This window comes from Spermophilus citellus (assembly GCF_964194105.1).
Source record: "Spermophilus citellus genome assembly, chromosome: 7".
Classification (NCBI taxonomy): Eukaryota; Metazoa; Chordata; class Mammalia; order Rodentia; family Sciuridae; genus Spermophilus; species Spermophilus citellus.
In genome coordinates, this window is record NC_138188.1 from 109,364,144 (window position 1) to 109,566,503 (window position 202,360).

The 202,360-nt window shown below is 37.1% G+C and overlaps 1 protein-coding gene across 13 annotated transcripts; it reads right to left on the reverse strand.

Annotated features, from left to right (window-relative positions):
• Positions 1 to 2,533: 2,533 nt before the first annotated feature.
• On the reverse strand, positions 2,534 to 145,199 carry ZNF148 (zinc finger protein 148). Of its 13 annotated transcripts, XM_081302135.1 has the most exons (10): positions 144,958 to 145,199; positions 110,475 to 110,505; positions 102,764 to 102,845; positions 95,690 to 95,825; positions 80,918 to 81,266; positions 56,702 to 56,827; positions 48,013 to 48,136; positions 46,641 to 46,724; positions 4,980 to 5,098; positions 2,534 to 4,716 (listed from the first exon to the last, which is right to left on the reverse strand). In XM_081302135.1, the coding sequence occupies exons 5-10, from the start codon at positions 81,248 to 81,250 to the stop codon at positions 3,118 to 3,120; spliced, it is 2,385 nt and encodes a 794-aa protein (XP_081158261.1). In that variant the 5' UTR covers positions 81,251 to 81,266; positions 95,690 to 95,825; positions 102,764 to 102,845; positions 110,475 to 110,505; positions 144,958 to 145,199; the 3' UTR covers positions 2,534 to 3,117. The 13 variants fall into 13 exon arrangements, with proteins under 13 accessions (XP_081158261.1, XP_081158264.1, XP_081158256.1 ...); XM_081302138.1 differs by lacking the exon at positions 110,475 to 110,505 and having other exon boundaries at positions 95,690 to 95,730; positions 144,958 to 145,014; XM_081302130.1 differs by lacking the exon at positions 110,475 to 110,505 and having other exon boundaries at positions 144,958 to 145,012.
• Positions 145,200 to 202,360: the final 57,161 nt, after the last annotated feature.

Sequence of the window (202,360 nt, forward strand, 5' to 3'; positions counted from 1 at the left end):
CCAAATTAATAAAGTGAAAGAAGTGGCAAAAGATCTAACCTCATAGCACTTTGCAAGTGTCTCGCATCTGTGGAAATGAAAGCCTGCCCTGAGCACAAGGCCTTTTCTGCCTCTCAAGAGAGAAAATGACCCAATTGCTGGCATCTTCAGCCAGAGCTAAGAAGATGGATTTCTACCTTACCAAGTAGCACATTTGCATGTAGATCTAAAAAATTTAGGAGCCACCCAAATATTCTAAACCAAATGAAATATATGTGCAATAAAATTTTAAGTTAAAAAAGATACTTTTAGAAGATGTTGAAGAGATACTACTTTATCTAATATGATGTTTCCAATGCTCAAACATAAAAGTAGAATCTAAGAGAAAAAAAAGCACACCTCGCTCACAGAGATCAAGGATTTAAGGGTGAAAGAGCATGTTTTTATAGAACAATTTGTTCACTGAGCGAAATGAGAAACATGAATTACAAAGGATATCTCATATCCTCCATGTTTCAAATCTAAAGCAGCACACAAGGCCACTTATTTTCTCTATTAATGCCCAGATAGAAATTAAACAATTTTCTGAACCAAAATGGGGAAACCCAAACTGTCCAGATGTTTATCATAGGATGATAATACAAGGTAAGTCTGGTAGGCATTTAGAATTTCACAGTAAAACAGTGATGACTGTACTTAAATGGTAAGTCAATAAGTTATGCTGGCTAATTATCAGTTATATGAAAAATGCTTATAACCTGGTAGAAAAGTCTGCCATTTTGTAGATTTAAAGAAATGTGTTGAAGAAAGGAATGCAACACCTGAAAATCTGCTTGCATAACTACCATTTTAAAAGGCCTTCCTTCCTAAGCTTATCCAAACTGCTCAGCAATAGTCACATTCTTAAAACTGTGCTGGTGATGTTAAAACAAACAAACAAAAATTTACACAGTACCAAGAACTGCATCAAGTTCCCAAAGGAACACATTTTCATCAGGCTTAAAAAAATAAAAATCAACTCAGGAAATAAGTGTCTACTGTCATCAAAAGTACTATGAGAAAAATGCCTATAGGATGAGCACAGTTCCATTTTTAACATCTCACCTGAAATAATTCTTCTTGCAATTAAGTGATGCATAACACAACACACATCAATCTTAAGGTCAATAATGGCAGAACTTAAATATTTACTTCAAAGAAGTCTAAATTATTGAAAACTTTGGCAGCAAAGAAAGCTGTCAAATGGGAAAACTAGTATTTCAAACAAAGCTTAATAACCAAAGTGTAGAGGAAACCACATTAAACATAATTTATATTCCTTAACATAAAAACACCAATATATTCAAAATAAATGAATATAAGTGAAGAATGTTGGAGGGGATATTTCTTTGTTCCCTTTCTTTATGAGAACAGTCTTGGGATAACATTAAATAAGAGACAAAAATAATTTAAATGGATAACATATTCTATACTGAAACAAAGAATGTAGACCTACAGGACCAATATAAAAGTTAAAATGGAAATTAACAGCTTCTTCTTCCAAAGACATTAATTTTAGGTTACCACTGGTGCTATATATCAGTACGTGCATTGTGACAAAGATGGCGGAAATTTAAAATACAAAAACCAAAAAGTTGGAACAAATTAAAGAGGATGATAGCATCAATATGACTGTTACGCTCCAAAAATCAGAACTGTCCAATGTGTAACTTAAACCATCATTCTTCAGAAAAGTATATATATATAAAAGTACTATTTATTGTACCATGCTGTATTATTTTAAGACAAAGTATTAAAAAAAAAAACATTCATGGTATAAGGATAAAGTCTGTAGTTTATTTAGATTTTGAAATGCAACAAAAAATTTCCGGTCACTCATCTAGCTGAAAAAGAAATTGTAGTTACTGGAGTTAGTAAACACTTTTGGTTTGTAAAACTGTAATGAGCAGTTTCATTAAAAAATAACTCAAGATAAAATAAGCAATTAAAAAGCCCATTTCTTGTTTCTCTGGACACTGTTTAATAATCCAAGAGTCTAGAAAGAGAAGGATTAAACCAAGTTTTACAGTTCCAAAGATAACCCAATTTCCTTTTATTGCCCAAAATTAAAATTGTCAATTATGAGATGATTATGACACAACCATATCAAACCTAAAACTCTAATTTTTTCACTTTTGAGAAATCAAATACCAAATAGATTCTAAGTGCTCTATGTTAACTGAAGTGTATATGTAAAGTAAAATACAATTAAGATTTAAAATGTGGAATATACATTGTGTAAGCATTATGTTCTTGGGAATGTAATCTACAGAATATTTTTTACTAAAACTTCAAAACCTTGATACTTGCACATGAAAAAAATCATAAAAAAATATCTAGGTACAACTGTACAAAGAAACTGACACCAATATGCATACTTCCATAGAGAAGTGAATGCTTCAACAGTTGTGTATTTTGGTAAAAGTTTTGAAAGTATGCATATATTAAAAGTAATTAGGCTTTTAAATAGTGGAGTCTTAGACTATCAGATTTTTATTACTTTTTTTCTTCAAAAAAAAAAACACGTCAATATAATGCAAAATGAAAATCAAGGGTATATGGCATATCATTCTTTTTGAAAGGTGGTTTTCTTCTTTTTTTCCCCCCTATAGGACAAACTAATGTATTTAAGCCATAATCTCTTGACATTTAAACTTTAAGTTCACTCTGTCTGTAAAGTATACTCAGATTCCCTGCTGAAGTGCAATGACTATGCTGAAAAACTTAGAAACAGTATGAGTAAATTTCACACAATTACTAATCTCCTAAGAATGTACAATGTTATCAGTTAGGAAACAATTGTGCGAAAGTCTTTTTTTTTTTTCCTTTTTAACTTGGTGTAGGTGGAATAGCAAGTTTCTGATCTAAAACAAGTATATGCATTGCTTCTATAAAGGTGACAACATGTAAGGCAGTTCAAAGAATGCTGACTAACCAAACAAAACGTAGTTATGGGATTATCTTGCTATTCATATCAGCTTAACTTGTTATAACGCATTGCTCTTAAATCTGTACAGCACTCCATTTTACACAGAGTAACCCCACTCTTGATTAATCTGTTCTAAAGTGCCAATATTATTTACATTTTTTTTTTTTTTTTTAGCCAAAAGTCTGGCCAGTTGTGGCATCTGGTGAAGATGTCATCCCAGCTCTGTTATCATTTACATTCACCAAGGGAAATTCTGAAAATTCAGCACTTGTCCCTGGTCCCCGAAGGTTCACCTGTCCATTGGCAGTGCTAAATTGAGTAGCTATTCCAGCTCTGGATCCATGATATGGAGCACGGAAAGGCTGTTCAAAGGAGCTCATTTGGTAAGCTTGGTGGACAGGCTGAGCCTCAGCTTTCTTCTGAGAAGTCACTTGATCCAAAAAGTCCTGTGTTGATGTGGCAGAAGCATGGTTTGTCTCATCACCTGAAAAGGGAAATGAGTGCTGTGAATCACCAACTATTAGTCCAAAGTGGGACTTATCTGGAGTTGTTCTTAGTGGAGAATTCATTCCTGATCGAAAGCTATTGATGGGCATGGCTGCATAGACTTGCTTGTCTATGGAAGAGAATGCTGGCTGATTTGGAAGGGTCTGGTTATCAGTCACAAAGTTAAGGCTCGGGCTATTCAAATAGGCATCATTTTGGCTAGTTCTGTCCAAAGCCTGCTGCAGAAACTTTGAGTATTCCTGCAACATGTTGGCTTTATCTGATGAGGATGCTTGGGAGCTTGATCCAACATTCTCTGACTGGGTGACTTCTGGTACTTCTGATGAATTTATCGATATGCTAGAAGTCACTTCAGTGTCTGCAACACTGAAGGAAATCTCATGCTGTCCATTAGCTTTATGGGAATAATGATCCAACAAAGTCTGCAGTACCTCATCGGGAATAACATTTTTGTCATGATTACTCTTAATCTCCACATTCAGTGCTTGTGAATCTAATATGGATGCTGTGGTACTTTCATCAATGACACTTGCCACAGCTGCTTGTGTTACAGAAGGCTGTGACGCTATGGTACCCACATTCAGTGCATACTCCCTGCTGTTGTTACTTGCTGCTTGAAGATACCGCTTCTTTTTCAAAAATTGCATGGCATCATCATAATTAGTACTACTATGCACAGGTTTACTGGGTCCCTCTTGCAAGTTATCAACCTGATCAATGTCAGTATTGCCTTCTGAGTCCAGTAAAGCTTGTTTATCCACAAGTTCAAATGCATACTTTGAAACTTTGCTCTCTTCATATGTAGATAAAGGTGAAATTGTTTGATTTTGCTCCAGTGGCTGTTTCAGACTTCTCTTACTATTAATTTTCTTGAGAACCAACTTTGGTGGGTGTATTTCTCCTGATGCATCTTCTAAATGAGATCCCCCAACTGAAGAATGTGGCATTTCAACTGCATACTCTGCCACCATATACTCATCTTTTACTTTAGTACTTGAAGAATAAAGAGGCAAGTAATCATTTTTGTCTTTCTTCAGGTCAGATTTATCCAAAGAACTCTCTTTGTCCATACCAGATGATTTCTTCTCAGTTTTCTGCCTTTTCTTTTTTGGCAGTGAATTATCTTTTGGTGATGTGGAAAAGCCAGAATCTTCTTCAGATGTCAGAAGGCCACCTTTGATGGCACATCTGTTTAGTTTTTTGTCATGATTTTCATGGCACATACGTTTATGTTTCAATACACGATCTGTTCTGGAAAAATACTGTTGAATTCAGAGGTTGGAAGTGGGTTTTTTGTTGTTGTATTTGTGTTTTTGGTCAAACAAAGAAGAGAAAAAAGAAAACAATTAGTATAAGCATAATATAAGCAATTCCAAACAAATTAACAGAGCCAATTTTCTATTATAAATCTTATCAATAAGAATTTAGAAGTTCCTCAAATAGTCTTAGTAGTAAACAGCATTTTCTAATTTCTTAGATTTTATAACTTAATAAGGATAGAACAATTGCAAACTACCTATCTTACCTGTAAACAGTATTCACACTGGTAAGGTTTTTCTCCACTGTGAGTTCTCTTATGCCTTTCCATATGGTATTTTTGTATGAATCTCATACCACATTCATCACAGCGAAATGGTTTTTCACCTAGTACATGATAGAAAGTTTAAAACAAAACAAATATTGTAAAATAATGAATTGCTTTGCAATAAGAAACTCTAAATATCCTTTGATAGTTATGACAATTCACTCTTTCTAAATGATAAAAAGTGCTCCCTATTCTAAAAGCTGAAAGCAGGGATACTCAATTTTCCTCCCTTCTGTTATGTGTGCATAGAACATAATCTCTAGAATGACCAGGAGAACAAGAAATTTATAGCAATATGGACATTCTTTCAGCAGAGTAGTTGATAATTTCTTATCTTTCTTTTCAATCATTTAAAATAATATATTAGAACTTTAAAAAAAGTTATTCATGCAGAGTCTAATATAATTCTTAGGTACAGCTTCTTAATTCTTAATCTATTTTAGAAACATTTGTGGTTAAATGAAAATATAAACCCTGGGAAAATACTCTTTAAAATCTAATGTAAGGGCTGTGGCTGTGGCTGTGGCTCAGTGGTAGAGTGCTTGCTTAGTATGTGTAAGTGAGGCATTGGGTTTGACAACTATAAAAAAATTTAAAAAAATTAAGACATAAAACAAGCTTAGAGACCAAATTTCAAAAGGTTTGTTTTTTATTTTTTAAAATATTTATTTAGTTGTAGATGAACATACAGTATCTTTATTTATTTTTATGTGGTGCTGAGGATGGAACCCAGTGCCTCACACATGCGAAGCAAGCACTTTACCACTGAGCTACGGCCTCAGCCCCCAAAGTAAGGTCTGTTTATACTGATTCTTTTTGGTGGGAAGGTAGGTCCTGGGGATTGAACCCAGAGGTGCTTTACCACTGAGCTACATTCCCCAAACTTTTTTTATTTTTTATATTTTTTAAAATATTGAGACAGGATTTCACTAAGTTGCTGAGGCAGGACTTGAATTGAAATTGAGGTAGTGATTGTCCTGCTTTAACCTCCAAGTCACTGGGATTATAGGCATGTGCTACCATGCCTGGCTATATTTATTCTTTTTCTCAACTAAAACCAGCATTTCTTGTCATCTGGGGATGAATTATAAATTGAGTACTGTTAATTATACATACAACTGCTCTACCCCCATCCCTTAATTCCTTAAGAACTTTTAAGCATAAGATACCATTACTATGGAGTTCTATAGTTTTTACTGATAAAATTTTTAAAAAAACGTTATAATGTTTGTTCTTTTTAGTTATACATGACAGTAGAATGTATTTTGACATATTATACACACATGAAGCATAACTTTCCATTCTTGTGGTTGTGCATGATGTAGAGGAATTACACTGGTCATGTATTCACATATGAACAAATAGGAAAATTATGTCCAGTGCATTCTACTGTCTTTCCTATTCCCATCTCTTCTCCCTTCCCTTCATTATAAATAGTTTTGACTGATAAAACTGAAGTCTAATAAATAAACAATAAGTTACCTTGTATAATACTTGTTTGGGAAACTGCTGTTTCTACCTATCATATGCTTAACAAAATTTGACTGAATACTGCTCCTTTACCCACAGCCCTGCTGTAGGAAGTTTTTCCAAGAGTTTATAGAATAATTGGAGAAACACGATACACATATTATAAAATGACAACACATAAAACTATATCAAGCTCTGGTTTACTTTTACAACTTTTACATTACCCTGTTTCCCTTCTTAACTTTGTCCTTCAGTCAAAATATCTACCATCTCACACTTCCTACTTTCACCTTGATCCATGCTGCTCCTTCAGTCAGGAATGTCCACTAAGTGTTCAGACACCACCCTCCCAATGAGACCAAATTAATCTCCTATGGGATACTTTGCTCCTTCTTCCTGAATTTCCACAGAACTCCATTAAAACAACTCCTAGGCACTTATTACTTACAACTCAATAATTATTTCATACATTTCTATTTTTTACCATATTATGCTTCCTTAGACTTAAATTATATTTAGGTAGCTCAAAATACCTTCTGTTATCTTTAAGTGCCAAACAAATGATTACTACAGTGAATTACCAGTGAGAAAAATGTTATTATGAGTAGTTATGATTTGGAAAAGCTTTTTGGATATGTTAGGAATCTAAGTGAAGTAGCACCTGAAGTTAAAATTCCACAGAAAGAAAATTTCGGGAAGAATAACAGAGCTGCTAACTGTTTTTAGATACCGTTTGATGTCCAGGAGAAATGGTGCCTAAGAATAGAATTTAATTTGGCAACAAGTAAATTATATAACCTGGTAAGTCCCAAGTTTTCAATTCTATGCCTATTTCAACAAAATCAAGACAGGTGCATTAAAATAGGTTGTAATTCATAATCTGAGTTTGTACGTTATCTATTAATTAACATAATTTTATAATTATTATTGTTATTATGGAATTACATATTACATACTATATTTAAGGTTTTATGTGTTTCTTTTTTTAAATTTTTATTAGTTATTGAATGACCTTTATTTATTTAATTGCTTATATGTGGTGCTGAGAATCGAACCGGATGCCTCACGCATGCTAGGCAAGCATTCTACCACGGAGCCACAACTCCAGACTCTATATGTATTTCTTATCTGGGACAATGGGACAAAATGGTTAAAACTTACAAGGATGTAACTTCTGTAACTGCTACAGAGTTACCAAATTTTAGGGCAAAAGAGACTTTCCGGTGGCTTTCAAATTATGCTCTTGCAGGTTCCACAGAGGCTCCCATGCACTGCTGCTGATGTGGCAAAAGGTTCAATGCTTATTAAGCACATTCAGTTGCAGAGTAACTCACTTTGATATACTGGGACTCCAAGGAAACATTCCAAGGGTCCAGAGGTTAGAGGCTAGAAAGCTTTACCAATTAATCCAGACTAATTCACAGTAAAGAAATACTGAAGCCCAGAAAAGTTAAAGAACTTGCACACCAAATAATTAATACAGTAGAAGTCTGGAGAGGAGAATACTTATTCAGGAAGTTTGGAAGAAATGGAATAAGAAATGAGATGGGAAATAATAAAGTAATCCATTCAAGAATACATTGTTAAAGAAAAGGAGACAAAGCTGAAGGCAAAGGAATCAGTGTAGAAGAAAAACTGAACTAAAATTGAATTATTACAGTGAATAATCAAAGGAATAAGATTCCAAAGAACCAAGAAGGAACAAATAATGTTGGAAAGAAGTAAGAAAAGGTGCACATTTTAAAATATAGAATGTAGATGATAGAGATCATTAGGTTAGAATTTAAATCATTTATCAAAAGCAAGAAAGGATACAAGAGAAAATGAGTATGTTGATTAAAATTCAATTAAATCTGCCTAATATTTGTACACTAGAAGACAATATTGTTAAGATGGTAACATTCCTCAAACTCATCAGAAGATTCAAAGTAGAAATTCACAACCTTATACTAAAACTCACATCCAAAAACAATTTTTAAAAATCACATAATCAAGGTAATGTGCTAATGGCTTAAGGACAGATATGTATTAAGAAATGGAACTGAGTGGGCTCGGGTGTGGCTTAGCGGTAGAGCACTAGCATATACGAAGTCCTGGTTCAATCCCTAGCACAACAAAAGCAAGAAACAAATACAAAAGAAATGGAGTTTAGAGTCTGGAGGAAAACCTTTACATTTATGGTCAAGTGGTTTTCTAAAAAGGTGCCAAGGTGAGGGCTGGGGTTGTAGCTCATTGGTAGAGCATTTACCTAGCACATGTGAGACCCTGGGTTCGATCCTCAGCACCACATAAAAATAATAAAGGTATTGTATCGATCTACAACTTAAAAAAAAAAAAAAAAGAGGTGCCAAGGCAGGCTGGGGTTGTGGCTCAGTGGTAGAGCACTTGCCTAGCACGTGTGAGGCACCAAGTTCAATTCTCAGCACCACATATAAATAAATTAATAAATAAAGGTCCATCAACAATTTAAAAAATATTTTTTAAAAAGGTGCCAAGGCAATTCAATGGAGAAAGAATAGTGTTTTCAACAAATGTGCTTGGACAACTTAATAGTCACATGCAAAAGAACGAAGAAGATGCCTCCTACCTCACATCATAAATAAAAATACCTCAAAATGTATCACAGGCCTTAATGTTAGAACCAAAACTATTAAAACAACAGAATAAAACACAGGAATAATCTTCATGACCTTGGCTAGGCAATGGTTTTTTAGGTATGATACCAAAACACAATAACCAAACAAAAAAATAAATGAACTTCATCAAAGTTAAAGCTTGTGCTTCAAAGGACACTATCCTTACCTCGCCCTGCAAAAAATGTTTGCTATTGTGGGAAACTATGGCCATTCCTCAAAGACCTACCACATGACACAACAATTCTATTCCTAAGTATATTTTCTTTTTTTTTTTAACCATTTTTTAAAATATTTATTTTATTTATTTATTTATTTATTTATTTTTTAAACTTAATTTTTTTTTATTGGATGTTCACAACATTACAAAGCTCATGACAAATCATATTTCATAGATTAGAATCAATTGGGTTATGAACTCCCATTTTTACCCCAAATACAGATTGCAGAATCACATCAGTTACACATCACATTTTTACATACTGCCATATTAGTGACTGTTGTATTCTGCTACCTTTCCTATCCTCTAATATCCCCTCTCCCCTTCCCTCCTATCTTCTCTCTCTACCCCATCTATTGAAATTCATTTCCCTCCATGTTTGTTATCCCATTCCCCTCGTAAACTCTTATATATAATTTTGTATAACAATGAGGGTCTCCCTCCATTTCCATGTGATTTCCCTTTTTTTTCTCCCTTTCCCTCCCGCCTCATGTCTCTGTTTAATGCTAATCTTTTCTTCCTGCTCAGCCTCCCTGTTCTGCTCTTTAATTCTCGGCGGACACATCATCTTTGTTTGTACGTGGTGCTGAGGATCGAACCCGGGCCGCACGCATGCCAGGCGAGCGCGCTACCACTTGAGCCACATCTCCAGCCCACCTAAGTATATTTTCAAAAGAATTAAAAACAGGAACTCAAACAGATACCTGTATACCAAAATATATCACAGCGTTATTCAAAACAGATGAAAGGTGAAGCAAGCCACTGTCGATCAACTTAAACAGGGAGAAAAATGTGATGGGTACAAACAATGGAACAGTATTCAGTTGTAAAAATGAAATCCTGATACATACTACCTACAAACATGGGATAAACCTTGAAGATATTTTGCAAAGAGAAAGAAGTCAGATACGAAAAGGATAAATAGGGACCGAGTCTACTTATATGACGGATATAGAATAGGCAAATTCAGAAACACTGAAAATAGACCAGTGGCACAAGAACCAGGGGAGGCAGCGAGGGGATGTTAGTGTTTAATGGTTGTAAAGTTTCTGAAGGCTGGATTTTTTGTTTGTTTTTTTTTTTTTGTCACTTTCTGAGATGGAGTCTTGTTATGCTGCTCAGGCTGGCTTCATATTTACAATCCTCCTGACTCAGTCTGGGGAATAGCTGGACTCACAGGCATACAACAAGTGCCTGGGCTTGGTTACAGAGGTTGTTTGTTTACATAACCTTATAAATTTGCTTAATGCTATTACATTGTATAGTTTAAAGTGATTCAAATAATAAAATTCCATGCAATCATTTTTTTAAAAGTGAAAAGACAACTCAGAATGGGACAATTTATGAATCATATTTGATAAGGGATATAATTGAGAATATAAAACAGCTCTTTGTATAAGAAAAGATGTAAAAATGACCAATTAGCATATAAAAAGATGCTCATCATCATAATTATTTAGTAAAATATAAATCAAAACCACAATGGTTTCAAACCTACTAGGGATGGCTAAAATAGTAACAAGTATTAGCACTGGGTTGTAGATGGCTGTTATGATTATGAAATAGTGTGATTACTGAGGAAAACAGTTTTGCAAGCCATCAAAATATTATAGCTACCATATGACCCAGAGATTCTATTCCTAGGCTTATAACCAAGAGAACTAAATACTTAAGCCCTCATAAGCATTGTACACAAGTATTAAATAAAATACAGCATTATTTACAATAGCCAAAAAGTAGAAACAGTCCAAATATCTACCAGTTGGATCCATGTGTGCATTATTCAGCTAAAAAAAAAAAAAAAAAAAAAAAGGAATAAGGTACATACTACAACATGTCCAGAATGAGCAGATCATACTGACAGAAAGCAAATTAATGGTTGCCTTGAGCTGAGAGGAAGTGGGCAATAAAGGTGAATGCTAATAGGTATAGGTTTTCTTTTGGGGGTGATGACAGTGTTCTAAAAATTAGATAGTGATAGTACAACTCTGTAAGATACTAAACACTGCTGAACTGCATACTTTAAATAGATGGGTTTTTCTGATACTGTGAATTTTATCTCAATTTAAGTTATGATTTTAAGGGGCTGGGGTTGTGGCTTAGCAGTAAAGCACGTGTAGGACCCTGAGTTTGATCCTCAGCACCACATAAAAATAAATAAGTTAAATAAAGGCATTGTGTCCAACTACAACTAAAAAATACATATATTTTTTAAAAGATTATGATTTTAAAAATACTGCATAAGGGCTGGGGCTATAGCTCAGTGGTCAAGTGCTTGCCTAGCATGTGTAAAGCACTGGGTTCAAGCCTCAGCATACATAAAATACAGGTATTGTGTCCATCTACAACCAAAAATATTTTTTTAAAATATTGCATAAGCACACAATTGGTACCACCCAAAGTACATAAATTAGAAATTCTTTCATCTAGGAACTCAAAATTAGACAACATAAATTAACTGGAGAAATTCCATGTTTAAATTATCTGCATTCTAACAGATGATCAAGAAGTTAATACCTTATTTAGCCAGAAGCAACACAAAGAAACTTCCTTTAACAAAAAGAGTACTAGACACATAAATGCCTCAAAAACAATTTGTACAAATATTTCTTTGTTGTTACAAACAACCACTCACAGCTCCTGCAAATTAAATAAAGGTTGAGCATCCCTAATTAAAAAATCTGAAATGTTCCAAAACCTGAAAGCCAACATGAGGCTATAAATGGGAAATTTCACACTATGAAACTATATTTCATGCATAAAATAAAAAAAATTGAATAAAATTACCTTCAAGCTATGTATATGAGGTGTGTACAACATAGTAAGTTTCATGTTTAGACATGAGTCCCATCCCTCAAGATCTCATTATGTATATACAAACATTCCCAATCCAAAAAAAAACAAACAAACAAACAAAAAAAAACTACTTCTGGTCCCAAGTTATTTCTTATACTCAACCTGTAGAACAAATATGTCGTCTAAATAAGTCAAAGATTAATGTAACCACAAACTGATCTTCCACAGTCATTTTATTATTGTTTGGTTACCCATTGTTGTTATTCTCAATTCTATTCCTATCTTTTGCTCCCCTTTAGTATTTCCTTCCTTTTTAACTCTCATCTTTCTTTTTCCTCCCATTTTTATAATTATTTTCTTTCCTACCTTTTTAACTAGCCATTTTAGAAAATTTTTAAATGTGTTTTGTCATTTAATAATCTGTTGTTTATAAATTAGGTAATATATGTGCATGGTTCAAAAAAAATCAAAACAATATAAACAAGCTATCCTATCCTATCCCTGCCCTGCCACATATTGTTTTTAAGTTTCTTTCAAGAGTTTCTTGACGCAACTACAAGCTAAATACATGGTCTCTTTTCTATGTTCCCCTCTTTCTTTTACAAAGATAACATACTTTACTTACTGTTCCCATGTTGTTTTTTGTGTTTTGTTTGGTACTGGGGACCAAATCCAGGGGCATAGCTCCACAACTGAGTTACATCCTCAGCCCTTTCATTTTTTTATTTTGAAACTATCTTGCTGAGTTGGCCTCGCTGGCCTCAAACTTGTGATCCTCCTGCCTTAGCCTCCTGAATTTCTGGGATTACTGGTGTGTGTCACTGGGCCTGGCTTGTTCTCATGTATTTTCCCCTTTAGTTAACAATATATGTTGGAGATCTAATCAGTAGAAAGAGCTATATCATTCTGTCAGGAAATATTTTTCATATTATTTCCAAGTATCTTTTAGTATAGGTAATTTTGTAATCTTTTATTATATTTGGATGATAAACTCCTAGAAACAATTCTTGATCAAATAATAAATATATTTATAATTCTGAAATGTATTATCAAATTGTTCTCCCTCCACAGGAGACGTTATCAATCTATATCTTCTACCAGCAAAGCTATTTCCCTATAACATCACCATACACTACTATGTTGTCCATTTTGATAACTATACACCTAACCTGAAAACATGATCTCAGCTTGAGGTCAAACCATCTTATATCTTATTCAGTTACTATGAACTATTCACTCATAACTTCATCCAATTTTGTGGTAGGCTGTCAGTCTTTTTCTTGAAGACTTGAAGGGTTTTATTAAGGAGGGTGATCTTTTGTTTTTGAGTTCTAGGTTTTTCCTAGCCTTTCTATACCCCCTTGAATGGTGGGGATGAAATAAAAATTGTTAAATTTTTACACAGCTGAATGTGTCAATCTTCTCCTTGATGGATATTGGATTCTCAGTATTATTTAGAAAGGACTTCCTTATTCCTATCCACATTTTTACATATGTACTTACAGCTGCTTCTGCTGCTTTTTTTTTTTTAACATTTCATCTGATATATGGAAGTCATCTTGAGGCAGAATGGGAGGTATGAATGGTTTCTAGATGGCAATCCAGTTTTTCCAGGACCACTGATTGAAAAGTTCAGCTTTTCTTTTCCCATTTTTCTTTCACTCTCTTATCTACTTTCTTTGGCAATTAATCTCAAACACTGTATGAAAAAGCAGTAGTGATAATGGATTCTGTATCTTATCCCTGGCTTGGGTACTTTGAATGTTTCTTACTTTTGAATGCAAATGAAAATAAAATAACTGTTGAATATTTGCCTTAATAAAAACATCTAAATTTCTTTTGGAAGAAAATCCTTTTTTATTTTTCCTTTTGGGAGTCTAAGTGCTTCCACTGAAAAATGAAGACAATCTATATAGTAATTTTAAGATTAATAGGAAAAAACTTGAAGAGTAGCAAGAGGGCTGGGGTTGTGGCTCAGTTGTAGAGCACTTGCCTAGCGTGTGTGAGGCACTAGGTTCGATCCTCAGCACCACACAAAAATAAATTAAAAAAAAAAGTAGCAAGAAATATATATATTTTTTAAGCATTCAGAAAAGTAATAACATGGTGAGAAAAACAAAGTGTCCCACAAATAGTAATTTTCTAATACTCAAAGGCCCTAGAGTTTCTCTTCTAATGATTATCCACTAAATCCCCCACTGTGCTGTTTTTCCCTGGTAACTTTGACACTGCATATAAACAGTTTTCTATGGGTAAAAATTCTTTCTATAACAGATGGGTAACTGCTATGATTTCAATATGGTTTGAGTGAATCCCCCAAGGGTTCACCATGGAGTGGGAGCTTGGTCCTCACTGTGATAGTACTGGGAAGTGATGTGGATTAAAGAGATGGATCCTAGTGAGAAGTACTGAGAGCACTGTCCTTTAAAGGATGTAATAGTAGTTCTCTTGGGACCCTGACTAGTTCTTACAAGGGGGCTTACAAAACAGCAAAACTGGCCTCTCCATAGTTGTTCTGGCTTCCCTCTCACATTCCTGCCATGATGCCATCTGTAATAATTATTACAGTTATCTTCAAAACTGATATTCTCATCTGCAAAGTGGAAATATTAATATAAAATATCACAGAACCAAACATTAAATTAGATAACTCATGAAAAGCAGCAAATTGAGAATAAAGTCTGGAATATTATAAGAGCTCAATAAACAATAGAAATGAAGAAGTTGCAAAGCCAAACAAGTCCTCACCAAAGGCTGAAAGAATGGGGCTACATCAGTTGAACTTTCAGCCTCCAAAATAAAAGAAAATAAAACTCTTTTCTTTATAAAGTACCTAACTTCAGATATTCATAATTGTGATCATTAGGGTAAATTATATATAAAAAAGTTACGAGGGGGCTGGGGATGTGGCTCAAACGGTAACTCGCTCGCCTGGCATGCGCGGGGCGCTGGGTTCCATCCTCAGCACCACATAAAAAATAAAATTATAAAGATGTTGTGTCCACCGAAAACTGAAAAATAAATATTTTTAAAAAGTTATGAGGATCTAAGCTTTATGCATAATCTAGCTCACTGTGGATTAACATTAAATCTGATTTTTGACAGTTTCAACTAACCCTTTTCTTCCACTCTTCACACCATTCCAATCTTGGTTCTTGTAAATCCCCTTTAGGTCATTAATAAAACCAAATCTCTTTCATTGCTTCACTAGTCCTCTCAATGCCATTCAAGTGATCTCTTTCTTTTTCCTGAAACTCACTTTGCCCTTGGCTTCTATGACATCAACTTCTCCTGACTGTTCCTTCATAGTGCTCTTTTCAGCTCACCCTCCTCCCTCCAAATGTTGAAGACTTCTTTGTAGGCTTTCTGCTTTTCTCATTCTATATTCTTTGGAAAGAAGGGAAGCTCACCTATTTCCATGGCTTTCATTACTCTCAATCTGAGCTCCAGATCCACACATCCAAAGTGCCTATTTAATATATCCACTTCTATGACACAGATCTCAAATACATTATATCTTGCACTAACTTGTGATCTTCAACCTGCAGCTGGGTTGAAGGAAAGCAATAACATGGTGAGACAAAGGTCACAAGTGGCAAGCTTATCTAACCTAGTTATGTGAGCCAGGAGCCTATATGACTTTTCTCTGCTTTACCTTCTCTTTGCATATTCAACCAATTAATAGGTCCTACTGATTCTGCTTACTTTTGCCTGTCAAATCGGCTTACTTCTCTCTATTTCCACTGTTATCACTGAAGTTCAAGATACCATCATCTCCTGGTCTGAACTATAACATCCTTTTAAATTGTAGTCTCTCTGGGATCTGCTTTCTTCTCCTAATTCCACACTATTAGTCATCTTCTGTTAATATAAGTAAATGTGATTATGTTTAAAGCCTTTCAGTGGTCTAAAGTTCTTAGGATAAAATAAAAATTGAGTGGCATTATCACCTGGATTCTGCCTTTCTCTTGTGCCTGATCTTTCTTTACAATTCGCCCATCTAATTCCTCAGCTCTAATCAAAGTGGTGTTCTTTTAATTCCTAAAACTGGCCTGCTTCACCTTATCTCTAACATCATTTTCTCCTTAACTCCTCCACAAAATTTCTCCAAATTAGTTCATGGTTATGATAGTGAATGTAAAGTATTTAACAGTAAAAACTGTTTTATCTTTCTTTATTAATGAGAATTTAAGTAGAAATTTTCATAGTCTAGTCAAAAATATTCATGATGATATCTATGACAAAGTTCATTTGGTCTAGTAATACTACTTGACAACAGAAGTTTATGACGTACTTTTTTAAGTCATAAAACTTGATATGACTTTTAAGTCATTAAAAAGGACAGAAACAAAGTTATACTAACAAAAAAGAAACAGAAAAGTACTTAAGAGTACAGATTTTAGAGCCAGATTAGCTGGTTTTTAATGCTGGTCTCAGCATTTAACTGTGAGAAATTATATGTATTATATAAACTCTTCAAAACTGATATTCTCATCTGCAAAGTGAAAATATTAATATAAAATATCACAGAACCAAACATTAAATTAGATAACTCATGAAAAGAGCAAATTGAGAATAAAGTCTGGAATATTATTAGAGCTCAATAAACAATTAACAATAGAAATGAAGAAGTTGCAAGGCATGGTAGAGCACACCTATAATCCCAGCAATTTGGGAGACTGAGGCAGGTGGACTGCAAATTTAGCCGAGACCTGTCTCAAAATTAAAAATAAAAGTGCTGGGAATGAAGCTCAGTGGTAGTGAGCCCTGGGTGCCACCCGCTACCCTAAACAAAAGAAAGAAGGTAAGAGATTGACAACAAATGATTAGCATTATATTTACATGTTGATTATAGCTATAACCCAGTGACTGAATCTCAAATGAGAACACTCGTATGATACACAATAAACTTAGGAAAAAAATGAAATGATTTAGTAACCACAGACCCAATAATTTTGCTTATAACTTTAAAGAACATGGGAGTATCTTTGGCATATAGCTCTTCCAGGAAGTTAGAAAGACTATTTACCAGACTAATAAGAGAGACCATACACTATCCAAAAAAATTACATTCTATAGGAAATCATCTTAGACTAAAGTACAACCAATAAAGTACAAATAAGGTTATTAAATGAAAACTGTAGAGCTGCCACAGTACCATGAAGACATTTCACTCAATGTCATTTACACTAAATTGACAAAAATCCCAGTGGCCCTAAGATAACTAATGAAAGATCTAATTTTCCAAGGTAGCAAATTTTTTAAAACCTACCTTTCTAGGATACAATGATTTTCTTTTCCTAGAATGAAGGGCAGCAAAATACTTAACTCCTATGTTTTGAACATACTAGCAATGATTGCCCACTTTTAAAAAATGAGAGGTTGGGGTCACCACTTCCCCCCAAAAGAAAATAGAGAAAAATTCTGGGTTTCTTTTGTAGAGCTGTGAAGTTATAATTTATAGCCACCATAATATTTAAAGTGGTTTAGGGCTGGAAGGATTAACTCAGCGGTACACTACTTGCCTAGCATGGAAGGCCCTGGGTTCAACCCCTGCTACCATAAAAAAAAAAATGAATGAATAAATAAATGATTACAGCAGTCTCATCCTAGATAGAGTTCCTTAGGATGAAATAGCTTATAATAGGAAGAGAACTGTTTCTTGGCTCCTGCAGATTAGATTTTAGACTTGTACTTTTTGGGACAGACATTAGTGGAAAATAGTAAGTGACCTCTAGAGTAAGATCAATATCCCAGGAAAACTCTAATACAATTTTAAAGATTTGAGAGTTGGTCCAGGAACCATGTGAAAACAAAACAAAACAAAACAAAAACCCACCACCACCAAACAACAACAAAACCTCTCCTTTTACAGAAGTAGGCTGAATACTACATAAACATGACCATTTCTATATCTCATTTTTCTATCATCACTCAGTTGGTACAAGTACCTAAATATCTTAACACTATATAATTGATGTCCCAATGATGGAAGACCTTACAGACCTAAATTAAAGGAATACTATTAATTTCCTGTAAATATACCTAAATGTAAAATATCCAATTAGTTAAAATGGTTGGATATATGAATATCAGTGTGTCCTTACAAAAAAGAAATATGAATTAAAATTCCAAAATGTAAAACTACACTTTAAACAGTGTTTAAGTAAACACTATCCTGACTTCAAGCATTTCAGATCATTATATTTCTGAACTTTCAAGACAATTCCTGAGAATAATCACTCTAAAGTACAAGATCAATAGTGAAGACGTCATTAAGCACACAAGGGGTTGGTTACCAAATCAGATGACTCCATATTGAATCTGCTAAAAAAGAAAGAATCCCCTGTTATCAACTTATTTTATTTTCTATAAAATATGTTTAAATATCTGTGTTGTTTTTTGTTTAGTTTTTGGTTGTACTAGGGACTGAACTGAAGGGGCGCTCTACTGTTGAGCTACATCCTCAGCCCTTTCTGTTTGAGACAGGCCTTGCTAAGTTGCTGAGGCTGGCCTCGAACTTCCAATCCTCCCGCCTCAGCCTCTGGAGTCCCTGGGGCTATAGTTGTGTACCAACATGCCCAACAACTGCCTCCTTCCTCTTCTAATTATTTAATGTATCTAACAATGAAGGGCCAACCTCTCAAAAGGATACTTTTGTCATCACTAAAATCCTTTTCCTAATCATAGCCCTAAACAGGGGTCTTTTGGCTTTTTGCCATCCCCCACAACAATGTATTATTCTGCCACAATAATTTTTCATATTACCTGCAACTTAACATTTTTCCATGTGAGAAATATATTTTTCCACTTCAGAAATATATTTAGATGCTTTAATTTGAGCACAGAGCATTAACACTACTATAATCCAAAGAATCTAGACAGTATAACTCAGAATGAGCCACAATTTAAGCAACTACATTTTCTGGATTTGGCTGTCAACTGAATAAATAAAGAGAACTAAAAAACACCATAAAGTGGTCTGCTACAAGCACAATACTTTTTAAACTGTCACCTTAAAAATATAGGTAAAGGGGCCAGGATTGTGGCTCAGTAAGGGGTAGAGCACTTGCCTAGCATGTGTGGGGCATTGGGCTTGATCCCCAGCACCATGTAAAATATCCAATTAGTTAAAATGGTTGGATATATGAATATCAGTGTGTCCTTACAAAAAAGAAATATGAATTAAATTCCAAAATGTAAAAATACACTTTAAACTGTGTATTTACAAATAAACAAATAAAATAAAGGTATTGTGTCCATCTACAACTAAAAAAATATTTTAAAAAATACAGGTGAAATTTACATCTCAATCTAGAACAACTATCTTATTACATCTTTAGCTTAAAATTTTGAGTATCAAATAAAATTATTTGTAATTTTACAATAAAAATCAAGTCAAAATGGATTAAAGACAAACATAAAACCTGAACCTTAAAAATCCTTGGGGAGGGGTAGGGATAGGAAAAAAGCTCCTTTACAGTGGTTTTGGCAAGGATTTTGTGGATATGACTCCAAAAGCACTGACAACAAAAGCAAAAATAAATAAGTAGGACTAAATAGTTTTGCAGAGCAAAAGACACAAAATAACAAACTGAAAAGGCAACCTACAGAAAAAGAAAAAATATCTGAAAACTGTATTCAATAAGGGGCTTACAACCAATATATAAAGTGGTAGAGTACTTGCCTAGCATGTGTAAGGTTTTGGGTTCCATCCCCAGCACAGGGGGAGAGTAATACAACACAGCAGCACAATTAAAAAATAAGAGACCTGAATATACATTTTTTCCCCCACAGAAGACATCCAAAAGACCAAACAGTACATGAAAGGTATCAACATCACTAATCATTAGGGAAATGAAATTCAAAACCACGAGATATCACTTCACACCTATTAGAATAGTTATTACCAAACAGTCAAATGGTAAGTGTTCTTGAGGATATGGAGAAAAGGGTACTTGGAGTACACTGTTGCTGAGATTGTAATGTAGGACAGTCATTAATGGAAAACCTTATGGGGGTTCCTCACAAAATTAAAAATAGAACTACCATATGACCCAGTAATTCCAATTCTGGGCATTGATTCAAAGGAGTTGAAATTAGTATACTGAAAAGATAGCTGCACTACCATGTTCACAGCAGTATTATTCACAACAGCCAAGATACGGAAATAACCCAAGTATCCACTGAAAGATGAATAGATTAAAAAAAATTTACTATGTAAGTATATATATACAATCAAATATTATTCAGCTTTAAAAAAGGAGATCTTGGCATCTGCAACACAGAGATGACATTAAGGACATTATCTTAAGTGAAATAAACTAGGCACAGAAAGATAAAGATCTTACATATAAGATATAAAGAAGCAGAACTCAAATACACAGAAAGTACAATGGTATGTGTGGTCAGGGGTAGAGAAAATGGGGAAGGTTCAGTCAAAAGATACACATTTTCAGTTGTAAGATGGTAAGCTCTGCAGACTTAATGTACTGCACAGTAACTATAGTTAAGAATAATGTATTATGTACTTGAAATCTGCTGAAAGTAGATCTTTAGTGTTCTCAACATATACACAAAAAGGTAACTATGTAAGACAATGATTATTAATTAGTTTGATTTTGGTAATCACTTCACAATGCGTGTGTATATCAAAGGGGAGGGAGGGAATGGAAGGAGGCTTGGGGGTAGTAAAGATGGCGGAATGAGATGAACATCACTATCCGAGGTACGTGTATGACTGGTGGTGAGACGCTACATTCTGTACAACCACAGAAATGAAAACTTGTGCTCTATTTGTGTACAATGAATCGAAATGCATTCTGCTATCATGTATAACTAATTAGAATAAAAAAAAAATTTAAATCACACTGTACACCATATACAACTTCTACCTGTTAAGTATGCCTCAATATGGCTGGGGTGGGGAGGGGAATTATCCCCATTCACCATGTAATGAAAATTTTGCCCAATGTCATGATACTAATAATAAACCAGGTCCAGGGATAAACCTTGGTTGACCATCTTTCTTCTTCAAAAAAGATGCTTCTGCACCAAATTCATCTATTTTAGTCTACTTTAGAGCAATCCCAAAATGTGGACCCTCTGATCATATGTATACACTTTTTATTTTTATTTTTTTATTGTAGATGGACAGCGCGCCTTTATTTCATTTATTTATTTATTTATTTATTTATTTATTTATTTATTTATTTATTTATTTTTGTGTGTGGTGCTATGGATCGAACCCAGTGCCTCACACATGCTAGGCAAGTGCTCTGCCACTGAGCCTGAGCCCAAGCCCCAGCCCCAGCCCCAGCCCCTCTATATACTTTAAAAATTTTTTAAAAATTTATTCTTTAGTTGTAGTTGGACATAATACCTTCATTCTATTTATTTACTTTTTTTATGTGGTGCTGAGGATCGAACCCAGGGCCTCACATGCGCTAGGCAAGCGATTTACTGCTGAAGCCACAACCCCAGCCTCTGTATACACTTTGAAAAATATAGTTTTAGTTGTAGATGGACTCAACACCTTTATTTTGTTTATTTATATGTGGTACTGAGGGTAGAAACCAGTACCTCACACGTGCTAGGCAAACACTCTACCACTGAGCTATACCCCCAGCCCCAAGTATACACTTTACAAGCTAATCTGTAGCTCGCCATTAAGAAATTAGTGTCCACTATTTTGTAAGAGAAAAAGGGGGAGGGGAGCAGAACAATAACATAATAAGTGGTATCTCAGTCACAGATTCATTTGGGAAGTATTAAAAGAGTATTAAAGAAGATCATTAGATCTTCTCTCTGGAAAATGACTGTCGCTGGGATGGTTAGAACCTAGGTTTTATGATTTTTTCTTAACACAATATGACTGTTTGGTTAGTTTTCACAAATTCATATATAACTTTGCAAGCATCACCCAAATCATGACAATTAATTTACATAAAAACACAGAAGTTTCCTATTACTCTCTCTAATCCCTCCCCCTGCTTCTCTGTCATTTCTTCCCTGCTTCTCCAAGTCTGCTTTCTGTCCCTACAGTTCATTTGAATCACTGTTAGGGATCTTTTCAAACATACAAAAAAGTAGACAAGAAAATAAAGACCCTTCATGTAACCCATTATCTAGCTTCAATAATTACCAGCAATGTGCAAATTTTATTTCATCCAAATTGTCTCATAATTTTTTCCTTTATTTTAATCAAGTAAAATTCTTATTGGAGTCATAGAAAAAGTAAATAAATCATAACCATAGTTCACATAACTTTTAACAAAGCCCACTAACTCAAGAGACATAACAGGATGAGCTCCTCCCAAGTGCTGCCTAAAGCCCCATCTGATTGCTACCCTCTCAAAGATAACCACTATACAGACTTGTAGAACCAGAGATTCTCCTTTTTTTTAAAAAAAAAAAATATTCTTTTAGTTGTAGTTGGAGACAATACCTTTATTTTATTTATTTTCTATGTGGTGCTGATGATTGAACCTAGGGCCTCACATGAGCCACAACCCCAGCCCCAGATTTTCCCTTTTAATTAACCTTCTATTATAAAAATTTTTAAACATATCAAAAGTACACAGAAGTTACACTATATTTTTCAAATAAACTTACTGAAATGCACTATGCCCACTGAAAAGTACATAAACCATAATTGCAGTCTGAGGAATTTTCTTAAAAGTTGACAAGTATAATTAGTATTCTAAGGAAGACAGAGAAGCACCTTCAACCCCTCCATCAGTGATCACTATGCCAATTTCTGTTACAATTTTGCTTTGCTTAGGAAATGGAGTCATACAATGTATATATTTTTGTGTCTGGCTTCTTTTTACTCAATGTCATATTTAGCCCACAATGTAGGTCTAATATGGTTATACCATGATTTACATTCAACTGTTGATAGAAATCTGGGTTGTTTACAGTTTTGGGGTCATTACTAACAATGTTGCTTTAACATTCTTGCACATGTCTTTTGGTGAAAATACATACAGAATCATACAAGGCACATAGTTAGGAGTGGAAATAACAAATCATAGGAGTTTGCATGCTCAGTCTTTAGGTTAGATAGTTTATCAAAGTGGAAGTACCAATTCACAAGCCTACCAGAAGCAAGAGAGTTCCAAATAATCTCTAAACACTCTACACTGCCTATAGTCATTCTGGGGTGTGTTCAAGTAGTACCAAATTGCAATTTTAAGATATTTTCCTGGTGACTGATGAAGTTTAGTTCCCTTTCAATACATTTACTACCATTTTTATATCATTTTTTTGTGTGTATATGTGCAGTGTCTGTTCAACTATTCTGCCTGTTTTTCTTTTAGCTTGTCTTTTCTTTAGTAGATCTGTAAAAATTCTGTATGTTTTATTGTATGAATATAGTCTAACAAATCCCACTGTTGTGTATAATTATAATGCACCAATAAAAGAGGGAAAAAAAAGGATTCAGAGGAGAGTCTTGCCCACCACACTGGTGGCTGGAGTTTCGGAGGAGAGGCCTGCCACCGCAACCGTGACTGGAGGACCGGAGGAGATACACGGTGAGCCACCCCCCCACTGGGGAGCCAAAATGGCTCCACAGCCCAACATAGGCTTGAGGCTACCACTGCATGAAACTAGGGTATCAACGCTTCTATCAAAGGACAACAATAAGGACCTGGTCAGACATCACCAGGTCCCTGTGGGCCTGGTGGCACCAGAAATTTCTCTACCAGGGGTGCTAACATTTATCCTGTTGCTGAAGTAACAGGGAGTCTTGCGTGGGGTTGCCTATCTCTTGTTTCTCCTAACATCCAACTTCTTATGATTACCCTCTCACTTGTCATATAACCTAATACCTCCATATTCTCACATCCTACCTCACAAACATCTCAGCCAAACCCCAGCCCCTGCCTTCTACCATTAGAAACCGTAAACCATTAGGCAAACCTATTGACTATAAGGTAAAAGATAACCGAACTCATCATTTCTGATTATAGTGACAAAACTGTAAACGTAAAAATAGAAGCTGATATATGGCTGCACACTGGGTACACTGAGTGCTGTAATATTGATCACTCCCTTAAAAGTGAGGTATCAGTAACCTGCAGGTCACTATAAGACAATAGGGCAGAAGCTGTAATACCTTGGATCTACACTGCAAGCGAGGAAGACTCACAGACATCATGACAAAACAAAGGAGGAAAGTGCCCCAAACAAACCAATATACTACAACAATAGAATCCATAGATAGCCCAGTAGGTGAAATGTCAGAGAAGGAGTTCAGAATGTACATAACTAAAATGATCTGGGAATTAAAGAACGACCTAAGTGAGCAGACACAGGCAAAAATCGATCACTCCAACAAAGAGATCAGAGTGCAAATATAGGTTGCAAGAGATTACTTCAAGAAAGAGATAAAGATAATGAAAAAAAAAAACCCACCAGAAATTCTTGAAATGAAAGAAACAATAAGCCAATTAAAAAACTCAATAGATAGCATCCCTAACAGACTAGATCACTTGGAAGTAAGGACCTCTGACAATGAAGACAAAATATACACATCTTGAAAATAAAGTTGACCTCACAATGAAGATAGTAAGAAACCATGAACAGAATATCCAAAATTATCAAAAGACCAAATTTAAGATTTACTGGGATAGAGGAAGGTTCAGAGATTCAAACCAAAGGAATACAAAGTCTCTTCAATGAAATAATAGCAGAAAATATCCCAAGCATGAATAATGAACTGGAAAATTAAATACAAGAGGCCTATAGGACACCAAATGTACAAAATTACAACAGATCTACTACATTAAGACACATTATAATGAAAATGCCTAGCATATAGAATAAGGATAGAACTTTAAAGGTCACAAGAGAGAAAAATCAGATTACCTATAAGGGAAGACCAATTTGGATCTCAGCAGATTTTTCAACCCAGATTCTCAAAGCTAGAAGATTCTGGAACAACTTATACCAAGCTCTAAAAGATAATGGATCCCAACCAAGAATCTTATATCTAGCAAAATTAAGCTTCAAATTTGACAATGAAATAAAAACCTTCCATGACAAACAAAAGCTAAAAGAATTTACAGCAAGAAAGCCTGCACTACAGAACATTTTTGGCAAAATATTCTACGAGGAGGAAATAAAAAACAACAATGAAAATCTGCAAAGGGAAGAACTACAACAAAGGAAAAGCCAAAGGAGAAACCAAGTGAAGCTAAATACCAAAAATAAAACAAAAATGACCAGTAATACAATTCCTGTCTCTTTCAGCCCTTTTGGATAAATTTTTACACATAAAAATTTTTAACTACAATATCATCTAATTTTTCAGGTTTTTGCTTATTTTGTATTTTTTTGTTTCCCATTTCTCTTCACAAAGTTACACAAACATTTTCTTTAAAAGTTTTAGCATTTTATATGTTATATTTTAATCTGGTATGGGGCTGGGGTTGTGGCTCAGAGGTAGAGGGCTTACCTAGCATGTGTAGGGCATTGAGTTTGATCCTCAGCACCACATAAAGTAAAATGAAGACATTGTGTTCACTTATAACTAAAAAATAAATATTTAAAAAAAATAATTTACATGGTATGCATAAATACATTGCCTGTGATATGAAATGAGGTATATTTTACTCTCTTATAATTAAAAATCCATTATTCAAGGTTCAAGGGTAAAAAAGGTCAATTGAAAAAATTAAATCAATGAAAAATTGTTTAATAAGGTGATTATGAAGGTAAGGACAAGGTTGAGGTAAATTAACAAATTTTGTGAAGTACCTTTTCTTCCACAAACTTGGAGAGGTAGGAGGTGAAAGAAGAGAGAGCCATTATGAAAAACTTGTAGGAAAACGTAACCTAACTGAAGTTATTCCCACCAAAGGCATGTAGAAACCAACTCACAGTCTAATAGAGCTTTATAGGGAGGAATAAAACACCTCGCTCTATTCTTGTATATTCTAAGTTCATCTCTTTGGTGTCCCTTTCTGATGGAACTCACAAGAAACCACATAACAAGGGGACTTATCATGCAACCTACAGCATCCGTCTCATCAAAAGGTGAAAGATGGGGCTGGGGATGTGGTTCAAGTGGTAGCGCGCTCGCCTGGCATGCATGCGGCCTGGGTTCAATCCTCAGCACCACATACAAAGATGTGTCTGTCGAAAACTAAAAAATAAATATCAAAAAATTCTCTCTCTCTAAAAAATAAATAAATAAATAAAAAGGTGAAAGATGGAGAAAGGAGCCAATATGGCAGACACTGGTTACATGAGGCTACTGAGTATTTGAAATGTGTCTAGTCTGAATTGAGGTGTGCTATGTGTTAAATAGACATAAGATTCCAAAGAATTACCAGGACAAAGAAAATGAACATGAAATATCTTATTAACAATTATTTATTATTATTAACAATTATTAGAATATTTCTGCAAATTATGTTGATAATCCATTGGGTTAATGAAAATATATTAAAATTAATTTCTCTATTTGTTTAAAAAAGAAGTAGTAAAGGAGAACATGGTAACATTCTGTATCTTCACTCTAGTACTATATATCCATATTTATATGTTGTCTTTTTTTATATTTGTGTTATCAAAATCCATATAACTATAAAACTAAATAGGGCAAATTGTACCATATATAAATTATATCTCAAGAAACATGACTTTAAAAAGAAATCTAGTTCATGAAGTGTTTTAAATATTGGGCACATACTAACCACCTGATAAATAATGGCTATTATTATGATTCATTAAAACAACCAGCATCAAGCTGTTTCATAGTGGGGCAGGGAGGGGGAGCAAGGGAGGAATAGAAAAACTCTAGATAGGGCAAAGGGTGGGACGGGAAGGGAAGGGGCATGGGGTTAGAAATCATGGTGGAATGTGATGGACGTCATTTATCCAAAGTACATGTATGAAGACACGATTGGTGTAACTCTACTTTGTGTATAACCAGAGACATGAAAAATTGTGCTCTATCTGTGTACTATGAATTGTAATACATTCTGTTGTCATACATAACAAATCAGAATTTAAAACATAAATTTAAAAAAGGCAGGGGGAAGAATTCTGTATGTATTTGTCAGGCTTAGTTTTTCACCTTCTTAATAGTGACCCTGGTGAATGGTTGGTCTTGATGTAAGAGAACTAATTTATCAATTCTTCCCACTATGATTAGCATTCTATATCCTATTTGAGAGAGGCACATTGACACCCATCTGCAATCCCAGAGACTCGGCAGGCTGAGGCAGGAAGATCACAAATTCCAGGTCACCCTGGGTAACTTAGACCCTGTCTCAAAACAAAAAGGGCTAGAGATGTAACTGAGTGGTAGAGCACCCCTAGGTCCAATCCCCAGTACTATTTAAAAAAATTAAAAATAAAAAAAAAGATATGTATCCTGTAAGAAGATTTTTCTTACTCTCAAGTTAGGAAACTATTCTCCAATGTTTTTCTAACACAGGTTTTATTCCTTACATGTAGATTGACAATCCATCTAGAACTGATTTTTATGCATGGCATAAGGCGGAGAGTTAAGACTTACTTTTTTTCCCCCATAGATCCAGCAACATTCAATAAAATATCATCTTTTTCTATCATATTACACTGTCATCTTTAATATAAATCAAGTGAATATATATGTGTAGGTCTATTTCCAGACCAAATGATCTTTGTTTCTTCCTGTGTAAACAAAGCACTGTCTCAAATGATTATAGTTTTATAATATATATTGATGTTCAATACTATAAATCTATCAGCTTCTCAAAGACAAGCTTATCTTGGCTATTCTTAGTGCTTTGCTTTTCCACATAAGTTTTAATTAAAATCAGTTTCAAAGTTCTTCCCCCCCATTCTTCTCCTTCTGTTTCTGTCTCTCTTTATCTCTCTTCTCTCTCTCTCTCTCTCTCTCTCTCTCTCTCTCTCTCTCTCTCTCACACACACACACACACACACACACACACACACACACACAATTTGTATTTTAAATAGAATTCATTCTATACATAAATCAATAAGGAGGGTAGAATAGTAAAGTCTTCTAATAAATGAACATATTATGTCCCTCCCTTTTTCTTTAGTATCTCTTAATATCAGTTTAGAAGTCTTGTGTATCATTTATCAGATTCACTTCCAATTATATGATATTTTCTTATTTTTAAGTTGTATCATTAAAATTCTCATTTTCTATTTGTTCATTGGTATACCTAAAAATATAATTCATTTTTGAATACTGATGTTGTATGCCATGATGACCTTGATGAATTCACTGTAAATTATCTGTATATTATTTTGGATTTTGATGTATACCAAATAATTTATGAATGATAGAAACTTTCTTTTTTGTTCTGGCCTTATTGCATTGGCTAGGACTGCCAATAAAATGTTGAATAGAAGTGGTGATACTAGGCATCATTATCTCATTCCCACTCCAGGGAAATTTCACTGTTAAGTATTTCACTAGTTGCTAGAGGTGTCTGATACACAGTAATCCTCTCTTATCTGTAAGGGATAAGATCAAAGACCTTCAGCATAGGCCCGAAACCTCAAACAATACTGAACACTACATATACTTTGTTTTTTTTTTTCCTATACATGTATATCTATGATAAAGGCACAGTAAGAGATTATAAACAGCTAATACTAAAACAGAAAAATTATTAAAAAATACTCTGTAGTGAAAGTTAAGTGAATAGGTCTCCCTCAAAATATCTTATAATACTTGCAGTTTTTCACTTAAAGGATACACTTTATTGTTTCTCTTTGGCATATTCAAATTGACAGCATTACTACTCTTGTAATTTGCAACCATTAATAAGTAAAATAAGGTTTACCTGAACTTATTATTACTAAAAGTTTCTATGTACTATTTTGGACAAGAATTAACAACAGGTAACCAACACCATGGAAAGTGAAACCAAGGATTAGACAGGACTAATATACTCTTATTCCCAGTTACCTAAAAGCTTACTTTCTTAACCGTAAAAGAGATGTTAAATGTCATCAGGTTGAAATGTAAGTTAACTTCTGTCTTAAGAATCTAGAATATAACTAGTTATGTACTAACTTTGAGAGAAGTGAGAAATGTGAATTATGAAAGGTTGCATCCTATATCTCTTTTTCTGTTTTTCTTTTGTCTCTATGATATTTGCTATTGATGCCTTGCAATTCACTAGTCTTCTCTTTTATAACCTCTATTCTTTCTTCCAACTGGGCCTATATGTTGTTCTTTATATTAGTTATTGCATTTTTCAGTTCTAGCATTTCCATTGCTCCTTTTTAAAAGAATGCAATTCAAGTAAAATTCTGTATCTTTTCATCTACGTCCTGTACCTTTTCTTCTGTTTTCTTAAATGCATTGGTCACAGTTTAAATTTTAAAGTCCTTTCCTAATAATCATATAAAGAACACGTGGAAAAATGAGAATTCATACCCTATTTGAATCAAATGTATGATATGTCAAGATCATTGTATTGTCTTGAGCAACTAATAAAAAAATAAATAAAAATAAAAATTACTTAAAAAAAACCAGATTATCTTATTTTCTCTTAGCTTTCTGATATTCTTTCCCATCACTTGGCAAGTGCTATAATTTTTGACTGAATGAGAAACACTGTATATCATAAACTAAAAAGACTCTAAATGATTATCTTCTGAGGAGGGTTTTCTTTCTTTTCCAGAACACATAGAAAAGATTAGGACAATTAAGACTGGATTATTTTATAATAAATCTAAGATTCTGTGGCTTCTCAAGGAAATGCTTCTTTTCCTTTCTCATTTCCATTCTACCCTCAAAGATATTTTTTAAAAATTTTAAATTAAAAAAAAAATGCCCACAGCTTACCCCTGGCTTCATAAACACTTGCATAGTAGGAGAGATATTGCACTTGTTTATTCTTTCTTCTCAATTCTCAGATTTTCCTTCTTCTAAATACTACTTTATCCTTGTTTGTTTATTTATTAATTTCCTATTCTGCTTCCTTCACTTTCTCTACCTTTATAGTCCTCTGGTAAGTGACAAGCAAACTGTCATTGAGATTTACAACATATTATTTGGTATTAACAACCAAAATACTATTAAAATAGTTCATTTTAAACTTTTCTATAACCTATTCTCTTTAATAGCATCAGGTATCTATGAATTTTATTATGGACTTTTAGATTATTCAATGTGAATGAGGGTTTTTGTTACTGAGACTGCAATTTTAATTTCATATATAATATGATAAATGCATTTTGGGGTGCAGGGGGTACCAAGGATTGAACTCAGAGATACTTAACCACTAAGCCACATCCCCAGCCCTTTTTATTTTGAGACAGGGTCTCAAATATGCTTGGGGCCTTGCACTTGTGATCTTCCTGCTTCATCCTCCCAACCTGATGGGATTTCAGGCCTAAGCCACCATGCCTGGCAGATAACTGCATTCTAATTGTTGCAAGTATACCGTGACTCTTGTGAATTCATCCTCTACTCACCAGTTTTGGGGCTTGAACACAAGGATGCTCTACTACTTAGTTACATCCTCAGCCTTTTTTAAAAAAAAAATATATATATATATATATATATATATTTTAGTTTTAGGTGAATACAATATCTTTATTTTATTTTTATGTGGTGCTGAGGATCGAACCCAGTGCCTCACAGGTGCTAAGCGAGCACTCTACTACTTGAGCCACAACCCCAGCTCCCATTTTCAGCCTTTTAAATGAAACCTTTTACAGAAAATGTTTGTAGATGCTTTATTCAAAACACCAAATATTAGAAATAACCCAAATATACTTCAACAAGGGAATGGAGGAACCAATTGTGGTATTCACATGCAACGTAATACTACCCCCAGTAATAACAGGAATAAACTTTTGATAAATCAACAACATAGATGACTCTTGACTGCAGTACGCTAACTGGGAGAGGTTACTCAATGGCTACAAAAAGTCATATGATTACATTGAAATGATATCCTGGAAAAGGCAAAATTAAGCAGAAAACATACTACTATCCATCACAGGATTAAGAACTTAAGATACAAAGGAATTTTGGGGAATGACAGAACTATCTTGATTTCGATGGTGGTTCACAAATGCATGTTTGTTAAAAGCTAAATACAATAAAAAAATGGTAAAGTCCATTGTGTGTTAATTATGTCAAAAGAACTCTAAAGTCAACAAAACACATTTCCCCTAAAATTAAAAAGACATTTTAAACAGATAGTTTAAATAACTATCTACATGCATACCTATTTAATGCAGGGGAAAATCTTCAGCTTTTTTGTAAAATAAAATAAATCTTTCCAAGCACTGCCTCCTATCATTGCTGCTCATGCTATTTACTATGCAGATTTCAATAATCTTTTGTCTGCACTACAATCTAGTGATTCTACTCCTTTCCATCAAATCTTCACTACCCTTATCCAATCTAAATTTTGTCATTATTCAAAGAAAGGTTATTAGCCGACCTTCCCCCAAAATATCAAAACCTTCCAACACATGAGTGAATAGATGTAGTACTAGGAACTTATTGAATTTCTCTTCTAGAGTAATCAATTCAGTTATACAGGAAGTAGGCAACCTGCTAAATATGAGATGGGATGAGGATATGTAAGAGGTTTGTGGAAACAAAGTGTGAAGAATTTTGGGGAAAAGGTTGATAAGCTTTTTTCTGAAAAGGGCCATAGACTCTGTCCAACTACTCAGCTCTGCTCTGTCGGGAGAAAACAGCCACACAGGTGTGTGTGCGTGTGCGACAGCACAAACACACACAAGTCAAGTCAGTACAGCTGTTCCAATATAACTTTAATTACAGAAATAGATGGCAGGTGAAACTGGCCCACTGGCTAAACTATAGATCCAATCTAGAGGAATAGAAAAGTGAATGCACTAAGGACATCACTTCCAATAGGCATTAAAAGTCCATTTAAAGCATAAAGTGACCTGAATTCAGTGTCACTTTGTTTTATTCCAACAGTTGGGCGAATGGAAAAACAGAGTTAAATTTACCTAAAATTGTAAGCCAAGTAAGTACTATGTATGACAGAGAGCAAGGGAGGGCTAGGAATATAAGCCACTGGTAGAACACCTCCCCAGCAAGCATGAGGCCTCAAGTTCCACCCACAGTATTAATAAAGTCTTCTTTAGAAAGGGCAAGGTTATGAATGTAACCAAGCAAGCAATTATGATAAATGAAGACAGAATTCAGAGTGGATAAGGACAGTGAAGATTTGAGGGAAATGAAGGACAGTGAAAAGGAGGCAGAGTCACCAGGCTGTGCTATTCGAGACAAAATTCTGTTGAAATCTAAGTACTGAATGGCATGAGCAGGAATGACAGGAGGTAGTGAGATGGTAGGGCATTCATAGAATAATCTCTTTCTCTTCAGGGGCCAGATATGAAACGCATTGGGCTTGTTAGACCAACGGGTAAAAATCAAGGCTACTGTGTGCATACTCTCATAACAAAGGAGAAAACAACTTCCACAAGGATTTTATTAATGAAGTTCAAACTATAATATGATAATGTATAATTTTTTTCCTCAAACAGGTTTACTAATGAGAATAACAGAATTATCTTTTATGGGGGAAGCTAATATTTCAGTGAAGGGAGGTTTAAAATCAGTGTTCCCTGTCATAAAAGTCAGCTGCAAATAATTATCTGTTTAATGCCCGAATGCAATGAGATTTTTACATATTCCACCTTTGAAATTATTGTCAATGTACTGATATCAATCCATGAAATTATTATTTTGTTATGCATTATTTATTACTTGGAAGGCATTTATAAAACTATATTAAGATTCTTGACATTTGGCTTTTCACATGTTATATCACAGATTAATCACATTCAATTGAAGATTAGGTGAAATGGTACAGTTAAATGGATTCTGAAACACAGGAAATTTTTTTGCATCTTTACCAAGGTCCAAAAAGTAATGAAACTATAGTTTGAGCTCAGAATATATGTCCATGGAATATCTGGATAGGAATGGAGTTTTTGCTTGTTGTTTTAACAATAAGGGAAGTGTATTAAGTAGCATTTTGTGATTCAATGAGCTTCTGTCAAAGTAACTTTATTACAGAAGTAGTTCTGAACACAAGTAGAAGTTCTGAACATAAGGATTGTTTTCCTTTGTAATATTAAGTTAAATATATAAGAAATACTTTAAAAACTGAAGCAAAAGCTAATTTCCAAAACTGTTTTTGTTCCATAATAATGACTGAAAATGGTTTTATTCATTCAGAAAGTAATTAATCTTGGCTCTACACTCAAAAACTTCCAATAAATCTTTGCCATTACCACTAAGCTACATCCACAGACATCTATTTATTTATTTATTTGTTTGTTTGTTTGTTTATTTAGAGACAGGGTCTCCCTAGTAAGTTGTTGGGGCTGGCCTCAAACTTGCGATCCTCCTCCCTCAGCCTCAAGCCTATGGAAACATAGGGATAAGCCACCACCTGGGTTATATTTGCTCAAGCTTTGTAAATTAATCCAACTAAACTTTTTTTCTTTTTCACAAATTTATTTTTCCAACTTTCAATTTTAGTTATAACAAAATCTACTTCAGGCCATATCAAAATAATATTTTCTCAAGTTCTTTTTCTTTCTTAATATTTTTTAGGTGTCAATGGACCTTTATTTTATTTATTTATATGCGGAGCTGAGAATTGAACCCAGTGCCTCACACATGCCAGGCAAGTGCTCTACCACTGAGCCACTACTCCAGCCCCTGTTTACTCAAGTTCTTAAAAAAAAAAAAAAAGCTTTATTAATTTTTAATTCACATACCTTACAATTCATCTATTTAAAGTGTGTAATTCCATTTTGAAACTATTCTTGCCTATTAGTTGTTCCACAGAGGTTAATTCTTCAGTCACTTTAAACAACATTGACCTCTTGAATAAACAACAAAAGTGCTATTGGTACAGCACAATAAGAAATATGTATTTGATCTTTGTCCACTGGCCCTGACAAAGAGCTCCTAAAATCCTTATAATTTCCTGAGTGATAGGGATGAGACAGCATCTTTTGTTCTAATATCTGGTCTTTGACCCTGATTCCTGACACAGAGCTCCTAAAATGATTGCAATTTCCTGAGTGACAGGAGTAGTTAAGAGTGTCTTTTGTTCCTGACAAATACAGCCAGCAAAAATTCCTGGGCTACAGTTCTCTTTTGTTCTAATGAGGTGACTCCTGCTAGAATCCTGGCAAGAGGGTCCTCAGAACAGACTTTGATTAAAGTGACAACTTTCCGCCCTACCCCCTGGACACTTGAGGGAAGGGCTGCAGACTGAGTTAATAATCTATCATAACTATAACATTAGACCTCCTAAGTGACCTTAACTGATCCAAGGTTCAGAGTTTCTAGGCTGATGAACACATCCATTTGCGAGGAGGGTGTTACACCCTAATTCAACAAGATAGAAGGTCCTGCTCAGGATACTTTCAGACCTCACCCTACATGCCTATCATCTGTATCCTTTTTTTTTTCTTTTTTGTACCAGGTATTGAATCCAGGAGTGCACAACCAGTGAGCAACATCCTTCACCCTTTTCATTATTTATTTAGAAACAGGGTCTCACCGAGTTACTCAGGCCTTGCTAAGTTGCTGAGCCTGGCTTTGAACTTACAATCAATCCTTCTGCCTCAGCCTCCCAACCTGCTGGAATTACAGGCATGTGCCACCATGCCTAGCTCATAGTGTCCTTTTATAATAAAATAGTAAATGTAAATAAAGCACTGAGTTCTATGAACTATCAAACCCAAGAAAGGGATGATGGGAACCCTCAATTTATAGATGGTCAGAATTATGGGAGGCTGAACTTGTGACTGCAATTTTAAGTAGGGGCAGCCTTGTGGACTTTAACCTATGTACAGGATACTAATCCAGGTAGTGTCAGAGTTGGATTAAAACACAGGGCACCCAACTGGCATCCAAAGAGTGAGAAAGCTGGTATGGGGAGGGGGATTTTTTTTTTCTTTTGCAGTGCCAGGGATGGAACCCAGAGCCTCATGCATGCAAAGTACACACTCCACCACTGAGCTCCAGCCCTAGTTCCATTGCAAGTATCTGGTGTCAGAAGTGTTCTGTGAGGAGAAACAGTTTATAATAATTGGTATCATCTTCCAGCATATCAAGAGCTGACTGAAATCATTTACCTTGAGATTTTTTTGTTTTAGGTTGTTGTTTTGTTTTTTTGCAGAGCCAGGGATCAAAACGTTTTTTAAAATTGATTTAATATTACTCTCAGGATGCATTGCATTTGAAAACCAGAGTTTAAAAAAAAAAAAAAAAAACAAGTTCGAAAATCACTGTCCTGCACTAGTTTCTCTCCTTCAGTACCTTCTTTTTAAATTGCTGTAATTTTCATCTGTATTTATTCTTCCTTAGAAATGTCTTTCACAGGCACTTCATTCAATTTTTAGTCTTAAAGCCTTGTTCATAGGTTCAGGCTCAATCAACTTAACATATACTTTGCTAGAGTATGCCTGACAGTGGCATTCCTAAGGAATCTCATTATAAAAGCAATAATTTCAATGAGGTAGGGGAAAGTCTGGGGTTCATTTAAAAAGTTACTTTCCTGAGGGGGAGGGGGTTGTAGCTAATTAATTAAAACCCATACACTGCTGAGCAAATAAATCAATTTAGCAGAGTATGATTTAAAGTAAACCTTAATTTTATATACAACAATTTTATATATTGAATAACTCAATTAAAATTAAAACAATGCAAATTTAACAGATTTGGAGGATAAAATATCACATACAAGGGGGAGAAATGATCAAAAATGCTTTTATTACACTAACATACTCTATTATTATTGTTTATTTTTTATCTCTCTCTTTTTTCAACATCAGAAAAGGCTTAGGTAACATTAGTCAGTCACTGGGCAAATTCTTCTACTCAATATAATCTAGCAGAAGTCTACATGATTAAAGTGGAGCACCAAGAACTGTTTTTGGTAGCCAGCCTGTGATTGTCACATCGTTCTCTCCTCTATCATTGCTTAGCATCCCATCTCCTAACAACAGCCTCTCAAATTTCTCCAAGTCAGATCCTAGAATTTATGTCCATGGTTTCTGTAGTTGACACTGAATCTTAACATTTAAAAAAAAAAAACACCTTTTTATTACAGGTTCCCATAAGTCCACTGTCCATTTCTCTCAATTCTCATTAAAAATAAATAAATAATGTCTGAAGAACATGCAGAGCAAAATTTTTTCTACGTGGACAAAGCTAGTTAAACTTTCTCATAGTAGAGTTACAGTTGATCAGACTCCATGTTCCTCCCTCCCACCCAATGATAAAGAACTAAAAGGGAGATGCTACAATGTATCCAATTGATTTTTTTTTTTTTTTAAAGATGAGCAGAGTGCCTTCATTACTGAAGCACAACAGGCCTACATAGTACATTATGTGGGCTTCAAAGGATAGCAAAAAAATTTCTTTTTCTTTCTGTTTACAATCATTCATTTTTTGACAAATGCTACTGTCCTTTTAAATTTAAAATAACTGTACAACCTGTTTATTCACTTCTAGGTAGGTTGATTGGATGTATTTTCTGGAATAATTTAAAATAAAATATACTTTTAAAGGACTCAGAAAAAAAATAGATAATGTGGTTAAGGAAGCAACAAGTGCTGAAAAGCATTTACAGAGGAGTTAAATATATGTGGGGTAAATAAGATTTATAGTTAATTTTATCAGCTCTTTTTATATAGCAATTAATTCCTATTAATTGCAGACAGAGCAGGAACAAGAAAAGGATGTCCATTCTCACCACTTTATTAAATAGTGTTCTCAAAATAGTAGCAGGAAATTAAGGAAATTAAGAAGCTAAACTGCTGACAATGTAATCCTATATCTAGAAGACCCCAAAAAAACTCTACCAGAAGACTGTTAGAGATGATAAATGAATATGGCAAAGTAGCAGGACACAACACCCACAAATCAACAACTTTCCTGTGCCCATCAGTAATTCTGCTGAGAGAGAAATCAGAAAAACTATCCCATCCACAATAAGCTCAAATAAATAAATATAAATAAAGTACTTAGGAATTCATCTAAGGAGGTGAAAGATCTCAACAATGAAAAATACAAATTGAAGAAGACCTTAGAATATGCAAAGACTTCCCATGTTCTTGGAGAGGCAGGATTAATATTATCAAAATAGCCATATTACCAAAAGCAATATACAGATTCAATGCAAACCCCATCAAAATACCAGTGACATTCTTCACAGAACTAGAAAAAACAGCCTTAAATTCATTTGAAAGAATAAAAGACCCAGAATAACCAAAGCAAACTGGGCAAGAAGAGAGATGCAGGAGGCATCACAATACCTGATCTGAAATTATACTGTAGAGCTGTAGTAACAATAATAGTATGGTGTTAGCATCAAAATAGGCACAAAGATAATGGAATACACAGAAACAAACTCACATGCTTACAGTCATCTGATAGTTGGCAAATGTGCCAAAAATATTTGTTGGAGGAAAAGACAGCACTTTAAACAAATGATTTGGGAAAAACTAGGGAGTCACATGTAGAAGAATAAAACAAGATCTCTATCTTTCACCATGCACATAAGTCAAATCAAAATGGATCCAAGACTTAGGAATTAGACCAGAAACCTTGCAACTGCTAGAAAAAAACCCCCACAAGATCAACACAGGTTCTGGCACTGACTTCCTTAACAAGATCTCTAAAGCTTAATAAAACAAACCAAGAATCAATAAGTGTTATGCCATCAAATTAAAAAGCTTCTGCACAGCAAAGGAAACAGGGCAAAAGGAAAGAGCATATACAATGGTATAAAATCTTTTCCAGTTGCTTCTCTGACAGGGGACTAATACCAGAATATATAAAGAACAACAACAAAAAAATAACATCATGAACTGAAATCAAAAAAATCAATCAATATTGATTGTTTAAAGCAATTTAATTAAATAGTTCTCAAAAGAAGAAACAAATACTCAACAAGTGTTCAAAAAAATGTTCATATCTCTAGCAATCAGGAAAATGCAAATCAAAACTATACTAAGCCTTCATTTCACTCCAGTAAGAATGGCAACTATCAAGAACACAAACAATAATAAATGCTGGTGAAGTCATGGGAAAAAGGCACACTTGTATATTCCTATTGGGCCTGAAGACTAGTACAAGCACTCTGAAAAGCAGTATGGAGATTCCTCAAAAAACTAGGAATGGAACCACCATATGACCCAGCTATCCCACCCCTGGGTATTTATCCGAAAGAATTAAAATCAGTATTCTCAGTGTACAACCACTTCAGTGTCCATAGCAGAAAAATTCATATTAGCCAAATTGCGGAATCAACTCAGATGCTAGTCAATTGATGAACAGACTAAGAAACTGTGGTATATGTATACAATGGATTTTTACTCAGCCATAAAAAATTAAAAAATGGTGGCATTTGCTGGTAAATAGATGGAAATGGAGAATATCATGGTAAATGAAATAAGCCAGTCTCAGAAAAATCAAGGTTCAAATGTTTTCTCTCATATGTCAAAGCCAGAGCAAAATAAAGGAAAGAAGGACGGATGGATATCATAAAGAGATACAGAAGATCGGCAGAGTAGGAGGAGGAGATCAAGGTGCAGGGGAGGAATGAATGGTAAAGGGGAGGAAATGTGAAATGAGTTTTTAAAACATCATGCTATGTGCTTGTGTAAATATACCACAGGGAGTTTCAGCTCTATGTATAAGTATAAAGAACCAATAAAAATAAATAAATAGATGAGCAAAAGGAAGATAAGTAGAGAAAAGAGAATGGGGGGGAAAGAACAGAGGAGGGAAAAAGGAGGAATATGAACTGAAATCAAATTTCATGGATGTGTGAATTTATTGAGATGAATCCAACTACTATGTATAACTAAAATGCACTAAAAAAGAAAAAAATAGGAGACACAGTTTAACCTATAAAACAACAACAGAAAGACCAAATACAACAGGAAACAAACAATGGGAAGTACTTGCATTGATGAACAATAAGGAAAGCAGCCGGCTGATGAAATTGGCTAGATAAATAACTTGTTGGTATATCTTAGTACACCATTTCTATGAACCATTCACTACAAAGTCAGAATGACTCCAAAAGATTTATGGAAGAGCAAAAAATAAGAATTACTTTAATATAAATTTAGATTGATCAAAAGATTCTAAATTCTCGTTTCTTCATGCTGATTTGTTTCTATATCTGACAGTGTATTTTATTAGCCATTCTTCTGTCAAAGGCACCAATAAAATATATATAAATTTGAAGACAGTCATCAAAAGTTAGTCAACTTGGGCATAGTGGTACATGCCAGTAATCCTGGGAGACTGAGAAAATAGGATGATAAGTTAGTTCAAGGGCAGCCTGAGCAGCTTAGTAAAACCCTGTCTCAAAATAAAATATAAAAAGAGATGGGGATATAGCTTAGTGTTAGAACACTTGTCTAACATTTATAGAGCCCTGTGATTCAATCCCCAGTCCGCATTAAAAAAAAAAAAAATGTCAAATGAAAACCTTTATCAACAAATGGAAAAATATTGTTGTCAGTCAACCCAGGCATCTGAACACTCAATTAACTCACGATTTGAATACTGACGATCCACTACATGAATACTGACTATCCACTAAAAAGGTTCCCCTGCACCCGTAGTACTAAGGATTGAACCCAGGGCCTAGCACATGCTAGGCAAGTGCTCTACCACTGACCTACATGCCCAGCCCTCTACTGGGTTTTGAAATAATATCTAGTAATTGCCCCCAAATGGGCAGCTCCAAACACTAGAAAAGTCAGAAAGTGTTCAGGAGAGTGAGTTCAAAGAAGTAATTGGGTATTTTTCCAAAAGAATATGTTGGCAAAAGATTTGTAAAGCAAAGCATAGCATCAGATCTAGATTCAACTGCATAAATGCTTCATCTTCTACAGCAATGTAAAATAATTTTCAGAGGGCAAAGAAAAACTTTTTTAAAGGGAAAAAAGCTAATTAAGTAGAAGAGTAGATAAATTTACTTTGTTCTAAACTAACTATATTTTCTACTATTAAGACAAAAAAATGGAAAAAAGAAAACATCAAAAATAAACTACTGGGGCTGGGGTTATGGCTCAGTGGTAGAGTGCTTGCCTTGCATGCGTGACACATTGGGTTTGAATCTCAGTACCACATAAAATAAATAAAGCTATTGTGTTCATCTAAAACTAAAAAAAAATAATAAGAAACTACTTCCATGAGTTACATTAAATTTGGGGGATTTCCGAAAATTAGTGTTTTCTATACTGTTCAAAAATGAAAAGGCTCTAAAGTCCAGGAAACATCATTTTCTTTGTTTTGCTATAATATTCTATGGTTTCCAAGTTTAGTCTACTTCTCAACCTGACCAAAACTAAAATAACGCTAAACTGCTTGAAGCTTAACAATATTGTTCTATTATATTTAAAACTATTTTTAAATATTTAAAGATGAATTTGACCAATATATTTGCAATTATACAAATAAATTATATTTAAGGTAAAAATATTATATTACAGAAAAATTCTTGTTATCATTAACAAAAAGTTAAATATTCCCCCAAATTTCCATCTTTTCTTACAAAATAGTCTTCTAATCATGGAAGTTAAATACCCTGTAATTTATAATGCTTTCAGGATAAATCTGACACTCTTTGGGCTGGCATCAAGGCTAGTCCAATCTACTGCTAAATTCAAGCTTTCTTATCTCCTCATCCATACACTCTACTCACCCTCCCTTACTGCTTCATGAAAAATGACCATTTACATGTTGTCCATCTTGCCTCTGTTTACTCCACACTAACTAAGATTTGCTCTTACCCCTATAGCTGCAAACTTTATTTCAGGCAGGCATATACAATTATCCACAGGCCAGAGACTAGGTCTAATAATGGTTTTGTTCTTGCCTTAACAAAAGAAAAACCTTCATTGTTAAAAGCAAAGATTGTTGTCAATTCAAAAACTTCCTTTCCCACAGCAATTTGTTAAGGGCATGAACTCTGAAAAACCTAAATTGTGTCATTAATCAGTTGTGTATAGTTGGGCAAGTTACTTAAATCATTGTGAGAACCTTGGTTTCCTTGTCTGTAAAACAGGAATATGGGAATCATCTCCTTATAGGACTGATACAAAGAAAATTAAGAGTTTGAAGGTGTTCAGGTGTTTGAGTTATATGTTGTGATTAATTCATTGACTGGCAGATAACAGGTATTCAATAATGTTTGTTGGGTTTACGATAATAATGAACTCTTAGAAATTCCTAGCTTTTTTTTTTTTTTTTTTTTTTTGGTACCGGGGATTGAACCCAGAGTTGCTTAACCACTGTGTCACATCCCCAGCCCTTTTTATTTTGAGACAGGGTCTCACTAATTTGCTTGGGTCCTTGCCTGGAATTACAGCACCCAGTTAATTTCTAGCTTTTATGTCTGCTTCTGGTTCTTTTAAGCCAGTATATATGACCCAGGGCTGGCCTTGTTGTCCAGTGTCTGCAACTGTCTGGTATCTGTTCATCTGCCTGATTTTTAACCTGGCACTCTCTGTGTATTCTTGAATTAATTATCATTCCCAACTATAGTACACCACAGATTGTTCTCCTGGTCCTGGCTTCCTATAGTTCCTAAGATTACATGAATGAGATGGTCCTGACTCCCGTGTACCACACAGACTATATGATCTCTAAATCTAACTCATTATTAGGGCCGCTTACAGTCTACCTTCCCTGAAGCTATGCATCTGAATCTTCCCTAGACCATTTCATCTGAACTCCTGAAGTACAGACTGTCTGTACCAATTTTTTTTTTTTTTTTTTGGAAAATTTGACACATCCTTTGTTAATGTGAGTCAAATGATTATTCACATGTTCATTCATTCTGCAATTACACATAAGAAAGAATGAGACCACTGTAATTGCTCCAATTTATTAAACTAGAAACTTATCAAAACAAACAATAAATAAAATTTTTCTTTCTACTATAGCCATATGAACTAACAAAGAATATTATTAAACAAAAATTTTCTTTCTACTATAGCCATGATGAACTAACAAAGAATATTATATATTGTATGGCTATGAGAGCAAGGAATACTCAAACTTTAAAAAGTATGGTATCACTATGATTTTTGATGTCTTCAACTGAGATGTTTCATTGTATAGTGTTAAGGTAAACATGTGTGTGTGTGTGTGTGTGTGTGTGTGTATGGTTTGTGAAGCTTTTATGTTTGTGTGTAACTGAATTTTTTTGTAAGAATTATTAACAGTTTGGCAGAGCAAGGGGGAAAAAAATCTGGTTTCTGAAAGCTTTGTTAAATAGAGAGTATCCACAGCAATTGTTTCTTCCCTGCTTCATCTTCTTTGGAAGCTCTACTCAAACCAGTGCTGCCTGGCTTTAGCAATCACAATTCTAAGGGTGTAGTGCAAACAAACACTCCTTTAACCTCACAAATAAAGAGTTGAACTTTCCAGATCTGTAACATTTTCTTTCAGCAAGGCTTCTCTATGATGCTAAAATGGTATAAATTAGGGATTCAGAAAACAATAAGAGGGAAACTATTTTTCATCAGTAACTGAACCACATTGAAAGAAATATGAACTGCTGAGCTAAGGTAGTCAACACATTCTCCAACAACACTCCACTAACTCAATTAGTTAAATAAATTTTTAAAAATGCTATTATACATAGTTGTAAAAACACAGTCAGGAGACGAGGCCCATCATGTGTTTTCAGGGTGAAGAATACTAACTTAGAAGACAGGTTTTCCAGCATTTCTTATTGTCATGGTAAGAGAGAACTGTATAATCTAAGAAATAAAGCCTTAAAGAATTTTGTGGGAAAAGAAACTTAGTAATCAAGCACAATTCTGAATAATTTGGTTTATTTTAAAACTCTCTTTTATTTTGGGGGAGAAAAATTATTTACAAAAATTTACCTGTAAGTAGAAAGGGTTTCAAAACATTTTTATTAAATGAAATAAACAAATTATGAAAACTGCCACAACCATAAAATGCAACCATAATTTGCTACAACAGTCAGAATAGCAGATTAGGTATTCTGTGGCTTACTATTTAGAGAAACTTAGAAAAATAAAGCAAAATTTAAAACTATACTTAAGATTTTTTACTCCTTGAACTCTCCCCCACCATGGTGTTAAGACTAGTGTTTTCGTGGAGTAAAACAGTCACAAGATGAGAAGAAAAGAACACAACTTATTATATGTTGTTCTACATATGCATTTTGAAAACACAAGGGAAAAGGCATCATTCACCAAAGCACCTGATCACAAAGCAAATCTGTCAATAAAGGTTTAACCTTGATATATAACTGACCAATGATTCTGGTTCTGAACAAAATCATCAGAATTATCATCTTCAATCTTAGCCCCTATCTTCCCTTCATTCCCCAAATGTACCATAAGTAAAGGATTTATAATATTCACAAAGAGATACACATTTCCCATAATTGCTAAAAATAACGGTCTAGAGAACATTTGAATTGTGATAGTTTTCCAATCAGAATTTCAGGGATCAGCCCCTAGAGGAGAAAGTACTACCCCTAAAATAGTATTTAACAGACAAGCCCAAATTTAGGAATAGAATTAGGATAGTCTGTCTGGGACCAGTTAATAATATCTCTATTTAAAGATCAAATCAAACTAAGTTCTCAATTTTAAAAGCCACAGAAGCTATCCTTACTGTTGGTCAGATCAGCCAGAGAGGTAATGATTTTTACACAGGTTGTAAATGGAGCAGGGACTGGTTTTAAGGGTGAAGGACTAGGAGGAGATGGTATAATGAAACCTAAGGGGATGTGGAAGGTTGCAAAGAAAATAAGGACTTTCAGAACCAGTGGTCCTTCTCTCTCTACAACCTTTGAGGATTAGTTGATGACTAACTTATTATCCCTGCTTGACAATTTAATAATGGTAGAAATATCAGATTTTTTTTTTTTTTTACTACCAGAACTACTTTAAACACATTCTCACCTGAAAGCCTACAGAGAAAGAAAGTCCTGACATGAACGAACTTAATGGCACTATTCTCCTCCTAAAATAAAAGCCACGAAAGAAAGGACCAAATAATAAGTGAAGAGAACGTATCTATGGGTCCGCATATATTATCCCCAAGTTTAGCTTACAGATAATTTGACTATAAGACCCACCCCAACACACACACACACACACACAAAAAAAAAAAAAAATCAAGAATATGAAGTAAATAAGGAAAATCTATTCCTTTTCTCAGTTCCACTTAGGGGTGTGGCAGGTAGAGGAGGGAGATGGGACAGGAAAGGACAACAGTACAGAACTAAGTCTCCCTTCAAAAGAAACTTTCCTTTGTTAAAGAATCCTGAAGACTATGTTGTCCTGATCCCTCTAGCCTTATCTTCTTCTAAACTCTTCTCTATAACATGAAAACTCCAACCTTTGCTTCCACCCCTTTTAGATGTTTCTAAACCACAAAAGCCCAAAAGCTGTATTTTTGTTTCTAGTCCCATTTTGCACAGTCAGTGGTTGCACACTGTACTCTAGAATCATGGAGACTTGAGCTGGAATCTGAGCTTCATCATTTACTAGATTATATAAATTTAGGGAAGTCTCTGAACTTCAGTGTGCTTCCCACTATTTCCTCAGCTATGAAATGAGGATAGTAATAGCTCCTGCCTTTCAAAACTAATGTGAGAACTAAATGAAATATTTAATAAAACATTTAGTACAGTATCTGATATTTAGTAAATTCTCAATAAATGTTAACTATAATAAATCCAAGATGATCCCATGTCTTAGCAGTTTTTCCAATGATGGGTTAAGAGAATCATAATCAACACTTTAAGAAAAAAATCACTGAAATAAAAATCTTAACATAATATGTGTACAATTTCAAAAAAAAAATTCAGATACACTCCTACCCAATCACACACATATTTTGAACTTAGCCTGATGATTTTTTGTGATGCCTCTCCTAAGTAACTTTCAAACAAGAGCATAACACTTTGCATAAAACCCTACAATGCCTAACTACACTGTATGTTTATGTCTGCATCTCCAAATGGTCTAATATTCTCCCTCTATTCCTAGTGCCTAAAAATGCTGGAGGATCAGTAAATTCTTGTTGAATAAATCATCAAAACTTAATAGGTATTAAAAACATGAAAACATTTAACCACTTTTATTTTTTCTGATCAGGTTTTATTACTTCATAGAAACTGAAATTTAGCTATAATGTCATACAAAATCTACAAAATCGTTCTTTCTTCCATAGTACCTAGTATACTCCCTTTTCACAAAAAATGAGGAATTAATGTTTACTTAGGAAACTAAAACAAGTGATGTGCAAAAATGATCTTTAAAAAGGAGAACATCAGAGCTGGGGACATAGCTCAGTGGTAGGATGCTTGCCTAGCATGAACTAGGTTTAGCTGGGTTAGATCACTAGAACCACAAACACAAAACAAAAAGTAGAACATCAAAACATACAGATGGGCTATGTAGTTGAATTTTTATTTTAGCAGACTAGCCACAATCGTGATTCCTTTTAAAGAGCAAAGAAAGCTGAAGGAAAGTTATTAGACATAAAAGATATCTATATGATAAACAGTCCAAGGATTCCTTTTCACGGATACTACATATACTATGAGAATACATCTAAATAACAACTAGGCAGATACTTGCTTGAGTACTTAATACTTTCAATATTCATATTATCACCATCATTTTCAATTCTATTGAAATGTAAAAAGTTGTACAAATTTACTAACTCTACACACGATCTCTCCTTGCTATTTATCCCAGAGATTTTTTTATTCTGTTGCAAAAAAGCAAAACACTATAAATCATTTCTAATACAATACCTTTTACCATGTTAGAGGCATCCAAGATCTACTAAATCAAAGTTATTTATAAAACCTGGTTTTACATTTGTTTAAAAAAATACAAATAAATATTTGCTCTAAAATGAGACTTAAATTTTAAGGTATAGATTCCTTTAATCTGTCCAAATATTTGTTTCTGTATCCTTAATAACTGAGAAATTGGAAGTTCACAACTTTCTAAGATTATCTCTCTCTTCATGTGGTAAATCATATAAATGAAATAAAGAAGGGGACAGGGGTGAGAACAGTACTGCTTAGGCTAATCAGTCCAGAGACTAATTAATGCAAATGATAACTTTACCCCCTCTGAAATTGTTAAACACCTAAGGAAACTGTTATTTCAGAAAAGTTTCCTACTTTTGTAACTTACAAAATATATTTTAATTTCCTAAGAGGATCTATTTCAAACTGGACTTGAACATAAAAGCCAAGACTTAATAGTTAACACTGATTTATTTAAGGAAGAAAAAAGATAAGCTGTGACTTTTGGTCTTAAGAAATAAAACCAATGAAACTGGCAACAAGTTGTTGCTACTTATTTAAAAAAAAAAAAAACAAACTCCCCTACATTTGAAATAGTAATTTCAATGACCCTAGTAAGGGTGACAACACTCACCAGTATGAATCTTCTCATGTCTCTGTAGCAGGTACTTCTGTATGAAACGCATGTCACATTGACTACATTGAAATGGTTTTTCGCCTTAAAATAATTTCACATCCACAGATTAGTTAATGGACAAAAGAACAGTTGTTTAGTTACTATTTCTGAGGAAATATATATCTTAGAAGCCCAAAATTTTGGAAAATTCCAAAATATCCACACAATTTTTTAATACTTTTGATTAACTTATTAGCTTTATTTCCTCTCAAAATGTCCCCCAGGATTTCACATTCTCATAATCACAGAAAAATGAGATTAAATTTTATTTATATCAAAGAAAAAAAACAAAGCAGAATTTTAAAAGCATAAGTTGAGAAAGAACTCTACCCGTCACCGTATAACCTTAAATATCTCTTCTTTCCAAGATGTACCCATCCTGTTCTCTGTGGCTAACTATCCCTTTTTTGTCCTATCGACTCCTTTCTTAAGAACCTTCAAAACTTTCTAAACATTCCTTTTAAACAAATTTCTGTCTCTTCAAACTTTCCCTCTCTGCTGAAGCTCCTCCTTTTAAAGGAGAGTACCGTTTAGTCTGCTTCATGCTGAGGAACCTTGCTCCAACCCTGGACTGCTCCTACATTCATATTTTCTCTCCTTCCCTTTCACCACAACACCTTCTTAAAAAAGGAGCAGTCTACCCAAGCCTCAAAACCTTCACCACTCATTTGTGGCTTGACCCTTCTATTCTGCTCTCTGAAAAACTACACATGATCTCCTTCCTATTTATCCCAGAGACTTTTTATTTTTTTCAGTTCTTCAATCCTCTCTATCCTGAGGATGTGACACTGTTGATCCTCCCTGGTATTCTCTCTTCTTTTGGCTTCGGGGATACCACTGTATTTTCCTAGTTCATCACTTCCTTTATTACTCTGTATTCCTCTTACATACCCCTATCCATCTTACTTGTCTAGCTTGTTTCCCCAAAGAGCTGTGATCAGTCTTTAGTTCTTTTCTCAATAGTTTCATGATCTTAGCTACTACTTTTTATATTTGATTCTCAAATCCATATTTCAAACTCTGTATGGAGTATACTGTACAAAAAAAATGCTGACAATAATACATTCTTTTAGCACTTCTCCAGCTGAAAGGAGCACTTTAAGCCAAATAAGTGTCCAATTAAGACTATTTAACTAATTTTATACATCCATGCTAATTGATTTTTCATTTAAATTCTCTCCTGGTTTCCTTGTGATATTCTGGCCTATGAAATCTGATTGGTAATGCCAGATTAGCTATGGTCTTAGGAATGGATGACACTTACACAAAAATGAAAATAACAAAGATAATAATTTTAATGGCTATAAGCCCATTTTAATTCAAGAAATACCTGTATGAATGAAGACATGCCTCTGTAAGTGATAGTTCGTTCTAAAGGCAGCATTGCAGTGCTCACAAACGTGAGATTTAGGGGTTTTCAAACCAAGTGATCCATCCTCATTTATTGTAAGGATCTAGTTTAAAAAAAAAAAAAAAGCAAAAACAAAGAAGTTTTTAAAATGTAATTAAATATTAATTTTTTAAAAAGGATAATATAAACAAAGGTCATCAGTGGTTATAAGTATTTTTCCATAAATAATCTTGAAAAGACTATTAGAATGATGCTATTTTAATTGTATGAAAGTACAATTTGACTCAGAATGGTAAAAAGTCATTAATAAAACCCTGAAAGTTGGTTAAGATCTCATCACTCTGCCACCTCCCCTGTATTACTGATGGAGTCCCTTAGTGTTCTATCCTAGACTGAGCACAGCTATATTTTCGATTTAAAACTCTTATACATGCAGAGAGAAAAGTCTTATGTTTTAAATATGATCTTAATATCAATCAGTATGGGGCATATTAAATAAATCATGGGAAATGAATAAAATTAGCACTATATGATTGTAAAATGAGAAAACTCCCTATAAACTCATAGGGAAAGCACACTAGAATTTAAGTTAAAAAAATTTATATATATATATATATATATATATATATATATATACACACACACACACACACACACACACACATATATATATATATATATATATATATATATATATATAGAGAGAGAGAGAGAGAGAGAGTGTTTAGAGCCCAGTGTATAATTTTCCTAATTTCTGTTTACAAAAAAAAATATATAGAAATATACATTTGTATATGCATAAAAACTACTTAAGAAAGATATACACAAAATATATACCTGGGTAGATAAGAGATAAGACGGGAGGGATAGCTTACATGTATACTTAAAACATTTTTTAACATGAAAGTATTTGTTTATTATATACTTTTAAAAAAGAGAGAAAATTAAATTTTCATGTCATCCTAGAGTAAAATTTGGAGTTTCAGTCTGGGATCTCTAAGGTTAATCTAGAACTACTACCATTGTTAAACATATTCCTAAAAACATTCGTTGGTTAGAGGTAGGTAATGGAAAAGGAAGACGAGAGACAAAGAAATCAACTTCATCTTTTTGGGATTCTTGAGATTGAGAATATTGTGGGCCTGGTCTAGACAGTTACCAGAGAGCAACACACCTTGAGCCTTATGAATTCCAATTAACAACTTGGTCATCATGCAACATTAAACTGCCTTTCATCAGGCATGTATTGGAATGAAAATAAGAAACGATCCCTTTTTCCATTACTGAGGAGAGAAAAAAGATGGCAGAATCTGATGTGAAGAAGCAAAGAAACTTAGAAGATCAGATCAGTAGGGGCATGGTCAGTGAGAAGGAAAAAAATACTAGAGACAGAAGTACACAGAATGCAAGCTAAAACACTGTCTAGTACAGGAAAGAGACATCTTGAAAATATCTTTAACAAAGGACTGTGAAGTGATGAGGTCCTACAAACATATAGCTATGACCCCTTTTCTAACCCAGGCAAAGGGTGTAAGAAAAAAAGGCTTTAAACTTTAAAAAGGGGGCCTGGGGTTGTGGCTCAGTGGAGCACACTTGCTTAGCATGCGTATAGCACTGGGTTCTATCCTCAGCGGAAGGAAGGAAGGAAGGAAGGAAGGAAGGAAGGAAGGAAGGAAGGAAGGAAGGAAGGAAATTTTATTCGCCTACAACTAAAAATATTTTTTAAAAAAATCTTTAAAACATTTTTTACTTTAAATTTTCAGGAAGGCAGCTCAGCCTATAATATATGCAAATCATTGGTGATTATTATGCAAATTAAACAGGGCATTTGGGTTCTGGGCAAACTGCCAATGTGGTCAACAATGCTTCAAAGTCTATGCACTGAAGTCATAGAAGGGAAACATTGGCAAGAGAATGGAAGTGGGTGTCACAGCTTCCTGAACAGTCAGTGAGAATGGAAAGTTTCATCTCTGGCTGGTCAAACATTTTTCAACTCCTCCAAGTCACATAAAAATATGCAAGTTAATACCATTTAAAAAGAAGACACAAAACCTTTTAAACTATGATTCAAAACTATTTCTAAAATAAATTTTAAAAAAAGATTAAGTATTTTATATAAAAGAGAACTAAAGAAGACAGCATCAGGGTTATTTTCCCCCTTAATACATGTTGATAACAAATAAGAAGCTCTAAGTGCCAAAAAACATGGCAGTTCAATAGCTTTCTGTGGCATAGCAACTGCAAGGAAAGGCTTTATAAAGAACAAATCTGGCCCAAGTTGCCTAATGTGAAACGGATGTAATCCCTGACTGTACAAAGCCCTTTTATGAACCATTTAAGAAGTTCTAGATCATTGTTTTCTGGCACTGGAGGTATACTGCACTTCACTGTGAGTTCAGGTTTAACACAAGGTAGAATTTAATGGATGAAACTGCTACCACTGCCTTGTAGATAAACACAATTAAATTTCTGGCATAGTTATAAATTCAAAAACAGTGTCATCAAATTCTAGAATCTTTTATATTTAATTTTCTTTTTCTTCCCCTTCTTAAGGCCAGAGTAATAGAATCTTCTCTTAAAGGACACAGTAAAATCCACCTTGCCTCAAACAAATACCAATGGCCCCTCCAATTTCTAATGTTTTAAGTGTATCTAAGGATTTTGTCTCTTTTATTCGCCACTACAACTTGTAACCAAAATGGGATATCTATTGACAAGGCTGCCTGCTGTCCACACCAAAAAATCCTTCACAGCTTACCACTTCATTCTTTTAAAAACATTTTTGCTAAACTAGTATTTTTCAGTCTTTCACAGTTCATATCACTGAGTAGTGTCACAGAGGTGGGCATGAAATGAACAAAATTCTTTAGTGGAATGAAAATAGCACACTGATGCAGCAACATTTTCTTTCTTCATATAGACTTGGCTTCTTTTCTTTTTTGCATCCTTGTAAGATCTTTTAGTAGAATGTGCTCTACCACAGGAATATGTTTGCCTTAAGAGATTAGCAGATTTACCGACTACTGGTACCATAAAATAATTTTTCTTTTTTTCCAGCAACATATGAATATTATTACAGTAAGAAAATCTGAAGTTTCAATATTTTAAATCTTAAAATGCCAGCTACAGCATCACTGGATGCTTTTCTTGTTTCTTGTCACTATTACTTTAGCAGAAATAAATTATAAATATCAAGCAACTGGAGAAATTAGAAATAATCTAAATAATATGCAACACGATTAGCTGTAAGTAGGATAGTCAAGATGTGATGGTTATTGCTCTGGGTGACTTTGTTATTTTGTTGTATGTCTTCAAGGTTGAACTATTCTTCCATTTCTGATTGGATTTAGAGAATTTTAAAAGCTCTTACTTCCCACCAGCAGTTGCACTAAAATGGCTCATAATAGATGAGAATTCAAATTCTCTGTTAAGTCATCTTTTAGATTTTAGTGGCTTAGATGCTGATTACAATTGATTTAAGAAGGTGTAATAAAACATACAGTCACTAATTTGAAACAGGAATTATGAATTATCCCATCTTACAATCAGTTTATCTTCAAAGAAGACACTTCTTCCTAAAGCAAACTAACATAAGTAAGTATAACAAATTCCCGGTACATCCATTTCCCTGCTCCTTTTAAATAAATTTAAAAATTTTAATATAAAAAATTGAATATTTTTTAAGAAACCAATGATATATAATAAGTTTCTGGGAAAGGTTTCTCTATATAGCTCAAAATCTATTTCTATGTAGAATATGTCTTCCTGAGTTCAGCATAACCTTTAATAATCAATTTACCTGAAATATTCTAACACTGTCCTAACACCTAATAAGAGATCCCTTCATATAATAGCCAAATTATTTGTTGAATAAATTAAAAAAGGAAAAACATTTCAAAATAAAGAGAATTAAAAATATACTGCTCGGGCTGGGGATGTGGCTCAAGCGGTAGCGCGCTCGCCTGGCATGCGTGCAGCCCGGGTTCGATCCTCAGCACCACATACCAACAAAGATGTTGTGTCCGCCGAGAACTAAAAAAAAATATATATTAAAAATTCTCTCTCTCTCTCTCTCTACTCTCTCTTTAAAAAAAAAAACATACTGCTCTTTTTCATTGACTTGCTAAGGAATTTGAAAAGACCTATAGAACATAAACAGTACTGGATTATGATATAATTTACTGAAAAGCATTCTTAGATCTCATCAATGTTAACCCAGCAATCCTGATAAAACCCATCTGCAGTGGAAAATAATCCCTCCTAACTCACCTAACAAGTCAATAGCAACATCAAGTGATAATACTCATTTATCCAAAAACTTCTAAGTTCAAGACTTGAAGGTCTTAAGCTTAAGTATACATCATAATCACCTTTGCTCTTTTTCATAGTATAGATATGAACCACATGAATAAGAATTTCCAGGGATGGAGTCTGGACATTAGTAACTAGAAAAAGTCCTACAGTTGACTAATGCAGAGCCAGGAGGTAGAACCACAAACATATAGCTACACAGACTTTTCATACACTTCTAATAACTTTAGCTATCTGGGGTCCTATCCAAAACAAAACCAAAACAGATTCAAAGGGGCAAAGGAAAAGTGGTGATAAACGGCCACATAGAGCAATGTAAAAATAAAATAACATTGTCCTTAAAGAAATGAGACAGTGTAGCAAGTATTAGCAGTCAAAAACACTTAAAAAGTCTAACATTCAAGTTTAACACTAGAGCCTCAAGAGGATCAAGAGCCCTAAAACTGTCCTGAGGGCTTCATTATAATACATATATGATTTTTAAAAAGTGTTCAAGACATTAAAAGCTGACTTTTGTTCAAAAGCAGTACATTTAAAAAATAAAATTTACAACAAAGCAGTTAAAATAAAATTTGGGCTATGGTGTTAGTTCAGTGGTGGAGAGCTTGTCTACTATGAGCAAGCCCTAGGTTCCATCCCAAGCAGCACTACAAAGAAAAATAAATTTAAAATAAGTAAATAAAAGGGGCAAGCTTCTACTATGTAGAAATTTACTTTCATAAAACAGATAATTCCAAAATCCAGTAAATACTTTGACCTACATAATATTCCCTATTTCATTTACCCTCTTCTTCATCAGATATGTTGCCAAGTGTTGGGCCATTTTCAAGTACTAACTAGTATTAATATAACTAGATTTGCCATAAAATATAGGTTCAAAAAGCAATTACTGCTTAAAATGCATGGCAGCTAAAGATGGCATAACAATATAATATTTCTTACAAAGGTTATTTTGAAGGGAATTTCATCTAGAAGTATCTAAATTCAGACATTACTAAAAATCACATTATTTTATATATTTCCTGAATATATCTCTAATTTGACACAAGGTGACATCTACTCAAAATATTCATAAAAGCAAAAATCAAGATTTGGAAAGGTGTTGGGCAGAGAGCAGTCTTTTAAGCACAATAAATTACAATTCTCACACCCCTGTTACATATTATTTCTAGTCATTTCATCCTCCTAAGCATTTCCTAAAAAGAATGCTCCTAAAACACTGTCTTATATACATTATACTTAGGGTTGGCCAAAACTGTGAAGAACTTGTTTCTAAGCAATTTAAAAGAAGCAACACACTGATTTATAAACCCAAGATAAACTTTCATTTCTCTTCATAGAAAATGGCAGAATAAGTTACTTTAATGAAAAATCTCAAGTGTGACTTTTTATCACACTCTCGCAAAAATGTAAAACAATTAACTTATTATACCGGAAATGTTTCCTTATATCTGTTAGAATAGGCCAAGTCATTCATCTGACTACAACATAAGTGTGTAAATACTTAATACCATTAGAAATATTATAAAATAATAATGAGTTAATCTGAAATTAGACAAGCAAAATGGCTGAACAGCTAAATATCTGATCTATATTTAGAAACACCTGGAACGTATCATAATAAAAGGATTCCCAATAACATTAGAAGATAATAATTTGAATTTTAGTGGGAATTTCAGAAAGATATAAGATATAATAGCACCAGAAAAACCTGGTACTAAAATAGCCAGGAAAACACAGAACTTATATCATGTTGGTTTAGAATCTTAAAATAGATTCCCCATAGATTAGCAGTGAACCCAAAGTAACACAATCAATCACTATCACCATTTTAGAAAATATTTTTTTCTCAAACCCTGGAATTATTCTACATGAGTCACTTGATTTACTCATTAATGTAAAGAACAAAAAATATACATCACATAGCCAGGAGTCATGGCACACACCTATAATTCCACCAACTCAGGAGGTTGAGGCAGGAGGATTTCAAGTTTGAGGCAAGTCTTAGCAACTTAGCAAGACCCTGTTTCAAAATAAAAAGGACTGGGGATATAACTCAGTAGTAGAGCACTTGCCTAGTATGTGCCAGGTCCTGGGTTCATTCCCTAATACCACATACACGTGCACACACACACAAAATCATAAGAATCACTAAGAAAAACTTTAAGACCCCAAGAAAAAGAAGATGGGAGAGAAGACTTCAGAAAACGTGAAACATAAAATGCCAATAAAAAGGAGGGAAAAAATTAGCATAACCACAATTAAACAAATTCAAATTTAAACTACAATGATATACCCATTGTAGGCCATAAAAAAATCAAAGTCTGATACTCAAGGCTGATAAGAGTGTAGAGGGATACACTGTAGGTCCACTGGGGTAGGAATGTAATAGGTACAGTTCTGGAATGAGTAACATTATCTTCATGTCAAAGTTCACACTTTTTGATTCAATCATATACAATTATAAATACATGAATTTTTTTTAGTACAGCATAGTTTTAAATGGAGACGAAAAGAATACAACTTTCCAAGAACACAGCAATGTTCAACACAATAATCATTAAATACATGACCTATCAAAAATAATACATTAGCTAATAAAAATGTTTTTTAGCCATTAATAACTTTAAATGTAAAAACAGCTTACACACACCTTCAGGGTTAAAAATCAGGAAATTAAATCAGTATCTATTTATATCCCCAAAAGTTGAAAAAAAAAATAGAAAGGGAATATGGCAGAAAATCCAAGTGGTTATCTCTAAGAAATGAAACTATGAAGTAATTTTAGTCTCTATATTTTTCAAAAATTTCTATAATAGTCATACCTCTATATCGCCCAAACTGACAAATGTTTAACAACCAGCTAGGGAATGAGAGGGTTGGCAAGTGTCTGCTGATTTCCATGAGATAAATACTCCACCATGACTAATTATAAGCTACCAATGGTTTCAGCAACTGGCTCACAAAATTCCTGAAATTTTAGCAATCAGCACTTGCAAGCCAGTGTGAGCTACTCCAGTACAAGTCAGCCTCAATACATTACAGTTTAAAAGGTATACAAAATATTTAAAGAATAGTGATGATTATGACTTCAAATCACATATACAAAGAGAGGGAAGAAAAAAGGATGAAAAATTGACCATATAGATACAAATATACCAATTTCAAAGATTTCCTAAGAATATCAAAAAGGCTATATATAGCCAGCAACCACTGTGCAAGAGAGAAAAACAAACAAACAAAAACAAGGGGTAACTTCCAGGGCTGGGGCTATAGCTCAGTGGCAGAGCACCTGCCTAGCATGTGTGAAGCTCTGGGTTCAATCCTTAGCACCACAGAAAAATTAACAAAAATAAATAAATTAATTTAAAAAAAGAAGAGGTAACTTCCAATAGTATTTACTGGTCATTTTTATAATTTACTCATCATTCAACAACAAAATATTTACTAAGAGCCCGTTGTGTCTCCTATAATAAGCTCCTGGGGTATAACAGAGTAAAATGAAATCCCTGCCCTCATGGAGCTTACATTCTATTAAAGGTATTCAACAAGCTTTTCCTGATGAATAACTGGTATTTAATTTTACTTTACTTAATATTAAAGTAAGTTAAACTACCTGGGTACAGTACATTTATAATCCCAGTAACCCATGAAGCTGAAGCAAGAGGCTCTCAAGTTCAAGGCCAGCCTCCACAACTCAGTAAGACCCTCTTCTCATAATAAAAATAAAAATAAAAAGGGCTGGGGATGCTGGGCATGGTGGTGCACACTTGTAATTCCAGCTACTCAGGAGGCTGATGAAGAAGAATCTCAAGTCTGAATCCAGCCTACGCAACTTAGTGAGGCCCTGTTGCAAAATAAAAAATAAAAGGGCTGGGTATGTAGCTCAGGAGTAAAAGCACCAATGGGTTCAATGCCCAATACCAGACATATGTATATACACACAGACACACACACACACACACACACGTATTAATAAATTATTATGTATACACGTGTGTGTACATTATATATGTGTATGTATGAGTATGTAAAACCAGTATAAATGAGAAGCAAGGTGCTACATATCATCCCCTAGTTTTAGGAGAATAAAAGAGATGTGAGAAAAGAAAAGCTCATTTTCAGGAAAAAAGAGGGACATGATGAAAAGGTAGAAAAACTTGAAAGTCATGGTTCACCATCTCTGGGCAGGCATCCCTCCCTCCTCCCTCTTGTTGAAACTGGTGCAATACGCCAACTTTACTAAATCACACAAGATTTTTATATCTGCCTTAAGGAACCAGGTTCCTGTCTATAAGCTATACCAATAGTTTGATATTAAAAGATTAGCAACCACCACCTTAATACATTCTCTTACTTTTGCAGGAGACCGCTGTTTCCGCTTCTTCTTTTTCTGTAAGTCTACTGGCTCTCTGATTTGTTTTTTGTCTCTCATCAGTTGTTCAGATACATCAGTAAAAGTAATTTCCTGCTTTACACTTATCTGTTCAAAAAAAAAAGCTGATTTTAGAAATACATAAAAAGTCCATTGTAAAAAAAAAAGTCATTGAATGTTAAATCCTTTGCTGAACCTACATGTAGGTGCTCCCACAGCGACTATGTGGTGTGTGCCAACTAAACAGTGTTGATAGAATTCATTAATAGGCAGTTGAGAAATAAAAATCAAGAGTACTTAAGCTGAAGGTGAAACTAAGATGTGTGTGTATGTGTGTACACACACACACACACACACACACATATGGTTTTTTTAAAAATCTACCTGGAATAAGGATTAAAGATGTCCTGAGAAAAGATAATCAAAGTGGAATACAGTAGAAGTCAGGACATCAAAACATCAATTTCACTGCCACATTTAAGAACTGATGTGAGATTACAAGCACCAAAAGAGGTTAAGTTCCAAAAATCAATACAATACTGGGGGGGACATAAGGGACATTTAGACATCTTGATGGGGTTGCTTTTATAAAATATCAAGAATACAACACAAACTTATAAAATATGATACATTAAAAGAAAATATAGGCTAACAATGAAAACTTTATTATTTTATGTTCAATGTCTTTGCCAAGATAGTAGTCAGTATTTTCCTAAGCTTTACAATAAACCATCACCAAATAGGTGATCATGAGATTGTGTATGGATTAAGGCCACTACTCTGCCCAAGATCTGATGCTTACTATATATAAGTAGAGACATTAATCCATTTTTAGATCTCAGTTCTCACAGTGCTGCTTGTCCTAAAAGAAACCAAAGGTCTAAGGTCACTAATGGTAAAGTCAATTCTCATTAGAACTAACAGTGCTCCTTTATACCCCTCTTCACTGCTACTTTTTCAATCCATCCTTGAAATGAAAACACAAGGACTTTAAAAGAAATTTTTAACAGGCTATGAAATATAGCAAAAATCCTCAAGAATCATCTGAGAAGCAGAATGTGCTAATGACCACATTTTTAAAGAACACTATGGACTGGGGATGTGGCCCAAGCGGTAGCGCGCTCGCCTGGCATGCGTGCGGCCCGGGTTCAATCCTCAGCACCACATACAAAACAAAGATGTTGTGTCCGCCGAAAACTAAAAAATATATTAAAAAAAAAAGAACACTAAAAATGTGCAAAAGATTATCAGCATCTTATAGATTCATAGCGTAAGCTGGAAGACAGACAGCTATGTAGAAAAGGCTCATGAATAAAATGTTTAAAGATAAGCCATGGATTTCAGATTGACAAAATAAGGAAGTAGAAACTGCCATAAATTCCTGAAATGTGGACAATATAAGAATCACAAATCAAGAAGCTTGGAAGAAAACTATGATGTAAATTACTATTTACCTAATTAATAATTTTATCAAGCTATAGAACAGTAATATGACTGCTCTTAGGACTTCTTAACATTACTAATCAATTAGAACATAAAACAGAAGGTCATATCACCACCAACAAGGCTTTGGGTAGGACATCATACCACCTCTGAAGTGATGTTTAATAAAATACAACTACACTCTTGGGCTAAGTATGAGACAAAGAGAGATAAGAGACTTTAAGCAGCTGTGGAATTGCTCTGTCCTATTTTGCAGGGCATCCATAAACTGGGGATATAGCTCAGGTGGTAGAGTGCTTGTCTTGCATACACAAGGCCCTGGGTTCTAATCCCCAGCACCACACCAAAAAAAAAAAAAAAAGAAAAGAAAGAAGAAATGCCTATTTTGTAGGGCCTCCAAAAAAAAGTAATCCAAACATTTCTGTAGGCTTATAAATTGCAAAGAAACCATGAAATGTAACATGCAGTAAGAAGAAACAGAGGAACTCTTTTTAGTAAAAGTATTAAGTACAGTCAAGCACAGTGAAACATGTTTGTAATCTAAGTCACTCTGAAGGCTGAGACAGGAGGATCTCAAGTTTGAAGCCAGCCTCAGCAACTTAGCAAATCCTTAAGCAATTTAGTGAGAACCTGTCTCAAAATAAAAATTAATAGAAATGGGAATGTAGCTCAATGGTCAAGTACCCCTGGATTCAATCCCAAGTACAAAAATGGAAGGATGTCAAGTAGAGTATAATACAGACTTATAAATAAGCTATTCTCAAAGCAAAGAGCCTTGTGTACAAATAAAAAAAAAAGTTAGTACATGTATATTTAAAGCTAATACATAACCATTTAGTTACTACCATATTATACATGTAATCATATTAATTTTCAAATATGAGGCATACTTTTAACATTAAAAATACCTAAACCTAGAAGTATCAGTTGATCGGTAAGCACTATAAATTACATTTTTAGACTTATCTAAAATGTTCCTTTAGGCTTATCACTCATAAATGGAATAATCTGTCTATAACTTATAATCATACGATAAAAGTGGTCTAGCCTAAGGCACTTAGAAAAGATGTTGGCAAATCCAAAAACTTAGAGAGATATATGATAATAAAACAACTACAAAGAATGATTTGCAAAAGTCTGGGAAAAAACTTAAGACTTCTTTTACCAAGGAAGACTACAATAGCAACCTATTAAAAACAAGAAAACTTCTTAAGCATGATGAAGAAATAATTCATTCTTATCTACCCTTTCCTTAAGAACTCTCTTTAAAAGAAAAATGTGTTCTCCATGTTACTTTTCACCAAAAAAAAAAATAAAAGTGTAATTAATAAAAAGTAGGTGTCAGTAGGCAAGTAATGTTAGAAAACATTGGTTTGCTGCATTTAAAAAAAACTGTTACCAAAAATTGATTTTTTTGGAGGGGGGGAATGGATAGCAGCAACACCTAGAGAATGTATTTATTTTTGTAAATATTCATATTATAGCAATCCAATTGTGAGATACAAAGTTTTACCTCAGTTTTCAACTTAGAAAACTTTGTCATTTGGAAAAAAAAATTATTTAAGCCTACTTTCTAATATCTATACTTATTTAGTTTCATCTCTGATTATTTTGGCCACAACTTTCAAATCCATGTAAATAAATATGAACTATTAAACAATTACCTTGCCCTTGATTTTAATGGAAATGTTGGTAATAGTTCCCCAAAATGAGTATTTCAGCTTTTTTCCCTTTTTACTTCAGTTTTGAATTCCTTAAAACATCAGTAATGTATGTTACATACTACCATATTCTTTATAATTTTTGTTCTTTTTAGATTCACATCTGTATTTGGACATATTATACATACATGGAGTATAATTTATTCTAATGAAAAACCCATTCTGGTGGTTGTACATTATGTGGAGTTACACTGACCATATATTCATATATAAACATTAGAAAGTTATGTGGATTCATTCTACTGTCTTTCCTATTCCCATCCTCCCCCCCCCCCATCCATTCATTCCCCTTTGTCTTAATCCAATGAACTTTTTGGGGGTGGGGGAAGAGGGATCAAGGATTGAATTCAGGGGCTCTCAACCACTGAGCCACATCCCAGCGCCATTTTGCATTTTATTTACAGACAGGGTCTCATTGTGCTACTTAGCGCTTTGCTTTTGCTGAGGCTGATTTTGAACTCAGATCCTCCTGCCTCAGCCTCCCAAGCCACTGGGATTGAGACGCTGCTCCCCCCTTATTATGTGTTAGCATCCAAAATATCAGAGAGAACATTTGGCCTTCAGTATTTGAGGATTGGCTTACATCACTTTGGTTTGCTGCATTTTTAAAATCCACTAAACACGAAGAAAATCAAGTCTAGAAAAAGTCAATTAAAAACAAACAAACAAAAACCCCTCCTTTATTCTGACATTTGAGTTTAACTATTTCACTCAATCTCATCAGCACATTCATGACTATTAGATCTGAATTTCAATGCACTCTCACACTGTCCAGAAATAGCACCACCACTTCCAAAAAGAAAAAAAAAAAAAAAAAGTCTTTTTTCATTTAGACTTAATTAAACCCAGAAAATTCACCTCCTAAAACTCTAGTCTCTGCTCATTCCCTGATCCAAGTTGTCTCCAACACAGAAGTCCTATAGTGTCATGATTCCTTGAGACTTCTAAAATGTATCTCCCTCTTTCATATCTAAAATTTAGGTCCCAACTTTGAACATAAAGAAGTCTTCCTATATTGAAAAAAAATCTTTTCTTGATTCTCAAGCTCCAAATCTAATTCAAGTCCAGAATCCAGAATGTCTTTCTTTTCCAAGACTTATTTCATTTTAGGCCCCAAAATAAAAAGTCTTTCTTTTATATTTAACTATCTCACATACATGTATTTTTCACTGGCATTTCTCATAATATCTTTCACTAATTTATTCACTCAACAGCTATTAGGGGCCTGCTCTGTGCTAAATTCAGTCAGACTAAAATAACAAAAAACAAAAACATTTACTGAGATCCATATATGTGCAAAGTATAATTTTAGAACGAAGAGATCATGCTAAACAGTAGTTTCCTTTTCAAAGGTCTTAACAATGAATAATTCAAGATAGCAATGTCCTGCTCTAACTAAATGAATGGTACTCGGAATAAAGGTAGGAATTCCAAGGAAGGAATGGAAAATCAAAGATAGTTGAAATAACTGCAACAGACCTATGGATAAAAAAAGAGTCTTAATTATTATGTATTCCCTTTTTATTTTTTCTTCCAAAACTGCTTGCTACTCTCCCCAACTTTCTCCTCCAAGACTCTTCCTTCTTTTCATTCCCAACATCCTTATTTACATATCCAGCGACATCCATTTCACTCCAATTAATAGTACCAATCTGCTGACTTGGGCATTATCATTTCCTCAATGTATTCTTCCACAAATAAATTAATATAAAGTTGTTTACTTGTCATTTCTCTAGTAATGATTCTGCAATACTGCCTCGTTGCCAACAGTATCAACTGCAAGCTCCCCAGCTCAGATTATTCAAGATTCTGTGATCAATCGATTTTTGCAAGGGACATAAGTCACCTGGTAGAAGTATCTATCCTTACACCATCTCTCCTCTCCATTTCTGGAGCTATATGGTCCTATCAAGTTTCAATTTCAACTTCTGGTAGTCTTTCTTATCTTCCCACTCACGGAGAAAAAGAAAGGTATTCTGCTTTCCTCTATACTGTGTATTGATGCTTCCATTCCCACCCATCATCAAGGGTCTGTAGCTTCATTGCCTCTCTAGTGCCCCTGACTCCCCATCAGCGATTTCTTCTCTTCCCAAAAGCATACTGCAGTTTCTCCTATAAATTTCTGAGCTGGGCACTGTGGTGCACACCTGTAATCCTAGCTACTCAGGAGGCTGAGGTAGGAGAACTGCAAGTTAGAGTCCAGCCTCGGCAACTTAGTCAGATCGTATCTCAAAATTTTAAAAAGGGCTTGGGATTTAGCTTGGTAGCAGAGCACCTGCCAAGCATGTGCAAGGCCCTGGTTCAGTCCCCAGTACTGCAAATACATATATACATACATACATACATACATACATACACACACAGATTTTTGTGGATTCAAATATTTCTACCTACTATCCTTTTTTTGGCAAACATTTTGAAAGAATAATCTGTACTTGGCATATAGAGACAAAATAACTGTTCCCAAATTTAGGAAAACAGTTATCCTGAGAGTAAAAGTAGTACACAGCCATATAAAAAGAATGTGTTTAAATAAAACCAGAAGAAATCTATTTCAAAATATTGCCTAGGAAACACTTAAGTTGAATCAAGGTGACCACAAGTATAAATATTTAAATGTAAAAAGATATAACACAACTGACTATACTACAAACATATATAATAGCTAAACAACAAATGTTAGCAATATTTGGGGGTATCTATGGAATACAGAAAAGGAAAAACTTCAGAGAGAGAATGTGAGACGGAGCATGAGCGCGCACGTGTGTGTGTGTGTGTGTGTGTGTGTGTGTATTTCCAGAGTGGTTTTGACAAGAACAGTTAGATGTAACCAGCCAACAGGAAGATTTCAAATTCCAAGCTTATAAAACTGCAGAAAATAGCAAGGAGGTAAAGCAGTACACTGACAGATAAGACATAGTGAAATATAAGCCATCTTAACTCTGCCTGACCCATAATTACATGAAAACTTTTCAAAGGAGTGACATTTGTCAGGAGAGAAAGCTGACCAACAGTCCTTTGATCTGAAAAATTTGAAAGATCTGCAATTCAAATTATGGTCTACTTTCTTATTTATATATATATATATATATATATATATATATATATATATATATATATATATATATTTTACTATAAATTTATACTCTGATTGCTCTATCAGCATCTAATAGTTTAAGTAACTATAGATGGATAAAAAGATTAAATCAAGTTATCTTACCTGGAATGGTACTGACCACCCTACTTGGTAATGCCATTCTTCCAACTTTCAGGACATCATATGATTTTAGTTCTCTCATTTACCTTCTGGTAGTTCTGTATTCATCCTTCCAGTAAAACGTGCCTTTATTTTGTAGGAGTTTCAGTAAATCTACATCAATGGTTCTTAAATATAAGGAATCAAGAAGATCCTGACTCCATTTCAGTGTCAGGTTTCCTGATCAAACTACTTTCATAACCTACTATTTTTATTCCTTTCTGTTAAGAACTCCTTTAAGAAATGCATCAGTAGGTTTGAAAACTTAGTTATATTAAACTAGACAATGAAGAGATTCACAAATGTTTTTTTTTAAATCTCACTAAATTATTTTAGAAAACAGGATTATTTTTCATTTAAAAATGTTATATCCTAACGTGTAATGGGTCTTATTACTTTCAAATTAAAAAGTAAAACTTAAAATTTCTGAATTTTTAGTTTCTGATACAGTAAACACTGGTATATACAATCAACATTAGCAAAAGCTCTTGGGAGTTCTCAATATTCCTTAAGAGAAAGGATCCTAAGACCATAATGTTTGAGAATTGTTGATCTAGATACATTATAACCATATTTTGCATTCCCTTCTCCTCCATTCAATCTCTTTTAATACAGATGGCTGGGTCCTACCAAAATAAGGAAATTAGTATAGATACTGTGTTCATATGGGTCAGTACACATAAATATACTTCCTAGTTTGTTTGCTGAAGTTACCATGGAGGGATGACATTCACCATAAAGAACGTAACCTTTATTTTTTGGTTGGTTTTTTTGTTTGTTTTTGTTTGTTTCTTGTTGTTGTTGTTGTTGTTGTTTTTTAACCAGGGATTGAACTCAGAGGCACTTAACTACTGAGCCACATTCTCGGCCCTTTTTTGTATTTTATTTTAGAGACAGGGTCTCAATGAATTGCTTAGGGCCTCGATAAGTTGCTGAGGCTGGCTTTGAACTCATGATTCTCCTGTCTCAGCCTCCTGAGCTGCTGGGATTATAAGCATGCACAACCATGCCTGGCAAGAACTTAACTTCTAAAATAAATTATCCAAATAAAAAAGGCTAAGGACTCTGGGAAATAGCTGATTCTAGAGCTAAGGCAGAGGAAAATGGATGATGACCATGAAAAATTGTGGTGCCAGAAGCTAACATGCTTGAAAAGCAATCAGAGCACATCAAAAGGACATAGAGCTGAGAGTAGTGACAAAAGCCAACAATCCCAGTGACTCAGGAGGCAGAGGCAGAAGGATCCAAGTACAAGGCCAACCTCAGGAATTTAGCAAGGCTCTATGCAACTTAGCAAGATGCTGTTTCAAAATAAAAAGGGCTAGGGATGTAGCTCAGTATAAGCGCTCCTGGGTATAATCCCCATTACCTCAAAAAAAGGACATAGAACCTAGCCTGAAAGAACTTGTAATGGCCAAAGCTTAGAGCAATATGAACAAGAACATAAGATAATACTATATTATAAACCATACAGTAAAATAAATATCTATACTAATAAATATACTGTTTCAAAGTATCTTCTGCAAGGTATTTGTCAATTGTAAAGGAAAAAGTAGTAACTTTACAGAGGAACAACCTGGAAGATACCACCTTAACAAAGGGTAAAAGTTAAATCACCAGTATGAAGACATATCCATATTATGTCCACCTGATATGATGCCCTGAAAAAGACACAACATCCCTTTTTCAGGATTTCAAAACTGCAGAGCTTCAATCTAACTAAAGGAGACATCAGACAAACTCAAATTGAGAGTCAGTCTACTAAATAATTGACTAGTGTTCCTCAAAAATATCATGGTCACAAAAGACAAGGAAAGTCTAAGCAACAGCTACAGATTGGAGGAATCTAAGAAGACACAACTACTAAATGAAATGTGGGATCTGAATCAAATCTTGGAATAGAAAAAGGACTTTAAAGAGTAGCAACTAAAATTCAAATGAGGTCTGTAGTTTATTGGTATTTTTGTCTAAGTTTCAGGTTTTGACAATTGTACTATGTTTGTGTAAGGTTTAACATTAGGGAAAGATGAGTGAAGGGTTTATGTGAACTCTACTATTTCTGCAACATTTTTTAAGTCCAAATTTTTTTCAAAGGTAAAAGTTAAAAAAATTGTTCTAGATCTGGCTTTTCTAACTTTAAAAATACTTTATCATTTATTTGGTGTTTTTTAAGTTTGTGATTTCTCTTTCTCAGCATAGTAAACTAAGATTTAGCTAACATTTATTATGTGTCAGGTACTGTCCTTGTCACTAAGAACACAATGGACTTTAGTAGCAGGCAGGGGACATATGGTCTGGACATATGGCCTGTTACAGTCTATGGCATTTAATCTTATAGTAAGTCTATGGAAAAATATTTTTATCCCACTTTAAAAATAAAACTAAGCAACAGAAAGGTGAATTATTGCCTAAAATCACATTAATCAAGAGTGAAAACCAAACTTTAAACTCATGTCTTCCTTATGCTAAGACTAAAATCCTAACTATTGTGATCTATGAATTAATTATTCCTTATATTTATGTTGCCAATAAGGAAACTAAAACTTCAGAGGTGTCCTTTCATCCATATTTATAAAGTTTTAAAACTAGCACCAAGATCTGATACTTTTCAGTTCAAGAGTTATTTACACTACTGTAATTGCTTCTTAATAAATCTAGGTTATTCAGATATGTTAAAATGCTTTTTGCACAAACATATTATATCTTTCTATATATTATCTATAGTTTGGATGGCTTCCAGAGTATGAAATGAATTTCTAGCTATTCTGGAATATGACTAAGGGAATGAAAGTAATTTAAAAAATAAAGTGGCCAAGTACTAACAATACTTAGGTAAAGCATTAGAAGACTTTGAGTTTTTCAATGCCACCTCGTCCAATTACCAGCTGAGTAAACTTGGCTTTCAGAGGTAGAATGGTAAAAACAGGCTGGGAGTTAAAAGAAATACAATCCAATTACAAATAGTAATATTTGCAGTGTGAGGATGAACAAATAAAATCTAATAATTTTGACCTTGTTCACATGTAACTTACAGAAAATCCTCAAAGGATTTCTGTAGCATTAAATAAGATTATATAAGTAAAATACCAAAACTACAGTACACAACACTGTACAATAGATTCTTGATGCTGTTCATTATTATAATCATTTCCTCATCTGTTAATTGTTGGTAGTAATAACATCCACCTTATCTCAGAAAATCAAGTGAGATTAGACAAAGGAGACTGAGGCAGAAGGATCCAAGTTCAAGTTCAACCTCAGCAACTTAGCAAGACCCTGCCCTCAAAATAAAAATAAGATGAGCAAAACCTTGTGAACTTTCACATACTAAGTAAATACATATGGTTATTAATCATTACCACACAATTGCAGATGTGTAACTGCTTGTATACACAAAACTTTACCAAATGTTACAAAACTTTTCCACTCAGACATCTTGATATCTAAAAATTCAATACAGCTAAAATTCCTTCACATTAAATCCTCCTTGTAATTTCCTTACCTTTCAATAATACTATCCATCCCCCGTCTAAGTAGTCTCTTCTAAAATAATTTTCTTCTCTACCCTCCACCCAAGATCAAGCTCACTTGTTTTTTTTACCCCCTCACAATCATATATGAATCAAAAAATGATTTCACATTTCCCTTTAAAAATCATTATAAAGATATTAAGTTGGGAATCTTATATAGTATTAGAGGAAACCAAATTGGAGGTCTTTTGTAAATTATATTTTGGTCAATATGTATCAAGAGCCTTAAGAAAATTTAACTAAAGAAATAATTTCACGTGACAACAAGACCACATAACAAATATCACACTATTATTTATAATAAAAATTACAAATGTCTAATATCCAATAATAAATAGTAAAATAAGTTATAACATCAACTATATGGCATTATGCAGATTTTGACTAATATTAATGACAGGATAAGATTCACAGTTTATGATTAAGTGATAAAATAAAGATAAATACACCTTTACAATTTCATAAACACAAATATACGTGAAGCAAATTTTACACAAACACACAAATATCTATACAAGAAAGCAACAAAAAAAGGAAACACTAAAATGCTGACAAAGGAACATAAATAGCGGTTATTCCAGAGTAATAAGGTTATAGCTATTTTTATGATGATCTTTACAGCTTTAAAAATTTTACATTTTGGGCTGGGGATGTGGCTCAAGCGGTAGCGCGCTCGCCTGGCATGCGTGCGGCCCGGGTTTGATCCTCAGCACCACATGCCAACAAAGATGTTGTGTCCGCCGAGAACTAAAAAAAATAAATATTAAAAATCCTCTCTCTCTCTCTCAAAAATTTTTTTTTTACATTTTCTGTGTATATTACTTTATAATCTTAAAACAACATTAAGATGAATTTTAGCACAAATCCTAGTATAATCAAAGAAAAAAATCTATTTGCCATTATTTAAAATTATTAAGTTGTTCTAAAAACTAAAACATCAGCAGCAGGAAACAAAGAAAATCTCTGTGGGTGAATCTTTAAAAAGTAACCAACAAGTAAATCTTGATCCTCACCTCACATCACCAGCAAAAATCAATTCTAAATGGACTGTCAATCTAAATGGGAAAGGAAAAAAAAACATTAAACCTTCTAGAAGTTAATAAAGGAAAATATCTTCTTGATGTTGGGATAGGCAAAAACTTCTTAAACAGGACACAAAATACTAGCAAAAAGGAAAGATTTATAAATTGAACCTTATTAACTACTTGTTAATCAAAAGTAAACTGGCAAGCCAAAGTGGAAAAACATAATTGCAATACACACACCAACAAACACATAAAACAAAACCACTACAAGTTTATAAAAATAAAAATAAAACAACCTAATAGAAAAGTGGGCAAGAGAACAACTTATCTTACCAATAAATAATATATAAATTCTAAATAAATGTGAGAAAGTAAGTATTCAACTTCATTACTTAGTCAGTGAAATGAAACCTAATATCACACTGCAATTCCACTACACAACCAGCAAAATGGCTAAAATTAAAATATGGTGTGTGACAATACCAAATAGCAAGGACACGGAGCAATTATTGTAAATTGGCAAAACCAACTAGAAAAACTTCTGGCGTAAGTGCTAAAGCTAGACATAAGCAAATTCAAATCTAAGTATATGATTAACAAAAATGAGTACAAACACGCACCACAAAGCACATCCAAGATTATTCACAGTGCCATTTTGCATTATAGCCAACATCTAGAAACTCTGGGCAGGGGGCAGGGGCAGTGCTGGGGATCAAAACCTTGAGCAGGCCAGGCAAGCACTCCACAAGAGCCATAATTCCAGCTTCTCTAGAAAAAAATCTAAATGCTTATTATACTAGAACAAATATATACTCATACAACTGATCATACAGAAATGAGACTAAGTTAATACTATATGCAATAAGATGGCTATATCTCATAAACAATGTAAAACAAAGAAACCGGACATGAGAATATATGCTATATGTAATCCTATTTATACTGAATTCAAATTGAGTGAACTAAAGGCCACAATAAAAGCATTAGGGCAGTGGTAATCTCTAGGAATGAAAGGAGAGTTGTACCTAAGAGGAGGGATAGAAGAGGTGGGGCTTCTGGGATGCTAGTGATGTTCTATGTCTTGAGCTGGTTAGCGCTTATACAAGATGCTCACTTTTGATTAAAGACACCAAAATGTACATGTTAGGGTTTGCATATGTGGTGTCCCCCAAAAGCTCCTGTGTTAATTCAGGAATGTTCAGAGGTAAAAAGATTGGATTGTGAGAGCTGTAACCTAATTCAGTCCACCCTAGATTGAATGGGTTGACTGGATGGTAACTATACACAGAAGGGATGTGGACAGAGCAGGGGTTACTGGGAGCAAGCCCTGGAAAGGTACACCTTTCCTGTAGCCCCTTCTCAACTCCCTCTCTCTCTCTGCTTCCAGGCTATCATGAAATGAATGGTGCTCTTCTGCCATGCCCTTCTGCCTCACCTCGGGGCCAAGAGCAATGGAGACGGCTGACCATGGACTGAACCTGTGAAACTGTGAGTCAAAATAAACTTTTCCTCCTCTAAGTTGTCCTTGTCAAATATTATGGTCATGACAAAAAAAAAAAAAAAAACTGACCAACATAGTACACTTAATAACTTGCATACTTTTCTATATGAATGTTATGTTTCAGTAAAAACACATATACTTAGGCAAATAATGCCAAAAATGTGCATGTACACACAAACATAAATGCATAAAAACATAAGCAAATTCCTTTTACTATTTTTTCACTCAAACCAACCAACCAATAACATAAATGTGTATCAACAGGGTGGTGGCTCAATAAATGATGCCATACCATTTAATCAGCCATTAAGATAAATAAGGCAGTTTTATATGCAATAACATTAATCTCTACAAAATGTCATTAAATTAATGCAGATTTCAAATACATACATATATTTATGCTAAATATATGTATTATATATCTAAAACATATTACACAGACATAAATACATACACAATATATTTGTTTATAAATTAAAAATTTCCAGAATATCAATATCAGTAACTTCTTCAGAATTAAGAGTAAGCCGAGGTTAGGAACTTTTTGCCTTTTCCATGTTGCTGAGGATCAAACCCTGGTCCCACATATGCTAGGTAGGTGCTATATCACTGAGCAATACCCTGACTCTAAGGAACTTCTACTTTTATATCATTTTATTAACTTCCATGTCATTTTAATACTCAGTAGCCCACAAAACTCCTATTGAACCCCTTAAATGAATTATAAAAGAAATGTAATAGTAACAAGATATGGCTATAATTTATAAATGGCTCTGAAAAAGTATACAATATAATGGATGACAAGAAGGAAACAGCCAAAGATAGAGGAACAAACTTCCTAATAATGGCTATTTCAAGCAAGTAAAAGGCAAAGAAGTTTATCACCTTCCAGGATGATTTTGAAAAATCATTTGTCATCAATAAATGCAATCCAATTTCTGCAATTAAACCACAGTGCAAAATGTGCAGCAAAAATAATAAATACCTTAAGGAACAGTGAAATAAGTATAATGAATTTTTTTGTTTAATAAGAGGAAAGAAATTACCTACTACAAAATATTTACATAAAACAGCATCTGCATGTTAGATTTTTATTGACTTGACCATGAGATATTTTGGATAAATACTATACCATCCTCCTAAACTAATAACAAGATTTAAGAAAATTTTTAAAATAAAACAGAATTTTCATACCAAATATATGAAATATATTTTGAATTTTCTGAGCCATTAAACAAAATTATTCAGACACACAAAATGCATGAAAGCATGCCTAGGATTTTATTCATGCTGCTTTATAGCACAAAAATTTGTGAGTAAATTAAAATGCCACACAAATGTTTAAGTACATTTTTCCCCTGGAATTATACATATCAGAATATTTTATATTATTATATGAGTAGAATATGAGTTTTTACGTATCTCCTAATTTATAAAAATACTTTTGTTCAAGGAGTATAATCCAACAGTTTATTAGAATACAAACGTAGCATGTATCATGATTTATAATTTGCTCCATTTTGTTAATATAAAACGTAAGTCCTTCCTCTTAACATGCTAGCCATCAAACTAGAAAAATAAAGAAGATAAAAACTTATATGACTTCCCAGGACTAGGGGTGTAGCTCAGACGTAGAACATATGTCTAGCAAGTGTGAGACCCTAGGTTCAATTCCTGGTATTGCAAAAAAGAAAAATTATGACTTCCCAAATCTTCCTGAGTAGATCTGACAAGAATAAAAAGAATATCCAAATACTTTTCTTAAAATTTCTGAAATAAATTTAGTTTCTTGGTTGAGAAGCTTTCTACAGTACTATCAGCCTACAATGATGGAAATTTTATTTATCTATGTTGTCAAATACAAGTCATGAGCCCAGATAACTATTAAGCATTTGAAATATAACTAGTGAGCCTAAGTAACTGAAAAACTAATTTTATTTAATCTTCATTTAAATGTCTAACATGTTAGGAAACAAACTTCTAATAAATAAACTACAGACATTAAAAGGCTGACTTGTACTTTGCTATTGAAAACACAGGGTCACTGAGCTGAATCTGGGTGACTGATTTAAAGTAGTGATCAAGATAAATCCTGAAAACTAACAATTACCACAAATGAAGAACTGTTTACTTAAACTGTCACCAGACATTAAGGAGAGTTTTCATGGGCTAGAGAACCTAAAAATCTTTAACCATTTAAGAAAACTCAACTTTTTGTTCTGAATAAACAAACAAAAAAATTAATCAGTTCTTTGTAACTTCCAAGTGAATGAATCAATGAAAGAAGAAAGCCATTAACACCTTCAGTATCATTTTGGGGGTAGGGGATATAACCAGGGATTGAATTTAGGGTTCTTAACTACTGAGCCACATTCCTAGCCCTTTGTATTTTTTATTTTGAGACAGGGTCTCACTGAGTTGCTTAGGACCGTGCTAAATTACTGAGGCTGGCATTAACTTGCAATCCTCTTGCCTCAGCCTCCCCAAATTGCTGGGACTATAGGCATATGCTACCGCATTTGGCTTAGTATTTATTTTTAAAAGGCTATTTATAGCACAATCTATATAGCATGTGAAGAAGACATGTTAGCTTTAAGTTTGATACACTTTACACTTTTTAATATAACATTTATTTATTTATTTGTTTGTTTGTTTGTTTGTTTATTTATTTATGTGGTGCTGAGGAATGAACCCAGTGCCTCATATGTGCTAGGCAAGCACCCTACCACTGAGCCACAACCCCAACCCCAACCCCAAGGTTGATACACTATTGTAGACCTTGATCATATTGTTCTAGGTAAATGTTCTCTTTTCAGCTTAACAAATACATATTCATGCCATAATCAGCATATAGTTCTAAGTCAATGTTCTCTTTTCATGTCAAAATGCCATAATCCCAGCTACTCTGGAGCCAGAGGCACAAAGACAGCAAACTGAAGACCATCCTCAGCAACTTAGGGAGACTCTGTCTCAAAAAGTTTAAAAGGGATGGGGATACAGCTCAGTGGTAGAGCACCCCTGGGTTTAATTCCCAGTACTGGGGATAGGGGTGTATATTCATGATACTAAGACCCACATGGACATATAAATAAGGAATAAGGTATAAGTACACGTATGAAGACATGAACTGGTATGAAAATACTTTATTACAAACAGAGATATGAAAAATCGTGCTCTATATGTGTAATATGAATTGTAATGCATTCCGCTGTCATGTATTTAAAAAATAAAATTGAAAAAATAAAGGGAATAAGGTATAAAATTTATTCTGTCTGCTATGTTCTATAAAAACAATGTTACATGAACCCTGAATTCTGCCTTTCTGGTATATGGTATGATAAAGTGTTTCAAAGATTAATTTATCATTATCTCTTTTTTTTTTTTTTTGGTATCAGAGCATCCCCAGCCTCTTTTTATATTTAATTTAAAAACAGGGTCTTGTTGAGTTGCTTAGCGCCTTGCTAAGTTGCTGAGGTGGCTTTGAACTCAACAACCCTCCTGCCTCAGTCTCCCGGGCCACTGGGATAACAGGTGTATGCCATCATGTCTGGTTGGGTTTTTTGTTTGTTTGTTTTGTTTTTAAGTTGTAGATGGACACAATACCTTTATTTATCTTTATGTGGTGCTAAGGATTGAACCCAGGGCTTCACATGTGTTCGGCAAGCACTTTAGCGCTAAGCTACAACCCCAGCGCCTATGGTCATCTTTTAAAAAATAATAGCATTAGATTTTGGGTAATCATAAAAACAGAATATCAAGTGGATATTGGAGAACTTTTAGAAGGGGGTTGAGAAAAGTTCAAAATATGCTAGCAAGCAGAAAGAGTAGGTTAATATGTGCAATATGCATATGAAAAAAAAGTACCAAAACATAGTGATTATATCTGAGACAAGAGAGTAGTAGGATATTCTGGGAGATATGGACACCTATGTCATACAAAACCTGCATACCAACGTTCACAGAAGCTGTATTCATAACAGCCAAAACTTAGAAACAACTACAATGTCCCCCCAATACAAGAATGGTTAAACTATAGTACAACCATACTGTGGAATACTACTCTATAATAAAAAGGAACAAATTACTGACACAAACAACAATCTGGATGGTTCTCAATAATGTATGTTGAGGTTAAAAAAAAAGTCAATCCCAAAAGATCACATATTGTATGATTTCACTGAAAAAACATTTTCAAAATGACAAAGCTCCAGGGATGGAAAAATGGATTTGGGATAGCCAGGGGTTAGGAATGATAGGGGAAGGGGAAGAGATATGACTACAAATGGACCGATGTTGTCCCTTCCCCTTTCTGCTCCTCCACATCCCCTTTCCCTCATGAGACAGCCTGAAAGCTCTAGGTTGGGCCAGAACAAGGTATCCAATAAGAGTCAGGATGAAGACGGCTTCAGTGTGAAAAAGGTGCCCAATAAAGATGTCAGAGGCCAACTAGGGTGCGGAGATTCTCCACACAGAAGGGAAGCTCAACATGAGATTTGGGGAATTCAAGCAGCATAAGGAAGGGTCTACATTGTGGGGGAATAAGAGCTTGGAGCAAGGTATCAGAAGCTGAGTTACATGAAGAAAGTATCAGAGTTGGTGTGGATCAGCACAGTCTATCAAAGCAAGAGTGCCATAAGGATGAGGATCCATGTGGTGCCAAATCCCAATCAAGCTGTCAAAGCACATGCTGTGGGAAAAGGGCATCCATGCAGGGGATGGGGAGGCAAGCACTGCTATGGAGTAAAAGCTAGGGACAGCTCCACTGGTAAGGACAAAATAATAATAGGAAACATATTAAAGACAACCAAGTCAGGATTCTCACTGTCTAATATACTCTCTAGTTGTTGAACTCAATTAGAGATGTTTGCTGTGAACCTAACAATATTTTCAATAATGACAGATGGATATTAAAAATATATATATAAAAGCAAATATGTGCATAAATAAATGTAGATAATTATATTCTGCAGCTATGTCCATTGAGAAGCCTGGGAGCAGCTATATCCCAATAACAGCGCACAGTGTGTTGAAAACTAAGATCCTAGCTTCTAAATACTATTCTCCACTAAAATGAACTAGAACTCCTTGGGGAAATGGCTGACTCCAGGACTGAGGCAAGAAGAGTACAAGATAAGCCTAGATCATCTTGTGCCAGAAAGCAAGAAAGTTTTTGAAGATTGATGGGCATAGGATCCCATTGGCCAAATCTTAAACAAAGCATTAAAATAACTTATTAAAATGATTAAAATATTTTTTGTGAATGAAATTAAAATCTAAGTTTATGTTAATGCACATAAATGAATAAATTCTTAAAATGAGAGAAGAGGAAGGGATATAGCTCAGGAGTACATGTGCTGCCTAGCATGCACAAGGCCCTGGGTTCAAATCAAATACTACAAACAAAGGAAAGAAAGAAAAGAGAAATAGGATTAACTCTGTAGTCACAACTCCTAGTAGACACCACTTTATCAAGTAAGCAAAATCAATCAGAATGAAGGTAACAAAAATCATGTGCCAACTGTCAGAATGCAATGGGGAGAAATTAAGCATCACTTCTACAATATTCCTGTCAAAGATGATTAACTTATAAGGGGAAAAAAATCAGATAAATCCAAGTAAAGGACATTCTATAAAATAAATGCAAAAAATAAATTTAAAATCTGAAAAACTGACCTAGATTAATGACAACTAAAGAGGGATAAGAATTAAATACAACATTAATTACAAAATTGGGTCCTTTTGCAGATTAACTTTAACTGTTGGAAACACCAACAGTCCTCTCTCAGTAATTGACAAACTAAAGCAAAGATACAAGAGTTGGAGAACATAACCACACAACTTGACCTAACTGACATATACAAAAAAATAACTCACCCAACAACAGCCAGACATATATTCTTTTCAAATGAACACAGTATATCAACCAATTAGATCATATGCTAGCTACTGAAACAAAAATCTTAATAAATATATTTAAAAGGACTGAAATTGTATATACAATGTATATTCTGACAACAAAGATTAGATACCAGTGATAAGATGATACCTGGGAATTTCAAAGTACTCAGAATAGTTCTAATTATTCATGAGTCAAGAAGAAATCAAAGAAATTTTAAAAGTATTTTGATATGTAATAAAAATAACACATCAAAAGCAGTGCTTAGAGAAAAATTTAGAGCTTCAAATGCTTACATCAAAATGAAGGAAGGTCTAAAATCAGTCATCTCATCTTCTACTTTTTTAAGAAGAGCAAATGAAAACCAAAATAGTAGAAGGAAACAATATAAAGAGTAAAAATTAATGGAAGTTAAATAATAATGAAGATTTTTAAAATGTCAAAATTCGATTCTTTTTAAGAGATTAGGAAAACTGTTAAAATATCTACCCAGCTTAATTAAAAAATAAGCAAATTACCAATATCAGGAATAAGAAAACATCACTATAGTTCCTTTAAACAACAAAGGAAATTGTGTAGAATCTGTCCATTAAACAATTAAAAAGATAGAAGATAGGCACAAATTCCTTAGAAAGTACAATTTACAAAAAAAAATTGAAGAAAAAATTTAAATCTGAATAGACTTGTGCACGTTTTAAAAATTAAATTTGTAATTTAAAGCCTTCATAAAAAGAAAACTCAGGTCAGACTAATCTTACTGGTGACATCCATCAAATACGTAAAGTAGAAATAACAACAACTATATACAAACTCTTTCCTAACCCATTTATAATGAAGTCCACATACCTAAATACAAAGATATTGCAAGAAGATATAACTAGAGATTAATATTCCTCATGAATATACATATAACAATTTTTAAATTAGTAAGCTAAACCCAACAACATATAACCAAGTATAATAACATTTAGCCAACATCATGACCAAGTGTGGTTTATCCCAGGAATGCATGATTTAATATTTCAAAATCAGTACAATTCATTACATTAAGAGAATAAGAGAAAAAATTTTTATGATCATCTCAATACATGCAGGAAAAAGCATTTAAATATCCCTTCACGGTTTAAAAAAAAAAAGCATTTAAATATCCCTTCATGGTCTAAAAAAAAAAAACGCAAATAAAGAGGAAAACTTTTTCAACCTAACAAAAATCACCAATGAAATCCCTTCAGCTAACAAAATTCTCCATAGCAAAATACTGGATTTGGACTCTCCTTAAGATCTAGAACAAATCAAAGATGTCTGCTCTTACCACTTCTGCGCATCAATTATTCTGTGGGCCCTAGTCAGTGCAATAAGGAAAGAAAGAGAAAAAGGCATACAAATCAGAAAAGAAGAAGTGAAACATATGGACAACATGATACTAAGCAAACCTAAAGAAAATATAACTATAAGAACTAAAATGTTAACAGTCTCAGGTACATGTTCAAAATAAAAAAAAAAATCAACATCATTTCTATATTCAAATAATGACATTTTTTAAAATGGCATTTTAAAATGTGTCCAATTACCCTACACTGAAAACTATATAACAATGATGAGATAAATGAAAGAAAACCTAAACAAATGTAGAGATATAACATGCTCATGGCCTAGAAGCTGGTATTATTTAAATGTTGATTTTCCTCAAATCAACATATAGAATCAATGCAATCCCAATCAAAACTCAGCTGGCTCTTTTTATAGAAATTGAAAGGCTGGTTCTATGCTTTCCACAAAAACACTAAGGATATAAAATAACCAATCAGTCTCCTTAAAATAGTAACAGGATATATATAAAAGAGTCACAGTGTGTCTTGTAAAAGTAAGGAAAATGGAGGTCTTAATACCATCTGACTTTGAAATTTACTACGAAAAAACTCAGCAATCAAAACAATGTGATATTGATTTAAAGACAAATCAAACATAATGAAAACTCAAGAGATATAATATTTGTACAAAAATGTACCAAAAGAAGACTCATACAAAATTTTTCATAGCAGCTTTATTCATAATGATTAAAAGTAAGAGACAACAAAAATAACCATAAGGAAAAATGAGTAAACAAGTTTCATAATATTAAAATAGGACACTAATCAACAAGAAAAAAGAATAAACTACTGATACTCAACCAACATAAATGAACCATAAAAATACAATGCTGTGCAAAAGGAGCCAGAGTTACATATAATGCCATTTACAGGAAGTTCCCAAGGGACAACAATAATCTATGATGAAATAATCATTAACAATTGTGAAGGGCATTGACTACAAAGAAATACAAACAAAACTTATAGGATGATTGCATATCATGCATCCCATCTACACCTTAATGTATTGGAGATCATGTAAGTTTATGCAGTTGTCAAAATTCTGAACTATAAACAGGGTCTCAGCATTTTCCTTTAAGTTTTTTCTCAATTAAAAATATAATATATGATTTTGGAGGGATGTTTGCCATCCCTCCCAAATCAACAGATAAAAGGCCAATAAATTCATTAGAGAACATTAAAAAAATAAAAATTAAAAATAAAATAAAATATATCTTTCCACTAAAATAATACCTAACTGCCTATTGTAGCCCAAGAACTAAAAAACATAAAATTTAAAGGCAGACTATAGGAAAGAAAACTTAAAGCACACTGCATACTCACAAGAGTCCTGCAAGCAAAGATAGTCAAAGCAAGTTAGTATCATAATGACCACCATGCAAAAGAGAAAGCACACAACTATAGAATGCCAAACAAGAATAGTACAGGCATACACTATGTGTTCAAAATAACAGAATAATATCATAGTGTGAGCAATTAAAGTAACCTGATACACTTAAAGCATAAAATATAGGAGAGGAGATTTGAACTACTGTATAAGTTGGATAAGCAGGAACCTATATGTCAGATACAGTGGTGTAATATAATTCCAACTAGTCAGAAGGCTGAGGCAGGAGAATTGCAAGTTAGAGGGCAGGCTCAGCAGCAAAAAAGCGCTCTATCTTAAGACTTTAAAAAATAAAAATAAAAAAGGCTGGGAATGTAGCTGAGTAAGTAACCCCTGAGTTCAATTCCCAAGTATTGGGGAAAAGAAAGGAAAACAAAACAAAAAGGACCTGATTATAAGGATTCTTTCCATTTATGGCCCCCCGCCAAAAAAAGGTTCATTTTGTCTGTTTGGCACTGAGGAAACACTGAAAAAGTTTTAGTAGGGGAGTGAGAAGTTATACATCTCATATAGGAAGATCACTATAGAACTATCTAAAAGATCAAGGATGGCTGGGGATGTGGCTTAAGCGGTAGCGTGCTCGCCTGGTATGCGTGCGGCCCGGGTTCGATCCTCAGCACCACATACCAACAAAGATGTTGTGTCTGCCGAAAACTAAAAAAATAAATATTAAAAATTCTCTCTCTCTCTCTCTCTTCTCAATCTCTCTTAAAAAAAAAAAAAAAAAGATCAAGGAGCTCAGGCATTCACCAAGATAGATCACATCATGGATCATAAAACACACCTTAAATTTAAAAGGAGAATAATCATACTATTCATAATTCTGACAATAATGGAATTAAGGTAGGAAAAAAAACTGGAAAATACCCCAAAAGACTTGGAGATCAAGCAATATACTTCAAAGTAATAAACGGTTGAAAAGAGAAAAATCTCATGAGAAGTTAAACATATTTAACTAAATGAAAATAAAAATGCAAATGGGATACAGCTAAAAAAGTAATTCCAAGGAAGTTTATAGGATTGAATACATATATTAGAAAATAAAGATCTAAAATCAATAGTCTAAACTTCCCCCTACAGAAAAAAAATTTAAACCACAGTAAACCTAAGAAATAATAAGACTCTGAGCAGAAATACATTAATTAAAAAAAAAACAGAAAAACCAAAATATTTTGAAAACATCAATAAAATCTATAAACCTATACTGGGGAGAAGGAAAATGGGGAGTTGTTCAACAAATAGTTTCAGGTTTTGCCAGATAAAGTTCTTTGCAAATGCTCAATGGCTGAGTATTTGCCTACTAGCATGTTTAAGGCCCTGGATTTGATTCCTCCATTAATACTTGTAGAGAGCTATGGTACACTATGAATATAATTAACACTACTGAACTATAAATTTGAGAATGATAAAAATGGTAATTAAAAAGCCAACTCTGTAGCCATGCTAAAAAAAGAGAAGATATAAATTACAAATATCAGAAATGAAAGAAAGGAAACTCCATAGACACTAAAAGCATAATAAAAGAATGCCAAGAGCAGCTTCATAACCACAAATTTGATAACCTTGATGAAATGGACCAATTCCTTAAAAGACAATCTGGACAATCTGATAAAATTCACACAAGAAATAAAACAATCTATTAAAGAAATTTAACCAATGATTTATAACCTTCTGAAACAGAAAGTACAAAGCAAAGAAGGGTGTGCTGATGAATTCCACCAAACATTTAAAGAAATTATGCCAGTTCTTTACAATCTCTTCCAGAAGACAAAAGCAGAATACCTGCTAATTCATTCTATGAAACCAACACTACCCTAAAATCAAAACAAGACAATGACATTACTAAGAAACTACAGATGAACACCTCTCATAAGCAGAAACGTAAAAATGTTATCAAATCAAACCCAACAGTGTATAAAAAGAATTATACTTGAAATTTATTCAAGACATTCAAGATTGATTCAACATTTGAAAATCAATTAATATAATACACGATATCAACAGACTAAAAGTAGAAAAAGTATTACTATAGACTAAGTTGGCAAGCCCACATTTTTTAACATAATTATAAGTAATTATCCATTCATTCAACCTATGTGGCAACATCTCGGAGTATAAAATAAGAAACCTCTGCTCTTGTAGAGTATATAAGCCTATTACATAGACAGACACTGAACAAGTAAACATAAGTCCCTATGGCAGAGCTCAATCTAGGGTCAATAGAAGTGGCAGGATGATTATGACTGAAGCACGATCTTAAGTAAAAAAACAGGGACAGGGTATGGCTGAGGGGAATAGTCCAAGCAGCATATACAAAGATCCTAAAGCAAAGGTACAGTGAATTAGATAAACTGAAAGGAACCCAGTTTTAAAACCACAGAAAGAAAAATGAAAATTACATTATGGTGGTGATTTTACTGAATAGGGCAAGAATCAAAGTAGAGAAGGCAAGAAAGACATGAGTGACTACAAAAGACTACCTTAGGTGCTGAACCATTGTCTATGGTGGGTAAGAGAGAATGAAGGGCTGGTATGATTTTTTAAAAGATACATATTAAGCAAGTAGAGAATGAAAAGAAGACACAGAATAGGGGTGTATCACAAAAAGTTGTTGAAGGCAAGGAACTGGGTATAGCTCAGTAAGTACAGTGCATACTTATTAGAATGCTTGAGGCCCTAGGTTCAAATTAAACTAGAACTACCACACCCACTCACCCACCCACCCTCAAAAAAAAAGAGGTGGGAATTTTTAACATTTTTTTTTAACAATTTAAACCTATTCTTTAAAAATAAAAATAGAATTTAAAATGTCTTTACAAATTAAGCACTAAAAATTCAATACACACATAATCCTAAGAAATGTTATAGAAAAGACAAATTTCTATAATTATGTAATATGAAAACTTAATTTTGCCTTCAAGTATGATTTCTGCCAATATTTTAGTGACTGTATTCAAGAACACTATTTAGCCTTTAAATATTTTCTGATATTTCTTCAAAAACACAATATTAAGACAAAATTAATACTTTTTAACCATAAGTTCAATGTCTTATAAATTAATTACTTACAGGGACATTAAGTGCATACTGAAGTCCTTGAGGAAGTCTTTCATGTGCTTCCATCTGTTCTTCATCATTTTTCACTGTCTCCTCATGAACCATGAGTTCATCGTGTGATATCATATCCTGTTGTCTCATTTCACTTTCTTGTAACACTTCATCAGCAGCAAGGATCTCTTGGTGTGGCATACTTCGATCCTGAAGTACTGACTCCTGCAGTTCTCCAGACACAGTAGACTGGCCAGACACTCCACCCATTACAACCATTGCCCTGGAAGACTGCATTTCGTCTATGCCGCCACATTTAAGAAACAATCCTTCCAGTTTGTCGTCAATGTTCATGCTTAAGTATAACTGCCTAGAAAGACCAAGTTTGGCAACAAAGCATAATAAATTAGTTTTATACGACTAATTGACATTTTTTTAAATTTCAAGTTATAAAAGGTACACATTTGAAGGAAAAGTTTTTATCCATGAAATTCACAATTTTTAAATTACCAAGATAGGTTTCCAAAGTCTAGTTGAGTACATTTTTATATTAAGGCATAAAATTCTAATCTACCTGATTATTGAAAAATGATTCTGCTATAAAGCAAATTGGGAGAAAGCATTTTCAACTTTAAAGGATCCATATCCTTTAATGCATCAAAGTGTCTTAAGTCGAAAAGGATACATTCAAGAAGGCCTTTTTTGACAGAGAACACTCTCAAGCAAATTAAAGAAAACTTAAAAATAGTCATCAATCATATAAAAATAGTCATAGTAGTAATCAAAGATATCAATGCTAAAACAATGGTACCGTATTCACCACTCTGGTAAAAACTTTTAAATACATTCAATATGGAGATAGTAAAAAAAGAGACAAGTAACCTACAGAGGGAATATAAATTAGATCAATTATTTTCGAAGGCAACTTAGGAGTATATAACCAAAGCTACAAAAATGCATATCCTTTTACACCAATAATTCTATGACTAGGAATTTATTTACAAACACATACACAGAAAAGCAGTGCAGCAATAATCATCACAATAAAAAACTAGAAATACATTATGTGTTCAATAAAAAGGTTAAAATGTTTCAACATATTTTTTTATAACTGGACTATAGTGATGGTTGCCAGATGCACAACTCAGGAAATTTAAAAAAAAAAAAAAAAAAATCAGTAAATATTTCAAATGAGTGGGTTTTACTGTAGTTTTTTTTTTTTTTTTTTTTTTTTTTTTTTAATAATAAAACCAGAATAGTGGGTGCCTGTTGAGAGGGGAAGGGACAATGCTGATAGGAGGAAGGAAAGGAAAGCTTCTGGGGATACAGTGATTTTTTTTTTCTTGAAAGAAAGGCTGATTGCACAGGTAGACTCTGAAATATCAAGATGTACACCTGTGATACCTGCACTTTTCTTTCAGTTATTACAATAAGAAGGTGAAGTTTGTTGCAGCTGAACAATAATTCATACAGTTAATAAAAAGTTTTCCTGAAAAATATCTGAAGACTTGGAGAAATAGCTTAAAGTGTTAAAGAGAATATATGCAAATGTATGTGGGTGGGAGTGTAAATGTACACAGGATTATCTAAAATGGTAACAACATTAACATTACCACAGGGTGATGAACATTCTTTTTTTTCTTATTTACATTTATCTCTTTCTGCACTAAATTATTACTTTCATGAATGTTTTTAAATGTATTAATTATTAAAAATAAAATGTGTTAAAATGAAATAATAATGTCATTACTAGTATATTTTAAGTCGCAAAAGGACTAAATAGATTGTGATAAGAAATTAAGAATTAAATACTATAAAAATAATTATATTACCTTATTATAGAAAAGAGAGACAATATTTTAAATCTGCTTTTCTAATTTAGCTATAAATTCATGAATATTAATTAATTAACATTAATTACTATAATGACTAATATAACAATTATTAGGAAACCCAAAGAGATCTCATCTCAAAGAAGACTGAAATCTTTTTAAAAACTACTATTATTAAGATTACAAGAAGGGGCTGGGGATGTGGCTCAAGCGGTAGCGCGCTGGCCTGGCATGCGTGCGGCCCGGGTTCGATCCCCAGCACCACATACAAAACGGGGATGTTGTGTCCGCCGATAACTAAAAAATAAATATTAAAAAATTCTCTCTCTCTCTCTCTCTCCCTCTCTCTTAAAAAAAAAAAAAAAAAAAAGATTACAAGAAGTAAATACAACATTCACTACCTAATATGAAGGAGCTACAATTAGTAAATGTACTATATTTCAGTTTAGCTACCTCTTTCCCAACTAAATCACATGAAGATCACTTCCTTAATCATGGTTTCCAGAGGTCAAATAAATAAGTTAAATTCCAACCACTACTGAAACCAAAATACTCCTTCACTTACTAAGGATAACATCAAAGGAGTAACCTTTACTTTAAAAAAAAAAAAAAAAAAAGCCTTATTAACAGCAGAATAAACAAACGCATACTTAACACTCGCTTTTCTTACCTTCCCTGTTAAGATCAACCATCTGATTTTACTTTTAAAAATCTTTAGGTAACAAACTTAAAATCTTAAAAGTCAAAGATTTTAAATATATTGCCAAATAATTGCTCTTTTCAAATATCCCAATTCCCTCAGCCATATCCTGTCCCTGCTTTTTAACAATCTTACAACTAAGTGGATGTCTTTTAAGGCTAAACTTGGGTTACTCTAGCCAATTCTTTGGGAATCCTTGCAAATCAATTATAATCTTTTCTAAACTATTTACTTTTTTCTTAAAGAATGTGGAAAGTCCCTGAATTATTTATAAACTTATACATTCAAGGGCCCACCACTCTTATTTATAGTCATACCATTATTTTGGTATGTTGCTACTACAGTCATACCATTATTCTGAAAAACTTATAAGTATTTAGAGAATATGGGAGATGTCAAAGAAGTTACTAAAAGACCAACTGAGCTAGGAGCACACTCTGATTTTTTGTTTTGTTTTGTTTTGTTTTTTTAAAAAACACTCAAGAGCTGGAGATATAGCTCAGTTGGTAGAGTGTTTGCCTTGCATACAAATCCCCAGCACCAAAAAAAAAAAAAAAAAAATTCAAACTTGAAGCCTAATTTGTTAACTACCCCAAGCTCTATATTTCCTTACGTGCATAGACCTCAACTTCAATACTTTTGATCATCAACTTTAAAAACTTTAGTGTAACCTAATATTATGCATACTATTTAAAATTATATTCCCATTTTATTACACCTAAAAATATGAATTTTTACTACCTGTGTTCCTAACACAAATCTAAAATAATCAGTACTGAAGAAATAAAAGTACTCTGGGAATAGACAGTATTTTGGAGGGAAAAAGGGGGTGGGGAATAAAAGTACACAAGAGTAAGGGAATTGGGACAGGAAGACAGCAAAACAAAAGAAAGTAAATTGAAAAGGAAATAGAAACATTGCCAAGTAGAAGACAAACTTGACCGATTCAACAAATTTTCTGAAAACAGATCATGGGCAAAACAAAAGGAATCTGTCTTTCTTTTTAACCATAATTTGTTAATCCTATGGTCACCCCAAATTAAGCCAGACATCTAGAGTTAAATTGGATAGCCTGGACATTATTTCTGTGATAAATGCCCTGAAATATCAGAAAATACTACAATGTTTACACAGGATTCATATTAATGAATACTGCTCAAATTTTTAAAATGAGCTTAGAAATAACAAAGTAAAAACTGCATGTACTCTTGACCAAGCAACTTCACTGGTAGAGATATACATGATCCTCTAAAGTTATTTATATACATGAACCAGGATACTTGATGCAACTCCCTCATTTACAGCAAAAGACCAGAAACAATCAAAGCATCCACTAATAAGGAGACTTCTTTACAATAATTATGATTCAACCATACAACAGAATGTATACAACCATAAAAAGAAGAGGTTAGCCATATGTGCTGGTTATACAATGTAAAGCAGGTGAAAAAAATCAACATCTATATAGACAGTAAGACCCTTGCTACATAATTTTTTAAAAGAAAAACAGCTCTGATCAATAGTTATTCTGGAGAAATTTTTTTTTCTTCCTGCAAAGAAACAATGGAATTTGGGAACTGAAATAAGAAAAGAATCTGCAGGGAAAAGACTAATCCTCATATTTTGTTTTATTCTTTTTTCAAACCATGTAAATCTTAATATAAATATATATGTATATATTCTCATATTTATATTCTTATATTCAAATATATGTACATATTCTTATGTACATGTATTTTTATATAATATACATTTTATATATTTTATGCATGTGTGTGTGTGTGTATATAAAACATGTTGTTTTTTTAATAAGGATGCTGATCAAACCCAGGGCATCATACACATCAGACAAACACTCTTAATTAAAATTGAGCTACACCCCCAGAACTTCCTTTTCTTTTCTAATTTTACAATAGGGTAACAGGTGTGGGTAATATAAAAGACTTATTAGTGTTTTTTTAAAATGTGTTTTAAGGGGATCCAACATGGCCGCCGGCGAGGAAGCAGCGATTCCAATGTCTCCACATTAACGGGATCAGAAAGACCAATTGGAACAGCGGCAGCCTACCTACTGAGGAACTTCTAGCAAAATTCCGTTAAGAGGGGACCTGCCGGGAATTGGTAGGTTTATTAGAAGAGTCAGTTTGTCCCAGACAAGTAGATCTTGGCCGGCCACGCGGGAGCGGAGGTCCAGTCCCGCAGCCACCAGCCGCTTCTGCAAGCGGCCGGCGGCCCAGAGCGGCGCGACCCGCCCAAACCCGCAGATGGCACCCGAAATCCCGCCGTCCCGGGGAGGCCCTGCTCTCGCTCTGCGAATGGCCACCACGCCTGCCAGGCTTGTAGCCACGCGGCCGCAGCTGCCCGGCTCTACAGGCGGCCCCCCGGCGGGTGCAGAGGTACAACCCCGCGGCCACTAGCCGCTTCAGAAAGTGGCCAGCGGCCCCGAGCGGCACGGCCCACCCGAACCCACAGACGGCACCCGAAATCCCGCCGTCCCGGGAGGCCCGGCTCTCGCTCAGCGAACGGCCACCCCGCCCGCCCGGATCTTAGCCACACGGCCGCAGCTGCCCGGCTCTACAGGCAGCCCCCAGCGGCCCAGCGCAGCAAGAAGTGTCCCCGCCTGGCCCAGCAGACAGCCCGTGCCCTCCCGGCTCTACTAACAGCCCCGCCCACCCGGCAAACGTGCCCCCCCCCCAGACAGCGTGAAGGGAATCTAACCAACCCTTTACGAAATAGCGAACTGGGAACTAAAACCAGAGATTGTGTCAGACCAGAGACAAGCCAGTTCCACCCCTCCCTTTGGACACTCTGGCAAGAAGCCAGGGGCCCGCCATAGCAGAGAGGGGAAGTCCCGAAAGTTCAGCCAAAGAGATTCCTTCCCAGCGGAATCTACTTTAGCAGGTGTGTGACTCCCACCCACAACAGATACAAACAACCGGGAAACTTCAAAATCTCTACGTGGGCGTGACCGTAAGGGCCAAAGGACTCTCCACCCCCAACTCCCCCTACTGCCAGTGACGAGGGCGTGACTGTAGGGGCAGAGGGAAGCAGAGAAGACTCCCCACCCCCAAATCCCCCAACCGCGAACTGAGAGGGTGTGACGGTGGGGGCGGAGGGAAACAGAGGACACTCCAGACCCCCAACTCCTCCTACCGGCAGCAGTGTGGTTGTGACTGTAGGGGCTGAGGGAAGTAGAGGGGATCCTCGACCCCCAACTCCTATTACCACCAGCAGCGACACCAATGGTCTTAACTGCCAGATTCCGAAGGTGTGCCCACCAAAGGGGTCCGGAAAAATTAAACAATTGACTCCCAGACCACAGCTCCACAGCACTGGCGCTTAGATGAATGACAGCGAGAGTGCTCAGTAGTTAGGGAAATAGAGCACTCGGTGGGGCTGAAAGTGTAACCAAATCCTTGGGGAACTGCCTCCCGTGAGCAGGACCTGGCTGGCTGGCAGGAGGAAGGGGAGGAGGGGCCGTAGAAGTGAAACGGCTCTGGACCAACAGGATTGAGAGACTCCCAGGAACCGCCTTACAGGGATTGCTGTTGACACACTGAGGGCAAAACTCAGCCGGGAGGGCACAGCTTTGCCTACGGGAAGAGAAGAAAATGGATCTCTAAGACCTAATTTTATTTCCTATTTCATTTTAATTTTTTCTCTCCCTTTTCCCTCTCTCTCTCCCCTTCCAAGTTTTACTGCTCTTTCCATTCTCCTCTATGCTATCTATCTCCCTCTCCTTCTTTCTTTTCAAGAGCACCTACCTTCCCCTCCCCCCAACTTTCATCCCAAGCATTACGTCCTCCATTTCGCGTAACTGTCTAAATACAAATAGGTGTGCGCCTTCCCCCCGCGCCTGCAAGGTAGCCGGACCTGCAACCCACCAGCAGGTCAGGCCCAGCAACCTGGGAGTGGCAGAGCCGCCCCACGCGCCTGCAAGGTAGGCGTACCTGCTACCAACCAGCAGAACAGGCCCAGCGGCCTGCCGATGAGGTAGGCACAGTGCCCCAATTGGAGGAGGAGCAGAGCCCCTGCCAGCACCTGCGCGGGAGACTTTGCAACTATACAAGAGTAATACAAATATATAGGGGGAAAATTCAATAACACAACAGTCTCAGTAAGCAGAAAGAAACGCGAACAGTATGAAGAGACAAGGAAAGAAAGGACCACAAGCAATGCAGGTCAACTCAACGTTAGAAAAGGTAATATCTGCAGCAGATGGAATGTCAGATAAAGAATTCAGGAGATATATGCTTCAGATGATCTGGAGTCTCAAGGAAGACATTAGACAGCAAAATCAGACAATGAAAGATCTCTTCAACAATGAAATACATAAACAAATCCAGGAAGCAAAAGATCAACTATACAGGGAGATAGAGGTTATAAAAAACAAACAAACAGAAATACTAGAAAGGCAGGAAGCAATAAACCAACTTAAAAACTCAATTGAGAATACTACCAGCAGAGTAGAACACTTAGAAGATAGGACATCAGACAATGAAGACAAAGTATTTCAACTTGAAAAGAACATAGACAGCTCAGCAAGACTGTTAAGAAACCATGAGCAGAACATCCAAGAAATATGGGATAACATTAAAAGACCAAACTTAAGAGTCATTGGGATATAGGAAGGCACAGAGCTCCAAACCAAAGGAATGAGTAATCTATTCAATCTATTCAATGAATTCAGCAAAGTGGCAGGATATAAAATCAACACGCATAAATCAAAGGCATTCCTGTATATCAGCGACAAACCCTCTGAAATGGAAATGAGGACAACCACTCCATTCACAATATCCTCAAAAATAATAAAATACTTGGGAATCAACCTAACAAAAGAGGTAAAAGACTTATACAATGAAAACTACAGAACCCTAAAGAGAGAAATTGAAGAAGATCTTAGAAGATGGAAAAATATACCCTGTTCATGGATAGGCAGAACTAACATCATCAAAATGGCGATATTACCAAAAGTTCTCTATAGGTTTAATGCAATGCCAATCAAAATCCCAATGGTATTTCTTGTAGAAATAGAGAAAGCAATCATGAAATTCATATGGAAAAATAAAAGACCCAGAATAGCAAGAACAATGCTAAGCAGGAAGTGTGAATCAGGTGGTATAGCGATACCAGACTTCAAACTACACTACAGAGCAATAGTAACAAAAACAGCATGGTATTGGTACCAAAACAGGCGGGTGGACTAATGGTACAGAATAGAGGACACAGAAACCAACCCACAAAACTACAACTTTCTTATATTTGATAAAGGGACTAAAAGCATGCAATGGAGGAAGGATAGCATCTTCAACAAATGGTGCTGGGAAAACTGGAAATCCATATGCAACAAAATGAAACTGAATCCCTTTCTCTCGCCATGCACAAAAGTTAACTCAAAATGGATCAAGGAGCTTGATATCAAACCAGAGACAAGGCATCTGATAGAAGAAAAAGTTGGCTACGACCTACATACTGTGGGGTTGGGCTTCAAATTCCTCAATAGGACACCCATAGCACAAGAATTAATATCTAGAATCAACAAATGGGACTTGCTCAAACTAAAAAGTTTTTTCTCAGCAAAAGAAACAATAAGAGAGGTAAATAGGGAGCCTACATCATGGGAACAAATCTTTACTCCTCACACTTCAGTTAGAGCCCTAATATCCAGAGTATATAAAGAACTCAAAAAATTAGACAATAAGATAACAAATAACCCAATCAACAAATGGGCCAAGGACCTAAACAGACACTTCTCAGAGGAGGACATACAATCAATCAACAAGTACATGAAAAAATGCTCACCATCGCTAGCATTCAGAGAAATGCAAATCAAAACCACCCTAAGATATCATCTCACTCCAGTAAGATTGGCAGCCATTATGAAGTCAAACAACAACAAGTGCTGGCGAGGATGTGGGGAAAAGGGTACACTTGTACATTGCTGGTGGGACTGCAAATTGGTGCAACCAATTTGGAAAGCAGTATGGAGATTTCTTGGAAAGCTGGGAATGGAACCACCATTTGATCCAGCTATTCCCCTTCTCGGTCTATTCCCTAAAGACCTAAAAACAGCATGCTACAGGGACACTGCTACATCGATGTTCATAGCAGCACAATTCACAATAGCAAGACTGTGGAAGCAACCTAGATGCCCTTCAATAGACGAATGGATAAAAAAAATGTGGCATTTATACACAATGGAGTATTACTCTGCATTAAAAAATGACAGAATTATAGAATTTGGAGGGAAATGGATGGCATTAGAGCAGATTATGCTAAGTGAAGCTAGCCAATCCCTAAAAAACAAATGCCAAATGTCTTCTTTGATATAAGGAGAGTAACTAAGAACAGAGTAGGGAAGAAGAGCATGAGAAGATGACTAACATTAAACAGGGATGAGAGGTGGGAGGGACAGGGAGAGAGAAGGGAAATTGCTTGGAAATGGAAGGAGACCCTTAGGGTTATACAAAATTACATACAAGAGGAAGTGAGGGGAAAGGGAAAAATAATACAAGGGGGAGAAATGAATTACAGTAGAGGGGGTAGAGAGAGAAGAGGGGAGGGGAGGGGAGGGGGGATAGTAGAGGATAGGAAAGGCAGCAGAATACAACAGACATGAGTATGTTAATATGTAAATCAGTGGAAGTGTAACTGATGTGACTCTGCAATCTGTATACAGGGTAAAAATGGGAGTTCATAACCCACGTGAATCAAAGTGTGAAATATGATATATCAAGAACTATGTAATGTTTTGAACAACCAATAAAAAAAAAGAAAAAAAATGTGTTTTAAGACAAAATGAAGCAAATTGAGGTATTGCACACCTCGATTTGTCTCTGTAAACAGGATAGTAAACAGGACAGGAAATGAAATAAGGACCACATACAAAGAAAGGAAACTTCCAAAAGCCTATGAAGAAAGGAAAGAGTACAAACCTATGATACAAAAAATGATAAAGTAGGAAAAGTACATTTATGTATTGTCCTTGCACCTCCCTTTTAAACCATAATAGTTTCATCACCACCCCTAATAACTCTTAGTCACGCCTCACCGCATGTTCAGAAATCCAAATACAACAAAGGGTCCCATGCTGAAGACTTAACACGTGTTATTTCCCTTCTGTAATTTAGTAATTTTCAGGGAGGCTCAGCAAAGCGTAAAGAAAAACGAAAAGAAAAACAGATGTAATCAATTCACATTAATATGTGAATAGTTAAATGTCTCTCCCTGTTTACCCCTGAAAAAGCCAACTAATTTTTGACCCAAATGTGCCTATGGAAATTCAAAGGTTAGGAATGTTACACAGGAAAAGAAAAGAAATACTGCTTCCCTTAAGTCATCTCTGTCACATAAAAGACTATTCTGTAAGCGAAAAACATAATACTAAACAATAAGTTCCCATGAATTTCTGTCTAACTAGGGAAAAAGAAAATAGGTGGAATAATAATCCACTCTGAGTATTCTGTGAAGACTACTTTATAACTGGATGAACCTTGGGAACTGACGCACAGGATACAAAATGGCAGAGCTGTTAAAAACCAAGACAGAGCCAGGCATGGTGCACACACCTATCATCCCAGCAATGTGGGAAGCTGAGGCAGAAAGATTCAGAGTCCAAAGTCAGTGTCGGCAACTTAGAAGGCCCTAAGCAACTCAGAGAGACCCTGTCTCAAAATAAAATATTTTTAAAAGGAGGGGGGGGGGTGGTGGCTAGGAATGTGACTCAGGGGTTAAGTGCCCCTGGGTTCAAACCCTGATACCAAAACAAAAAAAAAAAAAAAAAAAAAAGAAAAGAAAAAGAACCAAGACAAGATGGACAGTGATGTCCTTGGGCTCATTTAGCTAATGGTGGGACTGTAATCCTACCTCCTGTGTTCAAGTTACCCAGAGGTGACAATGCTGAAAACTAGAATCAAGGAGAGGAGAAAGAAAGGAGCCAAGCTGGAATCAAGTTCTCCTTAATCTTCCTTCAGCAAACTCCTTCACTTTGCATCCTTCCCCCACTTCCAAGATTTATTCTCCCCTATAACCAACCACCCCTCTGTCTGAAAAGAGCAAAGTATGGGAACAGAGGTATTTAAGTACTACCAAAGTTTCCTGACCCTTCATTCACTCATTAATATGGACCAACTATATCTGTTTCCTTTCTTTACACTTTGCTAAGCCTCCCTGAAAATACTAAACTAGAGAAGTAGCGTGTGTTAAGTTTTGAGCATGGGACCTTTCTTGTATTTGAATTTCTGAATGTGCAGTGAAGCATGAGAATTTTGGCTGAAATAACCTAAGAGTTATGAGGGGGGAAGGTAATAATTATTATGATTTTAAAGGGAGGCACAAAGAACTTTCTGATGCAGAATCCTTATTTCTTCTTAAAGTGGACTGGACTCTTTGCATATTCTCTACTTTCCAACTTCATCTACTATTCACACTTTAGAGGATTTCCCTTTAGCCAGTCCTTTTTTTTTTTCCCACAAGTTGACATACACCCTCTTAAATTAACTTCTTTCCTCCATTCTTTCTTCAATTACCAGAAAAATCTCTCTCTTAATTTTCCATTTCCAATTAGAAATTTTTTTAAATCCTAAATATGGTGAATAAACCAAAGACCAAAGAAAGGATGGCTGTTTGTTTTTAAATGAAAACAGATTTGAAGGCCTGTGCCACAACCCTCTAAAATCCTTATCCCCCTTCAGATCATACACAAGACTATCTACATGCCACTTACCACCTTTAATTAATCTGCATTCAAGCATGAAAGAAAGAAATATTTCTCATTTAATATCCTGCATTTCTGCTTTATTTATTGAGTTTGGCATTAATATTTTCCATCAACTGTAACTAAATAATGTGAAACTTTAATTATATACTACGAGTAAAAACAGTATAATGATCAAGGTTAGGAAACTAAAAATCACTGCATTTTCTAAGAATAATTTTCAAATAAAATATTCTCCCAAATTCAACAACACCCCACCCTTATACCAGAACTGATTACACCTAAAAAGAAACTTCACTTTCGGCAGGAGAGGCACTTAAAGGAATTTGTTCTGAAAACAAATAACAGAGAACAAATTACTTCTAAATCCTACAAATTACTTCTGATCCAAATTATTTTCAGCAAACCTCTTTTGTATAGAGGATGCCAGTTACATTAATTTCTAACATCCAGTTAACATGCCAGTAACATCAATTTCTAACCTTTGCATGACTCAGGAAGAAATTATATTTTTAAAATGACAGCATTAAAAATACAAATATCAAGGGCTGGGGATGTGGCTCAAGCGGTAGCGCGCTAGCCTGGCATGTGTGCGGCCCGGGCTCGATCTTCAGCACCACATACAAAGATGTTGTGTCCACCGAAAAACTAGAAAATAAATATTAAAATTATCTCTCTCTCTCACTCTCTCTCTCTAAAAAAAAAAAAAAAAATGAATATATATCAAGACTGAGGATGTAGCATGTGCAAGGCCCTGGGTTCAACCCCAGCACACACAAATACCCCAATTAAAAAAGAAATATAAAATATAAATATCAGCTTTAAGATAATTTGGTAAGATGAATAAATCAGTGGTCAATATAAGAAACTTAAATATTTTGTCATTCCTAAGAAGTTTTCTATTTTTCCTCATCCTTCAGAATATAATTATAAACTGGGCATAGTGGCACATGCCTATAATTCCACTGACTCAGGAGGCTGAAGCAGAAGGATCCTAAGTTCAAGGCCAGTCTGGGCAACTTTGTGAGACCCTGTCTCCAAATTTAAAAAAAAAAAAAAAAAATCTGGGGATATAGTTTAGTGGTAGAACATTCCTAGGTTCAATTATCAGTTATCCCCCAACACACACACACACACACACACACACACACACACACATATATACATATAATAATTTAGCAAAAACTATGTATATATGTATGTGTACATAAACACAAAATAATGATTTAGCAAAAACTGCTTATCTCATTTAAAAACAATATTTATTGTGTAGGTACATTCTATATTCAGAGAACTCCTCAGATATACCTTTATGTAACTATCATTTTGTATCTTACAAAACCTATATTGTAAACTATATTCATTTTTTTCTAAGAAATGTCTTTTTTTTAACCTTTTTTAAACATTTATTTATATATATTTGTTTGTTTATATATGGTGTGCCTCACACATGCTAGGCAAGTGCTATACCACTGAGCTACAACCCCAGCTTCGACTATATTGATTTTTTAATTTTTTTGGTACTAGGGATTGAACTCAGGGGCACTCAACCACTCAGCCACATCCCCACCCCTATTTTGTATTTTATTTAGAGACAGGGTCTCACTGAGTTGCTTAGCACCTTGCCAGTGCTAAGGCTGGCTTTGAACTCGTGATCCTCCTGCCCCAGCCTCCTGAGCCACTAGGATTACAGGCATGCACCACCATGCCCAGCACTGTTGATTTTTAATGGGCTATTTTTAAATTTCCTAATAGCATCATTTACAATAATGAAAACTGGACAAAAAGTTATTTCAAATCAGTACTAGCAACAATAAAACATTTAAATAATAAACATCTAATTTAATACTTAAAAATTATTAGTCAGAATGTGCTATATGCAATTTAAAAAGTAAACTTTTTTTTAACTTATCCTGATTTTTTTTTAACCTTTATTTTATTCATCCATCTATATGGAGTGCTGAAAATCAAACCCAGTGCCTCATACATGCTAGGCAAGTGCTCCCCCACTAAGCCACAGCTCCAGCCCCTAAAAAGTAACCATTTTTTAACCATAGAAAAATAATTTATAATTATTTAAGCCAAAGTTAATGCTTGTCTACATAATACTTATGCCCCTCAAAAAAAAAAAAAAACAGAATCTAATGCATTCCTACTATTTACCACCAAAATCTTCTAAAACACTTAACAAAATAGTGATACTTTGAAACTTGAAACCATATTTATGCCAACTCAAACTGTTTAAGAAATATCTGTGTGTATTTGTTTGCGTGTGTGTGTATTTATTTTTCTTTCTGTGGTGTTGGGAATTGAACCCATCAGCACTCCACCACTAAGTTACACTCTCAGTCCTTTTTTTGTTTTGAGACTGGATCTCACTGAGATTGCGACAGGCCTCAAACTAGCAATTCATCTGCTTCAACCTCCTGAGTTGCTAGGATTACAGGCATATACCATTACACCTGGCAAAGATATATCTGTAATTTATCAGAAGGGGATAGGGCGAAAAAAAAAAATACAAGCAAAATAGAAACCTATATTGTCGATTCTAGATATTATATTCATTGCCAATCTCAAAAATTAAAACATTAACAATCAAAATACTGACTTTATCAGAAAATTTTCTACAGTTTTGTAAGTAAAAGGAATAAAAAAGTACTTCTTAAAAAAAATTTCACTATATACTATAAACAAACATTAAACATCTAATGGTTATTTTTTAAATATGTGCTATATAGTAACAAAGATACACTCCAGAACAGAAAAAATGTTAACTGACACAAACCCTAGTGTGACAGATAGCTGGCTGTTCCTCCAGAATCTGTTCTCTCCTTCTTATCAAATAATAAAAATTATGGGAGACACATGCCTGCCTAAGTAAGACTCATTGCCCTGCCTCACTTGTAGCTGGTTGTGGTTATGTGACAAAGTTACAGCAAATGGGATAAGGGTGAAAGTGATATATATACAATTCCCATTAAAGGAAAGGAGAATGTCCTTTCTGAATTATCTACAAGATTGCTTCCTTATACGAACATAGGCAAACATACAATATGTACACATGTACAACTGTTAGTGTGTTTTATCATATTTCAAAAATTATACAGCAAAATTAAATTAGGTTACTAAGTCAGGTTTCTCTATGGAGGAAAATAGAGTTTCCCTGGAAATTCTAGAAAATGTAATATGGATGATGTGTGTTTGGAATACGAAGGTAAAGAAATGCAATCCACTGTTAAGGAAGAAGGTTAAACAAGAAAACAATTTCTAACTTCAATTTCACTTGTGATTACATGATAAGCTACACACATTTTTCCGTGTTAAACTAAAACTTAATCTAAAATGATATCATTATTCACGGATTTTGTCTTAAAATCAATGTCTTCTCATGAAAAAATTAAATCAAGAAAAAAGCTTCTTTAGATATAAAAATCAAAATAGAAAAAAACTATTATGTAAACACAACATGAAATTTTAACAGCAAGGTTTCACATTTGAAAAAATTTTACTAATTCAAGATTATGAAAAATAAGTATTAAAGTTACCTGAGACTAGGGTAAAAATGAAGACTTCAAGGAAGAGAATGCTGTAGAGTTGAAAAAGAAATCATGGTTGAGTCTCTATCTTTCACAGGCTTCAGAAACCCTGAATACCACCTTAATCACTTATGCCATCCAATTCCTACAATAAAACATACACATACACAACAAACAAATCATATTACTTATGGAGGGAAAAAAAAGCTATACAAATACAGTTATGTGCAACCTGGTATAAATTTAGAAATGACCACTTTTAGAAAATCTAGTAAGGCACATCTGAATGACCAATGTACTGGCTGGTTTTTAACATATGAAACAAAATATGATACTGGTAGTTAGGAACTGAGGATTAACCCTGGTCTTATAAAGAATAATTTGCTTAGATCTGTAGTCTACATTAGCGATATAAGATATTGAAGGAAATGCAGAAGACCTAAAAGGTTAGAAAAGAAAAACAAAGAAAGCAACCACTCAAAAACACCATTCTTACCTGCTTTGTAAAGTCTATAAAGAGAAAAGCAAACAAAATGGCAGGCCTTAGAAATAACACACACAACCAATAACATACCAAACACATGTGTACTCAGAAACTATTACAGTTCTACAATCATGTTAAATACCTAGATAAAAAACTTGGTGAACAAGGTCATCTTGGGCAGGAAAAGCTGACAGAAAGAATCATATAGAAAATGTGGAGTATATCCAAAAACAAAAAGCAAAAAAAGCCCAGGCAGTGCCTAAGAAAACTTCCTGACAGCATTTCTGAGCATAGCACCAGACTAAAGATTTTATGGAATTTCCTACCCTAAAGTTCCTTAAAAATATTAGATTCTTAAAATATATATATATAAAGATTCTTGGGGCTGGGGCTGGGACTGGGGCTGGGGCTGGGGCTGTACCTCAGTGGCAGAGCACTTGCTAGCACATGTGAGGCACTGGGTTCGTTCCTCAGCACCGCATAAAAATAAACAAATAAAATAAAAGCATGCTGTCCATCTACAACATTAAAATATACATATATTAGATTCTTACCTATCAAAAATAGTTTGTGGGGGAGCTGGGGTTGTGGCTCAGCAGTAGAGCGCTCGCCTAGCACATACGAGGCCCTGGGTTCAATCCTCAGCACCACATAAAAATAAATAAGTAAAATAAAGGTATTGTGTCCAACTAAAAACTCAATTTAAAAAAATTGTTTGTGCCAGTGTGGTGGCACATATATATAATCTCAGCTTAAACAGAGGCTTAAGGAAGACCACTGAGTTCAAAGGCAGGTTTGGCAATTTATGAAGACCCTATCTCAAAATTAAAGAGGTTGGAGGAGGGGCTGGGATTGTGGCTCAGTGGTAGAGTGCTCCCTTAGCATGCATGAGGCCCTGGGTTCAAACCTCAGCACCACATAAATGTAAAATAAATTTTAAAAGAATAAATAAATAAAGAGGTTGGGGGAAAGTAGCTCAGTGGTAAAGTGCCTGTGGGTTCCATCCCCAGTGTTCTAAAAAAAAGTTTGTAAACGCTCCTTCATAGGAAGCTTGGAGATAAATGAAAGCTCCTAAAATTTTTTTATCGGTTTACAAGGACACAAAGAACAGTCTTTCCTACACATAGAGCAAATCCAGTAATAATTTCATCTATGAGCTTGAAGAAGTATTATATTAATTCATTTAAAAAATATTTTGTTATTGACATATTTTTAAAAGTTCCATTTCTGATAGAGCTATCTATCTCAGTATCCTTCAATTTGAGTTTTCCTGCATATTCATGCTTATTTATTTTTCCAAATAAAACTTCTGTCAACAATAAAATTTGTTGCTTTGTTTCAACAACAGAATTGTATTATACAAAACCATAATGAAAACAACAGTAACAACAGAAACCTTGAGTGGCAGGGAGTAAGTAATCACAACCCAGAATTGCTACAATGTTAAGTAAAATGCCATTTTTAACAATTACAAGATACATAAAAAATATATGACCCATATTCATGAAAAATACCAGTCAATACAAACATTTTTTAGAGTCTCATATATGTTGGCTTAACCAAGATTTCAAGACATCTATTTCAGATGTGTTAACATAAATGAAGGAACCCAGGGCTGGGGTTGTGGCTCAGGGTAGAGTACTTGCCTAGCATGTGTGAGGTGCTGCATTCGATCCTCAGCACCACATAAAAATAAATAAAGAGATTATGTCCAACTACAATTAAGTGTGTGTAAGTGTGTGTGTGTGTGTGTGTGTGTATAAAAATGAAGGAACCCATTTTCTAACTTTTTTAATTATGAAAATTATCAACTGTTAAGATTTTCAATAAAAGCACAGAAATTACATAAAAGAACTCTAATTCTGAAGTTAAAAAGTATAATAACTAAAATCTTTTAAAAACCTTATCAGAAGGGCTGGGCATTGTGATACATGTCTGTATTCCCAGAGACTTGGGAGGCTGAAGCAAGAGGTTCACAAGTCTGAGGCCAGCCTCAGCAACTTAAGTATCTTAGCAAGACCCTCTCAAAATAAAAAATAAAAAGCGCTGGGTATGTAACTCAGTGGCTAAGTGCCCCTGGGTTCAGTCTCCAGTACCAAAAAAAAAAAAAAAAACCCAGAAACAGAAACACAGAAGGTCTCATCAGCTGATTCGAAATAACAGAAGAAAATTAGTGATCTAAAGGCACATTAATAGAAATTATCCAATTAAATATCGAGAGAAAAAAATAGTTAAAGAAAAATAAACAGCTTCAGAGACATGTGGAACATCCAGCTTACCAACATTTCTGGAGTATCAGGAGGAAGAAAGAGAGTAAAAAATAGATAGATAGATAGATAGATAATAAATAATAAATAGCTAAAACACAGGACAAAAAATTTCCAGAGCTGACTTCTTTTCTCCTCTCTTTAGGAAAATAAATCTATAGATCCAAGAAGCCCAATCAACTTCAAGTAGAATAAATACAAAGAGACCTATTCCTAGATACATCATGGTCAAACTATTAAAGGCAAATACAAGGGAGAAAATCTCGAAAGCAGAAGAGAAAATGACCCAGCATGTGCTCAAAATCATCAATAGGTGAATGGCTAACTTCCAATCAGAAACAACAGAGGCTAGAAGGCAGTGAATCACACACGCAAAGAGCTGAAAGCAAAAGGGTGTCAACAAAGAAGAAAACACCAAGACTATTCTTCAAAAATGACAATACTCCCTGATAAACAAAGACTGAGAATTTTTTGCTAGCAGACTTGACTTACACGAAATATTAAATAAAGGAAGTCCAGGAAGCTGAAAGGAAAGACACTAGACTCAAATACAAAAGAAGCAATGAAGAACACCAGAAATGGCCAAACACATGGGCTTATCTAAAAAACCAAAAACTTACCTCTTTTAAAGATCTAAGGAGGTATAAAGCAATGATTGTAACAGTGAACTGCTGAATTTACAAAACATAGATATATAACAGTGACAAAATAGAAAAGAAAAATCACCTATAATGGACAAAGTTCCTATATTTTAATGATATTAAGCAGACTGATAAATGTGTAACGTAATGCCAATGGTAACCACTGGGGGGGAAAAAACCTTTTTAAATGTATAGTAAAAAGTCAATGGGGGCTAGGGTTGTGGCTCAGCAGCAGAGCACTCACCTCACATGTGCGAGGCCCTGGGTTCGGACCTTAAAGAAATAAATAAATAAAATGAAGGTATTGCGTCCAATTACAACTAAAAAATAAATATTAAAAAAAAAAGTCAATGAAGTTATTCAAATGGCACACTAAAAAGTATGTAACACAAAAGGCAGTAGACATAGGAACAAAGCACAGTAAACATATATAAAAGAACAGTAAAATGAAAAATGTAATTCCAATGAAATCCATAAGTAACAAGTGAATGATCTAAAAAATCCTATGCAAGATCAAAGACTATCAGATTATAGAAAAAAAGGGAAAAAAATCCAATTATAATGCTGTCAACAGGCAACACTTTTTTACATTGAAATTTAAAAAGATTCAGAATCAGGGCTGGGGTTGTGGCTCAGCTGTAGAGCGCTCACCTCCCATGTAGGAGACCCTGGGATCAATCTACAGCACCACATAAAAATAAATAAGTGAAATAAAAATATTATGTCCAAGTACAACTAAAAAAAAAAAAAAGTATTTTTAAAAAAATTCAGAATCCATAACAATATGTTAGCTGGAATGGTAATACCAGATAAAAAGACTTTAGGAGGACTACTGATGAGGCTCAGTGGTAGGGTGCTTGCCTAGCACACATAGGTTCAATCACCAGCACTGCAAAATATAAAACAGATTTAAAGAAAAAGAGTCAGTAAATCAAGAAGATACAGGGCCGGAGATATGGCTCAGTGTCAGAGTGCTTCCTTGTCATGCGTGAGGCCCTGGGTTCGATCCCCAGTACCAACACCAAAAAAAAAAAAAGAAAAAGAAAGAGAAAAGATGTAATAATTATATATGTACCAAAAAGCAGAGCCCAAAAATAATTTAAAAACATAAAATAAGCAAAGATACAGAACTACCTACTTGGCATATAAAGAAAACTCTACCAATAGTAGAATATACATTATTCCCAATATACATGGAACATTCTTCAGCACAGTCCATACATGAAGACAGAAGACAAGCCTCAATAAATTTAAATGTTACTCATTATAAATGAATGATTTATAATTATAAATTCAGATTATATATTCTAATTTTATAAAAGAAATATATACTTCAAATTATAAATTATTTATAAATTTATAATAATTATAAATCAAATGTAAAATTTTATATAAAATTTATGGTTATAAAACAAATTTAAAATTAATATCCTGATATTAATTTTAAAATTAAAAGCCATACAGGGCTAGGGATATAGCTCAGTTGGAAGAGTGCTTGCCTCGAATTCACAAGGCCCTGGGTTGAATATCCAGCACAAAAAAAAATAAATAAATAAAAGCCATACAAAGCATGTTCTCCAATCATAACAGAATTAAAATAAAAAATATTATGACTTGTTTAAAATCTGCCTCTATAGATTGTAGAGACTCAGCTCCACTTTATTACAGATGGTTAACCATTTATCCTCACTCCATTTAATGAGTGATTCATATGTCTTCTACATTTTTGTAAATTTATTGTTCAATTTTTTTTCAAGTACCATTGTTCACTAAATCTAAAACTGCCAGTATTAAGACACACACGCATTTTATGTATCACTAAGAGAAAAAAAAAGAATGCCACATTATGACATGTGAGGGATCTGTGTCATTCAAAGATGTTATAATATGGATGGAAAAATGAGTCCTATACTAAAATATGAAAACCTTCAACAACTAACACAGAGCCCTACTCTACCCTACCCCAACCATCAAGATGAAGAACACCATATTGTATCAGAACTTCTGTAGGGTGAAAACAAAACAAAAATCAAAAGATAAGCAAAAATATTTGCCTAACAAATGATACAGACATTATTTCCCTAAATACACATATATACAGAAACCCATAAATAAACAAATGGCCAGTAACAATGGGGGAAAAAAAGCAAAAATTGACATATGAAAAAATGTCTGACACTAGCTGCTGTTATCAAAGAGATTAATGGATTCCCACTGTATTGAAAGTACTGATATTGGGCATTCATTCTTTTATGGTTAGGCAAACTGTCTAGCAAATTCTCAAATGTAGAAGCTCTGTTGCTCAACTATTTTTTCCTTAGGAATTTAAACTACACATACATTTTAAAATACCTACAAAGGTAAACCCACCTTCGTATATTCATTTTATGACCATTTATATTATCAGAAAAACGCTAACAACCTAAATATCCATAAACAGGTGGTTAGTTAAAATAATTATGACATATCCAAATACTAGAATACCACACAGAATGAAATGAGAAGGAATGATATGCAAAGATACAGAAGACTTTTGCCTAATCCCACAAAAAAATGCATGTTGCCGAAAGTATGCACAATATTTATCTAAAGAAAATGCAAATACAAGATACAAAAATAAAGGCTTGTGTATGTACAGAAAATGTTTGAAAGAATATACAATGCTGATAATGAATAATAATGAATGAGAAAATGGAAGAACCTTTTTTTATGACATGATATTCTCTACTGCTTAAGTGTGCATTCATCTTATAATAAACCTGGCTAAAGGAATGAAAAGTGACAAACATGACAATTATCAAAAGATATGAAAAAAAGAAGGAAATCCTAAAATGTGGCCAGTAAACTACTAAAATTTTCAATCCTCAAGTATTAAAAGAATTTTCAAAACACATTTTCAAATTCATAAACACTTTTTAAAATTTTTATGATCATTAATAAATGACATGAGAATGTATCTCTGAAATATCTTGAAAACAGTTAAATATTTAATTTTCTTTAATGTTGTTTGAAAGATAAAAGCACAAATTTACTAGCTGTACCAACACAGGCCAACAAGAAAGGAAAGGGTATCTGTCTGCCTGTTTATTTAAAAAAAAAAAAAAAAAGCATATAATATATAATTAACAGGAAAAAAAAATAATGACTTCATCTTACAAAACCAGTAACACGGGTATGGAGTTGTGGCTCACTGGTAGAGAGCTTGCCTAGCATGTGTGAGGCACTGGGTTTGATCCTCAGTACCACATATAAATAAATAAATAAATAATAAAGGTCCATCAACAACTAAAAAATATTTAAAACATAATAATAACAGTAACAGGCTGGGGCTGTGGCTCAGCGGTAGAGCACTCACCTAGCGCGTGCAAGGCCCTGGGTTCGATCCTCAGCACCACATAAAAATAAATAAACAGAAACAAAGGTATTGTGTCCAACTACAACTAAAAATATATATTTAAAAAAACAGTAACAATTATTTTCAGCATACAGATATTCACATGTACAAATAATGATATTGTGTGATTTGTACCTAACATTTGTGTTACATATAAACGAGAATAAAAGGAAAAGGGATTCTCCAGTAAAAGCAAAGTACTGCCCAACAGTTTTGAGCATGTGTATTCATGTCCAAGGCCATGAGTATCTTAACATAAACTAAAAACTAAAGATTGAGTAAAACAATGCTGATTACCTCTATAAAATATGCCAGGCAAATGCCCATCCCGCCAGATCACTTGACTGAATTTCCAAGCTGCTGATTGCTCCCCTCTATCCTATAAAAGTACAAAAATACAGGTTATCCCCCAAATAATCAGAATTGGAAATAGTCTTAAAATTAGGATAAAATGTTATAGCTAAATGTGAAAAATCTAACATAATCCATAGTAGATACTGTTGGATTAAACATAATTAGCAGCAACTAATACTGCTTGGCTCATCAGTGCTAAATAACTACCATAAAAAAATGACTCAAACAAAATTGGACTTTTTCAAACATAATTTCTAGTTAAGCAGTAAGATTTCTTTAAAGTTGGGATGATAACTGAATCATCCTAAAACAGAAAAAGCAGAAATGTGTTTCATTAAAAGCATTGCTGATACTCTCCATTATTCAAATACTATTACTTTATTGATACAATCAGACAGTAACATTTCTCTCAGTTCTTTATTAAGAATGTAGTTTCATAAAGTAACACAATTAATAAGCATTGAAAATTTTAAGGCAAAAGGTATTCATAATGCTATGTTGATCTGATGTTTTTTAAATGGCAATGGTGTCATCAACCTTTTGTGGAGACTAATAGAGAAAATTAATGCTCTTTGATGGTACTGCATTGATACCGGACCACAAAGTTATCTTCACATAACTGGGGTATTTTTTTCCAGCTATATGAAATAAAAGTAATGAAAATTTAAAGCAAAATTATCAGAAACAAAGAATAGGACAGATGAAACATTTTATCAGAAACAATAAAGCATTTTATGTAACAGCTCTAACACAATTTTAGGGCTCAAAAATATATCTTCCAAATTAAATAATATAAAATAAAAGCCATAAATGTAAAAGCAAAACAAGAGAAATTTAAAATCTCTAGAAAATAATCTATTAACTCAAAGTTATGTTTATATAATTTTTAATTAAGGGACTACCAGTCTTTCTGTAACTTAGCATTTCTACTTGTTAGCCAGACAGAAGTTTAGTTGTTACACTACTTACCCAAAAAAAGTCTATTTTAAAATAAGCTAGGCTCTTAATTGACTTCCTCAAAGTTTTGTAGCATATTATAAAAAAAAAACACATACCATTAATCTCAATTATATTTGTTTCTTTGTTAAGACAGGATCATCACACTGTTAAGGGGCTAACCTAGAACTCCTGTACTCAAGCAATCCTCATGCTTCAGCCTCATAAACAGCTGGAGCTACACATACATGACACTGTAACTAGTTCAAATTTATTTGTACGACTCCTAAAGCACAAGAAGTAAAATCAAGAATCAATAAATGGTATAGATTCAAACTAAAAAGCTGTTTCTCAGCAAAGGCAACAATAACATCATGAGAGAAGCTACAGAACGGGAGAACATCTTTACCACACACACTTCAGAGCACTAATCGTCCAGGATATATAAAGAACTCAAAACACTTAACACCAAAAAACAAATAACCCAATCAATAAATGGGCTAAGGAACTGAACAGACACTTCACAGAAGAAATAATCTGATCAACAAACTTATGGAAAAAGGTCCATCATCTCTCACAACTAGAGAAATGCAAATCAAAACTACTCTTAAGATTTCACCTCTGGCTGGGGATGTGGCTCAAGCATAGCGCGCTCGCCTGGCATGCGTGCGGCCCGGGTTCGATCCTCAGCACCACATACCAACAAAGATGTTGTATCCGCCGAAAATTTAAAAATAAATAAATAAATATTAAAAAATTCTCTCTCTCTCTCTCTCTGAAAAAAAAAAAAAAAAGATTTCACCTCACTCCAGTCAAAATGGCAATTATCAAGAACATAAGCAATAATAAGGGCTGCCAAGGATGTGATGTGCGGGAAAAGGCACACTCATACATTGCTGGTAGGACTGCAAGTTAGTGCAACCACTATGGAAAGCAGTGTAGAGATACTTCAGAAAACTTGAAATGGATCCACTCCTTTGACACAGCTTTCCCACTCCTCAGTTTATACCCAAAGGACTTAAAATCAGCATACTACAGTGACACAGCCACATCAATGTTTATAGAAGCTCAATTAACAACAGCTAAACTATGGAACCAACCTAGATGCCCTTCAACAGATGAATAAAGAGAATGTGGTACATATACACAGTGGAATATGGCTCAGCCTTAAAGAAGAATGAAAACTATCGCATTTGCAGGTAAATGGATGGAACTAGAGAATATCATGCTAAGAGAAATAAGCCAATCCTAAAACCCAAAAGCCGAATGTTTTCTCTGATGAGTGGATGCTGATCCATGTTTGGGGGTGGGGGAAATAGGAAAGAATAAAGGAACTTTGGTTTGTGTAGAGGAAAGTGAGGGAAGGGGTAAGGCTGTGGGGATGGGAAGGACAGCAGAATGAGACAGACATTATTACCCTATTATATGTATGATAACACTACTGGAGTGACTCTGCACCATGTATAGCCAGAGAATGACAAGTTGTGCTCCATTTGTGTACATTATGTCAAGATGCATTCTACTGTTAAAGAAAGAAGGGGAGGGAGGGAGGGAAAAACAAAAAATTATTTGTAAATAGCATATCCCTAGCCTGACACGTGGTGCACATCTATAATCCCAGCAACTCTTAAGGCTGAGGCAGGAGGGTTACATATTCAAAGCCAGCCTCAGAAATAGTGAGGCCCTAAGCAACTTTGTGAGATCCTGTCTAAAAATGAAAAATAAACATAAAAAGGAGTGGGGATGTAACTCAGTGGTTAAGTGCCCCAGGGTTCAATCCCCAGTACCCCCCCAAAAAAAAACTTTTATAGCAACAGATCCAAAATAATAACAAAAAAACATGAATCTCAAACTATACTAAAAGAAGGTAAAATAAACTATCTGCACTACACTGCTATTTACTATTAGAATATTATATATTCTCTATATATTTCATATTTGTTACTATATTCAATTTTTTATAATTGCTGAGTTTAACAGAAAAAGCAATGCAAAATCTACACATAGGAAATAAAACTTCATCAATTAAAACATTTTAATTGTATGAGTTTTTTTCCTAAATTGATTTGGTATACCCCATTCTCCAATCAAAACAATATTTCATATCTCATCATATAATATGGTAATATCTATAGAATTAACAAATAAATTTGAAATGTTAATATGATCCTCATTTTCACAAAAAGTATACTCATCTTCTTGTATTCCTTCTTATTGAAGCACTAAATTAAGACTGCCAAACATCAAAGAATATAACTAAATCCTTTAAAAGAGAAAAAAAATAAAATAGTGAAGCAAGAAGTGAAAGAAAATGTCACATACACAAAATAATTTAAGCTTAAAATCTGCATTTATAAACATTTTTTTAATATCTTTCTCATGACAACCTTTCTTCTACCATGGAAACCCACAATTTCCCTGTAAGTTATCTACCACATAAGTATTATTCATTTAGTATCAACTACCAATTTCTCCTTTGAATCTCTATTCTGCTTTCTCCTCTCCCATTCCTCTCCACCATGATTGAGAAGAGAACCTACTAAGCTGGAAACTAAAACCCTAAGGTATCAAAGGTATGAAGCTACTTGGACAACCACCCAATAGTCCCCATAGTCAAGAATTTCCCCTTTCCTTGCCTGCTCTCCCACTTTAAATTAGTGAATATTGCTTCTTTACAATTCTTCTAATATTTCACTAGCTAAATACTACCTGCATATAATCATTTGTGCAAATATAAAAACTAAAAATATACTTATCATGTTTACTCTATCAGGATAGTATTTTTTTAATCTCTCAATGACACCCTTTTATACAATAATGCAAATACAAACTTTTCATTTTACATGGTATAAACTTTTATATCTATTTAACAATTAAGGTAATTCTCTACCAATACCAAGTTCAAACTATGGCCAGACAGAAAATAAATGAAATATTTTATAGGGACCACTTACTACATTCTTTAGATTAGTTTTTTGTTCTGTTTTATTTCATTTTTTTTTGTTGTTGTTGTTGTTGTTGTTGTTGTTCTGTTCTATTTCTGTGGGAACCCAGGGCTTCCCACATGCTACACAAGTGCTGTACCACTAAGCTATATCCCAGCCCCAAAATTTGTGATGGACTGGAACATACTTGCAATATACTCACCAGAAGGTGGTCTGATTTATTAATTGGGCTATCATTTTTATCATTAATTCAGTTAACATTTTGATCACCTAACTTATATCTACAATACCTTAAGATTTCTCACACATGTATAAATGCTGCAGTATCCATCCAAAGTTCACAATTTAGCAAGGATGGTCAGTACACCTAATAGTTAATTGTTTATAATAAAATGCACTAAGTGCAACAATTGAAGCTTACATAATTTGTCATAGAAAAGACAAAGCAGAAAACAACTATCCCTTTGCTACCTTTTCAAAAGAAACTGACCTTTTAACGTTGACTCCACACACAAGAAAGCAAAGAGGATATACTCTAGATTTTGTTGAGTAGTGTTACAGAACTTTGCTGGTATTAACTTAATCCAAACATCAAACCTATGAAAATGGCAGAGGTTGAGCAATCTCTAATTCAAAAATCCAAAATCCAAAACTTTTTGAGCACCAATATTGTGCCCACAAGTCGAAAATTACACATCATGACATTTGATTTCATGCACAAAATTATGTAAAATATTGCACAAAATTGCCTTTAGGCTATGTAGATAAGGTATATACGAAACATAAATGAATGTCATTTTCAGACTTCAGTCTCATCCCCAAGATACCTCATTATGCATATGTAAATATTCTCCAATTTAAAAAATCCAAAACACTTCTGGTCCAAGCATTTCAGATAAGGGATACTCAACCTGTATTATTATTATTATTATTTATATTTTTCAGGTAAGAACACCAAAGAGTTATAATAATTTATCAAAGATACACAAGTAGTAAGTGGTAGAGCCTAAGTCTTTATAATGATCTACAAGGCCCTACATGTACTGTTGTGCTAGTCCCACCCCATCACTATCTCATCTTTACTTTCAGACCTCGTCTTCTAGAGTCTTCCCCTTAATCCCCAGGCACAGTGACCTATTTTTGCTAGAATGTTCCAGTAGGCCTTAAAGTCTACTGCACTGGTTGTTCCTCTGTCTTGAACACTATTCCCCCACAGATCCTCATAACCAAATCCCTACTCCTTCAATGAATTTTTCTGTTTTATTCGTTGATATATCCTAAGTGCCTAAAACAGTGCTTTGCACATAGTACAGATCTCTTAAGGAATTAAATAAAGCTGGAATTGTTTGAGAAATTTAATCACAACACCTTTTCTCTTAATTATGAAATCAGTGATAACAAAAGCAAGGCATGTAGAAAAGACACACAAGGTCACATGAATCTGGCAAAACCTCCTTTTAAAATCTAGTGGGGTTTTGGCAACATTGCTCATGAAAATTTCCCTTCAAAGGCTTAAAGGTCTTAACAATAAAGAAATCCAACCTTCTGATGAGTCCAATATAAAATCTATAAAACACTGTAACAAATGCACACAATCATTCTTACCAATGAAATAGTGTAGTCCTACCTAACTTAATTTCCAGTGTCCATTTTAAAAGAATGCTAATAACAAATTTCAGAAGTTTTCTTTGGATAAGCCTCAAAATACTGCCTGCCCTTTACAATAGACAGTAAGTTTACGTTTTCTCAAATATTTCACATGCTTTGAGTTTAATTCTAGGAAAATTAGACAACCTCTTATGATAAACTATTATCAAAGTATATCTTTTTATCTGTCTTCCTTGTCTAGAAAAGATTGCAAAAGATAAGGTCTTATGAATTCACATAGCAAGATCCAAACAAAAGATGCTAGTAGAAGAAATTCCCACAAAAAATTCAACATTAATTTAAGACATGAAATAAAAAATTAATGTAATTAAAAATCAGCTAATATACTTCTTATATCATATTCAAATTATATATTTGAATATGTTTAATCCATGCTGCTAGCATGTTGGAACCAATTTGTAACAGTAGTTGAGCAGACAGTTAAATTCCAGGAATTAGTAAGCCAGCTGTTAAACATATCTATTATCAAAAATTGCATTTTACTATAAAATTAATATAAAAGAAGGATCTAATCAAAACTCAACTGTTAGCATACACCTGTAATACCAACTACCTAGGAGGCAGAGGCAAGAGGATCACAATTTGGAGGCTAGCCTGTGCAACTTGGTAAGAACCTCTCCCTAAATGGAATAAAAAGGGCTGGGATGTAGCTCAGTGGCAGAGCTCTGGTTCAATCCACAGTACTGAAACACACAAACACACACACCCCTCAATTATTTCACTGTATCATATTCCTCAATGTTACTCCCAAATATGACGATTCCAGAAGAGCCATTCACTGATAAAGAAGACAATTCTTGATTAATTAAGGCTGTCTTTCTAAAAGATTCATTAAAATGTGCTTATGAATTTTTTCATTATGCTCCTATAAACTCTGCCAAATAAAAAGATTGTCCTATAAATGAAATCAAAGCAACAAAAGAATAATTTACTGCACACATGGTATAAGAATCTGAAACCAAGCCAGGCACAGGTGGAGTGCACCTGTAGTCCCATTTACTCGGTAGGCTGAGGCAGGAGGATCACTTGAGGCCAACCTGGACAACATAGTGAAACCCCTGACTCAAAAATAAAGACATACAAAAAATAAATAAATGCATAGAATCTGAAAGCAAAATACTTAAAAGTCCTTTAGCATCTTGTAACTAGATCACATTTATACATTAAACATTGATCAAGTTATATTTTTTAATGTTAACTTCTAAGACTTAATGATGCTTTAAACGATATTTTAAAAAATAAAAAGCAAAAGCTTATTGCATGCAAGAGACTTCTAGGAAAACAGTCGGAAGCACTATAGAGTGACAAAGGATATAATCAGACATGCTCATTCTTTCTTTGGAAACTACAGATTGAACCAGGACCTGGAGCATGTTAAGACACTAGTATTACCCACTGAGCTACATCCCTAGCTATGTGTCCTTTTAATTTACACTAAATGCTCTGAAAATTAAAGTTATTAAGACTCTAAGGAATAGAGTCTCTCTTTAATAGATTTTGAACTAAAAATAATACCTGAATAATGGTATACTTTTCATGACCAGACCCATTCAGAGGAAGAATGAATTCAAACCAATCACCCCAGAAATTACTCAACTCATTCTTCCTCCATTTTTGGGGGGTAAGGGTGGGATCTAAACCCAGAGGCCCTTTTCCACTGAACCACTCCCCTACCCCCCACCTTTGCTTTTTAGACAGGATCTCACTGTTGCCCAGGCTGACCTCAAACTTGTGATTCCCTCTATATCAGCCTCCCAATTTACTGGGATCACAGGTGTGCACAACCATGTCCATTATTCTCCATTTCTACTCTCACCAAAAATCAAGCTCAGTATAGCTCAGTGGGTAAACTACCTTAACATGCTTCACTATGTTGTCCAAGTAAGCCTTTAACTCCTAGGCTCAAGTGATCCTCCTACCTCAGGCTACCAAGTAACTGGGACTGCACAACACCTGTGCCTGACTTGGTTTCAAAATATTAAAAACTTATCAATTAATATAGTCGTTGCAGTTAGTTGAGAGAGTAAATGCTTAACGGGATAATCAAGCACTTAAAAGACAGTTGACCAAAGTAAGTAAAATAAAGCCAAAAACAAAATTTTCACCTCACTCTGACCTCTTCAAATCAGTAAACATCTGTCAAACAAATAAACAAAAACACCTATCATTCATATTAGCAATAACAATAGTAAACTTTTTTATAAACACAGACTATGAAGTTCTACAAGTATAGAATCCTTAATTCTAACTCACCTGTTGTTTGGGGAGGGGATCCTAAAAACTAACCCTATGGCAGTGAGAACACTACATTATCAAACTATGTAATCCTCCCCCCAAATTTATTAAAGTCAATTTTTAAGACAAGTAAGACACCAAACTCAAGAAAAAGCTGTTTTATTTTTACACAAAGTTTTAATGAATACACAGTAATTTTGCAGATAAAATCTTAAAACATTTTTTAACATGATGATCAAGGTCACACAAATATTCAAATGATCTTCTCAAAGAAGATACAAACATATTCTGATAAAGCACTTCACAGTTTACAAAGTGCCTTCACATGGGTATTTTATTTGATCCCTACAACTACCTGGGTGGTTTTATTGTTTGACTCATTCTATGGATGATGAAGCTGAGAGTCAAGAAGTTAAATATCCAAGGTTACACAACATGTAAATGGCAAGGCAAAGACTTCAACAGATCCTCTGCTTCTTGATAAATGTCTACTCTAACTTAATACTATAGTAAAGGTCATTCCCAAGTTAAAAATCTGTTTATAATGTTATTCTTACCAATGTTCTGGAAGTCAGAAATAAAATAAAATGTCGATTCTTTATCAACCAAAAAATGTTAAAACTACTATTGAGGATGAGAGTGATCACAATGAAGCTCCCCATCTACCAACATGTGGCTCTCCCAGCCCACTTCCATCTAGAGACAACAGGCAGGACCTGGAAGATCATCACCAAGGTTCCTGTAGGCCTGGTTACACCAGAGGTATTCCTGCTAGCCTACTTCTCTTGATTTCTATTTCACTCTTCCTATGACCTCTCTATTCTCACCTCCTACCTCATAAACCCCACATCCTACACCCCACCCCACCCCACCCTTCCTTGTCCATCATTAGAAACAGTAGATCCTTATGCAAACCTACTATTTATTGTAGATACTAATCAAATACATCATTTCTGTTTACTGAAACAAAACTGTAATTGTCTAAATAGGAGTTAGTTTAAGGCTGTATATTGATTGCACTGGGCGCTGTAAATATTGATCTCCCCGTGAAAGGCAAGGTATTGTATTGATAACTGCAGGGATAATACAAGATTATAGGGTAGAAATTATAATACCTCAGATCCGCACGGCTAGAGAGGAAGACACATGCACAACATGAAAAAACAAAGGAAAAACAAACCAAGATGCCACAATAATAGAATCCATTGACAGAACAGCAGATGAAATGTCAGAGAAGTTTAAAAACTACATAATTAAAATGATCTGCAAGCACAGAATGATATAAGAGAGCAAATCCAAGCAACAATTGATCACTCCAACAAAAAGATAAGAACAAATACAGGTAACAAAGATTACTTCAAGAAAGAGAGAGAGATTCTGAAGAGGGAAAAAAAAAAACAGAAATCCTTGAAATAAAGGAAATAATAAACCAAAGAAAATATTCAATAGAAAGCATCACTAACAGACTAGATCTCTTGGAAAACAGAACCTCAGGCAATAAAGACAAAAATATATATATAATCTTGAAAACAAAGTTTACCACACAGTGAAGATGTTGAAAAACCATGAACAGAACCTCTTAAGAATTATGGGACAACATGAAACAACCAAATCTAAGAATTATGGGGGTAGAGAAAGGCACAGAGATACAAACCAAAGGAATGCATAATCTCTTCAATGAGATAATATCAGAAAATTTCCAAAGATGAAGAATGAATTGGAAAATCAAATACAAGAGGTTTACAGGATATCAAATGTACAAAATTACAACAGATCCACACCAAGGAACATTATAATGAAAATGCCTGGCATACAGAATAAGGATAGAATTTTAAAAGTCACAAGAGAAAAGTTTCAGATTACATACACAAGAAAACCAATTTGGATCTCAGCAAATTTCTCAACCAAGACCCTCAAAGAGAGGAGATCCTGGAACAATATATACCAAGCTCTGAAAGAAAATGAATACCAACCACGAATCCAGATTTGATGATGAAATAAAAACCTTTCATAAACAAAAGTTAAAAGAATTTACAATGAGAAAGCCTGCACTATAGAACGTTCCTTGCAAAATATTACTTGAGGAGGAAATGAAAGACAATGAAAATCAGAAAAGAGAGAAACTACATGAAAGGAAAAGCCAATCAAAGGAGAAACCAAGTCAAGATAAAAACTAAAATGACTGGGAATACAAATCATATTTAAATAATAACCCTGTATGTTAATAGCCTAAACTCATCAATTAAAAGACATGGACTAATAGACTGGATTTTTTTTTTTAAAAAAAAGGACCCTACAACACCCTACCTCTAAGAGACTCATCTCGTAGGAAAAGATATCCACAGACTGAAGGGTAAAAGGATGGAAAAAAAAAAACATATCACTCACATGGACCACATAAACAAGCAGGGATTTCTATCCTCATATCAGATAAAGTGGACTTCAAATCAAAGTTAGTCAGAAGGGATAAAGAAGGTCATTTCATACTGCTTAAGGGAATCATACATCAACAAGGCATAACAATTGTAAATATCTATGCCCTAAACAATGGAGTTCCCACGTGTATCAAACAAACCCTATTCAATTTCAAGAATCAAACAGACCACAACACAATAATACTGGGTGACTTTAACACATCTCTCTTACCAGATCTTCCAAACAAAATCTAAACAAAGAGGGCTGGGGCTGTAGCTCAGTGGCAGAGCACTTTGCCTACCATGTGTGAGGCACTGGGTTCAATTCTCAGCACCACATAAAAAAAAATAAAATAAAGGCATACTGTCCATCAACAACTATAAAAAAAAATTTAAAAAACTAAACAAACTACAGAACTCAATAATAAATAATTTAGACTTAATAGACATATATAGAATATTTTATCCATCAACAAGAAAATATACTTTTTTCTCAGCAACACATGGATCCTTCTCTAAAATAGACCATAAATTATGCCACAAAGCAAGTCTTAGCAAACACAAAAAAATAGAGATACTACCCTTGCATTCTATCAAACCATATGGAATGAAATTAGAAATCAATGACAAAAAATAGAAGCTACTCCAACACCTGGAGACTAAACAATATGCTACTGAATGACTGCATAACAGAAGACATCAGGAAGGAGATTAAAAAATGCTTAGACGTAAATGAGACCTCCAATACAACATATCAAAATCTCTGAAGGCAGTGCTAAGAGGAAAATTCAGTGTTATATTGAGCTCATTCATTAAAAGAATAAAAAGTCAATAAATAAACGACCTGACATTACATCTCAAAGCCCTAGATTAAAAAAAGAAAGTGGTAGAAGACAGGAAATAATTACAATCAGGACTGAATTCAATGAAATTAAAACAAAAGAAACAATTGAAAAAATTTACAAAAAGCTGGTTCTTTGAAAAAATAAAACTGATAAAGCCTTAGCCACCCTAATGAAAAAGAAAAAGAGAAAACTCAAATTACTAAAATTCATAATGAAAAAAGGAATTACCACGAGAGACACAATTGAAATATAGAAGATAATTGGAAACTATTTTAAAAACTTATACTCCAGTAAAATAGAAAAGCCCAAAGACACCAACAAATTTCTAGAGGCATATCATCTGCCCAAACTGAATCAGGAGGACATATACAATTTAAACAGATCGATTTCAAGCAAGAAATAGAAGACGCCATCAAAAGACTACCAACCAAGAAATCTGAACCAGGCAGATCCACAGCTGAGTTTTACAAGACCTTCAGAGAAGAATGAATACTAATACTTCTAAAATTATTCTATGAAACAGAAAAGGAGGAGACCCTTGCAAACTTGTTCTATGAAGCTGATATCACTCTAATACCAAAACCAGACAAAGATACATCATGGAAAGAAAATTTCAGACCAATATCTCTGATGAACATAGACACAAAAATTCCCAATAAAATTCTGGCAAATAGCATACAAAAACATATTTAAAAGATAGTGAGCCATGATCAAGTGGGATTCACTCATCCCAGCAAAGCAAGGTTGGTTCAACATATGGAAATCAATAAATGTAATATATCACATCAATAGACTTAAAGAAAAGAATCATATGATTATCTCAATAGATGCTGAGAGGGGCTGGGATTGTGGCTCAGTGGTAGAGTGCTTGCCTAGCATGTGCAAGGCCCTGGGTTCGATCCTTAGCACCACATAAAAATAAATAAAATAAAGGTATTGTGTCCAATTACAACTAAAAAATAAATATTTTTTTTTTAAAATAGATGCTGAGAAAGCATTTGACAAAACATAGCACCTCTTCATGTTCAAAACACTAGAAAAACCAGGGATAGTAGAAACATATCTCAACACTGCAAAAGCTATCCATGTTAAGCCCAAGACCAGCATCATTCTAAATGGAGAAAAATTGAAATCATTCCCTCTAAAAATTGGAAAAAGACAGGGATACTCTGTTTTACCACTTCTATTCAACACAGACTTTCAAACTCGAGCTAGAACAATCAGAGAGACAAAAGAAATTAAAGGGATATACAAAGGAAAAGAAACTATCAGTATTTGTTGATGACATGATTCCATATTTAGAAGATCCAAAAAATTCCACCAGAAAACTTCTAAAACTAATAAATGATTTCAGCAAAGTAGCAGGATACAAAATCAATACCCATACATAAATGCATTTCTATACATAAGGAATGAATCCAATGCAAGAGAAATTAAGAAAACCACAGGATTCACAATAGCCTCAAAAAAAAAAAAAAAAAAAACTTAGGAAGCAATCTAACAAAAAAGGTGAAAAACCTCTACAATGAAAACTACAGAACACTGAAGAAAGAAAATGAAGAAGATCTTAGAAGATGAAAAGATCTCCCATGCTCTTGGATAAGCAGAATTAATAATAGTCAAAATGGCCATACTACCAAAACTGTTATACAGATTTAATACAATTTCTATTAAAATTCCATGACATTCTTCATAAAACTAGAAAAGCAATCATAAAATTCATTTGGAAAAATAAGAGACTCAGAATAGCCAAAGCAATCCTCAGCAAGAACAGTAAAGCAGGAGGCATCACAATACCAGACGTTAAACTACACTACAGAGCAATAGTAACAAAAACGGCATGGTATTGGTACTAAAATAGACATGTAGACCAACAGTACAAAATAGAAGACACAGAGACAAACCCACATAAATACAATCATCTCATACTGGACAAAGGCACCAAAAATATACATTGAGAAAAGATAGTCTATTCATCAAGTGATACTGGGAAAACTTGAAACCGTATGTAGCAAAATGACATTAAACCTCTATATCTTAGCCTGCACAAAAATCAACTCAAAGCGGATCAAAGACTCAGTCACACACTAGAACAATGACCCTGCACCTAATAGAAGAAAAAGTAGGACCAAATCTTCATCATGTTGGCTTAGGACCTGTCTTCCTGAACAAGACTCCTAAAGCGCAAGAAGTAAAATCAAGAATCAATATACTAGGCCAAAGATAAAAAGGTTTTTTTTTTCCTTTTTTTGTCTATGAAGTTGCTGTTTATTTATTTATTTATTTTTTTTTTGGTCTGTTTGATCTACGTGTGAAACAATGTTGTCCAAAAACAAACTGGAATTTTATTTTGCTGGGTTGTTCTAAAAAAAAAAAAAACCATAAACTAAAAGGATTCAAACTAAAAAGTTGATTCTCAGCAAAGGCAACAATAACATCATGAAAGAAGCTACAGAACGGGAGAACATCTTTACCACACACACTTCAGAGCACTAATCGTCCAGGATATATAAAGAACACTTAACACCAAAAAACAAATAACCCAATCAATAAATGGGCTAAGGAACTGAACAGACACTTCACAGAAGAAATAATCCGATCAACAAACATATGGAAAAAGGTCCATCATCTCTCACAACTAGAGAAATGCAAATCAAAACTACTCTTAAGATTTCACCTCACTCCAGTCAAAATGGCAATTATCAAGAACATAAGCAATAATAAGGGCTGCCAAGGATGTGATGTGCGGGAAAAGGCACACTCATACATTGCTGGTAGGACTGCAAGTTGGTGCAACCACTATGGAAAGCAGTGTAGAGATACTTCAGAAAACTTGAAATGGATCCACTCCTTTGACACAGCTTTCCCACTCCTCAGTTTATACCCAAAGGACTTAAAATTAGCATACTACAGTGACACAGCCACATCAATGTTTATAGAAGCTCAATTAACAATAGCTAAACTATGGAATCAACCTAGATGCCCTTCAACAGATGAATAAAGAGAATGTGGTACATATATACGATGGAATATGGCTCAGCCTTAAAAGAATGAAAACTATCGCATTTGCAGGTAAATGGTTGGAATTAGAGAATATCATGCTAAGAGAAATAAGCCAATCCCAAAACCCAAAAGCCGAATGTTTTCTCTGATGAGTGGATGCTGATCCATGTTTGGGGGGTGGAGGAGATAGGAAAGAATAAAGGAACTTTGGTTTGTGTAGAGGAAAGTGAGGGAAGGGGTGGGGCTGTGGGGATGGGAAGGACAACAGAATGAGACAGACATTATTACCCTATGTATATGTATGATAACACTACTGGAGTGACTCTGCACCATGTATAGCCAGAGAATGACAAGTTGTGCTCCATTTGTGTACAATATGTCAAAATGCATTCTGTGGGACTGGGATTGTGGTTCAGTGGTAGAGCGCTTGCCTAATAAGTATGAGGCTCTGGGTTCAATTCTCAGCACCACATAAAAATAAAGATATTATGTCCATCTACAACTAAAAAATATTTTTTAAAAAAATGCATTCTGCTATAAAATAAATAAATAGATAGATAGATAATACTATTGAAAATCAGGCCTGGGGTGGTCGCTCAGTAGTACAGCACTTGCCTAATGTGTAAGGCACTGGGCTCAATCCTCAGCACCACATATAAATAAATAAAAGTATTATGTTCATTTATGACTAAAAATATACTTTAAAAATACTATTGAAAGTCAAAAGAAAATGAAATTATTAATTTTAATATATAATACAGTTAAATATGCTTATTTTAAATCTTATATGAGCCCCAAAATGTCATATTCTATTTCCAGTTCATCTTTTCACAATTTTCATTTTATTCAATGCCAAAGTTAATCATCATTATCAACTCTGTCTAGAAAACATTCCAAGAATTATGCTAGGCACCAATCGCAAGATAGAAATGTGTCCACATATAAAAGAAATGGCACAGTCCTAACCTAATGAAATCATTTTTAATCTAATTAGGAAATTGAGAACTGTCATAAGAGTCAATCAGAGAAAACCTCAAGAAATAACTGAAAAGGAACCCAGTGATTTGTCCAAAATTCCAGTAAGTGTATTAAGTCTGAATAACTCGTGACAAATATTTATTGGTGAGTTATGTCTTTTTTTACTGGTGAAGGATGATTTATCAAGTTAACTCATCACTTAGAAACACTAGTTTCTACTAATGTAAAACGAACATTTTCTTTTTGGGGGCCAATTCATTCTCATTTAGAAAACCAGGGAATATAGAAGCAGGACATTTCCTCTTTTTCAATCTATGAATTAGTAACATTGATTGCATGCTGTTAAGACTTTGAAACTTGTTTTGAAAATGCTTAATGGTATTAAAATACTTTTACATATTACTGAAATAAACATCATAAATAAAAGTAATCTCTTAAAAATATCTTTGAGTGCAGAATTCAAAACCGTTTATGAAACAGATGCATAGTAAAATATGTATCTATTTCTTAGCACCCTCTTGAACTGGATATGACTGACCTCAGAAAACTTCCTAGTAGGCATCATCAAATACTGTAGCTTATAACTGAAGCACACATTTACATAATGCTTAAAAGATCACAAAGCAAATATACAGTCATGCTCCACTTAATGACAGGGAAACATTCTGAGAAATACCTTAGGTGATTTCATTTTTATGCAAACAATATACTTACACAAACTAAGATAGCTACAATGTTATTAAGTGATATAATCTTAGAAGACCACTATCATCTATGTGGTCCCTCAGTGACTCGAGGCATTACTATACAGTAAGTGTATGACTGTACCGGTATTTTCAATGCTGAAACAACCCATTGCATGAAATTGATGAGGTTCACAAAAATTAATGAACTTGAAGTTGCAGCACAGATAAAATGGCCTAAGATTTACTGTTCTCTGACCCCCCCACGAAGCACAGCTATAAACCAACCACAGAAACAAAACAGGGAATAACCAAAGAAAACCTCTGAAAGACATTAAAGCAGTAAACCAAATTGGGACCCCAGGACTGAAGAAACAAAAAAAAAAAAAAAAAAAAAAAAAGAAGGATATTGTTTACACCCAACAGAAGGCAACCCAGACATGGCATTCCCTATTCACCAACCTAGCTCAGAAAGCAGACAAGAAAGTCACATTCCTTCCCCAAATCCAACAGGGATCTCTCTGACAACATCAGGTAAGGGAGATGAACTGGAAGCCCAGCAAAAACAGGCAACAGGAAGTACTCTCCTTCTCTACTTGGCTTGAGATGCCTATTTTCTGTCTACAGATACAGAAGCAAGTAGGCAAAACCAAGGGACTCAGTCATAGCAAGTGGCTCAATTGAAACCAAGACTCTTCTCCCTTAACCAAAGACACCGGGGAAAGAGAGAAGAGAAGTGGGGGATAAACAGGTGGGGATCCCACCAAAATCCTCTTCTACCTGACCACAACCAGAAACCCAGCAGAGGAAACCTCCTCCTGTTCCTCAGGCAGCACCAGAAGGGAACATCTGGATCCCAACAAATCAGACAAATTGAGCAGACTACAAAGTCTAAAAAGTAAGTACACCACCACTGAAACCACAAACCTCAAAAGTGAGCCAAGACCTGGATGCTAAACCAAAGACTGCTAAAGTTAAATAATAATAATAATTATTAATTTAAAAAATTAAATAGGACCCAGAGCTTCCTAACATAATAAACAAAAACACTCAAGAAAATTACAATGTAAGAAAAAACAACTAAGGGCAATATAGATGAATCGGATTTGAATCAGATATCAGCTGATACAGATTTTAAAGCAGTCATCATAAAAATGTTTCAGTGGTCAATTAAACATTCTTCTGAAACAAGTAAAAAAAAAAAATGGAAAATCTCAGCCAAGAAAGAAAAGAAGCAAAAGAAAATTATGGAATTAAAAAATACAATAACAGATTTTTAAAACTTGCTAGATGGGCTCAACACACACATAGAAATAACACGGAAGAGAACACACTGAACTTGAGAACAGAAAATTAAAATTCACTTAATCGAAACAACAGTGAAAACAGGAAAAAACAAAAAGTCTTAAACTGTCAGGCAATAACAAATAACAATCCATGTTATCAAAGTCCCAGAAAGAGAGCAGAGCTGATATGGTATTTGGAGCAATAATGGCTAAAATCTTTCCAAATTCAGCAAGTACTAACTTGCAAATCAAAAAGGTGAACAAATCCCAAAAAAGATAAACTTATAATCCACACTAAGAAACAGGCGTATAGCTCAGCAGCAGAATGTGTTGAGGTTCTGATTTTGAACCCCAGCGTTGGGTGGAGGGAGGGAGGATCTACACTGACATATCATAATTAAATGTTCAAAAACTAAAAACAAAGAAAAAACCTTGAAAGCAGCCAGAGAAAAATGATACTTTACCCATAATGGAACACCAATTCAAATGACAGCAAGATTTCTCAACTGAAACCAGAAAGGCCAAAAATAAAAGTGGTGCAGAATTTTTCACAAAGTGGAGGTTGGCAGGGAGTGGTAATAACTGTCAACCAGGAATTCTATACCCAGTTAATGTACACATCAGGAATAAGGGTGAAACAAAGGGTGATTTAGCAAAGTAAATTAGGCAAGAAAATGAAATAAAAGTTATGGCCTCAAACTTGTCATTCTTCTTCTTCAACCTCCAAATAGCTGGTATTATGGGTATACACCCTCAGGCCTAGCCTACATACATCAATTATATTTCTATACATTATCAATGACCAATCCAAGAATGAAATTAAGAAAATGCCATTTATAATACCACCAAAAAGAAAAAAGCACTTCGCAATAAAGTTACAAAATAGACACAAGACTTGTATACTGAAAACTCCAAAACATCATTAAAGGAAATTAAAAAAGACCAAGATAAATAGACATCTGGCATTAATAGATCAGAAACATCAATAGTTAAAATGAAAATACTTCACCACATTAATCTATAGATTCAATGGAACTCATATCAAAACCCCAGCAGCTTGAGGGGGTAATTAAGTAGAATACATGCTTAGGATATGTGACACCTTAGATTCAATAAGCAGGACCCAAACACACACACACACACACACACACACACACACACACACACCTTAAATATAAAAGCTGCAACTGTAAATCTAGAAAATAATAATGAGAAAATCTTCATAACAGCAATGATTTCTTGGATATGACACCAAAGGCAAAAAGGCAACAAAGGAAAAAAACAGACTAGTGGGAACTACATCAAACTAAAAGTCTTCTGCAGAGCATAGAAAATTATCAACAGACTTAAAAAATAACCTACGGAATACTGGAAATACATCTTAGAAGAGGCTAATACCCAAAATATACAAGAACTCCGACAACTCAATAGCAACAAAGAAGAAAAACAAAACTGTAACCTTATTTAAAAAAGGACAGGCTGGGGGTATAGGTCAGTGGTAAAGCAAGTGCTTAGCATGTCAGAAGCCTTTGGTTCAGGCCACAGCACCTAGAGGGAAAAAGGGGAAAAGGACCCGAATAGACGTTTTCCAAAAACAACAAATAGCTAACAGGGACATGAAAAATGCTCAACATCCCTTATCAATAGGGAAATCCAAATCAAAAACCACTACAATGAACCTCACATATGTTAGGATGCCCATTATCAAAAAAGTAAAAAAAAAAAAAAGTAAAAAACAAAAAGTTGGTGACCATGTGGAGAAAATTTGTGCACTGTTGATAGAAATTAAAAATAGTATAGCCACTACAGAAAGTTTATGAAGGTTCCTGTGTTCCTGTATGTGTGTGTATGTATAAGTATGTAAATATATATGTCCTGTATACACAAATATACAAATGAAATATTATTCCACCTTAAAAGGGAAATTCAACATGAATGAATTGAGAACATTATGCTCACAAAAAAGCAAATACATCATAATTATACTTATATGGGTTATCTAAAGTAGTCACTCAGAAACATAAAGTAGAATAGTGGTTGCCAGGGGATAAGAGAGGTAAAAATAAGCATTTGTTGTTCCATTGCATATAAAATTTCAGTAATACACAATGAAAAGTTTCTAAAGGGAGCTGTTCTACAACACTGTGCTTTTATAGCAAATACCATACTGTACACCTAAGTTTAAGAGGGTAAATCATCTCATGTATTTTTATAACAAAACATCTTTTAAACTATTGAGTTTCAAAAACACTACTGAGAATTATTTGCAAATCATACATCTGATAAAAGCCTAATATCCAGAATATAAAAGGAAGTCTTTAACAACCCAGCAATTAAAAGACAACCTAATTTTAAAATGGGTAAAAGATCTGAACCGATATTTCTCAAAGACAAGTAGCCAAACACATGAAAAGATGCTCAACATCATTAGGCATCAGAGACATGCAAATCAAAACTGTCTGTAGGAAAGTTTTTCTACTCTATTCTCATACCACAACAATCAACACAGAAGATTCTGTGACTTCTGGTCACCGAGAAGTAAGTGGAGGTTTGTCCCCACCAACAACTAATCAAAACAGTCCTCCAAATTCTGCAGGGGACATCAGCTTGATGTTCTTTACGTTTATTCTATTCTGAAACTGGAACTTGTTTGGAATTTGTTTCCATATAATATAGAAGATCTAAGTAAATGGAAAAATATCTAGTGATCACTGATTGAAAGTCTCTATAACAATTCATTCCAAATGAAACTACAGGCTTATTCAATTCCTATCCACTCAAAGCAAGATATTTTTACAAATATAATCAAGATTATTCTAAAATTCATATGAAAAGGCAAAGGAAGCAGAGAAGTCAGAATGAGTAGAAGGAATACTCTACCCAATAAGAATTACTAACCAGCCATCACAGTCAAGAAAGTATGGTCCTGATTGAAAGACAAGACAGATCAATAGAACAGAGCTGAGAATTCAAAAATAATCCAACACAAATGTGTTTTGTTGATTTTTGACAAAAGGTAAAAAACAATTCAATGGAGGAAAGATAGTATTTTTTTTTTTTTTTAACAAATAGTGCTGAAGCAACTGGATATCTACAAGCCAAAAAAAAAAGGCTTTTGGGGCTGGGGCTGGGGCTGAGTACTAAAGCACTTACCTAGCACATGTGAGGCCCTGGGTTTGATCCTCAGCATCACCAAAAAATACCCAAATAAAATAAAGGCATGCTGTCCATCTACAACTATAAAAAATAAAAATAAAAACTTTTATACTAAACCTCACAATCATATTCAAAAATTAATTCAAAATGAATCATGATTTAAATGCAAAACATAAAACTATAGAATTTGTACAAGACAACACAGAGGAAATCTTTTAGAACATTAAGCAAAGTGTTGCTGGACTTGGCAACAAAACCATGCCCCATAGAAGAAAAGAAACCAGACTTCCAACAAAATTAAAAATGCTTCCATGCCAAAAGACTTTATTAAGATATAAATAATCTGTAGACTTAGAGAAAATGTTTGAAAATTATATATCTAACAAAGATTATATACAGACTACATAAAGAATTCTTTTTGAGAATGTGGTGTAATAAATAGATAGATAGGTGGTATCATGTCCATCTACAACTAAAAAAAAAAAATTAAAAACAAAACAGAACAGGGTGCCAAGAAAGAGGAAGGAGAGGAATGAGAGGGATGAGAGGGGATAAAATAGAAAAGTATAAATGAAACAAAACTGGCCAAGAATTACTAACTATTGAAACTAGGCCAACTCTCTTTTTCCTATATTTAAATTTTTCTATAATGAAAGATTAATATAAAAAAAGTCATACACACATACACACACACACACACCAGAATATTAACTCTTGGTTTTATTTTTATTTTGCCAACATGCATTTTAATTCTACAAATTTCTTATATAATTTTTTGGGGGGGTTACTGAGGATTGAACCCAGGGGCACTTCAATCGCTGAGCCACATCCCCATCCCTATTTTGTATTTTATTTAGAGACAGGGTCTTGCTGAGTTTCTTAGCCCCTCACTTTTGATGAGGCTGGCTTTGAACTTGTGATCTTCCTGCCTCAGCTTTCTGAGCAACTGGGATTAAAGGCATGTGCCACTGTGCCCAGCTTCTTATATAACTTTTTTTTTTAATATCATTAATTTATTATTTATTTATTTTTATGTGGTGCTGAGGATCGAACCTAGGGCCTCACACCTGTGAGGCAAACACTCTACCACTGAGTTACAGCCTCGGCCCCTTAAATAACTTTTAAAGAAATGTTTGGCCTGTCAGATCCTGTCACAAAAATAAGAAAATATAGAAGGGATACAGATAATATTGTTTTTGCCTTTGTTTTACTTATTTTTTTAAAAGGCGGCACTACAGAAAAATGTTTTTAAATATGTAAAGAACCCCATAGATCTTCTTTCTCTGACAATACATTTCTTTGGTAATTTGAAAATATTTCATCTAAATATCAGTACTATTTTATCCAATTATATTTCACATAAAGGCTCCAAAACCTTTTTCTAAAATTAACCAAAGGGACCATATTAGAAAGATTTAACCAGTACAATAATTCACCATTACAGTAATCCTCACACAACAGAACAAATGTATATGTTCAAGATACCCTAACATGTTTTAATAATTCCAGTTGGTTTTGCATTAGAAATTTTGCTTAAACTGGAGTGCACATACACTCCTATAATCTTGGCTACTTGGGATGCTGAGGTGGGAGGATCACTTGAGCCCATGAGTTCCAACATAGCAAGATCTTTTTCAACAACGACAAAAATTTTGCCTAAGTTATTCTAATTAACTTTAAACTGTTTTATCTCAAAATTCTTTGGGGTCTTTTTAAATTTTTCTAACATTTTCTTAGAAAGCAGAGAGGCTAAGGCCGGAGGATTGCAAATTGGAGGCCATTCTGTGCAACTTAGACCCTGTCTCAAACTAAAATTTAGAAAGGGGGCTAGACCCAGGTGTGTCAGTGCACGTCTGTAATCCCAGCAATTTGAAAGGCTGAGGCAGGAGGATTGGAAGTTCGAGGCCAACCTCAGCAACTTAGCAAGATGCTAAGCAACTCAGTCAGATCCTGTCTCAAAAATAATAAAGAAGGGATATGGATGTAGTTCAGTGATAAAGTGTGCCTAGGTTCAATCCCCAGCACCTAAATAAATAAATAGGGGCTGGAGATATGGCTCAACGGCAGAGCAATTGTCTAGCATGTGCCAAGACCCTTAGGTTCAACCCCAGTATTGAAAATAAAAAAGAAATACTAAAATCTTTACAGTGCCTACTAATCCCATGCTGAAGAATTCAACAAATATGTGTAAATCTGAATAATTCACTAAAAAGAGCCAGGCATAATGGTGCACGCCTGCGATCCCAGCAGCCGGGGAGGCTGAGGCAGAAGAATCCCAAGTTCTAGGCCAGCTTCAGCAACATAGCTAGAACCTGCCCCACATTTAAAAGTAAAAAGGACTAGGGACATAGCTCAATATTTAAGCACCCCTTGGTTCAATCCCCTGTACCAAAAAGAGAAAAAAAAAATACTTCTCAGTGCAATTACTTAAAATTTTTAATTTGATTAAACTTAATGGTATATCAAGTACAAATGATACAATGACCTTTCCCTCAGTAATAAGACTACAATTAACTTTAATTAAATAATGAAAACTACACAATAATTGAAATAACAAGACTTGAGTTCTCATTATCTGAGCAAGTCACAATCTTTCTGAAATTGTTTCCTCAAAAAACAAAAAACAAAATTTTTAAAAAATCTAAAAACAAAAAAATAAAAGAAAAATTTTTTTAAAAAAATGAAATTGTTTCCTCATCTATAAGCCAAAGGAGTTATACTTTTCACTCCAAAATCCTGTGCTCTAATGTTCTAATATACATTAGAACTTCTGACCCATGATCATTCTAACCACAATTTTAGGAAAAGATTTATAATACATACAATATAGACATCAATTATATAACTTTCATAGGTTTAAATCATTTGGAAGAATGTTATTCTCAATATTTTAGCTCAGGGTTTCTCAACAAGGGCACTACAACATTTTACACAGAATTATTTCTTTTCTGTAGAGGCTGTCACAAACACCATAGGATGTTTAGCATTTACCAATGAGAAGCAAACAGTCTCCCAGGAAGAAAACCAAAAATGTATCCAGATAGTGCCAAAATCATCTCTGGTTTGAGAACCATTATATTAGATTAAAATATTCCAGAGCTTTCTGAAGATGGGAAAAATGAAGAAAGATTGTTTTATTTTGTGATATAGGAAGAAAAGCACTGGGAATGATTTTCTATCAAAACAAAAGGTCCAACTGCATGTCAGATACTATAAAAAGACAAGGTACTCTTTTGTAGGAGGCCAACTTAATAAACCTTAACCAAATGTTGTGTGAGGCCAATGTAGTAATGAGAGAAACAGCCCACAAAGCTGTGGAGTAAATTCAGCTACTCTATCTGTATGCTGTTGAGCATCCTCAATAAAAAATAAAGGTTTTAAATAGAGATTAATAAAGTTAACATAATTCCTCTCCTACCTAGCATTTTTCAAGGAGGCTAAACAGTCAAGTCACTTGCTATTCTCTAATTAATGTGATTATCCACGTGAAAAACATCCACCCACAGTTAAATACCATAGCGGGCTGAGGTTGTGGCTCAGTGGTACAGCACTTGCCTAACATATGTGAGGCATTGGGTTCAATTTTCAGCATCACATATAAATAAATGAATAAAATAAAGGTCCATCAACATCTAAAAAAATTTTAAATACCATAAGCATCTATTTTAATCAAACATAAATATGGTACAAATCCCATTTAAAGTAACACTGAGGAATATTCTCAAGTCCTTTATGCTTGTAAAGAAAGGGCCAACAGGGCTGGGGTTGTGGCTCACTGGTGGAGCCCTCGCTTCACACATGTGAAGCCCTAGGCTGGATCCTCAGCTCCACATAAAAATAAATAAATGAAATAAAGGTATTGTGTCCATCTACAACTAAAAAAAAAAAAAAAAATAGTTACGAAAAAAGAAAGGACAACAATCCAGCACAGAGAATTACAGTTAAATTTAAGTACTTAAACAAAATTGAACGTTCCCAAGTTCACTTTTTAGCTCTTATTTAAATACACACTATAAAACCAATTTGGTCATATTTTCCTCCAAACAGGCAAATACCCAGTTTCATTAGTCTATTCTTGGATAGGTCAACAGATTGGGAATAAGAGACCCAGAGTCTATTCCCAGCTGCAAAACAGACTGGTAATCTCAAGCAAATTATTCACTCAGGTTAAGGTTCTACACCCATATCATGCTGACAATACTGAAAATCTGCCCACAGAGAAACCCAGGACTACCTCCTACACCCAAAGGACAACTGCAAACATATTTTTAGATTTATTAAATCAAAAAATCTGAATAGGACTTTATTTATAGCAATATTTAACATACTTGAAATTTCAAAATTCTGTGGTGCCTTTACAATTTTCCTCTATAAAATTAATAAGAGATCTTTTCTTTCAAATCACACCATACTTGTTTTGCAAAATTCTATGTGAACAGAAAAAGTCATAATTATTATGTAAGACAAAAAGCCTCCTTTAAATTCAAGCTATGGAGTGGAGAAGAGCTTCAACTTTGTATTTCCTAACTTTAGCTTTTCATCTACTATGTAAGTATTTCTTTCTCGGCACTGTAAAAGTGCTTGACAAAGTCTGGAGAGCAAAATTTGCCCCAAAGCCTAATTCTGGAACGGCCTTAGAACAGTTCCTACCACCAGACTTAGAGGTTTTACTAGCTCAGCCAATATAAGGACAGAAGAATACATTTTTTGCTCTTAATTCCAAGTAGAAAACTACTTGTCTAGCAGACCAAGTTACCAGCCTGATCTTTTCACAGACCCTAAAACTGTACACACAACGCAGTCCAACAGAAGATTTGCAAGAACAGAGTTGGTGGGGAGAGGAAGGAGTCCATTAGCCTTCGGCAGCCCAGCTGCCAGGCAGACACTTGTTAGCCATTGAGGAGCACTCACAAAGTTCCCCATCTCACCGCGGGCTGCAAGGCCGACCCGGAAGACTCAGTGTCCAGCAGCCGCGGGGCCCCACCGTCAGCCAAGGCCCAGGCATGCCAGCAGCCGCACAGAAAAGCGAAAAGCGCCGGCCTCTCAGCGCCAGCCTCTCAGCACTCCGCCACCGCCTCCCGGCACAGGCGCATGCCTCCGCGCACACACACTCCCAAGCACAACAAAAGGAAGACGTGGGAGCCGCGTGCGGAGGTCTGTTTGAACACTCAGCAAAAGACCCTCCCCTGGCCCAGGATGCGCGGACCAAGGGTCTGCTCACTTAATGGAGCGCCCCAGAGGAACCCCGAGCGCGCGCGGGTCCCAGCGGCCCGCTAGCGCCACTGGGCCTGGCTCGGCTGGGCTCGGCTCTGCTCGGCTGAGCTCGGGCCCACAGCCACAGAGCTCTGCGCTGCAGCTCCGCCCGCAGCCCAGCGGAGCGCCAGGGAAGTCCAGCCTAAGCATCTGATCCAATCCGGCCGGCTCCAAAAGCCCACCGAACCGGAATTTCTACTTCCTGGGTTTTTTAAGAAATAAAGACGCTTAATGATCCTAGGTAAAAATCCGCACCCCTACAAACCATGGCCCCTTTCCTTACAAAACCAGTCATCAAAAGTACTATCCAACACAACACGCCAGAACACAGCCCTGTAGTAACATAGGCTTACAATAAAAAAATATTTCAGTAATGTCTTCCATAATCCTTCCTCTTACGCTTCCTTCTCCATATCTTAATTTTTTCATCCTAGTTATCCGTGACTTGTTTTTAACCTAAAAGCTGTATTTTTCCCTGAAACATCGTTCCATTTTACTCTTTAGAAATTTACTTTTCTAATACTAACAAGCTTCATAAATTTCTTCCACAACTTGGCTATTCAAAAGTCTCTTAAATAAAACTTTTATTTTTATCAGCTCCTACCAAATCAATTCATATATAACTTCCAAACTGCATTTTTCTCATCTGTTCCTTCATTCCTTCAAAGCAAACACTTTACAACTTAACACACAAATTTGCCCCAAGATGCCCTCAAATTTAGTGAAACTATTCCAGAGCGGCCGCTAGTCACTGAAAAATCCATTTCCTAAGCATACCCCAATAACTTGACTAAAATCTTTCCAAATACTTTCTAACAATTCATTTGAGTCACTCATAACTTAAAGACTACCAGGCCCATTCCCCTAAATACTAATTATATAACCTAATCGAATGAACGAATTCTCAATATGGGTATCTACACATACAAGTGCATACATTTTGACAAACACACATATTACAAAGACTCTGCACAACACCAAGTGTGTATTTCATTCTAATGCCTTGTATATTGGCTCTTCTCAAATTGGCAAGGAAAACATCCAACCTAGATGCTCAAGCATCCAAACTCTATCTTATGAAGTCAATTATCTATGTCAAATTTAAATCATTATTTTTTTATTGATTATTTAAAGCATTACATAGCTCATGATATATCATCTTTCATACATTTGACTCAAATTGTGTTTTGAACTCCCATTTTCACCCCAAATACAGATTGCAGAATCACATCTGTTACATATTCACATTTTTACATAATGCCATATTAGTGACTGTTGTATTCTGCTACCTTTCCTATCCCCTCCCCTCCCCTCCCCTCCCCTCCCCTCCCCTCCCCTCCCCTCCCCTCCCCTCCCCTCCCCTCCCCTCCCGTCTTCCCTCTCTACCTCCCCTGCTGTTGTTCAATTCTCTCCCTTTTTTCCCCTCCCCCTTGCCCTCATAACCTCTTATAATTTTATGTATCACTGAAGGTCTCCTACTATTTCCATGTGCTTTCCCTTCTCTCTCCGTTTCTCTCCCCCCATTCGTCTTTGTTTACTGTAGTCTTTTCCTCATGCTCCTCTTTCCTGTTCTGTTCTTAGTTGTTCTCTTTATATCAAAGCAGACATTTGGCATTTGTTTTTTAGGGCTTGGCTAGCTTCGCTTAGCATAATCTGCTCTAATGCCATCCATTTCCCTGCAAATTCTATGATTTTGTCATTTCTTAGTGCTGCATAATACTCCATTGTGTATAGATGCCACATTTTTTTTATCCATTCATCTATTGAGGGGCATCTAGATTGCTTCCACAGTCTAGCTATTGTGAATTGTGCCGCTATAATCATTGATGCAGCCGTATCCCTATAGAGCGCTTTTTTAAGGTCCTCAGGGAATAGTCCGAGATGTGCGATAGCTAGGTCAAATGGTGGATCCATTCCCAGCTTTCCCAGGAATCTCCATACTGCTTTCCAAATTGGCCTCACCATTTTGCAGCCCCACCAGCAGTGTACAAGTGTACCCTTTTCCCCACATCCCCGCCAACACTTATTGTTGTTTGACTTCATAATGGCTGCCAATCTTACTGGAGTGAGATGGTATCTTAGGGTGGTTTTGATTTGCATTTCTCTGATTGCTAGAGATGGTGAGCATTTTTTCATGTACTTGTTGATTGACTGTATGTCCTCCTCTGAGAAGTGTCTGTTCAGGTCCTTGGCCCATTTGTTAATTGGGTTATTTGTTATCTTATTGTTTAATTTTTTGAGTTCTTTGTACATTCTGGATATTAGGGCTCTATCGGAGGTGTGGGGGGTAAAAATTTGTTCCCAGGATGTAGGCTCTCTATTTACCTCTTTTATTGTTTCTCTTGCTGAGAAAAAACTTTTTAGTTTAAGTAAGTCCCATTTGTTTATTCTTGTTGTTAACTCTTGGGCTATGGAAATAAGGAAATGAAATGGAAATAAGGAAAACCACTCCATTCACAATATCCTCAAAGAAAATAAGATACTTGGGAATCAACCTAACAAAAGAGGTGAAAGATTTATACAATGAAAACTATAGAACCCTAAAGAGAGAGATAGAAGAAGATCTCAGAAGATGGAAAAATGTACCCTGTTCATGGATAGGCAGAACTAACATCATCAAAATGGCGATATTACCTAAATCGTTATTATTTAAAACAACTCTCCATTTCTAAAATAACCCCTCCCAACACCTTAAGATATCCATCACTATCCTAACCCACACAATCCACTCAAATATTCAGAACACACCCAACTCCACAAGGCTCAAGTATGGCTGAGGCAGGTCCTGGAAATAATTCTAGATCACTTCAGGCAAGGTTGTTGTATGTTAAGCCAAGTTTTGAGTTGAGAGCTAGGGATGTAACTCAGTTGTAAAAAGTGCTTGCCTAGCACATGCTAGGCTGGGTTGCATTCTTAGCACCCAAAAAAAAAAAAAAAATCTGAGATGTAACATCCTCAGGCTTTTTTAGACCCAAACTCGAAGTCTTCCTTGTTAAATTTGATGAGTGACCAAATGAAGAAGTTAAGGGGAAAAAAAAAATAATTAGGGCTGGGGATGTGGCTCAAGCAGTAGCGCGCTCGCCTGGCATGCGTGCGGCCCGGGTTCGATCCTCAGCACCACATACCAACAAAGATGTTGTGTCCGCCAAAAACTAAAAAAAAAATAAATATTAAAAAAATTCTCTCTCTCTCTCTCTCTCTCTCTCTCTCTCTCCTCTCTCACTCTCTCTTAAAAAAAAAAAAAATAATGAATGCCAGCAGTCAGGATGCTGGAACTAAAGCTACACTAGGATGAAACACCAATACTCTGTGCCTTGTCATATTTTTCTCATTGCCACTTCATGTTTTTGCCTTACATATGTTCTCTCTCTGAAACATGAATATCAAAAGCTCTGACCTGAACAGGGAAGATCAGGAAAAGTATTCTTTGCTCAAAGGATGAAAGAGTTAATCATGTGAGGAATATAAAATGTAAATCATATTTGGAGCATATAGCATTGATCACTTAATGGTTTAAAAATGTCAGTTGCACCAGGCATAGTGGTGCATGCCTGTAATTCCAGCTTAGGAAACTGAGGCAGGAAGATTAGCAATTCAGGAGGATTTTTAAATTCAATTCCAGCCTGTGCAATTAGCAAGACTGTCTCAGAATAAAATAGAAAAAGAGGTGAGGATATAATTCAATGATAGAATACCCCTGGGTTCAATCCTCAGTACTATAAACAAATAAATAAATAAATGTATGCCAGTTGCTGGGACCACACTAAGGCACATTTAGTTACCTACTTGAGAGTCAAGTCTTTGTAATACAAGGGAAAAGGCGACAGAAGGCAAAAGACTGACAAAAATGAACACTACTACAGAAATGGACAAGTTACAGTTCAGAAGCAGAGACATAAACCAAAAAATAAGAGGCCTGGTCTAAGTCTCAAATATCATCAATGAAGGTAAGTATATGGAAGATGACAAAGGATTCAACCCTTAAGATTAGAATGCTCAAGATTTAAAATAATAAAAAGTCCAGACACAGTGACACATGTCTGCAATCCCAGCTACTCGGGAGGCTAAGGAAAGAGAATCACAAGTTTGAGGGCAGCCTGGCCAAATTAGCAAGATCCTATCTTAAAATGTACAAAGAGCTGGGAACGCAGATTAGTAAAACTTCCCTGAGTTCAATCTCCATTGCTGAAAAAAGAAATACATACACTGGGGCTGGGATTGTGGCTTGGAGGTAGAGCGCTCACCTAGCACTCATGAGGCACTGAGTTCGATCCTCAACACCACGTAAAAATAAAGATATGGGTCCACCTATAACTAAAAAAAATAAATATTAAAAAAATGCACACACCGAATTTATATCAACATATTACAAATGAGTAGTTATGCTTCTGCAAAATATCATCTATGCTCTAAATAAAAGAATTGACAGAAATGATGATGAATATAACAAACAAATCCATCTATTTCCCTCAATCCCTGGGCCACAAAACAACTTGGATTTTTATCATCTCTTAGGTGGATTGTTTTGACCATTTCCTTTCAAGCTTGATTTTTTTCTGGAAAACCTGCTCCTTTCATGTCTTAGCTCTATCACTCTCCTATTCCTTCAGCTTGATAAAAAGTCTTACTGCTTTGGGCTCCTCAAGGTCATTCCCACTGTTACTCTCACTAAAAAATTGGTTTGCTGTCCATCTTATTCACTTAAACTATTAACATCTATCAAACTTCAGAGTACTCTTTTCCCCAATAATTTCAATCCCATTCTGTCCCATATTCAGTTATTATTCTCAATGACCTCAACAATGAGGCTAAAAAAACTTTGTACACTCTGGCCTTCCTCAGCTCCTAAAACCAGCATCTGCACTTCAGCTAGCCACATGTACATACTGAAAAACAGGCCACCAATTGAGACCCCCGTTCTTTTTAAACACAACCACATATATTCTACTTATACACATACTCTTTACCATCATTTAGCTCACTTGTTTCCTACATAATTTAAAACTGTCCCTCAGCCATTTCAGTACTGTCCTCTACAGAATATCATGACCTTCCATTATACTCACTATGCACCTCCCCAGAGACAGACTATCCTCATCATCTGTCTTCTCCACACCCACACACTGGGTGTTAAACACCACCAGAAAGCCATGAAATCTCCCACAACAGATTAATTCTAAATACAACTCTCCATTTCCTTAACTAATCTAAATCAATTTCATATTTAAATCCTTAATCCTATCAAATAATCAATTCCTTCCACAAAATTCCCTTAAATCACACCTTCTCCACCTGTAATCCTCTTTACAACTTCTAAAATGCTCTATCTTCATCCATCTGTTACTTCTTGCCTCGTTTTAGAAAAGTTGTTCTTCCTTTCCAAACTAAACTTGTTAATACAATTCCTACATTCATTGCTTTCTATTCTTCCAATCCACTCTACCAGTAAGCCTCCATGTTGGTCTGTGAATTGCTCTCTTGAAGACCACAAAGGGAAAAAGAAAGAGAAGTAGAAAAAATTCTATGTAACATATCCTATGAGCCACTATCTAAGTCTTTATCCTCTGACAATGAGACGTGGACTATCACCTTGGTTTGTACAGGCACATGATTCTACTCTGTACACACTCTTACACATGATTCTCAGTGTATCATTACACTCTGATCTCTCTGCTTGCTGCTTCTGTCTCAAAAGACTACTGTTTCTCTTCTTAAGTTTAAATTGTGGGCACTTTCACAATTTTTGTTCTGGAACTTTCTCTATTTCCCTCCACTTCGGGGTCTCATTCCTCACCAATGCATCTACATTTTTGTTTTCCATATGGATATCTTCCCCTAGGCCCCCTAAATGAGCTTTAAACCATCACCCTCTGCTACAATCTACATATATTCCTGAGGAATTTAATATATGACTTCTTTTTCGCTAGATTCACTACTTGTTCCAATTAACACTTTAATTATCAGTCCAAATAATTTCATAACCATCACTGCCCTACCAAATCCAGAATTAGTAGCTTCAATTATCACTCTCTGTACATATTCCCAAATCTCGACTGAACCTCTTTCCTCAGTTTCAATCCAGTATTTTTAACTCTAGCTAGATAACTCCCCCTGGATATTTCCATTGGTGCCTTACACATTGATCAATGTGTCTTAAAATACCAAAATAGTTCTAACTAATCCAATTAATTTCTGTTAATGGCATCAAAATTCTCAGTCACTCAGGTTATAAGCCCTAGAGCTTCCATTTCCTTTTTCTCTACTGTTTCTCAAAAGTCCCTTTCAATTCACTTTTCATTAAATTATTTATTTATTCTAATTTGTTATACATGATAGCCGAATATAATTCATTTCATATTACACATATAGAGCACAATTTTTTAAGTCACGCACACAAAGTATTTTCACACCATTCATATCTTTATACATGTACGTAGGGTAATGATGTCTAACTCATTCCACCATCATTCCTCAATTTTTTTTATAAATATTTTTAATATTTTTAGTTGTAGATGGACACAATACTTTTATTTTATTTATTTTTATGTGGTGAATAGGTAGGCTCAAACCCAGTGCCTCACACATACCAGGTAAGTGCTCTACCACTGAGCCACAACCCCTTTGAGGTATTTTGAAGTATTTGTTTGGTTTGGTTTGGTTTTTTCCTAGTAGTAGGTATTCAAACCAGTGTCGTTTTATCACTGACCTACATCCCCAGTCCTTTTATTTTTTATTTTGAGATGGGGGTCTCACTAGATTACACAGGCTGGCCTCCAACTAGTGATCCTCCCACCTAAGTCTCCCAAGTTGCTGGCATTACAGACATGTGCCACCACACCTAGCTCTTTCAGGTATCTCATATCTATCTATCCCTTTCCTTTTATTTCCATTACCATCATTCCCAACTGGGATCCTCAATATTTCACACTCTTGCTGTAGCCTTCTTTGTCTCCCAGTTACCATGGTCTCCTCATTACAAAAAAGAAAATGTCACCAGATGGCATTCTTAAGCTCCCTCATTTCCCCACTCAAGTCATCAATAGTTTCCCAATACCACCTGAGTCAAGTTAAAACTCTTTAGACATCCCCAAAATGGAAACTACTCAATTGTCCAACAGTCATGGAATGGATAATTACATTGTGGTACATTCACATAATGGAATCTCAAGGAGTAATGAAAAAGAATGAACTACAACTATATGCAACATGATCAACCTCACAGAATAATGTCAAGCAAAAGAAACTGACACAGAAAAGTATGATTCCACTTATATGAAGTTCAAAAGCACAGCATTACTCTGTTATGATTTAGAGATCACAATAGTTACTGTGGGTTATAGGAAACATCAACTTGGAGGAGATACATAAGGTAGCCTTCTGAGATATATTCTCTCTATTATATATTCTCTATTTATTCTCTGTATTAAGCTGGGTAGTGGGTATACAAATGTACACCTAACGAAAACTCATTTACCTGTACCCTTAGTATGTGTCATATCTCAATAAATAAATTTTAAAAACCAATTAAGCCTGGATTTTGAGGTCTTCCATCTACTTCCCAGCTTGATTTTCCTCCATTCTTCAAAATGAACCCTACAGTATAACTAATTTAAACTGTCAACCCCTAAACACACCCAGAATCTTTCTGTTACTCATATCTCTTCTTAGAATGCCAACTCTCACCATCTTGTCTACTACAATTCTATTTACCCTGCAAGGTCTAAGCTACACCCCAGTTTCTCCACAAACCCAAATCTGATCAAAGTTGCTATATTTATGTCATTAGCCCCATTTTGTCCCCAGATAACTCCTTGAAGAACATGGACTATGTCATATAAAAATATGTATTCTGCACATTGCCTACCATGAAAACTTGAACACAGCAAGGGTACAAAAATATTCCATAAGTACATCCTGGCAGTCCACTGAAAACACCCTAGAATCTAACCCCTCTGTCTTATATCAATACATCACTGTCTCAACTCTCAATTCTTTACAATTACCATATTTAATCATTCAACAAATAATTAAGCACCTATTACATAAAAGAAACTATACTATCTAATCTACTGTACTCCAATAAACTACCCTAAAATGCAATTCAATTTCAGCTATTGCCATTTGAATTTTTCCACAAGTATAAATTTACAGTCATTTTTCCAGTCCTCCAATCCTACCTCAATCCCATCCCATCCCCTCATTTCTAATCCTACTGTTAATTCAAGCCCTTCTTAGTTTCTCTAGTAACCTAATTGGTCTTCTTACCTCAAAACTTACTTTACTACCATAGTGGCCCCAATTCTTTATGGTATAGCTATAGTGAGATTATGTTTTCTGGGGCTGGGGGTATAGTTCAGTGCTATAATCTAGCATATTAACTGCCTAGCATATCCAAAGCCCTGGGTTCAATATATGGTACTTGGCTCAATTCTCTACTTAAAAATGCTCAATAGCCATACATTAATGATACATGTTAACATACTTTAATCCTTTGTTAACATACTTTAATCCTCAAATCCTCACAACAACCCTCACAGGAAGGTATAATGATTACCAATTTCCTGATGATAAAACTGAGAATCAGAAAGGAAGTAATTCTCTACAATCATAGACTGTGTAAATAAAAGGTCTAAGACTCAAACCCAGCTTCTGTTTGATTACTAAGCACAACACCATGTCATATCAAATACAAACTACTTGGGTTAGCTTTCAAGGTCATCCATTTTCTACCCAACACCAACTGACTCTTCTTACTTTCTATCATATTGTGTCCTATTCATGAACTCTATGTTCCAAATTACAGGTTGTGATGAATTGTTCAGTTGATCATGAAATCAGTGTAATAGGTAATGCCAACCCCACCCTGCAGCCAGCTCTGCTTTCCTTTTTTAAAATAAAATAATAATAAATATCATCCAGCTGGGCACAGTGGCACAGGCCTGTCATCCCCCGCAAGACCCTGTCTCTAAATAAGATACAAAAATGGGCTGGGGATATGGCTCAGTGGGTTCAATCCCAGTACCAAAAAAAAAAAAAAAAAAGAATAAATATCATCCAAGCACATCCAATCATCCAATATGGTAAGGATAGTTATTCTATTAAGGATAGTATTAAGAACAGTTTATTATATAAATTTTGGGATTTTTAAATATTTGTATTAGTTGTTGATGAAATTTTTTATTTTGTTTGTTTATTTGTATGTGGTGCTGAGAATCAAACACAGTGCCTCACATATGCTAGGCAAGCACTCTACCACTGAGCCACAATCCCAGCTCCTGAAATTTCTGTTTTATACAGACACACAAACATGTATTTTTTAAGTGAAGATGTGGCTTGTTTTTCTTACTGTGGATCATAGTTTAAAAAAAAAAATTAACCATTTCTCTTTAGATCCTAGGCTTTTAATACCCAAGGTTTTACTTATGCTAATAATCCCTAAGGTTGTAATGCTCTCTTTTAATAACCTTTACCAGTCAGATCTACCTATCCCTTCAAAGACTAGCTAAAAATCCAATTCTATGCCATTAAAATGAGTCCCAGGTTCCTCACCTAGTCAAATGCATTTTCTACCCTTTAACTTAAACATAGGGAGGATAAGAATGTAGCTCAATAATAGAGCCTAGTGTGTTCAAGGACCTGAGTTTGATCCCCAGCACCCCCCCGCAAAAAAAAAAACAGCTTTAGTAATATTTGGCATTACCAATTTCCTGATGATAAAACTGAGAATCAGTGTATTCTTATGATACACTTGTGATGATTGTATAAAAATTTATGCAAAATGCTTTTTCATATGACGAATATGTTTCATGTGTTAAGAAAACTCATCCCAATATATAATATGTACTATCTGATAAAGAAAACTCATCCCCTTATTTTCTGAAATTCTTAATTATAAATCACATAATTTCTACAATATTCCAAATTTCTATTTATTCATATCCTTCAAACAGCCTTACCATCTTCCTCCTCAAAACAGCCCTTTCAAATAATCCTCTTTACCCTCCATATTCTCAAGCTTTCCTTGAAACATACCTGTCTTTACTGATGATTGAACCTCAGGGCCCTAAGAATACCAGGCAAGCACTCTACCACTAAGCTAAACCACCAGTCTCCTTTTTCTCCCCCATTTTGAGACAGAGTCTTGCTAAGTTGCCTTGAACTTATGATGCTCCTGCCTCAGCCTCCCAAGTAGCTGGGATGACCAGCATGCACCACCCACCACACCTGGTAATCTTTTTTTTTTTTTTTGAGTATGCTTCTAATTATAACAATCCTATACATTCTTTAGACAGATTTTGCCTTCTGCAATTTTTTTCTTCAACTAGACCTTCTCAAATTATTTTAATGCATTTCCAATGCATATTTTTATGAGCCCCATTAAATCCTGCATAGGAAATGTCAAGTTATGAATAAATGAAACGGATACAGCAAACATACGGATAATGCAGATCTTCTAAACTATCTCACATACCTTCTCATTCACTCACTTATTCAAAAAACCATGTGTCCACTGGATACATGCCCTCAGTTCTGTCTGTTCTATTCCGTAATTCAGAAAGCAGCTTTGAGAAAAGTGTGCAGGAAAATGCCAGGATAACAGGGCCAAGTTGACTCATGCTTTTCACTCACAGAGACTAAGTAATTTACAGGGTACAGTCACAGAATAGGACAAACTAAAAGTTACACTGGACATAGATGGAAATAGACCCCATAGTTATTGCAGGGGGCTCAACATCTACCCCACAATCCCGAATTTGAAAAGAAACAAACCAGAAGGAGTAACTAAAATGAAACAGGCAGAAAGTACTCAGACAAAAATAGATCTAGACTCTAGGTTCATTCTAGGGCTGCAAGAGAAATTTGGAGCCATTTAGTTCCCCTCTGAGATCCCTATGGAATTCTTTCAAGTATATAGCTAAAGTTTGGTTCACTTAAATTCTTTCCCCAAACCTTAGCAAATATTCATGTCTCTAGTCTCTGAACTCCTACAGCACTTAGTGTCTGTGAAACTCATTTGTGAGCTTAAATCATGAAGTATCTTGTTCAAGGTAATGAAATTGTTAATGAATGCACCTAGAACTTATTTACATAGTTCAAATTATCATGGTCCTCTTTAAAATAAGATACTTTGGGAGTCTATCACTTATCCATTTATTTACTCCATCCATCCAACCATCGGATACACTCAACATTTATCTAGTGCCTAACTAATATGAAGTCATCACCACTGCTCAAAATATTTCCAGCTTCCTCATAGGGAGTATTGTCTAAAAATCAGTTTCTTAGTCAACCAAGAAATCGTTCCTTTTTTTTTTTTAACTAACTGAATTTAAAGTAAAACTACTCTTCACTTACTCTATTTGATACTGACTGATCTTCAGCATTTCTTAAAAAATTCAATTTTTTTTTTTTTTTTTTTGAGACAAGGTCTCACTATTTTGCCTAGGCCTTAAACTTTCAATTCTCCTGCCTCAGCCTCCACAGTAGCTGGGATTACAGGTGTGCACCACCATACCCAGCTAAAAATAAAATCTTTTAAAGTAAAAAAAACATCAACAATGACACTATTCAGAAAAACAGTATAATTTGTATTATTTATAAATATGCCATCTTGGAGGAATTATAAATTCTTGAAGAATAGGGGACAATGTTTTACTCACCTTTATTAGTCCCCTTCTCCAATAGGTACTCAATAAATAGTTAAATTGTATAAATTAGCACTAGAGGCTCAAAGATTATTTTAAAAAAAAGTTCTGAACACTACTATTGAAAATGATTATCAAAATACAAAAATCTCACCTGGAGATATTTATTTTTTTTAATTTTTCTAAAATCATACACTGTTAGTAAATTACTTCACAACTGCTTTTTTCTCTTAAAATAATGTAAATATTATAAATTCCTTGAGTGAAAAAAAATAAATCTAACTTTTTTTTTCAGTACTGGGGACCAACCCCAGGGACACACATGCTAAGCTAGTGTTGTACCACTGAGCTGCACCCCCAACCATTTCACCCCTTTGGAGACAGGGTCTCACTAAATTACCAAGTTTGGCCTTGAAGTTGCAAGCCTCCTGCCTCAAGTAGTTAGGATTATAGGAGTACACCACCGCACCCAGCATCTAATTTTTTTTATTATCCTAAAAATGAATTAAATTAGGCTGATTCTTAAAAAGCTAGAGATAAAGCCCAAATTAAATCAGTGCCCACTCCAGACCAGATTTACCTCAGATTAAATAAACCTTATGTTAGGAAAGACTTTTTGATTCTATCCATTTGATGTACTTGCAGGATTATTACAGTTTGATTCTATTCCATTCTGTCTTTTCCCCTTAAGCTAGCAACCCTCCAATCAAATACCCCTCTGTCCTCACTCTCTCAAACACACACACACTTTTGTCCACAATACTCCCATAGTACTCAGTAATTTCATACAGTCCAACTATTATCAGTAACAGTGAACACTACTTTCTAGCAGTCATTCAACAGGTTATTTATTAAACACTTAAGAATCAAGCTGTAGAGTTCCCCCAGAGATTAGCCTCAGCTCTAGAGCAGGTTACTTGCAAAACAAAGAGGATAATTCCCATAAGCAAATACAAAATTTAGCAGTACAAATCTACATATGAATGCCATTTTTATTAAGAATAAGAACACAAGGCAAAGTGGCTCCCACCAGTAATTCCCAATGCATCTGTAACCCCAGGGACTCCAGAGGCCAAGGCAGGAAGATAACAAATTCAAGGTCAGCCAAAGCAACTTAGTGAGACTCAGTCACAAAATAAATAGAAAAAAAGCTGGGGATGTAGCTTGGTGGTTAAATAAATAATAAGGAATCCTTTCAAAAGGTGCAGTTACTTAAGACTTCCTAAAAGAAGTGGAGCATTATCTTTCTGTTTTCCCTATATCCATCTCACTGGCCTGGACCTCATATACAAATTTTCAACAACACTAATACTTTATGACTCTACAAGCAGCAGAGTTTTTCCACCACAATCCCATTGCATTAGGGGCTGAAATATGCTCATTTCTTTAACTACCAGTTTCACCATCATAAAGTAAATCTCCTGCACATCAATTATATCAAAATGCCCAGCATCCTCCCAAATTATTACTTCCAGAATCCCTATCCCTCATTTTTTGCCCTTATCACATTTCTCTAGTCCTCTCTCCTTACACACACACCCCAAACACACACACATACACACACTCTCTCTACACCAATCCATTCCTTCCTAAAAGCAGGAATCAATCAGGGTGCAATAGTGCACATCTGTAATCCCAGTTACTTGAGATTGAGGCAGATCCAAAGTTTGAGGCAAGTCTGGGCAATTTAGCAAGATTCTGTTGCAAAATAAAATTTTAAAAGTACAGGAGATGTAGCTCAGTGGTAGGCCATTCACCTCATATACATGAGGCCCTGGGTTCAAGCCCCAGCACAAGAAAAAAGAGAGAGAGGGAGGGAGGGAGAGAGAAAGAAAAAAAGAAAAAGGAAGAGTTGCCATACAAATCATGCCCTGTAATTCATGCCTATAATCCCAGCAATTCAGAAGGCTGAGGAAAAAGGATCTCAGGTTTGAGGCTAAACTCAGCAATTTAGCAAGATTCTCAACAACTTAGTGAAACCCGGTTTTGAAAAATAAAAAATAAAAAGAGCTGGGGATGTAACTCAGTAGTAAAGCAACCCTGGGTTCAATCCCCAGAACAACCACCACCAAAAAAAAAAAAAGCCATAGAAGCCTAGGAAGAACATTCAGCGGTCATTTCAATAATCTTCCAGACTTCATGCACTGAAATTCTCCAGAAGACTATCAAAGAATACTGCAACCTGGTAACTAATTCCAAGATGAATAATTTTCACTGTCAAGCAACTCCTCCTCACCTCTAACCAGTATATCTAATGCTTCAAAGATACTCTTTTCTCCAAGGCAGTTTTCCTTAAAGGTTCATCCAAATTTCCCTTTATTATCTCACCCAGTATTTTCAGCCTAATTCTAAATACTTCTCTCAACTTCATGTCCTGCTAGTCTAAATCCTAATCTAACACAATGGGAAGTGAAAAGATACAGCCTTAAATTGTTGAACTCTAAAATGAAGCTTAAGCATATTAAAGATATAAGACATCAAATAAAAGAACTAAAATAACAACTATAAAGATGAAAAAGGAGAAGGAAAAGGGAGATAATATCAATAACAAATCCCTTTCATTCATTGCCAGCCTCAGTGGTGTACACTTGTAATCCCAGCTACTCCGGAGACTAAGGTAGGATGATCACAAGTTCCAAGGTCAGCCGGACAACTTAGCAAGACCCCAAAGAGCTGGGTATATAGCTCAGTGGTACAGCTTCATTTCCCAGTACTCACCTCCCCCCACACACTGGGGGGAAAAAAAATCCTTTCATTCATTGAAGCATGACTCCTTGATAATGTCATTTTGATAAATCAAAAAATAATGGTATATGCCCATTACACAGAGACCTTGAGAAAAGTATGAAAAGAACTTAAAAACTTAGGCTTGGAAGTAGTAGCCTCTGGAAAACAGAACTACAATGGACAGGCAAGACTGGGCTATTGCTTTTCATTATAAGTCCCCTAAGAACAATGTTTATGAGACATTATTTCATAATGTAAGACAAAAAACCTAACATACTATATTTAAGTGCATCATAATTACAATTAAAAATATAATATACAGTATAAGAAGGGAAGAAAAACTGATCCTCTCATATTATAGTAAAAATAGTTACCTCATACTATGTAGCACAAGGAAGTCCTTTCAAAAGGTGAGTAATTCCAAATAAACTGAAACGTTTCCTAATATTTAAAATAATGATCCTGGATTTTTCTATAAGAAAATTTGTAATGAAAGTCTCTCTCCAATCTAATCCTAAATTAGCTTAATTCCTTAAAAATTTTTGCTAAAGGAATGCATGACTGATTTTTCCTTTTCCATCTTCCCCATTAATCTCCTGACTTAGACTTACATTAAAAAAATAAATAAAAATAAATTCACATGTAACATGCTTACTATCCTCTTTTCAACATAATGTGCATATAATTTATCTCAAAACAAAAGGTGAATAATATTCAGATAAACTTTAAGAGCATGTTTCTTGCCCAGAGTTCCCTCTTGGAAATCAGGTCTAGTGTGGGCTCAGCAAATCCAACAGAGAGAGCCTGATTCATTTCCTGACATAGAGATTCTAATTGTCCCTCCAACCTGGCTCTAGAAGTATCCAGTCTCTTCAGGTTCCTTTAGCCCTCATGAAAACAGAGATCTAAATTAATAACCTAAGACCAAAACATATATTCTAGATCCTCTAGTCTGCATGCCCACATTTTGCTGGCAGATTTGTTTTCTTCAATACCACCATGCCTTAGTGAGAGTACAACAGGAACTATGTGTGAATGGCAAAAGATCTCCCACCATCCCCAGAGGTATGAGATACCAATCCAGTATACCAGACACATTTGAGCAACAAATGGAACTTCCAAAGGGCCACTATAAACGGACTCCCCCCACCATCAATTATAATCTTATGTACTGCAATCCAGGCTGAATAATAAGGCACAAGCTCCACTGGACCAAATAAAGCTGGGCAGTGAAGAAGAAAACCGCCAAGTCAAGTAATTTCTATTACAGCATTTGCTAGGATAGTGTTCATCCAGTCTCTGATGTGACAATACTTCAAATTCGCTAAAAATGTAAACTCCATGCCTCAAGAATTCCCATAGGCCAGGCTCTTTCTCAAGGTCCGTTTCAGAGGTTTTCATATTCGCTGGTGCAGGACCAAAATGTCTCAGACCGAACTATAATTCTCAGTGACCCCAACCACAGCCCGGAACCACACTTACCAGATGTCATCTACTGAAGAGCCCAAACAGGTCCGGAACTAGGCCATCCTGGCCCATCTGAAATAACTCTTTAGTCCTTGGGCCAGCATTTATTAATTATGCCACGTCTGTCTATTTTATTATGCATTCCCTGCATCTTCTCTAACATTTAGCACTCCTTCTTGCTTCAAACGCTCTCCTTTCTATTGGCGGAAACTCCTATATTCCTTCTTTCCTTGCCTTGGAAACGCTTCAGTTCTTTCCATAATGAAATACCTAAGGTATCTGCACAATGAACACCCCCCAGTATCCTCAAGACTCCTCCACAGCCACCCCCTGCATTCCTCCACCTATCCGGCATCTTCCCTCCGGCCTCTCTCCCCCCTTTCACACTCCCACTATGTTTCCCGCAAGCATTCCCTTTTCTCCAACCCCTGCCCTTCCCTTCTACCAAAGAGCACACTCGGGCACCACCAGTGACTGGAGGCCTGCGGTACATAAAGCACTGCACCAGGCACGGTGGACAGAGACCTGGTGTCTCCCCGGCCTCTTACACCCTCGCCCAGCACCCTTGTGGCCTCCGCACGCGAGCATCCCACCGCTCTCTCTACCTCTGACACCCCCCTCAGGCCTCGGAGGCCGCCTTCTCTCCTCTGCAACCCCCGTCATTATCCGTTCTCAACCCCCCAACCCACCATCCGCGCCCTGCTTCCTCCCGTCCCCCAGCCAACCCCTCCGTTCCCTGCGGCCTCGGCGGGTCGGTCCCCGGGCCGACCCCCGCCCCGCCATGGCTCGCTCCCCCCAGGGTCAGGCCGTTACCGCCGCGCGCTCCCCCCGCGCGCCGCCCCCTCCCCCTCCCCCGCCCTCCCCCGGGCCCGGGCCTGCCAGGCCGAGCGCTTTACCGCGGGCGGGCGCCGAGTCGCGCGGTCACCGACTGCAGGCGGTGGCAGCTTCAACCTTCCTTGGGGCCGTGAGAGGAGGGGAAAGGGGGAGGGGGGAGAACTTTTACTGTGGCAGCTTCTGCAACAGCTCCCACCCCTGCGCCTTTCTCCTCTTCCTCCCCCTCCTCCTCCTCCTCTTCCTCCTTCTCTTCCTCCTCCCAGAGCAGTAGAGAGGCAGACATGCCGCGGCTAGAGCGCCGCCGCGGTCGCCGCCACTGCCGCCGCGGTGCATGGTGGGAAGCCCCGTACTTGGGAAGCGCTGTGCGGCGCCCGCCCTCGCCTGGCGCAGAGAGCTGCTGGAAGACCCAGCGTGGCTTGGATTCCGGCGCCTGCGTGTCACCAGCTCTGCGTGGCCAGAGAACCTGGCCCCGAATCTCAAGTCCCCCCCTGCTGAACCCCGTAGAGAAGCGGTTTGAAAAAGATCGGAACTGAGGAAACCTCTTTTAGATGGGGTACCCCCGCTTTCAGTCTGTGCCTGGCGCCCGGAGAATTGGAGGACTTGGGAGTCGGGAGGACTTCAGGCCTCGGGAAGTGGAAGGGGCGAGGACCTAGGTGAAAGGTTGTCGGCTAGAATTTCTTGGATTTTTCATTTATCCTCTTACCTAGCCCTCTTCCCCATCACCCCAAAAGCTCCTTTTCCGGAAGATGAAACCATGTGCCCTTGTCGCAAACCCTTTTAGTGTCTGCAAACTGAGATTCAGGTTTTGAGCAGAGAAAGATTAAGATTTCTGGCCCTGGACTCTGTTGGAGAGGGTCTTATAGTATTTCGTGCTCGTTTCGCCTGGAACCCAGGCTAGAATTGCACAGTTGTCTCATTCTTTGGGGCCCTTTAAGTGACCTTCGCCGAATTGTGACCTCCTTAAGGGGTGCCTTCATTAACTAACATTTATTAGCCTCCCTGAGGTGCTTGCCGGTACTAAAATGGCTTACAATTACTCATCTTTGTGTCCGCACCCTAGCACAAGGTCAGCCAGGTAACATAGAAGATACTCAGTGAATATTGAACATTATGAGTATCAGGAACTTTCTGTAGGATGAAACACCTTCATTATGATTTCTTAATAATAAGATGTAGGTTTTATTTAGAACATCTCTACAATATTTAAACAAACTTTGAAGGGAAAGGAAAGGGCATTAAAATATCTATATAAATCTTTTCTAGAATTCTTCCCTGGTCCACACCCACCTTGCCAACTGAATGTTCATTTGAATAGTGCTTTTTGGCAAAACTCCAGACTCCCGCATTATGCACTTGTGATGACACTGAATTAGATTACTGTCTGCAAGGTTAATGTTCCCTCAGGCATTAACCTTAGTAAATCGTGATGCCTGTTTAGAAATAGCTGAGGCCCAGAGGTTCAACTTAATTTAGACACAGGTAACTAAGAAGAGCAAGGATAAGCCACAGCTTCACAATCAACTCTCCATGTGCTTCCTCCATTAAAAAATATAAATTTTAATAAGATGACAGTGCATATTCTGTATGCTAATTGCAACAAAACAGTGATATAAGCTAGAGCAAGGGACAATTATCTGGAGGACAGCCTTCTGGCAACTTCCAAATCTGCAGTGGCATCAAATTCAGATGTTAAAATAAAAAACCCCTCTGGCAGCAAAGAATTAGACTTTCAGTATTAGGCAATGGGGAAACTAATAACTAAAAAGGGCTGAAGTCCTGGAGATTACACCATGGGGGCTAAAATTGATTTGTTTCCACTTGGAATACATCTAGTTTTTTGCCCCAAATGATAACCAAGAAACAATAAAGAACAACTGTCAGCTGTCTAAAATGGGCAGAATAAGGAGCACTATAGTAGTTTGACAGCAGATGTGATGGTGAGGAGTCAGTTTAGGCCCTAAATAGTTGAAACTTGTGAAACTCTTTCAGCCCCAGTTTGTTACCCCTACTTTTTTTTTCTACCTCCCCAAACACCAGCCCTAGGCATTTACATTCATTCAACTTTGTTCTACTTTCGTTGTTTCATTCTTTTAATGTAAATTTACAAGCCCACCTCTCAGTGGTATACATCTGTAATCCCAGCAGCTCAGGAGGCTGAGACAGGAGGATTGCAGGTTCAAAGCCAGCAACTCAGTGAGACCCTGTCTCTAAATAAAATATTAAAAAGCTCTGGGTATGTGGCTCAGTGGTTAAAGTGCCCCTGGGTTTAATTCCTGGTATCCCCAAAAGATGGAGAGACTCACAAGAAGTTGTGAATAGCACCGAATCTCATTTAACCTTCACCCAGCTTCCCCCAAAGGTGATGCCTTACAAAGTTCTAGAAAGACATCAAAATCAGTAAAATTGACCATGACACATTATTGTTACCAGTACTACAGAACTTCCTTAGTATTCATTTTATTTTTTAACCTGCATACTTCTACATGGGATTTTGTGTGTGTAATTAAATACAACTTTATCCCATGTGTAGACTCATGTAACTACTCCTACAATGAAGACAGAACTATTCCATCAACTAAAAAGAACTTGCTTTTTTAACTGCTGGGCATAGTGGCACACACCTATAATCCCAGCTACTCAGGAGGCTAAGGCAGGAGGATCACAAATTCAAGGCCAGCCTTGACAACTTCAGGAGATACTGTCTCAAAATATATTTTAAGGGCTGGAGTTACTGTCTCAAAATATATTTTAAGGGCTGGAGTTGTAGCTCAGTGATAGAGCGCTTGTCTAGCACATGTAAGGCACTGGGTTTGGTCCTCGGCACCAAAAAAAATATAAACATAAAAACAAAAAAATATAAACAAATACAATAAAGTTATAAAAAATATATACGTGTGTGTGTGTGTGTGTGTGTGTGTGTGTATATATATATATATATATATATATATATATATATATATATATGAGATCTGGGGATGTAGCTCAGTGGTAAAGTACCCTGGGCTCAATTCTCAGAAGGGGGGGGGAATCCCTACATTTTTGTATTCATAAATCCCCTTCCCACTCTATCCCTATCCTCTAGTAACTACTAATATGATCTCCATCTCTATAGGTTTTTCATTTCAAAAATGTTAGATAGAGGGCTATACCATGTAACCTTTTGAGATTGAGGTTTATAACTTAAACAAATAGCTTTGATTTGAGTTTGTTAGTTGTTTGTTTTGGGGAGGTATTGGGTTTTAACCCAGTAGTATTTTACTACTGAGCTACATTCCCAGCCTCCTTTTTCTTTTCTTTTCTTTTTTTTTTTTTTTTTAATTTTGAGACAGGGTCTTGTTAAGTTGCTCAGGACCTCACTAAATTGCTAAGTCTAGCCTCAAATTTGTGGTCTTCCTGTCTTAGCCTCCCAAGTCTCTAGGATTACAAGTGTGTGCCAACATCCCTGGTCCTCTGAGTTTTATCTAAGTTGTTGCATATATCAAACATTCATTTTTATTCCATTGTATGGATGTACCAGAGTTTGTTCATCCATTTACCAAGTGAGATACATTTAGATTGTTTCCAGGGTTTTTGCTATGACAAAACTACTATAATAGGTATCATTTTGTTTGCTTATCTTTAACAGTGCTGGGATTGAACCCAGGGCCTTACACATGCTAAGCAAGCACTCTGCCACTTAGCTACATCTTCAGCTCCTAATTATAGGGTTTTTTTGTTTGTTTGTTTTAAAAGAGAGAGAGAATTTTTTAATATTTATTTTTTAGTTTTCAGTGGACACAACATCTTTATTTTATTTTTATGTGGTGCTGAGGATCGAACCCAGCGCCCGCGCATGCCAGGCGAGTGTGCTACCGCTTGAGCCACATCCCCAGCCCAAATTATAGGTTTTTGTGTGAACTTAAATGTATGCTTCTTTTAAGAATATGATTGATACATCATATGGTAAATGCATACTTAGTTTTTTAAGAAACTGCTATGCTATTTTCCAGCATGACTCTTACTTTACATTCCACCAACAATGTATTAGAAGTCCAGTTTCTCCCCATCCTTCCCAGCATTATCGCTTTTTTTTTTCTCTCTCTCTCTCTGTTTTGTTTTTGTTTTCTGGCAGTATGGAACTCAAACCCAGGGCCTCGTACTTGCTAGGCAAGCACCGCACCACTGAGCCATATCCCCAACCCTTTATATTTTATTTTGAAACAAGGTCTTACTAAGTTGCCCAGGCTGTTCTCAAATTTTCAAGCTTCCTGCCTCAACCCCAAGTAGCTGATATTACAGGCATGCACTACCACACCTGGCTGGATTTTGTTGTCAATAATAGGTTATATCTCTCTCATGGTTCCTTTTCTTTTAAAAAAAATGGGGGGAAAGTCTCACCCCAAAACTGATTTCTGAATAGGATGTACACTCTCTCCCCAAATCCTACTTTCTTTTGTGTGCTTACAAATAAAGGACTTGAGCCCCTTTTGTTGAGATTGCATTACCTGTCACTGTAAAGAAACAAAGCCCTCATGGGTAAGTTATAAAATTGCTTGAAATATTGCAGGGCATGGTGGTGCACACCTGTAATACTGGCTATTTCAGGAGCTGACACAGGAGGCTCTTGAGTTCAAGGCCATCCTCAGCAACTTAGCAAGGCCCACAGCAACTTAATCAGAGTGTCTCAAAACAAAAAGGTCTGGGGATGTAGCTCAGTGGTAAAGCACCCCTGGATTCAATCCCAGTACCAAACAAAAAAACAAAACCTAATTCATATAGTCTGTGTCTTTTTTCACTCCCTTTTTGAGATGGCTCTAGGAAACATCTGTTAAATGAATCTAGACAATTCTTTTGAGAAGTGATGTAAATTAAAATAACCTACATAGGATGCTGTCCACAGGTGGCAAACTTAATATCCAACAAGCCAAATAAGTAAAATGAACAGGTGAAACAGATGTAATGACAATGGACAGTGAAAGTGACTGTGAAGAGGCAGAGAACTCAAGCAAGTCTAAAGGGCAAAGGCATGACTCATTTCCAGCAGAAGGTTTCTAAGTAGGAACATGAAGATCAGGAATCAAGAGAAATAAAGAATCTTGAACTTTGGGGTGAACTCTCCCAAATATTAAATGCTAGCAATTCGTTCCATTTCTTTAGAACATGAAATCATGTCAGACAAAACATGTCTGGACCAGATTCAGCCTTCAGCCACCAGCATATCTTCTCTGATGTGGCCTAACCTGCAGAGGGCTGGCACCACTCTACTGCTAGGAGATTTTCAGGGCCTCCCAAGATCTCTCCTCTACTCTGGGTCTGCAATGTGCTCTTGGTCTTGGCACTCTGGCTTCTTTAGGAAAAGAATATCTATCTCTTGTCCTCAGAGACTTCACCAGATATTCAGTCCCTCCTTTACTAACCATCCTCTAAGCTTCCAGGGACTCTGAGGCTCCAGGAACATATGGTATACTGTCTCCTCTGCCCATGTGGTTGCCTGCAACACAAGCCATTTGTCAAGGCCAGCTCTATCTAAAGGAGAATGTCGGCTTTTTGCAGAGCTCTAGTATGTAGCCTTGTCAGAAATTGGTCCACAGGAGTCTACCTCCACTACATCTCATCACTCTCACTCTTGCCAGAAAAAAAAAGAAGTTTTCCTGTTCCCAAGAGCCCTCTTTTCCTAGGACACCTTCCCCTGAGTTCCTGCTTCACATTGCTGATACACATTTAGTCCTCCATATCTGTGGGTTCCACATTGGTGGATTCAACCAACCAAGGATTTAAAATATTCAGAGCCAGACACAGCACAGAGCTGTAAAGTGACTCAGGAATCTGAGACTGGAGGATCACAAGTTCAAGGCCATTCTGGACAATTTAGAAAGACCCTGCCTCGAATTTTTAAAAGGGATGGAGATGTAAATTATTAGTAAGATGCCCCTAGGTTCAATCCACAGTATCAGGAAAAAAATGCTTGGGAGTAGTTGGGCATGGTGGCAGAGGTCTGCAATCCCAAGATGCAGGAGGTTGAGGCAGGAGGATCACAAGTTCAAGGCCAACCTGGGCAATTTTGCAAGACCTTGTTTCAAAAAAATTAAAAGAAATTTAAAGGCCCAGGAAGGTAGCTCAGTGGTAGTATCTCTTGTCTAGCATGCAGGAGGCCCCGGATTCAGCCCCCAGTATATCAAGATATATATGAAAAATATGCCTGTACTGAACATATACAGTCATTTTTTTTCTCATAATTACTCCCCAGACATTATAGAATAACAACTATTTACAAAGCATTTATATGGTATTAGACATTAAAAGAAATCTAGAGATGATGTAAAGTATATGGGTATGCACACGTTATATCCAAATGCTATGCCATTTTACATAAGGGACTTGAGCATCCATGGATTTTGAAATCTGTAGGAGTTCCTGGAACTAATTCCCCTAGATACCAAGAGGTGATTGTACTGTATTCTAAAACTAACATGTTGACTACTCTCTCCTACTTAGGATATAGAGCATAGGTGAATCTTGAATCTGGGAGAATAGGCCTCCAGAGGCACCTAAGGAAGGTACTGGGTTGCACTACATTTCATTGGCTGTAACTATTATTTGAAGAATTACAGGGGAAGATTCAAGTGAAAAGTCAAGATATACAAGAACATATGAATGAATCAAAGTGAAGCGTAGGACCAGGATTATATCAGTAGGAAAGGAAAAATAAAATAAAGCAACAGTATAAGAATAATCTCTATTAGGGCCTAGAAGTTAGTCTATTGTAGAACCCTCCTGGGTTCAAATCCTGACTCTACCACTTTATAGCTTTGCAGTCTCAGTTCCTTGACCCTTCTGTGTTGCCAGTATCTCATCTATAAAATATGGCCAATATTCCTTTTAAGGTAGTTATGAATATTAAATGTTAATACATGTAAAGTATTTAGAATAATATCTGGCACATGGTTAAATATTCTACTTGTTATTGATATTATTGTTCTTATTGGTTCTATTATAAAGGTGGTGGTAAACCAAATTTCCTAAAAATAAAATTCATAAATTCAGTAGGGGAAAAAAGTTCCTGCAAGTAGATGGAGGTCGGAGAAAAAAAAATAGAACTACACTGGTACTACCCTCAAAAAAAAAAAAAAAAAAAAAAAAAAAAAACAGCATGGGAGATAGGGAGATAGGATAGGATTTCGGTGGGAAAATATCTTAGAGAATTTTGGCCATAGGGAATAAAAAGAAAGTGTAGAATAGCTAACTAGGGTAAAAATTAAGCTGCAAGAAAAAAATATGTAGCAGTATTCAGAATATTCATTTCTGAGCATGATCTTTGCCTGAATAATTTGATCAGGCTGATGAAATTGTTCTTTTGTAAAGATGCTTGCTACTTTCTACCCAGCAAATACCAGGGAATGGAGTGCTTATCTCTTCTTTCCCAAAGTTTAACCAGATAAAGACAAGTTGATTACTTTTTTATATACTGAAGCTGTAGTTTTCATAAAATAGAAATAATGGCAACTAGAAATTTTTATCACTTACAGCTTTCAAAGTTTTTACACCTTTAAGTCAGATGGATGGCACACCCATGTAGTCCCAGCTACTTGGGAAACTGATCACTTGAGCTCAGGAATTCAAGGTCAGGATGAGCAACCTAATGAGACCTCACCATCAAAGAGACAAAAAAAGATTTTGTACATTTGCTTTTTGCCAAAATAGTGTCATATATACAGAAATGAAAATGAAATTTTCTATCTTCATATAATTGGAATTAAAAGCATGTCAAGGCCTGAGATATAGCTCAGTAGTAGAGCACTTGCCTAGCATGTGTGAGGCTCAGGGTTCAATCCCACCACCACCACAACAACAACCACTACCAAAAAAAGTTAAAAAGTTCAAGATTCTGGACTTAATGAAAGTATATTAAAACTATCCTGTTATTACCCCTAACTGTGTAAATCAACACAGAGAAGGAGGATTCATTTCCCAAAAAAAAATGACCATCTTCCTACCTGACAAAATTTAAATATTTACTAAAACCCACGTACCAGGGGTGACAAAAGTCATCACAAAGGGGTAAAAGGGGTACTTGGTTGTACTAAAGTCCATCAGCTATGAACTAACTGTGGTTTAGAGGGAGACTGGGGAAACGGGGGAAAGCTCCAAACACGGCAGGACACAAGAATGAAGTGATGGGGTTGAGATAAACTTCACATTTTTATTCACTAACTGATTTTTCATGAAAGCAACCATTTTATCCTTTCCTAAAGAGGATAACATAGTTACAAAAGAACATAAGAGCTGGACTGGGGTTGTAGTTCAATGGTAGAGCACCTGCTACCTGGATCCAGTCCCCAGAGTGCACGCATACACACACACACACACACACAAAAAAAATGGTAGGGTTCAAAGAAGACTAAGATTGAGTTTATAAGAAGCTCTTAAAACTACTGGATGAGACAGATAAATAGCAAGATGTTAAGGTCACTTTGGGTTCCCACACAAATGGAGCCCACAGACTGGTATATCATTCTGATACCAAAATAAATAAAACTTTTTACATTGTTTATACATCTTCAAACTTACAGGTGAAATTCTGTACAAATATCAAATATTGGGCTGGGGATGTGGCTCAAGCGGTAGCGCGCTCGCCTGGCATGCGTGCAGCCCGGGTTCGATCCTCAGCACCACATACCAACAAAGATGTTGTGTCCGCCGAGAACTAAAATAAATAAATAAATAAATAAATTCTCTCTCTCTCTCTCTCTCTCTCTCTCTCTCTCTCTCCCCCTTTCCTCTCTCTTTAAAAAAAAAATATCAAATATTACGTGGAACTTTTTTCCACATTAAGAGAGGTATTTTTCTCCTGATAATTAAAAAAATATAAGCTTTGAGGCAGGTTCTTTTCAACATACACACACACACACCTTCAAATGATTATAGAATAATCCTCCACACTGCATGAACAGAGCATGAACAAGTAAGGCTGAAGAGCAAATGCAAGTTGGAAATCAGATAAAGTTACCTACAGCAATGGAAGTGAAGGAATGGGAGTTATCAGCCTGAAGGAGATAACTTTCTAACTTTCGGGTGGGAGGAGACTATTTTACCTTTTCTTCTTATTATTTTTTTTCCAGTACTGGATATTGAATCCAGAGGCACTTTACCACTGAGCCACGTTCTCAGCCCTTTTTATTTTTTTTCTTTTCTTTCTTTCTTTCTTTCTTTTTTTTTTTTTTTTTATTTTGAGGCAGGATCTTGCTAAGTTGCCCAGACTGGACTCCTACTTGTGATCCTCCTGCCTTGGCCTCCTGAGTAGCTGGGATTACAGGCATATGCAACAGTGTGCCCAGTTGTGTTTTACCTTTTCTTTTACTAATTAGTGTTTCCTAAAAGGCACCCATTTTGCATATTCTTGAATATCATTCAGCTACATAAGCCACATTCTTTTTTTTTTTTTTTTAAATCAGGGATTGAACCCAGGAACTTTTAGCCACATCCCCAGCCCTTTTTTATATTTTATTTAGAGACAGAGACAGGGTCTTTCTAAGTTGCTTAGGGCCTCCACGATAAATTGCTGAGGCTGGCTTTGAATTTGCAATCCTCTTGCTTCAGCCTCCCAAAATACTAGGATTATAGGCATGTGCCACCACACCCAGCACATAAACCACATTCTTCCCTTACCAAAAATAAAATGGCTGGGGAGCTGGGTATAATATAGAAAAGTTTTAAAATCATATGATTTGGAGGGTTTTTTGTTTGTAAATATAGGTTTCACCGTCGCTATTCATCTAGCCTTAGGCCACATATCATCTGTCTGCGCGTGTCCAAGCCTGCATGCATTCCTCTAGCACAAACATATTTCATCCAAATAACTGATATCCATAGGGAGAGCCCAAGATGGCAAGGACTGTGAATATTAGAGGCATTTTGTTTAAAAAGCCAAGGAAATATGCAGTATACTGCAAAAGTTTTCATCTTTTTGTGTTTTAATGTTTGGTGTTTATAAAATTAAACATCAGTTATTTGGAATCTCTATCCCTAAAAACCACACCCCCCATGCCAGACAGTAGAATTCAATACCCAGTATTAAAAAACATGTTTATATAAATACACACATATGTATATGTGTGTGTGTTTTGAATGCCTAGTATGTATCAAGCTATGTGCTCAATGTAGGAATATTCATTCCATTGAGAAATTCAAATATTTGCTCTTTTTATTCATTGCACAAATTGCTTTTGAGTATCTAATACTAAACTAAATACTAGAAATATTATGGCAAATAAAAATACTCTTGTTCCCTAAAAAAGAATGTACAGTCTCCAGTTGGAGGAGCAAGCATGTGAACAAGCTACCTCTCTTTAGGAAATACACTCTAACAGGAGGATGAGCACAGGAGGCTGCTACCCAGACCCAGGCCGGGACAACAACTTTCCCCAAGGTGACATTTAAACTGAGACCTGAAAGGACAGCTACTAGCGCAGTTCTTGGCAGAAGAAACTGGCATGTGTAGAGTCCTAGTGCCAGAGAGAGCTCAGTGCATTCTGGAACTGTGAGATGTCCAGAATGACTATATGCAGGAAATGATTATATTTAAAAAAAAAGTATATGCAGCATAAATCACCAGCTAACTCCAAGGGTACTTCAAGACTAAGTTGAGGCATCTGATAATTATCCCAAGAACAGATTTCCCCAAAGTGTGAAGGGATGGTAAGCAATAAGATTATAAATGATACACAGACCAATGATTTGTTTTTGTCTTTGTTTTTTGGTAGTTAATGGATTTAATATGCATTACAAAAATATCTAACCCCTACTCCCATGCATTACTTTTCATATTATTGCTTAGGAAGAAGTTTAGCAACAAAACCAATTCAACTGACACACAAAGTGATAAATATATCATGCTACAACTGGGCATTGTAGCACACATCTATAATCCCAGTGACTGGGGAGGCTGAGGCAGGAGAATTATAAATTGGAAGACAGCCTCAGCAACTTACCAAGACCCTCAGCAACTTAGCAAGAACCTATTTCAAAACAAAAGCAAAAAAATTAGAAGGGCTAGGGATGTAGCTCAGAGGTAAAGCGTCCCTGGGATCAATTCCCAGTAACCCTGCCCCACAGTTGTGTTACAGTTGGTACGGGAACAAGTATGAATGAATGATGTTTGGAGTAAACTCCCTCAAGTCAACTGATTGCTATGGAAAGTTTTTATGAAGGGAGGTAACATGACAAGGCTTCTAAATTCGAAATATTATTAGGGTAGAGAACTGATGGCAGTCCTGTCTCAATCCGTTTTCTGCTGCTTTAACAGAATATTTGAGACTGAGTAATGAATAAATAGTAGAAGTTTATTTAGTTCATGGTTCTGGAGGCTGGGAAGCCCAAGAGCACATGGTGCCAGCATATGGTGAGGCCTTTTGTGCTGTCAACCCATGGCAGAATGTGGAAGGGTGAAAGCGGGCAAGAGGAAGAGCAAGAGAGGTCCAAACTCACTTTTATAATAAATCTACTCTCTCCATAATTGGCCTTCTCCCACAACAACAAAATTAATCCATTCATGAGGGCAGAGCTCTCATGGCCTAATCATTTCTTATTAGGCTCTACTTCCTAACACTTTTGCATTGGGGATTAAGTTTCCAACTCATGACTTTGGGATTAAAAAAAAAGAGAGAGAGAGATGACTGTAGCAGATGAAAAAAAAAACAAGATTACTGTTTTTCTTATTGTTGGTCTTACTGTGAGACATTCGAATCATGGCAGGCAATATTTAGGAGGACTTAAACTTCTGGCTAAGTCCTAATAGTATATTCTTTTAAAAAAATATTTATTTTTTAGTTTTTGGTGGATAAAATATCTCTATTTTATTTGTTTATGTGGTGCTGAGGATCGAATCCAGTACCTTACGCACGCTAGGCAAACGTACTACCTCTGAGCCACAACCCCAGCCCCCTATTAGTATACTCTGAAATCAAATTTAAAGTTGTAATTGGCAGGGGTTTTTTTCAATGAAACATAATAAGACAGGATAAATAATATGTGGCAGATTCACACATAATCCAATGACATCACACACAATAATACCTTTAATTATATGTGCATGTGTGTGTTCGTCAGGCTACCATAACTAGAACACATACCTGAGAAAGTCAGCTTTTCCAGAGAAAAGGTTTATTTTAGCTCATGATTTTGAGCTTTCAGTCCATGATTTGTTGGTCCCATTGCTTTTGGGCCTGTGGTGGAGCAGCATGTTATGGTGGCAATGCATTGCAAAACTACCTACTCGTTATTAGGATGCCAAAGAAAAAAGGAAGGAGATGGAGCCCGTGATATCCCCTTTTAGGCATCCCCCCAGTGACTGGAAGGCCTCTCACTAAACTTCAACTGTTAATGCTCCTACACTATGGGCTGGGGAACCACGTCTTTTTAACACATAGTCCTTTGGAGGACACTTGTCCAGATCACAGCATATACATGTATGCATGCATATGAGTCTTTACAGATCACAATATAAAATATTTTTCTTGGTTGGGGATGTAGCTCAGTGATAAACATTTGCTTAGCAGTCACAAGGCCCTGAGTTCAATCCCTAGGACCACACACACATTAAATGTTTTTCTTACCATGGGTCAAGATCAAAGAAAGAGTTTTTTTTTTTTTTTTTTTTTTTTTTGGTTTTGGGTTTTTTATTTTCCAAGTATTAGGGATTAAACCTAGAGGCACTCAATCATTGAGTTACAGGGTCTCACTACGCTTCCCAGGCTGGCCTCAAACATCCAGTTCTCCTGCCTCAGGCTCCTGAACTGCTAGGATTACAGAGGTGTGCCACTGTGTTCAGTTTCTCAAAGAAAGTTTAAAAGCAACTAGAGCTACATCAGTTAGGAGGTTGTTGCAATATTTCATTCATCCATTCAACCCATATTTATTCACAAAATGTGCAAAATGCTGTTCTAGGCACTGAGAATATAGTTGGTGGACTAAATAGATAATAGAAAAATGTACCCAATCTCACAAGATTTACAGTTTGAAACCCAGGCTTCACACAGGCAACATGTACACTCTATCTAAGAGCCCCTAAGTTACACTTTGGTGAGGAGATGATACAATGATCAAGTAACCAAATAAATTCCTAAGGCAATTTAAAGGTTGTCAAGTTCTTAAAAGTAATAAATCTGAGGGAGAATCATAGACTTCACATAGGCTGTTTTGCTATTGCTGTCCTTGTTTGGCTTAGGTAATGACAATGGAAATTAAGAGAAGTAGAGAGGATCAAAGTACATTTAAGAGTCTGGCACAGTGGCATACACCTGTAATCCCAGCAGCTCAGGAGGCTGAGACAGGAGGATCGTGAGTTCAAAGCCAGCCTCAGCAAATTAGTGAGGCCCTAAGCAACTCAACGAGACCCTATCTGTACATAAAATATAAAAAGGGCTGGTGATGTGGCTCAGTGATTAAGTGCACCTGAGTTCAATCCCCAGTATCAAAAAAAAAAAAAAGGAATAATTTTGCTGAAGCATATTATTAAAAAATATTTTTAGTTGAAGATGCACACAATACCTTTATTTATTTATTTTTATGTGGTGCTGAGGATTGAACCCAGTGCCTCACACATGCTAGACAAGCACCCTACCACTGAGCTACAACCCCAACCCTTAAGCCTATTTTTTTTTAGAGAGAATTTTTTTAATATATTTTTTTAGTGGTTTTTTTCCGGCGGACACAACATCTTTGTTTGTATGTGGTGCTGAGGATCGAACCCGGGCCGCACGCATGCCAGGTGAGCGGCCTACTGCTTGAGCCACATCCCCAACCCCCTTAAGCCTATTTTTAATGTGGAATGTAGAATAAAGACAAAGTGATCATGGGATTGCTCTGCTCCAAACCCTCCCACAGCTCCCTTTTGTGTTCAGAGTAAAACCCAAAATCCTTCTAATAAAAAAGCTCATATGACCTGGGCTTGAGTACCTCTGACCTTATCTCTAATAATACCCCGTCTCTTCCAGCTGCATGGCCATCTTCCTGTTCCTCAAGCCCCCTGTTAAGGTCCTGATCCAGGCCCTTACCAACTGTCCCTTCTTCTCCAAGCCCTCACTTCTTTCAAATGCCTCCTTTTTGAAGAGCTCTCTTCTACCACCCTGTCTAGTACTATAACTACAGGAAATTCATTCCTCAGCTCTCTCAATTTGTCCCTGTAGCACTTACTGTGAGACAGATAGATAGCACTCTGACATGCTATAAAACTTATTTATTATCCTCATTGTCTCTCTCGCCACAGGACTGTAACTCTCTTTAAGACTAGAGTGTTACTTGGCACCTTGTATATGCTCAATAAATATTTGTTGATTAAACAAAGACAACTCCCAGGTTTCTAGTTGGAGCAACTGGGTGATAGTGGATCACTGAGGCAGGAAACACAGGAGGATGTAGGAAATGATGGGAACTGATAAGTTCAGTTTGGGAATGCTGTCTTGAGACCAATATCCAAGGGGGAAAGCCCTTGAGGCAGCTGAATATATGAATTTGGGGCTCAAAAGAGCCAGAGACATACATGTGTTGGTCACTGGCTTATAGAAGGTATTTAAATGGGTGAGAATGACAAGAGAATGTATTTAGAGGTGAAGAGAAGAATCTTGGGAAACAGCAGGAGAAACAGAAGAAGAGCCCACAAAGGAAAGAGATGGAGACTGAGAGTTAGGAGGAAAAGGAGGAGTTATAGAAATCTACAGGAAAGTAATTTTAGGAAGGAAGGCTAAAATTACCCCAAAACTTAGTGGTTTAAAACAAAATACACTTATTACGTCACTACCTGATAAAACACAGAATGCTACAACCATCAGATGTACAGATGTTTTCCACACCAACAAATTCTGTGACACTAGAAGGGTGTCCTACACTTCAATTCTGACCTTATTTACCTAGAGTTAGGGTCAGGTCCCACAAGTTAGGAGCTCAATGCCACAAGACTGCCCCCATTTCAGATGCCAATTGCAAGGCTAGACTCCTGCTTCTCCCTGACTAGCTGTGAATCAGAGATTCCCATGATTCCCTTTTCCTGGGAACACATCCACATGCACCCTCTTGGCATGTGGATGTGTTCACCAACCTAGAAGTTCATTGAATCTGATTGTGCAAGAGCTTTTGTGGACTTAATCTCCAGTTTCTTCCACGTTGGTAGGTAGAATTGAAAGTTCCAACCCTACAATCACTTGTATCTTCTGCTGACCAGTCCCATCCTGAGGCTATCTGGGGCAAGTTACTTCATTAGCATAAATCCAAGTATGATCAAAAAGGGGCTCATTATGGCTATCATCAAGATGATGGTCTAGGCTGTGGCCTCATATGTAGGCTTGACTTGGAAGTTACCTTCTTCCAAATTGTTAGTAAACTGTTCCAGTTGTCAGCAGGATTCCGTTTTTGGAGGGCTTTCAGACAGAGTGCATCCAATCATTTTCTTGTGGGTCTCTCATGGGGCACCTCACAACATGGAAGTTTTCTTCATCTGAGAAAAATGCAAGACAAATCAGAAAGAATACAAGCCAGTCTTTGATTATTTACCCTCAGTAGCACTGTCATCCTATCTCACTTTTGTCTTTTTCTATTCATTCCATGCAAGTTGTTAGGTTTAGCAGACATAAGGGGAAAGGATTTCAAAAGGGAGTGAATACAAGGAGGTGGGGAACACCAGGTGCCATTTTGAAACAGCCTGCTATGGAAGATGTGTCAGCAATGCTAAAAGTCAGAGAGTGGCCAAGTGTCCAGGAGATGTAGCAATGAGGATGAGCCATTTGTAATTTTAGAGAGAGCTAGTGTACAAGAATATGGGAACAAAGACCAGACTGTGATGGACTAAAGAATGTGTCAGAATTGAAGGATGGGACAGAGAGTATAGATGATTTTTTCAAAATACTTAGGAGAGAAAAACAGAGATAGGATGGCTGGAGGAAGGAATGGAATCAAAGCCAGTTTGTAGAGTTGTTTTTATTGTTTTGTTTTAATTGGAAGAGATTTGAATGCATTGAAAAGCTATTGGGGGGGCTGGGGATGTGGCTCAGGTGGTGGCGTGCTTGCCTGGCATGCGTGGGGCACTGGGTTTGATCTTCAACATCACATAAAAATAAAATAAAGATATTGTGTCCACCTAAAAACTAAAAAATAAATATTAAAAAAAAGCTATTGGGTAGGCATGAACAGAAGGAAGAGATTGATTTTAAAAAAATTTAAAGGCAATACTCCTGAAGGAATAAGCTCCCAATACAAGTAGTTCTTCTAGGCAATAGGATAAAAAGAGAAGTCAGGTGTGGATGCAGGACAGTTTTTGGAAGGAGCAGCAGGTAGTCAGCAGAAGCTTCTAGTTTATCTGTAACTGAAGAATATTCTCCATCCACTGAGAGAAGAGGGGAGATGATGTGGTAGGAAATTTCCAAAGTCTGAAGAAGATTTAAAATGAATGCATTCAAAGAAAAAAAAAGAGATTAAGGGCAACTTTGAGGACTCTTTGAGATTAGAGACCCTGAAGTTGCAGGTATCATTCTGTTTTTGTGTTATTTGCTCCAGCACACTAGGAGGCTCAGGTATAATTTAGGAGGGCCAACAAGTAATCAGAGCAAGCTAGAGTCAAAATTGCATATGGTGGGCACTGCAGAGAATATAGAGCAAGGAAATCAATGGCATTGGCAAGAGAAATGGACAATGTGACCTAGCTAGTGTCAATATAAAACAATGACTTAATTTTTTTTTTAGAGAGAGTGAGAGAGGGGAGAGAGAGAGAGAGAGAGAGAGAGAGATAGAGAGAATTTTCAGTATTTATTTTTCAGTTCTCAGAGGACACAACATCTTTGTTGGTATGTGGTGCTGAGGATCGAACCCGGGACGCACGCATGCCAGACGAGCGCGCTACCGCCTGAGCCACATCCCCAGCCCTAAAACAATGACTTAATTTAAAGGAAATAAGAAAATAGTTTATTCTGAGCCAAATATGAGTGACCATGGCCGGGGAACACAGATTCAAGTTACCCTAGATGACAAGGTCCACTGTAAAAGAGGTTATATTAATTTCTATAGTCACAGAACAAAAGAAATTCATAAATTAATACCAATCATATGAATAGGAGCATCAGGTAAGTAGACTACAGCAAGCTGGGAAATCTAGGTTTCAGATGTTACCCAGAGCATTCTTAGCCTTAAGGTTGGTAGAAGCTAGAGGTCTACTAAACCCGACTATCTATTCCCAGAAGTATTTCCATTGGTTAGAAGAATGTTAGATAGGGGCTGGGGATGTGGCTCAAGCGGTAGCACACTCGCCTGGCATGCGTGCGGCCCGGGTTCGATCCTCAGCACCACATACCAACAAAGATGTTGTGTCTGCCAAGAACTAAAAAATAAATATTAAAATTCTCTCTCTCTCTCTAAAAAAAAGAAGAAGAAGAAGAATGTTAGATCAGATACAAAAGGTAAGGCAAGGGGCTGGGGTTGTGGCTCAGTGGTAGAGCACTTGCCTTGCACACATGAGGTACTGGGTTCAATCCTCAGCACCACATAAAATAAATAATTTAGTAAAACAAAGGTAACGTGTTCATGTTCAATTTAAAAAAAAAAAAGGTGGGAGGGGAGGGGAGGGGAGGGGAGGGGAGGGGAGGGGGGATAGGGAGGGCAGCAGAATAGAATAGACATTATGATTGCTGTATGTATATAGGTGACTCTATGACCAGTATGATTCTGCAATCTGTACAATCAGAAAAATGAGAAATTATAATCCAATTGATTGAAATGTATGAATTGCCAAGATCATGTGTAGCTAATAAATACATAAATAAATAAATAAATATTAAAACAAGGTAAGGAAAGTGGCTTCCAGAGTCAGGAAGAAGAGAGAGGGTGGATGGAGAAAATAAAAGGGCCAACTTCTCAATACAACTGGAAATCAGGCACAGGGAGCAAAATGAAATAAGAGAGATGAAATTTATAGCTGTGGTTAGAGATAGAAACAAATCACTTGGATGATATTATAAGGGATAGAGACAACCAGTAGTGAGTAAGTAGTGAGAAAGATGATAGATGCTTAAATAGATGCCACTTATCAAGCCCTTATTCGTCCAGGCTTACTGTGTTAAGTGTGTTATCTGTATAATTTCATTTAATTCAGCCATCAAAGGTAAGGCTTTTATCAGCATTATATTGAGGGAGAAAGAGGTTCAGAGAAGCTGCGTAACTTGCCCAAGGTCACATAGGAAAGAAAAGAGGTAAAATTTGAAATCCACCTCTAGACCACTAGGTCTCCAAGGGTAAATCCCCACCACCAGCAGGAGGATTGCTTGACAGAACTTGATAGAAATGCAACTGATCAGGTCCCACCCAGGACCTACTAAATCAGAAACTCCTGGGATGTCCTTTGTGTTTCAGTGTGCCTTGTGCCTAACTCTAAACATGCTGAAACCTGAGAGGACTATTCCAGGGGAAACTGCCTCTCAGGGCCCCAGCCAGGCAGGTGTGATAAAGATGAGTGGAGGACAGAAGAAAGAATGATTTTGAAAGTTAAGGAAAAGTAACTGGGTAGAGAGACCCAGGATGGCTGGGGGTGTAGCTCAGTGGTAGAGCATTTACCTAATATGTGTGAGGCCCTGGGGGTTCAATCCCCAGCAACACACACACACACACACACACACAACCAGAATGGCACCTAACTCAGAAAAGTGAGAGAGAGAGAAGAGGAAGAGGGTCTTTGCCCTCAGGTCTCATTTGACAATGTCTGGATATATTTTTGGTTGTCATGACCAAAGGAGCTCTTCTGGCATCTAGTGCATAGAAGCCAAGGATACTGCCAAATATCCTCCAATGCTGAGGCAGCCCCCCAGTAAAACATTCTCCAGCCCAAAGTGTCAATAGTACCAAGGTTGGGAAATCCTGGCTAGGCATATGTGAGTTTTCTATGCCAAACCTTGAGTGAAGGCAGTAAGATGTGACGGCTCCAGATACAGACAGCCTTGGGTTCAAGTCTAAGCTCTGCTGCTCACTGCCTCTATGACCTTGAGCAAGTTCATTAACCTCTCTGAGCCTTGATTTTATCATCTAATAATCATTCTGATATTTATACATATGTGTATAAAATCCTCTTATATATATTTTTTTTTCTCCCTCTCTAGAGAGATAATTTTTTTTAATATTTATTTTTTAGTTCTCGGCGGACACAACATCTTTGCTGGTATGTGGTGCTGAGGATCGAACCCGGGCCGCACGCATGCCAGGCGAGTGTGCTACCGCTTGAGCCACATCCCCAACCCCTCTAATATATATTTAAAATCATTTTGTGTAGAAAATGTGTGGTACTGTGACTGGCACCTGTTAAAATAATAAACATTAGTTTACATAAACTTAGGCAATAACAAAATACTAATAAAAATGATAGCTAAGGTTTTTTTAAAATGTCAGTTTTATTGAAGTATAATTTGTATAGAGTAAAAGTTATCCTTTTTAAGTATGTGAATTTGGATAAATGTATGCAATTGTGTAATGACTACTACCACAATCAAGGTATCACACAATGTCATCATCCCCCCCACCAAAGAAGAAGAAGAAGAAGAACAAGAACAACAAGAACAAGAATTCATCTAGGCTGGGGGTGCAGCTTGGTGGTAGAACATACGCAACAGGGCCCTGAGTTCAATTTCCAGCATGGGGACTTAGGGGATCCCCAGCCATAGGCAACCACTGATCTGCTTTCTGTCCCTACACTTTTTAAAATATGTTTTAGTTGTTTATGGGCATTTATTTATTTATTTATTTATTTATTTATTTATTCATTCATTCATTCATTCACATGTGGTGCTGAGAATCCAACCCAGTGCCTCACACATGCCAGGCAACCACTCTGCCACTGAGCCACCAGTCCAGCCCTGTCCCTACACCTTTGAGCCTTTTCAAAATTTGATGTAAATGGAATCACAGAACATGTAGATCTTTTGAGTCTGGCTTCTTTTGCTTACATGATATTTTTGAGATTCGATATGTTTTCTTTTCATGTATTAGTAACTTTGTTCCTTTTTTATTTGAGTAGTATTTCATCGTTTGGCTGTAATACAGTTTATTCATTTACCAACCAATGGACTTTTAATTTATTCACCAGAGGTGGAATTGCCAGGTTCTGTCTTAAGGGCATGTTAAATTTTGTAAGAAACTGCTGAACAGTTTTCAAGGTGAATGTCATTTTGCACAGTTGACCCAAATCTGTGCCCAAACTTGATGCTGTCAGTTTTTGTCTTGTTTTGTTTGTTTGTTTGTTTATTTATTTCAGTACTGGGGAATTGAACCCAGAGGTGCTCTACCACTGAGTGACATCCCCAGCCCTATTTTATTTTTTTATTTTGAGACAGGGTCTTGTTAAGTTGCTAAGGCTGGCCTCAAAGCATGATCCTCCTGCCTCAGCCTCCCTTAGTAGCTGGGATTACTGACATGTTTGTTTTATAATTTAATTTTAGCCATTCTGGAAGGAAGGTGGAAGTATCTTATTGTTGTGGGTTTGGGGGGTTGTGTTTGTTTGTTTGTTTGTTTAAAACAGGGTCTCACTATGTTACCCAGGCAGGTCTTGAACTCTTGGATTCAATCTTCCTGCTGTAGCCTCTTCAGTACCTGGGACTACCACCAGGTAGATCTTGCGTTTTTGATATGCATTTTCTCTAGTACCTAGAAATGTTAAGCTCCTTTGTTCTGGTTTCATTTTATAACATATAGACCATTTTTAGTGTTTTAAATTTCACAAAAGACTATAGTAGGTAGGTAGAAGTAAACAATATATTCATACCGACAGGAATCAAATGCACGCCTTCTCCCCAGGGCTCTCTCTCCAAAGGGGCTGCTTTCCCATCTCCCATCAGGAAGGAGATGTCTGGTTTTGTGTCCTCTCAAGCAGCCCAAGCTGCAGCCAATCTGCGTCATCCTTGCTGTGTAATTAGAGGCTGGAGGTGCCCACGTGTCTCATTTTTAGGATCCTGTGGGCTACATTTGGCCCAGATTAGGTTATACTTTAGGCATTTCACTGCATATACTTTTGTATCTTCTTTTTTCCTCTCAATGTTCCATTCCTCAGAAGGCGCTTCAAAGAACAAACGGAGCCTGGCTGCGCGCAGAGTCTCATTCTCTGAGGACAGTGGGGCGGCAGAGGTCTCCGTCACACGTGACCACCAAAGCAGGAAAGGAAAGAAACAAAACCCACCAGCTGCTCACAGTCTTGGACTCAAACTGCTGCACTTACTAAAATTGTCTGTCCACAAAAAAGCTTTTTTTTTTTTTTTTTTTTTTTTTTTTTTAACAAGTGGGCACTGGCCCGGCTCACCTCATTCACGTTTTCCTCTTCCTTTTACTCCCGGAGCTCCATCACCACCACCACCGCTTTTCTTGCCTCCTAGTGATGGGTGCCAGAGGAAATACAGGATGCTCAATTAAATTTGAATTTCAGATTCACAACAAATACGTAAATAAATGTTTGCTGGTGCTGGGGATCAGACCAGAGCCTTGCGCTTGCTGAGAGCATGCTTTACAGCTGAGCCGCACTTCAGCCTATATATATATATCACTTTTTTTCATAAGTTTATCTCATGCAATACTTAGAGGCCTCCTCCACTACTAATATTGGGAGAGCTCACTTATTTTTATTAAGGAAGTCATATTTGGGGAGAGAGACAAGAACCTACTAGATGTCTTCTGTAACTAGGCTGGTTTGTTTTCAGAAGCACAGGCTATAAACAACTACTAATTATTTTACCCACGCTGCAGCCATCATGAGACTTTGCAAGCATAAAGGACCAGAGCTACATGGTTCTGGGTGACCTACCTTTCAGGAATAATCCCTGTTAAAAAGAGAGGGGGAAAAAAAGCAAAGCAAAGCTCCTTCTGGGCTGCCTCTGTGGAGGACCAGATGAAAGACGGACTACCCCGCCTATCCCACACAGCGCAGCCAGGGAAGGAGTGAGCTCATCTTTATTAAAAGGCTGTTTAAACCCATTTCTGAAACCAGCCTGACATAAATTCATTCGTTTAATTTTAATATTTTTGTATTGTTGCACTGGCTAGCAAATCTGCTAAGATATGCTCCCTCTATAGTCCAGGGGCACGAGCAAATTGAAACCCTCACTTGTAAGGTTCACAGTTAAATAAATGCAAAATGCAAAAAAAAAAAAAAAAAAGTATATTTTATTATTTTTGGTTTTGTTTTGGTGTTCATGGTACTGGGGATGGAACTCAGGGCCTCAAATATGCAAAGCAAGTGCTCTACCACTGGGTTATCTCCAGTCTTTTTAAAATTTTTATTTAATTTTTATTTTTTTATTTTGAGTCAGTCTTGCTAAATTGCCCAGGCTGGCCTCAAACTTACAATCATTCTGCCTCAACTTCCTGTTGCTGGGATTACAGGCATGCTCCACTACACTTTAAACAATGTTAAAAAATAATTTTTTTTTAAAGAGAGAGTGATAGAGGGAGAGTGAGACAGAGAGAGAGAGAGAGAGAGAGAGAATTTTTTTAATATTTATTTTTTAGTTCTTGGCGGACACAACATCGTTGTTTGTATGTGGTGCTGAGGATCGAACCCGGGCCGCACGCACGCCAGAAGAGCACGCTACCGCTTGAGCCACATCCCCAGCCCCTAAAAATAATTTTTTAAAAAAGATGCTGTTGGGGGGCTGGGGATATAGCTCAGATGGTAGAGTACTTGCCTCACAAGTGCTTTCCTGGGCTCAATCCCCAGCACTGCCAAAAAAAAAAAAAAAAAAAAGTGTTGTTGGTATATCTCCGTAATATAGCTCAGTGGTAGAACACTTACCTAGCGAGTGTGAAGCTCTGGGTTCAATCCCTGACACTGAAACAACAAATAAGAAAGAATTTACTGAATGCCAGGTTCCCTATGTGTATTATCTAAATGTATCTAATTTTACCTAAATACTTCTGGGTTGTATGCTGTGAGACTCTGAATACTTTAGTAAATTTCTCGAGCTTGGATTTGAATTTGGGTCAGTCTGATTCTGGAATCAGAGGTGTCCCTTCTAATTCATACAAGTCTGATACCACAGTCATCCTGGAAGAGGAAGGAGAAACTTCCCAGTAAAAATGCTAAGTAGTGTTCGGGAATTATCTCACCGGGTCAGGCCATAGTATAAGACCTGTGAGTCCACCAAACACACAGAAGCCATCTGGGAGCTCTACAGCAGCACAGAGGGTAGGTGTGAGATGCTATGGCCAGGGATGTTTAAAAGGCAGCATTGGGGCTTGAGAGGAGGAGATTCAGAACTACATATTGTTGTCCAAATATAACTGACATAAAAGGGAGTACAACTGCCTTGTAATTGACAGAAGCTAGAGCAGGGAGGAGAGCAGGAATCCAGGCAGGCAGAGAAACCCGATCATGTTTCGAGCCATCAAAGCACTATGACGTGACTGTGACTCTGAGGTAATGTCTGGGCCAGCCATGTCAAGGACTGGGACCGGTGTCCTCAGGTGTGAATGCCAATAACAACAAAGCTAACACTTTACACAGAACTTTCCATGTGCCAGGCCAGTGCTATATATCCATTCACTCATTGAATCTTCACAACCACCATTTGAGATAAGTACTCTTTTGGTATCAGAGATTGGACTCAGAGGCACGTGACCACTGAGCCACATCCCCAGTCCTATTTTATATTTTATTTAGAGACAGGGTCTCACTGAGTTGCTTAGCCCCTTGCTTTTGCTGAGGCTGGCTTTGAACTACGATCCTCCTGTCTCAGCCTCCTGAGCCGTTGGGATTACAGGCATGTGCCACTGCACCCGGCCGAGACAAGCAATCTTATTATCCCCTTTTGTATATGAGGAAACTGAGGCAGAGACAGGATAAGTAATTTGCCAAAGATCCACAGCAAATAGGTGATGGAACTGGAATTCAAATTGGGCTCTTATACATCAGGCCAGACTGCTGTAAATATCTGCACCTGTCCAGGAACTAGACCAGTATTAAGAATATCTGAAGAAAGGATTGAAATTATAAATGGGGATCAGTTTACCCTAGGAGGATACATATATAGATGAGAAGGCCATTGGAGAAGGTCACAGTTAAAGGAGCAGTGAGAGCCTCTGAAGTAGACAAAGAAGGAGCAATCAGAGGGTTGGAAGGTAATCAGGCTTGTGTACTACCAGGGAAGTAGAAGGAGGAGGAAGGTAATCCACAGCACCAGTGCTACCAGGGGATCAGAGAGTGGGGTCTGAGAGAAAGTCACTGAAACTGACAATATGATGCTTGTTACTCTGAGTTATTCTATAAGGATGCAGATTTGGCTACAGTAATAAAGACCAAAATAACAGTGAGAAGTGTATTTCCCACACATACAGTCTAGCAGTGAACAGCTCAGGGCTAAAATGGTGGAGCTACTTTATTGGGGACCCCTGTGCCTTCTATCTTGTTCAGCTTGATTTTTTTATCTCAGGTCTACAATGACTGTTCCGGACATCCCTCTACCAGTGTGAAGGTGAAAGCAAAAGTGGATGGCATGCCCCTTCCTTTTATGGGCATAACCCAGAAGTTAAAAACATGGCAGCACCTAGCTGCAAGGGAAGCTGGGAAGGGCAGTTTCTGCTGGTCAATCTGTTATAAGGTAAAACTGAGGTTCTGCTTCTAAAGGAAGAAGAAGAGAACAGATATGGGGATATAACTCTCTCCCTTAGAGGTCATTGGCCATCTTTACGGGTACAGTTTCCTTGAGGGAACCTAAGGCATTTGCAGGCAGATGATGGAGTGAACAGAGATGAAGAAATATATCTGTGAAGGCCCATGGTCACTGGATATAGAGAAACTCAGTAGTTTGAGGAGTAGCAGAACTGGAAGTTGGTTTGCATAAGAAAGGGAGGAACTGAGTATATTTGTGGAAAGCAAGAAAAATCAGGAGGGAAGAGAGATCAGCCCCTGGAGCAGATAAAGACAGTTGATGGTACATAGCTCCAAGGAGAAAGGATTGAGGGTACATCTGGAAAGGTTAGCTTTAGACACTTTGTTTTTGAAATGAGAGAGAAGATAATGAGTCAAGATATAGAAAAATTTCAATGTAAAGAGGAGGAAAGTCGAGGAAGCCTGGGTTCAGGTAGCAGGTGAGATCATCTGCTTCCACACACTGTGTTTGCAAATGTGAAGGTGCTGGGAGCTTATGAAATCGCAGTGATGCTCCATCTGCCTGACTAGCATCTGACTGCCTGCGGCCACCCCTACGTCTCTGAGGAGATTAATGAATATGTAGTATCTCCCTCCTACAGAGTTAGGAACCTATGGCAGAGAAGGAAAAGCCAAACAGACACAGAGTTGCCCTCAATATATGTGATTGTTAAGTAAGTGAATGCATGAATGAACAGACAAGCACGTTTCATATTCTGCGACTTTGGATAGTTGCACATGTTCAGCACATTTAAATTCCACTTCAAATAGTGCAATTCCTAACATTCATTTCAACAGATTCCATTTCAAAATCTGCTTTCTTCTTTTCTAAAGCATGGAATTTCTGAGGTATGGATTTTACAAGACAGCATCTAGGCCTTGTGTCTGTCAGTCAGGCTAAATGTTGTCTTTCTCCAATTAAAAAAAAAAAATAGCATCAGTAATAAGTTGGCTGGGCTGGGGGTACTCAGTGGTAGAGCACCTTGCCTGGCATGGAGAAGGCACTAGGGGTTCAATGGGGTTCAATCCCCAGCACTGGGTGGGGAAGAAAGGTTAGGATGGGTTTTAGTTTTTTGTTTGTTTGTTTTTTCCTAAAAGGAAAACATTCATTCATGGAAATCTTTTGTGTGTATTTTTAAAATATTTTTGAGTTATTGATGGACCTTTATTTTATTCATTTATTTATATGTGGTGCTGAGAATCGAACCCAGTGCCTCACACATGCTAGGCAAGTACTCTACCTCTGAGCCACAACCCCAGCCCCTTTTGTATGTATTTGTTTCCAATAGCCATAATGTCACTTCATTTCATATGTCAAGCAAGCCATGAGAAAACCTGAGTGTTCAGATATTTCAGACCAAAAAAAAAAAAAAAAAATCCAACTTCCCCTCACCACCCCGCTCCTGCCCTCAGTTCATGTTTCTCACTTCTATTTCATATTTCAAGAGATTATTTCTAAAGAAGACAGTGGAATTAGGAGAAAATCAAATTACCTTATCAATCATCAATCATTCATAAAATCAGGAAGCCTTTTATTATACAGTCATTATATGAAGTACTGTGCTGGAATCTAAACAAAATGACACAGCCAGTGGCTGCAGACACAGAGGCTCAGAGGCGCCCTCCTGTGGGATGGTCACCACGCAGTGACCACATGAGACCTGGGCCCTTCCCTGAGCCGCTTTCGGCAGAAACTGTTCTGCTGCAAGACACCAGCTATCTTCAGGACAGTGGGAGAGTCTCCAGGTTAAAGTCTCACCACTGCAGGGATCCTGAGCAAGCAGAGGGATTACGTCACTCTGTATTACCGTTCCCCTTTCTGGCTCCAGCACGAGGAAGCAGAGCGCTTGCTTTTCTCCTCACCTTCAGATGCCAGTGCGCCAAGCAGCCTTCACCTTCTGAAGGGCAAAGCCGCCTCTGGTCTGCTCCCCCTGCAAATCCTCCTGAACTTGGCTTTTACCAGACAAGCAGACATCCCTGACTATGGTACAAGACAAAAAGCAGGTGGGCAAGGGACCTGAGACTACTGTCCCCTCCCTTCCTCAGAGGGAATGGCTTTTGAAGAACACATTTGGGATACTACTTCTGCCTCCTGAGTGTTATCTGAGAACACTGAGCTTCCCAGTCTGCTGGGTATGAGCAGGGTACCAATGGCAACCACCATGATTGCTCTCCATTCCTCCCTGCCTTCCACAGTATTCCACCATTCCACTAGCTTCTGGTTGAAGACAACCCACTGGCCCTGTATTCTTTTTTTTTAGTACTTGGGATTTAACCCAGGGTTGCCTAACCACTGAATTACATCCCAGTCCTTTTTATTTTGAGACAAGTTCTCACAAAATGGCTTAGGGCCTCGCTAAATTGTTGAGGCTGACTTTGAACTTTTAGTCCTCCTTTCTCCCCCTCCTGGGCCTCTGGGATTATAGGCGTGTGTGTCCAACCTCAGCTAGTATTCCCTTTTTGGCATCAGAGCCTCTGACTTCTCAGCTAGCAGCACTCAGAGTGGGCAGTGGAGCTGTTTCTGCCTAGGGCAGGGGGAGCACTCTCTTACCTGACTTTCTTTTCTTTTTTTCTGTGACCTCCCTCTTTTCCATACTACAAAGACTACATACTAAGCAGACCACACATTACCCAGATGTTTTACTAATGAAAAGTAAAGGAATAGATGCACTAAAATTACAAAGTAGCATTTGTGTCAAATCGGTTACAAATTAGTCCTAAATCTCATCCATCCTCTCTGACCACATGGTTTTGGTCAACCAATATAGACCTCTTAGCCCATGCCACTGTCCCCAGGGCCTGGCTTCCTTTCTAATTACAGAGAAGCTAGTCCATGGTGCTTCTGTGTCTGAATCTTGCCCCAGCACTGCTTGATATATCTGATATTTCATACCCAGTGTTTGGTTCTGAGTGTCAGATTTTAAGAAGCACGCTGACAGATCGGAGAGAGCAACCAGGTGGTGAGGTATCTGGAAACCATCTTACACCAAGAATGGTCAGAGAAACCAGGGACACAGGCCAGAGAAGAGGGCCATGGAGGGATATGGATGTCACAGATGCTCCCACACTGGAAGAGGGTAGAACTGGGACTGATGGGACACATGCAGTGTTTTCAGCCCAACATAAAGGATATATTTCTTACACTAACCCAGTTATACTAAAGTGGTGCAGACTATTCTCAGAAAACAGTAAGTTCCTCTTTACCAAAACTATTCCAGCAGAGATTAGCTGGTCCTCCAGCGGAGATGTTCTAGACAGGCTTTTGTCAGGCAGGTGGCTGGCCTTCCAACTCCATAATTGTCATATGAAGAAGACAGAGAGAGGGTCCGGAGGTTTTGGGTAACTGTGATCCTATTAAGCCTCACTGCCTGCTGCACTCTAGACATCAGTCAGCTTCCACCTATTATTATTACCCTTTGAAATTCTGACATACTGTCCAGGAATTTCAAATGTTCCCTTTTGTAGGGTGACACGGCCTGCTTGCTTTACATTTTAAACTTCAAAGCTGCTTTGGAACATAAAGGTTTGCTTTTACCATCTTCAAGGTTTCTAGCCATAGGAAAAGTGACTTGAACTTTGGAAATTTACTTTTGAAATTGACACCTATTGACCAACTTACTGGTTAGCCTGAAAGTCCCTCTGGTATGTACAAGCATCCTGGTGAATTTTCCTTTGCTCTCTGAAAGATGAGGTTTACTTCTAATCTAGAACAGTCTAGAGCTACGATCTGGGACCCTGCCTGCACATGGGCATTTCCACTGGCTGTCCATAAAATGTTCCACTTTCAGGGCTACCAGCTTCATGGAGCTGGGCTTGGGTTAAGACATGGAAACTTTTCCAAAGTCTCTGAGTCATTCTAATGGGCAGTCAGGGGTGAGAAGAATTTCTCAAAGAGTTATTACTTGACCCATGTGTTCCTCTCAGACATCATTTCAGATCAAGCCAGTTTACTAGGGTTCTAAAGGATTCATAGTGTTATTATATTCCAAAATACCATTCAGGAACACACAGATGGGTTTTTTTTTTTTTTTTTTTTTTTTTTGGTGCTGGAGTTGGAACCCAGAGCCTTGTGCATGCTAAGTAGGTACTTTACCACTGAACTACATCCTTAGCTCCAGGTAAATTCTTTTTTAATTCACTTTTCTGCGGTGCTGGGAGTCAAACCTAAGCTTTAAGCATGCTAGGCAAGTCCTCTACCTCTGAGCTATGCCTGAAGCCCCTTTATATTTGTTTTGTCCTCAGGAGATAATGGGCCTACAGTCCATTAGACTCAACTATGTATTCAACAAATGAATGAATGAATGAGTGAATGAATGAATGAATCATATGATCATCGGGCCCAGATAGAATTCCAGAGACTACCAGATCACTTTAAAAGTAAGTAAACACTTGTCTTCACATTCTTGAAGCCCCAAAATTTCATAGGAAGAGCTCAAATATTAGAAGAGGACTTCTGAACCTCTTCACACATAGACCTAGTGAGAAACAGGGTGGCCAAAACAAAATAAAAGGTCAATCTGTAAGAAGCCTTGGAACACTTTTAAATCACCAGCTTCAATTGTCTTGTTGGCAGAGCATCTATCTGAGCTTCATGGAAGCCCCCTTCATGGAGCTGCCTCCCTGAACCCAAGGATTCCTTGCTGTTAACTGTACTCAAACCTCCTCTAACTAACCTGCTCTCTTCCATGGACAACCCCTCTTAACTCCACATATTTTGCCCCAGGTCAAGGCCAACCTCCCACCCTTGCATAGTTCCAGTTAGGCAGGGTAGGGTACTCTAGAATTAATTTCCATAATTATTTCCATAATTCTAGAGCACCCTGCTCAGCCCAGTTGGGGGATACATCACCAAGCTGCCTTCTTTGAAATCTTTTATTTTTTTGCACCTCAAAAAAATTAGAACTAGGCTTATCCAGCCCTGACACTGTTAGCAATCATCTGCTAGAGAAGCATACAAATTTGAGTTTTAAAAGCCAAGCAGCTGCATTCTCCCAATCTCCAGGGCCCAGAACACATCCTATAAAGAGCAGAAATTCTTCCCTGGAATATTAATTGTGGGGTCTGATGAAAAGATTCTGACCTCATGACTTTTCCTCTGGGCTTTCATGATACCTACCTAGAAGAGGCCTGGTTATAAAGGGGAGTCTACATCTCGTGCTTTATAGTTCTCCCTTTAGCCTGACCGCATGACTTGGCAGAGCTGAGCAGTTCTCCCCGAGTCTCTGGCTAGCACAATAGGACTTTTTACTTTGAGTCTCAATCATCTTTCTGATGAAAATAATTCTCTGGGTCTCAGGGTCGGTCAGTATTGCCTGTGTCAAAGTGCACACGCAAAACTCAGATGCTTGGACCCAATGGCTAATGGGTTGAATCTTTTGTATTTATTAGGTTCTTTGTCTAGGATTTGAAATGAGAGTGCTGGTGACCTGGGTGCTAGTCTCATGAGTGGCTCCAGAAAAGTCCCTCATCTGCCTCATTTGGAGAAGGAAGATTGTTCCGTATGGATCACACCTCCTGAGATGTGCATCTCAGTGGAAGGGGAAATATTCAATCAACTTGATCTGCAACAATAACCTGTGATTATTAACTGCAGGTTAGTGTTCTCAGAGAAGCAGCATTCAAATGTCTAATCAAAGGGCCATTGTTACTGGTAATAATTACCCACTCCCTGCTTATCCCTATCTCTGAAATATGCATCCTACACAGGGTGGAAAGTGATCATGTGTTTAGGAAAACTTCACTGTTCCGCATTATTCCAACCCCTGGGAGGTTCTCTCCAAGGGATGGTGGATTAGGAACAGAGAGACCCGGCTGAGAGACAAACATCACATTTAAAGCAGCATCTGGCTAGCAGCCACCTGGTGGAATTTTATCCAACTTCCCCTTAAAATATATGCAGACGCAGAAAAAGATTAAAAACTCTAAGTCATTCAGACATTTAAAGAATGTTCATCTGACAAATGCTGAGTAAACAGTAACTGCTTTCAATCAACTTAAGGTCTAGTCTCTAGACCAATGCTGCCTCAACTATTGCTGCATAGCAAATTACCCCAAAGCTCAGTGGCTGAAAAACACATTGATTATCTCAGAGTTTCTGTGGGATAAGAGTCCAGGCACAGTTTAATAGGATGCGCTGGCTCTGGGTTTCTCACAAGGCACAGGGTTAAATTAAAGCTCAACTAGGAAGGACACCATCTTCCTTCCTCACTCATGTGGTTGTTGGTAGGATTCAGTTCTGCAGAGGTTGTTGGACTGAGGATCCCTTGTTCCTTGCAACACAGGCCTTTCCATAGTTTATACCACATCACAGCAGCTGTACTTGCAAATAAGCATGGAGTCAGCCCAATTCCCTGCCCATCCCTGACTCACTACCAGGATTAGACAGGCATCTGAAATGTTCAGTGCCTATCCATCTCCATTTAGACCTTCTTCCCCTACCTTCATTGATTTGTCCATTCAGTGACTATTCTGGGGATTCTCTCCACATGTCAAGCACTATTTTGGGTAGGAGGAATAAAGCAGTGAAAAAAAAATTTTTTTTTCCTGTTCTCAAGGAGTTTACATTCCAGGAGAGAAAATAGAAAGTAAACCAGAGATGTATAGTACAGCAGTTCTAGTGTGATAGAAGAAAATTAGGCAAGGTAAATGGAGAGGAAGCGTTGAGAAGTGCATGTGCTCACAGGAATGGGAGCTGATGATACAGTGGCCTTCGAGCTAGGAGGGAAGCAGATAGAGAGAGGTCTTACAGTGGGGTGTTGAGGGAACAACAGCAATCATTGGGGCTGAACAAAGGCAGGGGAGTTAACAGTAAGACATATGGGCAAAGGGCTTGTTGGTGGAGGGCACTGGACTTTGTAAACCACTTTTGAAGTTTGGATTTGACTGCAAGATGGAGCACCATGGGCAGATTTGGAGAAGAGGAACAGCATGATCAGACATGAGCTCATTTGGGTTGCAAGATTTGAGAAGTAATTGTCAGTGAGAGAAGAGTGGAAACCCAGGAGACCACTTGGAAACCTACTGAAAAAAATCCAGGCAACTGAGCATGGTGGCCCATACCTGCAAATCCCAACTACTGGGGAGTTTGAGACAGGAGGGTCACAAGTTTGAGGCCAGCCTGGGCAACTTAGCAAAAACCTTTCTCAAAATAAAATAAAATGAGAGGGAATCTCTCAAAGACAGAACACTCCCAGGTACAATCCCCAGCACCAAAAAAAAAGCCCAAGAATGTTGGCCTTTGACACCGGTTATGCAGTGGTGGAAGTAATAAGAAATGATTGGATTCTGGATCTATTTTAAAGGTAGAAAGAAATGAGATGTGAGAAAGATGTATTAAAGCTGACTCTGAAGTTGTTGGCTTGAGCAACTGGTGCCACTTAGAGGAAGAGAAACATCAGGGGAGGAGCAAGTTGGGCCAAGTGCAGCAATCAATGATTCTGTTTCAGACATTTTACTGGGAGAACCTATTATATGCCCAAGTGGACGCCTCACATAGGCAATAGGATAAAGGGTTCTGGAGTTCAGGGTCTGATTCTGGGGTAGAGACAGAAGTCTGGGACTCTCCTGTTTATAGACATCACTGTAAAGCCAATGAATTCACTAGGATGTTAAGAAGGTAGAAAATTAAAAGAGGTCCCAGTGCTCAGGATTGAACCCTGGCCTACCCCAACATTGAAAGGCAATAGGTGTCCACAGGAAAGCAGCAAAGTGGCAGTAAGGTACTAAAAGTCAGGTTCAGTAAAACAAGCAGACAAAGTATTCCAAGGCCTTGGATCTTCCTTAGGTTTATCTAAATATTAAGCAAGTCCTAATGCACACAAGAATCACTGCTATAGTCCGGCTTTTGAAAGTTGAAGCGGGAACTACTTTATTGCGAGTGAATTCAGCGGGAACTGAGTGAGAATTCAAAGTAGCGGGCACCCAAGGTAACAGGAGCCGATTCTCTGTGGGACAGCAGAGGTACATATACCCAACTAATTACACACAGCTTAACTCAATTAACATCATCTAGATACAGTAGTCAGCCAATAAGGAAACCCCATCATCTTAATAGCTCACTGGCATTGCTTCACAAACCACTCCTCCTGGCAAAGTGCCAGGTGCCATCTTGACTTGATTTGCATCCCCAACAAATCACTCTACAAAGATAGAACCACAACACCATATTTCTTTCTTTTATGGGAAATGCAAAGGATTTTCAAGGTAATTGAAATGCTGACTGAAAAACACAATGGTGGGTAATGGGACCCCCTTCTAGATCATGGTGAGAGAGGAGGATTCCAAAGTAGTAAGGACAGGAGCAGTGTCTACTGGGGAGTGTAGTCTTGGAGGTTTAGTTCACTGAAATTTTTGTAATTGCAATTTTTAAAGTTTTCTATTATAGAGAACATCAGATATACAAAATTCACAGAATGGTCTAATGAACGTGTGTTCCCATTGCCTCCTTCAACAATTATCAACTCAAGGCCCACCTTGTTTGTTTTATATTCCATTTACTATCCCCTATCCAGTCTTGAGACAGATTGTAAATATCATATTATGTCATCTGTTCAGCCGCGCGACCAGCACGCTAGCTTCATATTAGAGGTTCTAAGCATAGAAGTTAACTAGTGAGATCAAAATAAACACACATAAACTCAATTTACCTTTTCCTTTGACCAGGTCTGAGACGGCCCCCCCTCTGGCTCCTGCCTCGAGCGGTGGGGCAGCGAGGCTTACACAAGACTAGCAGGAGAGAGAGAGAGAAAGAGAGAGAGAGAGAGAGAGAGAGAGAGAGAGAGAGAGAGAGAGAGGGAGGGATGGATGGATGGGGAGGGAGAGAGGGAGAGAGAGAATGCCAGAGAATGGCCTTTTATTGGGGAACAAGAAATTTAGGGGAAAATTCCATCCAATGAAGGTTGAGGGGGACAGCATTCCAAGGTCAGGGTCAGTGATTGGTCTCAGGGTCAATGGTCAGTCACACCCCCACACGGATGGGCTCTTGCACCTAGAAAGGGTGGGGATTAGTTCTGACACAGTTTAGCCAGACCGCCTCACACCCAGTCAGGAAGGTGCCCAATCACGTGCGAGAAAGGCTTCCCACGATCTAAATATTTTAGCAGGTGTCTTTAAAGACTTTTTCCTCCATTTTAACACAATATCATTATCATCTCAATAGTTAGAATCATTTTTCCCCCCCAGTGCTGGGGATCAAACCCTGGGCCTCTTGTATGCTGGGCTACTGAGCTACACTCCCAGCTTTTAATTTTTTTAAATCATAAGAAATCCAGAAGTGCTCAAGTCGTTCAATTATTTTATAAAATATTATAATTCTTAAATTGTCCACTTCATTCCCACCCACCCCCACGGCCCCCACCCCTGGGTAAATTATTTGTGGAAGAGAGCAAGTTGTTCTGTAGAGTTTCCCACAGTCTGGATTTTGACGATTGTATCCTGGTGCTAAAATGTTTAGCATGTCCTTTACCCTCTGAATTTTCAGTAAAGTGGCAGTTGAATCTAGGACTTGGTTACAATTGTTAAATATTTTTTGGAAAGACTACAGGCATGATGTTTTCTTGCTACATTACCCAAGCTGGCCCTAAACTTCTGGGTTCAAGAAGGAGCCACCAGGTGTGGCTTTTCTTGTGATATAGCTTTTTTTTTTGGCAGTGTCAGGGTTCAAACCTGGGGCCTCATACAAAGCTAGGCCAGTGCTGTGCCGCTGAGCTACACCCCCAGGCCAATGTTGGTAGTCGTGGTGATCAAAGCCTAGGTGGTTATATGAGGGGTTGCAAAACAGTTCCCCTTCTCTCCTGTTTTCATGTGTGAACTATAATACTTCTATGAAGAGAAATTTTCCCACAATCAGTATGTGATTTCTCACTGATAGTTTATACAGGAAGGGCCACATAAATGCTTGATTTCTTACCTTTGTTGATCAGTCTTCAAAATGCATAGTTTCTAGCATCCTCACACAGAAACCAATTATGAATTAATGAATTTAATTATTTGATGTGTTTTCACATTTCACATACATTGCAATTATCCTCACTGATGATCAAATTATCCATAATTGGTCAATGGAAGACCTCCAAGTTGGTTCCTGAGTCTTCTGATGCACAATCCTTACTATCTGCTATTAGATATTCAGGTTTATCGTGTGCATTTCCTACATAGATCCAGAATCGGCCATATCCCTTAGAAGCCCTATATCCTTTCCCTAATAGAAAGGGACTACCATAAAGGATCACAGAATCAACAAGCTGGGTAGAAGTTTTTCATAGAAGATGTCACCTCAGGTTCAAAATTGTTCCTGAGTCCTGTAGAGTTCAGAATTTGACAGAGAACCATTCATGCCAATCTCCTTTCAAGCTGTTACTCCAGGAAAAGTATTATTTCCTGAGCAGATAATGAAGAATGACTTTGTTTCATTTATTTCATGTGAGTACAAAGAAAGAAGGGGGAGAAGAAGCTCATGGGAAAAAAATGCTGTTGAGAAAGGACAAATCCTCCCTACCTGCCCTGCTCTGCCCCAAAGAACAAGAGGAAGGAAGAAAATCCCTGAAAATGCAGACTACTACAGGTTACAGGCAGAGAATGTTGGGAGATGGTTTGACATCATCAATAAAATGGACGAAGATGTGTCTTTCATAAAATATGATGAAAACAAGCAAAGAAAAACAGCAAAATAAATAGAGAGGAAGAGAGACAAGATGAAGAATTCTAAGGAAAATTAAAAACACAAAAGCATGTGGCCAAAAAAACTGGGATCATCTAAACTGAGTCCAGCTGGCTAATTCTAAATATATGGTTTTTCACCATTAAAAAAAAACCGCACAAGAGCAAAAATATGATCAGACTACATAACTTTTATGGTTCAGGGAATCAAACTCAGGGTCTTATACATGCTGGGCAAGCACTCTGCCACTGAGCTCTACCCCAGCCCATGATCAGACTATATAAATATACATATAAGATATCATTTTTTCTTTCTTTTGCTTGTTTTAGGGTTTTTTTTTTTTTTTTTTTTTTTTTTTTTTTTTTTTTTTTTTTTTTTGGTACTGAGGATTGAGCCTAGGGGCACTCTACCCATGGGCTATATCCCCAGCTCTTTTATTTTTATTTTGGGACAGGATCTCACAATCTAGGGCTTGGTTACATTTGTTAAATATTTTTTGGAAAGACTACAGGTCTGCTCTTTTCTTGCTACATTGCTCAAGCTGGCCCTAAACTTTTGGGTTCTGCTGAGGCTGGCCTCAAACTTGCAATCCTCCTGCTTTAGCCTCCTAAATCACTGGGATTACAGGTGCGTGCCACCACACCCAGAAAGATACTGTTGTTTTCCTTTAGCCATATATGAGAAGCATGTTTTCATATATTGTTTACTACTTTTTTTCCATGATATTCCTATGACTGGATTGCATGAGTAGTTCAAAATATGAAGAGCTATGCTTTATTCAACCTATCCTCTCAGAAAATTATGCAGTTTCCAGGCTCCTTTCCTCCGTTCTTTTTCCTTTTTCTTCTCATCATAAGCAATGTGAAAAGGGGCACATCATTGTACATCTGTCCATGTATTCTATAACCATTTATCAGGCACCTAATGATTGCTGGGCAATGCTAGGTGATAGCATATGTGGTGATGGAAAAGACTGGCACGGTTGTCATCTTCATGAGCCTTGTGATCCAACAGGGAAAGAAGACAATGAATGATGAAATTTCAACACTTGTCATAAGTGGCAGAGAAAAGCAATGTGTGGTGATAAGGAAGCACGTGGCCAGGGAGCCTAACTGAGAAAGTGATATTACATTTGAGACCTGGAAATGAGAGGAGTTAAGCTAAGAAAAGAAATGCAAAACAATATTTTAGGAAGAGAGAACAACATGTTCAGAGGCCTGACTGTGAGAGAGCGAGGCACACTCGAGATGAAAGAGATTCAGTGGAAGCTCACGAAGGGCCTTGCAGCTGAGGGATTTTAAGCATGAGAGTGTCATGGTCAAGTTGGTTTTTTTTTTTTTTTTTTTTTTTTTTGCTAAAGAAAAAAAATTCTGGAGCCCAGTGGATATTGGATTGGAGTTTGTCATGATTAAAATCGCAGAGGCCATTTAGGAAGCTATTCAATAGTCCAGACAAGAAAGGGTGGTGGGCTAAAAAAGAGAGTTGGTGGTGAGGATGTAAAGAAGCAAATAGACTTGAAGCATCTATTTAGGAGAGGCTGATTCATGTGATGTGGGTGGCTTGGGAGAGGGGAATCAAAGCTGGCTCCCTGGCTTCTGACTTTAGCAACTGGGTAGTGCCATTGTCTAGGAACAGGAGAAAGATGCAGAGAAAATTATGAGCTCAATTGGGTAACATTGTCTTTGAGATTCCTACAAACTTCCTAAATGGAAATCTCCAAAATGCAGTTGGATCTGGAATCCAGGAGAGAGGCCTGGGCTGGAATCTAGATGTGGGGTCCATTAACCTCGGGGTTATAATTGACACTTTGGGAATGGTTGAAAGAACAAATGGAGGAAGAAGAGACGGCAATAGAATGGATCCCTGAGAAAATTGCCAACATTTCAGGAATGGGCAAAGGAAGAAGACTCCAGAGAAGGAGTAGCCAGAGAGGAAGGAAGAAAATCAGAGAAACAGCTCAAGAGAAGCCAAGGGAAGAACTTGGGTTAGCTCCTTGGGAGCCTCCACTGACTTCCTCCATCTTGACAGCGGCTTGTTCTCTGGCCTCTGAGCATGTGCTTCTCCCCTCCTGAAATATTTGTGGATGACAGTATCACATATTTCCAAGAGATTAAGAAAAACAAGGGCTGAACAAACTCCATTGGATTTTTAGTAACCACCTAGATGACCTCGATCACCAAGAAAAGAGCAGTGACATCATGGGTAAGTTGGGCGTGGTGACCAGGTTCCAGGACAAAGGGTTAACTAGCTGAAGGCCAGGGTGTCTGTGGTCTCTTGCTTGACTTTTGGCAATTTGAGACTCATTGTCTTTTACCAAGCAAGTTTAACTCATCTATGTTTATTTTCATAATTGTTGTATTTGGATTTCCTTCTTTCATTTTTGTTTTCTGCATTCTGGTTTTTATGTTGCTTTGTACTCTTCTATTTTTTTTTTTTCCTGAGTACACCACTGGTTGGGTTTACCGATATCTCCTGAAGTGAACCAGAAGGCCAACAGGCTGCTTTTAATCGTCCTCTGTAATAGAACCAGAATTTGAACCCAGGCTCTCCAGAGTCCACACACTTACCACTGTGCATAAGCATTCTAAGAGACAGCACAACCAAATTAGCCCTTAGAAACAAATACACCATATGGGGCAAGAATTTCTTTCTTTTTTGGGGGAGATGGGGTTACGGGGATTGAACTCAGGGCACTCAACCACTGAGCCATGTCCCAGCCCTATTTTGTATTTTGTTTAGAGACAGGGTCTCAGTTGTTTAGCATCTTGCTTTTGCTAAGGCTGGCTTTGAACAGGAGATCCTCCTGCCTCAGCCTCCCAAATGAGCCTCTGGAAGTATGGGAGTTCGCCACTGTGCCCAATGGGCTGGAATTTCACTCCTAGAAATATATATTAAAGAACTAATGAGAAAATTGTACATGTAAGTATTCACTGAAGCATTTTTTTTGTAATAGCAAAACAATGTGAATTTTCATAGTTTTTTTTTAAATATTTATTTATTTTTTAGTGTTTTTTTTTTCGGTGGACACAACATCTTTATTTTTATGTGGTGCTGAGGATCGAACCCAGCGCCCCGCACATGCCAGGTGAGCGCGCTACCGCTTGAGCCACATCCCCAGCCCATTTTTTTAGTTTTTAATTTTTTTCTTTTAATGTTACCCAGGCTAGTCTTGAACTTGGGGCTCAGGTGATTTCCCCCCCAACTCAGACTCCCAATTGGCACAACAGGTGTGTGTGTGAGTACATATAAAATATATAATATTTTATATAATATATAAAATATCAGCCTGGCTGATAGTCCTTAAAAAAAAATCAAGCAGGTGTTCCTCTTTAGTGCTTGACTTGTCTTTCAATAACTTTTGGTCCTGTGTGTGAATTTTGGCTATAAATTGATAATATTCTTTTAAAAGTTGATTGAAAATATTTATAATAAAATTCATGCCCTGCTTGCATTCTGAGGTGGCTGTTTAAAATCCACATAGGACTTGACTTCTAGGGGTGGAGTTCATCCGAAGGTAGCAAAAGGAGCAGGCATTTTCTGGCACCAGAGCTGAACATATTACAAGACCGGGAAGTTTGGTTCTAGGATGTCTGGCAATGAAGCAGAAAGAAACACAATAAGTTGCATAATTTTCATTGTCCAATAAGACAAAGCATTCTAACTAATTCTTCTGTGGAGGCAGGTTTTAACTGGGATCTAAAATCAAGCAGGAATTATGTGAATTGTTATAGAAAGGGTATCAGGGATACTGAAGACTATCTTTAAACAGTTTATAAAGAAATCCTCTTAAGCCATTTGCCTGGATGGCTCTCTATGAACTTGCCACAAAAGCTCACAGCAAGACATCAGCTCCTACGCAGGGGAAAGTGTTTACGCAACGAGCTGAGGTGGGCCCTGCATTGTCTTTTAGTCTTAGGGTTCATCTATGGAGCTCCACCACCTGCAATCCTTTTTTCCATCCCCTACTTCTTTGGCTTTGCCAGGAAAGCACCCTCACGTGAATACAAGCTGGGGGCGGGAGGAGGGGGTGAGAAGAGGTTGTAGCCCAAAAAAGGCCAGCTGTAAGCTAAAAATTTCTTTGAAAATTTGCAATTTATATTTAAAAGCCATGTGAATTTTACAGTCTGTTTCATAATGTGTTTATAGAAAAAAATGTGTTTTCTTTCTTAAAACCTCAAAAAAAATGGGTGCTTGCGGAAGATGGGCTGTATTTATCCTATTGATCTTCTTTTTTTTTTTTTTTTGCAGTGTGGGGATTGAACCCAGGGCCTCACACATGCTGGGCAAGCACTCAACCACTGAGTTATATCCCCAGCCCTATTTTTTCTATTTAAGTATCCCTTGGTAGTTACTTTGGACCTTTCTACCCAATCCCCCAGCTCCACAGACATGTTATTATTTTAATGTGATTTTGGCCAGGATTCCCAGAGTCTAGATGAGTAAACTGCCTCTTTCAATTATTGGATGTCTCAGAACAGAACATGGTATCTTCTTCTAACATAGAAAATAGGGTCTATATAGGCTTTGGCTGGCAGTTGCTTTTAACTTTATGAGTTGGATTTCCTGTACAGATAGCAAAGAAATCCACCGATCCACATAGGTACATATATCAGAGTCAACCTATTAGGCAAGAGCCATACTTATTACTGAAGAAGGATCTGTTCAGTTCTGGTGTTCTGATTGGTCATGCCCTACCTGATGTCTCAGGGAGAGCATGTCTGGGTGGCACTTGCAAAAATAAGAAGACTCTATTTTTTTTTTAACTTATCTTTTTAGTACTGGGGACTGAACTCAGGAGCACTGTGCCACTGAGCCACATTCCCAGCCCTATTTTTGTATTTTATTTAGAGACAGGGTCTCATTGAGTTGCTTAGTGCCTTGCTTTTGCTGAGGCTGGCTTTGAACTTGTGATCCTCTCACCTCAGCCTCCCGAGCTGGGATTACAGGCATGGTGCCAAGCAAGAAGACTCTAAATGAAAGGTGAAACCCCTGAGAAACTGATGTGACTTCTTTTTTGAGCAAAGCCTGTCCAAGGAAGGGGGCGTGACCCTTGTCCTTGGAAAAACCCACAGAGCACTCCTAGGCACATACCCACCCTGCTGAGTTGTTTATCTGCAAAAAACAGGAGAGATCTGCAGCGCCAGGTGTCCTTGACTCAGTTAGGCTAGGTGAAGGCCCATAGCAACCCCCTAGCAGCCACCAATCAGCATGAGACAGAGAAAATACCTGGGATGCCAGATGACCCCCCCCCAGTAGTTTATGGTGGTTGATAACATGTTGGAAAACCATGTAGTTTAGCACGTACACCTCATGGCTTAAACCAATCAGTGCAAAGGAACCCCCCTCTTGTACTAACCAATCACCCCTACCCAACTTGTTCCCGCCAGTGAATGCGCTAATCAATGTTAAGAGTTGTTGTTTGATTTTCCCGCGGTATGGGATGATTTGCTGTGTGATGTTGTGACACAGAGTATTCCCCCCAAAACCTATAAAATCTCACTGGACAAAGGACTGGGGCTCACTCCCTGGGACCTCTGTGTCAGAAATGGCTGTGAGTCCAGGCTGGAGTTTGCAAAAGACTCTTGTGTGATTGCATCAGATTCGGCTCCTGCAGGTCTACTGGGGTCCCGCGAATCTGGCATTATACCCCCACTTGGCAAGACTCTCTGGGGAGCAAGCATGTTCCAAGAACTTCTGCACGTTGAGTTGTTCATCCTGTATACTCAGTCCCTATTTCATGAGCCCTTCTCTGGTTACGACTTTTGAGTTTTAAAAGCCTACAGTGGGTTAGAACAGTTCTAAAGAGAGGGTTTTGTGCGAATCCTCTAACTGAATCTCGAGCGGAGCCTGGCTGTGCCCAGGTATTTACTGTAAGCTGGGAGGCCTCAGTCACTTAGGAAAGGATGTGGGGAGTTTGCAACCTTCATGAGTAAGACTTCCTAGACTTCAGGTCATGATGGGTAGGCCAATAGACCTCATGAGGAAGAAAATACTTCACTGTGAAAATGTTGAAAACGGTTGCCAGCCACCTCTTTTCCAGAGGAGCCTCTGAATGGCCTCAGCAGTCCAGGCATTTTAAGAAAAACTTCATTTTGAAGCCAGATTTACAGATAGGTAGTTAGTGTAGTTAGGTAAATCAGGTCTAATCTCAAGATGAATCAAATGGACGACATTATTTCCTGAGAATGGAATCCAGGAAACCAGAGCAGCACTTGGGGAAATTGAAATGTTAATGTCCCCAAGGCCCGTACCCCATCTCAAGGAAATATTAATGAAGCAACTCCCAATAAACAAGGAGATGCTAATCCAAAAGCCGCCCCAGGCCCTTCCTGCCCAGATTACTCTTTCCAACCCACCTGTCCCGCAGCCTTTGAGCCTTCCCACCTACATTCCATCACTGCAAGATAACAGAACGAAGGATAGGAATGCAACTGGAATGCAGGAAAGCTGAAAGTAGACCTTAGCTATAGAAGAGGGAAGATCTTGCCCTTCCGCGGATTCCACCTCTTGGGTCTCCTTCTTCCTCCGGGGAGAAGTCTTGTCTACTGTCCTTTAATAAAGCTTCAACTTTCCACTCTAAACTTGCCTCAGCGTCACCTGTAAACAGAGGTTACAAGAGGACAGGTGGGGTATCTATTCCCCAGAACCTTCTGTGCAGGGTGGTGGTTGGCAGTGCGGTCGCATTTCTCTACAGATTGGCAACTGCTTCCTCCTCTGCCCTTCAGGCTTGAGGGTGGTACTGCAGGCCCAGGGGGGTTCTACCATCCCTTGTTAGTTTCTGCTGAGCCTAACTATACATTCCTTAAACTCTCTTCATCTCCCTCTTTGCCCATATCAACTTTTCCTTGCTGAGACCCTGACCCAGGCATGGTCCTCACTGCAGGGCCAGGCTGATGAAGCCACATGGCTGGAGAAAGAGCACAATGAATTGTACCTTGTTCTTAAGGCTTTTTCCTGGAAAGCAACATGACACTTCTGTCCACCCTTCAAGGCCAAAGCATGCCACTAGGTATATTAGTTACCTCCGTCTGTATAACAACCCAATAGCAATAAGCACATCTGACCTTCAGAGTTTCTAAGGGTCAGGAATCTGGATGTGGCTTAACTAGTGGTTCTGGCTCCAGGTCACATGAGGCTGCAGTCACGGTGCCAGGGCAGCAGGCATGTGGAAGCCTGACTGGGACTGGAAGCCCTTCCCAGGTGGCTCACTACCACACCTGGCAAGTTAATACTGGCTGTTGACAGAAGGCCTTGGTTCCTTGCCACAGGAACCTCTCTACAGTGCCACTTGAGTGTCCTCACGACATGGCAGCTGACTTCCCCCGGAATGAGTAAGCCAAAGGGAGCCCAAGAAAGAAGTCACAGAACCTTAATGACCTAATCTCAGAAGTCAGACACCATCCCTTCTGCTGAAAAACCAGCCTCTACCTCAGAGCAAAGCCTGTCCAAGAAAGGGACATGACCTTTGTCCTTGGAAGGACCCACAGAGCACTCCTAGGCACATTCCCACCCTGCTAAGTTGTTTATCTACAAATAACAGGAGAGATCTGCTGCCCCAGGTGTCCCTGACTCAGTCAGGCTAGGTGGGGACCCAGAGCAACCCCCTAGCAGGCACCAATCAGCATGAGACAGGGAAATACCTGGGATGCCAGATGACCCTCCCAGTAGTTTATGGTGGTTGATAACATGTTGGAAAACCATGTAGTTCAGCACGTACACCCCTCTTGGCTCAAACCAATCAGTTCAAACCAATACCCCTTTTGTTCTGACCAATCACCCCTACCCAACTTGTTCCCGCCAGTGAATGTGCTAATCATGTTTTAGAGTTGTTATTTGATTTTCCCGCGGTGTGTGATGATTTGCTATGATGTATGTGAAGTCCCTGCCTTCTCCAAAAAAATGTATAAAAATGCTGCAAACCCTGGGCTCGGGGCCTCTCAGTGTCACCAGTTGCTGTGTGTGCGCGCGGAGGACCGAGCTAGCTCGCAATAAACACCTCTTTGCTGCTTACATCGATCTTGGGTCTCTGGTGGTCTTTGGGGGTCCTGAATTCGAGCATAACACTGCCATGTTCTATTTTTTCTAAATGAGTCATCAACTCCAGCCCATAATACAGATGGAAACTGGAGTGCCAATGTCTTGGCTGGGCACAGAATCACGAGCCACCACACAGCTTTGTAGATTCAAACCGGCCTCCACACACGCTCTGGGGCAATCCAGTTCTGCCGCCCAATTCACCTACTCCATGAGGCTTTTTTTCAAATCCCATTTGAATCTCAGGAGAACTCAAGGGGAACAAGCAGCAGGAATACCCTAATCCCGGCAGCAATAATCTTCAATCTCCAACTTCCCTAAAACCCGTATTGTTTTAAACCGGGAACGCCCTAAACCCAAGGACCGGGATACTTCCTCAAACCTGATCAGCTCTAAACCCGGATCCGCCTTGGTCCTTGAGCAAGGTCACCTTACATGCAATGTCAACAGCGAAATCCATTTAACATGGGGTACGCTAGCAAGGAAATTTTGATGCTTCATTCCTATTTGGCAATGGCCCTCAGCACTGGAGGAGGACCAAAGAGCATGTGTATGTTTTAGAACCACCACACAAGGCCACTCCTGACTTCAAAGCACACGCTGTGGCCAGGAGATGAAGCAGAAATATTTGGTGTATAATACTAATGACTGGAAAAATCCCAGCAGATTTTATTAGCCATTTAAAAGTTAAGCATAATCTAGCAGGTGGCACATACCTGCAGTCCATCTACTTGAGAGTCTGAGGGAGGAAGATCATTTGAGCCCAGGAATTCAAGGCCTATCTGGGCATCATAGCAAGACCCTTCTCAAAAAGGGAAAGAAAGGAAAAAAAAAAAGCCAGTTAAGCAAAATCTAGATAAAAGTCTAACTGTTGTATTTGATTTATAAATCTGTGCTCTATTAATGGTGGGGTTATGGTATTGAAATAGAATTTGAAGATGTAGCTCAGTGTTAGAGCCTTTGCCTGACATGCTTGAGGCCCTGGGTTTGACCTCCAGCACTGTGAAAAAGAAAAGAAATATGATTTCCCCACATACCAAGCAATTTTTCAGCAGAGAATTTACCAACTGGGTGTCCTACAGTTTAACTTCATTCTGACATTATCTACCTGAAGATAGGGTTAGATCCTACTAGTTAAAGGCTCAGTCTTGTAAGACTGTCCCCACTTCAGATACCAATTACAATAGTTCTAGGGATTGAACCCAGGGCACCATTGAGCTATATCCCAGTCCCTTTTTTATTGTTTGTTTGTTTGTTTGTTTTGAAACAGTGTCTTGTTAATTTATCAAAGTTGGCCTCCAATTTGTGATCCTCCTGTCTCAGCCTACCACATTGCTGGGATTCCAGGTGTGCACTACCACGCCTGGCCCCTCCATGGGTTTGATTAATTTGCTAAGATGGTTCACAGAATTCGGGGAAACACTTATGTTTACTGGTTTATTATAAAGGATACAGACGGACATCCAGAGGAAGAGGCACATAGGGAAATGTCTGTGGAAAGTGGTATGGAGCTTCTACTCCCAGTACATTACCTCCCAGTATGCGCCACCCCCCCACGTGTCCAGCTCTCTGGACGCTTAGTAAATCTTGTTTTTCAAGAGTTTTTATATGGCTTGATCCCCAGTTTCCCACCAGCGCCCATTCCTGGTGGAGCTGAAGTTACCAACCTTCAGCTTTCTGGTGTGTAGGGGTCCTCCCTAAGCTACCTCATTAGCATAAACTCAGGTGTGATCAAAAGGAACTTACTATGAATAGCAAAAGATACTATCACTCAGGAAATTGAGTAGGTTTTAGGTGCCCTGGGAAAGGAATCTGAACAAAAATCAAATATGTTTCATATTATACCATAGAAGTCCATCCAGGAATCCTCAGTGAGGACAGGACAGCCCAAATCCAGGACACTTTTATGAAAAGATTTCGTTCCCAGGCCTAATCCCTGGGGCAGAGAAGGTCCTTCATCTAAGACACTAGGTCCTTAAATGAGGTCCTGGGCAGAAAGGATTGGGGACTCCATTTCTTTCTACCAGCTTTGCTGTCCTGACCTAGGTCTTCCTTGGGGAGGGGGCCCACCTGGTGTCCAGCCATGGAGTTAGGAGGTCCAGAGCCAGCCGTGTTAAACCCTGCCATGTGATCCAGAGTGCCACTTTCACATCACCCCTGTATTCATTTTTAGGTTGTGTGTCCTAAGCTTTGGTAACACCTTAAGTGAGCTAACCTCATCTCAACTATAGAGATCATAAGAGAAAGGTTAGATATTCACTCTTGGGACGGAGCATCAGCAGGGGGAAGCAGTGAATGGGAGGAAGAAGCAGCTGAGACAGACAAAGAATAGAGTTCCAACTCCAAATTAGAAGCCATATGGTTCAGTTAGCCTCTCTCCACCAGAGATTCTGCTCTTGTGACTAGACATAGAAAATCTGGGTTGTATTTTATTAACATATTTGGCTTTTCCTCACTACTCGCTACCTCCAATCTGCTTGCCCCCATAACCACACCTGTCAAAACAGCAGTCAAGGAATCCAGGAAATATTAATAGATTGGCCTGTGGGTGGAAATGACCAAAGATGTGATGGAGATGCGCAGTCATTCCCAGACCCAGAACCCGAGGCAGACAGGTGGAAGAGAGCTCAGGCCAGGGTGAGCGCTCCACAAAGACTGGGGATTGGGGATTGGTTCTCTCGAATGGTCTTGAGACTCTCCTGGGAAATTAAAATCTTTTCCATCTTTAATGCCTTTCTCAGGATCTGGCTGAACTTTCTGCTCAGTCTCTCTCTTCCCAGCTAGGAAAGGCCACATCGTGGTGCCTGTTTCATACCATGGCCTTTGGACTACTTGGGGCAGTGGCAGCCTTCCAGCCCTGGAGAGACCAGGCACAAACCTGGGTCTGAGATTCTCCATGGTATCTATATGATGAAGAAGTGTGGTTTGTGACCAAATCAAAGATTTTATTTTTTGTCTCCCCCTACCCTTTTAAATACTTTTGAGGGGGAAAGTTTTTCTTCTGTTACAGGTTGAAAACTCTACAGGCCTCGAGATTGTTTTCCACCCAGTTTTAGGTCACGGAGAGCCTTCTGGTCACTTTAATTGGAAGGACCATCTCAACTCAATAGTTTAAATTAGTCCCTCTTTGATTTTAATTTGAAAGAAAGCCTTGCCCTCACCCTTTTATGGTTTGGATGTGTGGTGTCCTCCAAAAGCTCACGTGTGAGACGATGTAAGAAGGTTTAGAGGAGAAATGATTGGGTTGTAACATTAACCTAATCAGTTAATTAGTACCTGATGGGATTAACTGAGTGGTGGCTGGGATGTGGCTGGAGGGAGTGGCTCATGTGCGGCATGGCTATGGGGTACATATTTTGTGTCTGGAGAGTGGAATCTCTCTCTGCTTTCTGATTGTCATGTGAGCTGCTTCCCTCTGCCACACTCTTCTGCCAAGATGTTCTGCCTTACATTAAACCCCAAGGAATGGAGCCGGCTTTCTATGGACTAAGACCTGTGAAACCGTGAGCCCTCAAATAAACTTCTCCTTCTCTACAGTTGTGCTGGTCGGGTCTTTTAGTTACAGCAGCAGAAAATCTGACTAAAACACCCCTTTGTGTCAGCCAGTGTTGCTCCCAGGCATAGATAGGTGCTGCTGTCTGTGAGGTGGTAGGTTGGCTTCTTCCTCCAGCCCAACCCACAGCACTGTTTTCATCAGACCAGGTGAGAGGAAGAGCAGGAGATGAGATAAGTGGCTGTCACTTGCTACTTGGCCCAATGACTTTGCACTCTCTGGTTGGCAGAGAACAAAAACTTTCTGCTGTGGGTTCTTTGTGGCTTGCTCAGACTCCTATCCTTAGGATCTTTCTTCACAGTGCCTTGACCCAAGGGAAGCATCTGTATTGTGGATGGTCACTTGTGACATCTTTACTTCCAATTGCTTGCTCTTGGAACCCCCCAGGCTTGCTCTTCTGCTTGGCCCACTTTTTTTTTAAACATTTATTTTTTAGTTTTAGGTGAACACAATCTCTTTATTTTTTATCTTTATGTGGTGCTGAGGATCGAACCCAGTGCCTCATGCATGCTAGGCAAGCGCTCTACCACTGAGCCACAGCCCCAGCTCATTGGCCCACTTTTTGATACCTGAGAAATATTCATACTACTCTTTGTTCCAATGAAGTCTGGGATAATCCTAAGATACCAGAAAGCTCTATGCTCCAAAAGCCCCAAAGCCCCAAGTCAGTTCATTTTTCTACCAGACATGGGCGAAGGGACTCAGACCCCAGGCCCTCGTGCATCCCCCCAACTCCAGAGGTCCAGTCACTATTTCCAAAGATGGCTGCCGTGGATTCCTTTCCTCTCTTGATAGGCATGCCACTCAGCTATGGAGATGTGGAGTTGATTACTCCACCCCGCTGAATCTGAGCTAGCCTGTGACTGTCTAACCAACTGCTTGTGGTAGAAGTGACTATGGCAGCTTCGCCTCTCTCCCTGTTGGAACTCGGCCTCCATGCTATGAGGAAGCCCCAGGGGCCACATTGGAAGAATCAAGCCCCTCAGCCAATAGTCCCAGCTGACCTTCCAGCCAAAATGTGAGTGAGCCATTTTGGAGCCAACACCATGTGGAACAGAGACAAATTGTTCCATGGAGGCTGGACTAAATTGCAAAACTGTGTGAACAAATCTATGCTTATTGTTGTTTTAAGGAACTAACTTTCTAGTGGTTTCTCTTGCTGCAATAGGTAACTGAAACATTTGGTGAGTTCTCTGAGTAGCCTTACAGAAGGCTTTTCCACTAGGTTTCAGGTGCAGTCGATAGCGGCTCCCCTTGCTTCCCACAGATCTTGCCAAGGAACTCCCTTTGCAATCCATCTTCTGTACCCACACTCTAAATCCTTTTTCTATCCTTGATCTGCCTGTGGAATCCAAGATTTGTGGACCTAGCTCTTGAAAAACTTTCTTTGGGCTGGGGACGTAGCCCAGTGGTAAGGCACTGTAATGCCAGATTCTTGGGACCCCAATAGACCTCCAGGAGCCGAATCTGATGCAAAAACACTAGAGTCTTTATTGCAAGCTCCAGCCTGGATTCACAACCGTTTCCTACACAGCGGTCCTGAGGAGTGAGTCCTGACCCTTAGTTCAGTGAGGATTTATAGTTTTGGGGGGGATACTCTACGCGTCACAACATCACACAGCAAATCATTTCATACTGCAGGAAAATCAAACAACAACTCTTAACATTGATTAGCATATTCACTGGAGGGAACGAGTTGAGTAAGGGTGATTGTTTTGTTCAAGTGGTGGATACATTTGAACTGATTGGTTTAGGCCGAGAGGGGTTGCAAGAGTGTCTACACTAAACTGCAGGGTGGCCTAATCATGGTATCAATCACTGAAACTACTGGGAGGGTCACCTGGCATTTCAGATATTTTCCCTGTCTCATGCTGATTGGTGGTTGCTAGGGGGTTGCTATGGATCCTCACCTAGCATAACTGAGTCTAATTGAGTCCAGGACACCTGGCACCGCAGATCCCTCCTGTTAAACAACTCAGCAAGATGGCTATGTGCCTAGGAGCCTTCTGTGGGTTTTTCCAAGGACTAGGGTCACGCCCCCTCCCCCTGGACAGGCCTTGAGGTCAAAGCTGTTTTCTCAAAAATGGAGTCACATCAGTTTCTCAGCACTTGCCTAGCATGTGTGAGGCCCTGGGTTCAATCTCTCACACTGGGGGGAAAAAATCTTTTTAAAATTCAAGATGTGAAGGAATTCTGTCTCATGATTGCTTACTTGGATGGCAAATGCCCTTCATATTAATTCTTCAGTTAAACCTGGGGCCCAGAGAACCTCATGTTCAGATCTCGTGACACTGAGTCTAGGATTGCCTAGACTTCAGGCAGAAGATGAATTGTGCAGAGCAGTGATTTTTCAATTCTGTTTTTAAATATAAGGAATCGCAGAAGAATTTTCTTTGAAGGCCTAAACTAGGTTAAGGTTACACTCCAGCTGAAGAGGAGGCAGGAGGTGAAAGGGGACTAGGAGACTCTTCCCCACTTCACATAGTGACCCCTGAAGTGACAGGCAAGCCCTGGGTTCCACAGAACAGAGTTTGAAAGCCACAAGGGTAAGGCTAAGAACATGGGCTCTGGAGCAGGTGAACTTCGTCTTCTTCATTTGTAAAATGTAGGCGATGATAGTGATCACTCCCATCTCCCAGTTCCAAGGTGCTATTTCACGCCTGTCCTCTTTCTCCTTTTGACTTACATTTTGAATCCACAGTGGTAGAGTTTCCTTTTTGGGCACAGGGGAGAGCCTGCTGCCATACCCCCAGGCCTCTGGGGTGACAGAAAGTCACTGTGGGGGACAACTTGAAGCTCCTCTTCTAGAGAACCTTCCCACAGATTGCCAGTAGCACCTGGATCTGCAGTCAGACTCCCTGAGAGAAGAGAAATGTGGGAACAAAGGTCCCTTGCCCACAAGTGAAAAGCGGCGGATCATAAAAATGTGGGGATGATCCAGCCCTTTCAGCATCCCCATGCCACACCCCAGGGAACTGCTCCCTCTCAACTACTATGCAGGGATGCCAAGTGCTGTACCTGTTTTACTTAATCCCACAACAACCCCATGGGATAGATGCTATTATTCTTTTTATATAGGTCAGAAAATGGAGATTTAAAGAGGTAAACTCAGAAATCCCCAAGCTTGGCAGATCATCAAAACAACTGGGAGGGGCTGGGGCTGGGGCTCAGTGATAGAGCATTTGCCTGGCATGTGTGAGGCACTGGGTTGGATTCTCAGAACCACATATAAAGAAATGAATAAAATGAAGATCCATCAACAGCTAAAACACACACACACACACACACACACACACACACACACACAAAGAAAAAAAATGGGAGCTCTTTTATTCATGTATTTACTTATTGATGCTGGGGATTGAACCCACGGGTTTTCCCACATTGAGCTGAGCCCTAGTCCTTTTTATTTTATTTTTTTATTTTGAGACAGAGTCTTGGGAAGTTCACACTCTTAGGCACAAGACTTCCACAGCCCCAGCATGCCCCAGCATGGGGCTTCTCTCACTGGAGCCTGTGGCAGCATCATCTGGGGCGCTTGGTGAACACAGTGCTGGGCCCACCCTAGAGGTCCTGGTTCTGCAGGCCAGGGTGGGCTGAGGATTCACCCCTCTAAAAAGACCCTGTGCTGACTCTGCTGATCCAGGTACCCCACTTTGAGATTCACTGCCTTAGGCTGTGAATTTCAAATTTCCATCCTGTGACAAATACCTGAGATAAATAGATTATAAGGAAGGAAGATTTACTTTGGTTCACAGTTCCAGAGTTTTAGTCCACAGCCGCTTGCTTCCCTCCATTGCTCTGGGCCTGTGATGGCATGTCAAGGGGGACACTTGGGGGAAGAGGTCCCTTCATCAAGGCAGCTGAAGGCAAAGAGAGGAAGGAGCCAGAGCCCCACCATCCCTTTCAAGGTCCTTTCAAGGTTCTTTCAAGGTCCCAGTGACCTAACTCCCTTCCACTAGGCCCCACCTCTTCAAGATCCTACCACAGGCTGGCAACCGAATTCTAAAAGTATCTGAAAACTTCACCGAGCCTTCACCTTTGGTCTATGGGCCTTTAAGGGACATTTAAGATTCAAATCACAGCAAAGTAGAAAGAGAGCCCTCCTAGCACGACAGCTGCTTTGCTAGACTCTTGCTGCAGGTCCCATGTGCTCCCAGGGCTGGGTGGCCCTCTCTGCCATCTGGAGACACTCTAAGATGGAGTTCATTTCCCCACACTCACCTGTACCCAGCACCTCCACGCCAGTTCTCAGCTGCTCCTGGATTCAATGAGGAAAGAGCATCCTTGGGAAGGGCCTAAGGTTTTCTAGCAGGAAGAGACCAGGCCCAGGCCAGGACAAATAGGGACTTTGGTTTCCAACTACTCAGTATGGACCCCTCTGTCTGCGAGGGGATCCTGGGGCGATGCCATGGTGTTCATGTCTGTCTGTGCTTTACCCAGCTGACTGGGAAAAGAAGAATCTGATCTCAAAGTTCCTAGGCCCTCCCTGCTCCCTCCTTGAGTAATTGTCCTGAGAGTAGATGCAGACATTTGCACTAATTAGTTAATTTAATTTTATGTACGCCTAATTAGGGACCCAAACGGGAATCTACAAATTAATGGCAGCTCACATGCAAATGAATGGGATTCACAGCCCTCAGACTTTATGGTTTGGGTTTTAGGTTTTCAATAGCCCTACAGTTCACGGGCCAGCACTGGGTATTTCTTTCAAATCCTCAAAAAAACATTTCTGATTCATTAAGTATCTAATTGCACAGCTCGTCAGGGAAGTTCCCATTAAAAATGAGAATCTGGCATCCTGTGGGCCCCTCCTTCACTTCTACCTTTATTAACTGCAGACTCAACTTCCCGCCCAGCTCTCCTGGCGCCCTGACTTGGCTGACCTGTTCTGACATCTGCCCTTGCCTGCCCCTTCCTCCCAATCTCACCATTCTAATCTGGGCCCTCTGTGATTTGAGGAAAAGCTCTAAGTTGGGTGTCAGGACATATGGCCTCACCCCCAGCTTCATGTACTTAACAAGTCACCTTTCCTCTCTGGGGCCTCAGTTCTCTCATCTGAATATAGGGACAACAGAGGGCTAGTTTCTCCTGAAGGAAATGGGAGGCCCTAGTGAGCAAGGGATCCAAGGCTGAAAATGAGTGCCCTTGGGACTGGGGAGGAAGAATGTTCTAGGGCTTCAGACTTGGAGCTGCCCTGGCCACGGGGAAGGATCTGTCCTGGGTAGGTGCAGGAGAGGCTCCCTGTGCCACTGGGTGCCATTTTACTTCTGCTGGCAGCTGCAGTGAGGGGAAGCTTCCTGCTTCAAGCTGATGCCAAGAGCCTGGGTGCTTCTCCTCTGGGCTGCAGGGAGTAGTATGGGCTGACCTGTGCCTGGCTTGTGACTATTGCATGTGCATAAGTTCCAGGAGCTCTTTGGGACCCAGGCCAATCCTAATCTGCAGAGACAGAAGTCCTCAAACCCATCCTAAACCCTGAGAAACAAATGTGGCCTAGGAGGAGAGTCTCAGTGGCCTGATAACTTCCTGAATGGACACAGCCTCACACGGCTAGGCTACTTAATTGGCAGCCACAGGCAGTGAAGAAAGGCCTTTTGGGCCTATTTCTTCTCAGAAAGGTGAGGTAACCAGGCCTGGGAAACACCCAGGGGTCTCTAGTTTGGCTATGGGAAGGAGGAGTCCCAGGGAGGACTTGTTAAGAAGTAGTATGTGAGGGGCTGGGGCTGTAGCTGAGTGGCAGAGCACTTGCCTAGCATGTGTGAGGCCCTGGGTTCCATCCTCAGCACCACATAAAAATAAATGAAAACAATAAAGGTATGCTGTCCATCTACAACTACAAAAAACAAAACCAAAAAAGTAGTAGTAGTATGTGGGGAACGTGGAGTCACTTATTTGGACCTTAAAAAATAATTCGTTATTTTCATTCAAGCTGGTAAAACAAAACATTTGGTTATTTGAGAGATCTAGATGATGATCTCATGGGCCAACAGCAATAATGTTCCATGATCCCAGATCCCTTACTTAATTGAACAATAGCCAACATTAATTAGAACTCAGCAAAGGGTGCTAGGGACACTGGCCAGGCATGGCAGACTGCATCTAATATGATAGTGCTGCCCAGCAAGTGCTGGATTTATCCCTGCTTTGCCCTGAGGAATCTGAGGCTCAGCAAAGGGAACATATAAGTCACAAGATTTGAAAAAGGTGGAGCCAGACATCAAGCCAGGCCTGAACTTGACTTTGGAATCTCCCGATTAGCAGCCTAGAGGCCCACTTCTGGTTGCTTCTCCTGGGCTAGCCCCACATGGAGGTCCCTAATTCTAGTTCCAGTCCTGGATTTACCTCTATGTGGGGAGCATGAAGACAGGGCATTGGGAAGGACACTGGTGGGATGGGTTCAAATGAAACACTGGACCATCCAGGTGGGACTGATGTGTGGTAGAATTTTGAGAAAGTCCTTTTTATGTTCTATTTCTGTTGAAATATAATGCAGTTCAATAATTCAAATGTATGTGCAGATGGTTTGAAAAAGATGCTGCTAACCAAGAGGGGAAAATCAGCAAGCAAAACCTCATGTTAAAAAGAAAGGGGGAGCTGGGCATGGTGGCGCATGCCTGTAATCCCAGTGGTAGGCTGAGGCAGGAGGATCACAAGTTCAAAGCCAGCCACGGCAATAGCGAGGCACTGAGCAACTCAGTGAGACCCTGTCTCTAAATAAAGGCTGAGGATGTGGCTCAGTGGTGGAGTGCCCCTGAGTTCAATCTCCAGTGCCAAAAAAAAAAAAAAAAAAAGTAAAAAAGTAAAAAAGAAAGAAAGAGGGAAGTTTAAAGAAGAAAACTCTGACTCCAACCCTCACCGCTGAGGATCAGGCTCAGGGGTTGGTGATGTGAGGCAAGTAGTGTACCACTGAATTACACCCCAGGCCTATTTATTTATTTATTTGGCAGTGCCCTGGGAGTACTCTATTATTGAGCTATTCCTTTTTATTTTTTAACTTTGAGGCAGGGTATCACCAGGTTGCCCAGGCTTGCCTCAAACTTGCCATCTACCTGCCTCAGTCTCCCAAGGATTCCAGGCTTGTGCCTTTTTAACTGGATGCCCCCTTTATTTTTGATGTAGGGTCTTGCTGTATCGCCTGGGCTGGCCTCCAACACCTGAGCTACACTCCCGGGCTCAAATGATCCTCCTACCGCAGCCCCCTGAGTATCTGGGAACACAGGCCCACACCACCATGCCTGGTTCTTTTGTCAAAATATCAAAATATATGCATTTAAAAGGCAGAAAAATATCAATGTATAACTGGGAGAATGAAGACAAGGGACAGGTTTGCAAGCTCTTGGGTTAGAGAGTAAGAGGCATGCCTTTGCTGGCAGGAAGGGTGGCTGGTGCATGATGATTGGGGATTCTCTCCAAAACTAGGAATGTTCCCATGGATGGGCACATCAATATCTCTTGGAGGGTTTTCCCTACCCACCAAGGTGCCACTGTCTACACCCCTTGCTCCAGATGCTGATATGCTGTCCCAGTAGAGGACACAACCTCTTTCACTGCCAGGAGTGTGCTACTTCAGGGGACAGAGGTGGCATAGAGTAAGCAGAAAATCAGGGGCATCATCCTAGTGTGGGTGAGTTCCAAAAAGAGCGATTTTCCTCAAAGGGATTCTATTGATGAATTCTAAGTGGAAAGGTCCAAGTTCAAAGGTCTGTTTATTTTATTATCTTTTACCCTGAGGAATGTTCCTGTCTGGTTAATGTTTATTTTATTGAAAATATAGTTTTAGTCATGTCAATAAAAGTTATGGCTGCTTTTATAAGGAAAAAAATGCACTTTTGCAGCGAATTTCGGATCTCAAAACTAGCGGTTCTTCCTGGGCCCGCTGACTCGACTGCCACCTGGTGGCAGATTTCTGTAGAGCAGGGTTGCAGAATCTCAGGAGCAGAAATCCACTTAGGAACAGCGTGACCAGTTAGATAGAGTCCTCTCTTTGAATTTCAATTCATAGATCTTAAACTAGAGACTGTATTATATAATTTTGAGGATGATTTTAATGATCAAACAAGTTAACCTATATGTAATGCACATATAATATGTAAATATATATGTAATATTGTAAGTATTCAATAAACTGTAACTATTAGCCTTATTGGAAAAGAACTTGCTATCCCCAGCGTGATTTCCAGTGGTTTAACATAAAGTTCTATTCTCATCGTTTCCATCACTGACTAGAGTGAGGGTATCGAAGGAGATGTGGCCCCATATCAGTGGCAGACACTCTGCTAAATTGAAGGCTGAGGGAGATTGACAGATTAGGAAGGATAGGCCACATCAAGCAGGTGAAACTTAACAGGAATGATGCAAGTTCTAAATTACTAATGCCTGGTGAGGGCTGCCCAGATGACAAAAATGAATAAATAAACACTGAGGGAGCTGGTCTTGGTGGCACATGCCTATAATCCTAAGGACTCAGGAAGCGGAGGCAGGAGCATCTCAAGTTTGAGGCCAGACTTAGCAATTTAACAAGGCCCCATCTCAAAATAAAATCAAAACAGGGGCTGGGGATGTAGGTCATAGAGCAAATTGGGTTCAATTTCTAGTAACACACACACACACACACACACACACACGCATACACACAGTCACTGAGGAAGAAACAGTTCAACAAAGCCAACTGAGTGACACAGCCGCTGGAAATTCTAATTTGATCAAATATGTGAAAGAGTGACATATATGAAAAGCCTTAAAATGTTTGTTCACCCTGACCTCATAATTCTCCTAGGAGAAATCTACTCAGAGAAAATCATCAGAAATAACTGCACACGAAGATGCTCTTTAGAGTGTAATTCATAAAAGTAAAAAGTAGAAACAATCAATGTCCAATAATGGAGGACAAAATAATTATATTGTGGTTTATCCCTGCAATCCTTAAACATTTTCAAGGGAAGTGAATACAATATAAGTTGGGGGCAGTGATGGTACTCAGGCTGTTATTATAAAGGACACAAAATAGACAAAAAAATATAAAAATTAAAAAGCCAGTATGCACCAAGTTGGGTATAGTGGTGTAGCAATGTGCCTGTGGTCCCAGCTACTTAGGCAACTGAGGCAGGATGGGCTCTTAGCTCAAGAATTGGAGGCCAGCTTGGGCAGCACAGTGTGAACTTGACTCACACCTCACACACACACACACGAGAGAGAGACAGAGAGAGAGAGAGAGAGAGAGAGAGAGAGAGAGAGAGAGAGAGATATCATGTACTTCGGGGCTGGGGGTGTAGTCCAGTGGTAGAATGCTTGCCTAGCATGCATGGACCCCAGACCCCAGATTGAATCCCCAGCACCTTAAAAAAAAAGAAAGAAAGAAATGCTATATGTACTTATAAGATAGGTCCAAATTGTATAAGAGATTTTAATGTACCTCTCCCTGTAATTGATAGATCATGTAAGCAAAATAACGATAAGAGAAAAGCTTTGAACTCCACAATTTAGATGCTTAATATAATAGCCTTACCTAGTACGCTGAATCTTACAGCTGGAGAAGACACATTCTTTTCCTTCTTTCCTGTACTGGGGCAGGAGGTGAGCTTAGGGCCTCACTGGGGGGTTGGCAAGTGCTCTACCACTGAGCTGCATCCCCAGCTCTTTTTATTTTTATTTAGAGATAGGGTCTTGATAAATTGCCCAGGCTGGCCTTGAAGTTGTGGTCATCCTGCCCCAGCCTCCTGAGGAGCTGGGGTTTCAGGTGTGCGCTACCCTACCTGGCAAAACATCTTCCTTCCAAACACATATGGGGCATTTATAAAATTCAGCTACACTTATATGCAAAACAAGCACTTTAGCACTTGGCGCTAAGTTCTTAGAGATCTTATAAGGAGTTTTGGGAACCAGAGCTTCTTCAATAAGAAGTTCAGGGATGATCTCCCCGAGAGAGGTACTTATTATTGTTGTTGGTGGTGTTACTATGTTGAGAAGGCCATGCTATCATGATCCCCAGTCTGGTCTTGAACTTGTGATCCTCCTGTCTCAGCCCAAGATTTCAGGTATAGACCAACCAACTAGGCCAAAGGGGGTTATGACCAAGATGTGCTTGAGGATAAGGTGTCCTTACACCTTATAGGGGTGAGGAATAGAGGGCTGGGGCTGAGCAGTGAAAGCAGCAGGTCTGTGGGCCTCAAGGCAAAGAAACACCAATTGTGTTGGGCAAGATAGCACAAGCCTATAATCCCAGATATCTGGGAGGCTGAGGCAGGAGAATCACAAGTTCAAGGCCAGCCTCAGCAACTTAGTAACATCCTGTCTCAAAAATCAAATTAAAAGGGCCAGGGATGAGGCCCAGTGGTAGAGCACTTGCCTAGCATGCAGGCTGCAGGTTGGATCCCCAGTACAGAGAGGTGGGCAGTGAATACTGTGGCTTAAATGTGTTTGTCAGAGTTCTTGTCTTGAAAACTTAATTCCCAATGCAACAGTATTAAGTGGTGGAAAACTTGAGAAGTGATTAGGCCATGAATGGGTTAGTGCTAATTATGAAAAGGGTTCAAGGCTGACAGCAGTGTCCTACGAGTGTCTCTGTCTCTCTGCCCCTATCCCCCTCTCTCC

Coding starts and splice junctions, on each gene's coding strand:
- ZNF148 (XM_081302139.1), bottom strand. CDS start 81,250: ATGAACATTGACGACAAACTGGAAGGATTGTTTCTTAAATGTGGCGGC. Junction 56,828..80,917: donor AGTATGCACTTAATGTCCCT/GTAAGTAATTAA, acceptor TTTTTTGAACAG/ATAAGTGTAAAGCAGGAAAT. Junction 4,717..4,979: donor AGTGTGAATACTGTTTACAG/GTAAGATAGGTA, acceptor TGAATTCAACAG/TATTTTTCCAGAACAGATCG.